At 40.6% G+C, this 288,358-nt stretch overlaps 3 protein-coding genes across 7 annotated transcripts; 1 reads left to right on the top strand and 2 right to left on the bottom strand.

The window, feature by feature from the left end:
* Positions 1-141,296: 141,296 nt before the first annotated feature.
* Positions 141,297-228,497, bottom strand: kif20bb (kinesin family member 20Bb). 2 transcript variants are annotated; one of them, XM_048550618.2, is made up of 32 exons: positions 228,206-228,497; positions 224,858-225,014; positions 223,756-223,854; positions 223,550-223,666; positions 219,677-219,812; positions 219,395-219,579; positions 217,877-217,928; positions 215,939-216,154; positions 213,962-214,073; positions 213,751-213,819; positions 210,779-210,925; positions 209,062-209,224; positions 201,184-201,468; positions 198,000-198,139; positions 195,146-195,287; positions 191,808-192,015; positions 184,791-184,846; positions 177,167-177,271; positions 175,190-175,343; positions 172,723-173,944; positions 169,289-169,427; positions 168,232-168,354; positions 166,970-167,104; positions 166,588-166,684; positions 165,783-165,908; positions 165,156-165,307; positions 163,225-163,380; positions 159,537-159,713; positions 158,780-158,977; positions 148,487-148,622; positions 142,234-142,376; positions 141,297-141,587 (listed from the first exon to the last, which is right to left on the bottom strand). In XM_048550618.2, the coding sequence occupies exons 2-32, from the start codon at positions 225,011-225,013 to the stop codon at positions 141,504-141,506; spliced, it is 5,430 nt and encodes a 1,809-aa protein (XP_048406575.2). In that variant the 5' UTR covers position 225,014; positions 228,206-228,497; the 3' UTR covers positions 141,297-141,503. The 2 variants fall into 2 exon arrangements, with proteins under 2 accessions (XP_048406575.2, XP_048406577.2); XM_048550620.2 differs by having other exon boundaries at positions 215,939-216,151.
* An 81-nt stretch (positions 228,498-228,578) lies between these two features.
* rpp30 (ribonuclease P/MRP 30 subunit) lies at positions 228,579-265,302 on the top strand. 4 transcript variants are annotated; one of them, XM_048551327.1, is made up of 12 exons: positions 228,579-228,636; positions 228,812-229,065; positions 233,911-233,966; positions 235,217-235,273; positions 238,139-238,213; positions 241,503-241,574; positions 245,086-245,175; positions 254,717-254,833; positions 256,633-256,662; positions 259,018-259,055; positions 260,196-260,275; positions 264,691-265,302. In XM_048551327.1, the coding sequence occupies exons 2-12, from the start codon at positions 228,984-228,986 to the stop codon at positions 264,801-264,803; spliced, it is 810 nt and encodes a 269-aa protein (XP_048407284.1). In that variant the 5' UTR covers positions 228,579-228,636; positions 228,812-228,983; the 3' UTR covers positions 264,804-265,302. The 4 variants fall into 4 exon arrangements, with proteins under 4 accessions (XP_048407284.1, XP_048407288.1, XP_048407286.1 ...); XM_048551329.2 differs by having other exon boundaries at positions 228,599-228,727; XM_048551330.2 differs by having other exon boundaries at positions 228,625-228,641.
* Positions 265,303-268,814: 3,512 nt separating this feature from the next.
* On the bottom strand, positions 268,815-278,876 carry LOC125461674 (ankyrin repeat domain-containing protein 1-like). The gene is made up of 9 exons (XM_048550635.2): positions 278,624-278,876; positions 277,706-277,912; positions 277,429-277,560; positions 277,221-277,328; positions 277,024-277,122; positions 276,305-276,403; positions 276,107-276,205; positions 273,804-273,902; positions 268,815-271,295 (listed from the first exon to the last, which is right to left on the bottom strand). Exons 1-9 carry the CDS (start codon positions 278,648-278,650, stop codon positions 271,197-271,199), a joined length of 969 nt encoding a protein of 322 aa, XP_048406592.1. The 5' UTR covers positions 278,651-278,876; the 3' UTR covers positions 268,815-271,196.
* Between the last annotated feature and the right edge of the window lie 9,482 nt (positions 278,877-288,358).

Raw genomic sequence — 288,358 nt, 5'->3', positions numbered from 1 at the left:
TGTTCTGGAGATTGCTAAACTGCACTTTTACTGCTTTCAGGTGTTTCCTCACTGATGACCAGCTTCTATTTGAAGGAAAGCCGCACACTTGTGCACCTTCTGGAAGGTTCTTTCTTTCAAAAAGGAAAACTGTTTCTGTCTCAGTCTTTATGCGTTAGAGAACACCTTGTTTGTAGCCAAAAGCCCATTGTCATTCTTTTCTCCCACCCTTATGTTTTACGGAATTTTTCTCTTCACGTGTATTTTAAGCCTCATTTAAAATTTATGCAACTACGTTCTCAGACACACTAAGAACTCAAAAATATAAATAAGTCCTTTCCTTCTCAATCCACACAGTTTAGAAATAGCTTGTTTTTACCATCTGAAGATGTGCTTCTGCACTAAGGGTGACTAATTGTGATTGGGATCAGCACCAGACATTCTTCTTCCCAGCTCAGAGTACAGAAGTATGAACCTGTGAATAATTAATTCAGTTACTTCAGCATATGCCAAGCACTGGAGCCTTTTGGCTAGATTCTGCTTTCACAAACTGAGTCATTGGGAGATGAAAACAAAAAAAAAATCAAAAACACAAATATATTAGCAACAAAATGTTGCTTTCACATTTTCTACATTTCTGTCATGAATCTATTCCACTTAAGAAGAATTAAGGGGTTACATTGCAGAATGTTAATTGTGTTTTGTCATCAAATACTATGCAGTACACTATATATGATCTTCATTTTCTGAACCACGCAAGGACTTGAGTCCTGCTACCAAAAAACTCCTAGCTTCACTGAAACCCTAGGCATGCCTTCACTGCAGACAATTTGAACATAGAAACAGGAGTAGGCCATTCAGGCCCTCAAACCTGTTCTGCCAAACTTTAAATTGGCAGGTCTGTAGCCTGACTACACTTGTCTTTGGCCCCTATCCCGAATACTTTTGCTTAACAAAATCTATCTTTCTCAGATTTAGGATCAACAACTGATCCAGCATCAACTGTCATGTGTCATTTGTAACATCCTTTCTGTGTAGAAAGGCTTCCTAACATCTCTCCTGAGTGATCTACCCCTGATTCTCAGACTACACCCCCTGGTTTTAGAATCTCCAACTAGTGAAAATACATTAATGTTATCCACACTGTCTTTTCCTGCTAATGCCTTCAAGACTTAGATCACCCTCTAGCCTTCTAAATTCTCGAGAACACAGGTTTATTGTGTATAAATCACTCCCCATAACTTAAACTCTGAAGTCCAGGTTTTATTCCTGTAAACCTACATTGTACTCCCTCCTAGGCCAATATGTCTTTCCTCAAGCATTGTGCCTCAATCTTTTCATAGCTCTGCAAGCATGGTCTGAAATAACCCTACAAGGAAGTCACCAAGTCACCCTCTATTTACATGTGGAGAGTCCTTGTCACTGAGAGTAAGCAGAGCCTCCGCCACTATTGTTTATATCTGTCAGCCAGGGCTCCCTGATTGGACCAGGTTAACAGTCCCAATCAGGAACTGATATTCTAATGGATCCACCTGATTGACCTCCTTACAATCAGTACAGGGTCTGATCAGGGTTCTTTTTATAGCTGCAGTATAAACTCTGTTTCCTTGTACTTCATTCCTCTACATATAAAGGCCAGCAGCTTATTAGCTTTAATGATTATTTTCTTAGTTTATAATTTGATTACATAATTTTCCACAACATTGAACATAATTGCTGCTTCAGGGTACAGTTCAGCTGCAGTGATACAAAGGGAAACATTTTCTGAGAACTTAGACATTGGCTATCACCTGAGGTTTCTGTCACTGTGAATAGAGATGGTGGTTTTCAGCCTGGTTTCCAACAGCATTTTGGCCTCCTCAAGATCTAATGATTTCTTCTTAACCTTCATAAACTGCTGCTGTACTATTCTTCTATATTTTAATCAGTTATATGTAAAATGCTAAACAATACCTTGCTGTTGTTGTTGAGAATCTGTTGATTTCTGTCAGTTTGTCCACTGCTGATTACTAGTCCTTGATTCCAGAATTAATTGTGCTTCAATAACCTTCAGAAATGTCCTCTTGAGGCTTATGAATGAAGAATGACTACCTGGGCCGAGGAACTGTAACCTGTGAGGAGTTGTGGGAGGTCAGAGAGAGAGAGAGTGGAGCAAACTGGTGAGGACAAGAGATAATGGGAACTGCAGATGCTGGAGATTCCAAGATAATAAAATGTGAGGCTGGATGAACACAGCAGGCCAAGCAGCATCTCAGGAGCACAAAAGCTGACGTTTCGGGCCTAGACCCTTCATCAGAGAGGGGGATGGGGGGAGGGAACTGGAATAAATAGGGAGAGAGGGGGAGGCGGACCGAAGATGGAGAGTAAAGAAGATAGGTGGAGAGGGTGTAGGTGGGGAGGTAGGGAGGGGATAGGTCAGTCCAGGGAAGACGGACAGGTCAAGGAGGTGGGATGAGGTTAGTAGGTAGCTGGGGGTGCGGCTTGGTGAGGACAATATGACTTGACCAGGCAGAATTTCTGCTGAAATTCCTTCTGCATCTCAGAAGTTTAAGCATTTTAAAATGTAACAAACTTTTGTTTCTGATCATACTGTCTTTTTTATTAATCACTTCTCAAAAATAAAGTCTTTTTCTGTAATGGTCCAGTATTAGTATTGTTTTCTTTTCCAACTTCCTGCCTCTTCGGGCTTTGTAAGCTTCAATGGAGAAAATTACAAGAATCACAACATTTGGCTGAACTTTTGTTGAGAAGTTATGAAAATGGCTATGCCGTCCTCTTTATGTAAAACTTGACCAGCTGGAAAGCAACAGATACACAATCCATCAGCATTCTCTACATTGCCCATTCTTAACAGAAAGTTGGAAAGTTTCCAATCTAAATCAGCCACAAAAAGCCCATGCATGTCATAACTTGCCACTCAATGCTTCCCAGAGGCTACTGGGAGTCTGGAACTGACTGGTTGAAAAGATGGTAGAGGCACTAACCCTCATTATATTTACTGAATATCTGGATATGCACTGGAACCACCAGAACCTACAGTACGATGGACCATCAGCTGGGGAGTAGGGTAAGGCTATTTAACTGGCCAAGACACTATTTGCCACTGTTTTCTATTAACAACACTAAAGCGTGGTGTCAGACTCCAGAAAGTAGCAATTGGATTATAAGCAGTGCAGATGGCCCTGCTTACAATGGCAGTGGTGGTGTATTACAGTCCACGCACTAAAACCCTGGGTGGTCAAACCAACACCCACGCAATGCTCTGGAGGTTTGGTTAGTGATGGCACAGGCTTCCACATTCTTTCCATCTCTTTGCTGACCAGGAGTCTCTCCCATCTGGGTTGCCTGCTATTGGGATGTGTTGGAAGGTTCCACCAGTTGATAGTCAAACCCATTTGCCTGTGTGATGTATAATCACCGCCTTTGGTCATCAGATCTTGGGTCCAGAGCTTCTGGCATGGAAGTAGGGCTCAGCACCCTGTACCACTGCACCTCCTCACTAGAACGATGGCATGCCTTAAAGAGGTCAAGCATGAACATCAGTTATATTGACTTGGCTTGGGCGATAGCTGAGTTTAGACGTTTTTGGGGTGATATAATCAAGGTCACTAAATTCACTAGAACCCTTTTTTGAGTTCTTTATCCACAGTGTGAATGTTAATGCAGATGTCTGAGGGGCGCAGGTTTTGGCCTCATACCTCATGACTATGTTAATAGTGCAGTGGTAGGAACTCAGACATATTCATAATGTTCAGGTAAATGATTGAATAAATTTCAAGAATTCCCAAGGTGGAGCAACTGGGCATCATGTGTAATTGGAGGGCTGTCAGGAAAAAAGATTGTTGGCATCTTTTTCTTATTCATTTATGGGATGAGGGTGTCACTGGCTAGGCCAGCATATTTTGCCTATCCCTAATTTCCCAGAAGACGGCTAACAGCCTACTAAATTGCTGTGTGTCTGGAGTCACATGTAGGCCAGTCCAGGTAAGGATTGCAATTTCCTTCCCAGAAGGGCATTTGTGAACCAGATGGATTTTACCAACAATCGACAATGGCTTCCTGTTCATTTTTAGACTCAATTCCAGATTTTAATTGAATTCAAATCCCACCACCTGCTATGGCAGGATTTGAACCCAGGTATCCAGAACATTAACAGTCCAGTAATCATATCATCTGAAGGTAGTCTGGATCTTTGTGTGTGATCAGCGGGCTGTTAAGTATTTGAGGCAGGTGATGATTGGTGTCCGCAGTATTGTTGGCAAGGTAGTGATTTAAAAGTGTTTTCTAAAGGGTAGCTTTGCTCCAGGAATTCATTGCAATTGTCTTTACACTATTTCCAAAATCATCTGCCTTCTATTTGTTTATAATGAGTCAGTTAATTGGTGCAAACTTGGAATTCTATCAAAGTCAATCACAGTCAGTGTAGAAATCCCAAATGGTCTGTGTCTATTACTTTAGGATAGCTGCGTGATGTATTCCACTGTAAGGTGAGGTGATGGCTCTGACATTCCACTTAAGCCTTATCTGATATTGACAATAAGGCCTGCAAAAGCCATGCACACTGATCCCAGCTGATGTTAATATTGGACAAGTCAGATCTAGGAATAAAATCTGGCTCCATAGATCATCTTTTTCTCAATTTAATGTAGTGGCCATTCACTGAAATATAGGGCTGAATCTTACCAGAAATTGGTAAAGGTCATGTTGTTGACAGGTGTCTAAGATGGAAGTCTGGAAGAATGACTGACAATTCTGGCTCTAATGTTTGGAACTGTCTTCATCCAGCTTCCATCCAGAAGTTTGGAGAATGGGAGGTTGCATACAAATGTGGTGAGGTTAAGAAGCAATGAGATGTTAACGCATGCTAATACATACAAACCATGTCAATAATGCAGTGGCCGCTCAAAACTCACTAGTGGGAATCTTTTCCTGCTATTCAATATTTTGTTTCTGTAGTGATTGAGACAAGGGACAGGTGCATCGCATTGACTATGAGATCTCTGATTGGGGTTGTTAACCTGGCCCAATCAGGGAGTCCTGGCTGACAGATGTAAACAGGAATCTCAGAAATTCTCACTATGCTAGGGACTGGTTCTGGGCTAGCTGGTCAGAATCCATGAATTGTGCATGTGTAAATAAAGGGTGACTTGGTGATAGATACCGCCCTCCATGGAGTTATTTCAATTTGAAAATGGGACTTCTTGCTCATGATGTCAAGAAGATTGTCTCTAGCTATGTCACACGATTTTTTTCAACTTTCCCATTACTGCCCAGGTCATTCAGGTGTTGGGAATATGCTGCCCCAAGGCAGATAAAGCTGCAGATTTACTTTAACAATGAAACAGGAATTTATGCACAAAACACAGACAAACCAAGCAGTCTAAATATAGGACACAATTTGAAAGATCGTAAATTACACAGCAAAATATCCATTTATTCCTCAGAAACGTCACTGTACAGCATTTCAATTCCAGAGAAATTGCCCCCTGTATCAAATCTTTCAGTCTAACTTGACCACACCCTTCTGGTTCTGTTGTGTACTGGTATGGTGGCGCTGCTGCCTCTAGGTGTCAGTGACCCAGGTTCAATTGCACCCTCGGGTGACTGCCTGTGTGGTGTCTGCACTTTTTCCCCTGGTCTGCGTGGGTTTCCAACCACAATCCAAAGACGCACAGGATAGATGGATGGCCATGGGAAATTTGAAGCTGTGAGGTGAGTCTGGGTGGGATGCTCTTCACGGGATTGACATGGGCTTGATAGGCCAAATTGCCTGCTTCTACTCTGTAGGGACCCTACAAATTGTAAAGCATTCTTACATCAATACTCACAAAAGTGAAATCTTAGACTTTCTCAGTCTTTTAATAATCTTCATATTTTTAATCAAGTCATGGTCTGGAGGGTTCACAAGCTAAACTTTTACCCCAAGGTAACTGTGCTTCCCCTGAACTGTCCCATTCTCCTTTCTAGGAGAGGAATTATATTTGCTTCTGACCTTAGTTAAAACTGCCCTTAAACCTTTGCAACTCTGGGCTTTACTTGCTAAAATCAGTCCCTGTTTGTTCTAAACTGGAAGCAGCCTTAATGCTTTGAATGTGCTCATTCCCTGTTGCAAACGTTATAGTATGGTGAACACTCTCAGAGGATTTGCTGTCACCTGCTCTCTGACACATACTCGATTAAGTCATGCCTTCAGAAAAAAAAAACAGTGACCTTATTCTTTTTTAATTCTTTCACAAAAGCAACCAACACCCATATGTCATCAGTTTGAAATTCAAATAACATATGTATGACATACCTTTCATCACATTTCATTATCATTCTGAATACATTTATCTTCTGTACTTTTCTCTCATTCTGAATCTGGTGATAGAGTTCTGTCCACTGCAAGGACAAAGGTTTATTTTCTTCAAACACCAACCATTGCTAAGCAATTCTTCACAGCTTCCTGGTGTACTCCACCTGGACAAAGTGGCCATCTTTGGAGAAGGCAGTGATAATTGGGTTGTAGCTAGTGCCCATGTTCAGTTCGGTGACGGTAGAGAGAAGCCAAACCTGCCCAAACCCTTTCATCTTGAAAAGCTGTACCCACAAAATCAGTACCCACACTGCATTAAGTTTGAAAATTATTCTGAATCTCTTCAATCCTGTATACAGCAAACTCAGCCTTGAATGGTGTCAAAGCAAAACTCATTTGTCACTCTAGACATCTTCAGTCAAATAAGCCATGTCCCATAAGTTTCAAAGGAGAGATGCTAGAACACGTTGAGTACTTCCCATATTGTGGCAGCAACATCTCTTTAAAAACCACAAGGAGATCTAATACTGCTGCAGCTTCTCTGGACCAACCTTCTACAAGTGATGGCATTGAGTGTTTGACAATAAAGACTCCACAATTCAACAAAAACGCTAGTGTGCAGAATGGTTGTCACCTCCACTCTACAATAAAGCCTGGACTGTATGCAGAAACACTTAAGAGCATTGGCAAATTTCTACCAGCAACGCCATTGCCATTTCCACTAGAGTCAATGCAAGGACCATCAAACAAATACTCATGTCTTTGTTAAAGCCATCTCCTCAAGCTTTCAACAAAACTCATGCCAAAGTAAATTTACTGGACTGGACTATCGTCTCTACTTTGGAAACCAAATATATATTGAATGACTGCTTTAGGTAGATTGATAGTTGAATTGTTGAAAAATTACCAGGGCAGCAGTTGCAAAGTCTTGGTTGTGGTTAAAATAAAATCAGCAATCATAAATCATAGCATAGCTACAGATAACCATTAAAACGAAAAAAAAACAAAACATCTCTGTGACACTGAGCTTCATGTATCTCACCACTTTATTGTCTCTCTCTGGCTTTCACCTTTTAGATTAGATTATCTACAGTGTGGAAACAGGCCCTTCGGCCAACAAGTTCACAATGCCTTTTGAAGCATCTCACCCAGACCCATCCCCCTATAACCCACACACCCCTGAACACTATGGACAATTTAGCATGGCCGATCTACCTAGCCTGCAAATCTTTGGACTGTGGGAAGAAACTGGAGCAAACCCACGCAGACACAAGGAGAATGTGCAAACTCCACACAGACAGTCACCCAAGGGTGGAATCGAACCTGGGTCCCTGGCGCTGTGAGGCTGCAGTGCTAACTACTGAGCCACCGTGCCGCCCAAACTGTCCTTAAGAACAAGTAGCAATTTAGAATCTGATTGAAACTAGAAGTCTACTGATTGGCTATAAAGGAGATAGGATGTGGTGATCTGGACACAAGGCTGAATCTTTATTGCTGATTGATAAACGAATCCAAGACAAGATTAAACAAGCCCTTTCTTTAATGTGAGGTTGGTGGATATAATGGTCTTCTTACTGACTATAGAAAACACATCTGAAACACCAATTCACCCTGCTTTTTGTACCAGGGCTTCACATAAGAGGGATGGAAAGGTCAGCAAAACATTGTGGAGCCTCTCAGGTAAAACCGCTAACAGTTTGTTAAAAAAGGAAATGAATCTTAAAGAGATAACGGGAACTGCAGATGCTGGAGAATCTGAGATAACAAAGTGTGGAGCTGGATGAACACAGCAGGCCAAGCAGCATCTTAGGAGCACAAAAGCTGACGTTTCGGGCCTAGACACTTCATCCCCGAAACTTCAGCTTTTGTGGTCCTCAGATGCTGCTTGGCCTGCTGTGTTCATCCAGCTCCACTCTTTGTTATCTTAAATGAATCTTAAAGCCTGAACGCAGTTAAACTTTTCATGGATGGGAAGACCATGTTATTTATATTATTTTAATAACTTCTATGTTTTTTGACATTAGTTCACGAAATACTCACTATCCCATATATAATATAATTTACTAAAGGATTAATATGCTGCACATCCATATTATCCTCTCTGACTTCTTCAAATTGATGAGAACGACTCATTTTTTATACTGAAAAGTAGTCCATTGAATTTATCTCTGACATGTTTGATATACATGTAATTCTTGACCTTCCTTTATATCCTAACTCTCAAGCTGAAGAGGATGTCAACATATAATTTTCTTCATCTACCTTACAGCAATAAGACTACGCAATGCTTAACACTAGAATTCACAGTTAGTAACAGACTTTAACAAGTTCTTGAGGCTGCAATCAAAACAGTGATGACAACAATGACAAATAGAAGGATTTACAATTTCACTAATGAGTTTAGACAATATTTTTTTCAATTCAACTAACATTATAGAGACTTAAGTTTGCACAAGATTTCAGCTGGGCTGAGAACCTACACCGGAGACCCTTTACAGATTATGTGTACAACTTCTATTCCAGCCTTTTATGAGAAGCAGCTAGTTCAATTACCAGTCATTGTAGGAAAAAGCTGAGCCCCAAGCTCGGAAAGGCAAAATTGGTTGAGATTCACCTAGCTTTGTTCAACATTTTCTTCAATTAGAAAATGGCTGCCTGAGTGAAGTCCAAATGAAATACCTGGAAGTCTTCCTGGAGGGTCTAAGGCCAAGGTCAACTTGCATGTTGACTAGGCAGCAATTCCATGATTCTGCAAGGTCTGCCCAGTGCCATTTGCCTCATGGGCAAAAGTAGAGGCAGAAATCAGGAAGCTGGAAAGTGAAGAAATCATTAAACCAGTCCAGTGTGCAGAATGGGCAGCACTGGTCACACTGATTTTGAAGCCTAACTGATCAGTTCAGCTTTGTGGAGGTTTTAAACAAATGATAAACCACTTTTCACAGCTGGATAAATACCCAGTCCCTTGCATTGAGGATTTATATATAAGTCTGGACATGAGCCATGCACACTTGCAGTTGCAGTTAGACAGCACCATCTTAAAATACAGAAAAATAAACCAAAATATAGAACATAAAAGCAATAAAAGAAAGAAATAAAGAAAAAGTGTTCAACATGACAATCCTTCTTGTTAAGTCCTCCACCATGGGCCACAGGCCTCGTGGCCAGGCACGAGTTTGAGGGCTGTTCATCTGGTCCAATAAGGGAACCCTGGCTGACAGATATAAACAAGAGTATCAGACATACTATGCACGTTAAGAGCTAGCTCTGAAGGAGCTGGATCAGTGTCGAGGACTCTCCACAAGTAAATTAAGGATGATTTGGTAATGGGATACTGGCGGTGTGGAGTCATTTCAAATTGAATATCCTTACCATATTAATCTTACTACAATATTGCATCGTGTAAAAGATAGCTGTGTTAAATGGCCAGTGTGTAAAAGGGTGAATCTGACTTCTGGACCGGTTTTGACCATCTGAATGGGTCAGAAATGAATTTTCTGGATTTTCATTTTTTTTTCCTATTGATCCTGAGTACTTTTTTTTAACCTTTTGGAGAAGATTATGACTGCTAAACGCCTGGCAAAAGTACGTTCACAATGATCCAGGCCTCTTGAATGTAGAAGAGAGGTATGGGCTTAATTTGTCATTCGCTACTCATCATTTTTTATGTTAGTACCACTTTATCCTAAAGCCTGTAATTTCTTCATTGACCACAGCACAGGCAGACATTTGCAAAGCTCCATGACCTGCATCATCCTCAGCAGTTACTGCACTCAGCACTGCTAGTACAGGCCCAGTGGGTTGAATGACCTCCTTCAGCACTGTTCCATGCTGTGTCACGCTGTGATCCATACCACCAGTGCGCGTTGTTTGACTAGACAGATAAATGCCCTGTATTAATTATAAAAATTCAGCCAAGTCTTATTGCATTTTAACTATTCGAAACAAACGAGTTTTACAATGTACAGACGCTCCTGTTCAAATTAATATAGTGCTACGACAAACTAGGCCAACATTTGACAGCTAAAAAACAAATAAAATCAATCAAGAAAATTGCTGAAACATATGAGAGCAAAAGAAAGAAATAAAAATGTATAAAATTCTTCTCAGTCGTACACTCAGAAAAATTGTGCTGAATTGCTGTAAATGTTTACATTCGGGAACAGTTCAGAGAATTGTACAAAATCAATGGCAATTATTCCATGATAAATAATGCCTACTGTTCTCCAGTCATCTGTAAAATTCTTTAAATATGTTTTAGGGATGTATTGATTACGCCATTTAATAAAATGATTAGTACTTCACACTGAATTTTATTTACCAGTTCATCAATACAGCAGGCTATTTTATTGGTAATGGAGAGGTAATGTGGAAAAACGTCAATGATTATATTTCTATAGCTGCTATTCTTCAATGAAGAAATATGTCCCAAAACCCATAAGAGATGAAGAGAGGTATTGTTTCTCGGATAGAATCAATGTGGTGTTTGCTGGGGAATCCACCTTGTGATGAAGAAGTCCATCAATTCCTCGTATTTGCCACGGAAGAGAATGGAGAAAGTACTTGGAGAAGGGAGCAGTTGGTAAAGCAAAGAGGCTGGAATTGTCTTTGCCTTCGGCAATGATTCTACAGTAGCGGGAAGTTCGGGCAGAGGCAAGCAAGGCCAAGATGAGCTTGATGCAGTCAATCCATGTGTGGAAATAAATGACTAGGCTCTGTACCATATACAGCCAATGCCATATGCTTGGAGCAAGGGTGGCAGCTATATTAGGGTGAATAACCTGCTAGAGGATGAACATAGTTTTACCTATAGAAGTGTATCTCTGTGGTTATCTACAAAACCTTTATCTTTGGATTTTGTCTCAGAGTATCAGCAATTGTAGAGATATCAAGGTGAATAGAGGGTCAAAAGTGAGACAGGTGGGGGCTTGAAAGCAGCCTTGTCAAAGGCTTAGAGGAGAATTTGTTTTTCCCAGTGATGGATAGAAGAGGAAATCAGGTTAGGGGAAGTAGTGAAGTTATAGGGAAATAGTCAAAGTTTTGCTGGCCTGGAAACAAGCGCACATGAAAAGAGGGGCAATAGGAGAATGAAAGATTAGAAAAAAGACTTTGGAAATGGTTTATACGGAAAAAAAAGCTTGAAAGAGCCAGGGAGGCAGCAGACACAAGGTGACAGAGGCTGCAATGGGGATTAAAAAGTCCAAACACAATGTTGTGCTTCTTGCACAGAATAAAGGAGATATATTAAAACAAAACAGGATACCCCATGGTTTGAAACACTGATGGAGGGCACCAAAGCTCTGCTGCCCAGATCTTGCCCTACAACAACTGGTTGGACCAAAGGGTCTGTTTCTGTGCTGTATGACTCAATGTCTCTATAACAAGCCCTATTAATCAAGCGCTATCCTTGATGGAGAACAGCGACTCCCTAAGGTCCTCTAACATTAAAAGTTCTCATTGTTTCATTTAAATCCCTTCATGGCTGCGCCCTTCTTGATTTTTGCAGTTTCCTTCAGCACCTTCACAAATTCTTTGAGATTCTGGCCTTTTTATAACCCTTCCTTGATGGTTGTTCCTTCAGCAACCCAGACCCTACGTTAAGCAATTGCCTCCCTAAAGACCCTTTGCTTCCCAAACACATTGTCCTCTAAAAATCTGCCTCACAGCTGTACTCTTTTTTTGGCTTGGCATCCGTTTTCATCATATTACAACCCTTAGCATTTTGGCACTCTTTACCTGTGTCAAAGAGACTGGAAAAACAGTTGTTATTATTGACTTGGGAATATGACTAAGCATATCATCTGAATGGTATTGAGGGCAGGAACAGGATTGTGGGCTTGGAACAGAAAGTTGAAGGTTAAGGATGACAAAGAGAACCAGCCTTAAATAAATTATTTTTGTCCAGTCTCAGGTAAAGGAACAGGGGGACAGAATTTCCTTCCGGTTTCTTATATTCTTACTTCCATAAATTAAGTGCATATTCAGCAGAAACCCTTTTCACACTAGAAGTTTGGAATTGAAAGTGGCTGAGTGGGACAAACACTGAGATAATTCGCTCCACTATCGTCATTTTGTTGAATCTCCTACCAGAATTTTTAATCTACTCTGGGTCACAGAGGCCATGGAAAAGAATAAAGGAATAGATTCTGGTAATTGACTAAGAAATAAATAGAACACGTGAAGTAACTATTCTAGTTTAATTTATGATGACAGCAATCATATTTTGTATTGCTTTTATTTCTCTTGACTGAAACTGTTTCTCATCACCCAAGTCGTTGGCATTTAGATTGATCAGATTTATGACCATGTCAAAATCTTGGACTATATCCCAGAGACAATAATAGAAATATCAAAATAGATCACGAAGCTAACATTTCGACCCTAAGCACTTCTTGGAACTTAAAAAAGGGGAAAGAATTCTTCACAGTTCACCACACAAAGTGGAATTACTAATCTCACATTGAATTCGACTCACTCCTGAATCTCAGCATTCAGCCCATTTGGGTGAATAAGACTCAGGGGATGCAAAACCTGACCATTCCTGAAAGTGTGTACAAGCTGTGTAGCCTGTCTGAGAGCCCTGCTAACTCTTTCCCAGGACATCTTCAGTTTCTTGAGAGTTTTTGTTTACATACTGTGAATTTGCATCACATACTGGAAAAGCTAGCTCACAACCTTGACTGCAGAAAAAACAAGATTGACAATAGTGCATGCTGGGAAAAGGCCCCTGTGACATAGAGCACCCCCAGCACATTGTTCTCTGCCAGGACATGCAGACAGGAAGCTATGCAATAAACAACTTGTTTAAAAACATGTATAAAGAACGTACAAGAACCATTTGCTCTTCATAGAAACTAGAGTTCCTGTTTCTAGATGGCTTAGTGACAATTTCCAAGTTCAATGTTGGTCGATTTAAACAAATTAATGTAAACTACCCAATCAGCTGTTGACACTAAGGTTCATTTCAACATTAGTCTTGGCCTCTGATACAGATGGAATTGATGTAAACAGCTGAGTTTTCCAGGGATATCTAAGTAGGTTTCTTTATCCATCGGTAAATGTGTGTATACATTCCTAGTGGGTAAAAATGACTCTTCAGACAATCAGTAAACTGTCTCACATCAAACTACATTTGCATGGAATTTCAGCCAGAGCTGAGACCCATGGGGAAATTCAGTGAAGTGTTTGGAGATTGTGTTGTACGGTTAAGAAATGTGTATGAACAAATCACGAATATAACTGTAGGCACTTTGTGCCTTGCATCAACAGCAACCTGACAGCTAGGTGGAGGTGTTATGATAGTCGTAAAAATACACTGTAAATCTTTGACCTCCACCACCCAATCTTTAAAAAGGAAAAACACTAACCTAAGATGGCCATGGTGTTCACCTGGCCACAGGTTGAGCCAGGTTGAAAATATTATGTCATCAAAATTATTCAACCAGTTACTTAGGCCTGTAACAAAAACAAAGATTGTGGACATTGGAAATCTGAAACAAAAACAGAAATTTATCATAAACTCAGCAGCTCAAGCAACATCTGTGCAGAGAAAATAGTTAACATTTCCAATTCAGTGACCTTCTTCAGAATGGTAACCATTCATGGCTATAACTCTTGTTATCTTTCTGATAGTTTCAAATATTGGGTTGAAAATCAGACTATCCATCTTTGAAGAAACAGTGAACCTTGACAGTGGAATACAGAAATGAATTGTATTACAGGCAAAACCTTCTGGTGAACAACGGAGAAAAATGATAGATTCATAAAACATAACTGAAAGCCTTGCTCTCTCTCTCTCTATCTCTCTTCCTCCCCTTCTAAGCCATTTACAAATAGCACCCGTAATAAAGCAAATTGGAGAAATGTTCATTTGTCAAGAATTCTATAAATTTCACAATTGCTGGGGATGTAAGACATCAATATACAGCCATGGTCTCAGGTTAAAATCTAACACCTCAAGGACTCTAAGGGCCTTTAAAGGTAAATTGTTTATTCTTCTCTTTTGTACTAAACACTCTCCCCTTTTAAATTTTATACCTGTATTCGTGTGCGTGTTTCATGTTATATTTATTTTACTCAGTGTTTGTAAGTTTTTTCTTTCTTTCTTTCAAACTGACTTGATAATTGATTCCTTAGTTTTGGATTAGTTCTACGTTTTATTAGAAGTGCGATGTAGCAGTGTTAAAATCAATTAAAAATCTTTGCTGTGATCAACTAAAGTGATTAAGAAGACTCTAAGAAGATGTTAATTCACCCTCCTCACCTGGGCTGACAGAAGCCTACATCACAGAAGCGCAAGGGAGCAGTTAGGTATATTGGGTGCGAACACAATCCTGTAAGATGTCAGATTGCGGTAGTGAGGCTGGGAATTTAAACTGCAGTGAATTTCATGGTGCGCCACGTGGAGAAGGGAAGGAGGTCTTCAGACAATGAATGAATCAGCGTTTGAATGGCCGGTGTGAGAGTGGAAGTCAGATGCTGTTTCTGGATTCCCGATTGCAGTGCACAGGCAGACTCCCTATGTCAAACTGCAGGGACCTCAATGTTTTAGATTTGGTTTGTTGATTATGAGTATCCATCATTTGGAGGCGTCTGAAGGTCGGTAAGGTTGCTGATAAATAGGATGAGGTGAAGTAGGTGGATGTTTGATGATCTTTAAGAAACCTAGTGGTGGTCAGGAAGACAGTTGATGGCCAGGGACGATGTTGATAGTAACGAAATGTTGAGGAAATCACTGTAGGAATTTGTTGGATACTTCCCTCCATGTGCCTGGAGCTGAAGCTAACACTTTCATTGATATTACCATAGATTGCCCTTTAAAGACACTTATGGATGTAAACTCTCTGTCCCCAACAAGCTTCAGTGTCCTAACACCTGGAAAACTTGCTACCTATGGTTAAAGATGGAATGGAGACACCCAACCACATTAAAACAATGAAAACAACTCACCCAGTTCCGGTGAGTGGTTTGGTCACACAGTCCATAACTCACCTCCATTAAAACTGAAAGTTGACAAGTCCCGTTTCAGATTTCTCGCATGTTAACCATGATAACCTCAATCTAACTGTTGTTTCACATTAGTCCTCTATCTCCATTTTAATGTAAATAGTTGGAAGTAATGGCTGGGGTAATTTATGGTGAACATGCTGAGGATGTGATTGCATTGGAGGGGGTGCGGAGGAGACTCATCAAGATGTTGCCTATAATGGAGCATTTCAGCGATGAAAGAAGGCTGGATAAGCATTTGTTTTCTTTAGAGCAGAGAGGTTTGAGGGCTTGGAGGATCATGAGGGGCATAGATAAGATGGATAGGAAACAGCTATTCCTCTTAGTTGAAGGGTCAACAACAACAAGAAGAACAACAAGTAGAAAGTGGGGGGATTTGAGGGAAATCATTTTCACCCATAAGATGGTGGCGTGTCGGAATGCACTATCTGGGAAAGTAACCGAGGCAGTAAACCATACAAACATTACAAGGAACATGGATGAGCACTTGAAGTGCCATAACATTGAAGACTTTGGGCCAAGTATGGGAAAGTTGGACAAGTGCACGAGGCAGTGTACCTTTGGCGATATGAACTTGATTGGCCTCTTCTGTACTGTATGATTCTATGAAACATCTCTGAAACTAAGCAACTACATTGTCATCAAGATGACAGGAGCACATTACTGCAAATCAAAATAGTATTAAACTGAGTTTCTCATAACGTAATGCAAATAAGCAAAGTAGACCAATGTCCCTAAATAATAAATTTCATATTCACGACCGACTGTGAGATGCAAACATCTAAAATATACATTCAACGGTTCTGAATAAAGGAAAGGATACAATTGTGTATCTACCTCACTGTTGTTGATAAGTTTTTTAACTTTAAATGTCAGAGCATTAATAAAAAATACAACGGATCCAATTTTGAGAGTTTTGTTGATGCTCAGTTTTGCATTAAAATTTCATTATAGAAATGTGTTTCTTTGTCATAGCACAGCACAAGTACAACACAAGCACAATTTATATACAGGACATTTGACACATCATTCAGTGTTTGCTCAGATGTTTCATTTAGATTTCACAAGTAACAGAGGGTTTATGTAATCTTGAAAGAGGCAAAATCGAAATATGAGATTAAATTCACTGGTGTAAATCAGGGCTGCAGATTTTTCAGGTGGAAGTATTTATATATCTGTTACAATCTCCATAGAGACCAACAACTTCTCAAAATGTTTTAAAAAATAAATGGACTTCCCATTGACCAAAATAAATTGCTAAAGGAGAAGATTTTATATTTTAAGAATGTTATTGTTATAAACAAATTAAAATCCAAAGGGATCAAACATTAATCAGCAGGCAAATAATATACCAAAATAAAGAATTATTACTTTTACCACAACTAACTAATGAAATTGAGATACATCCTATAACTTAATATAGAACATAAAACAGTACAGCACAGTACAGGCCCTTTGGCCCATGATGTTGTGCTGAACTTTTACCCTATTCCCTACAGTCTATCTACCCTCCACCCCCACCTTATACTATCATCCATATGCTTATCTAATAGACGCTTAAATGCCCCCAATGAGGCCAACTCCACTACCCTCTCCGTCAATGCATTCCACGCCCCAACTACTCTCTGAGTAAACAACCTACCTCTGATGTCTCCCCTAGATTTACCTCCACTCACTTTAAAACTATGCCCCCTCGTAATAGCTACCTCCACCCTAGGAAAAAGTCTCTGACTGCCCACTCTATCTATACTTCTGATCATTTTGTACACCTCTATCAAGTCACCTTTCACCCTTCGTCTTTCTAAAGAGAGAAACCTTAGCTCTCTCAACCTTTCCTTGTAAGACCTTCCCTCCATTCCAGGCAACATCCTGGTAAATCACCTCCTGCACCTTTTCCAAAGCTTCCACATCTTTCCTGAAATGAGGCAACTAGAACTAGACACAATACTCTGTGTACGAACCACGCTTTTGTATAGCTGGAGCATAACTTCACGGCTCTCGAACTCAATCCCTCTATTAATGAAAGCTAACACACCATATGCCTTCTTAACAACTCTATCCACCTGGGTGGCAGCTTTCAGGGAACCGTGAACATGAACCCCGAGATCCTGCTGCTCCTCCACACTGCCAAGAATCTTTCCATGAACCTTGCATTCTGCTTTCAAGTTTGTCCTTCCAAAATCAATCACCTCACTTTCTTAAAATTTTTTTCGTTTTTTTTATTTTACCCTTTAGAACATAGAACATAGAACATAGAACATAGAACATAGAACATAGAACAGTACAGCACAGAACAGGCCCTTCAGCCCACAATGTTGTGCCGACCATTGATCCTCATGTATGCACCCTCAAATTTCTGTGACCATATACATGTCCAGCAGTCTCTTAAATGACCCCAATGACCTTGCTTCCACAACTGCTGCTGGCAACGCATTCCATGCTCTCACAACTCTCTGTGTAAAGAACCTGCCTCTGACATCCCCTCTATACTTTCCACCAACCAGCTTAAAACTATGACCCCTCGTGCTAGCCATTTCTGCCCTGGGAAATAGTCTCTGGCTATCAACTCTATCTATGCCTCTCATTATCTTGTATACCTCAATTAGGTCCCCTCTCCTCCTCCTTTTCTCCAATGAAAAGAGACCGAGCTCAGTCAACCTCTCTTCATAAGATAAGCCCTCCAGTCCAGGCAGCATCCTGGTAAACCTCCTCTGAACCCTCTCCAAAGCATCCACATCTTTCCTATAATAGGGTGCCCAGAACTGGACGCAGTATTCCAAGTGCGGTCTAACCAAAGTTTTATAGAGCTGCAACAAGATCTCACGACTCTTAAACTCAATCCCCCTGTTCATGAAAGCCAAAACACCATATGCTTTCTTAACAACCCTGTCCACTTGGGTGGCCATTTTAAGGGATCTATGTATCTGCACACCAAGATCCCTCTGTTCCTCCACGCTGCCAAGAATCCTATCCTTAATCCTGTACTCAGCTTTCAAATTCGACCTTCCAAAATGCATCACCTCACATTTATCCAAGTTGAACTCCATCTGCCACCTCTCAGCCCATCTCTGCAACCTGTCAATGTCCCGCTGCAGCCTACAACAGCCCTCTACACTGTCAACGACACCTCCGACCTTTGTGTCGTCTGCAAACTTGCTGACCCATCTTTCAATTCCCTCGTCCAAGTCATTAATAAAAATTACAAACAGTAGAGGCCCAAGGACAGAGCCCTGTGGAACTCCACTCACCACTGACTTCCAGGCAGAATATTTTCCTTCTACTACCACTCGCTGTCTACTGTTGGCCAGCCAATTCTGTATCCAAGCAACTAAGTTCCCCTGTATCCCATTCCTCCTTTCTTTCTTGTTTTTTTCTTTCTCTACCCCCTGCTATTTCCCGTCACTCTGAACTTTGTTTCTTCTTTAAGTATTCACCCAGGTCACATTGAGCAAGATATTATTTGAGTCTTTTTCCAGCACCCTTTCCACTGGTGTATTCCAGGTCACAAGTGAGGGAAGTAATGGTGTAGTTGCATTATCGCTGGACTGTTAATCCAGAGACCCAGGTAATGTTTTGGGTGGCCTGGGTTTGAATCCTGCCATGGTAGCTGTTGGAATTTGAATTAAATTTGGAAGAAAAGGCCTGGAATTAAGAGTTTCATATTGGCCATAAATCTGTTGTCAATTGGTTCACTAATGTTCATGCCAGGTCTGGACTGCATGTAACTCCAGATCCGCAGGAACATGGTTGACTCTTAACTGCCCTCTGGGTAATTAGGGATGGTCAATAAATGCTGGCCTAGCCAACAATGACACAGTGAAGTGGTAGCGCTGTGAGGCAGCAGTGCTAACCACTGAGCTACGAGGCTGCTCGACATTTGCTAACAACAAACAGAAAGGGCAAAATCCCATAAGGCGGTGGCAAGATGCATGGCATAAGTGAGTAACAAGTGAGGCCCATCTCGACATCAAGACCATTTTGCTGGATCCTTTATGCTTTCACAAACAATGTGATGAGATTCTAGCTAGTCAGCAGTGAGATGTCAATTGGCAGTCATTAATGCTTGTTAAATGCCTTGCTAACCACAAAATTTGCCTCATTAATATTCAGACTCCTATCTAATCAAACTTGCCAAACAAGTACCATTCATATGCAGGATATTTCCCACATCATTCAGTGGATGCTCAAATGCTTCATTTAGATTTCACAAGTATCAGAGGGCTCGTATAATCTTGAAAGAGGCAAAACTGAAGCATGAGATTAAATTCCCTGGTGTAAATCAAGCTCAATAATGGGAAACCTTTCAAGGAATCCAAAGCATGTACCTGGAGGAATTAGCAGAGTACCTGCTCCAAACAACCAGGTAACATCTCAAGGCACTCTCTGTGGGCACTAGCCAAATGCACTCCTCCTTCGTGAACATTACCAATGGAACATGCTTGAGACATGGATGTTGGCCAGGGAACAAGGTGATGTGTTGAAGTGGAATGCAACTGAAAGCTCAGGGTCTTTATTGGCAGACAGAACGTAAGAGTTCTGCGAAGTGGTCACCCAATCTACGCTTCGTTTCTCCAATGAGGAGAAAACCACATTATGAGTAGCAAATGCAGCAGATTAGATTGTCTGAAGTGCAGGTAAAACTCTGCTTCACCTGGAAGGTACTTTTGAGCCCTAGGTACTGAGGAGGAAAGAAGCAAATGGGCAGGTGTTACACCTTCTCTTGTAGAGTGGAAATGTGTCATGGGGCCAACATCTCTGCCTTAGGTTTTCTGCAGTGCTCCAGTGAAGCTCAGCGCTAACTGGAAGAACAGCACCTCATTTTCCCCTTGGTAACTCTACAGCCTTCTGGACTGCGTATCAAGTTCAACAATTTTAGGGCTTGAGGCAACTTCTCGCATGTCCTTACTTCAACCCCTACATACCAAGCCTTGTAATCACATAGTCTGCTATTACACACAACCTACTATTAGCCAATAACAGTTCCCAGTAACAGCCATTCATTCCCTAGGGTAACTGCTATCACTCCTTTGTCTGCCCCTCTGTTCTTCTCCTAGTTTGGGCTCTATCTCTACCTATCATTCACTCCTTGTGCCTCCTGCCCCCCTATCTTCCACAAAAAACAATCGTTCCCATCTACCAACAGTTCTGAGGAAGACTCACTGGACCTTTGTTTTTGCTTTTGTTATTCATTCTTGGGATGAGGACATCGCTGACCAGGTAGCATTTATTGCCCATCCCTAATTGCCCAGAGGAGAGTTCAGAGTCAACCACATTGCTGTGGGTCTGGAGTCACATTTAGGCCAGGTAAGGTTGGCAGTTTCCTTCACTAATGGGCATTAGTGAAGCGGATGGGTCTTTCCTGACAATCAGCAATGGATTCATGGTCATCATTTGATTCTTATTTTCAGGCATTTTTTATTGAATTCAAATTCCACCATCTGCCGTGGCGGGATTCGGACCCAGGTCCCCAGAATGTTATCTGGGTCTCTGGATTAACAGCCCAGCAATAATACCATTAGGCCATCACTTCCCCTGGAACATTACTGTGATTTCTCTCCTCGGGTGCTGCCAGATCAGCTGAGTTTTTCCAGCAATTTGTGTTTTTGTTTCTGATCTCCAACATCCGCAGTTCTTTTGGCTTTCCTTTTTATTCAGAGTGCCAGCACTCATCTGGATGCACAGTAACAATTTTAAACATGGTAGGGGCACAAGGGATGTTAATCATTGGGCAATATCCACTGAGTGGAAAATTGCTCGGGGAATGGTAAAGTGTGGAGCTGGATGAACACAGCAGGCCAAGCAGCATCTCAGAAGCACAAAAGCTGACGTTTCGGGCCTAGACCCTTCATCTGATGATGATGCTTGGCCTGCTGTGTTCATCCAGCTCTACACTTTGTTATCTCAGGTTCTCCAGCATCTGCAGCTCCTATTATCTTTGTTCCGGTGCATAAGGCAGAAATGGCATGGGAAAGACATTGTAGGAGTATGGCAGGTAGTTAATGATGCAAAATTAATAAAGTAGGGTGAGAAAACTCACCTGGCCTCACAGTAAAGTGCACTCCAAAAAAATCAACCCAATTTGGACTTTGCCAAAAAAATAAAGGATCCAATCCAATGTTTTTCTTTTCTTCTCTGTAGTTTTATCTCTTTTCCTCTTTCTGTGTTTCTGAAAGCAACTAACATCTTTCTTTTGCGTTCTGTGTTGAGGTTTCTTGATTTCAATAGATTTTACTTGGGTTTTCCCTCTGTTCACCAGATTACACAGGCTTGTCTACAGGCAGAAGCTCAGTAAAATCATCTCATCCAAACCCACAACATTCGGTCTCACCTTTCATGAACAATATGTTACGATCCTAGCTGTTGATACTACTTGGTCACTTAGTAAATTAATAAGATGTCAGTGACTAAAACGTACTTATATGAGGCTGCACATGAGAGAAGTTTATCATGCAAAATAAGGAAAAAATAAAGTAAGCTATCTAAATATGGAAGACTCTTGTAATGCTCTTAAATCAAGTAGCAAACTAAAATATCAGTCAGTTTCCTGGCACTGTCCTGTTCAGGGATTCAAGTCCAAAGAAATTTTTTCCTATTTCTAAACCTTTAAGTTTCTACCTCATTGACTACCGAGACATGTCTGTTGACTTGAACTTTTCACAAATCTGAGAGTTTAAACATTCTCAGTTCTAATAACCTGCAGATTTCTGACAAAATGCTCCTGGTTTGTAAGCTTTACAATGTAAATCCTTCTGCTGAGGTAACTGGTTCCCTAAGCAGCCCTGAACGTTTTTATGAAAGACTTTAGACTTGCTTCTGAACTCAATCCTGGGCATATTTTTAAGGTGAGAGAAGAAAGATTTACAAAAGACTTAAGGGGCTTTTTTTTAACAGAGAGTTGTTTGTGTGTGGAATGAACTTCGAGAGGAAGTGATGGATGTAGGTGCAGTTACAACATTTAAAAGGCATTTGGATAAGTACATGAATGAGAAATGTCTAAAGGGATGTGGGCCAAACAAAGGCAGGTGAGACCAGTTTAGTTTGGGATTATGGTCTCCTTCTATGCTATATAACTCTATGACTCAATGATCATATGGTGTTTTTAGAACTGGATTTTAAAAAATCTACTCAATTTTAAAGTCTTCTGAACTGAAAACAATGCTATTGATCTTGAACATGAACACTACCTGTCATTAACCCAACAGTATCAAGATCTTTTTTATTAACACCACAGGTGTGTGTAGTCATCAGTTTTATGAAGAATGCTGGATTCAGGTCATTGTGACCAAAGAACTCTTCAGCCTTGAACAGTAACGTTTCATTTCATATAGAGTAAAAGCTTTCAATCCCTCAAGGCAGAACCTTCTTGTAGATTATTTGCTTGTGGTAGGTTACCTAAATTATTCCATCCCTTAAGGCACATGAGGAAACACAAGTAAAGCCTCCAACAGTAGAAAACTAATTATAAATTTTCTTTCCTCACCTTGACTATCAAACCAGCATTCAATTTATATGATTCAATACAGATTAATATTCTTGAATCTAAGGTCATATAATTGAGATGGGCAGGAATCAGCATTTCATATTATATTTAATCTATTCTGATAACCTGCAGATTTATCATTCGTTGGGAATTTATCTAGCGTCTTTATGAAAGGAGGAATTAACTTGATGGAGATCTGTTTAATCTATCTACAATTTTAAATTCTACTAGAAGTTCTGAATTGATGTCCTTTTTTCCCACGGGACAAACATGTGCCTGTGATAGGAATTCATCATTTATGATTTAACCTTGAATTTCCCTCCCTAAAAAAAAATCACGAAGGCAAATGTAAATGAAGCAGAAGCTGAAAACTGGCTTCTCTGGATGGCTGGTGTATCACCACAGTCAGGTAAAACACTAATATACCCTGCTCACTATTTCAGGGTAAATTACATTTCATATTTCCTCCTCCATTCCTCTCCCTCCATCAATTAACCTGCAAACAGCCACCAAAGATAATGCCATGATTTACATAAGCAGTGCAACACGTACTCATTCTAGCTTTCTGGGAAAGGCAGGTAACCATTTCAAGACCAGAAATCAGAAGCCTACTTGCCACAAGAGCTGGTCAGCAAAGGAAAGAGGCATTGAAACTCTGGCTGTTATGGAGGAGTGGTGTTCTATGCATTAACCATTATCCATTCGATAATTATATTTGGATTATTCAGTAAATGATGAGAGATAGATACATTTGGTGGGTATGTTAAATTAATAATCATATTCACACAATACATGCAATGTGAACTGGTGTGTTTCTATTTCATCTTACCAGTACGCTCTGATGGTTTTTGGTTATTGAGCACTTCAGTTCTGCAGTTACTGAATGGTGTCAGATATTTATGAAGAAAACATACACATGTGAAACAGTAGCACCATATGCTAGCAGTGAGTCAGCAATTTCTCTTGAATAAGACTGTGTCAGAAGGCTGCTGAGTCTTCATCAGCAAATTTACAGAGAAAAAGGACCAAATTGTAGCACAGGTGCAGAAAGAGATTATTTGTTTCTCTAGGCATATTTACGACCATTTTAAAAAGAGTTATATTGTTCCTTTAAGCATTGTCCAACCTCATGTGAACAGAAATAAAATAGAAAATGCCAGAGAAACTCAGCAGATCTGGCAGCATCTGTGTAGAGAGAAACAAAGTTCGCAATTCGAGTCTGATATGACTCTTCTTCAGCTTCTGCAATTTCTGAAATGAAAGAAATAAGAAGAGTCACTAGACTCTGCACTCTCTCCACAGATCCTTCCAGACCAGTTGAGTTTCTTCAGCAACTTCTGGCTTTAGTTCAGATTCCCAGCATCCACAGAAATTTGTTTTTATTACCCACATGCTCAGAATTTATTCATCTTCATAGAGCCTAAACATAGCCTAATCTGTTTCACTTTAAGTTTTTGCAGTGATTGGAATGAGGGCCAGGTGGATCTCATCGACTATGAGATCCTTGATTGAGGTTGTTAACCTGGGCCAATCAGGGAGCTCTGGCTGACAGATATCAACAGATATTCAGAAGGTCTCCATACTCTAGGGGCTAGTTCTGAGCTGGCTGGTCAGACCCTAGGTACCACGCCCCTGCCCCTGCCCCTGCCCCTGCCCCTGCCCCTGCCCCTGCCCCTGCCCCTGCCCCTGCCCCTGCCCCTGCCCCTGCCCCTGCCCCTGCCCCTGCCCCTGCCCCTGCCCCTGCCCCTGCCCCTCTGTGCGGTTATTTCAGTTTTACTTGCTGTTTCTTATTTTATTATCTAGTGAGCTGAAGGAAATCGCTCGGGTATGTTTGAACATCTTCAGTGTGCTGGAAGAATATATGATGCATAGGAGTAAAAGTTGTGGACTAACTCGGCAACTCTATGTTGATCCCGGATGGAGTTTGGCTGAATAACTAGAACTTGAAGGAGGAGATTTTCACTAAATATTTTAAACATCATGAAATGGCTATGATCAGGTCCTGCACAAGTCACTACTTTGGTAAAGAAGTTGAAGCTGGTAATAGGAATGAGAAATCGGAAGCTTGTTAAACAGCCAGTTTCTTCTAAAATCCTGCCAGCAGTAATAAAGAGGTTTGTAGAATTTTATTAACAATATAACAGTTTAGGTTTATATAACGCAACATCCCTTTCAGAATAACATTCTAAGCTAATGGTAAAACCACACTGAGTTCTTTGTACAGGTTACTGGTCACTTTTTCCATACATTCTAGATCCATAAGCTATTTCCGTCTCCATCTATCCAACATCTATCATGAATATGCATAATATATTGTGCCATGAACTTTATTGTCAGCATGGTTTCACATTTCAGAATTACCAGAGACTTGAGTTTTGAACGGTTGGCTATGTAGGCTAGAATTACCATAAATTGTGCTTCTTCACACTCTGTGATTTTCACTGAAACTGTTTCAAACCTTTCCATTTCACAGTTTGACTTCTGGGTATATGAAAATTCATGCACATTTCAGCCAAGTTGCTGGTGTGATGAATTTGCTGCTTTGCATTTTTTTTTGCTGCTGTTCAGTGATGAATTATTGGAAACTGGTCATTTCAACATCGAGGTCTTTTGGTAATATCTCAACAATCATTGTCTTCTGCCCCAAATCTAGATATTTTTCTTCCAGAAATCTTTGCTGGACTCAAAGTTTGATTTGGCTTACCTAAGTGCACATATACACATTGCATTTCTGGTGAGGATTTATTGTCAAGCTTCTCAAGATGAGGCCAGTGGTAGGTCCCTGTTGTCATGGAGCACTAGTCATAGAGTCAAAGAGATGGACAGCATTGAAAAAGACCCTTTGTTTCAATTTGTCCATGCTGACCAGGTATCCTAAATAAATCTAGTCTCATTTGCCAGCATTTGGCCCATATCCGCCTAAACCCTTCCTATTAATGTACCCATCTAGACATCTTTTAAATGTAGTAATTACCAGCCTCCACCACTTCCTCTGGCAGCTCAGTCCATACACGCACCACCCTCTGTGTGAAAATGTTGCCCCTTAGATCCCTTTTAAATCTTTCCATACTCACCTTAAAACTACGCATCTAGTTTTGGGCACACATCCCAGGCAAAAGAGTTTGTCAATTTACCCTATCCATGCCCCTCATGATTTTATAAACCCGGCACTCCAGGGAAGATAGCCCCAACCTATCCAGCCTATCCCTATAGCACAAACCCTCCAAACCTGGCAACATCCTTGTAAATCTTTTCTGAGCATGGGTTTCTTCTTCAGGGATTCTTCTTCTTGCAATCTGACACCAATTTTTTTGCAAGCCCCCAAATTCCTTGTAGCAGCTATTTTACCAGAAAACAAATATTACAACTTGCAGCTTGAAACTAGCTTTATACTTCACTGTTTCTGCAGAAAAAACTTTACTGTACATCATTTACCATGTGCCATCCACTGTGAGTGGCCATGTCTTAAACTCCCACACATATTCTAGGCAGTACAACCCGATCAGATAATAACAAGCCTGAACATGTATTTTTAAACTGAAATTCTGAGACCGATTCCTAATGCAAATATGGCCCTAAATATGAATTTCTTAGCTGAAAAATGGAGAGGTTAGTTCACTTTTGCACAAATTATAAGCTTAAACATGCATTTTAAAGCCATACAAAGCTGGGTTGTCTTGTATTCTGGGTCAGCATTACCCTGGGTTAATATATCCCCTACAAACTACATTAGCAGGCCCACATACATCCAAATCATGACCATCATCAACTAAGCTGAAGAGTCTCCGCTGAATACAAATTTTCAAAGAGTCATTTATACTTGGCAGTGCAAACATTTACAAGCTGGTCTTCTGTTTTGGCCAAATTTTCTCCCTAAGATTTCTGAATTTATGTTACACTCTTTTAATAAATGTGCCCAGTTTGCAATTTACAGGGAAGCAAAAGTTAGGAAACAAACGATGATCACAAATTTCAACTTGCAAGCCTTGTGCAGTCCTAGTGACACACACTGCGCCTCCAGCACATGCCAGCTCACCTTCTTTAGAGCATGAGTGTTTCCTATATACAAAGGAAACAAATGATGGAATGCTCTCCTGATGTGACGCTGCCCTGTCCAGCTACCCTGGATTTTCACACTTTAGTCTACAAAACTCCTGCAGCAATGAATTCACAAAGATTGGGCATGGAGTTATGAGGTGCCCTCTGTATTCTCGCTTTAACGGGACAGGCACCCACTTGCTTCTGAAAAGCGTCTGCTAATTTCAACATTACTTGAAGTGGTGTGAAGTGTTTCTGGGGGTGTTGTGTTGTTGCAAGTTGCAGGATTTGACAGGGAGCACTACACTATGAGAGAAAGGCCAGAGGAGTAGGCCACACACCTGGTACAACCTGGTTGGGGGTGAAGAGAGCCAATGACATACCAAAGAACCAGTGCCTACATGTCAACTGCATGACAGGAACATGAAACAGAGGTACTGGAAAGGATAAACTGACAATGCACTCAGAATTTTAATGTCAATGCGCATCAGTGCTCCCCAGAATGCCACACCATCAAGTTCTCCTACGGCAGAATTAAACTGTCATTTCATCCTCCAGGGTAGTGGCACACTGCATATCTTTTCCCCTGCCCCAGCTGCCTAGAAATTCTTTTATGCAAATCCCAGCTCCATATTTCAAGTACATGCTCGGCTAATCTCTGTTGGGTAATGGTCAGGTCAAGTGATTGTGATTCTTCTTCAGTACAATGTAATAATAATTGCCCTTTCTCATAAGATCACCACGGCTGGCCAGGAAACTCCTGGGGTGTGTAAAAGCAGAAATGCAGAGTGGGACTTTGAGTGATGGAGACCTCTGGTGTAGAAAGCAAGGCATTCATAGTCAGATCATCTGAGGTCTGCGCCTCAAGCCAGGAACAGGATGAGCTGGGATTGAGAAAGGGTACATGGCAGGAACATTCTTCATCTTAAAGGCTCTCATCGATTCTGCATAGAGCAGTCTCTGTCACAGACTCTATTCCCACAATGCCTCCTCCGAAAGACTCGCATAGTGTTATGGGTCTATTTGCTTTTGGTCTGTTCCTTCCTGTTATAGACCACATTGTGCGGCAAGGAAAAACACCGAGAAGGGTGAGCGTTAGTGACTGGGATGGGCGACGTGGGTAAATTGCTGAAGGTATGTGGAAGCAGCAAGAAGGGAGTATAAGGTTTCACTATCAGAATGTTTGTGAGAATGAGAAGGCACATTCTGAATGTTATGCTGGAATCTTAATTGCCAGAGATTGCTGATAGTTTAGTGATGGATGAGGTACATTGAATGGTATTGGTGTTGATATACGTCTCTTTGACCTTGACCACTGTGTGAGGTCATTGAACATCTTGCGGTACTGCTATCAGGATCCCATGACAATGATCTGGCATGAATCTCCCTGGTCATCTGCTCCAATTCTCTTCTCTCAAGATTTACCTTGTTTCCTGTGCCTACGCAGAGTCATTACATCCAGTGCATCTTTGCCTGGAGCCCTGCTTCAGTGATCATGAGCCTAATGAAAGGAAATGGAGCATTTCTTCCAAGGAGCTTGAGTATTTTGTGTGTGTTTAATCAATTATGCTTGTATGAAAGAAAGTGTTGAATAAAAGATTTTTGCAGTGAATGCAGAAAAAGAATTATTACTCTTTATCATTTTGTCAATTCTATGAATCATAACAGGCAAAGGTTTATTCAATTGCAAAAGAACCGACTTGTCAAATCTTTCCGACAATGACTAATTTTTCCATTTCAGATGCAGAAAAACAATCCCTGCAGTTTACAAGACTATGCAGAGTTCTATAATACCTAGAAACAGCAATGTTCAATTCAGGATGTTCCTAGGAGGCAAAGCAGTCCACGTGGAATATCTTCAGCATAAGTTGCTTTTTCATTCCTAAATCCAGATGAACTATGGTTCTATTGTATAAAGCTTTCTTTAAAAATCCTTGACATTCTCAGAATCCTTTGGACAGAATCCTTTGGACCTTGAGTAATTTATGGAAGGCACTGTCTAGTATTTTGTCACAAGAACAGAACAAATTAATAGTTTGTGAATATTTTCCTTCATTATAATTGTTTAACTGAGCTACTAGACCTTAAAGTTACAATTAATTAAAACATTTGCAACTGAAGAAAAAGCAAGTCACAACTCAATACGCCCACAACACATCTGGAAATATTTATTTCACAGTTCTGCTGATTATACATTTGTATACCAACTGTAGTGATTATAACAAAGTCAGCCACCTGGACCTCATAGAATATGAGTTCCCTGATTGGGGCTGTCAATCCAGTCCAATCAGGGAGCCCTGGCTAACATATATAATTGGGACTGTCAGATATTGCAATACTCTGACAGCTAGTTCTGAAGGAGCCAGATCACTGGCAAGGGCTCTCCCCTGCAAATGAAGGTTAATTTGGTGGCAGGATGCCAGCATTCATGCAGCTATTTTAGTGGTAATGAAAGTAAAACATGAGCCTGAAAAAATTTGCTTGTAACAGTCATCTTTGAGTTGGAATAAACATTTCTGACATCATGCCATTACTTGGGAAGCTTGAGTCATTTGATCCTGCCATCGAAGACTGGGCCTAGTATGTGGAAAGAATGTATTAATTTTTTCAGGCAAATGATATTGGGGCACAGGAAAAGCAAACAATAATTTTCCTGACATCTTGCGGACCCGCAGCTTTTTCAATTATTAGGAGCCTAACTTTCAGGCACCAGACACTGAAACCCTTTCAAGAGTTGACTGATTTAGTTAAGGAATAACATAACTCCAAGCCTCCTCTAATTCTGAGATGCTATTGGTTTTACCAGGCAATTCAAGAACCGGGGGAATCAGTATTGGTATTTTTCATTGAGCTAAGGCGACTGGCAGAGGCATTAGACTTTGGTTTAACCCTTACTGAGAGGCTGAGAGACTGTTTGGTATGGGTTTAATGATGTAACCATGCAAGAGCACTTTCTAGCTGAACCCAACTAGACTTCAAACAGACAGTGCAACTAGTTTTACTACTGAACAATGCAGGAAGTGGAATTTATGAGTTGTAGTTTGTTCTACTAGAGGTTGACACACTTGCCAGTCCAACTGACCTTGGAGAATAACACTTAAAGTGCAGGCATTTGCATAGCTACACTCAAGACACACACTGAGCAGAGGAACTCTAGATCAGCCTACAGAAAAAACCCCAAAAAAATGCCAAGGCTCAACTAATGGTTAAACTTTTCTTCAGGATCCAGGTCAGCAAGCCATTAAATTTTCTCAGTGATAATGGGAACTGCAGATGCTGGAGAATCCAAGATAATAAAGTGTGAGGCTGGATGAACACAGCAGGCCCAGCAGCATCTCAGGAGCACAAAATTTTCTGTTGGTATTTGGACTTGAGACAGCAAAAGAGGCCCAGTAGACCTAAATGCGCCTTGGAAATGGCCATAGAGCCAAGCGTATCTTTCAGGAAAGTGAAGAAACAGTTATCATGCTGTAAGCTGTTGGCACACTATGATCCCAAGCAAGATGTGGTATTGACATGTAATACCTCCCGATACCACATTAGGATGGGATTACCTTATAGTTGGCCCAATGGAGAGGAACACACTATAGCGTATGCATCTAGGACTTTGGCTAATGCAAGTGTAAATATACCCAGATAGACAAGTAAGATTTGGCAGTCACTTTTGGAGTCAGGAAGTTCCACCAATACTTTTACAGATATAAATTTGAAATAATAACTGACCACAAATTCCTGCTGGGTCTACTTAAAGAGCACAAAGCAAGGCTGCTTCAGGGTGAATTCAGCGGTGGACTCTAATACTAAGTATGTATAGGTACAAGTTGGAATACTGTTCGGGATGCCAAGTAGCAAATGCATTTGCATCGCGCAGCCTCCAGCTGGCAGATCACTACCAGTGGTACTGCCGCTGGAAGAGCCCCATAATAGTTTTAAACATCCTGTACACACTACCAATCACAGCTGACAAAGTCAGGCTTCAGATGCAGAAAGATCTGGTCCTGGCAAACCTGAAACAGCTGGTGGTGACTGGGGAGTCAAAACAGCCATCACAACCAGAAATGAAACCTTTGTGGACCCTGACAGATGAGATTATTGTCGAGGATGGCATGTTATTATGGGGAGCAAGAGCGATTGTCCTGGGCAAAAACAATCTGCTGCCAGATATTAGCTGCATTCCACTAGGGTTATCCTGGAGTTTCCAAAATGAAGGTGTTGGTGAGAAGTTATGTCTGGTGGCCAGGGTTGGATACAGACACGGCAGGCTCATTCATAAAGTCAGGAGGTATGGGATACAGGGTGATTTGGCTGTCTGGATTCAGAATTGGTTGGCTGACAGGAGGCAGAGAGTGGTTGTAGATGGTAAATATTCTGCCTGGAGGTCAGTGCTGAGTGGTGACCCGCTGGGCTCTGTTCTTGGGCCTCTGCTCTTTGTAGTTTTTATAAATGACTTGGATGAAGAGGTTGAGGGATGGGCTAGTATGTTTGCTGATGACACAAAGGTTAGAGGTGCCGTTGATAGTTTCGAGGGCTATTGCAGGCTTCAGCGAGACATTGACAGAATGCAGAGCTGGGCTGAGAAATGGCAGATGGAGTTCAACCTGGATAAATGCGAAGTGATGCATTTTGGAAGGTCGAACTTAAATGCTGAATATAGGATTAAAGGCAGGATTCTCGGCATGGGGAGAGGGAACTGGAATAAATAGAACCTGTTCTTCCTCTTACCCATCCCTTCCTCACACCTCAAGCCGCACTTCCATTTCCTACCTACCACCTCATCCTGCCTCCTTGACTTGTCCGTCTTCCCTGGACTGACCTATCCCCTCCCTACCTCCTCACCTATACTCTACTCTCCACCTATCTTCTTTTCTCTACGTCTTCGGTCCACCTCCCCCTCTCTCCCTATTTATTCCAGAACCCTCACCCCATCCTCCTCTCTGATGAAGGGTCTAGGCCCGAAATGTCAGCTTTTGTGCTCCTGAGATGCTGCTGGGCCTGCTGTGTTCATCCAGCTCCACACTTTGTTATCATGGTATATATAGAGTTCATTCATCAAACATGGAGACGACAATAAAAAAAACTACGCGCATCTTTTGCAATACACGGACTCCGATAGTTGTTTGTCACAGATTAACATGTATCAGCAGGGAATTCAAGTTCTTCCTAAAGTCAAGTCGTATTTGTCATGTAGGGACAGCTCCATACCATCCATCATTCAATGGTGTGGCAGAAAGAGCAGTCAAAACTTTGAGGGCAGTCTTAAAGAAACAGCCTACAGCTTCACTAGATACCAAACTGTCCCTGTTTGATTATAGGACCACCCCTTGTGCAACTACAGGCACAGCTCCACAGAGTTGCTAATGGGATGTAGACTGTGCACCCAGTTTAGTCTGATCTTCCCGGAAGTGGAGGTTGCGATGGGGTGTTGAGGGTGGTCTGGGGATGAAACGGCATCAGGAACACCAATGCCAAAACAAGATCTGCAGGAGCGATTTGTGTCTGTGGTCTAGCCATGGTGGACACTGAGGCCAGAATACATCTTCAAACAATACCTTCCAGCACCAAAACAACAAGTTTACTTGTAAAGTATGTCCCAAACCAGGAGCAGAATGGAGAAAGGCCCCGTAGAGATGTACCTCACACCTACTGCCTGCTGTCTGACACAGCAATGGACAAAAGGGGCAAGGTAGTTTGGGCTGCCATTTTGAGTCATCCTTCAATTATAAACTGTTTTCTTTGGCTTTTCCACTGGAACCTGCCCAAAACTGGAGATTGATTCAGATAGTAGCTTTGTTAGTGGGCCATGATATTATCATGATGTTGCCATTGTTTCTACATGTATATCAATGTGACACCTGATGTCTATTTTTTGACTGACAGTTCTCCCTCCTTCTGCGCTAATAGTCTCTGTGCTGCTGTCAATCTCACTGGTTTCCTTTTTCAGATATTACAACACTTTATCTCCAATATATGCACCAGCCTCTCAATCTACTTTAAGACAACCGGATCTGCCTATGACACAGAGATCAATAGCCACTGGTATTTGCCAGGTACCAATCAATTGGTACTCAAATGGTGCCCTATTTTTAATCAGCAAAATACAGGAACAGTGCAGAAATGCAGCTATTCTGATAACGTGTTTGCTTTATAGTCAAATGGTTTATTTTTGACTTTTAAAAAATGTTCTCAAAAATTAATGAAGATATCAAAATCTTTTCATCAAATCACAAGTAAAAATCACTCACATTTATTACTTTTTAGCTCAAAGTGTGCCTTTAAAAAGTCATTTCAAGACTGGAACAACCCAATTCCAACAAACAGGATTTTTTTTAGATCCACAAAAGAAAAGCAGTGAACGCTCACATTTCATTTCTCAGTGTCTCACAGAGCCCTGTAGGCAGAATTTTCCATTCATGCTTGAACATTCTCAGCTCGCTGGTCCATTGGCAACATTTCCAACTGAAACTGTATGCCCCAGACAGAACGAAGGTCTAGGCTGATAAGGTGTTGAAGACACTTTAATTATTTTAAAGAACCAATTTTATTTTTGGGGGTTAGAAACATTTTATTTTAAAGATTCTGTATTTTTAAGCACTTGTTTCTGAGTGAAGAAAGAAGAAGGTAGAAAACAGGGAGCGGAAATTAGGCACAGAATTTATTACTTTTGTGGCATTCGTGCGTCAGTAAATTATAGCTTTGAAACAAAATAGCAGAGGAACAGTTTTCACTGTTGTCTGCTAGTTTCTGTTTCTGCATTCCTGCATTTTGCTATTTCGAAGAAAAACTTACCGAATAAATGGTGTTTTAAGAAAATCATAAGATTTTTGTTAATAGAATACCAAATGTTGTTATATGGATGCATAGTGCTTTTACAACATGTGACACAAACGTTTTCATTGTGACAAATGCAGATATATCTAATGAGCATAATTTATACATAATAAATCACCCTGTGGTGTTGCTTATAACCAACCTGAAGAAAGGATGAATGGAGAATTTGTAAATATTTGTAATCAGAAATAACTTCTACATCTGCTGGTAAATAATACTTAATGTTAGTTTTAGCATCTGTGCGTGCATAGAACTGTGCTGTAATATTTGTCCTTCACTGCAAAACAATGAAGAGAAAAAATAAATATGACTCTTGTTGCAGTCGATCCTAAGTTTGCGCAATAATGGATGATAGTGAGTCAACAACAGTTTATCTTTCTCTTCGTTTGTGAGGCTAATGGGAGAGATTTTAATAAAGCTGCTGACTCCCTGTAACCACAGAGTCAAGATTTCACGATCAATTTCACAACTGCAGCACTATTTTAAAGGAAATGCCATGTCTCTGTTTTCAGTATCGTTTTAAAAAGAATTGAAGTTAATGTATGGCCACAAACCTGGTGTGTCGAACTTGACTAATCTGACAAAACCCGAGAAGCTGCCTATTTTGCCCTGCCCTCACCAATTTGTCTCGTGTAAGTGACTTCACATCAACAAGTAAAAGCCCAGAGTTAGGAAACAAACAAATTGCCGAATCATGTTTGGGGAACCAACTGCCCAATTTCTTATTGAATTAAGTCAAAGCATTAACAATCCCAGTTGTTCAAAAATAATGTGCAATGCAAGCAGCCGCCAAGGCAGTTCGTCACCCAGTTGTCCAAACAATCACCACTAAAACTCCACAACTGTGCCAAGTTAAACTATATCGTAATCTCCACACTGAACAGTCTGTGTTCAGATCCCATTTTGTGAATGGCTTTTTCCGCACCACATTTATATGGTAACAACCTCTTCAAGTGCAGTCATTTGCTGTTTCAGAATGAAATAAGGTTATCCAACATGGAAAAGATAGAAAATCATGTAAAATGATCCCGTAACTCTGATTTAGAATTTGTCAAGTGTTTTTCTATTTAATCCAAGTCACTTTGCTTCGAAAATATCAGTCCCTGTTTTTGAGGAGGGATTATGCATCCAACAGCATTCACATTGAATGTGTTTCTATGTTATTTTTTGAAATGTATGTCCAAAATGATAATTCTAGTCCCCAAAGCAGCACAAGTGCAGTGGAAAATGTTTAAATAAAAGTGTGAGCTTTGCTATGCTTACCATTATTAAAAATAAATGCTTACATGATGAATTGAAGAAATAAATTGCCCTAACGATGGATAAATGTTTAATAGGAGATAAAGGTTACAATTTGCATCATTGCCTGCTGATTCTCTTTCAAAATAGCAACACTACATTTTACGTGTTAGATCAATCAGGGAGAGGCCAACACAGTTCATTATTTAAGACTAATGATCCTGTTGCAGTGTGTGTTGTATTGTATTTGCCAGACTGCCTCTCAAAATTTGCTTTGAAAAGTGATCGATGCTTAACTTCCCATTTGAAATCCTTAAACTAAATGTCAAATGACATGCTTATCCAAAACAGAAATCTCAATGAGAAAACTAAGGGACAGTTAATGGTGCAGATAACTGTTATCCCATTAGTGCACTGATTTTTGATCACAATCCCTTCGGGGGAACGTTGATTTGCATGTCGTATGCATAACAGGTGCAGGGTTAAAGATATTCAGCAATAAAGAAGGCATTGAAACTGCCTCAAGATTACACCTGAAAAGGTGGAAATTGGGGGAAGATTTACATAAGGCAGTTTGAAGCCTCACATCAAAATGCCCACAATAGCCCAGATAGAGTCTCTAAGGACCCTGCAATCATTTCAAGATGAAGGACAGACTTCCTATTTTACTGAGGCCAGTGAGCTTAACCTTCAAAAAATCCAGCAGCTGATCCCATGGTAGATGTGGTCTACATAGGTATGGCCAGGCCAGAGCTGAGTGGTGTCCCCTTGATGATTGGTTACATTCCTTATTGCAGTCTTACTGGCTTATTGTTGTGACTTCTATCTTTTGCATGCTGTTGTGTCCTGGATCCCACCATAACTGCCTTTTTGTTTGGCACAGCCTTCTGGCAAGAGCATGATATTCTGCAGAGCCCTGAGATAGCCCCTGGTGCCGATTGGGGACGATCAAATCAGGTGGCTTCTAGATTGCACAGAATCACGCGTGGGTACAATCCCATTGTACATTTTCCGGGTAAGTGGTTGTACTGAGACTTGCCCTCATTAACAGGAAAGGTTAAAGTTTGCAAAGAGCGTAGAGTTTGTCAATGTTCTCTTGGGTTGACAAAGAAGGCTTTCCAATGCTGCTTGTCTGTTTACATACACTTCATTTTAAACAATGAATGTGTGAAACATGATCTTTCTGTACAATCTTCTAAGTTGAAAACATTTTCGGAATTAATAAACTCAAGGGTTCTGAGTTTAGAATTTAATTGTCTTAACACTATCACAGAAGTAGATTTCAGTTCATCAAGGAAGATACCAGTTGGAATACCATCAAAAGAGAACCACAGAGGGAGTCTTTTTAACATTTAGAGATGGGAATGCATCAACTGCCAGTTACACACCATGACCAACCTGGTCATGACAATATGGGGAAGCTATGGGTCACGCAGCCCAAGTGATTTTTTTTGGTTATTCATTCAAGGGATATGAGCTTTGCTGGCTGGGTTTGTATTTATTGCCCATTCCTATTTGCCCTTGAGAAGGTAATGGTCAGCGACTGCCTTGAACCGCTGCAATTCATTTACTGCAAGTACATCTATAATGCCATTAGAGAGGGAGTTAGAGGATTCTGACCCAGAGACAATGAACATACAGCAAAATATTTCCATATCTGGGTGGTGTCTGCCTTGGAGCATAACATGCACGTAGTGGTTTTTTAATGTATCTTCTGTCCTTGTCCTTCTCGAAGGCAGAAGAGATCATGGGTTTGGAAGGTGCTGTCTGAGGACCCTTAGAGTAATTTCTGGCAGTGCATGTTGTAGATGGTGCACGCTGCTGCTACTGAATGTCAGTGTTGAAAGGGCGGAATATTTGTACGTGTGCTCCTAATCAAGTGGACACTTTGTCTTGGATGGTGTTATTGGAGCTGTACTCATCCAGGTAAGTAGGGAGCATTCTATCACGCTCCTGACTGTGCCTTTTCGATGGTGACATACTTTGGGGAATCAGAAAGGGAGCATTCCTGGCCTCTGACCTCCCCCTGTAACCACTGCGTTTATGAGTCTAGTCAAGTTAAGATTTTGGTCAATCACAATTCCCAAACTGTTGAGGATCACTTCAAATCCTGTTGCTTCCTCCTCTGTAAGTTGTCAGACTGCTGGTCCATTACCCACTACTGGATCAGCAGGAATTTCCTCCAGCATTGGAAAGACCAAACTCATTGCTAAACCAAACATTGTTCCCAAACAATCAACTTCCTGACAACAATCTGAAACTACAGCTTGAAAGTTATTTGAACCTGAGATGAGTTTCTTATCGTAAGCCTGTGTTAGCATTAAAGTCACCTCTAGAGTTAACTATTCCACTGCTCACCTGAGTGGGCTTCTCAAGGTCATCCAAGCTCCCTGATCTATACTGGCTCCGAGTTGAGCAACACCTCAATTTTACAAGTTTCACCCTTGTTTTTAAATCATTTTATTCTCATGCCTCTATTTCTCTGCAATCTCCTCAAGCATCACGACCCTTTGGGTAGTCTGTGTTCTTCCAATTCTGGCTCTTTTTATAACTTCAATATTAATCACTCCATTGTTGATGGCTGGGCCTTCAAATACCCTGGGCTGAAGGCTCTGGAATTCATTAAGTAACCTTTTCAGCCTCTGACTCTTTCTTCCTTCAAGATTCCCCTTAAAACATACTTCTTTGACCAAGGTTTTGCTCATTGTTGCTACTATTTACTGCTTATAAGAATCTCCCACTACGTTGCCTTTACTGTCCCAACTTGTCATGTCATCATTACAGTGGGCACTGCTTTATGCATTCTTTCAGATCCTTCCAGACCCATAAGAACGGTCTTCACTCTTAATATTTCCTTGTGTGCTCAGTGCTAAATTTTGTTTCATAACATTCCTATGATGAGCATTGCCATGTGCTATTGTAACATTCTGTAAATTCAGATTGTTATTAATGTTTCCCTAATATATCTGTTGAATTTGAAATCTCAGTTTAAACTTTAACGCTAAGTGGCAAACTTTGTTTGCAATCTAAAGCTGAATGAATTATTCAGCCCGTTGCTTAATTTCAATGTTCAATTTTGTTTTGGCATGGAAAATGAACCCAATGGGCAATGTACTGGGACTGCAGATGCATCATCTTCAAGGAAGTCATATTTCATCAGTCTGAAGTGGCTGCTGCACCTGCTCTTCCTCTCTAAACTGCTTCTGCTCATTGGATCTGCGCCTCAAGAGTGATCATCCAGATGCAGAACGCAGAAAACGCCAGTTCGGGAGATTTAAAATAATGGGGGAAAATACTGGATAGAATCACCAAAACCAGAATAAGCAAGAAAAGATTAAAAACTACTGAAACTGTCAACAACGTAAGACAGAGTAACAATACTGTCAGTGATCTAAAGAAGAGCAATGAAATTATCAGAGGTTTACTAAAGAATTAACTCTCGATGTTCATTTCCCCTTCAATCTGGCTTTGAACATTAATCTACTGTCAGTGTTCAATATGTGAGATTCACACTCGGACGCTATGGGGCAAGGGTTTGTTATTTGCATGGGTAACCTGATGTTAGAACCATTGCTGGACCCTGGACCTGCACCCTGGAGGTATGCAGCCTATGACTGCCCACTCCCTGCTGAGGTTGGTTGCTGGTAGGTTGGGGGGGCAGATGTGGCAGACCAATAGATTACAGGATGATGGTGGAGCTTGTAAAGTGTGAGCCAGTTTTATGGCATGAGGACAGCCATTATTGTGACAGCCATTTTGTTTTGTAATGTAAGTCCAAGAGTAGCAAGAAGCGGCCAAATCTCCTCTTTCCACTCTTAGAGTAAGAACAAAAAAGTAGGATTTTTCTTTAGAGGTGAGAAACTTGTAAAGTTGTTCAGAGAGACTTTGACTATAGAAAGCCAGCAATCTTTGTACAGCAAGTAATTGTAAGGACAATTGGCAAGCAAACTGGAGTACAAGATGTAGGAAGCCTAGCTACAAATCTACAGGACTTTTGAGAGACCACACCTGAAGTATTTTGCACAGTTTGGGTCTCCACATTGAAGGAAGAATATACTTGCAATGGATACAGTGCAGCAAGTTGTTATTAACTGGGTCCTGAGTTGATCATATTGTCCAATGATACAAGGCTGAGTAAACTGAGCAATACTTTCTAGAATTTAGAAGAATGACAGGTGATCGCATTCAAACTTATGTTTCTGAGGGGACTTGATCCAGAGATTGTTTGCAATGGCCAGGGAATTTAGAACACGGTACAATCTTAAGGTAAGGGGAAATCATTGAGAAATGTGATAAGGAGAATTTATTCAGTCAGAGAATTAGAAACAGTTAGAATTCTCCTTCCCAGGGTGATGTGAATGCTCTTTCACTGGATAAATTAAATGCCAAGAAAGACAGATGTTTGATGTCTCAGGGAATGTATAGGGTTAAAGCCAGAGTTGATTGAAGTGGGCTGGGGAAGGAGTTTAGCAAAAAACTCAGTTGTAAAACAATTGCAGATATTTAAGAATATAGTTCATGACTCACAGATATTTGTGACAGGATTCTAGGAAGGCGATTCACTGGCTATGGTTAACCAAATGTCCTTAGATGTTAGAAAGGTCATTTAGCCTCCCAGTTAGCTTTTGATCTTGGATGCTAGCATTTTGTGGTTCACGAGCCATGACCCCAAAATTCCGCAGTGCTGCAGCTTTCTGCATCTTTCTCCATTTAAGCTTGGAGAAACTGCCAATGTCATTCCTTTATTCAAAAAGGGAGGAAGACACAAAAAAAAACACGAGAGTGGAGGCAAGTTAGCTTAACATTTGTCATTGGGAATTTTTTAGAATCTAGTAGAAATAAAATAATAGTAGAGCTTTTAGAAAGAACTTTTTAAAAATAATACAATCAAGCACAGACAGTGTGGCTTCATGGAGGAGAAATCATGCCTGAAAAATTTATTGGAATTCTTTGTAAAGGTAACAGGGAGGATAGATAAAGGGGTATTGGTAGATGTAATTTATTTAGATTTCCAGAAAGGCATCTAATCAGGTACTATACTTAGGGTACCAGACAAGATAGGAGCCCTTGGTGTTGGGGCTGGTACATTAGCATGGATAGAGGATGGACTAACTATTAGAAGACGGAATTGAGATAAAGGGAGCACCTTCATGGTGGCAGTCAGTAATTAGTAGAGTGCGCAGAATTAGAGCCACAATTATTTACAATAGATATGCATAACCTAAATGACAGATGTGAATATACTATCGCTAATCTTACAGATGACACAAAGTAGCTGGAAAGACAAGTAATGTGTATGATACAAAGGGTCTACAGAGGAACATGGACAGTTTAAGCGAGTGGGCCAATGTTGGCAGATGGAATATAATGTGGGAAAATGTGAGGTTATACACTTTGGGAGAAAGAATAGAAAGGGTGATTATTAGTTAAATGGAGAAAGATGCATAAAGCTGCAGCACAGAGGAATTTTGGAGTCCTGGTTCATGAATCACAAAATGCTAGCATCCAAGATCAGAAGCTAACTGGGAAGCTAAATGAACTGTAAGCCTCTCTTTTGAAAGGAATTGCAGTTTAGAAATAGGGAGGTTTTGCTAAAACTGTGCTAGATCTGACCACATCTGGAATTCTGCGAGCAGTTCTGGTCTCCTTATTAATGAAGGTATATACGGGCATTGAAGGATGTCTAGAGGATTGATTGGTTCTGGGTGTGGAGGGATATTCTTGTGAGACGGGTTTGAGTAGGTTGAATTTGAACTTGTTGGAGCTGAGAAGCATGAGAGGAGATCTATTAAAACATATAAGATCTTGGGAGGGCTTGACAGGGTCGATGCAAAGACTTGTTTTCTCTTATGGGAGGAAATAAAATAACTGAAGACGTATTTGCAGTGTAAGAAGATCATCATTAAGGTGAGAATGATACAGTATTTCTTCCCTCAAAGGGTAATGAATCTAGACTTCTTTACCATAGAAAGACTTGAGGCAGGGCTACTGAGTACATTCAAGGCTGGAATAGATAATCACGAAGGGAATCAAGGCTATGGGGAAAAGGCAGGAAAGTGAAGTTGAGGATTATCAGATCAACCATGATCTCATTGAATGGAGGAACAAATTTGATGGGCCAAACAGCCTACTTCTGCTCCTTTGCCTTATTGTTGTTTGGTCTTGTGGATCCAAGGGAAATTTAGAGCAGGAGTTGAGGCAGGCCAGTCATAACTGTATACAATGATGGGTCAGTCTCAAGGGCCAGATGGCTCATTGCTGCTCCAACTTGTATGTTCTTTTGTTTGAAATATCTTCGTAACAAGCTAGAGATGAATATGTTTAACACCACAGTGACAAAATATGACATAAAACATTCCACAATAATAGGTCTGAATCTTGTCTCTGGTAAGCAGACAGTCAATCACTCAGTCACTCACTCTACCAATCTACCACCCATATACAAGAGAATCAGGGTGGGAAGGGTTGGTTAGCTCGGATGGCTGGATTACGATGCAGAATAACACCAATGGTGTAGGTTCAATTCCTGTACCAGCTGATGTAACCAGGAAGGTCCTACCTTCTTATTCTCAAGGTGTGGTGACCCTCAGGTTAAACGCCCAACAGCCGTTTCTTTCTAATAAGACAGTGATCGTCTAAGATTAGAATGCTTCATCTGCATCGTAAATAAGCACAAAGGCCAGACTGTGTATACAGTCTGAGATGTCATATTTGTGAACATATTTGTTAACATGCTTCTGGATACTTGACATGAACTATCATTCTAATCATAACCACAAAACACATCAGGCTCTACTTAAAACTGGGTTGCTTCAGAATGCAATGATGCACTAGATAGAGGAACCAATATTATATAAATACAACGTTGTTCTTTTTTCCAGTTAAATGAGAGAAGTGCTGAAATATGACTGCAGCTAAAAAAAATTGCAAGTACATTTTGAAAGATTACTCTGAAGGAGAAATACTGTGTTATTGGCTCGTGATCTAGTGCTATAAAAAGCTGCAAAAACATTTAACTTCTTAACATTTCTGATCAGCACTGAGTGAACACCAGAAATCTTGTGATGTGATCAAATATATGCCAAATATATCAACTGCTTTCTTCTCTATTATGAGGACTGGGCCTCCACTGTTTATGTGTGATGCACTAATAATGATCTGTCACACTTTCTTAATTAAAAACCAAGAGCAACATGTCTGGACTAAAAACACTTTGAGAATGAATCTTTATTGATAATAATGGAGAAAAGTGCACCATTTCAAGTAACTGATATCAACTATCTTAATAAATTTGCTGTATGAAAATGTGAGCTGCAGACAAAAGGCAGGGTTCCATGCCACTTTGGCAAAATCTCCTAGTCCTCAATAACTGAGCACTGATTATTCCAATTAACGTTTCAGTTATTTGACCACCATTGCTGGGCATGTGCAGCTGCCAGATTGACTTAAGCAAGAGCTCAGAGTCAGGGACATGCCATCTTCAAAGATTACTCTACCTCCAAACCCAGCTTCACAAGGAAGTAAGGATCCTGGTTGACAGCATCAGCCACTTGTCTAGACCCCATGCTTTCTCCCTGACCACAACTTTCACATTATTTGCTAATACATAAGTGAGCAGGACTGTGTTTATGGAAATCATTTTTCTGCTGTGAGCTCATGTTAAATGCGGTGAGAGAAATCACAAAGGATTAGAACTTGTATGCACGAGTCTTTCTACTAAGACCTTTCACAATTTACTTGACAAATCTGCATAGAGAATGTACTTAACCTAATTGTACTGTGCTGGTCTTAAAAACTGTGACAAGCTTAAATGTTTAGTCAAAATATGCTCTAACATGAAGAGCCTTCTCACAAGTATACAAATTTATTTTTGTATACTTTGCATATCTGCACATCGGATTAAACTCAAATTTCGGTGACAATTCCCTCATATAATGGAATTGTTGAACATCCTTCATTTATATGGCCACTGACTTTTTCCATACTGTATGTCTTTTCTCCTGCCTTCATTCCCAGGGATTGGGCCATGAACATCTATTGAACTGGTCTATGCTACAGCCAAAGTGCTGCACTCGTGCACCTCGGGGAGGCAGTGCTTAGTGGTATTATCGCCTGACTACTAATCCAGAGAACCAGACAATGTTCTGGGGACCTGGGTTCAAATCCCACCATAGCAGATGGTTGAATATGGATTCAGTAAAATATCTGGAATTAAGAATCTAATGATGACCACGAATCCATTGTCGATTGTCGGAAAAATCCATCAGGTTCACTAAAATCCTTTGGGGAAGAAAACTGCCACCCTTACCTGGTCAGGACCACGTGTCACCACAGCAATGTGGTTGACAATTAACTGCACTCTGAGCAATTAGGGATGGGCAATAAATGCTGCCTAGCCAGCAACACCCTCAATCCATGAATGAATAAAGAGAAAAGGGATTAGTTTCACACAGCATTCTACAGGTTGGCTAAACAGGAGGTTGCCCTGTACTTAGTGCCTGCTGTTAGTTGCAATGCAAAGATTTACAGGATGATTATCAATTCATCTGGCACATTACAAGCATCTCTCCCATAGACACAGGGCTGTCATGGTACAGCGACCCTACCTCTGACCTAGGAGGCCCCGGTTCAAGTCCCACCTGCTCCAGAGGTGCATCATAACATCTCTGAAAAGGCTGATTGAAAACACTTACCTTCTGTGGCTGTCTGGCTTGAACCCAGAGCTTATGACGTTGCCATTGTGCCACACGATCTCCTTTTACCATGAGATTCAGTGATTAACAAACCCAAATCATGTTTGACTAACTGATAATATTTCTGAGAGCAGTGCAGTTGGTATTGTGCATGTGGGTCTCTGAGAGATGTTTCACTTATAAGCCTTGTTGGCAGCATTGAAACCCATGCAATACAAGGGATAATAGCAGCACAGATGCAACATTGCCTGGGGATGGAAAGTAGCATATTTCTATGTGGCATGTTCCTTTTTTTGTATGTGTAGACTGGGGGAATGTGTATATTGATATTCCCCAAGATTCAGTACTTCAACCACTACTGCCTTGACAGATATTAATGACTTGGATTTGTAATACAGGTACATTTTCAGCTTTGCCAGCTAAACAACAACAGTAGAATGTGTGGACACACCGCATTGGAGATTCCAAAGCAAAAAGGAAATACAGTTTGGGAAGAAGAATATAGAGACATATAATTTTCTGATTTTAAAGAAACTGTACGAATGGGGAGATATGTTGGGTATAAATCACTGATGTTGGCAGAACAGGTTAGCAAAACAGTCAGTACAACAAAGAAGGGAATTGCAACAACCAACAGATAGAAATAGAAAGAACTGCTAGAGTCAGCGATAACATAGTGTGGGGCCGGAGGAACACAGCAGGCCAGGCAGCATTCAGAAATCTGAAGAAGGCTCCCAACCCAACATGTCAACTTTCCTGCTCCTCTGATGCTGCTTGGCCTGCTGTGTTCCTCCAGCTCCACGCTGTGTTATCTATAACCAGTAGATAGCCTCATTCTTCAGCACGTTTGGCTAAAATTTTTCTCAGGAGGATCCATGTCTAGCCAACAGAATGCAACCAGAGGTATGAATGTGGCTTCAGAAGGAGGCTGAAGGTTAGTAACTGTACTTGTTGCCACACTGCAATAAACCTTGATATCTTCTGTGGATACTCCATGGTGGTGTATCCATTTCCACTAATCATTAGAAAGGGCCAAACAGAAAAAGAAAAGTAAGAAAAAATCCAAGATTTAAAAGGATTGGGACTCAGTAATTAAGTCAATAATTTGGTTGGAAGATGAATAAAAACTGGATAACTTTATTTAGTGATGGGTGTAGAAGAAAGTCCTTGATGCTTTAGGTGGAAAATGTGGGTAAATATCTCCTTGACCTGGAAGGAAATGGGAAATGTCATCGCGACAGCAAAAGGTGAGTAATTCTGAGAATGATCAGGTAGTCACCATTCTGGTCAATAAAAGAGAGGCAGAAAAATGAGGAAATCTCAGTCTGCACTAGAGAGATACAAAAAAAGTGTCTTCGCCCCATCACTTTCTGACAGAGCGAGATCCAAAACCGTATGACTTTCCTCGTCTCTATCATGAAAGAATTTCAACTAATTTTGAATCATTGCCCTATATTCTGAATTTACTCACAAGAGGAAACAATCTTTCCATGTCCAGCTTGTCATGACTTTTATACACTTCAATCAAATCATCCTCACTGTTCTAAACTCTAGTGCAAATAAGCCCAACCTCTTCAACCTTTCCTCTTAGTAATAATCCTTGTACAAATGTCATACTTATCGCTATCATACAACAAACATTCTTCTTATCTAAGAACAATGCTTCATCTCAGATACTCTGCAGTCCTGATCTTTCTACCACTAATCACAAGATAGGCCCTAGACAGAGAAGTATTGATGGCAGCAAACTATTTCAGATAACCCTTACCCAGTACTACATACTGGTAGAGTTGACAAATACCACAAAGTACCTACAGTGATCATATGGATAAATACTACATAGGTCTGGAAACAAGGTGCCAGCGTTCATCTCATTGGCCAGGGACAACTTTGTGAGTGGTACTAATAGCAGACTTTGCCTTTCCAGAGTTGTCTTATTCAGCCATCAAAAGCAGTGCAGCAGATAAGTCCACCTGTCCTCACCAAAGATCTGAGGCTGCATTCCCGTTGTAGTTGGAAGGAAGCCTACCACGTCATAATAAAACATAGTAATAAAATCTAGAGCTTTAGACATGGAGTTGCACTGTAAAAAAGCCTGGAATTAAAACTAAACTGATGTAGAGCTCAAGTTTGGATCCAGCTAGAGTGGTGTGTCCAATACAGGCATTGTATCTCAGGAGGAATGCGACGGGTTTGGAAGCAGGGCAAAGGACATTTATTAGAAATGTTCTGGGGCTGAGGGATTATAGTTACATGAGCAGACTGGGGAGCTGGGATTGTTCTCCTTCGGAAAGACAGAGCCATGGGAGTTCATAGAAATGTTTGGATTCATAAATGGCTTGACAGTATTAAATAGACACATAGCTTCCAATGGCTGCAATGTCAATAAGAAGTATATACAAATTTAATCTGATTGGCAAAAGAGGCGACTAAAAGAAAACAAATGGGTCAGCATTTCCAAGTAAGACAGAGCGCAGAAATTCAATAATAGCCTTTGAAAGAAAAATGGATAAATACTTGCAAGAGAACAAAAATGCAAGGATCTGGACAGAGAGTAGAGAAGTGGGACTAACTGGGTTGCTCTATGAAAGGGCTGGTGCAGATTTGAAATGCCAAAGTCTTCTATATGCTGCAATGTCCTTTAAACCAGTGACTCCAATTAAATACTTATCATGTTTTCATAAAAATTGTAAACTAGAGCCCAAAATACACAAAAAAAGTATTCCTTACATCTTGTCAAAGCTAGTGTCCTCAATATTAGAGCATTATAACATGCAAACTATTGCATCGAATGCAGGGAGTACTCCTGAACCCCTAGGCAAGGGCAATGCAATCTAGTCACAATTTTTGAAACTGCCTGGCAGAATATTTGCCTATATACAAATGGGGATGAAACGAAAGCTGCGATATTTGCTAAATAAAAGATTGATGCAGCCATTTTGGCACTGTGTACTCCTTTAGATCAACAATAAGTAAACATTAAACGCTTCAGTGAGGAGCACTCTTAGAAAGGTGTTACATGACACAAAATAATCATGCGTTTTCTTATTAGCATGAATTATTATCCATGATAAAGAATGAGCCGAAAAGAATGTTGATACCATGGTGGGGAATCACTCAGGAATTACAGGCAGCTCCACCGAACGCAGATAAGGTGAATAGCAAAGGTCTATTCCTTAGGGTGGGGTAGTTCAAAACTAGGGGGCATATTTTTAAGGTGGGAGGTGAAAGGTTTAAAAAGGGCCTGAGGGGCAACATTTTGATACAGAGGGTGGTTCATATGTGGAATGAACTGCCAGATGAGAATGCACGTACAGTTACAACATTTAAAAGACATTTGGACAGATACATGTATAGGAAAGGTTTAGAGGAATATTGGCCTCGTGCAGGCAAGTGGGACTAGTTTAGTTTGGGAAACTTAGTTGGCATAGACAAGTTGGACTGAGGAGTCTGTTTCCATGCTGTATGACCCTATGACTACAGCAAACAGGCTGATCCAGGGCGAAAGGCCTTAGCTCCTGGGCTCACTAACGTAAGTACTTTCTCCTTTAGATCAAAAGATGATGCTGAAAACTGGCTGGCTGGATTGTCATGGTCCAAATTGGGACCAAATGGAGAATGAACAGAAATAACTAGGCCTCAGACAGCACACCAGCAACTCCTGCCTACATTTCCACCCTCAAGACATTGTCATCATGACCAGAGAGGGAACAAGACGCAGAATAAGTCCATTCCCGTGAGGAAGTCACTGACAGAATTGTAGGCTCAGATAAGTATTTTAAAAGTAATTTATGGAGGTAGTTGGACTTGAACAGTCATCAGGTTTTACAATAACTATGTGGAGGCATGAACTGTGGACTGTTTAAGAGTTTAAAACAGAAGTAAAATGGTTTTTCCTCCTTTACTATTTATCATTAAATACTATAGTATGAGCTGTATCTGTGTCCACTGAGGTGACATATGGCAGTGCTATGGCTGGAAAATAAAACCATTCCTTAAACAAGGAATGTTTGCTGGATTGATACTTTTGCCAACTGGCAAGCTATCTAGGACAGAATCAATATTGTAAATGTACAATAGTCTTCAGACAAATTTAAAGTTTATATAATGGATAAAAACATCGACTGAATTTCACACCATTGAAAGAAAAGCACTGTCTGATGACAATGTCTAAATGTTTCATCTTCTCCCATCGATTTTACATTTTCCATGTAGACCTCTGTCAAGATAGCAGTTTTGAAATCCTAACCAGTTTGCAAATGCCTGACCTTATTTAAACAGCTGGATTGACAAGTCTGTTTACTTGGGCAATTTTATGAACTAATCAGATTCCAACCATTACCAGAGAGCCTGTGAGCATGATTCATATTGTGAATAATGGACAAGAGGTGAGAGGGTAGAGCGTGTTAAGAAGACACAATTTCTGCTTAATCAGTAGTGCAAATCTTACTAATTAAGTGCGCCATCAGAATACTCTGTTGATACTTCATTCACATCTATGATAAACCAGCTTAATTGCAAAGTAATTTATATTTTGTATACTTTCCCCTTCCTGTATTCAGTAAATCATTTGAAGCATGGAAATGACAAACAAGTTAAATTAGTAGGTAATAGTAGGAAATGCAGATGCTGGAGAATCTGAGATAAAAAGGTGTAGACCTGGATGAACACAGCAGGCCAAGCAGCATTAGAGGAGCATGAAGGCTGGTGTTTCAGGCTGAGACCCTTCTTCATAAATGGGGGAGGGGAAGGGGATTCTGAAATAAATAGGGAGAGGGGGGAGGCGGATAGAAGATGGATAGAGGAGAAGATAGGTGGAGAGGAGACAGACAGGTCAAAGAGGCCGGGGGGGGGGGGGAGCCAGTAAAGGGGAGTATCGGTGGGGAGGTAGGGAGGGGATAGGTCAATCCGAGGAGGGGGAACAGGTCAAAGGGGCGAGATGAGGCTAGTAGGTAGGAGATGGGGGTGGGGCTTTGAGGCCAGAGGAGGGGATAAGGGTGGGGAAGGAAAAATGCCTTTGGTGGTGGAGTTGGATTGCAGATGACGGAAGTGTCAGAGGATGATGTGTTGGATCCAGAGGTTTGTGGGGTTGTACATGAAGATCATGGGCATTCTGTTTTGGTTATTATTGCAGGGAGGGTGTGTGAGGGATGAGTTGCAGGAAATGCGAGAGACACGGTCGAGGGCGTTCTCGACCACTGACGGGGGCAAGTTGCAGTCCTTGAAAAGCGAGGACATCTGAGATGTACGGGAGTGGAGTGCCTCATCCTGGGAGCAGATGCGGCAGAGGTGAAGGAATTGGGAATAGAGGATGGCATTTTTGCAGGAAAGCGGGTGAGAGGAGGTGCATTCTCGGTAGCTGTGGGAGTCGGTGGGCTTGAATGGATATCGGTTTCCAGGTGGCTGTCTGAGATGGAGACAGAGAGGTCCAGGAAGGAGAGAGAGGTATTAAAGATGGTCCAAGTGAACTTAAGGTTGGGGTGGAAGGTGTTGGTCATGTGGATGAACTGTTCGAGCTCCTCATGGGAGCACGAGGTGGCGCCGATACATTCATTAATGTAATGGAGGAAGAGGGCAGGTTTAGGGCCAGTGTAGGTGCCAAAGAGCCACCACACACACCCTCCACCTCCTCCAGAACTGCAATCCAACCCCACCACCAAAGACATTTTTCCCTCCCCACCCTTATCTGCTTTCCAGAGGGACTATTCTCTCTGTGACTCCCTTGTCCGCTCCACACTCCCGTCTAGCCCCACCACATCCGGCACTTTTCCCTACAACTGCAGGAAGTGCTACACCTGCCCCTACACCTCCCCCCTCACCCCCATCCCAGGCCCCAAGAAGACTTTCCACATCAAGCAGATGTTTACCTGCACATACGCTAATGTGGTCTATTATATCTGCTGTTCCCATTGTGGCCTCCCCTACATTGGAGAAACCAAGCGGAGGCTTGGGGGCCGCTTTGCAGAACGCCTACGCTCGGTTCGCAATAAACAACTGTACCTCTCAGTCACAAACCATGTCAACTCCCCCTCCCATTCCTCAGACGACATGTCCATCCTGGGCCTTCTGCAGTGCCACAATAATGCCACCAGAAGGCTGCAGGAACAGCAACTCATATTCTGCTTGGGAATCCTGCAGCCCAATGGTATCAATGTGGACTTCACAAGCTTCAAAATCTCCCCTCGCCCCACTGTATCCCAAAACCAGCCCAGCTCGTCCCCGCCTCCCTAACCTGTCCTTCCTCCCACCTATCCCCTCCTCCCACCTCAAGCCCCTCCCCCATCTCCTATCTACTAACCTCATCTCGCCCTCTTGACCTGTCCATCCTCCTTGGACTGACCTATCTCCCCTCTAACTCCCCACCAACGCTCACCTTTACTGGCTCCAACCCCACCTCTTTGGCCAGTCTGTCTCCTCTCCATCTATCTTCTCCTCTTTCCATCTTCTATCCGCCTCTGTCTCTCTCCTTATTTATTTCAGAACCTCCTTCCCCTCCCCCATTTCTGAAGAAGGGCCTCGACCTGAAACGTCAAAGAAGGAAAGTTATGCGTTGAGTCAGAGAAAATGGGTGACATTCTAAACGAGTACTTTGCATCGGTATTCACCAAGGAGAGGGACATGACAGACGTTCAGGTTAGGGATAGATGTTTTCTTACTATTGGTCAAGTTGACATAAGGAAGGAGGAAGTGTTGGGTATCCTAAAAGACATTAAGGTGGACAAGTCCCCTGGTCCAGATGGAATCTATCCCAGGTTATGAGGGAAGCGAGAGAGGAAATAGCTGGGGCCTTAACAGATATCTTTGCAGCATCCTTAAACACCAGGTAAGGTCCCGGAGGACTGGAGACTTGCTAATGTTGTCCCCTTGTTTAAGAAGTGTAGCAGCGATAATCCAGGTAATTATCGACCAGTAAGCCTGACATCAGTGGTAGGGAAGCAGCTGGAGAAGATACTGAGGATAGGATCTATTCCCATTCAGAAGAAAATGGGCTTATCAGTGATAGGCAACGTGGTTTTGTACAGGGAAGGTCATGTCTTACCAACTTAATTGAATTCTTTGAGGACATGACAAAGTTGATTGATGAGGGAAAGAAAGTAGATGTCACATACATGGACTTCAGTAAGGCGTTTGATAAGGTTCCCCATGGCAGGCAGGTGGAGAAAGTGAAGTCACATGGGACCCAGGGTGTGCTAGCTATATGGATAAAAAACTGGCTAGGCAACAGGAGACAGAGGGTAGTATAGAAGGGAGCTTCCCAAATTGGAGACCTGTGACCAGTGGTGTTCCACAGGGATCTGTGCTGGGACCACTGTTGTTTGTGATATACATAAATGATTTGGAGGAAGGTGTAGGTGGTCTGACCAGCAAGTTTGCAGATGACACTAAGATTGGTGGAGTAGCAGATAGTGAATGGGACTGTCAGAGATTACAGCAGAATATAGATAGACTGAGGAGTTGGGCAGATAAATGGCAGATGGAGTTCAATCCGGGCAAATGCGAGGTGATGCATTTCGGAAGATCAAATTCAATGGCGAACTATACAGTAAATGGAAAAGTCCTAGGGAAAATTGATGAACAGAGAGATCTGGGTGTTCAGGTCTATTGTTCCATGAGGATGGCAATGCAGGTAAATAGAGTGGTCAAGAAGGCATACGGCATGCTTTCTTTCATCAGACAGGGTACTGAGTACAAGAGCTAACAGGTCATGTTACAGTTGTATAAGACTTTGGTTCGGCCACATTTAGAGTACTGTGTGCAGTTCTGGTCACCACATTACCAAAAGGATGTGGACGCTTTGGAGAGGGTGCAGAGGAGGTTCACCAGGATGTTGCCTGGTATGGAGGGTTCTAGCTATGAAGAGAGGTTGAGTAGATTAGGATTATTTTCATTAGAAAGACGGAGATTGAGGGAAGACCTGATTGAGGTCTACAAAATCATGAGGAGTATAGACAGGGTGGATAGCAAAAAGGTTTTTCCCAGAGTGGGGGATTCAATTACTAGGGGTCATGAGTTCAAAGTGAGAGGAGGAAAGTTTAAGGGAGATATGTGTGGAACGTTCTTTACACAGATGGTGGTGGGTGCCTGGAACGCATTGCCAGCGGAGGTGGTAGACGCAGACACGTTAGTGTCTTTTAAGATATATCTGGACAGGTACATGGATGGGCCGGGAGCAAATGGACACAGACCCTTAGAAAATAGATGACAGGTTAGACGGAGGATCTCGATCGGCACAGGCTTGGAGGGCCGAAGCGCCTGTTCCTGTGCTGTAATTTTCTTTGTTCTTTGTTCTTTGTCAAACTTTCCTGCTCCTCTGATGCTGCTTGGCCTGCTGTGTTCATCCATCTCTACATCATGTTAACTTAAATTAGTAGATGATTGCTTATTTCCAATAATAATGATTAAATTATTGCATAGTGTAAAATCAAATTATAAACATTTTTGAAAGATAATTTCTTCAGTTTAGTTTTCCAGAGTCGTGTGATTGAGTATTTCAATGACTTTCTCCCAGTTGGTAGATGCTTTTTATTCACAAGAGCTTTCATTTCTTGCTAGGCTCTCTGAAAAAAGCAGAAACTATTTTACTTTTACTAATACAAACAGGATTGTACAATTGCAGTATAAATGCTTCACTTTCACCTTCCATACACTGGGGAAGCTCGTTTAATTACCACCCACTTCAGCTCTGTGCTGACACTGGATCTCATATCACCCTTACTATGGTTCCTGTTGTGAGTTAAAATTGGAACTTAAAACTTTGTAGCTGCTGACAAATTTATTGCACATCTAATTCTGCATCTAGGTTAGACCAGCAAACACAAATTCTGCAATAACATAAACTTCATTACTGTATTTATACATGCAATAATTCTTGTAACAGCCTGTGTCATAATAGAGAAAAATGGTTACATATTTGGCAAGCAGAGGGGCACCAAAGAAAAAAAATTTTCATGAGCCTAATTATTGCACAGTTGATTTATTACAACATAAACTTAGTTGCTGCTTTAAATAAAAAAAGGACATACTTACGAGTCTCAAAACGTGGGAAATAGAACAGTTCACCTAAATTTGTTTTCCTACATTGTTAATCTATTTTTATGTATGTATTGCCATATGTCATTTCAGTAAAATTATCCCACTTTGTTGATGGCTTAGTTTTAGCTGAGCTTTAACTGTTTTTAATCAGAATTGATACAGTTATCACAATAACAAATCTTTCAAAGTTCAAAACCTGGAAAACCTCACTGCATACGACTAAAAATTCCCAAGTCTGAAATTGAATTATTATCAATACTCTTTATGTTAATTGCAGATATTAACATGAAAAAATCTTTGGCTTTTGAAGCCCTTTTTACGTACAATTGTTTAACTTAATAATCTGAATTGCATTTTCACACCCTCCTTTTCTCCCAATTCTTTGGCACGCCATCTGCTTCTGTACTTCAGTCTGTATTGCCTTTGAATTCCATCGTTTTCATTCCCTCTGCCACTTTCTCTTCAGTTTCTCATCTCTCTTTTCCTGAATCTGTTTTACCTTTCTAATTTTTTAATCCCTCCACTTTTGTCTGCCTCATTTCTTCTTTTATCCTCTTTCTCCCCACAGCTTTTTTTAAAATCCCCATTCCCTTGCTCTTTTCATTTGATTCTTCCCTCATTCTATATTTTATTTCTTTTCTTATCCTTAACCATTTCTCAATATTACCTCAAGTTTGTTATTAATTTAAAGCAATAACTTAGTTTATGTTGTAGAAAATCAACTGTGCAATAATTAGGCTTTTGAAAAAGACAGTGTCACTAGACCAAACATTAACTCTGAGTCTTTTCTTCACAGATGCTGCCGGACCTGCTGAAATTTTCCAGCAACTTCTGTTTTTGTTTCTGATTTACAGCATCCGCAAGTCTTTTGGTTTTTTTTCCCTCAATATTACCCATTCATTCACATTCTTCACCTTTCCCTTTCTATGATATCCTTCTTTTTACATCTCTCCAATTCCATTCTCTTTGTCTATAAATCTTTCTGTCTTAGACAGCTCCATTAAAGCCAACACTATTTAGTACTCAATAAAAACTGAAAGAACTGTGGATGCTGTACATCAGAAACAAGAACAGAAGTTGTTGGAAAGCTCAGCAGATCTGGCAGCATCTGTGGACAGAAATCAGAATTAATGTTTCGGGTCGAGTGACCCTTACTCAGAACTATTTAGCACTCTGTCTGTTGGAAGGTCAGTGACATTGTGTGTGGTCTGCAGAGTTAGTCCCATTTTAAGCTGTTACCAATCCCCAGATAATTTGATTATGTTGATTGGTTCAGGCCCAAATAAACCTCCCACTCCTCCTCCAACCCATGACCTATTTAAACTTGAATTAGATTAATCAAAAATGAATCATACAAATATGCAAAACACTCAATCTTACTGCAGCTATTTTATAAAATAAATCTTAATTAACAATAAAACCTGGATTTTTAAGCTTGGGTTTCTTAACAGCTCTTACTCATGATGAAGAGTCAAAAACAATAAACAAGGATTAGTGAAGAAGTCGCTTTTCATTTTGCGAAAACCTGAACAAAGTCAGGTCCTCCAGCTTCAATGTTTCATGTTTGATGAACTTCAGTCAATTTTAACGTTACAGCTCCAACTGCCAAACTTTCTTCTAGTCCTTTTTTTTCAGGAAAATGTGGAAAAAAAATGATTTCAAACGGTACCCCAATTTCCACAAAGGAGAGAACCAGTACTTTCCTTCCTACATTCTGGAATTTTAAGCATTTACAGTTCCCCTTCCTACCAATCACTTTCTGAATTTTCCAATTAAAGCAGTTCTTCAGACTGGTGGGCAAACAGCGAGTATTGTCAGCCTGAATGTTGGACCCAAGAGGGTGCTGCCAGTTGCTGTGGAATTTGGCACAGATACCCAAAGCCTACAACTTGTCTGAGTCACTCAGTATGCATTTTCATGGCTGATGAGCACACCAGAGCATACAGGCCTGAACATCAGTTAACAGGTGGGAGAGAACAGCACCAGCGCTGGATGTACAGTGTGTTACTGTCTTCACAGTTTCTAATTGTAAGAGATTTCAGACCAGTGCTAACACGGGGATTAATTTTACCAGAAATTGGCTAAGTGTCTATTTGAGATAATGGGAACTGCAGATGCTGGAGAATTCCAAGATGATAAAATGTGAGGCTGGATGAACACAGCAGGCCAAGCAGCATCTCAGGAGCACAAAAGCTGACGTTTCGGGCCTAGACCCTTCATCAGAGAGGGGGATGGGGAGAGGGAACTGGAATAAATAGGGAGAGAGGGGGAGGCGGACCGAAGATGGAGAGAAAAGAAGATAGGTGGAGAGAGTATAGGTGGGGAGGTAGGGAGGGGATGACCTGGACTGACCTATCCCCTCCCAACCTCCCCACCTATCTTCTTTTCTCTCCATCTTCGGTCCGCCTCCCCCTCTCTCCCTATTTATTCCAGAACCCTCACCCCATCCCCCTCTCTGATGAAGGGTCTAGGCCCGAAACGTCAGCTTTTGTGTTCCTGAGATGCTGCTTGGCCTGCTGTGTTCATCCAGCCTCACATTTTATCATCTTGGAATTCTCCAGCATCTGCAGTTCCCATTATCTCTGATACTATTTTAACCTCACTGCAAAGCCTCTTCCAGGGATGCCTAACCTAAAGAAGTTACCCTCCTCCCTCCGGACCAACCTCAGGGAATCTCTTTCCCATTGCAACTCTCTTGTAATCTCTTCGGCCTTGAAACTGCTCGACCATGTCCTGAAGCAAACCAGGTCTCCATCTTCGGTCCGCCTCCCCCTCTCTCCCTATTTATTCCAGTTCCCTCTCCCCATCCCCCTCTCTGATGAAGGGTCTAGGCCCGAAACGTCAGCTTTTGTGCTCCTGAGATGCTGCTTGGCCTGCTGTGTTCATCCAGCCTCACATTTTATCATCTAAGTGTCCATTTGGGTGAGTTTCATCCAGGGTTTCCTCTGCAAAGCCCAGCAAATTTTCTCATGCTAGCTTCCCAAACTTGCCTCATTTACCTATGCACCATACTCCAATAGCACCCACTTGTCATTCTTTCCCACTCACTATACGTGGAGATACTCTCCTCTGCCAGAACATCCCAAGATTCATGCAGTTGTGAACCAGATCAAACACTGGCAGTCTGCAGTTGCCCTCCACAGTTTATTTGCTCTGATATGTCAGACCGAGTGAAAATTCAGGCCATGTTTTGCGCAAGATGTTGAAACGTCCAAGTCCTAGCAACCAGATAAGAAGCATTGTCCTTTACTGTGCAGCTCTTCCATTACTGCCACTGTGAATGCATCTTAATATGCCTGAACTACCACTCTAGGCTCAGGACACATTCTCTCTTTTGCCGCCCTTCAGGTATTATTAGGATCTGCATGCTCTCAAGGCCATGCAACAATATCTTGCTCCACCTCAGAGGAACAAGCCAAAGATGCTTCAAAGAAAGCATTGGCAAGGTCGCCTCCTGCACCCTGCACCGGCTCAGATACTGACACTTTGAGGACGTGACTTTTCAGCTACATTGGAATTGCGAGCAGCAACTGGTGAGCACATCACTGCCGTGTCTCACAGCTGGCCAAGGGATAAATGCCCAGGTCACTGGCATTCCAAAGACTGCCAAGAGCAGGCAACCGCTCAGCTAGGGGCAGGGAGGGGGCCTCTGTGGTGTCAGCAACCAGGGCCTTCGATGCCATGTCCAGACAAGTTCAGGAACAGCAGAAGGGGAGGACTGGTCAACCTGACACACGGGCTGCAGGCCTGCAGCAATGCATTCAGGACGATGCTGCCTCAGGGGTGTGAGTGCCTGGCAGTCTCTGTAGACAGGTTGGTGGCTGCCTTGGAAAGCCTGCTCCAGGCTCTCTCAGTGCTTGCTGGAGAACTGCACGTGGACCAGCACTCCATTGCTCTAGTCATTGATGCTCAGCACCAACTGCAAAGCAAAAAGCTGAGGGACTTTGACCTCCTTCCAGGAATCCCTTCCACATAAGGGGACAGGGCAGTGTCACTAGACAGCAAGACAAAGGAGAAACCACACACAGGTCTCCTCTCAATACATCCCAGGGATGGCTGAACTCTCCATTGTAAATACATTCTCACTTTGATAATGTATCTGTTCTCTTTTCATCATCAACTTTGTGATCTAATGTCTGTCTAGCCACAACTACAGAAAAGAAGGTACATTGGCTGGTCGTTAGCACAGCAGGAGGTTTTATGGTTCCAGTTGTGAAGTGAGTAGCTCCTGCGCCATGTGTAAGCTACAGGATTGTGGAACGTGCTTCCAACTTTAGAGACGAGGGTGAATATTCCCAGGCTACAGTGTACAGCTTGAGCATCACTGCCAATGGTGAGATTGTTTCCTGATGCTGCAGTCAATAGTGCCTGGGGCCAGGAAGTGGACTCCACCATACTAGGTAAATACCCTTGGTTAATATACACCATGGAGTATTCACAGGTGCTTTTCACCTCTGCCCTGTGGCTGTTTATGCAATGCTGTTGAACTTTGAAGGGCCTCACATTGCACAAATTGAAGCCCCCTCCATTACGAAATGCAACACTGTCCCCACTCATTCTCAATGTGGTGAGAGCTACATTCAACTCCATTGTGCACTTGGTGTTTCCATTGTGCTGGCAGGAAACAGCTTTATGCTGGTTGTGCATTGTGCTGTGAGTCACAGGTTCTGCCTTTTACCCTTGATGAACCCCAAAATGTGCATCTTCCAATTCTCATTAGCCCCACCCCATCAGCACCACCTGCTTTGAAATTCCCCATGTTCCCAACCACCCAGCTATCTGATTATTCTCCTCCCCCAATTTACTCCCACATCCCCAGGCACATCAAGTTAAAGTGGCAGATATAGTCATGCACCCCAATGAAACGGGGTGTTGTTGTCCATCAATGATCCATCCAACCCATGTTATCCCTTTCCCTCCCACGGTCCCTTGCCTTCTCCTCTTAAATATTGACTCGAGTCCCTTCACAATTGTTGTTCCTTCTGCTTCCCAGCATGCTTTCTACAATCCCCATAACTGAGTGGCCCCCCAGATTTCCTCAGAGGCAGCTTGACCCCAATGACTCTTCATTGACTATTAGTGACTGGAACACCAAGAACTAGCTATGTCCCATACCACGACCAACTTGACAGACAGACCTGACTGATGAATGACCAGACCTCTGACTCACCTTTGAATGACTCCCCAACTGACATTTTCTGACACCCTGAACTGTTTGCACTGGACTGTCAGAGCTGACTGTGACCCAGTCCCTGGGTTGAAGAAGTACACACCCCAACCCCTTGCCACCCCAAGTGGCTGACTGGCTGTGCCCAAACCCCTGAATGGATAATGGGAGGTTGCCATTGACTTACTGTGCTGGGACACACTTTCTGAAGGGTGTCTCCCTGGAGTTGACTGTGGAGGACTGCCCTTAAACTTTGTCACATGGCCTATTGGTTGAAGCACGTGCAGTGTGTGTGACATGGGCATAGCTGGCACATGGTGCAGGTATAAGGTCGATATTACTGTGAAACATGGAGCAATACATCCACCTTTTTGATCAATGACTGCCAATAGCCAGGACAAGCTGTGACAATCCCATTGTCACTGCAACTGAAAGGAGACAAAGGCTCTGAGTGGGGCGATGCAAATTCATTGTTTTATCACTAACCAAAGAAGGGCAGCTGTATGGTTTAATCAAGTTAGCTGATTGACTGAAAATACATGGTTCTGTGGTCCCACATGTCAATAGAAAGAGTTACAGCAACTCATCAGGCTTTGTGTCTCTACTGAAAGGCAAGGCAAAGCAGAAGTACTGTGAGCTTATAAGGTCTGGGCTGAGGGGCAAAGATGCAAAAACGCGAGGCAAGGCAAATCAAGGCAGAGATACTGCAAGCATTGAAGCAGACCCAAAATTAAGGGAGCATTAAGACAGCAAGGAAGCAGCCCTGAGATGCTTCATTGTGAGGTCCATAACATTGGTGCTTGGCTCTACGCACAGAATTCCTGGCAGCTGCGTTACAATGAAATGTATTAGTGTAATCCATCATAGGAAATGCTGAACCACCTTACAAGTGGATCAGATTTGTACTATGAGTGTGTGGTGAGGCTGCTATGTGTTGGAGGCTGAGGTCCCTGGATGGGGTTTGAGCAGCCTATGGAGCGTGCCCTGAGAAGGTAGTGACTGGTGTCTAAGGGTGGAGGGCTGATGGAATAAGCAGTGAGCCGGCATTGCCAGATGAACTGCTCTGACTTTCATGTCAGGAATTGTGATCGTCTGTGTTTCTGTCTGGTGGGTGGAAGAATGAGAAACTGCATCTAAATGAGGTGATATAATGCAACAATGAGATGTTAATACATGCTAATACATGCAAATAGGTCTCTCATCACCCAGTAACAAGAATCTCTGTTCAATACTTTGTTGGAAAATGGGACTTGTCGTTCTTTGATGGCGATTAACTCCTCATTAGCATTTTGCATAATTTTCCCAACTTTCCTATGAATGCCCATAGTTTAGTGCTGGGAAGATTCTATCCAATATTTTGACCTGTTATGACCTAAACAGGAGAAGAAAAGTTACCAAAAACAGGCCAAATGTACAGATACTGAAATGTGAGGCTGGATGAACACAGCAGGCCCAGCAGCATCTCAGGAGCACAAAAGCTGACATTTCGGGCCTAGACCCTTCATCAGAGAGGGGGATGGGGAGAGGGTTCAGGAATAAATAGGGAGAGAGGGGGAGGCGGACCGAAGACGGAGAGAAAAGAAGATAGGTGGAGAGGAGAGTATAGGTGGAGAGGTGGGGAGGTGATAGGTCAGTCCAGGGAAGACGGACAGGTTAAGGAGGTGGGATGAGGTTACTAGGTAGGAGATGGAGGTGCGGCTTGGGGTGGGAGGAAGGGATGGGTGAGAGGAAGAACAGGTTAGAGAGGCAGAGACAGGTTGGACTGGTTTTGGGATGCAGTGGGTGGAGGGAAAGAGCTGGGCTGGTTGTGTGGTGCAGTGGGGGAAGGGGACGAACTGGGCTGGTTTTGGGATGCGGTGGGGGAAGGGGAGATTTTGAAGCTGGTGAAGTCCACATTGATACCATTGGAATAGCAACTCATATTCTGCTTGGGAACCCTGCAGCCCAATGGTATCAATGTGGGCTTCACCAGCTTCAAAATCTCCCCTTCCCCCACCGCATCCCAAAACCAGCCCAGTTCGTCCCCTTCCCCCACTGCACCACACAACCAGCCCAGCTCTTCCCCTCCACCCACTGCATCCCAAAACCAGTCCAACCTGTCTCTGCCTCCCTAACCTGTTCTTCCTCTCACCCATCCCTTCCTCCCACCCCAAGCCGCACCTCCATCTCCTGCCTACTAACCTCATCCCACCTCCTTGACCTGTCCGTCTTCCCTGTACTGACATATCCCCTCCCTACCTCCCCACCTATACTCTCCTCTCCACCTATCTTCTTTTCTCTCCATCTTCGGTCCGCCTCCCCCTCTCTCCCTATTTATTCCAGAACCCTCACTCCATCCCCCTCTCTGATGAAGGGTCTAGGCCCGAAACGTCGGCTTTTGTGCTCCTGAGATGCTGCTGGGCCTGCTGTGTTCATCCAGCCTCACATTTCATTATCTTGGATTCTCCAGCATCTGCAGTTCCCATTGTCACAAATGTACAGATACATTTTGTTCAGTGCCAATTTTTTTTTAACATGTTAGTTTTTACGTTTGTACTGTGTGGCTGGAAGAAGGGTGGTAATTGTGAAATTCAATGCAAGAAACAATTATTTAACATTCTTCATCAAAGTGGGAAATTGAGTAAAATTGTCAACTCTTTGAAAAGAGCTGAATTATTTAACATCAGAATTTATTGCAAGTGGATAACATAGTACTTAATTCCATTTGAATTTGATTTCAATTTGCAAACTCAGTAGATTAGTAAGTTATGAGAAAAGTGTCAGATTTTGCCAAAACCCGAACTAATTTCCTGATGTGCTTTAAGGAAAGGAACCTGCTGCCATCAAATCAGGCCCTGAATCCCTCATGAGGAAAAGAAGTGCGATGCACAGACAATTCCAATGTAGCAATGCCTGGAGAGGCACAAGCAGTGGTGTACCATGTTTTACTAAGAAGTTTTCTCTGCGATGGGATCATGAAGCCAGACAGCCATTCCAGGCATTGTGGAATCTTGGAACGATCCATGTTGAGTGAGCACAACTGAACAAACTCTCCACAGAAGTATACCCGCCAAAGGTTTTTCAGATAACAGTTCTCCAACCTCCATCACAACTAGGAACAAAGAATTAGTCACAGCACTGTGCCACCACTTTAGTAGGACATGAAGGTTTACAATAGGCTGATGACAGTATCACTACTAACCCTTAGGGACAGAATGGCTCTCAACTGCCATATGACAGGTGGGAGGAAGCAACATTGCAAAGACATTGCAAAGAGAAGCTCTCATATGGCTTGTGCATTTAATCTTTAACACAAGTGAGGTCTTGCTGTTTCAATATGGTTTTCGGCTGTGTCTAAAAGACAGTCCAGGTGGATTACTGTACTCTGCAACCTTTCAATGGATTGGTGAAGCTCTGCAAATTCTACCTCAATATTTTAGTAATATTCTTAAAGGAACATTTTTTAGGAAGAAATAAGCATGTCAATAAGATGATTGCTATAACATTTTGTGAGCTGAATAACCATGATTGGGAGTTATAAAGAAAAGAAATAGAATTACAATGGTAGAGGCTAATGTTTGTAATCAGCTGAACTGAAAGTATGTCAGAGAAATAAAGCATCTGCCTGCACACATTAAATATGTAGGAACAATTACATTCTGCTATTTTCAGGGAAAGGGTATCATACTGATTCAATCTTCTTTTAATTATATTTTTACTTAGCATATGCATATGCCTCTTGGGCTGTTTTTTTTGCATATATTTTCCATTATGTGGAATCAAATCCAAATCCAGAAACCATGAATGATTTTTTTGCAACATGATTTCAGCAACAGAAATGGATGATCAAATGCCTTATCACAACACCTCTCGAATATGTTCTTTTTACGTTCCTCAAGCGGTCAAATTGCGGCTTAACCTGTGTTGATAATAAGCATTTTGATCATGCGGTCGTGTAATTCCAAACAGGCACGACAAAGATACTATGAAAGCTTCTTCCACTGAGCAGGGTATGACCATTCTGATTGGCTAGATTTTAGAAAAAAATCCACAATAGCCTATGAAGTCCATGGAGGATAACTAAAGCAGCTATGCTTTATAACCAAGATAACGAAGTGTGGAGCTGGATGAACTCAGCAGGCCAAACAGCGAACAAGGCAGTCCTGGAGAGAGTGGTCTCTCCAGAAGGCCGACAAGGGTGGGAATGGGAAAACGTTTTTAGTGGTGGGGTCAGATTGTAGATGGCGGAAGTGTCGGCGGATGATGCATAATATGCAGAGGTTGGAGGGTCCCTTGTCCACTCCACACTCCCCTCCAACCCCACCACACCTGGCACTCTAACCTGCAACCGCAGGAAGTGCTACACTTGCCCCTGCACGTGCTCACTCATCCCCATCCCAGGCCCCAAGATGACTTTCCACATTAAGCAGATGTTCACCTGCACATCTGCCAATGTGGTATACTGCATCCGCTGTACCCATTGTGGCTTCCTCTACATTGGGGAAACCAAGCGAAGGCTTGGGGACCGCTTTACAGAACATCTACGCTCAGTTCGCAATAAACAACTCCACCTCCCAGTCGCAAACCATTTTAACTCCCCCTCCCATTCCTTAGACGACATGTCCATCCTGGGACTCCTGCAGTGCCATAGTGATGCTACCCGAAGGTTGCAGGAACAGCAACTCATATTCCGCTTGGGAACCCTGCCGCCCAATGGTATCAATGTGGACTTCACAAGCTTCAAAATCTCCCCTTCCCCCACCACATCACAAAACCAGCCCAGCTCATCCCCAGCTCCCAAACCTGTTCTTCCTCTCACCTATCCCCTCCTCCCACCTCAAGCCGCACCTCCATTTCCTACCTACTAACCTCATCCCACCCCCTTGACCTGTCCGTCCTCCCCGGACTGACCTATCCCCTCCCTACCTCCCCACCTATATTGTCCTCTCCACCTATCTTCACCTCTATCCATCTTCGGTCCGCCTCCCCCTCTCTCCCTATTTATTCCAGAACCCTCTCCCCATCCCCCTCTCTGATGAAGGGTCTAGGCCCGAAACGTCAGCTTTTGTGCTCCTGAGATGCTGCTTGACCTGCTGTGTTCATGCAGCTCCACACTACGTTCTCTCGGATTCTCCAGCATCTGCAGTTCCCATTATCTCTAATCATGTTTTATAACCAAAGCAGCCATGCTTTAAACAACTAAACTTTTTTGGAAACTCTTATTTGCCAAAAAACTCTACAGATGCAGAAAAATTTGCAAGGACTTAAATATTCAAATGGTAAAGCACATTGTTGTTTTGGTGTATGAGCTGACTGTTGTTTGCTGATTATTACAATGTTGTGGAATTTCGGCATCATATGGTTACTACCTTTCACTCTATTTGTTTCTGCTGCTTGCCTCATGTCTTGCTTTTTGAACAGTGTTGCTTTATCCTTGAAAGATTTGTTTTCCCACCTCAAACTCCCATTCTGTATAAAGTTCATTGCTCATATTTTTGAAGTTTGCACTGTCTGGCACTGTATACCAGCCTCAGTTTGTCCACTTACATGGTTTGTCAACATGAGAATGTATGTGTCAATGGTAAAACGGAGAGCCTAAATAAATAATCCGCATTAAATCAATAAATCTTCTACACATAAAGAATTCTGACAGTTCTGTTGAGAGTCTGTAGACTAGGGGGAAAAATGATAGACCCTGAAATCAGGCATGAGAATCACAATACACTATTAACCCATACTAATTCAGAGTAATGCACTGCAATGTGTAGACATCTTGCTGCCTACTAATTATAATGATAGTGGTGTGCCTCCCAGAGCTGTACACATATCAGCAGGGAGCCAAGTTTGTACAAGGCCAGCCCCCAATTAAAACTAGCCTACTCTTCTTCAAATCAGTGAGTATCATAGAGCCATAGAGTCCCTATAGTGTGGAAACAGGCCATATGTCCAAACAATTCCATACTGTCCCTCCGAAGAGCATCCCACCCTGACCCATTCCCCTACCCCTGCATTTCCTACGCCTAACCCATCTAACCTAAACATCCCTGGACACTACAGGCAATTCAGCATGGCCAATCCACCTACCCTGCACTTCTTTGGGCTGTGGGAGGAAACTGTAGCACCCAAAGGAAACCCACGCAAACACAGGGAGAATGTGCAAACTCCACACAGACAGTTGCCCAAGAGTAGAATCGAACCCAGATTCCTGGTGCTGTGAGGCAGCAGTGCTAGCCACTGAGCCACCTTTTACAGAAGTGAGACAATCTAGCTGCGGCAGGGACTGGCAGGAGTGAAAGAGAATTTGGAGGCCATGAGAAATGGTGCAACAGACTAGTGATCACTTTCCCAGGCTCTAATGCCTTGGTACAGGAAGTGGTCAGAAGGAAGAGGGCTGACCTGCCTTGATGACTAATTTTAGACTTTACACAAGGGCAAGTGTCACTTTCCTATCAGATTGGAAATCCTGGCTGAAGAAACAGAATGCACAGCTGAAACTCTATAGTCCAGTTAGCATTAATTTCAATACTAAAAAGTGAGCCACTGGCATCACTCCCACACAAACAACAAAGGAAAAATGAGAATATATGTGTCATTTATAATCAACGCTTTTCATTTGTTCAACATCCCTGAGGTAGTAGAGAGTATTTGACATGTTGCAAGAGGAAGCAGACACATTAAGAGAAACAAAGTTATGCCTCGTCTATTCAAAGGGAAGCTAGTCAAACAGAAGCTAGTCAAAGAGAAGCTAGTCAAAGAACAGCTGGTCTCGGAACAAACTATGTTCATGCAAATACTCAAGAGCGATCATGAGAAGATTTCTATGGTCTCCTTAGATACATGGTAGGACACAAAAAGGAAGAAATTTTTGATATTACCTATGTTTGTATAACAGAATTGTTTCGTACTGTCAACAGTAAGACAATCTGCAACAATACAGAAATGGTAGAAATGTTCTCAGTTCCTCCCTGAAAGGACAGAATTCATTGGAGTTTGCAAGCTGAACTAAATACTGACCAGATGAATGATCAGTACTACCCATTGGAGCTGACTGAGAATTGTTTCATTAAGATTGATCAGCCAGCAAAACTGCTGATCAAATTGTTATTGCAGTTTCAAATCTGATGTCAGCAGATGAAATACCACAACATCCACAGATCAAGGACACAATCCAAAAGAAGAACAATTTAACTGGCTCAGAGTTCAGGATACTGCAAAGATGAGAGCACTCGTATCCACTGAGCAGCTGTCTTTCATGATGGAAATTCATGAGATCCAAGGTCCCCCAGATGTTATTAAGGGGCAGCTACCTGATTCCAAAGGGAAGAGTTTGTCAGCAAAAGACACACAGGAGATTATGTCCTCTAGATCAGTTAAAAGACCAACCACTCTGGGTAGCAGTAATAATTCAATGAAGCATATCCAAAAGGTAAAGGGTTGCTCAGCGGACAAAGACAATGCAATGTCAGCATTTCCCGAGTCAAAGACTTACCATTCTCCCAAGTCTGAGGGGACTTCCACATTCTGGAAGAGTTGTGAAACCCCTAGACTGCCTGAATATTTGGAGTCAGAGACCTGGGTGGGGGAAGGAGGGAAAGTGGAAAATGGTAAATATAATTTTAAAATGAATTGCCAAATGTTAATAATGGGGGAGAAAGGCTGCACGGGGGATCATCCAGACCTACATTCACACATCTCCCAATAATCTGAATAATATTGTCTTAGAGATTAATGTAACTTGTTCCTAATGAAACGAATTATGTCTTGTTCACACAAAAACCTGTCCTTGTTACTAGCGGACTCACTAGTGGTTGTTTCATAACTGCTGTAAACTAATTAGATCTTTAGACCCAGTTAAAGAAAAGAGAAGAGCCCTATTCTACCCATAAATACCACATGGTCATATTCAGAAGATCGGACTCTAGGATGCAGAGGTATTCAGTGAAGCTACCTGTCAGACTATTTCTATTTTACATCTCAGGAAATAACCTAAATTATATGATAGTGAATGAAGCTAATGTGCAATTAGCTTCATTAGAATTTGACATACCTTGTGTTCCTATGATATTTACTAATGATTGTCAGAGCTGAATTGCAACAGCAAAATTAGGATTGTTCCCATTCATCAGCCTTTCTACAGCTTCTACCCAATAAGCCCAATTCAAAGGTAAAGTTTCCACAGTCTTACCAAACCACAGGGCTACTCTCTCATTATAGAGAGAGACTGCTGGCTGGTGGTTTAACCTGATGGTCACCGCACCTCAGGCAAGAATAGACATTGAGAAAAGAAGTGTCAACCTTCCTCCTTCACAGCAATCTCAGCTAGTACAGGGATTGAACCTACACTGTTGGTATTATATCACAACCCTGCCATCCAGCATAGTGAGCAACAACCAGCTTTGTTAGTTCTTCAGCACTGAGGTTATGTTAGCCAACCTGCCCGTCTTCATCTTTATCATCATAGGAAAGGAAGGAAGATGTCTGCAATGTGAGCTACTCCCCTACTGCCTTCAACATCGTCACTTCCTAAGCTAAATGCCTAAGAAGCCTTATATTTTCCACTGTTTTTGTTGCCTTTATGCCATATTTACACAATTGATGACAGTTTAATGGTCACCATTAATGTGACTAACTTACAATTCCAGATTTATTAATGGAATTTAAATGTTAGACGCTGAACCCATATCCCCAGAGCATTCTCCTGGGCCTCTGGCTGACTCATCCACTAATACTATCATTGTGTCAGCACCTCCCCATAAACATATAAAAATGGTTGCACATTTGATAGCTCAGGGTGTCTAGCATGAAGACAATTGAAACAGCATGAAAATCATTTACATTCTATTTTAATAGTATGACTGTCAGAAATAATTATGTTATTCACATTGATTATTGTTTTTTTTTAATGCCTTAATTGAGCATATCTGCCCAAATCAATACCCTTGTTTTTACAATACCCTTATTTGTTACAGTTCCCTTATTTAAATATTGTCCTTTCAATTACTAATATTGAGAAACAGATGAATGAGGCAATATTCATCATCAAAATTGCAAGTTTCTGTCTTTTGTTTCAGCCTGAATAATGTAATTTTGCTTGTAGAAATGAAGCCAAGTTTCAGTTAAACAAATTCAGCTAAAATAAATGACTACCTTTAGAAAACAGAGTTTTATAAAAACACTCTCTATAAGACTGAAGGAGGGTGACAGCAACAGGCCTAACAACAGGTCATATTCCATTATGTGGAGTATTACAGATTACCAACATTTTTTATGGCAAAGGTTAAACAATATTTCACTCTTTGATCATTAATCATTAGAACCATTTTGATGCTGAACTAAATATTCTTTTTGACACTGAGGCAAGTCTTCATATAATAAAACCCTAACATGATTAATCATCTTTATAAAGCCAATTTGCAAAGGAAATCATTGCATTAGGAACGTTTTAGTACTTAATTATGTCAGCCCCTTTGAAGAGTTACTAACACAGAGCATGAATTTAATAAATGTCTTTTATTCTGAGCAGTGGAAAATTATGCACTGTCTAATCATCAAAATACAACAGCAGGTACATTACTGGGAAATGTTTCCTTTTCTTAAAAAAATAGCTACACCAAAAGGTGAACAAATATTCTATGCACACACTTTAGAATCAAAAATACTTCAGAACAAAGCCAGCAGGATTGCAATGTTAAACAGTGCTGCTGATGTTCTCTGAAGATAGCTTGTTGCTAAATTGTTAACGTGGATGTGAGTTATTTTTCTTTTGTTCACTCAAGGGATTTGGGCATCACTGGCTGGGCCAGCATTTATTGCCCATTCCTAATGCTCTAGTGACAGTGAATTTCCTTTTTGAAATACTGCAAGAGAATACTTTGTTAATGTTAATACTTTGGGTGAGGAAGGAGTAACAACTGTGATACAACCTGGAAAGTTCGAGTTCATAGGAGACAGACTGACAAAACTCGTTACGATGCAGCCATGTTAAGACTTCAAATGCAGCACCGACCTGTATTTCACTGAGAAAAACATAAAATCAGTCTACACTTTGGTAAGGGCACAATTTCAGGCTCCAAGAGGCCAGGCCACTTCAATCACAGAAGATAACTTTACTATTACATTATGAAGTCACTGAATCATAGAATGGTTAAAGTGCAGTAGGAGATCATTGTGCTCATTAGGTCTGTGCCAACTCTCTGCAAGACCAATTTAGCTCGTGTAACTCCTCTGCCTTGCCTCGTAAACTGGCAAGACTATTTTTTGCTCCATCCCACACTTATCAATTCCCGTTTGAAAGCCACAATCTAATCATACCCCATTCTCTTAAAAGCAGGGTATTCTAAATCCTAAATATTTGCTGCAAAAAAAAGCTCTTCTTCATGACATTGTATGTTCTTTTGCCAATCAGTTTAAATTTGCATCCTCTGTGTCTCAACCCTTCTTTTAATGAAACAACTTGTATGTATCTATTCTGTCCAATAAATCAGCCAGCTCCTGCCTAATGTTGTTGTAATTACCTTTCCCCCAATTTCACACTTACACCTCAGGACCAGTCTTATCTTTTTCCATAACCATATTAAAAGTTGTGGAATTATGATCACTGTTCCCAAATTACCACTTCACTAAAACTATAGGACCAATATCAGAGTACCTATATGCTCTGTACAGGCTTCTCACAGTTTTAAACATCCTTTCAAATCTCCACTCAATTTCTTCTCAAATGAGACCAGCCTCAGATGCTCCAATTTAACCATGTACCAACAGTCCATATGCCCAGAATCATTTTCATAAACCATTTCTACATAGGCAAATGGAATTAGTTTAGAATAGCATAATAGACAAAACAGGCATGGTGGGTCTAAAGGCCTGCTTCTATGCTGTGCTATTTTTGGTCCTATGGTCTAAAAATTGAACATTCTACTCCAGATAAAGCTAATCCACTTCTTTTAATGAGATTTATCATAACTTCATTGATTTTTGTAACTTGTGCTTTTTACATATTTGTTAAAGCATTTTCTCAAACTGCCCTGTCATCTTAAGCAATGTGTATACATATACCCCGAACCCCCAGGTTTTCTACTCAGAATTTTAACCTTTAAATTATACTGCCTCTCCTCATTTTTCCTAACAAAATCATTGCTTTTCACTTCCCTGATAGTAAATTAGGTTAGCTATTTGTCCATCCATTCTGCCATTCTGTGTCCTCTATATAGTCTCTCATTCTCACAGTTAAGAAGCTTCCAACATTTCTGTCATCCACAAATGTTGTAATTCTACCATATTCATCTAAGTTAGTGTCAAGAATCAAGAAAAGCAGAGGTCCAAATACTGACCCCAGGAAATGCACATGTACATTCAAATCCCCAGGATCCCGCCATTCATCATCACAGTGCTTCCTTATTCTTGTCTCTCAATCTGTGCCACATCCTTCCCCTAATTCCATGAGTGAAATGGGTCAAATGCTTTCTGGAAGCCCATGTACTTAATATCAACAGCAGCACCCAAATCAATCCTCTCTGTTATCACATGAAAAAAAAATGTAGTTAAAACTGATTTGTCTTTAATAAATCAATGCTAAATTCCCTAAATAGTCCACAGCTATAAAATTGATTGTTTCTAGAAGTCTGTCACCCGAGTTGAAATATGTGACTATATTGCCAAGCCGATTTTTACAATCTTTCTGAACTGTGCTGAAACATCTGTAATTCTCCAATCCTCTTGTACCTCTCCTGTATCTAAGGAATATCAGAAGGTTATGCTCCTTGGGTTGCTCCCTTACCCCAACTGAACCAGTACAGATGATTTATCAACATTAAATACAACCAGCCTTTCTTGTTCCTCCATTTCATCAATTTTTAGCCAACCAGCATCCCAACTCCACTTTTTCCTTAATTTTGACAGTCTTTGTAAAGAAAGGTGCAACATACTCATTTAGTGCTGCAGCCATGCATTTTGTTTCCAAGCATGGGTCTCTTTTATCCCTAAACAGCCCTACCCCTCCTCCTGCCACCTTTTTACTGTTTATCTTCTTGTAAAATTGGCCCTCAGTAAATAGTTTTGACTTTGGTTGTTGCTGGTCCTTTTTACATCGCTAAAGAAATCTTATAATCTAGCTCCCTAAATATTCCTCTGCTATCATTTGATCTACCAAATTTATCAGGAACAGATCCAGCAATTAGTCTTTCTTAATGGGTCCACAAATACGTGGATTAAGAAAACTCTCCTCATCAAGACTATGCTAGTCAATAGTATAGATTGCAGGTGCTGTCTTCACAAATGTACTGAATTCATAACAGTTCCACGTGCTTCTCTTTTTCCTTTGAACACCTGTAACTAATTCTCTCTGATATCAGGAAGAACTATAAGCCCCTCATTATTCTGGTGGTAGGTGGCCATCAGCTTACACTGTACAAATTAAATGCTCATTGGCTGTGAAGTGTTCATGAATGAACATTTCCACAATCACTAAAAGATCACAATGTTGGCTCAGAATGGCACAAGTTACCTGTTCCAAGTATAGTGGGTGGTGTCTCTTCAGGATCCAAAGACCCAGCAATAAAGAGCCCATTGCAATTTACACGCAACAATCAACAAGGTACTGGAGTTAATCTTTGGCCTTCAGAGCTTTTCTGGCATTTGCACAGTGCTGGTGATGCCTGGAAAACAGTAAGTAAAGCCAGAATGATTGGTGTATAATACAGCCATTGAGAAATTCTCATCAAAGACAAATCACAGCACAGAATGTCCCAGATATAAAATGAGGGGTGTACCTACCAGAGTTCTAAGTTGTAGTGATTAATAGTCTTTCTCATTGGGCCCACTCAATGGCTTCTTTACAAAACAAAGAACGGAATGCAAAACTTTAACATGCACATTAACTAACTTGCCCAATAGTTTCTTAACACAAGGCCAAGATCTGCCCTCCACCCCATCCTCTTCCAACCTCACTATTATTGCCTTTAATGCAACAGTTCACATTCATATCCCTTTTACAATATGTTGTGTTTGGTGTTTGGTCCAGAAACTGCAATATTTCCCCACAGCTCCAGGGTTGCTGACTTATCTCAGATAAGGAATTGTATTTACTCTGTTCTGTTGCTGGGTCTGACAAATAGTCTTCCAAGGGAACCAATCTCCTTCTGCAAGCTGTACAGTATTTATTGGTTGAACTGTAATTGTGCAGGGAGATGCAAAGACTGCACAGCAATGTACGTGTTATCATTCTCTGGGAGAATGAAATGTCAAATGCCTTGTCAGCTCCGGATGGGAAAGCAGTGTGACTCGTTGCATATGAGGCATCTGAATAACTTCACTCGCCCACCAGCAAGCAGCTCTGCATTTCTTGACTGCTGTAATAGTTCAGAGTTACTCCCATCACCTTACTTTGTGGTTTATCCTCAACATTGCATCGGCCCCATTTAACTTAATTTTAATTTTTAAAATTAGTCAGATGCTCATTGATGAATATCTGTAATCTCCTTGTAAATGGATTTCAGATGACATAAAATAATTTCATTCAGATCCATAAAATAACTAAGAGTTTTGAGTATAAGGCGTATGGTATAACTGGATGTAAGTTTCCTCGCTGAGCTGGAAGGTTAATCTTCCAGCTCAACGAGGAAACTCACATCCAGAACCTCAAACTGAGCTACAAATCTTCTCAAAACTCGCTAGCATGGTATAACTGACAAGTGATATTCATTACTTAAACTGACATTTCCATTCTGTTGCTTTCCTTCTCCCTTCACCCTCAGGACATGGAGAGCACTCTGGCTACCTTCGAGATTTCCTCTCTGCTGGAGCCTTTCTTTAATGGGGGCTACCACTTGAATTAAAAGGGTTTGCTGTTTCCTATCAGCATGCACAATAATGATATAGAGCCATAGGAAGATTTAGCTCAGAAGGAGGCCAGTGATCCTGCAAGATTGGCGGTCTAAACACCACCCTCAGCACTAACACTCTGTAGCACAGTGTGTTCTATCTGCAAGGCACACTGCAGTAACTCACCAACACTCATTCGGCAGATGCTTCCAAACCCACAACCACATACGGACAGCAGGGACAGCAGGTACAAGGGGACACCACCATCTGCAAGTTTCACTCCAAGCCACTCACCACCTTGACTTTGAAATATATCACCACTTCTTCAGTGTCGCTGGGTCTAGTCCTTCCTCCTTAACAGCACTTCTGAGAGGTCAGCAGTGATAGCTAGTCACCTCTCACCGAGCTGCAGCCTTGCCTCTGGCAGGATCTGCTCTTTCAGGTTCATTGCCACAACTGGGTGATCACTCCCTCTCCACTCAATGCAGCTTCCCGTATTTCCTTTTGTGTCTTGCAGTTGTACAGAGAGAACAGGAATTTACCTTGGGTGAATAGATAAAAGTGGTTGATGCAACACTGCATTTGGGTTCGCAGGGGCTGAGGGTGGAGGTTGACACGGTTCACTGTTAATCCCTCACCCCATCGATCGTTGAGGTGGGAGACTCTATTCCTCATTCCACTGGGAACAAAGGTATCCCACTCGGAAGGAGAATCTGCAGGGATAGGACCTAGCTTAAGCTATTTCTGATGTGTTATTTGATTCATTAAGGATGTAGGTAGAGGGACCATCAGCAGAAGTGTGGAGTCCTCAGTTTGTGCAGTCCGTTAAATATTGTGCCTGCTCATGTTGTGCCAGCTGATCCCAGCTTGAGTTTTCATTTGGAGCCTGGCATCAGACAGGTTGCTGCCCTTCACATTATTTAGTTGCCCAGGTGCTGCAAAGTGACCAGTGGCCCACCCCAGTTAACAACCAAATGGGAACAGCGTCCACTTCAGAAGCCACTGCCATGATCTTCACCTTTAGGACTAAATCCAGGTTTGTGTTTCAGTGAAGAGACGGGTAGGAGGAAGTGTGGAGCCAGTTTCTGCATGAAAATATACAGCCACCACTCACAGTTGTTCAGTCTATCAGAAATGCTCATTTCACTTAATTGCATAAGATCTTATCATTTGACTCGAGATATGCAGCCACAGAACGCCCACAAGAACAGAATCTCTGATTCACCATGAGTAATGGCAAGGAACTGTAAATCTCTTTATAAAGAAAATTATTATACAGCTAAAAACCACAAAGAAAGCAACCAATCAAACCTCTGGAATTATCCTTTTAACGTTCTTTATCTATTTCACTACATATCCCCGAATTAAACTAAAATGTAAGGAAGTAAATAATTCTGAAGCTAAAACCTCTAGATAAATCCTCTGATCTACTTGCCTAACCCACCTTACAAGAGATCTCCATCAGGCCAACCTTGTGCAAATGTCCCACTACCCCTCTTTGTGGCCTATTTTCCTGGGGCTGCGATACCTTAACTCGGGTTGCACATAAGATCTCTTCCTTGCAGAATATGCACATAAAGTCTTTGCACTTCAATGCCCTATTTCTAGCATCTATACAGACTCACAACTCCACGCTGTCCCCTGCACCACCAGGTCACCCCCTATACCGGTGATTTTAATGTATCACCTCTCTCCCCTACTCACCACTCAGAACAGTCAACAATTTCACGAGTAACATTTTTAAGCAATCTAATTGATATTTATTTCCTAACTTAATGCATGGCTTCTATGGCATTTTGTGTTTTACCAGGATACTGTTCATTTAAAACAGTCCCCTCTCTTATAGGCACTTGTTCAATCAACATGTGAAGCTAGTCATAAAACCGCAAATATTTGAAAATCTTAATAAGGAAACAATGCATTATCTGAGCACAAACCAGGTGGCTCACTGGTGATACGATATTTCTAGAGGTAATCAGAGTGCTCACTTTTTCTTGTAAAATTACCTTGAGACAGGGAGGCAGGTTGGGATTGATTCTGGGGATACCTTATTGTCATGCTAGAAAGATTTATTTTTTTATTTGGTATACCCTGCAGGAGAATTGGTTAAATTGCACGATAAAGTACCACAAGCTCCAATATTAAAAAAAGCAGTATTTCTTTCAAGGTGATAACTTCAGCTTCCTTGAGGGAGGAGTCTTTAGTTCTCTCTCAGTCAAAATTCACCAGCAATAGATCCTCTGCACTGGGGAAACCAAGCGGAGGCTTCGGGACCACTTTGCCGAACATCTACGCTCAGTTCACAGTAAACAGGGTGTCTGGTCTTGGGTGAGGGGTGTCTGGTCTTGGGATGAGTTAGGCGATGGGGAGATTTTAAAGTTAATAAAGTCCACATTGCGCAATATGAGGTGCTGTTCCTCCAGTTTCCAGGTGGCATTGTCCTGGCGTTGAAGGAGGCCCGGGATGGACATGTCGTCCAGGGAGTGGGAGGGGGAGTCAAAGTGGTTTACGACTGGGAGGTGCTGTTATTTGTCACAAACTGAGCATAGGTGTTCCACATAGCGGGTCTCCAAGCCTCCGCTTGGTCTCCGCGATGTAGAGGAAGCCACATCGGGAACAGTGGATACAATAGATCACATTAGCGGATGTGCAGGTGAACATCTGTTTATGGTGGAATGTTTTTTTGGGGCCTGGGATGGAGGTGAGGGGCGAGGTGTAGGGGTAGGTGTAGCACTTCCTGCGGTTGCAGGGAATGGTGCCTGGGGTGGTGGGGCTAGTGGGGAGAGTGTAGTGAACGGGGGGGTCCTGGAGAGAGTGGTCCCTCTGGAAGACAGGTAAGGGTGGGGAGAGAAATATATCCTTGGTAGTGGCATCAGATTACAAGTGGCAGAAGTGGAGGAGAATGCTGCATTGAATCCAGAGGTTAATGGGGGTGATATGTGAGAATAAGGGGGAATTCTGTCTTTGTTTTTATTGCGGGGAGGGGGTGTGAGGGCTGAGGCAGGAAACATAAGAGATGTGGTCGTGGGTGTTTTTGACCACTGTGGGGGGGACTTTGCGGTCCTTGAAAAACGAGGACACCTGGGATTTCTGGGAGTGGAACCCCTCATCTTGGGCACGGATGCGGCAGAGGCGGAGGAATTGGGAATAGGGGATGGCATTCTTGCAGGACGGTGGGTGAGAAGAGGTGTAGTCTAGGTAGCTGTGGGATTCAGTGAGATTGAAACAGATATCAGTTTTGAGGTGGTTACCAGGGATGGATACAGCAAGGTGCAGGAAGGAGAGAGAGTTATCAGAAATGGTCCAGGTGAACTTGAGTTGGGGGTAGAAGGTGTTGGTAAAGTTGATGAACTGCTCGAGCTCCTCATGGGTGCACGAGGCAGCGCCGATACAGTCATCGATGTAACGAAGGAAGAGGTGGGGGATAGGGCCAGTTTAGCTTTGGAAGAGGGATTGTTCCATGTAACCTACAAAGAGGCAGACATAGCTTGAGCCCATTTGGGTATCCACGGCCACCCGCTTTGTCTGTAGGAAGTGGGAGGAGTTGAAGAAGAAGTTGTTAAGGGTAAGGATGCGTTCGGTTAGGTGGTTAAGGGTGTCGCTGGAGGGAGGCTGGTAGGGCCTGGGGGATAGGAAGAAGTGAAGGCTTTTAGGCCATCTGCATGGGGAATGCAAGTGTAAAGGGAATGGACATCCACAGAGAAGGTGAGGTGTTGGGGGCCAGGGATTTGGAAGTTTTAGAGGAGGAAATTAGCTGAAAGTCAGTTTATAAAGACAGAGACAGGAGTAACAAATCCATAAATCTTGCTGTGAAAACTGTCCTGTTCAGTCATGTACTTCATGTTAAATAAGTCATAGAGACATGCAGCGCGGAAACAGATTCTGCAGTCCAAATACTCAATGCTGAGCATGATCCCAAACTAAACTAATCCCAACTGCTTGCTCCTGGCACATATCCCTCCAAACCTTTCCTATTCATGTACTTATCCAAATGTCTTTTAAATGTTGTAATTGTCCCCACATTTACCACTTCCTCAGGAGGCTCATTCTACATGCGAAATACCCTCTGTGTAAAAAATTTGCTCCTCATGTCTTTTCTAAATCTCTCTCCTCTCACCTTAAAAACATGTCCCCTACTCTTGAAATCCTTCATCCTAGGGAAAAGATAACTATCATCAACTTGACACCTCTCATTATTTCGTAAACTTCTATAGGGTCTCCTCTCAATTTCCCACGCTCCGGTGAAAAAAGTCCCAGTCTATCCAGGCTTTCTTGATAACTCAAACATTCCATACCCGGCAACATTCTGGTAAATCTCATCGGCACTCTCTTGAGCTTAATAATATCCTTCCTATGACTGGGTGACCAGAAAGGGACGCAGTATTCCGGAAGAGACCTCACCAATGTCCTAACTAAACTCAACATGACTTCCCAATTCCTATACTTAAAGGACTGAGCAATGAAGGCAAGCATGCCAATCACCTTTTTAATCTCCTGTCTAAATGTGACATTAAACGTCAATGAAATATACACCTGAACCCCCAAGTCTCTCTGATCCACAACACTGCTCAAGGCCTTTCCATTAATTGTATAAAATCTACCCTAGTTTGTTGTGCCAAAGTGGAATACCTTGCATTTATCTGGATTGAACTCCATCTGCCATGTTTTAGCCCATTGGCCGATTTGATTAAGATCCTTTTGTAATCTTAGAAAACCTTTTCACTGTCTACAACGCCACCGATTTTGGTGTCATCCGCAAACTTACTAACCATGCCTTCTACGTTCACATCCAAATCATTTTTTAAATGACAAACAAAAGAGGACCCAGCACTCACATTGCCTCATCTCACCAACAGACTTTACATTTCACCTTTCCAAAGAAAGAGGAAGCACAAAATGGCAGCATGGGTAAGACTGCAATAGCTGGTATATGTTCCAAAGGGATCGAAAAAATATTCATTCCATTGGAGCAAATGCTGCACAATAAATTTTGTACTTGAGGTTATTGATGATTCAAGTCCCATTTACAAGAGGGACATCATTGCCTAATCCGGGAGCATATGTAAGATAACAAAGTGTGGAGCTGGATGAACACAGCAGGCCAAGCAGCACGTCAGGAGCACAAAAGCTGACGTTTTGGGCCTAGACCCTTCATCAGAAAAAGGGGGTGGGTTGAGGGTTCTGGAATAAATAGGGAGAGAGGGGGACGTGGGACTGAAGATGGATAGAGGAGAAGATAGGTGGAGAGGAGAGTATAGGTGGGGAGGTAGGGAGGGGATAGGTCAGTCCGGAGAGGACGGACAGGTCAAGGAGGTGGGATGAGGTTAGTAGGTAGGAAATGGAGGCGCGGCTTGAGGTGGGAGGAAGGGATGGGTGAGAGGAAAAACAGGTTAAGGAGGCGGGGATGAACTGGGCTGGTTTTGGGATGCAGTGGGGGAAGGGGAGATTTTGAAGCTTGTGAAGTCCACATTGATGCCATTGGGCTGCAGGGTTTCCAAGCAGAATATGAGTTGCTGTTCCTGCAGCCTTCTGGTGGCATCATTGTGGCACTGCAGGAGGCCCAGGATGGACGTTGTGTAAGGAATGGGAGGGGGAGTTAAAATGGTTTGCGACTGGGAGGTGGAGTTGTTTATTGCGAACCGAGCGGAGGTGTTCTGCAAAGCAGTCCCCAACCCTCCGCTTGGTTTCCCCAATGTAGAGGAATCCACACCGGGTACAGTGGATGCAGTATACCACATTAAGCAGAGGTTCACCTGCACATCAGCCAACGTGGAAAGTCATCTTGGGGCCTGGGGTAGGGGTGAGGGAGGAGGTGTGGGGGCAAGTGTAGCATTTCCTGCGGTTGCAGGGGAAAGTCCCAGGTGTGGTGGGGTTGGAGGGGAGTGTGGAGCAAACAAGGGAGTCACGGAGAGAGTGGCATCTTAGGAGCACAAAAGCTGACATTTCGGGCCTAGACATTTCATTAGAAAAGGGGGATGGGGAGAGGGATCTGAAATAAATAGGGAGAGATGGGGAGGCGGATCGAAGGTGGATAGAGGAGAAGATAGGTGGAGAGGAGACAGACAAGTTAAAGGGGAAGGGATGGAGCCTGTAGAGGTGAGTATAGGTGGGGAGGTAGGGAGGGGATAGGTCAGTCCAGGGAGGATGGACATGTCAAGGGGGTGGGATGAGGTTAGGAGGTAAGGAATCGAGGTGCGGCTAGAGGTGGGAGGAGGGGATAGTTGAGAAGAAGAACAGGTTAGGGAGGCGGGGACAAGCTGGGCTGGTTTTGGGATACAGTAGGGGGAGGGGAGATTTTGAACCTTGCGAAGTCCACATTGATTCCATTGGGCTGCAGGGTTCCCAAGCGGAATATGAGTTGCTGTTCCTGCAACCTTCGGGTGGCATCATTGTGGCACTGCAGGAGGCCCAGAATGGACATGTCGTCTAAGGAATGTGAGGGGGAGTTCCGTCCTCCCCGGACTGACCTATCCACTCCCTACCTCCCCACCTATACTCTCCTCTCCACCTATCTTCTCCTCTATCCATCTTCGGTCCGCCTCCCCCCTCCCCCTTTTCTGATGAAGTGTCTAGGCCTGAAACATCAGCTTTTGTGCTCCTAAGATGCTGCTTGGCCTGCTGTGTTCATCCAGCCCCACACTTTGTTATCTCAAATAAAGAAAAAGTGTTCAGTTTTGCAGTCCTTCATGTTCCATCATGAGCCATGGGCCGAGTGGCCAGGCACAAGTCCCCTTTGTCATGCAGCCAACACTGAAAGGAAAGTCACCTCACTTTGGCACCACCTCATCTCCACTGACGCCCTCACCATTATGAGTCCTCACTGGCCCTAGCCAATGCAGATGCTGGGCACCGCATTGGCCCAAACTGGACTCCACCACCTCCATGAGCCTGCTCCTCGCCGATGCAGCCATTGTTGATGCTGTTGGGTCTCGTACTGGGCCCAAAGCCACCTTAACCTCCATGAATCTGCACTGGACACAGATGCCACTGGGAACCCAAAGTTGCCTCCGCTGCAGCAGCCATGAGTCCATGGAGGCCTACTCAAGTTCACTTTAGGTTCACTCGCCGCCCCACCGATGCTGTCACCATGACATCAACAAGAAGTAAATAAAATAAAAGAGAAAGAAAAGATTTCTAAAAAGAATCAAAAAAAAAGAAATTTTAAAAAAAAGCAGATGGAGCAGACAAGCGCACCCCCCCAACCTCGCTCAGAAACCTTACTTCACCCCCATCTCACTGGAAACCTTACACAGGCAAGCTCATGAAATTTGTAACAGCTGCACCAATGGGGTATTCAATTTAAAAGTAGCACTGAGTTTCAAATAACCATCCAAAGATTTTGGATAATGTATAATTGTGCTTGAAGCTTTCCCAGAAGTTTAATTGAAGTCATAATCTGATCTTTTGTTTTGGAAATACACAGATTCCTATAAAACAAAACTCCGATTAAAATAACAATTTTTAAAATGTTTGAGAATTTTAAATTATAAAAACTGCGCTACCTTTATTTATTAGAGATTTGATTCCCTACCGTGTGGAAACGGGCCCTTCGGCCCAACAAGTCCACACTGCCCTTTTGAAGCATCCCACCCAGACCCATTCCCATCACCCTATAACCCACACACCCTTGAACACTACGGGCAATTTAGCATGGCCGATCCACCTAGCCTGCACATCTTTAGACTGTGGGAGGAAACCGGAGCACCCGGAGGAAATCCACGCAGACACGGGGAGAATGTGCAAACTCCTCACAGACAGCCGCCCGAGGCTGGAATTGAACCCGGGTCCCTGGCGCTGAGAGGCTGCAGTGCTAACCACTGAGCCACCATGCCGCCCCAAGTATCCGTCTTGTGTAAAATACTGCCATCAGATTGTTTTGTCTCCATTTTATTTAAAATACAGGTTAGTAAATTGGAGATGGTCATAAATAATTAGAGTGAAGCAAGATATGAACTAAAATAATACTCAACATTCTATTAGTTGGGAGCCTAGTTTTCAAAACATTTCAGTGTATTCTATTGTCATACAGAGCGGCCTTTTCCTTTACTCATGTTCATTGCTTACTGAGTCCAAATTAGGATGTCGGCCTGATAGTGCTTCTGATACAACTTCCATAAGAAGAGTTGCCTAAAAGGTATTGGAGCCAGACAGAAATACAGGAAGCCCTCACTTAGCTTTGTCCTGTATAACACAATTTCTTGTTAACGTCAAACTCCAGTTAATAGCCTGCAGTCGCATTGTGTCGCTGCCGGTTTGCTTTAACATCTTATGCATGTTTGATCCCACTTCCCTGGATGTTTTGATGTAACTCCAATGCACAGCCTGCAAGAACTGGGTCTTGGGTAGGATGGGAGAAGTGGGTAATCTTGGGAGGGGTTCTGAAGCTCAGGCAAATGAAAACAGCCTAAAGGCAATAGTTAGGTTTGGTGCAAGAGATTCTGGCAGACAGGATACATCATGATTAAAAACACATTAACAAAGTAGTCAACAGAGATCTACAGAGGAAGGAAAAAATACACTAGTGCAACTGACAACAGAACATTCTTTGAAGGCTCCATTCTGAAGAAGCCTTCCAAAGGAAGTTATAGAGATTTCTCCTAACAGTCCTCAAAAAAGATTCTAATCATCCTCAAATGTCCTCCCAAATTTCACTAAAGCCCATCTTCCCCACCACTCTTCCATTCCCATAAGTAAGACAAGGCTTCAAAGGTTGGTGAATACCCAAACTTTGTTTTCTTAACTTCCCCAGAGTAGGATAATTTTTTTTAAATGTTGTAACTCTATAACGTACTGCCATTGGCTCAGTATTCATCTTTAACAGGAAAACAATATCACTCTCTGATGAAGGGTCTAGGCCCGAAACGTCAGCTTTTGTGCTCCTGAGATGCTGCTTGGCCTGCTGTGTTCATCCAGCCTCACATTTTATTATCTTGGAATTCTCCAGCATCTGCAGTTCCCATTATCTCTCACTTAAAATTTGGCATGGTTTACTCCATACAATAACCTGTTCATTCCTAGTTACGATTAACTTATGGACTACTAAATAAGTTAAAAAGTTACAATCGATCATGCTACCCTCTAAACTCAATTTATTACCTGAATGTCTAGTTACCTAATTTACAAGAGCATCTAATAATTAATTAAGCTGCTATCTGCATTTAATAGTTAAATTATACAAAACATTTTCAAAGAATCCATGTATATTATAAATCATTGAGGTATTTACTACAAATAACAATTACTTTTAAGCCGAAGTACTTTCATGTAATTTCAGGCCTGTTACTACTAAACCTATTTGTCCCTGAACATATGGTAGAGGTTGGTTATTGGTTTAAAATAAATGCCATTATTTTTTGTCCTTGGCGTTGAAAAGTCTTACAGAAATAACTTCTCGGTTTTACAATCAATGAAGCCTTTCTGTTTGTCAACGTCATTTCAACTTTTATGGTGAGGAAATAGATTACATTTCTCCCAATAAAACATTGGTTGTTATCTCAAAATGATACATTTGGTTCTTACATTGTGGACAATCCTTGCAATGATTTTTGGCAAAGCATGCAGATAAATGATAACAACTGACATGTTTAATCTCTGTGATAATGCGGCATAACAAGCATGTAAAAAGAGGAGAGCCACCAGATAATGACTTTGGGTTCAACATTACTCCTTTCTGTCTTAAGCAGAAAAGAACTATAAGGAGAGGATGGTATGTCATTACACCTGTGAATCTCACTTCCATTACACTGTAAACATATTTATATCAATTTCAAAAACAGCACGACATCCACGTAGCCTGCCCTGGAGAGGCAGAAACACCATTATAATATTTAAATGAGTTTCCTTTGATGTGATTTTGACAGCAAATTGAAACAAATGTCTCCCGTATAAGATCAAGAGAGTCACAGATAAACTGAGCTGGGATTGAGCTCCTCTTCATTGGAATAGTCATGTGGCCTGATATGAGTAATGCTTCAGTTCTGATGGAGACACAACCAACACTGTCATACACCTATTGTACTCCACCATCTATCCCTTCTGTACTCCAGCTTCATTCCCCCGTCCTCCAATGTTAGTCCCTCCTTTCTGTAGTGTTCATCATTCAGTCATACAGCACAGAAACAGACCCTTCAATCCAACTCATCCATTGTGACCAAGTATCCTAATCTGAACTAGCACCATTTGCCTGTGTTTGGTCTATAACCCTCTGAACCTTTCCTATACCTGTACCTGTCCAAATATCTTTTAAATGTTATAACTGTACCCTCTTCTATCACTTCCTCTGGCAGTTCATTCCACAAACACACCAACTGAGAACAGCCATGCACCACCACCCATAGAGTCAAGAAAGAGCTATCAACCTGTCAATCCTTTCTGTGTCCGGGCCGGGTGAGGTTTCCCGTGTTGAGTCAAATTAAGCCGCAGGTTCCACACCTGGTGGTACCCTTTTCAATTCCTTTAAGTTTCAGCTTTGCAACCATACTCCCCCCGGAACCCAAAGGCTTTGGTTCCCAGAAGCTGCCCAGCAGGTCATGGGAATAACCCCGCTGGATCACGAGTCGCATCATTTATAGTCAGAACTACGACAGTATCTGATAGTCTTCGAACCTCCAACTTTCATTCTTAATTAATGAAAAAATTCTTGGCAAATGCTTTTGGTTTATTACGTCTTGGGGCGGCACGGAGGCTCAGTTGGGGCGGCACGGAGGCTCAGTTGGGGCGGCATGGTGGCTCAGTGATTAGCACCACTGCCTCACAGCACCAGGGTCTTGGATTCGATTCCAACCTCAGGGTGACTGTCTGTGTGGAGTTTACACATTCTTCCCCGTGTCTGCGTGGGTTTCCTCCGGGTGCTCTGGTTTCCACCCACAGTCCAAAGATGTGCAGACTCACTGGATTGGCCATGCTAAACTGCCCATAGTATTCAGGGATGTGTAGATTAAGTGGATTATTGGGTGATGAGTCTGGGTGGGATCCTCTGGGGGGACTGTGTGGACTTGTTGGGCCGACGGGATTCTATGATGATGCACCACCCTCTATGTGAAAAGGTTGCCCCTCAAGTCTCTTTTAAATCTTTCCTCTCTCACCTTAAACCTATGCTCCCCAGTTTTAGGCTCCCTTACCAACTCAAATCCTCCATTCCCAGCAACATCCTGGTAATTTTTTTCTACTCTTTCCAGTTCAATAACATTCTTCCTATAGAAAGGCAACCAGTATTGTATGCAGTATTCTAAAAGTTGCCTCATTTCTCATCTCTCCTACTTACAGGCATGAGTGGTCAGTAAGGGACATGTGCTCATAAAATAGATGCCTCACAAGGGGCTGTGATATGAATTTGATGATGTGTTGACAGTGCGAATTGAAGTTGCCTGTTGAGAGCCAGGAGAACTGAATGAGCTGGGATCACATTATATCAGGATTAATGGGGTGAGAGAGTTTTATATGGAGGTAGGAAGAGCTGAAAAAATACAAAGAAAATGAACACTGAGCAATATGAGTGTTATATTTCTTAATGTTCCAGAATGAGGGATGTTGCTGCATGGGATGGTGGAACCATATTCATTGTGCCCCTTAGTTTCATCATTAAAATTCCCCCTGTATTTTATCCACTTGCTGAACTCAAACATTATTGCTACTCGCCTCTACAGCCACATCAACCCACTTCTCCTTCACTGGAGAAGCAGATATCTTTTTCCCTATGACTGGGTAAGTGAGTCTGCCCCCAAGCTCTGTTGTGCACATCACCACATCAGGACAACCTCGTTCATCTGAGATGCGGCCTTTCTCCCCCGGGTCCATTCCAAAGCCCACTTTGTCGTATATGTGCATCCTGCTGGCCATGCATATGGGAGACACTGAAACCTGGACAAAAACCGATAATGAAGCATCCACACTAAAATAAATCTGTTCCCACTTGTCCCAGAATTGTCAGTATGTCACTACCACTATCATTTCCCCAGCTTCCAATCTGCTCACTACATTAATATTGAGTTTGAAGTTATTTCAGCACTGTAAAATGGATTTCAGCAAAAGATCACAAGTTCTCAACAATCACAAGGACGCAGTGGCGGCTTGAGATAACATCAGGTGCAAGGAAGCTTATTTGGAATATAAACACAGGCCTAGGCAGGTAGACTGAGCGGTCTACTATTGTGCTGTAAATTCTAGGCAATGTTTAATTTTGTTTAATGCCTACTTCCAATGTATGCTTCCATTGATGGTGTGTGTTTAGTTTTGAAGCCCAGTCCAACAGCAGAGATTTTCATTCTGATCTCTGCCTAATGCAGAAGTTCTAACCCAATCAGAATATAAATTTGGTATTTATTCATTGGAATTTCAGGTAAAGGTTTTGACCTCTAACAATTGTGCAGGGAAGATAATTCTGTGATATTGATGTTAGAAAAACATCTGTTCTATTGATGTTTCAGCATAATCCTGCAGGGACAGAAAAAATTAAATGTGCTGATAAAAATAAATGAGTCAGGAACGATTGAAAACAATAAGATTCGAGTGTTTAGAGATAATCTACCCACTGCACATGGGAAAATAATACTTGTGAAGAATATAGTCATTAGTCCAATACATAGACAGTCTTCAGTGATGTTTCTCTTAATGACTGCGGACAGATGCTGTCGCATGAGCTTGGACTTTTACCCAACTGACTGGGAACAGGAAGGATTGTGGGGATTGGGGGGTGCTTGATGTTAACTCAGCCACATGCACTGACAGATTCCCCATCTGGAAGCGAGCCTGACAGGGAAGTTTGGGTTCCAGTAGGACAGGGAAGACCAAAGGAAGCTGTCAGCACCACTGTGTGGGAGGAGGAATTGATCCCAGGGGTCGGACTATTCCTGGGGAGGGGGTAGCGGTGATTCTGGGGTCCCCAGTCTCAGGAGAGGTGATAACTTTGTCAGGTGGTCAGAATCCTGGTGGTGTCAGTGGGGCACAGGTCTCCTGGGAAAGGTTTGGGTTGGATTTGAGAGTGAGGGACAGAGATTGGAAAGGCTGTGTGGGACGGCTTTGTGATTGCGAAGGGTTGTCCAGGCAGGGGTGTTGGGCCCAGAAGGTTAGTGGAAAGACATTAACCCCCTGCAATAAGACAGTCCACATCTGGGGTTTAATTGCCAATTTTCCTAGACATCAATGAAACCGAATAATCCAGAGTTTAATTCAAACTAACGCCTCATCATCATATTTAAGGTGGCACCCACTTCATTGGAACGACCTTCTGTCTGACCTCCATGGAAACCAGAAAGTAGGGGAGTTGGAGACAGTTTGAGGGGCTCAAGCTTCAGACCTTTAACCCTTTGTTGTCACACCCAATCCAAACTGACTAAATATGTAGAATTTGAAGTTACTCTCCTTTGTTTTAATTCAAGGCAGTGAGACCAAACAGAAGCATTATCAACAGTTTGTGCCATAAGCCCGCACACCCTTGCTTTGAGTTCAGTCCATTTGCGCAGTCATCGAATCCTTGCATTCAGCAAAGAGTGGACATTTCAATCTGTTACTCTATTCCCAGAAGAAGAAAGGAGCGATCCTCACTCATTGCAGTACTCAATTCCCAAATAGAATGATGAACTTCCTGAAGACTATAAAACTGAAGTGAGCAATTTTAAGTTGTGAGAAAATGCATTACCAAGTATAATAAGGATTCTTACAGTCTCTACGAGTTCCTTCGGTTTATTTTTAAATCGGTGCTGAACTCTGTCAGGGCGTTGTAACTGGTCTGTATCTAGGTAAGAAAAACAAATGTAGGCCAGGTTTCTGCTCTTGACTAGCATCTAGGTGAACCCTGCAGAAAACAACTTTGAACACGAATGAGAAAGCACTGGCTACAATATCTGCATCCTCCATTGTTAAATAACCTTCAGATTCTCAATGAATAGAACATAGAACATAGAACAGTACAGCACAGAACAGGCCCTTCAGCCCACGATGTTGTGCCGACCATTGATCCTCATGTATGCACCCTCAAATTTCTGTGACCATATACATGTCCAGCAGTCTCTTAAATGTCCCCAATGACCTTGCTTCCACAACTGCTGCTGGCAACACATTCCATGCTCTCACAACTCTCTGTGTAAAGAACCCGCCTCTGACATCCCCTCTATACTTTCCTCCAACCAGCTTAAAACTATGACCCCTCATGCTAGCCATTTCTGCCCTGGGAAATAGTCTCTGGCTATCAACTCTATCTATGCCTCTCATTATCTTGTATACCTCAATTAGGTCCCCTCTCCTCCTCCTTTTCTCCAATGAAAAAAGTCCGAGCTCAGTCAACCTCTCTTCATAAGATAAGCCCTCCAGTCCAGGCAGCATCCTGGTAAACCTCCTCTGAACCCTCTCCAAAGCATCCACATCTTTCCTATAATAGGGCGACCTGGAGCAAGACACTAGATGAGTTGCTAATGTGGGTCTTTAAGTCAGGAGGGAGTAAATGCAGCATCTCAACAATAATGTAAACCATTTCTTTCTGATGGCCAGGGCATTCTGTCAGAGAATTTATTTCTTTATCAATTCAGCCTTTTCTCCCCAAACTGCAACTAGCAGAATCACCCCATTCTTGGAAAAATTCCACACAAAATGCAATTTAGTTAATCGCAGCTCTGGAGGAGTTCAAGGAACTCTCTGGAATTAGTTTTTAAAATCTCCAACAGGGTAGAAAAGGAATACAGTATCTATTCAAAGAATTATGTTGCTACATGTATTGGCAAGAAATGAGATTTTTTTCACTGTCATAAATGTGCAGGACTCTAATCTTGGCACAAAGGACCCTCTGCACTACCACAATCATGAAAAAGGCAATACATACCATGAAGCCTGAGTACCAAAAATGCCACTTCCAGGAGGGCAAGCGACAAGAATCTGAGAATCGTAGTAAAGTTTTTACATTGAATGAGTCGACTCATGAAAGGTGCTGGGAAACTCGACAATACAGAATGTCTAGATAACCATACAATGCACAGGTTCATTAGTTCATCCCTCAAAGTTGCTAAATTTTTAGAAGAAGAATCATTTGAGCAGCATTGTGCCTCCAGACGTGCCCTGCCTGTATCCAATCCACCCACTGCATCACAGCAGCTGACGCACATAAGCAACATCTTAGACAGTCCCATTCAGGGAAGTGCCATTATTGATAAATGACAGACATTAGTCAGCAGGAAGAACATGGAGCCAAATTTGAGGAAACAACTGTTTCCTTCTAGGACTGGCATTAGTAAAAGCTCTCAGCTGAGGATTGCAGGAGCATGATCTATCATGTCCAGTCGGTTATATAAATGAGTTTGAATGATGAATGTTGGCTCATTTCCAAGCAAAATTTGCACAAGAACCACTGGTTGTGTCCAAAGTGAAAAACTTTATTGCACAATGCATTATCTGCAGATGTTACCATTTCCTCCAAATTTGTCTCTCACCTTTCTTTAAACTCCATTATTCGATTTATCTAATATGTTTCAATCTTAATCAAATCCGAAAGACTATGGTGGCTGTGTTTTCCCTAGGATGGGGGATTTCAAGACTAGGGGCCATACTTCTAAGGTGAGAGGAGAGAGATTTAAAAGACATTGGGGGCAAATTTTTTTACATAAATGGTGGTTCACATGCGGGTACACAGAGGGAGTGGTGGATGTGGGTACAATTACAACATTTAAAAAACATTTGGATAAGCACATGAATAGGAAAGGTTTGGAGGGACATGGGCCCAGAACAGGCAGGTGGGACTAGTCTGGTTTGGGATTATTTTTGGCATTGACTGGTTGGACGGAATAGTCAGTTTTTGTGCTGTATGGCTCAATGACTATGACTCTATGGCATGTTGCCTGTAATTGTTGCAATGGCTCTCTATCCCTCCTCATCCTAAGTTCAGTATGTTTTCAAATGCAATTGTCCAAATTCTTCTCGAACAGCTCCACCTCCAGTATCCAGCTGAGAAAGAATGCCAAATTTCTCAGCTTTGTTATTATTTCTACAATTGTCACCTGAAAACCACTTGCATTGGCTTCTTTTCCAATCACTAACCGTTAACACTCAAGTCTCTCCAACATTGATTCCCTTTAGTTTCTCACCAACATGTTACCTTCTTGGCCAGAATCAGAGAGTCGTGCTGAACAGGTACACAGACTGCACCCATCACCGCTGCATCATTACTGCTCCTGGCCTCTCCATTGCTTCAATGTTGTTAGGTAGCTTGCTCAGCTTCAGTCCTGGATGCAAATTCCTGCAATTAAACGGTAGAAAGAACAAAGATAGCAGGGCAGCATGGCAGCTGAGTGGTTGGAACTGCTGCCTCACAGCACTGGAGGCCTAGGTTGACTTCCCACCTCAGGCAACTGTCTGTGGGGAGTTTGCATGTTCGCCCTGTCCTCTGGTTTCCTCCTATGGTCCAAATATGTGCTGGTTAGGCAGATTGGCGATGCTAAGCTGCCTGCAGTATCCAGAGATGTGCAGGTTATGTGGGTTAGCCATGGGAAATAGAGGGCTACAGGGATACGGTAGGGGGTGAGTCTGGGTGAGATGCTCTTCAGATGGTCAGTGTGGACTCAATGGGCTGAACAGCCTGCTTCCAAACTGTAGGGATTCTATGAGGAGGGATATGTGTGGTCAGGAGGGAGAGGAGGATAATGTATTAAAAGTCTGAATCCCGACAACAACTCAGATCCTACGCACCTAGTTTGTTTGTGATGGGGCAGATCACCACACCAGACAAGAGACTTCTAACATTTAAATGAAGCTGTAAGCCTTGTTGTTATTCAAAATTTTGAATTTAAATCTGGATGAGGCACTTGGAAAACAAGCACAGAGAATGCTGGAGAAGCATCTGTGGAGAGAGAAACAGTTCTGAAAGAAGACTCATACCAGACTTGAAACATTAAGCCTCTTTCTCCCTCTACTGATGCTGCCAGAACTGCTGAATTTCTCCAGCATTTCTGTGTTTATTTCAGGTTTCCAGCATCTGCCATATTTGCTTTTATTCAAAGCATCCAGGAAATCCAGCAGCTAAACCCAGGCGAGGACTATCGATTCAGGAAATAAGTATATCTTGGAACCTATGTACCAGCCTGGGAATTGACCATTATGTGCCAGGATCCCTTCTGGAAATGCTACACTTGCCACCACACCTCCTCCCTCACCCCTATCCCAGGCCCCAAGATGACTTTCCACATTAAGCAGAGGTTCACCTGCACATCTGCCAATAATGTATACTGCATCCACTGTACCCGGTGTGGCTTCCTCTACATTGGGGAAACCAAGCGGAGGCTTGGGAACGGCTTTGTAGAACACCTCCGCTCGGTTCGCAATAAACAACTGCACCTCCCAGTCGCAAACCATTTCCATTCCCCCTCCCATTCTTTAGATGACATGTCCATCATGGGCCTCCTGCAGTGCCACAATGATGCCACCCGAAGGTTGCAGGAACAGCAACTCATATTCCGCTTGGGAACCCTGCAGCCCAATGGTATCAATGTGGACTTCACCAGCTTCAAAATCTCCCCTTCCCCCACCGCGTCCCAAAACCAGCCCAGTTCATCCCCTTCCCCCACTGCATCACACAACCAGCCCAGCTCTTCCCCTCCAACCACTGCATCCCAAAACCAGTCCAACCAGTCTCTGCCTACCTAACCTGTCCTTCCTCTCACCCATCCCTTCCTCCCACCCCAAGCCGCACCCCCATCTACCTACTAACCTTATCCCACTTCCTTGACCTGTCCGTCTTCCCTGGACTGACCTATCCCCTCCCTACCTCCCCACCTATACTCTCCTCCCCACCTATCTTCTTTTCTCTCCATCTTCGGTCCGCCTCCCCCTCTCTCCCTATTTATTCCAGAACCTCACCCCATCCCCCTCTCTGATGAAGGGTCTAGGCCCGAAACCTCAGCTTTTGTGCTCCTGAGATGCTGCTGGGCCTGCTGTGTTCATCCAGCCTCACATTTTATTATCTTGGATTCTCCAGCATCTGCAGTTCCCATTATCACTAAATTTTACTATTTCCCATTTAATAATGGAAATAAATGTAGCAAAATTAGGAGCTTGCTACATGGGTAGCTTCTTAGAGTTTCTTATTTACATTAATGACTTAAATTCAAAGCCTCAATCCAAAGTGGTCAAATTTGCAGGTAATACCAAACTAGATAAGTGGTGCAATGAAAGGGCAGACTTCAGAAAATACAGAGTGAGCTGGACAAAATAAAACGTAAATAGGCAAAACAATGACAGGTTAACTGTGAAATATTGTCCAAAAGGAACAAAATAAAATGCCAAATGTACTTCCCGAAGACTTTGAAATAACCAACTGTGAAAGGAAATGCAACTAAGAAGTTTTGGTAACTCAATACTTAAAACATCCAACCAATTCAGAACAATAGATAAGACAAAACCGGCAGCTAGACTGACAAAATACAAGCCAGAGGAAGTCCTAATCAATCTGTAAGTGTGCTGGTTTGACCACACTGAGTATTACATCCAGCTCGGATCTCAGAGACAAAATGTGTGCCAGCACTCAAGGCAGCAGAGAGCAGAGCCATGAAGCTGAAGGTCTTTTGTCAAAATCAGTGTTCTGAGGGCAGGGGGGAAAATAAAGACATCTCAGCCTGGAAAGGAGACATGAGAAACTGGTGCACAGAAAGATTTATGCTAAAGTAGTTCGTGAAATTGCAAAGGGACAATCTTGAATATTACTATAAGTAGAAAAACATGACAGATGTTTATTGGCGAAGTAAATTTAGCTCTGATCCTTCCTCACACAAAGAAATCAAGATAATAGTTGTGAAGGACTAACAATTTCCCTCTGTGCTGTAAATTTCTACATATCAACACAAACAGACTTTCAGGGAGAGCAGTGGTGATAACACACTGGAAACATTTAACATGTGATTGTGTGCAAAAAGCAGGATTTTGGAATCATTCTGGACAGATAAACTAGATCTGTAACTATTCTATGATTTAAACCAAAGGATTAGCACTTACAATCATTGGCATTTTGCTTTAAATCATGTGAAAAATTAATACGTAGTTATGTGGAAAAGACGTCCATAATCTGGCCAGCCTTTAATTGTCTAAAACTAATGATCTAAAATCCATACATTTGAAAGAAGGGAGAAAAACTTATGTTTAACTGGCATCATTTATATTATTGGGACGTCCCAAAGCAATTCACAACCAAATATTTTGGAAGCATAGTCACTGGCGCAAAGTGGGTAAATTCAACAACCAAGCTGCATATAGAAAGGGAACAGAATAAGTGACTAGAATCTGTTTTAGTTACAATGGATTGCAGATAAGAGTTAGCTCTGGAGAACTCCCCTGTTTTCCTTCAATGGTGCCTTGAATACTTTGCATTCATCTGAAGAGGGCCTTAATTTAATATTTCATCTAAGTGTTGGCACCTTCAACAGTTCCATGCTCCCTTAGAAGTGTATCATATTTTATGACTCAATATAGATGTCAAATACTACCAATTATTTGTTGCACCCACCTCATTTAGTGTGATAAAGCTCACTATATCAAGCTCTGTCAATAGAACAAAATTTGAGAATTCTATTTAATTTTCCCAAAGCATTAACAAATAAAATAGTATGAATCTAACTATTCATGCCACCGTCAACACATTTCCATTTTTCTAAAAATGTCTGAAACATTTTAACAGATCCACATTTCTATCCAGTATTACGGCATTTTCATTCACATTTTCCATTTACTGTCGCTATCCCCTTCCATTAACATTTCAAACTGCGCACTGTTATTTTCTTGTCAGTAGGAAGTAGAGTCAAAATCATCACAAAATTACAGCAGTGCTCACTTCAGAGTGAGTCATCATTCTTTCATTAAATAAATCAAAAGATTTAAAAGAAAACACTTCCCTAGAGAGCTACATCCAAAGCAAATTAGGGCAACAGGTTTCCAGTCCTTGGCATATAGTAACACCCGGGTCCGGGACTATGTGCTGAGGGTCACACTAAAGCTTGGGACAGCTGTGGCCAAGGCACAGTGAGGAAAGACCACCATCTCAGGTCTTTCTGCCAAGGTTAAATGGGGGTCTGTTCAGTTAACTGACCCACCCAGTGCCTCAAATGCATGTAAATATAATTGTGTAAAGTAAGAAATGCCTTTGGTTTGTTTGCTGGATAGAGCAAACACAGATGTTTGTTCGTTTCTTCATATGCTTCTGCAAAAAACTGAACTGTTTTAGTGTCCACATGTGTTTATAAATATATATTTTATGAACAAAGTATATTTTTGAAATTTAAAGATATATATATAGTAACACTCAAGAGCTTCAACAAGGTGAAAATTGGAATAGAAGTATATATTGGCAGACATTGAAAGTGGCTGAAGTATGTATCAATGCAGGCTAAAAAAAAATGAGTAGTGTATAAAATTTCCTTGTAACATTTCATTGAAGTACAGAGAATCAACAACACACTTCATTGGGACCAACTGGTCTGTGCTGAAACTTATGTTCTACATGAGCCTCCTCAAGTTCACTTTATCTAACCTTATCTACTTGGTAATATGAGTATCCTCGGAAATATTTGATTTCTAAGAAACTTTCAGTTTGTGTCCCAAGACAAAGTAACTTCACCAGCTTCAACAATGACCTTTCATCCACAATTGTGTCAGGAGTGGGTACATTTGTTGATAATTGCACTATTCATAACTCCTCAAATACTGAAGCTGTGTGAGCCTGCATGGACAAAGACCTGGACAACTTTCAACATTTGGGCTGATAAGTGACAGATAATAGTTGCACTGTACTCATGTCAAGTAATGGCCATCATTAATAGGAGAGAATCTAACTAGTGGCATTCAATAGTATTACATCTGCTAATTCATCCATTATCTGAATTCTGGGGTTTACTGTTGACCAGAAAGTTAACTGCACGAGTTATAGAAATAATGTTGCAAATTCAGCAGCAAGTAACTCATCTCCTGACTCTAAACGTTCACCTTGCCAATAATACACACATGCCATGACAAAAAAAAGTAAAAGTAAACCAGCCCAGATCGTCCCCTCCCCCCACTGCAACCCAAAACCAGCCCAGCCTGTCTCCTCTTCCCTAACCTGTTCTTCCTCTCACCCATCCCTTCCTCCCACCTCAAGCCGCACCTCCATTTCCTACCTACCACCTCATCCCACCTCCTTGACCTGTCCATCTTCCCTGGACTGACCTATCCCCTCCCTACCTCCCCACCTATACTCTCCTCTCCACCTATCTTCTTTTCTCTCCATCTTCGGTCCGCCTCCTCCTCTCTCCCTATTTATTCCAGTTCCCGCTCCCCATCCCCCTCTCTGATGAGGGTCTAAGCCCGAAACGTCAGCTTTTGTGCTCCTGAGATGCTGCTTGGCCTGCTGTGTTCATCGAGCTCCACGCTTGGTTATCTTAAAAGTAAACCAATCTTTCCATTTGTAAAATGAAATCAAATCATTAAATGCAACATATGGAAGAATATGGTCTAACAGTTGTATGGACAATGAAAGAAAATGGTTAGCAGTGTTTAATATTAATCTTACCCAATAGAAGCAGACATTCAGAAACCAATTAGTTAGCTTAAAAAGTACGGGTTAAGGGAAAATATTGTCTCTTAATAATGATTGCAGAGAGAACTGTGTGTTCTCTAATTAGCTCTGAGTCCAAAAAAGTTATAGCTTTCAACATGGAATCTTGTAATGTGTTCAAAATATCTATGAAAGGTGCTTTTCTCATATTACTTACAATGAGAACTGAAAAAAATGATTGTTCTTCTGGACAGCAAACAATTTTTTGGGGGGATTGCATCATTAGTTATGTTTGGAGAGAATAAAAGTTTTGAATTTTAAAATATTTCAATCATACGTTTTGATAAAATACAATCGCCTCAAAGCTTCACAAGACCCATTATCCACCAAGCGAGTCATTTGCTTTCTACCCAACTGCACCAAAATCCAGAGGGCACTGACTTAACTTGAGCAGATGCCAAAGTGCCTATTGGACAGTTAGGTTCCTTACTTTAGATGCCTTCTGAATCGCAATGTTCCACTGAAGAGTATAATGTGCTGGTTCAAGAGTTCAGCTGCGTTTCCACCCTGTGATCCCAGAACCCAGCCTTTTAAATCTTTGTGCATCCCAGTTCTACCAAACAAGTTGCTGAGCAGCATCAAGGGTACCTGTTCCACTTGAACAGTTGCTTGAAATTGGCACATACGAAATTGTCCATTCGACCTGTCTTCTTGAGTGGGGGGAATAGCGAGAAGGAATGCCATTCCATACTGTCACATCAATTTGAGAAGCTACAAATAGAGCCAGGGGCTTTGGCAAAGGAGTTCTCTTCAAATTCATCTCAACCCAGTCAGACAATTACAGGTTTATTGGATCACCAAGGAATGTTGCAGAAACAAATGCTAGAAAAAGAAATGGTAACTTTGAAAGAGTATTCTAATTTTTTTAAATATTTTTCTTAGCCTTCACTATCACACCAACTGTATGATTCTTCTAGCTTTGCATCTCAGGGAAAACTAAAATCAACTCAGTGACATTTATGATGAAGGATGAAGCGCAACAGGGAACAGAAAATAAGAAGCCAGTATAAATCAAACAGAACATTGGAAAATAGAATCACATTCACAGACAAGACATAAATAACTAGCCAGTTTATTCAGCTATAAAACTGCTCATCCCTAGGCCAGAGTATCTGTTCAGAATTGACTGATTGAAGTTATATACTAAAGAATGTTTAGGAGCTCCAGTAGTATCTCGGCACCCAACGATTATCACTTGGGATTTTAAAAACTTCCTTGCTGTCCCTGATACATTAAATGCCAAACAATCAACTCAGAAGATTAGGGTCAGTTGTATATTTCATCCTCTCTGAGTGGGAAATTTAGACATTAATCTGTGGTACATTAGCCTACACATGTTACTGAGGTGTGAGAGATATGAACTGTTGTAAGATGTGTGGTAGAATCAAACAAGGAGTCTGATAATGCCCATCTCGATGCAATGCCATCTCACTCCATCTTTTGTGCTTTTCACAAGTTGTATGCTGAGGATCTTCTTAGACAGTGGTGTGATGCCATTTGACAGGGATTTGTGCATATTACCGCCACAATTTGCCACATTAATTCTCACTCTTATCAAACTCATTAAAAAAGCTCAACATTGGGAAAACTCACCAATGAAACCCGAGCCTGTACGCAGTGGATTCAGCTCCTCATTTGCAACAAACAACCTTCATCTTAGACACTGGGCAATTAAATGCAATGAATGGACGCAATCCATGGGAATCAGTTGCAGGCTTCTGTCATGTACAGAGTGGCATCATGCTCTTATCAGGACCACCAGGGCACCTCCCTGATACACTGGCAGCTGGCTCACAAAGCACAGATGTGCACCCCAGGGTACAGCAGCAACTAGCAAAGAGAAGGCTGCAACAGGGAACATTTGCATCCAGCTCACAGGATGGAGCAGGCTGAATCTCTGGACTGCATCTTTGTTATCTTAGCACTCACTTATTTTAGGCCTAACCTGCATGTTCATGCTATCCACATTTTACCTCACATTGCCATTCTCTGCCATGCCTATTAGAGCTGTCATACTGCCATTTGAAAGGGATTTTTAGCAGAGAATACACAGAAAAACTGCTTGCCGCTATTAGAATATATGGGGGTGGGTGGTGTTGTGGGGAACATCTTGCTGCATGGCATTCTAACAGTCACAGTATGTACCAGTTTGGCAAACACACCACACATTCATTCAGTCAAGTGGGCATGGCAGAAACCAGTGGGGGCTACTCGTCTGTCAAGACAAGAGTCGTATTGCCCGTCAATCACAGGCACAGTCCAAACATAGCCCAATAGTGCCATCATGGGCAGTTGATATTTGGGATGAACAAAGCCTGAGGATCTGTCCTAAGTCAGTTCAGGAGGTGTTTAGCAGTCAGTCCTGTACAGCCACTACAAGCAGTCACTGTCATTACTGAGGGTGTGGTCAATCACATCTTGGGGCTGTTTGATAGAGTCAGTCGTAGGGCAGAAGTGAAAACAATTCTTGGGTGCCCGCATGTCGATGTTTCTGAAGGGCTAATGGGAAATTGGTGCTATAGAAGGATCAATGATATAGCAGCTGGGAACAGAAGGCTGGGAGGGAAGCAGAGGCATTTACTGCTATGAGGACAAGAGCAGTGATGGAGGAATCCTCAAATTAAGCAGAGAAATGAGGAAGAGTTTGGAGTACAAGGTAAGCAACAAAACAGGGAGTCACTAACAGCATGCACCACTATGGCCTCCACAGAGGAAGGCAGAGGTGCAGGCTGGGCAACAGCAAGGTGAAATGGACCATAGAGGATGAAGATCAAAATGGTGAGTCTCCTTGTGGTGGGGATGAGTAGAAATTGGGCTTCAGGGTAGTGCATAATGTGGGACATCGAGGTACCGTGGGGGAGGGTACCTAGCAACCAGAGGGGATCCAGTGCTAATGGTGCCCACTCAATCCGTGTAGCCTGCCATCAATTTTCCTCAGTGAAGGTAAAGTGCTACTAGAAAATGGCTGGAACAAGGTGGTGCAAATGTTAGCTTGATAGCTGAAAGTGTAGGATCCATGGTCACTGGAAGCCTGTACATGTAGCAACTGTAACTGAAGCTGCCATTTATAAAGTGCAGCGAGATTGGATTTGCCATGATTATATCATCCACTTCATATGCGTTCAGAGCAAAGATGCTTCAGGGTCAGATGCTGGTCAGAGATGGTTAGATATAGGCTATTAGTGCTTGCAGATTGAACTTGGGCAACTCAGTAGTGTTGAATCTATCAGTAATGGCACTGTAGAAGACCAATGCTGGCTGAAGGAAAGCTATTGTTAGTACAACTTGCAAAGATGAGCCATACAAGCTTGTGACTTCCTCTGCCATCTGAGTGTCACGGTTGTGTGTGCCGCATGCAGGATCAGGTTCAGTGCTTAATGGGTGTATAGGGCTGGGAGGGTGGTGTTGTGCTATGAACACCCCATCCTCCCGGACATGTGGACCCCCTCAGCCAGTTTGGCACCTTCAGAAGTTATCACATACCCTGAGGCAGGATGGGGATAATCCAAAGCAGATATGGCCCATTATCCCTGTCCAGCATATCTCACAATGCTCAGGGTATGTTACTCCTGGCTGCTCCTGACACTTCAGAAAATGTTTTGTTCTTTCTGTGTACCAGTTAGATCATTTCCAACAAGGGACAGGGCCCCAACACTGGTGCCATATTGGTCCTTGCCTTCCTAAGAGAGTGAGGAGAGATACAGGAGGAGCAGGACCTATGGTAAGGCCAGGAGCACGTGTCAAGCTACCCATAGAAAAGGAGAAGCACCCAGTTCAGAGAGATGTCACAGCTGCCATAACACCCCTCAGATGGGTAGGATGCACGGGAGAACTAGAATTTTCCAGTCCAGACATCACTCCCTACTTATGAGTGAGGTGCCATGCCAATGCAGAACTCTGTGTGGACTGGAGCAGGACCTGAGGTGTGCAGGAGTGGAGCAGCAGCACTCTCTCCCAGTGGCTGTGAAGGTGAGCTTCTATCTGACTGGTTCCTTTCGGGGAGGGATGGGTGCTCTCCGTGGGATCTATCTGTCATCCCTCACAAGTACACCAGGGCAGTGATCGATACCATTTGGGCAGGATCACACCGGTTCATTTAATTTCCCAAGAATGGGGTCAGTTCTGCAGTCTTGGCAGGAGGATACAGGAACATAGCTGTCTCCCACCAGGTGCAGGGTGCCATTGACTGTACCGTACCCCCCATGACACTGAGAGGGCAGTGGCACAAAACTGTGGCTTTCATCACAAGGAGGGGGTTCCATTTCATTCATGTTCAGGTGATCAGTGATCACGGTTCCCACTTCCTGGAGGTGTGTGCCCGCTTCCATGGTAGCTGCCTCCTCTCCTACATCCTGGAGCACTTGTGTACCCAGCGTGTTTGAGAGAGTCCAGCGGCCTTACAAAGCTGGTTACTGGAGGCAAGAGATATGCACCGCAACCCTTGCTCACAACATCATTGAGTAACCCCCAGACTGATGCAGACTTAGATAACATGCGGTTCGTGCCTCGACTTGGGGCCATTTGGATCAGATGGTGGAGCTGCTGATTATGGGGTCCACTGCTTGTATGGGACTGAGGTGTGGCCCTCCAGTCTAGTCTGGACGGAATGTGCTGCAGCGTCCTAGTGTACTGCCCTCTGCACAACGGGAGCAGACAATGAGGCGATGGGGATAGATAGTGAGGAACCAGGGAAATGGGAGGAGGAGAACCAGTGTGAGGACATTGAGAAGGAGGGAACTGATGTTCAAGTCAGACAGAATGTCATTAACAGCTGCTTCCGATAGGAGAGAGCCAGATATAGCAGACAATTTTTGTCTTTTACACATTTTGGTCATGAGTCCTAAATCTCATTGGCACCATAAGAGTTTCTTACAGTCCAGAGACGTGAAGGTTAGTTGAATTGGCCATGCTAAATTGTCCATAGTGCCTGGGGTGTGCAGGCTAGATGGATTAGCTGTGGAAATTGCAGGGTTACAAAGATAGATTTGGGGGTGATGTCTGGGTGGGATGCTCTTCAGAATGGTGATGCAGACTCAACGAGCCAAATAGCCTCTTTCCACACTGTTGGGATTCTATGATTCTGAGATGTCCAACCTCTGTTACTTTGCTGTTATTCCCTTTTATATTCTGTAAATGGAATTTCACCACTATGTGTTGTATTTGTCCAGTTGCTTGCCTGTATTTGATATTTTCCTACTGGACAATAACAAGATGTACATATACTTTGGTCAGCAGGAGAAGGCGGGGTGTTTAGACGGACTGTAGAAGAGGAGAGAAAGTGTGAGACATGATTAAACAGCTACCAGGGTGAAAGATGGGGTTATACAAATAAGGGTGTGTCAGCCAAGTGAGCAGTGTGGATTTGTACCTGCTGTGCCATGATGCTGTTGGTGAGGGACAACCCCACATTGCCAATGCTTGTTTGTGTGCACAGTGGCCTTGAGGCTGCAAGACACTGGGCAGATATCCACTAAGTGGTGGCCTGTTCCGAGAATGACAGGTGCTACGATGGGACGAATATCAGATGTGAGTGATGCCATAGGGATGGGGCAGATAATTAATGAGTTGAGTTTGGTAAGATACAGTGAGAGAACTCAATGGGTCCTTAAGCTACAAACACTCCAAGAACTTGATGTAACACCCTCTTTAAAATTATTCTTTACAAAGCTAGAACTATTTATATTTATGCCGTTGGCCTAAATGTACCAAAATGCCCCAAGGGAATCGACAGGGGTAATGAAGAAAATGGACACAGTGCCAATCTATCTGCATAATTGAAGTCACTAATCCCTGGAACCAATCTTAAAAACCCTTCCCAACTCTGTCTTATGCCTTTGTGTCTTTACTGAGGCATGAGTCCAGAATTGATCACAATATTTCAGCTGAGGTCAAGTCAGTCAATCTTCTATAACATTTCAGCAAAGCCCCCTGTCCTTCAAATTCTATTCTTCAATTCCTGAAGCTCCATTTGGATTTTAAGCCGCTTTCTCAGCCAGCCATCATAGAATTTTGTATTGTTTCCCTTCATCCTTTCCAAAATAAATCACTTCTCATGTCTGAGCATTCGAATCCATCCTGCATGTATCCGCCCATTCTACCAGCCTATCTAGAAACTCTTGAAATCTTATTTTACACTGTAAATGATCTTTTGTGAATTTGTTCTCAGGATGTTGGCATTTCTGGGAAGTTATCTTAATTACCTTGCACAGGGTAATTCCTCAGAGCTAGTAATGTTAAGCTTTCTTCTGAACTGCTCCATGTACTGGTTTGATACAACGTAGTGGTTTGCTGGGCAGCTGCAGAAGGTGGTTACAGGACTGCAATCACATACGGAATGCCAGGCTTCCAACCCTAGAGAAAATTAGAGAGCCAATTCGATTTTTAATGATATTCCAACAGCTTTGTACCAGTACTGATGCAAGCTTTTGAATCTCATCGTTTTAAAAGAAAGGGAAAACTTAAGGAGGGCCAGGGGTGGATTCTGACACATAATTTTAAGGTCACCAGTAATGAACAGAGATTAGGGGATTCACTTAGGCTTGGAAGATGTTTAGAATCTGGAATATACTGTCAAGAAGAATACTAGAAATTCAATTGACGTTTGTAATCAAATGATTGAAAGTAAAATCATTGAATTTAATGCAGGAGTCTTCCAAAGAGTCAGCATAGGATCAAATGTGTAAACCCTAAGATTCAATTGTTGCTACTTTTGATCTGGAACAAATTGAAGTGCAAAGAAACAAAAATCAATTTTGTTTTAGTGCTTCTGCAGAGGAATATCACAATTGAAATTGAAAGCAAGTTTCAATCGAGTGGACTTCTGCCAAGAAGTATATCACAGTCCTATTGAATCAACTTATCCTGCTAAAAGCAAACATACACTAATTAGCATTTCTCTTTGTTGCAAATCAAATTTTATAGTTTACCATTGATTTACAGCCTAATTTCAGACTTGTTTTTATTTATCATAGCTGCCTGCTTTCTCCTGGTAAGACAATCTGTAATATAATTAACAAGTCATTGGCTGCATGACTGCTATCCTTCTTCAAGATTTGTTGATGTCGCAAGACATTGCCAGAGGAAAATGAAGAATCTGAGCAGAACACTGAATGTACAGGGGTAGAGGGCTGAGGGAAGGAATTGGCTCAAGGCAGGGTTTGTGGGGTTGCAGGATAGGGGCCAGGAGAGAACCGCAATGAAGAAGATGTGAAGATAATCAATAGGTGAGGGATAAAGTGAACAAATTGAGGATCAGGAGAGTGTCAAAACTGAAAAAATCTTGAAGATTATGAAGAGTACAAACGAGCTGTTGCAAAGCCTGCAGAAAAATAGAATCCAAGATAATAAAATGTGAGGCTGGATGAACACAGCAGGCCAAGCAGCATCTCAGGAGCACAAAAGCTGACGTTTCGGGCCTAGACCCTTCATCAGAGAGGGCCTCACATTTTATTATCTTGGATTCTCCAGCATCTGCAGTTCCCATTATCTCAGAAAAATAGAATCCTTTGGTGTCATCCTGTGGTTTCATTGAAGAATTGCAGGCTGAGCAATCATTTTACTTACTGCAGCAATTTTGTACTTGGAGCTGATATCAGGAATAAAGTTATCACCACTAATATTTATCACAAAAACACTTATAGGTAAGAGATAGTAAGAACTGCTGATGCTGGAGTCAGAGATAACACAGCGTGGAGCTGGAGGAACACAGCAGGCCAGGCAGCATCAGAGAAGAAGGGTCCTGACCCAGAACGTCAACTTTTCTAGTCCTCTGATGTTGGCTGGCCTGCTGTGTTCCTCCAGATCTACACTGTATTAACACTTATAAGTAATATGTAGATGTAGTAGGTAATGATAAACAAATGAGGATCAGATTGTGGCTTTCAGAGAATTCCTGCCTTTTAAGGTTTTTCCCATATGGCACCTGTGTGGTTAGCTCTCGAAAGATCTCCTCAGTGTTCACCTCTATCCTTTGCTATCTTCAGAGTTTCACCTCCTCCCTGTCTTGAATGCAGGCAAATTTTTGCCCTAATAACTTTATTGCTAGTTTCCACTATCAGTTCCCCAGGTCTTTCTGTTCTTTGGCTTTCACAGTGAGACTTTTGTTGGGGGGAGTTTTGAACCCAAACCCTGAATCCATGTACTTTTCTGAGCGTTAAGACCAGGACCCAGAATTTCACCAGGCTGCGCTGATTTGGAAGCTTTATAAAAGTGGTGGGCCAGCTTATTTCACAGAATCCTGATCCCATTCCCTGCTTTTCCAAAATTTTACTAAGGTGTTTTAGGGGTTGTGACGCTGAAGTGTTCCCCCACTGGGAGGGAACATTGGTGTCTGCCGACTGTTGTACAGTGGCCATTCATCCATTGCTTAAAGCCAAACGGTTTGACCAGTCACATCACACCTGAAACACACACATCCCCTCTACCTTTAAAATAAGAAACATTTAGGGTCTGGGATACCTTCTTAAAATATTTTGAGAGGGTCTGGCCTGGTCCATGACAGGGTGCAGGCTGGTTCACGTCACAAGCCTGCGCTCAGCATCCCCAACCTGGCCAGCCCCATTGTGAGATAAACATGTCCTTCTCTTGTTAAATTTTGATGGAGTTCAGGCTTGCTTTTCAAAGGGTCATGTTTCAAAGCAGCCGGGGTGTTCTAAACCAGACTCTCAGTCTGCCTAAGGGAACCTTTTCAAAAACAAGCTCAAAATACCTTCCTCTTGCTTGCTGTGCCTAGGTATACTCCTGAATGCACCTCTTAAGATTCTTCATGTCCCTATGCTAGGCTATGCCCTCCCCCAGCCAGCATGGTCCCCAATCCATTAGACATTTGAAACAAATAATTCCCAGGGAAGATTTTGTTTAACTAATAGTTCTTACTCTTGGATCGCCGCTGTCAATTATGCAAATTAAACAATTCGATAAATTAAGAGCTTTCAATTGCTATTGATAGTCTAAATACTCTGGATGATTGAAGTTTTTATTGCCCTGTGGTAAAAGTGCCTTTTAAACATCGTGGAAAATTTTAACTAAATGACTTTTTTTTAAAAGCTTTTTGTTAACATATCCTTGTTGTCACAATAGGGTTATGGTTTCTTTACCAACGTATAATGAATCATGGAATCCCTAGTGTGGAAGCAGGCCATTTGGCCCATCACATCCATGCCTGCCCTCCAAATAGCATCCCATCCAGACTCACCCTCCTTCTCTATCCCTGTAACTCTGCATCTTCCATGACTAATCCATCTAGTCTACACATCCCTGAACAGTATGAGCAATTTAGCATGGCCAACCCATCTAACCTGCACATCTTTGGACTGTGAGAGGAAGCTGGAGCACCCAGAGGAAACCCACGCAGACACGGGGAAAATGTGAAAACTCCACACAGAGAGTCGCTGCGGCAGGAATCAAAGCAGGGTCCCTGGCACTGTGAGGCAGCAGTATTAACCACACGAGCCACTGTGCTGCCATGAGTAGGGCAATGAACTTGGAGGTTCAATAGAATAGCATCAGAGGCATTAGGGACAATGGGGGTGTGGGGTGGATGAGCATGTGGCTTGGATCAAGCATGGACAGTGGATGGTGTGAGGAGATGTGAGGGGCGAGGGGCAAAGGACCCATTACATTCATAATGAGGAATAAAGTAATGGCAGAGAAACTCAGCAAATATTTTGGTCAGGGTTTTCTGATTTTTCTTCTTCTTGTGATGGTAGATGCCATTTTAGACGGGGCACTGCCCACCACCAAAAAGCCCAAGTTCAGAGGCGGCTGGCAAGTTGGGTGGCTTCTTGGCCGATCCCAAGTTGGGTGTTGCATAGAGATCGATGGATTTCTGGATACCAAAGATATCAATGGAAATAGGGGTAACGTGGAAAAATGGTGTTAAGGTGGAAAATGAACCACAATCTGGTCAGATAAGAAGCAAGTTGAAGGGACTAAATGGCCTCATTTCCCATTTTCGTAAACATCTTCTCACCTCATAAATAAACACCATCCTTGAAGAAGAAACCTTGGATGTTCATCCTGCCAATGAGGAAACTATCAGAAAAGCTGGCACATCTTACACACTTGCAGCATAGTCAATCAGACATTATCAGGCCAGAATTCTTGCAGCTTTCTGGGCAGTTATTGTTCTCGAAAGATCATGTGCAGAATCTCAGAAGACAATTTCCTAGGAGAGACTTCCTGGAATCTCTCTTGCTATCTCTGGTTTGCCTTACATTCTGCTCCCAGCTTAATTGCAAACAATTCCTTCTCTATTTTTAGCCTTAGAATTTATTCAAGTAGATAAAAATTAAGTTGTCAACAAAATTTATTATGGCCATAAAACATAATGTTTGATTATTGCCTGTCCATGGACTCCTTGATATTTAGTTTATTTAACTAGATTTGTAGATTCCACAAGTCGTGTGATCCATGTAAACCAGACCATGTAAACATGCACAAAAAAAAATAAAAGATCGCAAACCAGCCTCCTGACTGTACTTACTGATGTTGATTTACTGCACAAACACAGCCTAAAATAATGTCTCCCAAAAAACATCTTGGAATTTTAGCCAATTTTACAAGTCATCACTTCAATGGAATTAAAATTCGAAAAAAAAGTTTATTGCAATTAATCGCAATGTAGTGTGATTTACATTTTAAGTTGTCACTAATGGTAAGGCTCCCTCTGTCAAAAAAACCTGTCAAATAAATATATAAGAGGATAGCCTACAATGAAGGAGCATTGCAAGGAGCACTGAAAGCTCAGGGACATTACTCTTTTTTACACTATTAGTCAACACTTAGCTATACTGATCCTGAGAAACACAAAATGCTGAACCCCACCCCAAACCTGCTGCAACCAAACCAGACAGTGTCCCTGAAAAAAAAAGTGCCACTTGATCTGACATCAACACCTCTATTTTTCTCAGCTCAAGGTACTCTCTGTACACTCATTGATGCTGTTACGTGCAAAGAGAAGGAGGAATGTTGGCTGCCCATTTCAAAGTTCTCCCACTGAGTTCATCCTGATGGCTCTGTAGACACAAACCAAGCCTTTCTGCTGGCCACAGGTTCCATGCACACCTTGCAATCTGAGCAAACTCAGTGCAAGGGAGGCACATCATTAGTGGGAACAATATGTTTATACCTCTGCCAAGCAGTGTCCCAGGATAATGGAGTCAGAAAAGGGGTCTTCCGAAGGGTTCTCAGGTAAGATAAAGGAGGCAGATATATTGGGTAAACCTTTGTGACTCTTTCCAAGGAATTATGCTATGGAAATGAAAACAGTTTAGGAAGTTCTTTCAATTTATCATTGATTAGGACGTCAAGACGAATTCAGAGCGGGCACCTTTTCTGTTGGATTTCTACCCCTTACTGTGATCAAGGAGGAGAGAAGGCAGAGCTGGTGCAGTGCAGAGCTCACCTGAAGATTCTACTATACAGCTCATACAACTGGTGGTGTGTGAAACCAGCCTGTAGAACTCAAGTGACTCAACAGGATCTCACAATACTGATTGCTCCTGAGATACAGTCTCAGATTGTGCTGTTGTAGCAGCGACATTAGCAGTAAAGCATGAAGCAAGTTCTCAATGTGGGTGCTCCAGACCCTATCATTCAAATAATGCTGTGCCAGGGACAACACAGAGGCTAAACAGGCAAGTAGAAGCCCCTGGCATTTTAACCCTTGCTTTTTAAAACACATTTTGTCACATGAGGCCCAGGTCATTCAAATCAAATGCATAAATCTCTGTAATTCTCTGTAATTGAATAACATCACCCAACAGTAATCAATGAAAGCAAGTTTTGTTTTGTTCCACCATTATTAGTCATCACTAACATTTTAGAGATTTGTTGTTCCCTTTGTTTTTCAGTGAACTCACATGTACACCTTTAATGCTCATCAGAATGGGACAAAAATGTATACAATATTCTACATGAAACCTGGCCAAGAAAGCTTCTATTTTCTGTTGTATATAGAGGTTGTGTATATGTATATGTTGTACCTGAAAGGGCACAATACTGAGGACAGTACTGTGTACACAGTACTGTGGTTTCACATGGACTGGTGAGCACAGCAGTTTAGGATCTCAAATACTTAGTATCTGGTCTTCCTCTAAACTTCTGAAATAATTGATGGCCCAGTCTACATGAGTATTCAACATTCTAAATGTACTGCATTATCTTTGGTACAAGACCTGAAAATTTCTTATTTAATGCCAATTTTATAATTCCTGTGAGGGAGAAATAAACAACCCTGACTGTGTTTTCTGAGCCTTGCTGTACCTAGGCACCAATAATTCTAATTGCATTCCCTGATTTTCTGAGCCAAAAACCTTTCTCAACAACATCTCAAAGCCAGCATTTATTATGGGGGTGGCATTTTCCATTTTGCTTCTTCTTTCAAACTGTTTTGTGCCTGGAATATTGATTTCTCAACATTGGTCACTTTGTAACCATGCCTCTGTAAGGACAATTACATGTCAACCATTTATCTTTACTACCATCGGTTGACCTGTTCTGTGCATTCAGATAAAGTGAATTATTTTGTTTTCCTACAATTCCTTGAGTGAACCTTGTTTTCTCTCATGCGCAATTAATTTTACACTCCATGTCCTTCTGTCCCATATTTCAACCTATATCGATAAACCATTTTATTGCCTCAGCATTTAGTTTTGTCATAGAGTCATAGAGCTGTACAGCATGGAAATAGGCCCTTCAGTCCAACTCGACCTTCAAGGATGCAGCCAGGGTTGGAAGGTTTGAGCTATATGGAGAGGCTGAAGAGGCTGGGGCTATTTTCCCTGAAGCGTCGGAGGTTGAGGGTTCACGTTATAGATGTTTATAAAATCATGAGGGGCATGGGTAGGATGAGATCTTTTCCCCAGGGCATGTGTTTAAGGTGATTGAGGAAAAATTTGAAAGGGACCGAAAGGACAATTTTTTCACGCAGATGGTGGCGTGCGAATGAAATGAGCTACGAGAGGAAGTGGTGGAGGTTGTTACAATTACAGCATTTAAAAAGGCATCTGGATGGGTACATGAATAGGAAGGGTTTAGCAGTACATAGGCCCACTGTTGGCAAGTGGGACTAGATTAATTTAGGATATCTGGTCAGCATGGATGAGTTCATCCAAACATCCTTCCCGTCTATTGGATTACAGCCACTTCCGCACACTCTGATCATATTGCCAATGGACTCTTACATTTGTATACTCTGACCATTCCTGTCACATTCTGGTTTCCATTATTTGTGTCGCTTTGCTCCACCATTGCCTTATCCCTTTTCTTTAACTTTCCAAATCTTCTCTCACATGAACACTCCACTCAATAAAGCCCTCTCTACAATACTAGTTACAGGATTTAGCAGGACACTGGTCCTAATGGAGTTCAATTGAACACTATCCCTATAGCTTTGTTCCCTACAGCTGGTGCCTGTCCTCTGTAAGTCAAAACCCACTGCTGCCATACCAATCTTTGTGTTATACATTGAACTCACAGATCTTGTTTATTCCATATGAATGTGCTAATGCCTCAGGTAGTATCCAGAGATTGTCACCTTTGAGTCTCTGTCTCATATTCCCTCAACAGAATCTCTTTCTTAGCCCAACATACTTTGTTGGTACCCATCTGTACCATGACAAGTACCAAAGAAGGCAGCTGAAAATGCTACTTAGGCTAAGGACTAAACATTGGAAAATTCTGTCAGAATGCCTTAAACAAGATCTCAAAGACTGCATGTATTGTGTCCCATGATGAATTAATCAGTGAGGTTATAGACTTCTTATTCATTGAGGCAGTTTGCCACACCTTTCACTCCGGATTTTCATGAAGACTTCTGAAAATGTGCCCTACAACCTGTGGCTACCCCTCTCAATCCAAATTCCTCTTCAGCCTTCAGGAGGTATGTCCTTAATCCTGGCATCACAGGCAGGTCAAACAGCATATTGAATTCACAATATTGATGGCAGAAAACAGTATTTATCTCCCTAATTACATTGTCCGCCACTACAGCTATGTTCATTTTCACTTCTCTCCATGACTGGAACTCTACACCATGGCACCATTTACTCAACCACCTGCGGTCATCCACCCAAGCCGCAAGAACTTTAAAACTGACCCCTGCATTGCCACTGTCTGGGTTTTCATACCTACCTCATTCACAATCACATCCCCTGACCTAACCATGGAGTAAAGCAGAAAAACCTAGCCTGAGGGGTGCAACTGCCTCCTGAAACGCAGGAATGATGACTCATATCCAAGTTTAATTACTCAGTCACAACAAAAACAGAAGTTGCTGGAAAAGCTCAGGAAGTCAGACAGGATCTGTGAAGAAAAATCAGAGTTAGTGTTTCGGGCCTGGTGACCCATCCTCAGAAGTGATGGTAGCTGGGAGAACGTCAGTTTATATGCAGAAGATAGGGTTGGGGAGTGGGTAAGGAGTAACAATTGGTGGGGATAGACTGTAAAGAGAGAAAGAACAGTTGGAGAGTCAAAGAAGTTGATAGCGACCTGGCTTGGAGTGTTAATAGCTGTTAATGGACACTGTTAGTGGCTAGCAATAGGTAGTGTGTAAGCTGAGTGATAACAAGGCCTGATAACATGACTGGGTGACTGCTTCACAGAACATCTACATTCTGCTTGCAAAAAAAGACCCTGAGCTTCCAGTTGCTTGCCACTTAAACATACCACCCTGTTCCTTGGCCAACTTCTCTGTCTCAGGCTTGCTGTAGTGTTCTTGCAAAGTTCAGCGCAATGGAAAAAGACCTCATTTTCTGCTTTGGGACCCTGCAGCTCTCTGGACTTGATATCAAGTTTAATCATTTTAGGGCCTGAATTCTCCCATGATCTATTCCCTTATCCAAAACAGGCCTTGTTACCATCGCCTACTATTACACACTACCTATTGTTAGCCACTAACAGTGTCCACTAACAGCTGTTCACCCTCCTAGCCAGATTGTTATGAAGTCCTTTGTCTGTCCACCTGTTCTTCTCTGTTTGGGTTCAATCCCACCTATCGTTTACTCCTTACCTCCTCCCTCAACCCTATCTCCTGTGTATAAACCAACATTCTCATATCTACTATCAGTTCTGAGGAAGGGTCACTGGACCCGAAACATTAACTCTGATTTTTTTCTTCACAGTTGCTGCCAGCTCTGCTGATCTTTTCCAGCAACTTTGTTTTTGTTCCTGATTTACAGCATCCGCAGTTCTTTCAGTTTCTAATTACTCAGTCAGCTTCCTGATAAAGTAATTAGCGTCTATTTAGGTACCACTTGTGAATTGACGGATAATCTTCACACACAGGCATTCTCTGTTAATCTCTTAATTTTATTCAACTGACTTGCAGTTTTCATGTTCTACATCAAGAGTCTGGCTGTAACTCTAAATTGTAGCTTGAGACAATCTTACCACGGATTTCCTGCCAATATGAACATCTTCCAGGCCAATGCGGGAGAAAATACAGATAAGTGGGACTAAATGTCAGATCTTCAAAAGAGCCAATACAAGCAGATTGAGCTGAACGGCGTTTATCTGTCCTGCATTTTTATACGATGCAACTAACTATAGCTTCTCATATTTGTCATAATTGTGTACAAATTCTTTTCCTCCTCTGTGTTTTTTAAATAATCAAATACACTACTACCCTTTGTCTTATTTTCTTCAATCATATTGTTTTAACTATTTATTACAAAATCAATTCTTTTGCCTACCAAAATAGGTTAGCTAGTTTTTCTGCCCTTTTTGAAGTGGGTGAAGGCACGAGATGAACCTGCATAAAATGATTTCTCTTGTAACATAATGAAATCCTGGAGTCGTCACTGAACTCACTGGGATCTAGCTGAGAAATGTAGGGTTGTCAGATCTGTACATAGTGGCTGGTACAGATTACTGCAAACGCTGCAATCTGCAGCATAAACAACAAATGCTGGAGATCACTGTGGTTCAGACAGCATCCTTGGAGAAACAGTAAGCTAACATTTTCAATCTAGCTGACTCTTCATCAGAGCTGAAGTGAAGTGTGCAAGGGGCAACATTTATGCTATTGAAGGGCAGGGGGTTTATGTGTGGGGGTGGTGAGTGTAGAGTGCTGGTGGAGGAAAGATGTTGATAACTCAGTTTAAGTGATCGGAATGTGAAAATGGCAGAATAATGATTGTTCTTTCAAGTCTGACAGGTAGACAGAGTGTCCCACTGGAGTGGAGGGAGGACAAGATGACAGAGAGTGTAACAGATAAAGCTAAAAGGGAAGAAATGGGAGTGGATTCACAATTTGAATGTGTAAACTCAATATTAAGTTAAGGAGGCTGTAAAGTGCCTAGTCTGAAAACGAGGTGGTGTTCCTCCAGTTTGCGCTGTGACTCACTGGAATACAGCGGCATGCCAAGGACAGACAAATGGGCACATGAGCAGGACACTGTCAAAACAACCAGCTACAGGAAGGTCAGGGTCATGTTTGCACATGGACCAGAGGTGTTCTGCAAAGCGGTCACCCAGTCTGCGTTTAGTTTCTCCAGTGGAGAGTAGGCCACATTGGGTGCAGCAAAAACAATGCACAAGGTTGGAGGAGGTTCAGGTGAAATGCTGCTTCACTTGGAAAGACTGTTTAAGCCCTTGGATGGTGAGTAGGGAGGAGGTGAACGGGCAGGTGTAGCACCTTCTGCTGTTACATGGGAAGGTGTCGTGAGAAAGGGGAGTGGTGTTAGCGGTCGTGAAACAGACTAGGGTTCGCGGAGGGAATGATCCCTGTGAAATACACTCAGGGGGAGTGAGGTAAAGATGTATTTGGTAGTAGCGTTCTGCTGCAGTTGTCTGAAATGGTGGAGAATGATCCTTTGAATGTGGGGGCTGATGGAGTGAAACCTCTAACTCCCATAGATACCTTCACTGCAGATTGTCAAACCCCTTGTCGTGCAAGGATTCCATCCCATTCTCCCAGCTCCTTTGCCTACGCTGCATCCGTTTGGATGATGCCACCTTCCAAAACAGTGCTGCTGACATGGCTTCCTTCTTCCATAACAGTGATTGACAGGGCCCTCAGCCGTGTCTGACCTATGACCCGTGCTCTGCCCTTGCCCTTTCACATCACTCACAACAGCATGATCGGATTCCCCTTGTCCTCTCTTTTCATCCCACCAACCATTGCACTCAAAGGATCATTCTCTACCATTTCAGACAACTTCAGTAGAACATCAGCAAATGCATCATCCCCCTATCCCAGGGAAAAGACCTTATTTATTTATTCTATCCATGCCCCTCATGATTGTATAAACCTCCATAAGGGCACCCCTCAGCCTCTGACGCTCCAGGGAAAACAGTCCTGGCCTATTCAATCTCTCCCTGTAGCTCAAACCCTCCAACCCTGGCAACATTCTTGTTACTCTTTTCTGAACCATTTCAAGTTTCACAATCTCCTTCCTGTAGCAGAAGTCCAGAATTGCACACAGTATTCCAAAAGTGGCCCAACCAACGTCCATACAACCACAACATGACCTCCCAATCCTATACACAACGCACTGACTAAAAAATGGCAAGCATACGAAATGCCTTCTTCATTATCCTATCTACCCGTGACTCCACTTTTAAGGAACTATGAACCTGCACTCCAAAGTCTCTTTATTCAGTGACACTCCCCAGGACCTTACCATTAAATGGATAAGTCCTGCTCTGATTTGCCTTTCCAAAATGCAGCCCCTCACATTTATCTGAATTAAACTCCATCTACCACTCCTCAGCCCATTGGCCCATCTGGACGGTACTCTGAGGTAACCTTCTTCGCTGTCCACTACACCTCCAATTTTGGTGTTATCCGCAAACTTACTAACCATTCTCCCAATATTCACATCCAAATCATTTATATAAATGACAAAAAGCCTGGACACAACATCAATCCTTGTGGCACACTGCTGGTCACAGGCCTCCAATCTGAAAAGCAACCCTCCATCATCACCCTCTGTCTCCTGCCTTAAAGCCAATTCTGTCTCCAAGTAGCTAGTTCTCCTTTTATTCCATTTTATCTAACCTTGTTAACCAGTCTATCGTGAAGAATCTTGTCACCCGCTGCTCTGCCCTCATCAGTTCTCTTCATTACTTTTTCAAAAAACTCTGAGATATGATTTCCTACACACAAAGCCATATTGATTACCCTAATCAGTCCTTACCTTTCCAAATATATGTAAATCCTGTCCCTCGGGATACCCTCCAACAACTTGCCCACCCTCCAAACCCCATCTCCTGCCTACTAACCTCATGCCGCCCTCTTGTCCTGTCTGTCCTCCCTGGGCTAACCTATCCCCTCCCTAACTCCCTACCTACACTCATCCCTACTGGCTCCATCCCTGCCTCTTTAACTTGTCTGTCTCCTCTCCACCTATCTTCACCTCAATCCATCTTCTATCCACCTTCCGCTCTCTCCCTACTTATTCCAGAATCCCCTTACCCTCCCCCATTTCTGAAGAAGGGTTTAGGCCCGAAACATCAGTCTTCCTGCTCCTCTGATGCTGCTTGGCCAGCTGTGTTCATCTAGCTCTACACGTTGTTATCTCTGCCCACCTCTAGTGTCAGGTTCACTGGTCTACAGTTGCCTGGATTTTCCTTGCCACCTTTCTTAAATAGTGGCACCACGTTAGCTAACCTCCAGTCTTCTGGCACTTCACTGGTGGAAATCAAATATCTTAGCAAGGGGCCCAGCAATCACTTCCCTAGATTTCCACAGAGTTCTAGGGTGTTCCTGATCAGGACCCAGGGATTTCTCCACCTTTATGCGTCTTAAGATGTTCAGCAGCTCCTCTTCTGTAATATGGACATTTTCCAAACTGTTTCCCCACGTTCTCTATCTTCCATATCCTTCTCCACAGTAAACACTGATGTAAAATATTTACTATCACCCCCATCTCCTGCTGTTCCACACAGAGGTGGACTTGCTGATTTTTAAGGGGCCCAATTCTGTCTCTTGTTGTCCTTTTGTCCTTAATGTATTTGTAGAAATGCTTTGGATTCTCCTTAACTCTATTTGCCAAAGCTATCTCATGTCCTCTTTTTGCCCCCCTGATTTTCCCTTTATACTCTTCTAGGAATTCACTCAGTTTCTGCTGTCTATACCTGATGCCTGATGTATGCTTCCTTTTAATTCTTGAACAAAACTTCAATTTCTCTAGTCATCCCGCATTCCCCACACCTACCAGCCTTGCTCTCCACCCTAACAGGAAGACACTATCTCTGGTCTCTCATGATCTCATTTCTGAAGGCTTCCCATTTTCCAGCCATCCTTTTATCCACCCCAATCAACTTATGAAAATCCTTGTCTAATACCATCAGAATTGGCTCTCCTCCAATTTAGCACTTTAACTTTTAGATCCAGTAATCCGATTCCACCACTATTTTAAAACTAGTAGAATTATGGTGACTGGCCCCAAAGTGACACCTCAGTCACCTGCCCTGCCTTATTTCCTAAGAGTAGGTCAAGTTTTGCACCTTCTACCGTAGGTACATCCAGATATTGAAATCAGAACATTTTCCTATACACACTTAACAAATTATTCTCCATCCAAGCTCTAAATACTATGGCAGTCCTAGTCTACTTTTGGAAAATTAATATCCTCTCCCAAAACCACACTATTATTCTTACAGGTAACTGAAATCTCCTTACAAATTTATTTCTCAATTTCTCACTGACTACTGGGGGCATCCAATATTCCAAGCCTAATATGGTGATCATGCCTTTTTTAAATTCTTAGTTCTATCCAAATAACTTCCATGGGTGTATTCCCAGGAATATCCTCCCTAAGTACAGCCATAATGTTGTCCCTAATCAACAATGCCATTCCCCCTCCTGTCTTGGTCCCCTTTCTATCCTTACTATAGTATTTATACCCTGAAACATTATCAGTCCTGTCCATCCCTGAGCCATGTCTCTGTAATTGCTATGACATCCCAGTCCCATGTTCATAACCGTGGCCTGAGTTCATCTGCCTTACCAGTTAGGCCTCCTACATTGAAATAAATGCAGTTTAATTTATCAGTTCTACTCGTTCTCTGCTTTGTTCCTGCCTGCTCTGACAAGTTGACTTAATCTTTTTCCCAACTGTACCAGTCTCAACCAATCTCTTTCCTCACTCTCTTCCTGGGTCCCAGTTCTGAGGAAGGCTCACTGGCCGCGAAATACTAACTCTGGTTTCTCTTCACGGACGCTGCCAGACCTGCTGAGCTACTCCAGCAACTTCTGTTTTTGTTTCTGATTTGTAGCATCTGCAGTTCTTTTGGTTTTTTAAGAAATGTAAACAGCCTGTGACAGTAGAAATCTGTGTTCTATGTATGATGGGATGAAGAGGGTATTGATCCAAAAATTCTCAAAGGTGTTCCTCTGAAATTGTCAGATGGTGACATATGTATCGACAAGGAAACCTGATCTCTGAGTTGAATGCCACTGTGGCCTGTATTCCTACAAGACGGACATCTCCCAGGCTGTGCTTGCTGCTCTCCCCTGTTATCTCTTTTTATGGATAAATTAGATTTAGATCATACACCTCCTGATATTGAAAAGGCATTAGCTTCTTACCAAGCAAAGGCAACTGATGAGAATGGAAATCCAACCTAATTGGTTAAGCACAGAAGTCCATCTGTTGTAACACCTTCATAACACCTTCCTTCTCTGTTGGAAGGTATGATGCGTTCCAAAGGTCAGGTGTGATTCTACATCAGAGTGTTTACAAACATAAAGTGATGGAGGAGAATACAACTACAGGGTCAGCTGTCTCTTCTACATCACTGAAGAGGCTTTTGCCAGGGTTGGCTCATAAATCTCAATGTGCAGACTGAGTTTATCCAATAGTACAGTATCGTCTCCCTGCCAGCAGATCCACATAGACATGACCTTAGCCATAAATCAGCAGTGTAGAGAAAAAGACATACTTCTCCATATTGCCTACGTAGAGCTCACTAAAACAGCATCAGTAAATGAGAACTGCACAAGATTTTGGAAAAAACTGTCAATGCATCAAAGTTCATGTCCATTCCACACATGATAACTGTCATCGTACCGTACAGTTTGGCAGCTCCATTTCTGTTTGTTTAGTACATCCTTCACCACATTCCAGATCTTTGCAGACACTGCAGATCTGGAAAGGGTTTGTCTGCTCATTCAGTCAAACAACGCCCTCTGCTATCTGTCCAAATTGAAAGTGAAGATAAAAATAAAGATTTTCACTATGTGTTGATAATGCTGCACTGGTTGCACACATAGAATCTCAGTGACGAAGATTCGTGGAATGTGCCTCTCATGTTTTAGCATGTTCTGGCTTACAATAAGCGCACTGTGGTTGTGGGACAGGACAGGACAGCTGAAGGACAGTTTGGGATATATAACTTCACCAGATATCTAACTTTCTCTTGCTGCTACACGTGCTGAGATTGCCTAAAGTGCCTGATGCACATGATATTTCTTCACTTGACACAACTACTTCCAAAAGCACATACTCAAGTGATCGTATTTATTTAACACAACATATTATTTTAACAAATGAACCACTATGTTATCACAAAACAACCAGATGGTACATTTCCATACTTAGCTCAGGAACAGGAAGGACACAATCACAATATTTGGGGTTTACTATTGGCCTCTCAACAGCCAGTGGAAGATAGAAGAACAGATATGTAGGCAGATTTTGGCAAGATGTAAAAGTAGCAGAGTTGTTGTCGTGGGTGATTTTAACTTCCCATATATTAACTGGGACTCACTTAGTACTTGGGGAGCAGATGAAGCAGAGTTTGTAAGGAGCATCCAGGAGGGTTTCTTGAAACAGTGCGTTCATAGTCCAACTACAAAAGGGGCCATACGGGACCTATATGGGGAATGAACCTGGCCAGGTGGTTGACTTCTCAGTCAGGGACCAGCTCGGGAACAGTGGTTACAATCAGTAAGCTTTAAAGGTACTGATGGATAAAGATAAGTGCAGTTGTCAGATGAAAGTTCTAAATTGGGAAAGGCTAATTACAACAATATTTGGCAAGAACTGAAGACTGTAGGTTGGAGGCAGATGTTTGAGGGTAAATCAACATCTGGTATGTGGGAGGCTTTCAAGTGTAAGTTGCTGGGAACACAGGGCCACCATGTTTCTGCAAGAATGAAGAATAAGTATGGCAAGTTTAGGGAACCTTGGATAACGAGAGATATTGTGAGCCTAATCAAAAAGAAAAAGGAAGCATTTATCAAGGCTTAGAGGCTAGGAACACACAAAGAAAGGGTGGAATACAAGGAAAGTCGAAAGAAGCTTAAGCAAGGAGTCAGAAGGGATAAAAAGGATCATGAAAAGTCATTGGCCAACAGGATTAAGGAAAATCCCAAGGCTTTTTATACATATATAAAAATCAAGAGGTTACCCAGGCAGGGGGATGGCCCACTCAAGGACAGGCAAGGGAATATATGTGTGGAGCCAGAGGAAATGGGCGACGTATTAAATGAGTACTTTGCATCAGTATTCACCAGACAGAAGGACTTGATGGATAAATGAGTCTGGGGAAGGATGTGTAGTTAGTTTAAGTTTTGTTGAGATCAAAATGGTGGAGCTATTTGGAGTCCTGAAACACATTAAAGTAGACAAGTCCCCAGGGCCTGATGGGATATACCACAGAATACTGAGAGAGGCAAGGGAGGAAATTGCTGGGGCCTTGAGGGAAATCTTTGTATCCTCAATGGTTGCAGGGGAGGTCTCAGAGGATTGGAGAATAGCCAATGTTGCTTTGTTTAAGAAGGCTGGCAAGGATGATCCAGCTAATTACAGGCCAGTGAGCCTTGCATCAGTGGTATGGAAATTATTGGAATGGATTCTTTGAGACAGGATTTACTCCCACTTGGAAATAAGTGGGCATATTAGCTAGAGGCAACATGGTTTTGTGAAGGGGAGATTGTGTCTCACTAACTTGGTTGAGCTTTTCGAGGAAGTGACAAAAATGATCAAAGAGGGTAGGGCAGCAGATGGCGTCTACATGGACTTCAGTAAGGCCTTTGAGAAGGTCCATACACAAGGTAAAGTTGCACGGGGTCAGAGGTGAACTTGCAAGAGCGATAAAATTACTGAATCGGCCATAGAAGTGTAAGGGTAGCAATGGAAGAGTGCGTTTCTGAATAGAGGGCTGTGACTAGTGGCATTCCTGGGAAGTCAGTGTTAGGACCTTTGTTGTTTGTAATACATACAAATGATTTGGAGGAAAATGTAACTGATCTGATTAGTGAGTTTGCCAATGACACAAAGGTTGGTGGAATTGTGGATAGCAATGAGGACCATTAATGGATACAGCTGGATTTATATCAGTTGGTAACTTGGGCAGAGAGACGCAGATGGAGTTTAATCCAGAAAAAAGTAAAGTAATGCATTTTGCAAGGTCTAATCTTGATGAAAAATATACAGTAAATGGCAGAACCCTCAGAGTACTGATAGGCAGAGGGATCTGGGTGTATAGGTACCCAGCTCACTGAAATTGGCAGCGCTGGTGGCGAAGGAAGTCAGTAAGGCATATCGCATGCTTGCCTTCATCGGCCAGGGATTGAGTTTAAAAATTGGCAGGTAACATTGCAGCTTTATAGAACCTTAGTTAGGCCACATTTGGAATATTGTGTTCAATTCTGGTCACCACATTACCAGGATGTGGGGCTTAGGATAGGGCACAGAAAAGATTTACTAGAATGTTGCCTGGTATGGAGGGCATTAGCTCTGAGGAGAGGTTGAGGAAACTTGGGTTATTGGGAATGACAGAGGTTACAACCTCCATCAGGTCTGAGGAAGGGTCACCTGACCCAAAACGTTAACTCTGATTTCTTCTTCACAGATGGTGCCAGACCTGCTGAGCTTTTTCCAGCAACTTCTGTTTTTGTTCTGAAAAGCAGAATGGATGCTGGTAACTTACTTTGGCAATTCTAGAATGTAACTCTTCAAAACTAGTTGTTAAACGAGAATCATCAATGCTAAGGTGAACCATAAACTCAACAGCACATGATTATAGAACATGACCATGAACATTTACTTTACTTTTGTACAATGTTGTACACCTTTTAACAAATCCTCTACAAAATATTAATGGAAGCAGGTATGTTCAAGGAGACCAAACCCAGGTCAAATTCAGTTCATTTTGCATGACTGATGAATATCTGCCGAACTAATCACTTGCATAGAGCCAAGAAAAAATACCAAAGTATTCAACTTTGAAAGTCCCTCAGTGCTAGTCCTTCAACCTCAATATGCAAATACAATTAAGAAGGAAATCAATTCACCCAATGTGCCATGGCTTGGACGCCTCAACCACACCCCAGTTACAGCCAGACTGCTCTTATTTATCTAGTCAAGTGCCTGTTTCAATTCTGACACAAACTTTTGCAAACTCAGCCGACTCCAATGTTTCTTTGTCTTTTTCTGCCTAAAGATGTAGAACCATGGAGAGGCAGATGCAAAAGGAAGAACTCCTTAAATCCAGGAGCGAATACAGCACTGGGAGAGGTATGTCAGAAATCTTTGCCATAGATGGATCCATAAGTACTTTCCTTCTTAAGGTCTCACTTTTTATCTTCCATTTTTTCCTTCTCCTACCTAAACATTACAGAGAAGGACTTGTTCAGGTGAAAATACGCTTCAGGTATGGCATGACTGTAATCTAAGGCGTTATCCATGAGTGTGCCCGTGAGCTCACTCAACATCCCACAGTATCATTGATTTGTGTCTTTGTAAATATCAGTCAAAGTAAATTCATTAAAAGAAGGTAAATCAACAGATGGACACAACATAACTGAACAATAGCAGATGGCAGTTGGATATGACCATCTGTATAAAACTCCTATTCTTGACAGTCCTCACTCCCTGAGACTAAGGTTTAGAATTCGACAAGAAATACAAAGAACTGTAGGTGCTGGAAATCTGAAACAAAGACAGAGTGAAAACAAAGTTAATGTTCAAGTCCACTGATACTTCATCTGAAACCCTTCATCTGGGGTTTTGGTTTTCTGAACATAGCAGAGTGCTCCAATTATTGGATATTCTTCCCTCAAAATTATAGTAATATTAGTACAATTGCATCTGCACAGTGCTAGTGGATGAATTTGCAGAACTAAAGACTGCCATGAAGGAAGTGACAACTCCAATAATCTCTACAAAGGAATCCCTTAACGAGCTGTAATGGCATGCTTTGTATTTCTCACAAATATTCAAGATCGCTGCTGTAGTGGTCACAGGATGGTGGCTGGAACGGTCTCCATGACTTCAGCTGCCAGAGGTTTGGGGATTGCTTCACAGTGATTCTTATTTGCACATTCACCGATCCCACTGGTGCGATTAGACATCTGTACACGTTTGAATGTTCAAGATACTCAAATGCATGACTGTGCATGACAACAAGCAAATAGGACCAAGCATCATCTCTAGTTACTGACAATAATAGGACTAAAAGTTAGGCCATCCTGCAATCAAATGGTCAGGATGAACCAAAGTTCTTTCATAGCCAAAAGATCTTTGTTGATATGTTTTATATTTACATTTTATATCCATCCACTCTAAATATCACAATTTTCTACGAAGCTAGAGAAAAAATACTTATTTAATGTCTCTACAATTTCTTCTTCATGAGTAAGATTTCTGTTTCATTTCCATTCAGACCGACCCTTCTTGTTATTCCTATTTATTTGTCCATGCCGGTTTTTCCTCATATTGTCCCTACAGCTCTTGTAATATCATTGCCTCTCTATTTTACATTTGTCAACAAAATCTGGCTTTTGGATCGAGGCAACACAGTGTGGAGATGGAGGAACACAGGCCAGGCAGCATTGGAGGAGCAGAAAAGTTGACGTTTCAAGTCAGGACCCTTCTTCAGAAATGGGGAGGAGAAAGGGAGCTGGGAAATAAAGAGAGAGAGGAGGGATGGGGATATGTGAGTGCAGGTAGGGAGTGGTGGGGATTGGTGAGTGGGATGTGTGGGGTGGATGGGTGGGTGGAAAAAGGACAGGTTGTGTTAGGTCAAGAAGGCAGGGATGAGAGGGAGGGTTGGATATGGGATGAGCTGGGGGTGGGGAGGTTTTAAAACTGGTGAATTCCATGTTCAGGCCATCGGGCTGGAGGCTGCCAAGACAGTATGTAGGTGATGTCATTGTGACACTGGACGGGGTCCAAGATGGACATGTCACGTAGGGAGTCAGAGAGGGAGATAAAATGGTTGGAAACTAGGTGTTGTTGTTTGCCGCAGATGCTCCATGAAACGGTTTCCGAGTCTATTCTTGGCCTCATCGATGTAGAGGAGGCCACATTGGGAGCAATGGATACAGTAGACTAAAGTTGACAGATATACAAGTGAATCCCTGTCTGATGTGAAAGGTTTGTTTTATGTCTTGAATGGAGGCGAGCGGGGAGGTGTAGGGGCAGGTGTAGCACTCCCTGCAGTTGCAGGGAGTGGTGCCGGGTGTGGTGGAATTAGTGGGGAGTATGGAGCGGATGAAGGAGTTGTGGAGAGAGTGGTCCCTACGAAAGGCAGATAGGAGTGGGGAGAGAAATATCTATTTGGCTGTGGGGGTCAGATTGTAGGTGGTGGAAATGGCGGAGAATGTTACGCTGGATGTGGAGTTTGGTTGAGTGATATGTGAGGACATATTTTTGTTGGGGGGAGGGGAGGTCAGGGCAGTGGTGCAGGAAACACATGAGATGTAGTTGAGAGCATTTTTGATCACTGGAGGGGTGGTGGGGGATGGTGTGGTCCTTGAACTAGGAAGACATCTGGGATGCATAGGAACAGAATGCCCATCTGCAGTTCTTGCTACCTCTGGCTTTTGGATAGTATCTTTAACGTAATAAAATATCTTAAGTCACTTCATCGCAGCATTGTCAGACAAAATTTAACACTGCGCATAGAAGCAAATATTAGAAGGCTTAAGCTTAATCAAACTGTTGGTTTTTTAGCAGCCAATTAAAGGAGATAGTGGCAGAGAGTTTGGGAATGAATTTCAGAACTAAGGGCTTAAATATCTGAGTGTAAGTCCACATTTGGTTGAGCTAAGAATACCAGGGATATATAATTGAATAGAATTACATCTCTATTTCATTTGACTTTCTCTGATAATGTAAGGAGTTATTGTGTATGCCTTTTTAATTCATGTGGGAAAACACATAGATTGTATTATAGAGGATTTTTGTTTTGTTTTAATATTTGCTGTTGTTTTAAAGCTGTCATTATGTTAAATTGCAAATAACAAAATAAGTTTCAAATATTCTTGTACAAATGTTCCACTTTGGAATTTTATTTTTGAGTGGATCTAACTTGTTGAGCAAAATTGGGAAAATAAAGTGCATCTCAGAAATGATGAAGTAAATGCAATTTCTACATTTCAAAGAAAATGTTTCAAAGTTAATTTTCTGGACATAGACGATAAAAGTACTCAGAAATGTCAGAAAAACTGTAATCTGCAAAATATGTAAAATGTATTAAGTGGGCTTTTTTTCAGGAGAAATAAACGCTCCATCAATCCTTTCTGACTTACTTTACAAACTAATTTCTAGTGCTACAGTTGTCATTTTGTAAGTGCTTTCATTTCGTAAATAACATAACAAAGAGTCAGCTTTTGTGCTCCTGAGATGCTGCTGGGCCCGCTGTGTTCATCCAGCCTCACATTTCATTATCTTGGATTCTCCAGCATCTGCAGTTCCCATTATCACTCACACATAACAAAGAGTTAGTTCAGTTTAGTTGCCTATGCCCTTATGTCACAGTCAGGCATTGCATACTCAAGTAAAATTGAAACCCCTCACTCTTGTGACAGATTGCTGTATCTGGTAACAGGGGTATATTTCAGTTGAGATGTTTAATGGATGCTCAGGTAAAAAGATCCTTTAGCATTATTAAAGTAAGGCAGTCTTCAATTAACAAAGACAAGCCACTTAATTGACATTTGCAGGAGTTTGTTGTGCAAAAGATGAGTTTACTGAGTTTCTCTTCAAGGTTATGGCTGTGCTTCAGTCGTAACCTAATGGCTTTGGGGCATCCCATGAACTGTATGTTACTTCTACTTCTTTAACAAATGAAATTTAAAACTTTTTTAACTCACTTGACAGGTGATGCTGATATATTTCATATAGTCAATGTTACATCTAATTTAGTATTAACCTCACCGCAGTCCAGATGTGGGAAGCATTTTATGTTACAGAATACTATTCATTCAGTAGTATGTGATGCAGCACTTCTGCCATCCAGGGGAATCAATGGGTATCTTCAATGGAATAGTTTTATGATGGAAAGTCTCTGCACAACTAGCAAATCAGTCCATTACACAATAGCAAACAGGATTAATTTACTTTCATTTGCAAACCAAGCATATCATGTTCAGTTACCTTAACAATGAAGATACATTAAGTGCTCTGGCATACATGGTGGAATTTTTTACAGCTCAGTTAGTTTTGTGACTTCGCTCGACATATTATCAAAAACATTGCTTAATTGCATTTTTTAATTACAACTGCCCAGGTCCAAATCTTAGCCCTTGGCTCAAACTTCTTATTTAATAGAATGGCACATACAGCAATTATATGACTCAATTCATTAGATAAGGCTGAAGCCTTGGGGACCTGACATTCCTGATTAATTAGAATGATAAAAGTACTATAAACATGAAATGGCATAACATCAGAGAGAGCACAATGCATAATTTGCACATCTTTTACTTTGAGGATTATGACCAAAAATTGCTCAAGAAGTTCCACAAAAGCCTGCAAAAAGAAGTCAAGGTGGACTCACACTAGTGGAGCAGAAGGAAAAGTACATGGCAGATTGAGAGCAGAACGACAATACTGTCACAACGGATGGGTTAGTTTCTGCATCATGAAAAAAAATCACAGACTGTAACATAAATTAAGTTTACTTAGCAATTGGCATAACCAATAGGGAGGTGAACTAGATTATTTTACTGTCCTCCTTTCCTATTCATAACACGAAATTTAAAAAAATAATTTCTCAGACCGTGTAAAATTGCCAGTGAAGGTGTAAGCTGGGAATTGGTCAAATATAAACAAGGAACAAGCGTAGGTCATTCAATAAGGTCATGGTGATCTGATTTTAACCTCAACTCTACATTTGTGCATCTCCCCAATGACCTTTCTTCCCCTTGGTTATCATGAATCAATGTGCGCCTGTGTCAGAAATATTTAAAGATTCTGCATCCACTGCCTTTTGAGGAAGGAAATTCCAAAGACTCAGCACCCTCTGAGAGAAAAAAAATGTTTTCTCATCACTGTCTTAAGCGGGCAGCCCCTTATTTTTAAATTATGACCTCAGTTCTATATTCTCCCACAAAAGGAAACTTCCAACTAGTTAAGTTCTCTCAGTATCATATACATTTCAATTAAATCACCTTTGACTCTTCTAAAGTCCAGAGGATACAGGCCTAGCCTTTGTTCATAAGGTACACCGCTCATTCTAGGTATTAGCCTAGAAAAACATGTCTGGATAGCTTCCAATGCATCAAAATCCTTCTGTAAGTATGGTGATCAGTACTGCACACTGTACTCCAGATGTGGTCTCACCAATGCACTGCATAATTGAAGCATAACCTCTCTACTCTTGAATTCAATGCACCTTACAATATATCAAAACATTCTATTAGCTTTCTTGAATACCTGCTGTACCTGTATACTAACCGTTTGCAATTTATGCACTGGGAAACCTAGATTCCTCTGCATCTCAGTTCTGCAATCTCTCACCATTTTAATAAATGCTTCTTTTTTATTCCTTATGCCAAAATGGACAATTTCACACAATCCTACATTGTTCACTTTACATGCGAAACACAGATTTCTTTCCAGAAATCAGACTTCTGAGAGAAATTATGATCAGAGGCAGGCAACAAACTAATTCCAAAGCTGCTTCCTCTTCTGGTCTTATAAGCAAACTGATCCACAAAAGACAAAACTGTAAATTTAAAGATGGTTCATGTGGAGTTTACACATTCTTCATTTGTCTGCGTGGGTTTCCTTCGGGTACTCCGGTTTCCTTCCACAGTCCAAAGATGTGCAGTCTAGGTGGTTTGGCTATGCTAAATTGTCCAGTGTTCAGGGAGGTGTAGATTAGGTGGATTACATGGGGATGGGTCTGGGTGGGATGCTCTGAGGGTTGGTGTGGACTTGTTGGTCTAAGGGGCCTTTTCCTACATTGTAGGGATTCTATAATTCTATGAAACCCGCAGTATTAGTCATACGATCGGGATTCACATTTAGACACTCAGCTAACAGGGCTGTTTTAGTGTCTTCTCATCAGAGACTGTTATGATTTACAGCAGATAACTGTGGAGCAGTTTGCACCAGGTGAGGATATAATGAGCTTTGATGGTCTCTCTTGTTCAGAACAAAGCAATGTCATCTCATCTACTGGTCTTGGTTTGGCTGAATATTCATACAATGCAAGGAATCCCAGGAAGATAATGTAAACTTTTGTCATTGAGTTACTGCTCTTCAGAACTTAACAGAAATGGTGATCAACTGTCATGAAGCGATCAGTGGCATCTATGGTGTCAGTCCAGCAACTCACCAATTTTTAGGAAAATTTAAGCAAAGGAACATAATTTTTTTTAAAGAAAGCAATTTAGATCTGTATGTTAATGTTGCTTCTTGTCACACATTTCCCTCTCTTGTGAACTTTTGTTTTGTTTACATTGTGTATCCCTTAATTACATCTGAAAGTTAAAGTGGATGCACAGTTAGGAAGTCAACTGCTGAGATTCTGAATGATCACAACCTTTGTCTGTTGCTGACCATGGTAGACTGTAGCAAAGGCAAAGATTTTCTTTGCTAGGGTCACTGTGAAGTCCTGGCTTTGAGTGACATGTCCATGATTGAATTGATGGTGCAAGACTGCATCGACAATGATGCCATCTACAGTACACCACAACAGCAGGGGAGGAGGGCATATTCCAATTGTAGGTTAGTTAGTTGTCAAAGAACATTAAGTGTAGGAGTTGGGAAGTCATGTTGTGGCTATACAGGAGATGAGTAAGGCCACTTTTAGAATACCGCATACAATTCTGGTCCCCCTTCATAATAGGAAGGCTGTTGTTAAACTTGAGAGGGTGCAGAAAAGATTTCCTTCCCTGGAGTATCAGAGGCTGAGGGGTCACTTATAGAGGTTTATAAAATCATGAGGGCCATGGATAGGATGAATAGCCAGGGTTATTTTCCCTAGGTTTAGGGAGTCCAAAACTAGAGGGCATAGGTTTAGGATGAGAGGTAAGATGTAAAAAAGACCTGTGGGTAACTCTTTCAAGTAGAGGGTGATGCGTCTATAGAATGAGCTGCCAGAGGAAGTGGTTGAGGTGAGTACAATTTCAACATTTAAAAGGCATGTGGATGGGTACGTGATGAGAAGAGTTAAATAGATAGGAGCCCAATGCTGACAAATGGGACTATGTCAGATTGGGGCGTCTTGTCAGTGCAGACATGTTGGACAAAAAGGTCTATTTCCCTGCTTTGTGACTGCAGGGGTTGCAGGGTTCCCAAGTGGAATATGAGTTGCTGTTCCTGCAACCTTTGGGTGGTATCATTGTAGCACTGCAGGAGGCCCAGGATGGACATGTCGTCTAAGGAACGGGAGGGGGAGTTGAAATGGTTCGCGACTGGGAGGTGCAGTTGTTTATTGAGAACAGCAACTCATATTCCGCTTGGGAACTCTGCAGCCGGATGGTATCAATGTGGATCTCACTAGCTTCACAATCTCCCCTTCCACCACCGCATCTCAAAACCAGCCCAGCTCATCGCCTGTTCTTCCTCTCACCCATCCCCTCCTCCCCCCTCAAGCCGCACCTCCATTTCCGACCTACTAACCTCATCCTGACCCCTTGACCTGTATGTCCTCCTAGGACTGACCTATCCCCTCCCCAACTATACACTCCTCACCCCCTATCTTCTCCTCTATCCATCTTCAATCCGCCTCCCCGTCTCTCTCTCTCTCTCTCCCCCCATTTATTTCAGAACCCTCTTTCCCATCCCACTTTTCTGAAGAAGGGTCTAGGCCCAAAACGTCAGCTCTCGTGCTCCTAAGATGCTGCTTGGCCTGCTGTGTTCATCCAGCTCCACACTGTGTCATCTCAGATTCTCCAGCATCTTCAGTTCCCATTATCTCTGATGACAGAGAACTAATTCTGTAACCACAAACTGGTAAGGACTAACATCAGAATACACACAACAAACTCCACTTTCAGCCTAGGCATCCTGCAACCTTCAGCACTCAATAAAGTTCAATAATATATAGTGCCCAAGCACCTTCACCCATCCTCACAACCCAGGGTCTGTCATGACATGGGCTGCTTTTAGCACAATTAACCTATTTTCAGCACTCATAATCCCCATTATCACCTAGCTAGCACTTCTTCCTTGGCATACTACCAACAGCACCTTTGTCTCCCCATCATTCTTTTTCCTCTCTCTGGCTCATCTCCACCTATTTGCCCACCTCATCATCAATATAAATACCATCTTTTCCCAGCTGTTATAAATTCTAAGGAAGGGTCACTGGACTCAAAACATTAACTTTGCTTCTCTCTTCACAGATGCTGCCCAACCTACTGAGTTTCTCCGGCAATTTCTGTTTTGTAGACTTGGCATTGATCAATTAGACAGAAGTAATTATTGACCTCAAAGTAAAACTCTCGCTGAGGAGCAGCAACCATAATAAGAATGAAAGTGTACCTATAGTTTAAGGGAAGGAAGTGTAGGACCAGGACCACTATATTGAATTTAAAATAGGCAATTATGCTTCCATGAAAGCAGAGCTAACAAAAAAAAAAATGAACTGGCAATTTAGGTTAAGAGATAGGTTCATGGAGATGTGTGACAAATAGTTAAGAGGATATTCCAAGGAGCAAAGAATAGATACATTCCGACTATCAAAAAAAATTCTAAGGGTACATCAGCAATAGGGTTAGGGTTAACAAAAAAACAAACACACTCAAAAATACTATCAAACTTAAAGAAAAGACGTATTGTGCAAAGATAAGCAGCAGGTCAGAGGATTGGGCAGAACAATAAAAAGTGCAAAGTATTGCTAAAAGATTAATGAGAGAAAGTTAATCAAAAATATAAAAACATATGAAAGTGTATATATGTTAGACCTATAGAAAATGAGTTTGGGAAATTAGTAGTAGAAGATAAAGAGATGGTAGATGAGTGGAACAGATATTTAGTGTTTTTCTTCAGTGGAGAGCAACCCAGGATTAATTGTAAATCAAAAATTCAAAAGGGCGGGAGAATCTCAAGAAAATTACAACTACCAGGCAAGTGGTACTGAGTAAGCTATTGGAATTGCAAGCTGACAAGTCCCAGATCTGGAGGGATTTCATCTAGAGTCTTGATTTCTCTTAGAATGTGGCGAGTGAGAAAGTTGATTCTTTGATTTTAAATTTATCGTAACTTATTAGATTCAGGGAAGATTTCTATAGATTGGGAAATAGTTAATGCAACTCCTCTATTCAAAAAGAGAGGAAGTCAGAAAGCAGGAAACTATTGGCCAGTTTGCTAAGCATCTGTCATTAAAGAAAATGTTAGCAACTATTAAAGAGATTCTAACAGAGTATTTGGATAAAAATCACTGCAACAAGGCAGAGCCAACTGGTTTTGTCAAAGGGAAATCATGTTTAATTAATTCATTGGAGTATTTTGAAGAAATAACTTTTAGTGTGGAAAGGGGAAGTAACAAAATGTATCACGTTTAGATTTCCAGAAGGCATTTGATAAAGTGCTTCATCATAGGTTATTGCAGAAAACAAAAGCTCATGGGTTAGTGGTAACATATTGGCATGGATGTAAGATTGGCTGGCTAAAAGGAAGCAGAGAGTAGGAATTTTTTTTCAGGTTGGCACAAGTGGTATGCCATGGGGTAAGTGTTGGGGCCTCAATTCTTAACAATTTATGTAGATGATTTGGATGAAAAGATTGTAGGTTCTGATGAGGACATATCAAATGTTACCAATATGCCCTCTCCACCAACTTGCAAATACTCTTTTATGGTTTTATATTATCTTCCTCAATTTATGATGCTTCCAAATTTTGTAACATCTACATCCTCTACACATCAAGATCTATATATAATCAGGATAAACAGTCATCCAGAATTGACCCTGGGGAGCATTCCTCCAGCCTGAAAAGCAACTGTTCATCTTTACTCTTTGTTTTCAGTCCTTAACTCTATTTTGATCTTGTGGATTAGCTTTTCTCACAACTTTGTTTGGCACTGTTATTAACTGCCTTTGGAAGTCAGTGTATACCACATCAACAGCAATGTACTCTTAAGTGTGTGACCGTTTCATTAACAAAAAACCTCCAATTATATAGGATTTTCCCTTAAGCTTTGAGCTAGCTATTCCTAATTAACCCACATTTTTCCACATGACTATTAATTCCATGCTAAATAATTGTTTCCAAGAAGATTCACCATCACTGAAGTTAAGCCCAGAAATTGCAGACAGTTAGTTTATCTTTACAATATCTCTCATGCAAGGTTTTCACATTTGCAATTCTCCAGGACTCTCAAACTGTCCTGAACCTCAGGAAGATTGAAAGATTATTTCTAGTGCTTCTGCAAATTTCCAGCTTCACATCCTTTGATATCCTTCGATGTGTCTCATCTGGGTCTGGTGTCTTATTCAGCTTTAATTACGAACAACCTATCAAATACCTTGTCAAAAAATTTTAAATATTTCTATCCAGGTAAGTTTCTTTTTCTGTCACAATGGCCTGAGCAGTATCTTCCTTAATAAAAGGAATACACCAAGTAATTATTTTAGCACCTTAGCCATATACCCTGCCTCCAGGTGTAAATCCCCTTTTTGCTCCCTAATTGGCCCTACTCCTTTCCCCGGTATTTTACTCTTTATGTACTTCGAAGACTTTTATATTTCCTCCTTTCATAGTTAGTTGCTAGCTTTCTTTTGTATAATCCTTTTTGTTACTGCTGTTTAGTTTTTCACGTTTCTTCTGAAAAGTTCAAAATTCAGCTTGGATCTTAATTGGATTTTCTATCAGAAACTTACCATAAGCACGGTCTGCTTTGTTTGTCCCACTTTTACACTTGAGGGAGTATACCTTAATTGACCCCACATCATATCTTCTTCAGTAGTAATCCATTGTTCAGCAAGATTTTCCCACCAACTTTCAGTTTCTATCTACCCAGCCCAGCTCCATTGAAGTAAGTTCTCTCCCAGTTCATTATTTACACTCTGGATTGTTGCTCTCCACCATCATCCTGAACCTTAGATTACAATGCTTCCCTTAGACTGATTTGTTCTCAAGAACAAGGCCTAGAAGTGGTTTCTTTCCTGTTGGACTACAAAGTATTCCAGTAGCAATCTGTCCTAAACACAATTGGTAATGTTTGCCCCTCACTGCTTTCTACAATACCACTGTACCAGTCTATGTTCAAGTAATTATAGATCCCATTATAAACTACTCAACAATGTCTACACCTCACTGATTTCCTTGTATTTGTTCCTCTACATCCTTCCCACTAGCTGGTGATTTGTAGACTGTGCCAAGTATCATAATTTAGCCATTCATGTTCATTAATTCTAGCCAGATCAACTCTTGCATTTAAACTCTGGATCACCTCTCTCTTTGGTACCCAAAGTTGCAATTCTTATTTATTTTCCCCTGCACACCTTGTAACCAGTAATATTAAGCACCAGTCCTGTCCTTCCATGAACCCATGTCTACTTGGAACTCCCCAGTCATACTGACTATACTATGCACGTTCACATACCTGTTGTGTGATCCTCAGTTAGGCTTAATTTCTCTCTTCCTTTTTCCAACTCAGAGTTTTCTATTCTAATGATATCTGCCCCTCCCAGCATTTTGTGTACCCTGGTATTATTCTGATATACTCACCTGGTTCCCATATTCCTGCAGTGTTAGTTGAACACCAACTGCCCCACGCAAGCAAAATACCCCACAAGGAAATTAGTCCCCAACAGTTCAAGTGCAGTCGTCCAGCATTCCTTCAAGGAACTATTGCCTTCAGGGTCCAGAATGTAAATGGTGATTAGTGAGCAGGTCCTCAGGGTGCTCCTGCACATTTCATCTGAAGGAACAGAGCTCCAAAAAGCCTGTGATTTCAAATAAGCCTTGTTGGACTATAACCTGGATGTGAGTTTGCTCGCTGAGCTGGAAGATTAGTTTTCAGACATTGTCACCATTCTAGATAACATCAGTGAGCCTCCGACGAAGTGCTGGTGTTATATCCCGCTTTCTATTTATCTGGTTAGGTTTCCTTGGGTTGATGTCATTTCCTGTTCTTTTTCTCAGGGGATGGTAGATTGGCTCCAGATCAATGTGTTTGTTGATGGAGTTCCAGTTGGAATGCCATGCTTCCAGGAATTCTTGTGCGTGTTTCTGTTTGGCCTATCCTAGGATGGATGTGTTGTCCAATCAACCCAAGGAAACCTAACCAGATAAATAGAAAGCGGGACATGACACCAGCGCTTCGGAGGCTCACTGATGATGTTACCTAGAATGGTGACGAAACATCTGTAAACTAACCTTCCAGCTCAGCGAGCAAACTCACATCCAGAACCTCAACCTGAGCTACAAGTCTTCTCAAAACTCGCTAGAACTATAACCTGTTGTCATGTAACTGATTTTGACCACCCCAGTCCAACACCAGCACCATCATATCATAGCTTTCTTTGACAGACTTAATCATCCATTTTCCCACCTGCCTGAATGCCAATACCCTGCAGTGGTAACACTTCAGTGAACATGCGATCCACATAACTCTGACCCAAAGATGCACAACAGTGACTCCAATCACCAGTCCTGTACTCAAAGTATAATCTGTACTCAGTGGCTGCTGTTGATAATACAACCAGCTAATGCCTCAGACCCAGCATAGATGCATCTTAGCAGACATGAGTCTGCGGTTACTGAGGAAGAGCTCCATCAACAAGAACAGAGAAGTGTCGCCCATTAGGCCTTCAATTCCTGGTGAGGTGCAGACCCTCAAATCAGGCACTGAGTGCTTTTGTACAAGGGGCTCTCACGGAAGCCACACGCAAACAAATCATGGGTGTGACTGTGGCATTGCCCACATGGGAACACACAAAATCAGGATTTCCTGCTCCTCTGATGCTGCTTGGCCTGCTGCGTTCATCCAGCTCTACAACTTGTTACCTCTAATATAAAAGTAGCAATGGATTAAAGCCATTAAGTGTACAGGAGATTTGTTTACAAGGGGAATGGGGGAGACCAGAAGATTTCTCCTGCTATTCCGGTTATAAACCTCCATATTGGGCAAACAATGGTTTTTACAAAATCCTACTAATTTGCTTGGTCCAATCATATACTTCTGCAATCCACAATTTACTGAGATGGAAAATGGTGTCAGAGAGAAATTATCAAGAGTTTCATTCTTCTTTCCATTGTTACAGCAGTTGTTTATTGCTAAGGCTTCTTGGTCTCATATGCTTTATTTGAACTTCTTAAAAAAATTCTTACCCATATTAATATACAATTTTCCATCTGACATGCATCACGATAACTGAAGAACAATCTGGTCATCAATAGGCGCAGATTAATAAGCAATAATACACAAAATAGCAAAGAAGCAGAAAGCAAACTGCTATTTTGCTTCATGTTCAATTTTCACTGATAAATCTAAACCATTTTATAAATATCATCCCATCTGTTTATTCAGTTAGCTGTAAATACTTTGCAGTTCCCTTGTTTCAGCTCATTAGTTAGAAACCTACAAAATGTCCATTTGGCTGGGATGATGATGTAAAGGAACCAGCTGTGACATGTTTCAGTTAGCAGAGATTACAGATTTAAGAATAATCAACAATCGCAAATATAGCTGACATTAAATGTGCTGCTTGAGTGAACTTTGGTTGACCCAAAATCTGAACGCATCAGAAATGTACAATATTCTCCTTTTGTGCAAGTAGTAGGAGATTGAATATTAGGAAAGAAAATGAACTTATAAAATGCCAGTTTTGTAGAGTTTGACGACACACTTGAGTAAAGTGAATAGGGGAGAAGTCTGTCATCACTGATTACACAGCAACAGATTAGGAAGGAATGAGACATTTAAAATAAAGTAAACTCTGCAAGAATAAGGAGCTTTATACAAAAATTATTTATGGCTTTGTTCTAAAAGTCAAAGTCCTCCAGCACTCTGACATTTTCTTGCTGCAATACCACAATGCTACAATGCCAGAATGCCCAAAAATTAGATTAAGACTTTGGTTCAATATCTCCAAGCCACCAGTCAGGGATCCCATTATGTCCAATTAGCAATGATTCTCTCCCTCACCCCAAACACCACAAAAGAGCTGGGGATTAGGACGCCTCAAATTCAATTTGTATCTTTCAGCAGGATCCAGGATCCAATTAGCAGATGTCTACCTGGCGACCTGAAGGTGTAACTAAGGGGATCTAGCTTTGGATCTCCTCCAAACTTCAGAAAATAGTTTTTCAACTTGGTCCTCTCATAAAAACGGGGCTATAGAGAACATAAAGATTGTTTCCAAAAGGCAAAGATCGTGCTGTAAGCCCCAAACAAAAAACGCTTCTGAAGCCACTTTCTGTCGATTTGGGTAAAAAAGTGAACAACTTTAAAATCGGTGGTTATATTATTTAAATATTCAAAGTGTGCATTTTTATGGAATTACAAAATTACGAGCATCATCCTAATTAGCAAATACTAAAGCAGTGTTTTATGCAACTAACAAGTCACTATGGAAAAATGTTGAGAAATTAGATGCTCACAAATAGACCAAAATATAATTAGTGTACTTACTACTTGAGTATTGAGTTAATAATTCTATTTTCAAATGGTTCTGCAAATTTTCAATGTGATTAGCTTCATGTGTACATATGGATTTTAATTTGCTGCACTCAAACTGCCATGCATACTCCTTCATCAGATAAAAGCCTAACAATTGAGTGATCAATAATCCATGAAGACATGTGTAGAGTATGCAGATTTAATTATCCTTTCAGATCTTTCTCAAATCAGAGCTGCAAAAGCAAAGTATTAAGCTGCAAGTTTCCATGCTGTAGTAGAAGATATTGGAAATTACAGGGTGGACTGCAAAACAAATTGTGCATTTTCAGATTTACTTGTAAACCATAAAAATAAAGACAGATGGCTTCCCTTAAAGTGACATCCTACTTCTACTAATTATATTTGCCTGTTCAAATCACAATTCAAATCAGACTAATCAAGCAGTTTGATCAAGAATATTTCATCCCATAACAATCAAAATAATTCCCATTCAGCCATTTATGAAGCTGTTACACGTAGTCAGCCCTGCGCAGAAACTTGAAGATGTGGATTTAAAAGAAGAAAACCGGAGATGAGAAATCCAGAAAATACCACGATTGTGGGAAATAATCAAAGCAATTTGCTGCCTGATGGTTCTTGAAGGAGAACCAGGAATTGAGAGAAAAAAAAACTTCTCTAATGACTGAAAGGAAAGCATATTACTTGATACTGTTGAAAAAGGCTGTAATGGTCTGAAAGGGTTAATGTTGAGGAGTAAGTTAAGCACTGTGGACTCCAGCAGAAGCAAAACACCTTTGATCTCCCTTAGTCTCAGAAACCATTGCTGTCATACCAATGTTAATTTGTATATATAGTTTATTACATGATAGCAACTACATCTTGTTTAAGACAACACAGTCTCTTCATGATAGATAACCAGGTAGTTTCCACACCATAGCAAGCAGGCTCAGTAGATCCCGACAGGGGAAAAGGATGGTGGCAGCAAATCTATCAGATATACCTTGTACCCTGATGAACTGTGGTGAGGCTCTATCGAACAATGCACTGCAAATATTCCAGATTCATTGTGAATAGTTGGCACTTTGAATATTTGGCATTTGCCATATCTACCTGATGGATCTTAAAGCACTGCAGAGCTTAGATCTTACACAAGGTAGTATCAGCAGTAGATTGAACAAAACACTGCAGATGCCCAAAATCTGATATCAAAACAAAAAAGCACTGCGGCAACTCAGCAGGTCTGACAGCATCTGTGGTTGGAGAAATAGACTTGATGTTTCCAGTCCAGCATGATTCTTCTTCAGAAAGGAGTTTGGTGAGTTTTGCTTTGTTTTACATTTAGTCAGTGGTCTGAAGATTTGAGACTTTAAGAAGACTGCATGAACAAGCAGCAGAATGAGCTGAATGTTTAAAGAACCCTGCAGAACAATATCATAGCAAGATTCAGGAAGGCAGAGTGTACAGTCAAATGGCAAAACACATTTCAGACCTCGTTGGAAGCACACAACAGTGAGGGAGATAGAACTCCACAGTACTGGAATACCAGCTACACTTGAACACTTATGGTTTACATGACGGGTCAATAATTTGTAGCAGTTCCGAGTTGTGGTTCAGACGGAGAACAAATGGATCATGGGCTCTGAGAAATTCCTAGTGGAAAAGGGAAAATTTTAAAAACAAAAAGGCAGTTTACAGTTTGGAAAATCTACAAATAAGACAACTGTGTACAGTTCAGATTGAATGGTGTTGCTGTAGCAAGCAGGCACCACAAAGGTATGACTGCAGTAAGTAAAAAGCAGAAACAATGCTACACTACGTTGCAGACTTGAAAATGGCACAAAGCATTGCCCAACATTCAAATGATAAAACAGTGTCAACTTAGTGCCGCATGGTGGCTTAATGTTTAGCATTGCTGCCTCATTGTGGCAGGGACCCAAATTTAATTCCAGCCTCGGAGATTGTCTGGGTGGGATTAGCAATTTCTCCACATGTCGGCCTGGGTTTCCGCCGGGTACTCCAGTTTCCTCCCATAGTCCAAAAAAAATGTGCAAATCAAATGGATTGGCCATGGTAAATGTGAATTTGCAGGGACTGGGTCAGGGTGGGATGCCGTTTGGAGGATTGGTGCAGACTCAAATGGGCCAAATGGCCTCATTCCACAATATAGAAATTCTCTATCCTAAGAGATTGAGGCTGAAGTTGAGACAGGATATGCATTATATATCACACGGTAAAAGCCAGGGGAGGATTTATTAAACCAAAGACAGTAAGACCCATCCAGGAAAAAACAGACACTTTGGAGTTATAGATTCAGAATTTATACGAGACAGATTTCTCATTGGAATTACTGACAAAGTCTTTGTTAGATTAATTACAGCGAAAGGAAGATTTGGTTTTGGAGAAAGCCATTTAGATGAACAATGAACAACAGAAGTCTGGAAACAGTACAGGTGAATCCTAAGAGGAAAAAGATCAACCTTATCTTCCTCACAGGAGATCAGCAGAATCCATTCAGGTCTTACGCCATTAAATGCCTAAAAACATGTGACGAGCCAGTACAGAGGACACTAGGCACTAATATCAGTGCTTGGAGCAAGGAAACACCGCAGGAATGAGTAACACCCAGCTATCAAAAAGAATGTCATATCAGAAAATACTTGGCCATTTTCTGAAGATGTGTCAAAAGAGCAGACAGTTACAGGGTTCAAGAAACTGAATAGCTACTCGAAGAGAAGTTCATGAGGTCATACAAAGGAAATGTCAAAAAGTATTCCAAGGGATAAAGGTGACCCCGAACTAGTCTTTTCACAGCAAGGTATTTATATAAAATATCAGTAACTAAGTTTGTTGCAGGGCCAAGTGTCATATTATCACACACTGTTCCGAAAGGGAAGAAACAATGTTTACTGCTTTTAAACAATGAGACTACATGGTCAAGGAGGTATAACAATGGAGATTTAAAGATATGCTGTAGAATTTCACAAGAGAAAACAGCCTTTCTTTCTACTTCCATCTCCTTTAGCATTTTACAGACCACAATTAAATTTTCTTTCACTCTTCTAAACTCCAAAAAGTATAAGCCTAAAATATAGTCATACGACCTCCTGAAGGTTTACAACCTCAAAATGAAAAATTATGGAACCATACAAATTTGGATTAATTCTCCAATAATTACAAATCTAAATTTTAAAAAATTAATTTGTATGTCCAAATGCAAGGGGTCTCGTTTCAATTTTCAAATACTAGAGGCCCACACCAGAAATGATCTTGAATATTAAAACTGAATTTTTTTTCAAAAAAGATCTTTTGAAAGTCTAATTGCACAAAAAATAAAATTGTAAACTTATTTAAAAAGGGAACGTCAGGCAGCAACACTAATCAGCTATGGCTGCAGAAGTCAGGGGAATAGCAACATTTTTGGGCTCAACAAGATCAAAGAGGACCAGGCAGCCAAGTACAATGAAAACAACTGAAGCTTAGAGGAGGTCAAAAAAATGTAGAAAATAGAAACACAGCTATCTGAATCTGTCATGAGTTCAGATCTAGAGACAAGGCAAGCAACTTAAACAAGAAACAATACTGCAGAGACAAAACCAATTGAAAGAACCATTTCCTACACTTGAAACAAAGTATCAGAATAATTGCTGGGATAACAATGATTCACTACAAGGGCACATACATTGCGAAGACAAAGAACAACTAATTCCAAGGGCAGGATTTTCAGTGTGGTGTCAGAAACCACTCCCTATTTGAATTTTGGCTCCTGTTACTGCAGCTGAACTCGCTCTTGACCACATGAAATGCTTTGGACCAAATGAGAGCTGCATACCTGGCACCAGTAACTAAGGTTGCCAATATCTTGCTGTAGAAAGCAGGCAACTCATGAAAATGCCAGGAGGATTAAGACAGGGTAAGGAGGCCATAGAAACCAAGTTGAGGTTTTACACAACCCATTATAGTCAACCTCAACCATCATTTAAGCAATTGAAAATTAACTATTTTTACAGCAGCGATCCCAAAGTTTGTGTTCTAATGTGCACCAGACTACTTGAAATTAATTTTGGTAATTCTAAAATCACTTTCCAAAATCAGTCCTCTAAAAATAGCTTTTTAAAGGAGTTTTAAAAGTCATTAACACTCATTTTCTCATTCCCCTCTAGCACTGGCCCAATGAAAACTTGCAAACTGTTTCAGACACCAGAATTCAGAGGTGACTCCCTTATCAACAAAACAAAGCACTGCAACAGGGATTTGTTCAAAGATTAATATATTTACGCAAAATTTTCAATGTTTTATACCAGCAATGCTCTTCACCAATCTTGACAATTTCTAAAATGCTAGCAATCAAAAGGTTTTTCAAAAATCTTAGATGCAGGAATAAGAAAAACCTTGTAAGGCATTGCAGCTTATGAAAATCAGTCTCCAATAGAACAAAATTCCTGATGCAGGGTCCTAACGTGAAACTTCATCTCTTGTGCTCTTCTGATGCTGTCTGAACTCGTGTTCCTCCAGCTCTACACCGCATTGATTCCAATTTGCCTACACACTGTTCAGTCTGATTGTTGCAGGACATCCGTTAGCAGTAGAATAGCTCGCTTGCTGTGGTGAAAATACGAGTCTACCAAAAGCTAGATCAGTGCATAGTAGACAGTTGGAATTTGGCTGCAACTTGGGGAAAAAACAAAAATATGTTGAGGTGGGTGAAGGTCTACATTTCAAGCAATGTTCAGGCAGCTGCAGAGCAATGAAAAACTTGACAATTACTTGGGAGTTAAGGGTGAAGTGGGCAGAGCAGGAAAGAATTGTTGAGTCATGAGATAGCATTCGTGTCATCGCGATTGTAAACCAGAAACCTGTTTCCACCAGCTCTATTCCAAATACATTGAATCTCAAAAGTATTCTGAAAATAGTCTACCTCTTAGGATGACAGAATGGTCTCCATCCTCCCTCTTATCCCCTTCCCACCCATGCAGTACTCAGGAGTTAGGATTTGGTAATTATAAATATTGCCATTTTTGGTGGGCAGAGTTTCAATCTTGTTGACAAGCCTGATCAACTGTAGCGAAGAGGTTGCAACATAGCACCATCTGTTTTGCATATCAGCTCCCCTAGCACGTGAGGAAGACATTTGTTGTAATGACGAGAGATGATGGAACAAGCTATAAAACTTCAACACAAATAATTTACTGCCCAAGGGTGACCAATTCTTACCAGATTGCTTCCAGGGCCCAATCGGCTCATGCTGAAACCAATGACCTACTTGAGACACAAGCTTAGGTGCGTTTAAAGTTGTTGTTTTGCAACATTAAACACCCACCTGGTTCACTAATGTCCTTCAGGGAGGAAAATGTGACTCCCTTACCTAATTAAGCATACACATGATACTAATTACACAGCAGAACAGTTGACTCTTAACTTTCCTATGGGCATCTACATTCCAGTCAAGCCGGTTATGTCCAAATCTCACATATGGCATAACTTTCTAAGTTTGGCAGATGCCACATTTTCAGCCTAGTTATAACATGCACCATAGGAAAAAAACTGTGTTGCTGTCCACTGCAACCATTTATGTCTTAAAAACACTTCATCCAACCACAAGTCAGTACGGCAGACAAGGGGAGTCAGCATTTGGTTTGCGGTTCAACTCAAATTTTACTAACAAAACATTCCTCATGAAAACATTGGGAATTTAGGAAATGCTCACAATACTTACTTATCTAGCAGTATCCATCTGTGAAGATATTACCTACAATCTCCTCCTCTGATTCTTCACTGAAGGGCTGGTGTGTAGGTGACTTATCCGCCTTTGCCCTAACCTTTCAGAATGATCTGTGTCCTTTGACCAATGGGGTAATGAACTGAGTTCAAATCTTCCAACAGAGCCACAGCAATAGCCCTCACTGTTGCAATACCAGAACGTGTAAAGTGCAGATACCCTAGTATTAAAGATGCCATAAGGTCTGATCAAAACTTCTCAAACGCACAACCGGATCCTCTTGAACCTTTGCACCTGAGTGCACTGCTCTTTACAGCAGAGAGCCACTGGCTGCTGTTTAATTTAGTTTGGTCAATTTTCTGTCCTATTTCTCGGATTGTGGGTCAAATTTAGAATGTCCAATTTTGAGTCTGTGATCACTTGACAGCAGTATATAATTCAATTTTCTCTGACATCTACATTTTAAGGTTGTTATCTCACATATGTTTATATTATTCAATATTAAATGATGTGAGGGCATTGGGTCAAGGATTGTGTGTGGATGAAAATGAACTATTTACTTACTGGTAAGAATGTATCCCAAGTGTTTAGGTACTCTGGAGGTAATATGGTGTGAAGCTGGATGAGCACAGCAGACCAAGCAGCAGAGAAGCAGGAAAGTTCAACATTTCGGATCAAGACCCTTCTTCAGAAGTGGGCAAGGGGAAGGGGATTGGGATTCTGAAATAAATAAGGAGACAGAGGGAGGCTACAAGAGGGTTGCAGTGGGACAGGGGTGAACTGAGGTTTTTTCAGAGGCAGGAGGGTAACTTCTTTAAGGTAGGCATCCTTAGAAGAGGTTTCGCACTTTTCTGCTCCTCTGATGCTGCTTGGCCTGCTGTGTTCATCCAGCTTCATACCGGTGTTACCTCAGAATCTCCAGAATCGGCAGTTCCTACTATCTGTTTATGTACTCTGTTGGTTTGAAAAATGCATCTGACTAAAAATCAATTGTCAGGAGCCAGAAAGATTCTCATTTAACAGGTACAACACAACAGATACAGACAAATGGCAGTAACAAATGGTTTACCGTTTATCCTGTTCGTCTCCAGAATTTAAGTACAGGCGAACTGGTGGACTCATTTCCTGAAATGCAAAATACTGCAGATGCTGGATGCCCACCAATTTCCACAGTTACCTTGACTAGCCCTCTTCACACTTCACTACCTGCGAGATTTCATTCTGTTCTCCCAGTTTCTTAGTCTCCATTGCATCTGATCTGATGGTCCGACTTTTCACCAAGCTGCCTGTGAACTGCCAACACTGGAGTGAGATAATAGGGTGGCTGAAGGAACACTGCAGGCCAGGCAGCATCAGAGACGTCAACTTTCCTACTCCTCTGATGCTGCATGGCTGCTGTGTTGCCTCTGACGTGATGTTTCTTTCTCAATCAAGGATTCCCCCATTGTGGTTGACATTGCCTTCAGCTATGTCCAATCTATTGCCAGCACAATTGCCATTATCTCTTCCCCTACTTCCCAAAAGGGAATAGACATCTACTTGTCCTCGTGTTCCACTCCAGTAGTCTATATGTTCAAAGAATGATCTGCCATTCCTATCACTACAAGCAGGATGCCATCACCATCTTCCCCTCCTCATCCATCATGAGCATTTGCAAGGATCAATCCTTTTATAACATCCTGATCTACTGCTCCACCACCACTCCAAATACTTCTGCAACCCTCCACAGTATCTTCCCATGCAATCACAGAAGATGCAAGACTTGTTCATTCATTTCATCCCTCCTCACCTGTCCAAGACCCCAAACAGACCTTACAGGTGAAGCATGTTTTACTTGTACATCATTCAATCTAGTATTCTGAATTTGCTGTTCAAAATGTGGCAGCTTTTACATCATCAAGAACAAAAGCAGGCTGCGTGACTATTTTGCAGTACACCTTCGTTTGGTCCATAGGAATGGCCATGCCCTCAGTTCCTTACCATTGCAATAAACCACCTTGATCTCACACCAATATTTCTGTCCTGGGCCTGCTGCAATGTTCCAATGAAGCACTACACAAGCTCAAGGAACAACATCTCCTTTTATGCTTGGGCACTTTACAGCCTCAAAGTCTCAATATCAAATACAATAACTTCAGAAACTGATGGCAACGTGCCTGTTCATCAGTTTTCTTACATTCCTTCCCACTCAGAATCCTTTTCTCATAATTAGTATTCCCTTCAAGATTTTCATGATTCTGTCATGTTGAATGCAGGATGAAAAGTTTGACAATTCTGTACTACCAAATGACTACTTATATCGAAGACATTACATCACAAACCAAAAATGCTTTCTTAACCAGAAAATCAAAAATCGTAAAGCGTAATGATTAGCATTAATGATTGAAAGAATGCTTAGAAAACGTAAGAGGAATGCAGTGTGTTATAGGCTTAGATTAAGATGACCAAAAATGAGCACAAAGTACAGAAACTGACCGGAAGACTGTTGAGATTATTCTGCAACATAACCAGGTAAAAAAGAAACAAAGCAGTGAATAACAATTATACTGGTAAGCTGGAATCAGGAGACGAGAAACTGAAGTTAAATTGTTACCTTGCATCAGACTTCACCCAAAATTTGAAGTCAAGACAGATTTATAGTGGAGGAGTGAGAATTTACAACAGCAAAGGATACAGCTGCAAAAAGTTTGATGTTCTGAAAACACGAAGTATCTGTTACACAAATTTATATGCAAGAGTATTAAAGCATAAATAGCTTAAAATTGAGGAGCTGAGAAATAAAAATGACATTTTATTTAATTAGTCAAAATTTCTAGCTCCATTGACAATCGAGATGTATACTGTCACAAGGACAGGTCCAGAAGGCACAAATATGTAATGACTCATTAATAGGTAATTAGGATGCTGTGGAAGCAAAGTATTGAATATCTTGGGTTTTAGCATGAATCTGCTCAGTTTTGTTTGAGCTTTTTGCTGAGTTCCAGTAATACAGCCACCATTCAATACGGATAATTGGAATTGATAACATACAGACCAATACTAGAAGATGATGCTTTGGCATAGAATCAACTCCAGTTGCATGGCAGTTCAGACCTTGGCTAATGCTTAGAGAAGAACAAGAGGCATACTGTCAAAAAGTAATATTGCACTCTTCAGAATGGACTTGAGAATGCCAATTTCAGAAGGAACAACAAGTTATACTTTGAGGCAAAGGACGTTAACTGGTTGGAAAACAGTCTGATGGGTTGAAACATTATCGTGCAGAAATGTACTAAGAAATGGTATTCCTCAAGCTTCTTTAAAACTGAAAAAGAATGTCATGAGTGCAAGATGATATGTTTCAAAAGCATCTTTTTCAGCAATAGCCAAATCAAATGATATTTTATGCAGCAATTTTAATTTAAACACACTGGAATCTTCACATTTACACTTAAAAAAATAGCTAACAAAAAGTGCTCTTCAAAAGTTGTGTATTTTTTCCATACGGTCCAAGTATTGGATATTGCAAACAGTCTAGGTTATACAGAGTTGAGACATCGACAGCTGGTGCAAGGGCAACTATCTAGTAATAGCTCCTTGGTCATAAGTTGCACAAAAGCTGCTTTTCCAAAAGGGCTGAGAAGATAATGACCCAATCCTCAAAATAGGTATACGTAGTATTAATTTGCTATTTAAAATTTCAATGATCACAAATCATCTGAAATCTCTTAAATGACTTTTCCAGGTATTTATTGTTCCAATTGTTGTTCAGAATGGTTTCATTGAGATATTGATTTACATGCAATTAGAATATGTACATGTGCAATGTTAAATCAAAAGCGCCAAACATAATACATACATATCCTCAGATGAAACTTCCCCATAAAGTACAATGATTATAGTTTAAAAAAATACAAACAACCTCATCTAAAGAGAAAGATCATTTTGCCATTTTAGCTGTTCTTGTGCGTAATCGTCTCTTCATGATTGAATGATCACTTTCTTTTTCACTCATCTCTATTATCTGCAAGTGTAAAGAGCTTCAGTTTAAATTCAATACATAATACAGTACAAGATTCTAGAATGCATTTTTAACCAAAAGCTTATTAGAATTTAACATTCTATTAATAAATTACCTCACATTGCATATATGATAGGAGTCTGCAGATTTTCAGCAGTCCAAAATTAACAGTTGTGTCAGAGAAAGTCTGAAGTAGTCATAATTGAACTTGAAATATTAACTCTACTTCTCTCTTCGCAGCTGCTGCCAGACCTGCCGAGCTGTGTTTGAGTCAGAGGAGAATCTGACATGCTATTGATTACAGCTTTGGACCAGTTAATATCAACAATTTGTAATGAATATAGATTTTCTTGATGCATCAAAAGGACCCAAAAATACAATGACTTAACAGTTCTTTTAAATAAAACAGGACTATGCTTTGGTGCGCAAGTTTTGTTTTTCAGTTAATCAAGTTGAAAACAGAAAAATCTTTTTCAAAACTTCAAAGCGTGATCGTTTAACAATACAACTTCAAAATAATTTGACCTCTTGTCCAAGCACAAGTTTACGAATATATTATTCAATATTCCACCAGAAAAAAAATACTTAAGGTTGCTATTATTCCAAACAAAATAAGTGTGGCTTATCATTCAGTACATACTGTACTTACCGTTTGTGATGGGAAATTCAAGGGAGACGATATACCTTGCTTGTACAGTTTCCTTCTTGATCTTTTAGGCCTTACTTCACTATTACATGAAGTTTCCATTTCTGGATGCTTGGGGGAGCTTAAGGTTTCCATTAACTTTTTGGCTGTAATTAAATGTAAACTCTTCAATAAAGTGCAAAGCATGCAATCAGAAATATCTACTGTATTTTAATTCATTTTAGGAGATGTGAACTTTTCTGGCTGTGCTGAATAGGTAGTGAATTACAACATATAATAACTGTTTCTTATAGTTCAAAGTGCTTTGCACTCAATGGTCTGCAATTTCAATTAAGTCATTTAGCTCAAGTCAGGAAATTGGTGCACTTGTCCTGGAGAAAGTGTGCTAGGTGAACAGGACCTTCATTCTTAGATTGCCTTGGGGGCAGCTGGGGTCATTGGTTGTTTGAACCTGCTTTAGTTCTGTTTAGAGACTGTTTGTTTTTTAAATTTTTAGGCCCTTGGGTCTTCAATCCCCACCTAATCTTCATGCCATATGTGCCAATCCATGACCCCACGATTGGCAGACCTCAAGAATCACGGACCAAAATAGAAAAATTCGACGCTCCTACAAAAGTCTTTTAAATGTAGATAAAAGTAGTGTGTGCACTTCCTCACTCTTGGTCAAACGCCATCTTAAAATCACTGTGCTCTCGTCTTTGTACGATCAGGTTATGGGAACAGCCTTCCTCTGACAACTTTATCTAAACCAGTCATAATCTAATTAAATGTGCTACCTTTCTGTCCATTCTACTAGTCTACAACCTTTGCAGTTTATTGTTTAACCACACCTTCTGAGATTGTTGCTGGCATTTAAAAAAACTGTACTCAATATTTAAATATCCAAGTTATAACATATCAAGATAAGTAATCCAAGCACTGAATCTTGGGCACAGCACTGTGTTCCATCCACAATTTGAACTGTTCTGAGGAAGGGGCACTGGGCCAGAAATGTTAACTGCTTTGTTCCTTCACAGATGCAGCCAAACCTGCTGGGCTTTTCCAATAACTTTGTTTTTTGTTCCTGATTTACAGCGTCTGCAGTTCTTTTGGTTTTTATTATGGGTGAAGGTGCTCAGGCCTAAAATTATTGGACTTGAAATAGAGTCCAGAAGGCTGCGGGTTCCCCAAGCAGAAAATGAGGTGCTATTCTTCCAGCTTGCACAGAGCGTCGCTGGGACACTTGAGCAAGCTTGAGACACCGGTTTTGGCCAGGAACATTGTGGTGTTTTGAAATGACAGGAAAGCAGAAGATCAGGGCCATTTCTGCGACAGAACATTACCCAGTCTGTGCTTTATCTCCCTCATGTAGAGGTGGCCATATTGTGAGCAGCAAATGCAGTAAACTGGATTAAGGGAAGTGCAGAATATTCACTACTTCACCTGAAAGGAGCATCTGCAGTCTTGGACAGTGGGGAAGGAGAACATAAACAAGCAGATGTTACACTTTCTGCAATTGCAAGAGAAGGTGCCGTGGGGAGGCACTAGCCGAGATGTGTCAGAAGGAAAAAGGTTCCTGTGAAGGAGGGGGGGGGGGAAATGTGTTTGGTGGTGGCATCCTGCTGGAGATGGCAGAAATAGCAGCTAATGATCATTTAGATGTGGATGCTGGTAGGATCGCAGGTGAGGGGTGGGGGGGGGGGGAAAGAGACTGAGGTCTCTTATGTTGTTGTGGGAAGGAAGAGAGGGGACGAGGATCAAAGTACTGAAGATAGGTTAGAAGAACTGAGCTTGGTCAACTATGGCGGTGGGGAAATCCTCAGGTAAAGATGAAAAGTGGACATTTCAGAGGTTCCCTTGTCAAAGTTGACATCAGAAGAGATGCGAAGGAGACGGAGGAACTGTGACAAGTCTTTACAGGGAGCAGGCTGTGTAGTGAAGGTAACTGTGGGAGTCAGCAGATTTGTAGTGGATATTGGTGGCCAGCTGATCTCCAAGAATAGAAACTAATGTCAAGGAGTGAAAGGGAGGAGTTAGATGGACCAGGTGGAGGTGGGGGCAGGGTAAATTTGAAAGGAAAGGGAAAACAAAATTGAAATTTTCCCAAGCAGCACTGCTGATGTCATCAATGTACCAGAGAGACAGTTGTGAGTGGGGGCAAGAATAGGATCGGACAAGAAACGTTCCATGTGCCCTAAAGAGATAGGCATAACTGGGCAGCATGCAGATATCTGTGGCCACCCACTTAACCTGAACAAAGTGAGAGGAGTTAAAAGAGAAGTTGTTCAGGATGAAGACGAGCTCAGTTAGGCAGAGAAGAGCGGTGGATGGGGACAGTCAGGCCTTTGTTACAGGAAGAAACGGAGAGCCACGAGACCATCCTCATAGGGAACAGGCATGTAAAGGGGTTTCACATCCACGGTTAAGAGGTGGCAACTGGAGTACATGAACTGGAAATTCTGGAAGTGATATAAAGCATCAGAGGAAATTGCAGATGTAAGGGAGAAGGGACTGGACATATAGTTAAAGAAAGGTAACTGGGAGGAGTTTGTGGGTTTATAATAGATATTGGTGGCCAGCTTATCCCCAGAAGTAGAAACTTTTGGTCAACTATTTTATTTTTAAATATATACACAATACTTTAATATCCCTATAGATAACATTCAGCACATGCCCCTCATCAACCTTGTTATTTCAAAATTCCAACCAGATTACAGGCAATTTCTGCCCTCTCCTCAATGAACTCAGATTTCTCTAAACATTTCACAAAGAAAACTGACTTAGAACTGTCATTACACATTTTCTTGAATAAGGGGACTTGTTACTTTCCAATCTTCTGACACATCCCCAAAACGTAGGGAAGTTTGGAACATTAAGATGAGCTGTTCCACAATCTCCAACCCCTACCTTTAGCAACCTGAGATGCAAACCGTCAGGACCAGATGAATCTTCCATCCAAATAAAAGCATCCTTCCCTATACATACAGTCCATCAATTTTCAGTTCAGAATCAAAATGAAAGGAGGCGCCTATGTGACCCATCATACACGTATTGACTCTGTCATCTACTATCAATTTCCTGCCTCTTCCCACTTGTCCCTGCACCCAATTTCGGTCCAAAGCAAAAGACATCTGTGCCCCCTTTAGTATCACAATTGAATCTGCATCCATCACACTTCCAGGCAGTACATTCCACATCCTAAAAACTTGCTAAGTGTAAGTTTTCTCACATCTCCCTTGCTCTGTTTGCACTTCACAACAAATCTATAGCCTCTTGTTCTGGTTTCTTTTATAAGTGAAAAATGCTTCACTTTGTCTATTATGTGCAGGTTTCTTGTGATTTTGTAAACCTTAAATCAATCTTCTCCTCTCCAAGAAGGACAGGCTCAACTTCTAACTATCCTCCGATGAAATTTCTCATACCTGGAACCATTCTAGTAAATTGCTTTTTCTCTCAAAGCATCTACATTATGCTATGGTGTGGCCCCCACAACTGTACACAATACTCAAATTGATTCTAATACAGCTTCCCCGACTACCAAAGTTAAACTACCCGGTGTTTAATTGTTGGGATTAGGCTTACAATCATTTTTGAACAAGATCCTAACATTGACATCCCCAGTCCAGGGAAGACTGAAATATTGTTACAGTCAGTACCTCCACAGCTTCTTCTTGCTTCTCTGAAAATCATTGGATGCATCTCAATGGGTCTCAGTGCCTTATTAACTTCAGCTGCCAACAATCTTGGATTTCTTCCTTATTAGTTTTGATCCCTTCTAGTGAAAGGGTTTCTTTCTTAGGCACTATATCCAAGAGTGCATCCTCCTCTTTTGTTAAGAAAGGTGCGAAGTTTACAGTTAACATCTCAGCCACGTCCCCTGTTTTCATCTTTAAATCTCCCATTTTGGTCTCTGATCAGCCTTAGTCCTTCTTTAACCATCCTTACTGTTTACATGCCTATAGAAGACTTTGAGATTTACCAATGTTATTTAATTATTTTTCTTATTTGCTTCTTAACCACCCCTTAAACCTTTGATATTCCTGCTGATTTCCAATTGTATTTTCTGCCTTACAGCAGTCATAAAATATACGTGTGTTCTAGTGTTAGGATTTCTACATCGCTGGTCATCCAGGGTATTATCAATTTGTTTGTCTTACCATTTGCATTAGAGGGAATATGCCTCATTGGTACTTAGATCATCTGTTCTTGAAGGTGGCTATTAACTAGACTAGCTCTTAGAATAAAGGAGTTGGCTTATCAAGAATAGCTAAACAGGTTAGGTCTTTATTCTTTCGAATTTGGGAAAGTGAGGGGGTGATCTTATTGAGCAAAAACAGAAGTTGCTGGAAAAGCAAATGTTCCTGACTTACAGCAGCCACAGTTCCTATGGTTTTTATTTCGTGATCTTGTTGAATCTGATTTTTGCAGAAGCCCTGGTGAAAAGTTCATGAGAGCATATGGGCCACAGAAGGGGAAATCTGTGCAAATGACACTGAAATCAAACTGGCAATGATAAATGGATATGCTAACATTATTAATAAATTCCCAAATGAATTGAATCTGATTCTAAGCGGGGAGGCATGACAAAACAATAGATGTTGAGATGATGTTTCCATTATTGAGGGATTCGAGATAGGACATATACTTACAGAACAAGTGGACACTCATTTAAAACAGAGGTGTGAAGGAATTTCAGGTGGTGAACGTATAGAATGATCTACCCCAGAGAGCTGTGGAGGCCACATCACTGAAATAACTTAAAAAGAGAAGGTTGATAAAATTTTAAAATAGAGGAGTTGAGGATTTTGAGGAGCTGGCATGAGTAAGGCACATCACCCAATATCTTGTACAATGGCAGGCAGGCTCAAGGTGCCTACTCTGGTTTCCATTTTTGTGTTTTATGCTTCTATCCGAAGAATCCCTCCCATTTCAAAAGGTTGATTCTTTGCAATTTCTTTCTATTTTTTCTCATGAAAGCTTCAGGGCCATGGTAATTTCAGTGAAATAATAATCCAGGCTAATCTTCTTGGGACATAGGTTTGAATCCCACCTTGTCAGAGGATGAAATTTGAAAAATATGAAAATAAAAGCTAGTCTAACAGCAACCATCTAATCATGTTAATTATAATAAAAACCCATCTGGTTCACTAATGTTCCTCAGGGAAGGAAATCTGCTATCCCTACTGGTCTGTCACTCTAGAGACTTAATGGAATGTGATTGACTTTTCAATGCCCCGGGCAATACATGCTGGTCTAGCCAGTGACACACAGCAAATAATAAAATAATAATAAAATTGTTGAGGGCTTAATTTTTGTTTTAAAAAACAACTTCCTCTTTAGCTCCTAAAAGCCTGACCATAGGACCTCAAAATCTGCCCTAGGTCATTGGCACCAAATGTACCACCGCTGTTGGCTCATTCTACTTTAAGTCATTCTGGTTTGAAAACATACAGTTACAGTTAGAGTTGGTATTCCCGAAGAGTTTCCAATTCCAATTTAAATCCATTTTGATTCTTTGACATTGCTGCATCTCATATCTTGATACAAAACTAATTGCTGCCATTCTGAAGGGAATATGACTGGAAGCATTCATTTATACTTCAGGCAACCACTTTTTTTTTTAAGACCCAAAAGTTCTAGAATGAAGTCAAGGAAGGAACCCAAGCCATCAGGTTTTGTTTTGTAACTCAGTAGGTGAATCCTGGGCTGCTCTTCTGTGCAGAAAAAGGCCTATTTCTTGAGTCTTGATTTTACCTTTTGAGTCTCAGGTGTGCCTGCAGCAGAGCTTCACATCAGGTAAAACAGAGGCCATTTCAAATCCAACAAGAGTAGCATTTGTTAAAAAGGTAACAGGCCCACATAGAGGCATTAAACCACTCAAAACAACTCCACTGAAATGCCTTAGGGATGCTTTAAAGCCACCCCTAAAAGAATGAAGATATCTCTGCCGACTCACGATGGCTGGCAAAAATGGGAAAGCATTAAACTTTTTATAATATGCTAAGTATTTTAACATTTATATTCTTCTTGCCAAAAGAGTAAAAGAAGCTTATGGGCAGGTTCCCATTGATTTCTAGGATTTGCTTAAAAATGCCATTTTTGGAAACACAACTACAACTTAAATGAGAATTTGCAATGCTGCTTTGAAGAGAAGTGTTGTTTAGGACAAATCTTTGCTCTTGCCTAAAGACTCCAGAAACAGGTAACTAATACAATTGTAGCAGTTGTTCAGATTCACATGCAAATTTTACTATAGCTTAGCATGTGTCAATTTTACCTTTGTTCTGTAGAATTGTTGGGGAACTTTGCAATAAGCCTCCAATTTTCTGCAGTGTTCCATCTTTCTTTTGGCGTGACCCGAGGCTTGATCTAGAGGCTTGTTTTCTAAGTCGACCAGCTGTATTTTTCACATCCTAAGATAACAAACCAATTGAGACAATGTTACAATGCAAATTAAGCCCTCTGCTGTTTTATATGTGATAGTGGGAACTGCAGATGCTGGAGAATCCAAGATAATAAAATGTGAGGCTGGATGAACACAGCAGGCCCAGCAACATCTCAGGAGCATAAAAGCTGACGTTTCGGGCCTAGACCGTTCATCAGAGAGGGGGATGGGGAGAGGGAACTGGAATAAATAGAGAGAGAGGGGGAGGGATGCTGCTGTTTTATATGTGTTGTGTTGCGTTCCAACTCTTGTACAGACTCCAGCATGAAACCCATTCACAACCAAAGGACATGCAAATTTGCCAATATTCTTTTGCATTCATTGAAGATTTTATCTTGTTACAAGGCTTTACTGCAGGAATGATTTTATTTATGCATTGGTAAAACCAAAAAAGCTTTATTAGTACAATCTTTTTCACTGCAGTGATTTCATTCCCATAAAATAAACAGAAAAAAAATGGTTTAGTAGGTTTACATTTTTAGTAAAGTATTTTAAATGTAGTTAAGTTTGTCAAACGTGCAATTTATTTTCTATTGGTCAGGGACATAAACAGGCTACCATAGGAAATAGGCTTATTTTTCAAAAGTAGGACAATTAATTTGGACACTAATTCAAGAAATTTTTGTTTCCTTGCTTTGGCTAGCCACTTAGAGATCTTTACCGCAATAATTCATTGGTAAATCCAATAACAGTTTTTGAAAAGGGGTCAAAAGTCACATGACACCAGGTTATAGAAGGAAGAATAAAGGGGAACTCCAGACCACCCATATGGATCAGATACTTAATTACACTAGCAACCCAGGCCCCCACCCTCCAAAACACCTATAAATGGAGCTGCATCAGGGCATTATTCAAATGAGCTACAACCCAGAATTGTGCAAATAACAAGAACGTTCAGAGTTTTTGAAAGGAATGAACAAACAAACAAACCAAACAATTAGCTCTGCTACAGACCACAACAAAATGATACAACACAGCCAAACAAATTAGTCATCCTACCATACAGAGGCATATCAGAGATGACCACAAGACTACTCGGACGCCAAGGTATCTGGGTAGCCCACAAAGCAACAACCACCCTGCAACAGCTACTGACAAACAAAGGATCCCATACCCAATAAAGAAAAAAAAACTTACATAATATACAAAATATCCTGCAAGGACTGAGAAACATTACATAGGCCAAACTAGAAGAAAATTGACAATGAAAAAGACGCATGAACAACAGCTAGCTACCAAGAGACACGGCTAGTTCTCACTGGTCTCAACACACACGGAAGAAGGACAACACAAATTTGACTGGAAAAACACATCCATAATAGCTCAAACCAAACAGAGACATGTCAGGGAATTTCTGGAGGCCTGGCATTCCAACCAGAACTCCAAACACAATCGAGCTGGACCCAATATACAAACTACTGAAAAAACAGAAATGGAAGTAATACAAACCATCCTGGCAAACTGAGGCTTATAAATAACAAGACAGAACATCACTCAACTGGATGTGCATAGAGACAAAACATTTGCAAGTCAAACACAGGCTCAGTAAGCAAGTCTACAACCTCATCCACAACCCAAGGTACCAAATCTTCTCAAAAACTAGTCGTCCCATTTGCTAGTGTTTGGTCTATATCCCTCAACCTTTCCTAGGGAGTCCAGAACCAAAAAGGTCACAGTTTAAAAGATATTGAGTATGCTAATTAGGACAGAGTAGAGGAGAAATTTCTTCACAGTAGGAAGCCAGTGGAATTTGCTGCCATTGTTGGCTGTTGAGGCCAAAACATTGAATGTTTTCAAGGTGTCAGATGTCATTCTTAGGGTTAAAGGGATCAAAAGGGTATGGGGAGAAAGTGGGAACAGGATGCAGAGTTGAATGATCATTCATGACCATACTGATGGCAGAGCAGGCTCAGAAAAGAGCCTAATGGCCTACTTCTGCTCCTACTCCTATTTTCTACCATTTTATGCAAAGGCCACAACCGAGCAGCCAACAGAAGGCAGATGATGGAATGCACATGGAGTCTGGCATGCCAATGGAATGCACGTTGTGACGTGCACTGGGTCAGCCTGCTAGATTACCACTTGACAATGACAAGACGATAAGAGTTGCTCTTCAACTAGACAGAATCGTCATGCAAGTTTGCTCCTCTCACATTTTTCTTCAATTTCCTTATTAACTCAGACACTGGGGGTTTAAAACAAAATCAGCACCAAAAAAGTACTTCCAGAAATTTTTTTTAAAAAAAATCACTTTGCATGTGCAATACCAAGCCCTTTAAACATCAGTGCCTGGCACCTTTTATAGGTGAATGGCTATTCTTCACAGTGACATGCAGTACATTGCAGTAAATCTACTCAGCTAAATTTGTAAGTTAAGTATCATACAGACTTAATGGTTTCATCATATCTGATGCTTTTGGTGCAAACAGGGGACCCTTGCACAAGCAATATTCCCAGTGACTCTTCAGATATATAATTTCCACAACCCTATTGCTAAAAATTTACATTTCTGGAAGATGGGACAGCATGCTTACAGATCTCCACTGACAACAATTCATTAGAAATTGGTGTACTGTTTTTCTAACAGTCAGACCAGTATTGCATTTACAATTGTGCAAGCATTTAATTGCTTATCTTCCTAATCAATACTGCCTTGGAGTACTAACAGATGTGGCTGGCTTCATCCAGAAAAAGACACTAGATTTTTGAAATGGCAGCAGGACAATAAGTCAAAATTGCATATTAAATGATCAGAAAAATTATGAGTCTAATGCAAATTATGCCCTGTAATTTGTTAAAAAATAGGTAATAATGCAAAGACCAGCCTCTTCTGCAATGCTGGTGGGAGCAGGAAATGTCAGAGGACTATTGCATGCCGTTCTAGAAACAAATGCATTTTTCAAGTTTTCACAAATCAATCTTATAAATGCAAAGAGGAAAGACAACTGAAGTACCCATCAGCATGAGTTTAATTTAAATGAGTTAAACAATGCAACGGAATTACAAGCTCAAGTCTGTGGAATGAGTAAATTATATATTTAATCCCAAAAGAAGTTATATTTCAGAGAATAATTTTTAGGTGTACAACTGTTAAGTTAATCAGGCAATTGTTGCAAGTATTTACCACTCGATCCAGGTGTATACACTGCACCTGTGGGATATGGAAGATCTGTGACTCAAATGCCACAAGCTCAAATGAACTTACAAGTATTTTCCCCCCCCCTTGCAGTAATGCCCTAATCTTATTGAAAAAGTATTGCCTACTTATTTGGAATCAAAACACTGGAAAGAAGTGATCAAGTTAATAGAAGTTGTTATTTTTCTGTCAGCTTTACTTATCTTGATAACATTCTCTGAAATAATGTCAGTTTTAATGATGAATCTATAATTGTTCTATAAGTTATATGCTAAATTATAAAAACAAACAGTATAGAAATCTTGCACGGTTACATTGGAGATCTGAATTACCTCCTTTTTTATTTAGCAGGTGCAGTGCAAATATTAAAATACCCATTGATTAATCCATTTTCAAATTTCAATGCTTTTTAAATGATAAACTGCTAATGCCTAGATGGGTAGTTAAAATTTTGGACACTATTAACTTGATAGGCAGCACGGTGGCTCAGTGATTAGCATTACTGCCTCATAGCACCAGGGACCCAGGTTCAATTCCACACTTGGACAACTGTGTGGAGTTTACATATTCTCCCAGTGTCTGCGTGAGTTTCCTCCAGGTGCTCTGGTTTCCTCCACCCTGCCCGCACTTCTTTGGATTGTGGGATTGGCCATGCTAAATTGCCCATTGTGTGTTCAGGGATTCATAGATTAGGAGGGTTATGGGGATGGGTCTGAGGGGTGTTGTGGATCTGTTGGGCCAAAGGGTCTGTTTTCACACAGTAGGGAATCTATGATGATAATTGAATGGTTTTTGAGCAAGTTAAAAATCTTGCCCATTGTTTCCAAAGTACACCTGCAGAGCATCACATCTCAACTGAAAAAAAAGTGATTAGAGCAAGATCAGTGGACTTGATATATTTATCAGCACACAGTGCTCCCAACTCAAATTAAGTTTTTGGATTGGTTTTGTTCTTGAACTCTGGTTTCCTCAAGTCTTTACAAATAACTGTTAGGTCTGTCTCTCAAAATATTTTTAAGCCTCAAAAGCATACGATTTGCCACTGTCACTTTCACACCTTAGGTCACGGTTTTCCTCACTGCCTCATTCTTTTTTCACTCACATTTCTATCAAAAAAAAAGTTATTTTCAGGCATGAACAGTTCAACTTCGTTTTCCTTCACAGAAAAAGTGTAACAAGTTAGAAATACAACTTAAAAAGTAATAAAAGTTTTAGCAGGAAAAAGAAGTTGAAAAAAAAAGTGAGCCAAATCTTAAAATTTTGTTTTTAAATCACCCAAAAATTAGATCTTCTACAACAGCTAAAATACAGGAAGTGAACAGTTAGCCCAGGTGGCTAGTTGATAACATGCGGTTTTGAAGGGATTTCAACATGAATTTTTGAATAGGGGGTCGATCCTTGTTCATTCTGGATTAGCCCAAGGCCCACCTCATTGCCTTGCCTAGTAGTAAAATCAAGGAACAAGCCAAGATTAGGCAGCCTTGGAAAAAAAAGGAATCAAAAACTGCATACCAAGAAAAAGCAGTGAACTACAGAAAAGCCCCATAAAACACAAGCAAAAATTTCTAACAGATCAATAAGCAATGTAAAAGTGCATTAATTCATTAAATGCAGTCATGCATTTGTTGACAGAGTAAAATAGTTCATCAAGCAGCAGCAGCAACACGTGCCTTCAGGTACAGACAACACTGGTTAGAGCATTGCACCCAGTTTTAGAAACCAAATTTTAGGAGTGATGTTAGCCGCAAGGTTTGTTTGGAAACTGGTGTTGGCCCACTTGAAATAAAAGGAGATTTATGGGAGGATAAGGGTGCACAATAAATGGATGTGAACATGATAGGCAAAGAAAAATTGTTCTCATTAGCTGATGGCATGAATACATGCAAGAACAAATTTATAGTTTTCATCAAGAGTAAATTGGAAACGGAGAAAGAATTGTTTTTTTTTCGACTTGGCAAATGATAGTGACCTGAAACCTGCTGTCTCCAAGTCTGGTTCTAGCAGAAATGATTAGTGATTTCAAAAAGGAAATGGATGGGGACTTGAAGGAAATTAACATGCAGGGCTACTGGTATCAAGTGGGGTAACAGGACTGGCTGGATTGTTCTACAGAGACCAGGAATGGACTTGATAAGCCATTTAACCATTTTCTGTGATGTTATGAGTTTCCAGACAAAAAAAGCTCACGTTCAAAAAAATTATGTTGAGTTATTTCTCAATGCTCTCTGCCCCCATACACATTGGTAGTGTAAAGCACTCAGTCCACATTAAAGCTCAGTGCTTGTTGAAAAAAGAACAAAGCTGTAGGAAAACTACTGTTTTTGGAAAATGTGAAGCACAGTCAGCAAATTTTAACCAAATAACCAATGCAAGACGTCTTATGCGTATTTAATAGAGATTTTGTTAATGCTATGACAGTCACAAACAGTTAAATGGAAAAGCTACAGAACAATGTGACTATACCTCCAAACATCAGTAATTATTTTGATCTTAAATTTAATCTGGAGAATTAACTGTATTGTTTGAATTCTAGAATATTTGGTGAAACAGTCACATTTTATGTACCAAAAGTTGTGTTCTATTTAAGAGTAATCAGACCATTTGAATAAAAAAAAAGGTTTGCTTTTGTATTAAACAACAAGACCATTGTTGAATCTGGAAACTATTATTTGATTTATTGTTGTCACATATATTGGTATTTCAGTACATGTACCAATAAAAAAAAAGTGGCTATGGTGGTCGTTTGTTCCACTACCATTTTAACCAAGCAGCTATCCTGAACTACTCTCTGTATTTGAAAATCTCAAGATCTCATTTATCAGGGATTCTTCCCAACATAAGCTATTGGAGTCTTTAGTGGGGCCCATGCCAAATACTACAAATAGATTTGCCACGATAGGAAGGCCGAATAGTCAAATTTGAGAACAAGTTACATTAACTGGACTTGTAATTCAAGTTTAAATACAAAAGTGCTTCAAATGAAGGTTTTACCATGAGAAAACAAACAAACAGATTGGGTAGGCACAAAATGTTTTCTTTAGCTGATTTACTCAACTACAATTTTGAAATTAAAAACTTTTCAGTGGAATTCGGAAACAAAGTGAAATTCTGAAATTGTCTTCCTCAAAAGGCTGTGAATAGTTAATCAAAATTTGCAAGATGGATATTAAAAACAATGCAACAAGCAACATTTGGGGTATAAAATATGGAGTAATGACAGAAAATGTAACAGAAACTGAGCGTTTGCATGGAAAAGGAAGTAAGATATCACAACTGGACTCTGCTCCTAAACAGTGGGTGAGGTAGGGTGAGAAAGAAGTCAAGTAATGTTTCTACTTCTGATACAGTTATGGTTTTCAGACTGGAGGAGGCTTATGCTCGAATAAGCTGTCATTTGTAGTTGTACAACTTGGCACATACTCATTGACATAGTGGCTATACGAATGCAGGCAAAGTAGCTATCAGCACCAATCGCAGACAAAAAAAACACTTAAAAATCAAACATGTCACAGTAAATTAGAACTGTATTTAGGTTGGTTGATGATTCTTTAAATGATGCCCAATCTTATTACAGATATGTTTTGCTTCTTTGTGGTTTAACTAGACTAAATATAAAATTATTTGACGAATGGGATCTGCACGCTCTTGCAATTAATTGGTCAATTTTGATGCACTGAACTAATAATTGGAGGATTGTGTATTCCTTTAAGTTTTTTTTTTATTTGGAGTTTAATGTTTTGTTAGGAGTAAAAGGTAAATGGATATCTTTGCACATTTAAATTGCATTTTTACTAAAATTAGACTTGAGCCAGTATGTGTCTCTATTTAAATAGAATACATTATGGATAATCAACAATTCCAATTAAGAGAGTTATAATTCAAATATTAATTTCCTTTTAATTAAAACTCTACGTACATTATTACTTTTTTCAAGCAACACAGTTTTATATCATACAAGTGCCAGTTGCTGAGTATTTCTTTGTAGAATTGCTTTTCTAGCAGCCTGACAGCATACTCTTGAAGGGCAATAGTAAAAGGAAGTGGAATAAAAATAAGTATATTTATGCTTAACAAATCAAAATTGATGGAAATGATGATGACCTCACCAAACAAAAAAATCAGGTATAATATCTAAAATACGAGTTGATCCTTTTTGAGAGGCTCTCAAATGACACTGCAAATGTTTAAAATTTCTGAAGTGCCAATATTTTATTGATTTGAAAGCTACCATGTCTTAAGCAAATGAATCATCGCTTTAACAACGAGGGACACACTATTCCAACACACATATGGATGAAAACACCTTTGGAATATGTGATCATAACTAGCTGGCAGTTGCTGACTAGAACTAGGGTTCCTCAAGGTCAGCCTAGCATGGATACACAATACACACACACAAAGCAAACAAGTGAGTAGTTTCAAACTTCCTCATATTTGCCTCATTGCACAGAGGCAGAGCCTAGCAGGTAAGACAGTAGAGTGGCAATGGCAAGGGTTTTTTGGGGTAATTTGGGAGGCAGAGCAGAAATTAATCCAAAAAGAAGATACATATTAAAGGGAGGATGAGGCAAATGTGGCTGATAAGGAAGCCAGGGACAGCATAAAAGTCACAGAAAAGCATGCAATGTGAAGATTAGTGCAAAGCCTGAGGATTGGGAAGCCTTTAAAAACCAGTACAGGATAACAAAGCAGAATTTGGGTGGGGGAAGATGAAATGAGAGTAAGTTAAATGATAATAAGAAAAAAAAAACTCCTGCAGTTTTCTTTTAAGATATCTTAAAAAGGTAGAGAGGCAAGAGTGTGGACATTGGACTGCTGGAAAATAAGGCCGGAGAAGTAGTAATGGGAAACAACAAAATAGTACAGGAACTGAATAGGTACTTTGCATCAGCCCTTGCAGTGGAAGACACCAGTAGTATACCAGAACTTCAGGGAGGGTCAGATGTCAGGGGTGAGTGTAGTGATCATCACTAAGGAGAAGGTGCTGAGAAGCTGAAATGTTTGAAGGCAGATAAATCACCCTGACCAGACTGACTAAACGCAAGAGTTCTGAAGGAGATAATGGAAGAGACTGTAGAAGCATTGGTGGTGATCTTTCGGGAACAAAGAGTTAGGGATTATCCCAGAAGAGTGGAAACTGGCAAATGTAACATCCCTGTTTAAGAAGGGCGGGCAGCAGTCATGAAACTATAGGCCACTTAGCATGACCTCAGTAGTTGAAGATTTTGCAGAGTCCTTCAAGGATGAGATTGAGGAGTACTTGGACGTGCACGGTAAAATAGGGCAGAGTCAGCACAGTTTCAGTTTCATCAAGGAGAGGTCATGCCTAACAAGCCTGTTGGAATTCTTTGGAGGTAGCAAGCAAGTTAGACAAAAAGGAGACCAGTGGGCATGATCTATTTGTATTACCGAAAGGCCATTGACGAGATGCTGTACAGGAGGCTGCTAAACAAAAGAAGTGCTCATGGTGTTAGGGACAAGGTACTGGCAATAGATAGAGGACTGGCTGCCTAGCCAAAGGCGCAGTAGGGATAAAAAGGGATCTTTTTCAGGATGGCAGCCAGTGGCTAGTGGAGTTCCACAGGGATCAGTTTTGGGACCTCCACTATTCAGGTTATTGATTAATCATTTGAACGCATGAGCTGAGGGCATTGTTGCTAGAGATTTGCAGATGACACAAAAGGTACATGGAGTGAGAGAGATAGTGTTTAAGAAGGAGGGAGGTTGCAGAAGGGCTTGGACATGGTAGACGAGTGGGCAAAGAAGATGCTGATGGAATTCAATTGGTAAAGTGGGAGGTTATGCACTTTGGTAGGAGGAAGATAGGCATAGACTGTTTTCTAAACTGGTAAAAGCTTCAGATTTCTGAAGCAAAAAGGACTTGGGAGTCCTACTTCGGGATTCTCTAGGTTAACATGTAGGCTCAGTTAGCATTCATTTCAAGAGGGTTAGAATACAACAGCAGAGGTATTCTTCTGAAGCTGTATAAGGCTCTGGTCAGACTGCATTTGGAATATTGACAGAAGTTTTGGACCCGATATCCAAAGAAATGCTAGCATTGGAGGCGTTCCAGAGGAGGTTTACAAGAATGATTCCAGGGAAGGAGTATTTGTTGTATTTCGAGCAGTCAAGGGCTTTGGGTCTATTGACTTTACAAAAGGGAGAGGGGCCAGGGTTAGGGTTTGACTTTAAAAACTTACAGAATGCCAAGAGGCCTGGATATAGTGAAAGTTGATGATGATGATGATCCCACTGAGAGAGATTAAAGATCTAAGGGCACAGCCTCAGAGTTTTTAAAAAAAAAAGGCAACGTCTTAGAATAGAGATAAGGAGAAATCTTTTTCAGCCAGAGGGTGGTTAATCTGCGGAACGCATTGTTACATAGGGCTGCTAAGGCCAAGTCATTAAGACTATTTAAGTCAGATAGATAGATCTCAGTGACATGGTCAAGAGCAACAGGGAAAAGGCAGGAGAATGGGGTTGAGAAACATATTAACTATGATTGAATGCCAGTTCAGATTTGATGGGCCGAATGGCCTAATTCTGCTCCTATATCTTGTGGTCTTAAAGGACACTCAAGCAGGACTTCTCGTTAGTCAATCTGCTCCATTTCTTGTGCAAAGCCACTGAAGCATGTATAGCCTTGGTAGTAAATTTTGAGCTACTATTTTAGGACATAGTTTATAAATAGTAGGTTTTGCATTCATATAGTATCTTTCATAATCTCAAAGTCCTAACATGCTTGACAGCCAGTTTGTACGCAGCTTATTCTCACAACAGCAATGTCTTGATGACGGCTGTAGGTGTTGGCAGAGATATAAATATTGGCCAGTGTACCGCAGACAACACCCCAGTTCTTCTTAAGAAGTGCTAATCTGATATTTCCTAAAATATGTCTCAATCTGACATCTCATCCAAGCAACAATACATCAAATTGAAGGCATTGTCGGAATGAAAAATATAGTTGGTATTTTATGTGGATTCTTTACCTCCTCTAGGGCGGAGCTTTTTCTTTTCCTGGTAGATTTGGGCACTTTCATGGTGACCAAATTTCCACTTGATTCTTTCACTGAAATTTTGTTTGGTTGAAGAGGTGTTAATTGAATCTCCAATTGGGGTTTCGGAAACCGACTTGCTTTTTCTCCATCGTCTGTTGAGATTTCTGAAGAATCGAGGACAGTTTCCAACTGGATAATGTACAGATAGAAAACATTTTATAAAAAAAAAGCTCAGTGGAGTTAGATGAAGCAGATGATTGTAATGCAGATAGTTTACAATAAAGTAGTGGGTCCAAAGAAAAAAAACCAAAAAAATTAAAATGGAACAAAGGCTTGAATTCAAGTTCCAAATGCGAAGCCAGCACCATAACAATGCAAGTTTCATTTTGAAGTAACTGCAGAGAGACCGGTACCCTATCACCAAGTGACTTTTCATTTACACTCGGGAGAGTCCTTGACACTGATCCGCCTTCCTTAGAGCCAGATCTCAGTGAGCAGAATCTCTAACACTACGGATTAACAGGCTCAATTAGGAAACTGATTCCATGATGTACACCTGGCTGATCTAATTACAATAACAATGCACCTCTTAAGGTTTTTAAATCAACTCAATATTGATTATCTTGTCAATTGTATGCTTATTGAGGCTGCAGATCACAAAATAAGCCCAACAAACTTGTGATTTCGTCTATTGCTTGTCTAAGCCAGCCAGGAGCACATGTGCATTTAAAAAAAATTCACTCCTCACCTCGCCTAGGTTCTCTTTTGAGGAAGCCTTGAGTCTTTCTATTTCTTCATCTTTTTGTTTATTACTGGTTATAAGATCTCCCAGCTTCACTTCAAGCTCCTTTACCAAGTTGTCCCTCTCTTTTCGCCATTTCTGCAAATCCTCATCCTTCTCGATGACCTCAGATGTAAGTCTCTCCTTTTAAAACAAAAATCAACTGCTTAAAATACTTGTCATTGCAATTAAATACACAAGTTACATGTATATAGGAAATTTTCGTGCTTACTATTCCCAGAAAACAAATTAGTAGTCACTAATGTCATCAAACGTGACAGCCACTTTTGTTAAGTCTCACCGATAGCAAATGTGATTAACTAAAGATAATTTGTGCAAATTGAGGAGTTACTATTGACTATGTCACTCAGAAATTCTTTAAAATTTTATTATTGAACTCTTTACATCCACCTGATTGGGGAGATAAAGCTTTAGCATAGCATTTTATCAGAGCAGCTCTTTTATTCTTCTATATTGTCCTGAACAATCAACCCAAATTATAGTCTCATGCTGGGACACCTGAACTGACTCAACTGCATGACTCCATTAGAAATTCCCATTAGTTGACAGGAAAAGGGATTTAAAGTGCAATGTAACTTGCTCTTCACCTACAAAGGATGGATGGCACATGCAGGTTAGAATTAAAGATTTGAAGTGGCTCTTGGAAAAGAAAGCTTTCCCCAGTTGCATAGCGTAAGAAGTTAGAAATTAATCCATTGTCAGGAAATAAGCCACTGTCCTTGGTCCAGTGTGCAAACCAACCACTTTTGTTATATGACGCTAAACCTGGCTAGGCAGTTAACAGCAGTAAAAAGGAACAATTTGGCCTGGTCTTTTGTAAAGGCAGAAGTGAAAGTATAGCCATTAAGTTGGACAAAACAGAATTATAGAACAAATTAGCTTCATGAAAAATCATGCAGTAGTGTATCAAAATCCTAGAGTTAACTTTTGTTGGACTACAAAGTCTACAATTCTGTGAATACTGAAAGTCGCATTAGTAGAAGCTGATGTCAAAATTTAGAATGCATTTGATTGTAGGGGAAGCGATGGTGCAATTGTAGTGTACTGGCTAGGTATCCAGAGCTCCAGGTTAATAATTTCGGGACACATGTTGAAATTCCACCACTTTGGATGGCAACATTTAAATTCAAAACCTGGACAAACAATCCACTACAAAGTCTGAACAAAGGAATGAAACCAAAATGGACTATCTGGCATTGACCTGGGCATCAAATGACAACAGCAAACAAAGCTCTGTTAATCCTGCAAAGTCCTCTTTATCGACATCTAGGGGCTTATGCCAAAAATAGCAGAGCTGTCCCATGTACTAGTCAAACAACTGCCTGACAATCATATGCTGAATAAAATCTTACAGAAAAGCTCCCAGATACCATCATCACTGGGTATGTCCTGTCCCACTAGTAGAACAGGTGTATGAGGGGTAGTTGCACAGTGGTATACAGTAAGGAATTGTCCAGAGAGTGTGTCTTCAACATTGACATCAAACCACAATACATCTCATGGAAACAAGTCAAATAAGGAAACCTTCTGCTGTTTAAAATTAGAAGGTCAGAACTGCTCTGTGTTGAAGCACCAAGGGTAACAAGGGTACATAAAGTAAAGTACACTGGGTGGTGGATGTCAACGGCCATCAAGAACGAGTTGATTGCATCTTACAGTTGAGGAACTATCCAGAGAGCAGGTGATAGTTCTATGCAACTTCTTTGAACACCCTCTGAACATCTTTTCAATTTGAAAATCAAACCAAGATGACGCAGTCCTAGAGGACAAAGTTTGTTTTTAGCAGTTGGCAAGGTATGCAGTAAAATTTCTGGCAAGTAAATCTGTTGGCGATTGTATTGATGGCCATTGTCCCCATGATTACTGTATGCAAACATCCCATTTTCACATTGTGGATAACTGCAAATGTTGTGGTGGCACCATGTTAAAATGGGACAGACTATCTAGCAACTAAAGGCTAGGCATTCATGAAACATCCTTCGCTGTCAGCAACAGAATTGTACTTAATCACAGTCTGTAGTCTCATGGCTTGGCATAACCTCATTCTACTTCAACTATTAATCTGGGAGATTAACCCTGGTTCAAGCGAGTATGGTGTGGGCATGCCATCAGCAGTATCAAGCACACCTAAAAATGAGGGCAATCTGATGAAGACAAACAGGACTACTTTTATACTAAACAGTGGATAAAGCATGCAATAAATTAGGACTAAGCAATCTCTCAACTAACAGATGAGGTTTAACCTCTTAAATCCTACCACATCTAGTCATGAACAATCAACAGGAAGAGGGAACTCTAAGTATCTGCATCCTTAACGGATAGGAGAACTGAGCATATTAATACAAAAGGCAAGGCTGAATCATTTGCATCTGAGTTCAGCTGGAGGTGTTGAGCGAATCCATCCTGGTCTCCCAAGGTCCCCTCAGGATCTCAGATGCCAATCTTCAAAATCTTCCACTATCAAAAATAAAGGTGAAGACAATGGCTACTTAAAAGGCTATGGGCTCAGACAACTTTCTGGCAGTAGTACTGAAGCCTTCAACTGCCAGTCCTAGAAAAACTATTCCAGTGCACAGCAACACTAGTATCTACTGGGTGACGTGGAAAATCTCCCAGGTATATCTAATTCATAAAAAGCAAGGCAATACAATTGGGTCAATTACTACTTTATCTACATACTCTCAAATGAGGAAGTAAAAGAGATGGAAGGGACTATCAAGCAGCATTTGAGGCAAAATAGGCTGTTGCTGATGCTCAGATGGGTTCCACCAGTGCCATTTGACTCAACACATCATTAGAGTTGGTCCAAACATGCAGAGGCAAGGATAGAGTGACTGCCCTTAACCTCAAGACAGCATTTGACCATTATAGCATCAAGAAGCCCTAGCAAAACCGGGGTTAAAAAGGGAATTGCAAGGGAAATTCTCTGCTGGGTGAAGTCATACTAACACAAAAGGAAAATGCTTGTGGTTTCCTGGGAGTCAATTAACACAGCCACAGGACATCACTACAGGAGTTCTACAGGGCAGTGTCTTTGTTTGCTTCAATGACCTTCCCTCTGACATGGTGTTCGATGGTGAACATTGAAGGTTTGAGAATGCACAGATACTAAAATCAGCCAGTGCCCAAGGTGAACTGGACAACATCCAGGCTCGCACTGATCAGTGGCAAGTGACATGTGTCACAACAGTACCACAATTATATTGATTCAAGGCGGCAGTTAACCACCACCTGCTTCAGTGCAATTATGGATTGACATATTTCATCAACGAATAAAAAAAAGGAATTTCATGCAAGGTGAAAAAGGATGAAAATCTGCAAACTGCATTCAACACAAGACATTTCAAAAGGTTTACAATACAGCACCTTTAAAATGTTCTCACCACACCTCAAAATGATTGCTTTGATTCAATTTTGTTTCAAACCATATTTTCAACGTGAAACTTGAGACTTTAAATCTTTGAAATAAAATATTTCTTTAAATTTAAAAATGCTGCTTAAAAGTTGCTATAAAAACTATATTCTGTGAATAGTGTAATGAATGCAGACTTCGGAATCGACTTTTGTAGAAATTAAAAAATTTCATTTGGCAATGTCATACAAGTTGATTAAAATCTGAATAAGTTTTCTGTACCATTTCTAATTGTAACTTCGAATAATGCTCTCTTTCTTCTGTCCATTTTCTCATTTCCTTGTTGCGCCGATCTTCAGCTTCCTTTGCTTGTTTAAGGAGCATCATTTTTTCATTTAACCATTTCTTACGATTACATTTCTGCTCATCTTCCAATTCCTAAAAGAATTTAATCCAGTTTCACCAAATTTTAAATGAGTAAATGTTTAAAAATCAGCAAAGCAAGCACAGGGTGATTTGTGAGCACTTTAACATTACAAGAAAGTTTTTATTAAAAAAATCATTAAACGAAACAAGCAACAACATATTTAATTCCTAAATGATCTCATGATTGCAGTGAACAGTGGGGAAAAAAGCCTGAGAGAACAACGCTAAATTTTGCATTATACAACACAAGTTCCCTTAAACTCACCTTAAAACGTGAGATGACTATGTTAGATTTACACAACAGAAATATCAGAGATGCTGAAGACATAATGCAAAAAATTCAGTTAAATTTAATTATTTTTCATGGTAACCATCAGAATGAAACACTGACTAAATCATGTCAGGTGGGGAATAAAGAGAAACAATTCACTTCCACTTCTAGATGACCCTGATAACAGTTATTATATCCAAAGGCACTAACCAACATCCATTACCATGGTATTTCTTTGGAACATGTTCATTTTTTAAAATTTCCCATGTTGGTGTCCAGCTTTGATGAAAAACTATATAGCGTAACTAAATCCTAAAGAATATTACTTGAACATGCATAATGTTACCTCATATACTGGTCATATCTAAATCTATCAAATGATAAAACAATTCTGAAATCCTTTACTCCCCAGGTCAATAATAAACTGAAGCACAAAAACCCCTCTAGTATTGAAAACAATAAATCTTCAATTTTAAATATTCCAAAATACACAGTATTACAATTTACACTAGTGAGATTTCTTCTGAATACTCAAGTTTATGTGAGCTTATTAATATTAACAATATTTGCTTTATAGATTTCCAATATGCAGCATAGTGGCTCAGTGGTTAGCCCTGCAGACACAAAGCACCTGGAAACCAAGTTCAATTCCAGACTCGGATGACTGTGCGTGGAGTTTTCATATTGTCCCCGTGGGTTGGCCATGCTAAATTGCCCGTAGTGTCCATGGATGTGCACATTCGTTTGATTAGCCATGGGAAATGCAGAGTCAAGGGGATTGGGTAAGGGGCGAGTCTGGGTTTGATGCTCTTTGGAGGGGCAGTGTGGACTCAACATATATACATTGTTACAATGGTAATTACAAAAAGAACCCACAAATATATATTCGTGTAAAGTAAACCGAGGACAACAACTGCAGCTATTTCTCCCAGCTGTCAATGCAACCTCAACTGAATACTTGCTTTCATCTCCAAACATGCAGTGTGACAGATAAATGAGTTGAATATTGTTTAATAGAACTCCTATCCATAAATTAGTTCAGAAGGAAAAAAAGAGAAAAAAAGGTTAGAGAAGAAAAGAATGAGTGAAATGAAATGTGATACAGTTAGAGTTTTTCACAACTTCAAGCCATCCCTTAGCTCTTCAAAATGCTTAACTGACTGTAAAATACGCAGTCACTACTGAGAAATGCTGGCAATCAATTACAACTGTAAAGGTCCCGTTAGGTACAGTTTTAGTTCATTCTATCCTAGGGATAAATATCATACAAACACTGGAGAACTCATCTATTCTTATTCAAATAGTGCCATGGGGTCAGATATGTCCACCTGAGCAGCCAGGGCCTCAAGTTTAGTATCACCTAGAAGGCAGAGCAGTCAAAAATGCAGTATATTCATAATAATGACAAACTAATCAGCATCAATGATGTGCTCAAGTCTAGAATAAGAATTGCCTACAAATTTCCACCTCAAGAAATAAACAATGCTGCCACTGATCTAATAATCAGAAAACATACCACCAACTGCTGCTTTAAATCTTCAATTTCTTTCTGAAGTGGTCCAGATTCTGTATGGTGATCTCCACTTGCATTTTTCAACAACTGGCTGTGTTCAAGTGTGTCATACCTCCTCTCAAATTCTTTGGCACACTTTATCCATTTCTCCAATTCTAAAAAGGAAACACAGTTTTAAAACTAACCAAATAATCTGTTAGGTGGCTGTGCAATTCTTTTATTAAAATGCAAAATAAAATGGTATTGTTATAAAAGCTTTAGAATACACAGTCGTCGCCACAGAAGGGCATACAAGCACAAAATCATCTATCAAGAGTCTATTGAGAAAAAGTTTCTGCCAAAATTTTAGATATTTTTTTGAAAATTCTGTCATGGCACTTCACACAATAAAAAAAACAGAGGATTCATCCTGGCTGGTTTAATGCAGTTAAATCTTAGAAGCCCCACTGTTAAGACAGCATGCAACTTGCTCCCCTGTTGGTTACGATTGATGTTTGTTCACCTTGTAGTTGTGCAGCTATTTAAATATAAAAATAGTATCCAAAACAGAGTTTGCACCTTGCGTGCTATTTCATGGGCAACAATCGTAAGTGTAAAACGTTCCTCATACAGGTATAATAGGGCGATTACCTGCATTCAATTCTTCAATCTCTTTCAATTTGGCCTCAAGAGCTTCATCTTGCTCAGCTTGGGTTTGATCTTGTTCAGTCAATGCAATTTTCATATCTTTAATTATTTGTTCTTTTATCTGAAGTTCTTGACGTTAATCAGAAGAGACAGTCAACAATTTCGTTGTAACAGAATTTGAACTCAAATTTTGAAATAACTGTTCAATAATTAGGAGGTAAAAACATTATGCAGTGGTGACTAAACCCGAAAAAGTTTTCAGGATGACAATTGACAATTTAGTGATATAACCTGTACATTAAAAGCTTGAATTTTCCAAAAGTAAAGAAAGAAATTTGCCATGTTTAATAGCAACCTAGTTTATCAACACAAGCTAAAATTTGAATCTATAATAGTAAGATAAAGAAAAGCATACACTTGTCACAGAAATCATTGAAGTCTCCTGCTCTCATTGGTGTGACTGCTCTGAATACGCATGTACAAGTTAAATGTTTTGTTTGTTGAAAAATGGGTAGAAAGTGACAGATCTACTGCCCAGATTTTCTCCAAGCTTAAATGCCGTTTGATTACAAAAGGGTGTTTGAAGTGGAATTTTATGCATGTTGCACTAAAATCTCATGTTAACATTTTGAATAGTAATTTGGCTAGGTTGAGCAGAAATGGAGGAAGTAAAAACACAAAATGAAGGCACGTTAGTAGCAAATAAGTTTATCAACAAGCTTTTAAGCAAACTAGGCTAAAAGCAACACAAGTTTAATACCTCAGCATCGAATGATATTTAATTTGGTCATTCTTGTTCTTTAAATACCTTTGGAAGCTGTTTGCAAAAGTTGTACAGCTTCTTCTGCTTTGCTATCAGTTAACATGAAGCAGGAACCCTGGGTTGCTTGATTTTCTTTGGAACCCTGGATATCAATAAAGCAATACAAATATCAACAGAAATGCTATTCTGCCAAGGACAGCTTGTGTAAAGAAAGAACTAGGTTTAAGAACACAGGATTTCAAATCTGGATGCAATTTAAAACAAAATAAAATTCACTAACAAGTAACAAGCTGCAAAAGAGATAATGACTTTGTGGTGAAGAGATTAAAAAAATTGCATGCTGCTTTTTGAACTCAGTCTTTTATATTTTTAAGCATTTAAAATGATATTAGTTGTTTATCAAGGTAACCTCTGCGACCATGCTGACCTGGTGCTCTTTCACTTGTAGGCTGTTACATTCTTCCAAATTCTTTGTCAATTTCTTTAAAGCAGTGTCCTTTTCATCCAAGGAGATTGTTAATATTTCTATCTTCTTTCTGCAGTCTGCTTCATTATGACATGACTAAAAGCCATAAAACATTAATATTAAAATCTTTTGTATTTGAAAGAACAGCAAAAAGAAAAAGCTACTAAAATGATATGAACATAGAAATAACAACAGATTTACTGCCGATGTTGTTATTGCATAACCAAGGTGGGTAGGTGGGGAATAAATAGATCTGTCAACTTGTATGCCCATGATATATCCACCAAGTAATTGCCAATTTCTGGTTCTCATTTTCTCACATCCTCCCTGTACAACAATGCTGCCACTTCTGGTGGCTGCAAACACAAGTCAACACTGAGTTCTTGCCCTTGACAAATCTGAAAACCTCTAGAAAAAGCAGCATGCAAATGGCTCCTATACATGCTCAATTGACAAACAGAAACAGACAGACAGACAGACAGACAGACAATCTCTATCAGCAGCCTAGTTGGGAACAGTTTTTTTTAAAAAAATTCATCCATGGGATGAGTGCATCACTGGCCAGATCAGCATTTATTACCCATCACCATTCTCCCAGAGGGCAGTTGAGAGTTAACCACGTTGCTGTGGGTCTGGAGTCACACATAGGGGACGAGGTAATTTCCTTCCATAACAAGGGTACTAGTGAACCAGGTGCGTTTTTCTGACAAATCAATAACGCTTTCATGGTCATTAGACTTTAAATTCCTGATTTCTATTGAATTCAAATCATACTATCTGCCATTGTGGGAATTAAACTGTGTCCGCAGAACATTAGCTGGATTAGTAGTCCAGTGATAATAATACTGTCGCCTCCCCATTAGGTCAGGCTTCTGTTCCAATGCATACCCTGGTATTTTTCCAGCCAAGTTCCTCATGTACAAGAAAAAAATAAATTCCAACCTGAGTATTGAAAAGCACAGGAGAATCTTGATAAAACTTTGAAGACTATATGTAGAAGTCTACGAACTGCACAGAAAGCCTTCAAGATTAAGTGAGAGTCATTAAAATCAACATGATACCACAGAAGAGGAAAATATTAGTAGAACAGGAGCTGAAGACCCACAGTAAAATTCGATCACCAGTAAAATAGTGTGGAATCTTTCTGTTAACAGTCAAGCTATGGATTCTTCTAGCCTCGTTTAGCCACTCAGAGTAGCATTTATTAAATAAGCAGTTAGTACCTTCCTAATCTGTTGGATCATCCGCTCTTTAGCTTCAAGCTCCTGAGACATTTGATTCTTCATTCTGTCAAGTTCCTGAACTTTGTTTCTCAGAGAGGTTGACTCCTCACGTTTTGAAGAAATCTGAAAATTTGAAAAATAGCAAGTGGTTTTTTTTCCTAAAGCTAAAGTGAAAGTGGAGGTAAAAGTTAAATTACAAGCAACGTTGCTGAAATTTTCCTGTTCAGGATGGAACAAAGGAATTGCATCAATGCAGAAGTGAGGGAGAATATCTGGTGAGGACTGGAACAAAGTATGCTCTATATATTGTGTGAAAAGATGGCCGTTGCTAGGAGCCACACAGGTTCTCCTTTTTAAATATGGAGAAAGTCAGAGCCAGAAAAGGAGATGTTCCTCAAATGTGAAAAGATTGGCCAGATGGACAGAAAGTATTGCATTGGATAAGGACTGGGCATTCAAGGAAGTTGAGAAACTTGGGCTACTTGGTTGAGAATGGAAGTGTAAAGGGATTCAAGAAAACCCCTCAAAATGTATCAGTTCAAAATTACTAATGTTAAATTGCATCTGTCTACTCAAAGTGACAGCAGTGCTTCTGAAGAGAGAGTGTCTGGGTAATGGAAAAATATGAAGATGGCAGATGAACTGAACAAATGTGTGAGCTCTGAGCTAAAGCAGTGTACACAATCTTGGTCTCTTTAGGGGGTTGGTTAGATGCAATGACTGGGACAGTTTGTTTGCAATACACAGAGTGACACCCACAGCATGGCTTCAATTCCTGTCTTTGTTGAAGCCATCATGAAGGACACTCCTCTGCAACATGCCCCCTGGCCTGAGGTGTAATAACCTCCCAGGTTAAACAACTACCAACTAGTCAACATATTCTGATTGTCAACTTCTTTGTTCAGCTCCATTAAAAAAGGAGATTTTCTGATTAATTCTCATTTAATACTTTCAGTAATCTTTTCTCTTCACAGAAGCCTAATGGTGCAATTCCGGCACTATCTGTTCACATTTCAGGTTTCCAGTATTTATTTTATTTCAAAATCACAGAACTTACCTCCTTCTCTACCTGTTGCATCTGTTTTTTGGCATCTGTATATTTCTCCTTGAGATCACTGTATTCTTCTTCTTTATTTTGCAGGTCAACTGCCAATCTTTGATATTTTGAGGAGACATCAGAGAGCTCACTTCTTAGCCTTTGATACAGCAAGCAAAATTTAAACTTGGTAAGAATAGTTTTAGAAAAAAAAAGGAAAAAGTAAACCTCTGGTAGAACACAGACTAAACCAATGTTTAACTATATATATGTGTTTCCTCACAATACTTGTTATTACAAGGGTAGACAGTTTCCCAAGGATCAATAGAAATTTCAATATCAGCACACATTTAAATGTATAAAGGTGGCCTCGGAATTTGCTTCCATTATCATGTAAGCCACTTGCACATCACTACAGAAGTTGGGAGTTCGTAAATTAACAGCAATTCCACATCAGGTGCTGTTCACAAACCACAAAAAAGGCATCATGTCCACACAAAAAGAATGCTGCGTTGGTAGTGAACTGCAAGAAGGAATCCTCCACACTGTCAGGTAATATTATGGTGGGAATTTGAAGTAAATACAGCAAGTACTAGAGAAATCCAGCTTATGAGAAATGGTTGGTGAGTATGGCAGGCAGTGAGAAAGTAGTTGTGTTTACATTAGCAACTGTCACATGGAGTATATGAGTAATTGTGAATTTTAGGGTATTTGAGTGGGAGTCAGAAAGAAAGAATTACAGATAGAACCAATGTTCAGAACTACAAGTCCAAAGAGCAGGAATTAAAAATGGTCAGATCTGTCTAATAAGTTATCCGAAGAAAACTAGGCAGTGGAATCCGCACAGCAACAGACAGCACACAACAGAACATACTTGAGCAGTTATGGTCTTATAGAACTGGAGAAGCAATCATATGGCTTTACCAGAGATAATGGGAACTGCAGATGCTGGAGAATCCAAGATAACAAAGTGTGGAGCTGGATGAACACAGCAGGCCAGGCAGCATCTCAGGAGCACAAAAGCTAACGTTTTGGGCCTAGACCTTTCAGAGAGGGGGATGGGGAGGGTTCTGAAATAAATAGGGACAGGGGGAGGCAAACTGAAGATGGACAGAGGAGAAGATAGGGGGAAGAGGAGAGTATCAGTGGGGAGGGGATAGGTCAGTCTGGGGAAGACGGACAGGTCAAGGAAGTGGGATGAGGTTGGTAGGTGGGAAATGGAGGTGCGGCTTGAGGTGGGAGGAGGGAATAGGGGAGGGGAAGAACAGGTTAGGGAGGCGGGGACAAGCTGGGCTGGTTTGGTGATGTAGTGGGGGGGGGGGGGAGGGGACGAGCTGGGCTGGTTTTGGGATGCAGTGTGGGGTGGGGGGGAAAAGAGTGGGAGATTTTGAAACTTATGAAGTCCACATTGATACCATTGGGCTGCAGGGTTCCCAGGTGGAATAGGAGTCGCTGTTCCTGCAACCTTCGGGTGGCATCATTGCGGCATTGCAGGAGGCCCATGATGGACATGTTCCGCTCGGTTCACAATATACAATTGCACTTCCCAGGTCGCGAACAATTTTAACTCCCCCTCCCATTCCTTAGATGACATGCCCATCATGGGCCTCCTGCAGTGCCACAATATGCCACCCGAAGGTTGCAGGAACAGCAACTCCTATTCCGCCTGGGAACCTTGCAGCCCAATGGTATCGTTGTGGACTTCACAAGCTTCAAAGTCTCCCCCTCCCCCCCACTGCATCACTAAACCAGCCTAGCTCATCCCCGCCTCCCTAACCTGTTCTTCCTCTCACCTATCCCCTCCTCCCACCTCAAGCCGCACCTCCATTTCCCACCTACCAACCTCATCCCGCCTCCTTGACCTGTCCGTCCTCCCCGGACTGACCTATCCTCTCCTCTCCACCTATCTTCTCCTCTATCCATCTTTGGTCCGCCTCCCCTTCTCTCCCTATTTATTTCAGAACCCTCTCCCCATCCCCCTCTTTGAAGAAGAGTCTAGGCCCGAAACGTCAACTTTTGTGCTCCTGAGATGCTGCTTGGCCTGCTGTGTTCATCCAGCGACACACTTTGTTAACATGGCTTTACCAGACTTGGATTCTCAAATTGTAAAAGTAGCCAAAACACAAAATGGTTCTGGGGACAACGCATTTTATTGTTTGGGCAATGGATCACAATTGAAAGGGTTACCACTTCAGAATACAGTATCACTTCACAATAGGTAGCAGGTAGTTGAAGAGCAACAGGCGCGCAATGGCGGGGGAGGTGGGGGTGGGGGGTGGAAATACTACCATCCTGAGAGATGACAGCAAAAATTTGAAATTCATTAAGCTACCGCTAAATGCCCCATCCTTCTAAAGAACAACCTCTCACCAGAGTCAGATGGTAAATTTGAAATCACAGTTTAAAAGCCTCAATTTAAATTGAGGCTTTAGTGGAGAACAGATGTTATGCATTATTGTTGGAGACTCGATTTTAATGAGGTGCAGATTTGTTCTTTCCACTAGCTTACTTGGTCCCCAGGTCACAACCTCATTTTTGTAGCATTTCCGATATTGACCCAAGGTACACAAAGTTAAAATCATCAATGTACATTGACCAAAAAGAGGAGCACAACACTGACCCAGAACACCATGTCAAAACTATTAATTCCTCATACCCATTTCCAATCCACTAAAATCAACATTTTAATCCATGCTACAACATTTCCTCATACAATGTAGCTCCAGGAAATCTTATGTTATATGTGCCAGTGCAAATTGATCACTATGGCCACTACATCTACAACATTCATCCTATGGAAAAAATTGCATAAAAATTGTCATCATCTCTATATTATTTCAGCACTTAGGATATTGTAACCAAACCATTTCGGGTTCAGCTAAATGTTTCAGAACCAACTTCTGTTTATGTTTGTTTTTATGATTGCTCCATATTTTTTAGCACAATTATGATCATACATCCAGTCTTTAGTGACAAATGATGCAAAATATTAGAATTTACTATAAATTCATCTTCCACAGTCGGACTTTTCCTCCAGCCCTACAATCTAAAAGTTTTTTTTTAAAGTTTTGAGAGACCAAGCACAAAAAGTGTTACAATTTCTTCCACATCTTTGCAAGCCATCTCTCTACACACCTCCAGCAAGCTGCCTGCTGTGATTGGTGCACTGCATTTATTATTGAGCCTAATAGAGACAAACTAGCAGGATAAAAAAACCTATAAAAATCAAAACAGATTCAAATATTAAAGAGAGACAGATGAACTAAGTCAACATTAAGTTTAGATGATTTCAAAAATATTGTGTGAAGAGATTGTAATGCAGTATCAGATATCTGTACTCCTTACCCTCACTAGGCCAAATCAGACATTTTAATGGCTATCTTGTCCAAATAGTGCAGCTAGAATTATGGATAAAAGTAGCTGAACTATCAAGAAAGAAACTTCAAAGCACTTACTGAACCAATTCTAATTGTTTACTTTCCAGTTGTTCTTCCTTCTGGGATAAGGTTTCCTTTAAAACATGCCAATCATTTTGATATTGACTGAATTCTTCATTCAATCTAATTTCTTGCAGTTTCAAGTCACTGACACATTTTTCCAAGTCATGGAATTTCTTTTCTGCTTGTTGCAAATTATTTTGCAAATTTGCAATGATGTTATCTCTCTCTTTCAATTGTTCTTCACATAGAGTTAAATTAACTTCACTTTTTAAGATTTGTAACTCCTGAGCTTTTATTTTATGTTGGTGATCTTCAATTTCTTTGCGAAATTCTGCAATATTTTCTTTGCTTTGTATTAAAGCCTGCATTTTACTTTCAGTTTCTTCAAACTTGTCTTTCCACTGTTGAAGGTGAGCATCCTTCTCTTTAAGCAAATTCTGAGCTGAAGCAGCATTTATTTTTAATTTAGTACATTCAGTTTGCAGATCTGCCATTTGTTTTTTCAAAGCCTCAATACTTAATTTTTGTTCTCGAATTTGAAGGTTTTTTTGGCATGACACCTTTACAATATGCTCACACTCCTTCTGCAGTGTTGCAACGGTTTTGCGAAATTCACCACTGTCTCGTTTTTGCACCATATGTTCTGATGTATCTAGTTCGTGTCTAAGCACAGATACTGGATTCTGTAGCGATTCAAATTCAGTTGTTTCCTTCAGGGATTCTCCAACTGCCCTTTCCAGGAAATCCTGGATGTTTTTCAGATCCATAGCACACAATTCTGATTCCTTCTGTAAGTCATTTAACTTGCTTATTTTATCTTCCAAAGCTTTATTTTGCAGTTCTCTCTGTGTTACTTCATGCCTACCTAACTCTATCTCAAGTTGGAGCTGTTTAGTTTTGTCAGAATGTTGTTCGTTCAATGCCTTCTCAGATTTGAACTCGCATAGCAGTTTTTCGTAATTTGAACTTTGATTTGCATTCTCTTCAGTTAGTTTCAAAATAGTCTCAGCTGAAGAAGCAAGCTCCAATTGAAGGCTCTTGACCTGTTTGTTCAGTCTTTCCCTGGATGTTTGTTCATTGTTGAGTTCCTCTTTGGTTGAAGCCAATTGTCGATCTAAAGACTGTACTTCTCCTTTTAATGTCATTAATGTCCTCTCTTTATGAAGTAGTTCCTTCCTTATTTCATCGGCTTTCTCTTTTAGAGTCTTCACATTGATACAGCCTTTGTAATCTGGACCTACAAAATGAAAAAACAAAATTCTGCATGTTTCTATTTGTTAGATTTTTAATTGTTTGCCACTTAGCAGTCAAACGTATATTAAAACAGGATTTTAGGTTTTAAATTTCAAGAAATACAAAATTTAAGCAGACTTTTCAAAGCCCCCTTTTTTTCAAATGATACAAAATGTACACATTGCTTTCCTTTTGATTTGTATGAAAACTGGTTGGTTAATTAGAGGCCAGAGCCCTAATGAACAAACAAAGGGGTAGAGGGGGTTCATATTTTTGAGTCAAGTGTACCGTGGCAGGATGACAGCATCTCCAAAATTTTGTCAAGCTAGTCCAAAATACAAGTTCTCTCTGTGCATATAGTAAATTATTTCTCAAAAGTGCAATTGTACTAAATCCAAAACCACTATTTTAGGCACAGGTAGAACAGCGACAACATCTTTCAAACTGTGCAAGTTCCAATTAGAGACATATTGCCAGCCTGCTCAGCACTGCAGTAAGTACACAAAAAATGGCCATAAATTTACTATGGCTCTTCCAAAAACAAAAGGCACCATGAAGCCTTTTTTGTTTGGAAGAACCGGTCATCCTGCAAAGAATATTATATTGGAACAAATTTTCTCATATCTGTGATTTTGGAGATTGGGCACAAGTTGAGAAATGCATGCCAGGATCTGGCAAAAGTTTCTGTCATTGATGTTCGTGCTAAAATAGTCCAGTAAGTTTAAACCTGATGGGTTGATGTTCACTGCCCTTCATAACCATCTCTGAAAATCTCAAATGGAGCTCACTATCAAAAACTTGAGCCAGATCATCTGAACTGCCTAAATTCTTATCCTTGACATACCATTTTAGTTAATAGCTGGTCTAACTCTGATCAGCCAGTGCAATTGAACTCAGAACCTTAAAACAATCCCAAATGCCACCCACCTCCCTGCCTGCCCATAAATTTTACCACAACCTGAAATGCCCAGTATAAACAAGATGCACAACAGATGGCATTGTTTATTAGTAGCCAACTGAACTGGGTATGCAAAATTCAAGCAATTAATATTAATGTTTTAATGTATTTGTAGTAGAACACAAGTCCACAAATTGTGTATGTTGTCAAGAAGTAGAATTTACAGACCTGTATTCATAAATTTACTAAAAGCTTTGCTGCTCTTTGACCAGAAAAGTCTAGGAACTTCTCTAGTATCATTCCTTTGTACCAACCTACATCATATCATTTCAATAGAAGGGAAAGTGGTACCTTTCTTGGAAGGCAGCTGGACTTTCCTTTCAAAGGTACTACCAAAATTACATTTTCTACTAGTAGTTGAAGGATTTTTCACCAGTTCTACGCTCATATCTTCAGTACTGCTACCCATTTCCAATATTTCTTGAATGTCTTCAATAGTTGCATCCTAGGAGGAAAAAAAAGCGTTATCATGTGCAATTGTTTTTAATACTTTGGAAGCTAGATTTTTATACCATTTTCGTAAATAAAAAAATAAGGTAATGTACGAGTAAGTCTTGAATGGAAATTTGATGTAAGTAAAAAATGCCCAATTGTAAAATTGCACCTTGGGTTATGGCTGTAACAAAGTAAGCAGCCACAATGGAATAATTTAACAAAATAGGAATTTCTAAACTCATTATGAAAGAGAGAGAGGCAGGTGTGGATTTGTCAAAAAAGGACCACACTTAAACAGTCTATAAAACTTTCTCTATGAGACAAAGTACTAGAGAGTATCCTAAAAGGAAAGTGCAAATGACCCATCTGGGAAAAAACGAGGGAGTTAGCACAACATTTCAAGAAAAAATGGAGATTAAAAAGGAGACATGTGGGGTTTGGGGGAGGAGGGTTAAAAATTCTGAATGGAGTCAATTTTTAAAATCTTATACAGCAAGGGCTCCATAACTTTCAATGAGTTGTCAAATCTTTTCATAAAATCACTTTCTTGGCAAACTAGGCTGCCTTGAAAAACATATTCCCATGATATGTAAGATTACACCATATTCAAAGAACAACTCCTTGTATTTGTGTATGGCTGCTCACATTTGAGGGGTTTACTAGAGAGAATTTATTAAATAAAAATATGTAATAATAGTAGAGAAATTAATAAAATCAAGTGCATTCAAGGAATCTGAATGAAAAGCAAATGAAGTTTTTTTTCTAAATGATGCAGGTAGGGAGATGAAGAACAAGCCTGTAAGCCATACGGATAGCAGCTAACCGAGGAGGAATAATGGAGGTAAACTATCAGATAAACGAATGAGTTTGAGTACCAATGGGTAGCACAAAATAACAAAAGCAATCTATAGAAAAGATGCCAGGGCACAAGTAGGCAGTATTATTTTGAACATAATTCTTTCATGATTGCAACAGTGAAAATGAAAAGAATCTTGATTTAGAACTAAATAGCAGTCAAATTTGACACCAATGGATGTAGCACAATAGCAGTTACATGGTTGGTAAAGTTAGAAGAAGATACAGAAGCTAAAGAAAGGCTTCAGTTTTCCCTCAGGAGCAAATCTCAATTCATCCAAAGATTATATCATGCCATAAGGAGAGCTCAGTGCTGTGTTGGTATCAAAAAAGGAGTCAGAAAAATCCATAGAGTGTTATTTAAAATTTTATCTGTGAAATCAGTCATAATTAATGTCATTATGCTCTAAACATAAATCCAAATAGAAGAAGAGACCAAAGGCTCTTAAAACAACAGGAACTAAGGACTTGGTGGTTAAAAACAAAAAGAGGCAAAGTCTTAAGACAAATAATCATACAGTGCTAGAAAAAAAACAGGCTCTGCTTTCCAGTGTTGGCTCAATTGCATCCCTGGCAATATTTTCTCTACAAACAGTAGCAAGGATGAGAAAGTGCTAAACCCCTGAACAACCATGGCTGGCATTCATAACCACTTTGACCCTTATCCTACTTCCTGAAACAACAAATAGGAGAGAGAGAGAGAGAGAGAGAGAGAGAGAGAGAGAGAGAGAGAGAGAGAGAGAGAGAGAGAGAGAGATATATTAAAAGCAGAAAAGAAAATAAAAAGGAATAGAAAAAAAGTGTAAAATGAAAAAGTAATGAGACGACAGAGTTACTCAAAATTGAAACAAATTCAATACTTTTCACTTTAAAATTTTATTTTGAACCCTTAATTTGAAGGTTTAGAGTTTTCACTTTGCTGAACTATTAATTTGCTTGTCAATTTTAATTCCCAAGAAGGTACCATTTCAAACTTACATAACTTTCAATTCGTTCTCCGTAACTTGCAAGCAGATTTTTCATTTTATTCAGATCAGCATCCTTGAGCTCCAAATAGTTTTTCAAGCATTGGATCTCTTCATTCTGTTTTTTGAGTAAAAGAATATCAAAATAGGATTACATAAAGGATGTTTTCTTCCGATAGGTAATGAAATAAAGCACCACTGCAATCAGGATTACTTAGATTATTAGTACTGGGTTAAGTGTTACAGTCTGGTCACAGCAGTCCAGAATACTTGTTGTTTACTTCAAACTTTGCTTGCTGCTAAAAGAATAAGAACGAGGAAAGAGGAAAGAGAAATAAAAAGAAACTGACCCTTGATGGATATGCTCACTTGATTTTATGGAGTGCAGATAGTTTAGAACATTTAAACAGTAAGTAATTAATATCCTTGGTAAAAGCAGTTTGAAGCCTCAATTTGTAGACGATGTAAAAATGTAACTGATAAGGTTTTAAAAATTATAGCAAATCAACGAAAATAGAGATTCCTAAGAATAGGGAAGAAAAGGGGCAAAGCTAGATCATTCAGTCCCTCGAACTTGCCCAGCCCTTTAGGATCAACCTGACTTTCTGCTTTAACACCACTTTTCTGCTAGTGCCCACTCTCCAAAATTTAATTTCCTGGGATACCAGAAATCTGTCTCAGCCTTAAAGAGATTCAATGATAGAACACCCACAACATGTTTCGGTCAGCAATTTCAGAGACAGTCAAGAAATTTCTCATCTCAGTCCTAAATAAATCAGTCCTTTATCTTGCTCATGCTCTATATATAAAAAAGTTCTCACTATCAAGTAACTTCAGAATCTGGAATATTTTGAAGAAAACTTCTTTTCCATTTTACTAAACTCTAGAATGTAGTCTCAAATTTAATCACTTCAAAAGTGATGAAAGGCTGAATATCCTCACACTTCACAAGGTAATCCTAAAGCAACAATGTTGCTTTAGCACACAACCTAATACTCCATGCAGCCTCTGCCCTCTCTAACTGGCAATCCCAGCTAGGTTCGAGAAACTCTGAAATTTGGTCCTACCTTGGCTGACAGTGGAACAGAGCTATCAGTAGTCTTTGTTTATGCTGTAGTGAGATAATTGTATCGACAATATCTAGTATCAAAATGTAGTCACAGGATATTAAAATTGCACATGCAAGTGGTTGTACTAGTCATATTTAAGAAAGAATATTCATGTTCCACTTTGTACCCTTGAAGTTTTACTTATTAGTTACCCCAAACAAGCCATGCACAGATCCTTCACCTCACTGCTTTCAAATAAAAAAGGAGGAACCTAAAGCAATCATTCTGGATGTGAGTTTGCTCACCGAGCTGGAAGGTTAGTTCAGACATTTTGTCACTTTTTTTTAATTTGAAAAAATATACTTTATTCATAAGATGTACAAAAAATAAAACATTTATACACCTACCCAGTCATGCAAGCCAGTCCGGGTTACCCAGGGGGTACGTACACCAACTAAAGGAAAAAAAACAAAACAAAGAAGAAAAAAAAACAAAGCAAAGAAAATACCCCGGCAGTCGTCTCCCCGCACAGTCCCCGTTGGCCCCCTGACCAGTTGGGGAAGGCGCCAGCTGGGCCCAGTTACCAGATAGGGCCCTTTTTTTAACTATTCTGGACAAGGGGTTTCATACGGTGGTCTTTCCCCACCGCGCCTTGGCGGCAGCTGCCCCAAGCTTTAGCGCGTCCCTCAGCACGTAGTCCTGGACCTTGGAGTGTGCCAGTCTGCAACATTCGGTTGGGGTCAGTTCTTTCAGCTGTCAGACCAGCAAGTTGCAGGCAGACCAAAGACCGTCTTTCACCGCATTGATGGTCCTCCAGGCGCAGTTGATGTTGGTCTCTGTGTGCGTCCCATGAAACAGCCCGTAGAGCATGGAGTCCCACGTCACGGAGCTGCTCGGGATGAACCTCGACAAATACCACTGCATCCCCCTCCAGACCTCCTGCACATAGGCACACTTCAGAAGGAGGTAGTGATCGACAGTCTCGTCCCCCCGCGCAGCCACCTCGAGGGCAGCGTGCGGTGGCACAGAGATTCCGGGCATGCATAAAAAGGATCTCACTGGCAGAGCCCCTCTCACCGCCAGCCAAGCAATGTCCTTGTGCTTGTTTCAGACATTTTGTCACCGTTCTAAGCAACATCATCAGTGAGCCTCCAACAAAGCGCTGGTGTTATGTCCCGCTTTCTATTTATCCGTTTAGCTTTCCTTGGGTTGGTGATGTCATTTCCTGTTCTTTTTCTCAGAGGATGGTAGATTGATTTGGAGCCCATCTACCATCCCCTGAGAAAAAGAACAGGAAATGACATCACCAACCCAAGGAAACCTAAACAGATAAATAGAAAGCCAGACATAACACCAGCGCTTCGTTGGAGGCTCACTGATGTTACCTAGAATGGTGACAAAATGTCTGTAACTGGGCCCAACTGGTGCCTTCCCCAACTGGTCAGGGGGCCAATGGGGACTGTGAGGGAAGACGACTGCTGGGGTATTTTCTTTGCTTTTTTTTCCCCCCATCTTTGTTTTTTTTTCCTTTAGTTGGGGTACGTACCCCCTGGATAACCTGGAGCGGCTTGCGTTTCTGGGTAGGTGTATATGTTTGTTTTATTTTTTGTACATCTTAGGAATAAAGTATATTTTTTCAAAAAAAAGTGACTGTCTGAAAACTAACCTTCCAGCTCAGCGAGCAAACTCACATCCAGAACCTCAACCTGAGCTACAAATCTTCTCAAAACAGAAGCAATCATGTTTGAGAAACTGAAAGGACATAAGGTTGTCGAGTTTCCTGACCTACTTGGCCTGCATCTGATATTCTTTAAAGAAATTGATGGCAGGGATACTGGAGGTAATGGTGGTGGACCTTACAAACTTCCACAGATCCAGCAGAGGACTTGCTGAACTAGAAAACCACAAATATAATACTATTATTTAACAAAGGGGGAAGGTGGGAAATAGGAAGAAAAAAGGAAACTATAGGCCACTTAGGCAAAGATCAACCATTGGGAAAATATTAGAATCTTTGAGGTAATAGTAGAACATCTAGAAAATATACATAGTCAAGATTACTTTCCGAAAAGGAAATTATTTTTGACTTTTTTTATTTGAAATTCTTTGTGAATTCAATAAGCAGAACAAATAAAAAAAGAGGGCTAGCAAGAGATGCTGTGTACTTGGATCTCAAATGTTATTTGATCATATACTACAAAAAAAATTACTGTATTAAGTCAATTGCTTAGTGTTGGGGATAATATTTTAGCAGGAAGAGGAGTTGCTAACCACAGTGGAGATGGGCAATTTTCAAGTTGTAAACTGTAACATGTACAGTCTGAGATTAGAGCTGAGATTTCAATCATTTACATCCATTTTATTCCAGACAAATTTGATGACAAAGCTAGATTTTTTTAAAAAGTCTGCAAAAGGGAACAGATCGGTTAAGTTAAGTAGGCAAAATTTGGCAGATGGGTGCATAAGGGAAAATTTAATGTCGTCCACTTCAGTAAAAGTGATTAAATTCAAATTACGAAAACTGCAGAAAATCTGGGTACCCTTATACATGCATCACAGTAAATGGAGCAGAGCATAAAATGTACAGGAGTCTTGCTAGAATTGTACAGGGCATTGATAATATGTGGCCACACTTAAAGCGCAGTCTGCAATTTGGATCTCTTTAAGGAGGGATTTACGTACATTGTAAATAAGTCAGAAGGTTCCATGAACTGATTCATGTGATGAAGGTGCTCTTATTAGGAAAGACTAAACAGGCTGGGTCTGGGTTGGGAGACAAAGGTGATGTGGTATGTGCAGGAATGTGGTGTCAAAGGCTACAATCAGGTCAATCAAGATTTTGTTGATTGTGGAGCATGTTTGATAGGTCTAATGACCTATTCCTGCTTCCATAAAATTTATGGTTTTATGAGTCACACAATTGTTGCTTTCTCTGAAAACAGGCACGATCAGTGTTCTTCACACCCATCAGCTGTTTTGCCAATCTCATACAGGCTGTCAAAAAAATTCACAGAAAGAAATTCAGATTAAAACCAAAAAAATTCGCTCATTCAAGAGGTTTCCTGTGACATAGCCAATTTCCATTATCTTTTGGGTTTTTAATTTTAAAATATAACTAAGATAAATAAGTGAATGGTATAACATTGAGCTCCCTCTAATTCATTTCAAACAAGCTGTTTGATATACATGGTTACATTCTCAGAATCCAAAGATTGAAGTCTTGGGTTTGGGTTCACACATTCTAGTACATGATCAAGATTAACAATGAGAATGTTGCTCGCCAACATGGGACTGAAAAAAAAAGTGTTGTATTTAAATGCACACAGCATTTGAAAGGAGGTAAACGAGCTCATCATGCAGATTGAAACTGGCAGATACAATGTTGTAGTCATCACAAGGAGGGGATCAGGGCTGGGAACTAAATATCAAAGGAAACATATCCTATTGAAAATAACAAGTAGATGGACAGAGGGAATGGGTTTGCCTAGTTGGTAGGAAACCAAATTTTAAAAATCGATAGCAAAAAGAAATCTAGACCAGAAAGCACAGACCCTGTGTGGGTAGAGTTGAGGAACCACAAAAGGGAAAAAAGAAACCCTGATGGGAGTTACGTACAGACCCTCCAGGAGGAGTCAAGATGTAGGGCCAAAAATAAAATCAGGAGATAATGCTTTTCTTAAATACCTTTTCTATTACAATAATCATGAGGGATTTTAATATGCAGGTGAACTGGGAAATTCAGGTTGGTAGTTGACACCAAGAAAAGGAACTCATGGAATGTCAACACATGATTTCTTGGAGCAGCTGTGGTGGACCCTACTAGGGGCAGTGACCAGAATATGATAAAATTCACCATGCAGTTTGACAGGGAGAAACTGGAATCAGATGTAAGATAACAAAGTGTGGAGCTGGATGAACACAGCAGGCCAAGCAGCATCTCAGGAGCACAAAAGCTGACATTTCGGGCCTAGACCATCATCCAGCTCCACACTTTGTTATCTTGGATTCTCCAGCATCTGCAGTTCCCATTATCACTGGAATCAGATGTAGTTGTATTACAATTGAGTAAGGATAACTACAAAGATACAATAAGGAGCTGACCAGAGTTGACTGGAAGGGGATCCTAACTGGGAAGGCAGCGCAGCAGCAGTAGCAGGAGTTTGAGGATAATTCAGGAGGAATGAGAACAGTAGAAATTCATCCCAAGCAAGGTGAAATATATTAAGCGGAGGATGAGGCAACCATGGCTGATAAAGGGAGGTCAGGGATAATATAAAAGCGAAAGGAAGAACGTGCAATGTGGTGAAGATTAGTGGGAAGCCAGGGGATTGGGATGCTTTTAAAAACTGGCACAGTATCGGTAAAAAAGCAATAAAGTGGTGGAGATAAAATATGGAGGGTAAGTTGGTAATAAAGAAGATTGCAAGAGTTGAAAGTTTATTTAAAAAGTAAGAGAACCAACTGGACAACTGGAAAATGGAGGATGAAATGTTAGTAATAGGGAACAGAGAAATGGGGAACAAAGAAATGGCAGAGGAACTGAATAGGTACTTTATATCAGTTTCCATAATGGAAAACACCAGCAACATACCAGATCTTTGAGTGTCTGGGGCAGAGGGAAGTGTTGAGGCCATCAACAAGAAGAAAAGTTGCTGGGGAAGCTGGAAAGTCTGAAGGTGATTAAATCATCTGGACCTGATGGAATACACCTCAGTGCTGAAGAACAGCACAGAAGAGTCATTGGTGGTTATATTTCACGAATCACCGGAGTCAGAGAGAGTCCCAGAGTATTGGAAAAATGGCTAATGTAATACCACTGATTAAGAAGGGAGGGAGTCAGGATGCGAAATTATAAACCAGTTAGCCTGATCTCAGTCATTGGTAAGTGCATGGTAAAATAGGACTGAGTCAGTACAGTTTCATCAGGAGGCTGAATTCAAGTCTGTTAGAATTCCTTGATGTAATGAGCAGGTTAGACAAAGGACAGCTAGTGGATTTGATCTATTTGGAATTCCATAAGGCCTTTGACAAGGTGCCTCAGGAGGGTGCTACATAAGATCGAGCCCATAGTATTAGAGGCAGGGTGCTGATAGAGGATTGGCCGATTGACAAAAGGGATAGGGATTAAGACTGGCAGACTGGAGATAAAAAGGGATCTTTCTCAGGATGGCAGCCAGCTAGTCACTAGTGAAAATCTGCAGGGGTCAGTGTTGGGACCACAACTACTCACATTATACTTTAGTGATCTGTACAAAGGAACAGAGGACATTTTTGCCAACTTTATACATGGCACAGATAGTGGAGGAAAAAGAAGCAGGAGGGTGCAGAAGGACTTGGATTGGCATGGAGAGTGAGCAAAGAAGTAACAAAAGGAATACAATGTGTGGATGTGATATTATGCACTTTGGTAGGAAGAAAAATCATTTTCTAAATGGGGAAAAGACTTCAGATTTCTGAAGGATATAAAGACTTAGGAGTCATAGTTCGGGATTCTCTTAAGGTTAACATGCAAATTCAAATGGCAGTTAGGAAGGCAAACTCAATGATAACTTTCATTTCAAGAGAACAGGAATACAAGAGCAAGGGTGTTCTGCTGAGGCTGTATAAGACTCTGGTCAGACCACATTTGGAACATTGAGAGCAGTTTTGGGCTTAATATTTAAGGAAGGATGTGTTGGCCCTGTAAGGGGTCCAGAATGATCCTAGGGACAAAGGGTTCATCATACGAGGAATAGCTGAGGACTCTGTGCATTGGTACTCGGGAGTTTAGAAAAGGTGGGACGGCATCTCCTTGAAATGGACAGAATATGGAGAGGCCTGTATTGAACGGACATGGAGATAGGAGTAGGAAAGGTTAAGACCCAAAGACACAGCCTCAGAGAAGATGGCAGCATTTTAGTACAGAGATGAGGAAATTTCTTTAGCCAAGGGTAGCGACTCTGATGAACTCATTGCCACAGAAGGCTGTCAAAGCCAAGTCTTAGTGTATTTCAGACAGATATAAACCGGTTCTTGATTAGTAAGGGGATCAAGAGTTATGGAGAAAACTAGAGAATGTCAGAACAGACTTGACTGGCTGAATGGCCTAATTCGCCGAACTTTTAATGTCCTTATTGTCGGAATTGCATCCTTCAAATAAAAACAAAAAAAAAAAGTACTAAACCAAATCCCTGGGATTTTGTTTATTGTGCAATGGCTGTTTCATTTGCCATCATAACAGCAAGTCCCTTTCAAATTAAAATCATATCTGAAAAATTAATGAAATGGTACAGCAATTAGAAATGTTAATTTGCTAATGAACTTTAGCTTAAGTGAAAAATAAAATGGTATACTGCAAGAATAATCTGTGGTCAAAAAAATATTTAAAACAGAAGAGTTAGAAGAGTTTACAGATTCACGCAACATATGACTAGCTCACCATTGTCCATACTCTCTAGAGTAATGAAATATATTGCAGCCTTTTTAAAAGTTTGACTCAAGTCGTTTTCAATAATTATGTCAAAACTGTAAATTTGAATATTCAAAGATAAAATGAAAAGCAGTCAAAAATGGCAGATGCTGAACTGTCCGAGTGTTAAAAGTAGTCACCTTAGATGTTTGCTTCAATTTTGCAGCTTCAGTCAATTTTTCAAGTGTCTCCAATTCTGAAAATTGAAAACATTGTAAATCTTTACAACAGTTCAAACAGTAAAAGGCAGTTTGACTTTTTAAATTGGAGAAGTACTAAAGGATAGCATTTGATCATATTAAATATCAAGGATGTTACAAAAACAAGTTATAGGCTGGCAATTCATTTTTATGATCCCTTCAATAGTAGTGAGCTAACTTCCAACCACCTGACTGAGGTAGATCTCACCACTGCCAATGCATGTGCCAGACATGCAGTGCATTCAACTGATGTTACAGAACAACAATATACTGGTCAGCACAAATGTGCATTGACATTTAACATTACTGAACCAGGGCAAAAATATTTTGCTGAACTGCGAAGGCCAGTGGATGCAAAAGCTAGAAGATGTTGCCATTTGCCATTAGTCACTCAAGTCATGGAATATGCTGACTTTCATCCAGCCAAGTCCAGATTAAAGCTAAAGTCACACACAAACACCACCATGTCAATTGGGAAAGTTAAATTTAGTTAATAAATCTACAATTAAAATCCTCATTATAACAATCAAAATGATCACGTTACTATCAGCTTCTCAAAATTTGTCTTGTTCAAAAGCGTCCTTTTGTTTTCTAACCCAGTGTCTCACATTTGTAAAACCAGTACTTTCATAGGATTTGGGGGTTGATGGCAAGGCCAGGATTTGGTAACCATCCCTAACTGGCCAAGAAAGGAAGGGAGTCGCTTTTTTGAAACAGCTGTTGTTCATCTGGTGCAGGTACACCCACAGAATAATGTTTGAAAGGTAGTAAATTGTCTCAGCAATAGTGAAACAACAGCAATAAATCTCCAAATTAGGATGATGTGCATCTAAAAAAGGAAGTTTCAGCTACTGGTGTTCCCACAGATCTATGGCTTCAGTCCTTGAACACAGAAGTTAGATCATTGGATTGGAAGATGCATGATATATGGCACACATTGCGGCTTGGGTCTGAGTGGTGTGTTAAGGTTTTTGATTATTGTTGCAGCTGCAGTTATCTGTGCAAGTGAAAAGTATTTTATCATTTTCCGGTCTTGTGGATAAGTTTTGGGCAGCCAGGAGGTGAACTATTTGATGTAGAATTCAAAGCCTCTGACCTAAATGATACATTAATAGTATTTAGACAGTTGGTCCAGTTCAGTTTCTAGTCAATAGTGCAACATTCAACAATGGTAACACCAATGAACATGATGGGGATGTTCAAAGAATATACTTGTATTCGTGGACTGATACAGGAAGACATGGAAGCGTTGGGACACTTGCTGGATTAAGAAAAGTTTTCACCATGTGGTTTCTTGGGGGGGCGGGGGGGGGGGAATGGACTTAATGTATGATGTGGTTGTTCTGCTATTTACAGCATGTCAAATAATTTTCATTGAAACAAGAAAGCAGAAAAGTTTTAGGGGGAATAAGAATTATGGGGTTTATGGCCTTTAATTGCTAGAAACCTAGCTTTCGAAAGAGACTATAGGGTTAATGATTGCCAAGCCATACTTTCTGGACTTGATTTCTGTTTTCGTCGACCTAGGTGATCAGTAAAGAAAAAAAATCCAAAAGCCCACACAATGACCTTTAATTTTCTAAAATAAACTGCTTGTGTTTCTGGCTAACTTTCACTTGCACCCTAATGTTTCCCTCATTAAATTATTTGGACAGGTTATTTATATAAAAAAAACAAAAAACGACCATTCGTCTTAACTGTACAAATGCAAGTGGTAGGTATGTGCTCTTTAATCTAAGACTATGATACAGTTCTAGGTCAGTCAACTAGAAGATAGTGGCTTGGTCCCTTAGAATCTCACTTGCTTGTTGCAATTAGTTCATTCGGTTAATTCTGAAATAGTCCCTTAAACTTTTTCCACTTCACCTCTATTGACCTTTCCTTGAAACTAAATTTGCAAATTCAGTTTAGTCAGCTCTGCTTTTATATTTGCCCTTTAGCATTTATAAAATAATTTCCATTGATCCATAGTTGATTTTCAGACTTGATGGTAGTGGTAATGTGGGAGATATGCTAGGTCAAGAGGTTATAGATTGTCTAACACAATCCTGCTGCTGCTGATAGAACTAGCTACTTACCACTGGGTATCAGTGGTGCTATGAGCTAAGTCTATACATTTAGCACAGTGGTATTGCCACACAACATGGAAGGTATCCTCAATATGAAGGTGGTATTTGCACTGTGGCCACTCCTACCAACATCATTTTCAGACATATCTGCAGCAGGTAGACCAGCAAAGATGAAGTCAAGTAGCCTTTTCCTTCTGGTTGTTCCTTCATCACTCGCTGCAGAATCAGTCCAGCAGTTATGTCCTTCAAGACTCAGCTAATTTAGTATGGAGTGATGCTCCAAACCACTCTTAGCAATTGACATTAAAGTTCCCCAACAAGAGTACATTCAATACTTTTGCCATCGTCAGGTGTTTCTTCCAAGTGACATTCAACATGCACTGATTTAGCCAAGGTGAAATTGTTGGTGGTAGTTATCAGGTGACCTAATGCCATTAGATTTCAAGTGGCCCACTGTTACTGTTGAGGCCATCCAGGTCTAAACACCACCTCTAGCAAGTCTGTCCTGCCGGTGGAACAGAAAACGCCCAAGGATGTTAATGGTGGCATCTGGGATTATAGAGTCACACTCAATGGAATTCCACCTCATAGACCAACAATGTCAGGTTGTTGCTGAGCTGGTCTGCAGGGCAACTCTTCCAATTTTGAAAGAAACCCACAGAAAGGACCTTGCAGGACCAATAGGGCTGCGCTTCCCTTTAGAGATACTTCAGTCACTATCTGTTGGTCTGTTCAATTGCATTACTTTGCATCAAACAGCTACAAAGTCTTTAAACAGGTCATTTCAGACAATCAACCTCATTGCTTTTGGTCAGGAGGTACACAGACAGACTTGGTGAGTGAGACAAATTTCTATCCTTAAACAAATAAGAAAAGAAACAAACATTAATGAAATAGTCATAATGAAGCGAGCTTTTTAATTCCAGATATTATGGAATTCAAATCTCATCAACTGCCACAGTGAGATAATGGGAACTGCAGATGCTGGAGAATCCGTGATAACAAAGTGTAGAGCTGAACGAACATAACAGGCCAAGCAGCACCTTAGGAGCACAAAATGATGAAGGGTCTAGGCCCGAAACGTCAGCTTTTGTGCTCCTAAAATGCTGCTTGGCCTGCTGTGTTTGCCCAGCTCCACACTTTGTTATTTGCCACAGTGAGATTTGAACTCACCCTCCCAAGCCTTAGCCTGGAGTACTGGATCACTCACCCAGTGACGTGACCAGAATACTACCGTTATAATGATGCTCATTGTCAGTCATTCCCTTTAGTTCACTACCATGGATGACTGAAATATGATGGCTGAAGCCTCAATAATCCCTGCCCACTATTTTAATATCCTAAGATAAGTGCCAACTGGATCTGGTGCTTTTTCACTATTGAAAGACAACAAACCCTTAATACTTCCCATCTTGCAATATTTATCGCAAATATTTTACACTTTTCCTCTCCTTAATCATACCACAAGCCCTCTTGCATAAAGACTGCCACAATATGTTTGAGATCCTACACACATTCTCCACTTTTTAGTCCCCAGTAGGCTTTAAACGTTCCTTAAATATCCTCTCCCTAGTTATGCATTTACAATATTTTGATTTTATTTACCAGCATTTTTCATTGCTTAAGCTCTTTAAATTTTAACCTTGCATTTTCTGTACTGTTATAGAGTATTTTCAGTATTAATTTGTACCTGACACAAGTTTACTAAGTTAGTTCACATCTAAGCACCTTGTTATTCACTGAGCTCTAAAATTTAGCAAGATGCCACTTTTTCTTCATTGGATCATTTACTCTAATCACTTGCCAGTGATAATGAAATCTCCTCCTTGAATAATCCCAATTGCTCTGAAACCAAGTTGCCTTTAAGTATCAGCTTCCCATCCACTTCTCAGCCTAGTAATATTGGACTTTCCCCCAATTAGAACCTTTAACCCCATTTTTTTCCCCTATCTTTTCTCATCATTTGGTTAGATTTATCACATACAAGGCTGAGAGAGCCCAAAGAAAAAAAAGTTTGAACATTATTAGATGCAAAATCTTTTGCAGTAAGGAACTAATTAATAATTATTTTACAGTCCATCCCTCACGGTTGTTAAGGTGGTGGTGAGCTGCTTCTTGAACTGTTGCAGTCCATGTGCTGTAAGTAGATCCACAATGCCACTGTTGAATGAATTATAGGATTTGATCCACTGACAGTGAAGGTACAGTGATGTATTTTCAGGTCAGGATAGTAGGTGGCTTGGAGGGAACTTGCAGTTGGTTGTCCAACATATTAGTTGACTTTATCCTTCTAGATACCGATAGTGGGTTTGGAAAGTGATGTTGAATGTATGTCTTGTACATGGTGCACTTCTGCTACTCAGATTTATGGATATGCCTTCAATGCTCTCAAACTGCGAGTGTTGTTAGAGCTATTCATCCAGGCTCATATGTTGTAGATGTTAGAGAGATCTGGGGAGTCAGGAGGTAAGAGTTACATGATGCAGTACACCTAACCTCTGACCTGCTGAATGTATTTGGCGAGTGCAGTTCAGTTCAATTCAATATTAATAGTGGGGGGGGGTGAAGAACAAGTGAGGTAAAGCCATTGAATGCTCAGGGAAGATGAGAAGGTGGTCTCTTATTGGAGATGGGTTCACCTGGTATTTTGTGGTATGAATTATGAACAAACACTGCTAACTGACTGGTTTGGTTCTCCCTCTAGCACAACTCTAATATAGACCTTCTTAGTACTCTCTTTCCATTTAAAATAATGATTTCTTTCCATTTTCCCTACCCAAAGACATGCTGCCATGAACACAAGGCAGCATTTGACAATGTGTAGAATCAAGGAGTGCTGGCAAAATTGAAATCAACAGTAAATCAGTAGAAAGCTCATTATTGGTTGGAGTTATACCTAGTACTGGAGATATATATTTGTGCTTGTGGCTGAAATCATGTTAGCCCTAGGACATTGGTGCGGCAGTTCCTCGGAGTAGTGTTCTCAGTCTAAATTTTCATTTGTTTGTGTCCTTGCCTCCGTCACAAGGTCAGAATTAGGAACGATCACTGCGCAACCAGTGTTCAGCATCATTTGCAAGTCAAATACTGAAGTAGTCAGTGAGAGTCCATATGCAGCAAGACCTGTTTAAATGGAGGTTTGGGCTGAAAACCGGCAAGCCAACCAAATTGCCAGTCAATGACTTGTTCTATTTAGAGACGCAACCTAAAATCTGCCCTTGACACTCAATATCATAACCAATGAGTCCACTAGTATGAAAATCCTCAAGAGATTGACCATTTGCAAAAATATGAACTCACCAGCCATAAAATTCTAAGCCACAAAAGGACAGAGATTGGGAATTCTGCAGTGGGGAATTTATGTTGCAACTTGTACACAATCCAAGACAAAGAAGAAAGGCACAAAATCAGTATTCACCATTTACCTAAATAGATGCAGCTCCAACAAACACAAGAAGCTTAATATCATCAACCTGAAACAAAGGCCCATCTAATATCTTCAGCATTAACTTCCTCCACCAGGTAGGGGGAGCATTATGTAGTATGTCCAAAAAGTTTGGTTTCCCTCCAAGCTGCGCACCATCTGGACTTAAAGTTACATCACTTCCTCCAATCAGGAGATCAAAATCCCAAATCTTCCCAAGAATACAGCTGGTGCACCTTCCTACCCTCAAACCCAACCGCAACAGCTAAGATGACAGCTCATAGCCGCCTTCAACTGCAATTATGGATGTAAACAAATGTTGGCCTTGCCAGCAATGCCTACAACCCATGAAAAATTAAAGAAAAAAGAAAAAGAGAGATTGACTTCCGTACATTATGTTTCTTCCATCCCCTTTATGCCCAACCATATAACTTAAGTTTTTTTTTGTAGCCTATTTACAACAAATCTTCAAATGTGGATGTTATACACCGTCCGTTTACACAATTGACACAAAGTATACAGCATAGAAATATATGAGTTCTAAAAGACCCCATTATTGTCTTAATCTGTTCTATTATTATAGCAAGAAACCGGTAAAAGGATGACTATCTAGGCAGTAACTTGCTGACATATTAGCATTGCTTATAACACATATGGTTGATAAGTGCGCCATCATAGTGTTTCAGAAACTAGAAATTTCTGGAAACACAAAGAAGACTGTCGCAGCAAGTTAAAGGAAGAGATTCCCAATTCAAATATAACCTCCAAAATGGAACAAAAAAACGTACCATTTCAGTTTATTTATCCTGTCCTAAACTGCTTTATCTTCTGGTTCCTAATGTTCCCAAATATTAATACCTCACTTTATATATTGGAAAAATATGCATTTTCAAAATCCCCAATTATTTACAAATTACCAACTTGCAATTTCTCCACCGATATTATGATGGTGTTGATCCATGCAAACTCTTTCATTCCCACACCAAACTTTCACCCAAGCAATAACCTTTTGACATGCCTATTCTTACACTGATTAGCATGCAGTTGAGGCATTAATTCCACCGTGTTCATGAGGTACATTTTAAGATTTAGTCTCAAACTGTAGGTATTTCCTCATTAGGTCCACCTTGCTTTTGTTGCTCTTATCTTTGGTCCTAAAATTGACCAGGATTACTAGATCTTTCTCCAACCCCTTTTTCCAAGTTTCTGTCCAGTTCTTCTGCACCACATAGGCAATATAATCTTCATATTTGTGACTTCAGAGGAAACCGCCTGCCTTCATTGTAGAATCGCTCAAGGATTCCTTTCAACTTTCCTATTCTGCACTGTTTTTGTCCTAAAAAAGTTGTCTTATTTACTAGTAACAAATGTTTCTAAAGTTCAGTCTGTAGAATCCTGCAAAATAGATCAACATCAAAATGCTTTATTATAGTGCAATTTTGTTTTGCCTAAAAAAAAACTTACCAAAAGTTTTCTTCTTCAGTGTTTCTTGTGTTTGGTTAAGCTGTTGAGTGACACAAGCCAAATTAGCTTCCAGAAGCATAATTGCTTCCTGAGTTTCGGGAGCAGTTGCTAGATGGTGATGAATCATTTCAGCTTGTTTCTTAATTTCAGCTACATCTGGTTCCAACAAGTTGATGCATTTTACAACTTTAGTTTTAAACAAACTCTCCTGTTTTGGAAAAGTAGAAAGATTGCAGAATTACAGTTGCAAATCACTGGATTAGAAAATGTAATTTTTTCAGACACTAAATGTCTATTAAACGTGCATATGATGTTAATGTGCTGGCTAAAAACTCAGGATTTAATTGTTCACATTTGAAAATTAAATTAACTTTGCCCATTTTGTGACCAAAATCCATCCAATGGAATGGAGGTGCACATGATTAAGTTAGTAGCCAGTGGAATCTTCTGCCTTTTGTTTCCAGACCTCAAATCTGCCAGTTTTACATACAATAACCCCAAAAAGTCAGTTACCTTCATTCAACTGTCCCTAAATCAAGATGGACTGATAATTTTTAAAAAAGACAAAAATCAGTGTGCCTTTTATAATTAAGTAAGTAGCAGACAATGCACATTCTGGAGGCTACTGGGGGGAAAAAAAAGACAAACATTGACCTTCACACAGTTACCAGCAAACAAATGGTGAGGAATTGAAATGGTACTTGAATAAATATTTTTCAGCTCTTTCCCAGTCAAATACATGCTCGTGGCTGAGGAGATCATCATTACACGATGTCCTAAATACAATACAACATTGCAGTTATTAGAAGAGTTGAAAATTTGGAGTGAATATCTGAAGATCATTAGCAGTGGCAGGATAGAATCAAAATCCCCGCAGCATAGAAACAGGTCATTCAGCCCATTAAGGCTACACTGACCCTCAAAGGAGCATCACACCCAGACACCTCCCCACAACCAATCTCCTGCAACCGGAAATTGCTCATAGTGTTTAGGAATGTGCAGGTTAGGTGGGTTAGCCATGGCCTGATTTCTTTTTCCCTTCGTAACCTCCAGAATGTGCCTTATCTGCCACCCAATTAACCAAAGGCACACACAAATGTCCGTGAAATATGTCATACAACGTACTGGAAGCCTGTCCTGCAGTACACAATCTGTCTGCATGCACACACAGTGTGAAGAAGTCTGATAAACTGTGTGGAAAACCAATATAGTGGCAGCAACAATATCTCATTCACCCAACATGGGGAGATCTTAAATTGTTTTGAACGCTACACCTCTTGTTTGTTAAATAAAATTTGCTGGACGAAAACATGGCAACCCCATATCATAGGGTGCAAACGTGCTACCTTTTTTTCCCCTCAGATATTCAAGCAACACATTAAAAGAACAAAAGAAAAATACTACTTCAAATAATCATACTCTTGCATTATGTGGGCCTTACTTAGGACCAGCAGATGAGAGGTTTCCCCAGCTGAGAGAGTGAACAAAGCGGGAGCTTTCAACAGATGATCCCTGAAGTGGTGCTAATGACTCAACAGTCACCTCACATAAGCAACAATATCCATAATCAAAATGATAGGAACTCTCATTTAATTTGAAACTAACTAATCCAGGAATACTGTTTTACAACTAAATCTGCTGGTCCTGAAAAATAGTTTAATTGGTACTTTGTCTGAAGCCATGTTTTAGTCTGGCAAGCAGCATTTTTCTGATAACATTCAGAATTTCTGAAGGGTCCTGACCCAAAATGTCAGCTTTCTTGGTCCTGATACTGGCCAGCCTGCTGTGTTCCTCCAGCCTAGAACCTTCATCAGTCTGATGAAGGGTCCAGGCCCAAAACGTCAGCTTTGGTGCTCCCAAGATGCTGCTTGACCTTTTGTGTTCATCCAGCTTCACACTTTATCTTGGATTCTCCAGCATCTGCAGTTCCCACTACCTGTGTTCCTCCAGCTCCACTTCACTAGGCATTGGTTTCACAGACTCATGAATTCATGTGCATATTTTTGAATTTTAAATTTGTCCTTTGATTGTAAACTCCTTCCTGCTTTGCTTTTGTGCACGTCTGCATTGCGATGAATATGCCTGAGATTTGAATGCAAGAACATACCCTTTTTTTATTAAACCCTCAGGAGAATTTAGAACCATACAAAAAACTTACAGCACAGGAGACGATTCAGCCTATAGTGTCTGCCCCTAGCTGAGTAAACTAGCCACATACTAATTCCACTTACAAGCGCCTAGTCTGTAAACCTTGTAAGTTACAACACTTTAGATGCAGCTTAAAGTTCCTTTTGAGGGTTTCCATGTGACCAGCTGAACTAGACAGCAAATTCCACACATCTACTACCCTCTTGTTCCCAGTAACCTGTGTTCCAGAATACATCTTTGCAGTCTTGCCTATCCTCATTGTTTTGTACACCTCAAATAAGTTGCCCCTCACCTTCCACTGTCTGAAGGAAACAACCCTAACTGAGCCAATCTTTATACATACCTGCAATTTTCAAGCCCTGATAACATTTTTGCAAGTTTCCTTTATAAACTCTCCAAAGCAATATGCCCCTATGCCTCATGTGTCCAAAACAAATGCACAAAACTCCGTCTATCCCTTAAGTAGTGTCCTGCGTACTTCCAGCGCTACATCCAGTTCTTCAATGCCGTACCCAATGCCGCATTGCATCCCATATGCTGCTTTGCCACCTTTTATCTATTTGATGGCGGCTCACTGGTTACTTATTTCGTCAGGGCCTGGGTTCAATTCCATCCTTGGGCAAATGTCTGGAGTATGCACATGTCTGCATGGGCTTCCTCTAGGTGCTCTGGTTTCTTCCCACAGTCCAAAGATGCGCAGGTTAGGTGGATTAGCCATGCTAAATTGCCTATTGTGTACAGGGATGTGTGGGCTAGTTGGGTCAGCCATGGGAAAATTCAGGATTACATGGGTGGGGTGGGATACTCTTCCACTGGGTTGGTGTGGACTGAGTGGGCTTCCACACAGAGGGATTCTATAATTCTTTGATTATCTAATTGCTCGCAACAAGAAGCAGTAACACTAGAACGCACATGTCATCATTAATAGCTTCACCGCACTTTATATTGGAATGTGTCAGGAACAGGCAATTAGACAAATCATTTAACAAGATCAAGGACAACTCTCAAAAACTGCTAGATGAGCCAGTTGAAATGATTAAACAAAACAGATTTGGATAAAGTTGAACATTAGGTCCCAATAAGCAAGAGTATTTTGGATTTGTGGAAACTATTTAACCAATATACAGCACAGAAGACTCTCTACAGCACATATTTTCAGTTGAAAATAAGTGAAAGAAAACACTACATACCGGATTGCCATCTAGTTCAGCATTGACTTCAGTAATGGAATCTTCATTCTGGTCAATAGCAACACATGCCTTGACCAAATTTTTAAAGATTTCATTGCGCTGTTCAATTCTGTCCTCAGTTAACCGATTTTCTTCTTTTTCTCTACATATTAAAAAAGGTTAAATGAATTCATTGGATACTCAAGATGTTGGAAATCTATGAGGGTGGGCAGCAAATGGAAAATGCTCAAAACTGAGAGAGCAATAATGCGCTACAAAGAACATAAAATAGGTTAAGTGAGGGCCTGCACTCTGAACGTGTGAAAATTAGGGAGGTACACAGGCATCTGGAAGTGGGAGAAAATCTTATGGAGGAGCAGGACTTATTTTTTTAAAAAAGAGAAATGAAACATTTAAAAAAAGTAGGCAGACAGCAATCAAGACATTAAACAAAAAAAAAGTCGCAAATAGCTATGAATGAGGTTTGAATTATTTTTTAAATATAGTGATACGTACCCAAACCAGGTTTTGAAAGTATGAAACATTATAAAATTAGGACTTGGTTAAAGCTTAGAATTACTGATAAAAAGTCTGGAAATGGCCTTAAGAAAACAGGTGCTGTTCTTGAAACTTGCACCATTCCATTGAAACTTATGGAAGGTCAAATGTCGAATAGGTCACAATGGTGAGCATTCATAATTCTTGTTTATATTTTGCAGACAGACCACACCGATTTTTATACAAATTGGACAAACTAAATGCAGGTTAGTTAACCAGTGTAGAGGGATCTGCTAGAATATTAGCATAATGGAAACAAGGGAATCACTATTCCAAAACAAGGGAATCAAGATATATGGGATCCTGGTTAGGTAGTGAATGAGCATGTTAAATATTCCACATTCGCAAAGGAAGGCTGTGGAGATCCAGAATCATGAAAAATGCCAGGAGAGTGAGTAAATAAGCAAAAATAGAAGGGGGTTGAAGTTTGTTCGGTAGTATATTATGTTTTAGTTGGAGGAATGATGAAATGCGGATTGTGGTGATGGAAGGTGCATCAGGGGAAGACATAAGCAGGTGCCACTATAGGCAATGGAATTGTTCAAAATAGTACAAGAACTCTAACATGCTACAATAATAGTTATACACAATGGATTATCACTTCCATTTTCTAGTAGTGCCCATTTCATTTTTAAAAAGTGAGAATATTCTTGTGTTATGATGCTATTTTAAAATATAAGAAACCGATAGCAACATTTGACACCTGCACATGAGCAATTAAACACTGAAGTCCACAAATATAAAATTGAGATATCCAAGTGTGATTCTATAATAAAATCTTTCAACCTTTCCTTGTATTATCATAAAAAAGGTTTAAAAAAAGCTATGCATTGGTGAGGAGGTCCAACAAGCCACGTCCTGTTAAACAAGGTCCTCAACTTAGTTTTAAAATCACTTATGGGAGGCATCTATTGCCTGACCCTAATTGCCCCCTAGAAAGTGATAGCAAATTGCCTTCTTGAACTGCTGCAATCCATTTGGTGTTGGGGACAATCATGATGCCTTTAGGGAAGAGAGCTTGCTGCAAGATTCATCCTGTCTGACCTAGTCTTCTAGCCACTATGTATACAGGTCTTATCCAAGATACGGATAGTGGACAAATTCAGTGATGGCAATACCATTGAATGAGAAGGGGCAGTGATTAGATTCTGTCGTGTTGACGACGGTCATTACTTGGATCGTGAGTGGCATCAAATGTTACTTGCCACTTTTCAGCTCAAACCTAGATATTGACTGCTTCAGTTTCTGCTGAGTCACAATGACGCTGAACAGTTCACTGATGATCACACACATCTTCACTTCCTGACCTTATAAACAGAGGGCAGTTCATTGGTGAAACAGCTGAAGGTTTGTGTTTCAGGTGTCTTAGTCGATGCTAGGATGGCTCACCTGTATTCATTCCCTTTTCTGTGATAATCGGAACTGCAGATGCTAGAGAATCCAAGATAACAAAGTGTGGAGCTGGATGAACACAGCAGGCCAAGCAGCATCTCAGGAGCACAAAAGCTGACGTTTCGGGCTGAGACCCTTCATCAGAGAGGGGTGATGAAGGGTCTGATGAAGGGTCTAGGCCCGAAACGTCAGCTTTTGTGCTCCTGAGACACTGCTTCGCCTGCTGTATTCATCCAGCTCCACACTTTGTTATCTTCATTCCCTTTTCTCCCCCCTTTTCTAGTGGTTGATGCAACTGAATAGCTATGTGTGCTAACCCGGAAGATCATTCAGAATCAGCCAATTTACAGTGGGTCTGGAGTCAGACATAGGATAGAACAAAGGGCAGCAGTTTCCTTACCTAATAAAAAAGGACACTAGTGAGCCAGATTTTGTTTTTTTTTAAATTGAACCCATTTTCAGAAGTGTTATTACACATGTCTGGAACAAGTGGGACATGAACACAGGCCTCCTGGTCCAGGGGTAGGGACGCTACCACTGCACCATAAGATGGATGCCTGGGTGAGTTAAGACAAGTGATTTTTGAAGTCAGCATTAGACTTTTAATTCCAGTTTCTTATTTAAATTCAATTTAAATTCAAATCATCTTCCATAGTGGAATTCAAAACCAGGTCCCCAGAACATCTGGATTACTAGTGACAATACAACTCGGTAATATTCTCCCCTGGTTTGTCAATTATTTTATTTGAAAATGCCATAGCTTTTAAATGTAATTAGAATTCCAAACTTAATTTACATTTCAGATTGCCCCCTCATGGGCAACACTAGAAATATTAAGAAAATTGACACTGTTTCATGTTCACTCTAGTTAAATTTTGTTTGACTAATTCCATGAAGCATGCCAGGAAAAAATACATTACATTACCTCAAATAGTTTTCAAACTGAGGCATGAATTTTTCCATTTCTTGGTGGACTTCTTCCCGGATGTTCTTTTCTAAGATCACTTTTTGTTTCTTTTCTTCAATTAACTTGTTTTTCAGGTCTTGTATACAAAGAAGTAACTTCTATATTGGACACAAAAAAAATAGACACACACACACACACAACAGCAAAAAGTAAATAAAACATTGAAATAAAAACTGTGCGCAATTTTAATAGTTATTTCAGGATTATAGGTTTGAACTAGTGGCAGAGAGATTTTGGTCTTGTGTGCCTAAAGGGATTTAATGCTAAACTTGCAAGTATTTCTGTAGCTGCGGTGATTTCTTTTAACAGTACAAGAGTTTCTGGTGTGAAATGGAGTTTTGCTTTCAGTGGGGCAGTTTTTACAAGCAAAGTAAACAGTTGTGCAATGGGCTCTAGTGTGGAAAGTCAGTTTGTTATCTCCATGCTCCCCCCACACCCCACAACCAGTTGTGATAAAAGGAAACACCCAGAGCCTAAAAGCAAGCTTTTGGGTTGCAGTTTGGCATGTTTACAGAAGTCTTGGCTGAAGCTGGATATGTTAAAAAAAAGTTGCTGCTGTGAACGACAGTTTACAATAGTTAAGAAATAGGTTACTTGTACTTTATTTGAAAGTTCCAAACCATAGCAAAAACAATACACTGTATCATAAACACCCAAGAGCATCCCCTTCTTTGCATACTTTAAAGCAGTGCTGTTGAGACGAGTGGGATTGTATTTTACTTGTCTGACAAAAATCTTTAAAACATATTATATGCATGTTTGTTTTATTCTATTTCGCTTGCATTGTAAACTAATTGTTAAAACCAAATTTGCAATATTACATATTTATGCTTCAGAGAGACCACTTCATTAAAACTAAAAAAAAATGATCTATCAAGTTAGATTTCAATTTGGGATCTGAGTTGTCCAATAAAAACCATCAGCTCAGATCATAACACTCTGCTAAAACCGCTGTTTTGGCAAGAAAAGGACACCTCATTTCTTGCAATGACACTTTAGTGTTCGAGTTATTTGGTAAACTCAACACCAAAAAGACCTTTGACCCTTCATCAAAAGACCCAACTGGATTCCACCCCCCACCACAGTTGAGGGGGAAAGAAAGCCAGAAAACTACATACTACACTTGTGAACATGTTTTTTATCCAAGAACAGGTAAATAATGTCACCTGATACATTTGAATTGATTACATGAAGTCAGCTGGAAGAATTAACAGGCTGAATTCTCAACATTCAAAGAAGAATAGCAATCCAGAATCACACATTGTAACTGTGAAATTCCCCTCTTCAAATCAATCACGAGGGAAGTAGTACTGAGCAGTTATGTTCAGTGCCGACTGCTGATGGAATTAATGTCTAGGTTCTTAAAAAAGATTGCTAATGAGGTGGTGAATGAATTGCTATTAAATTTTCAAAAACATCCCAGATTCAGGGAAGGTTCCAGCAGAAAAGTAACAGATATAATCCCTCTTTTAAGATGGGAGGGAAGTATAAAGCAGGAAACTGTGGGTCTGTTAGCCTGAGATCTATCCTGGAGAAACTGATAGTCAACGAGATTATAGGTGCACACTTGGAAAAACAGAGGTAAATCAAGAGTCAGGATGGTTTCGCCAAAGGAAAACCATGATTAACAAACTTATTGGAGCTATTTGAAAGATTAACATATGCTGTGGATAAAGTAGAGCCTGCAGACATACCATACTTCAATTTTCAGAAAGCATTGGATTAAGATTCTGCATCACAGTTACTGCAGAAACCAGAAGCTCAACATTTAGGGGTAACATATTAGCATAGATAGAAGATTGTTCTCCACAAGTCAACCTGAGGAGCATGCATTAAGTGGGTCTTTGGTAGGAAATGACGAGTGGAGTCCCACAAAAGAGTCTGTGCTGGGGCCTCCACTTATTACAACTAGTACGATTGGATTTAGATGAGAGACAGTGGAGATACGGTGGCTAAATTTGTCGACAACACCAAGCGAGACAGGAACATATGTGATGACAACATAAGGAAGTTATGGATGGATATACCTAGAGAGTGACAGTGTACAAAATCTAGCTGGTGCTGTGAGAAAATGTGAACTCTTGCAGGAAAAATAAAAAGGTAATTTTTTTTCAAACAAGGAGCAAATGCAGAATTCAAACTGGCAGTAGACTTGGGTGTCTTGAGCATGAGTCACAAAATGTTGGTATGCAGATGCAGAAAGTACGTCAAGGTGGTTCACGGGATGCTATCCTTTATTCTGCAAAGAACTGAACACAAAAGCAAGCAAGCATGCACATAACTTTTCAACTTTACAGTAGAAAGTTAAATTCGGCATAGTTCCACTCAACCATACACTGCTTTCTCATTGGAAGGAATTGGCTGGTGGTGGTTTAAACCAAAAGGTTACAATACCTCAGCCATCCAGCCAAATGAGCTAACTGATACCCTTCTAGTATACTGTGCATTGGTGAGACCACAACTTGAACACTTGCAGTTTTCGTCTCCTTAACAGAAGTGAATGCATTGGACGTGGCTCAGAAGTTTGCTAGGTTGATACCTGGAATGAGCAGGTTCTCTTGTGGAAGAAGAATTGGACAGGCTGGGCTCATTTTCACTAGAATTTAGAAGAGTGAATGCTCCGAAGACAAAAAAGGTCATTTTTTGACCAGGCTGCCATGTAAAAAGGCCTTGCTAAAATCCAAGTGGATCATCTACACTGCACTGCTTTCAGTGGCTAGATAGAGTTCTTTAAGGAGTAGTTGGTAAACATTTCTCCACTGTGATAGTCATTGCTTATGTATGACAGAATGCAAGACAGAGCAGCACTGCTGCTCAGTTGAATGAGTGAAGGCTTGGGCTGTGGTAGATCACTGCAATTATATTCCTTAAAAAGGGCAGATGATGGACTTATTACTCAATAAATGGGAGCCAGAGTAGAGAGTTGATTGACATAATTAGATACTGCCCATGTATTCAGCTGCTGCGTTTTAAACCTCAGCAACTACAGCATTTTTAAGAGTTTGTTAAGTTAAACAAATATCTAAAGAGGTACCTTCTCTATTATAAATATTAATACTTGGAGACCTTTCACCAAAGCAGAAGGAACTGTAGATCACAGAACAAAATGCTTCAGTGATAACATTAAATAAGATCCATTTACCTCATAGTTGTTTTTTCCTATTACTATTGTCTCTTCTTCCTCTTCATCATCTTCATCCTCATCCTCTTCCTCTTCCTCATCTTTTACCTCAGTTGCATTAGTTATCTCAGTATCCCCTTCCTCCACTTCAGCAACATCCTCCAGTGTAGCATCCCAAGACATAGTTTGTCTTTTTGCAAATGACGATGATTCATTTTCAGCATTGTTGATGATCAATGAAAGATCCCTGGCTGATCGTTTTGGAAGCGAGTGTGCAGGATGAAGCCTTGAACTATTGAGAAGAACCTAAAATAGAAACATTAGTTAAATCGGAGAGAGTGTTTAGTTTTGGAGTCAAGGAAAATCAATAATAAATTTTCACAAGTTAACTGCAAAGGCAGTGAATCAATTCAGTAAGTCTCGAGCATTCAAATGATAAGCTGGAGAAATCACATCCTTTCGTTTATCCATATCACAAAAATACCACATACATGAATCAAAACTGAAGACAGAAGAAAACTAGTTCTGTTCTTTAAAAATTTCATTTCAAAAGAAAGTAAACACGCAATTTATGTTCTTATGCGATGCAAAATTTAAGCAAAATTGTAAATTCAATAATTAAGCACAAAGTGATCAGAACAAAGATAACGAAGGGAAGGCGGAAATGAACGCAATTAACTTTTAAACAGCTTGCTTTTGAGTATTGTTTTAGGTGGACCTGGACTTTATGGATAGGGCGACCAGCCTGTTAAATACCTTTGAAATAGGAGATAAGAATAAAACACAAAAAGTACCAGAGTGGAAAGCAGAATACACAACAACAAAAAAGGACTTAACCTTAGACACTGACAGCACAGGAGGTGGCTATTTTGCCCATCATGTCCACAGTGGTCAACAAAGATCTGACTATATTAGTCCCACAGCCCTGGAAGAAATGGCAACACAAACGAATATCCAAATACTTCTGAAATGTTACAAGAGATTCTGGTTCGAATACTCTTAATGATTTAGTTCTCTGATCTGAATGAGAAAGTTTTTCAACTCTCCCCTTAGTCTGAACCTCTTAAGTTAAAATTTGTGTCCCCTGGTTATCAAACCCTGTATTAATGGAACCATGACATGCCCATTAGATGCTCCTCAATCTTATACAACTTGATCAGGTCCCTTCAACCTTCACTAATCGGAGAAGAAACAACCTATTTGATAATTCCTCGTAGCTCAGACCCTTCAACCCAGGAAGCATCCTGGTAAATCTTCTCCAAAGCCTCCCAAATGTAACCATGTCTTTCTCAAAATGGAGAGTGAGTGAGTGAGAATTGATTCTGAGATTAGGAATCTGAGTCTTAGTAACGGACTCTACAACGGTATGAGGCTGTGATAGATTGGGAAGGGTTGCTGAAATTAATGGCAGTGGATAGATAGTAGCAAACAAAAGACCAAATGCGTGAACTACAAGAATTGTCAATCCTTGTCTGACATAAAAGTCCAAGGAGAACAGCAGTCAAACTGTGGCTTAGGATGGAAATTAGAGATAATATCAGATTAAAAAAATCAGGCATATAAAATCAACAAGACAGACAACAAACCCAATGATAGGGAACATTTTAGATGCCAGCAAAGAAGGACCAAGGCATTGATTAAGAAGGTGGGCGGGGTGTTGTGCGGGTGGTGGGAAATTTAAAAAAGTATGAGTAAGCTTGCAAAGAGAGTGTAAAAACCGACTGTCCAAAGTTTCTATAGGCATGCAAGGAGAAACAGACTGGTGAAAACTATTGTAGATCCCTTACTGACAGAAGTGAGAGAAAATATAATGGGGAATAAAGAAATAGTTGATGAACCAAATTCATTCTTCCCTTCTCTCATCATAAAAGGAGAACACGAATAATGTACCAGAAACAATGGGAAAACAGGGTTGAGAGAGAAGCAAACCGAAACTAATCACCATTAATGGAGAATTAGTGTCAGGCAAATTGATAGGATTGAAGGATGATAAATCCCCAGGGCCTGACAATCTATACCCCAGACTAGTAAAGGAAGTGACCCTAGAAGACGGTGGGTCAGTAGTTAGCACTGCTCCCTCACATTGCTAGGGACCCGGATTCGATTCCACCCTCAGGCGACAGTGTGTGTAGAGTTTGCACACAACCTCCCAGCGTCTGCATGGGTTTCCTCCAGGTGCTCCAGTTTTCTCCCACAGTCCAAAGATGTACAGGCTAGGTGGATTGGCCATGCTAAATTGCCTGTTGTGTTCTGAGATGTGTAGATTAAGTGGATAGGATGCTTGGAGGGTCAGAATGGACTTGTTGGGCCGAAGGGCCTGTTTACCCACCGGTAGGGATTCTATGAAATAGGGGATGCATTGGTGGTAATCTAAGATTCTTTAGACTCTTGAATAGTCCCTAAAGATTGGACGGTGGCTAACATAACCCCACTATTTAAAAAAGACAGGTCGAGAGAAAACTGAATTACAGATAAGTGAGTCTGACGGTGATAGTGGGTAAGATGCTGGAGTCTATCAAGGATTTTATTGGAGAGCACTCAAAAAAAAAATGGTAGAATCTGACAGTCAGACACACAGACAGCATGGATTTACAAAAGAGAAATTATGCTTGCCGAATCGACAGTTTATCTTCAAAGGATTTAACTAGTAGAGTTGACCAGGAAGAGCTAGTATTGGTGGTTTACTTGAACTTTCAGAAGCTGATCAACAAACTCCTACAGAGATTAATGTGTAAATTTAAATTGCATTGGATTGGCCAGTAGTGTATTGAGATGGATTAAAAAGAAATTGGTTAGCTGATGTAAAACAAAGTAGGAATAAATGGGTCTTTTTCTGAACGGTAGACAGTGATTAGTTCGGTACTGCAGGGATCAGTGCTGGGATCCCAGTTAGTCACAATATTCATTAATGATGTAATAACCAAACAAAATATCTCACTCAAGAATTTGCGGATGACACAAAGCTGGGTGAAACAATGAGCTGCAAGGACGCAGAGATGTTGCAGTGTGATTTGGACAGGCTGGGCGAGTAGATAAATGCAGGGAGATGCAGTATAATGCGGATAATTATGATGTTATCCATTTTGGTAGAAAAAGTAGGAAGGCGAATTTTTTTGAATGGATATAAATTGAGAGATGTTCAACGAGACCTAGGTATCGTCATGCACCAGTCACTGAAAGCAAGCACAAAAAGGTGCAGCAGGCAGTAAAGGCGGCAAACTGTATGCTGCCCTTCGTGACAATAGAATTAGAGTACAGAAATAAAGATCTTTAATGAAAATATACAGGACATTGTTCGGCTACACCTGGAGCATTGTGCATTGTGCAGAGTTTTGGTTACGTTATCTGAGGAAGGATGTTTTTTGCTATACAGAGAGTGCAACGAAGTTTTACCAAACTGGTTCCTGGAATGGTAGGACTGATATATGCAAAGAGATTGAGTGGAGTTGATTGAGGTAGTAGTCACTTGGGGTTTAAAGGAAATTGGGGTGGGGGATGGAATCTTATGGGGACCTATGAAAATTCTAACAGGACTAGTCAATTTAGATGCAGGAAGGATGTTCCTGATGGTGGAGAAGTCACAACGTGACAACCAGAACTGCACACAATACTCCAGTTTTGGCCTAACCAGCATTTTGCACAATTCTAGTATAATTTCCCTGCTCTTGCATTCTACACTTCACCAAGCAAGTATTATATATGCCTCAACAGCCTCATTTACCTACCCTACTACTTTCAGGGATTTGTGTATATGCACATCAGGGCCCCTCGGATCTTCAGTACTTTCCAGGGTCATACCAATCATTATGTAATTGCTCGCTTTGTTTGGCCTCCCCAGGGCATTCTCATTTTTTCTGGTTTGAATTTCATTTGCCACTGCTCTGTCCACCTGACCAGTCCATTGATATCCTCTTGTAGTTTATGGTTATCCTCCTCACTATTAACCACCTTATCAATTTTAGCATCAACCAACATCTTGATTACGACCCTTACATTCATGCACACCACAAAGCATCAACAACCCCAACATCAAGGCCAGAGCCCCAATTGAAGAGACTTTCAATCACACAAACATCCTTTAGATGACAACTCTGCTTTCAGCCTCCCAACAAATTTTAGATCCACTTGCGAACTTGCCCTAAATACAATGGGCGCTTTCTTTCTTGAAAGGTCTGCCATAAGGAACCACAAAGTCTTGCTAAAGTTCATACAAATCAGATCAAATACATTACCTTCAACATTCATGGTTACCTGCTTAAAAAAAATTCTATCATGTTTGTCAAACATGGTTCTCTCTTAAATCCATGTTTGCTATCCTTCATTGAACCATCTTCCAAAGTGCAGATATAGTTCAGTTCTCCAGAGGTCTGGTATTAGACAGATCAGCCTTTATTTCCAGATCTATCCTTCCCTACTTTATCTTTCTAAAAATTCATGAGATGACGTTTGGCATTTCACGGAGGCCAGAGTAGAATTGAAAATGACTACCAGGACCTTGGCTATCCCCTTTGTTGCCTCCCTCAATGACTCTGGATACAATCCAAATTGGAACTGCAGATTATCATAATTTAACACTGTTAAACTCTAAAATACCCAAATCTATACAATAGCCAAGGCATCATACTTCCATATGCTCAACGGTTCTCTCAGCTCATCAACCTTATCTTTTAGGCCCCCTGCATTAAAATATTCCCCATTTGGCATTGTTAAACTCACTTGTTTAATTTCTCCCTTATGGTTCCTCTACTTTTGAGATGCATTAGCATTGTAAAATTCTAGGCGCAGCTTCTCACACCTCTGATCTACTTGTTAAGATCAAACCACGGCCACCCTCCACCATGAATCTAGTTTAAAATCAATCCCAACGGTATTAGCAGACCTCCCACAAGAGTGATGATCCCATTCTTGTTCAGGTGTAACTAATCTAATTCATTACATTATTTCTCATTTCTAAAATGTTCTCCCATTCTCTTTGGTAAGAAAAATATTGGATCCTTAATAAATGTTAAGCTGACTGTTACCATTTCTTTTTAATTAGTTCATTTCTGATTGAAATTCATAAAGGAAAATGGATTTTTTCACGTCCCACATCCAATTATCAATCCATTCACTACAGGAGATAGCTTCTCCTTATTGACTGGATCAAAACCTCATATCTAGTTCTTACATACATCAATAACTAAAATGTTGCTCGAGGAAAAAAAAGGAAGCATATGTCATGTGTAAACTGGGTGAATCCCCAGAAGAGTAGTAGGAGTGTACTTAAAAAAAAAAGGATCATGGGATAGCTTTGGCAAATTAGGGTTAAGGAGAATCCAAAGGGTTTCTATATCAAAAATGACAAAAACGTAACTATGAAAAACAATAGAGTCCCCAAAAGATCAGCAAAGTCACCTATGGTGTGGAACGGAAGGAGACTGGGGAGATACTAAACGAGTATTTTACATCAGTGTTTGCTGTGAAGAAGAATATGGAAGATAGAGAATGTGGGTAAGTAAATAGCAACATCTTGAAAAAATGTCCATATTACAGAGATGGTAGCGCTGGATGTCCTAAAATGCGTAAAAAGGCAGATATATCCCAGGACCCTAGAACTCTGTGGGAAGCCAGAGAAGTGATATTGCTGGGCCCCTTGCAGAGATATTTGTATCATTGATAGCCACAGATGAGGTGCCAGAAGACTGGAGGTTGGATGATGTAGTGCCACTACATAAGGAAAGGTGGTAAAGAAAAGCCAGAGAACCATAGACCAGTGAGCCTGATAGCGGTGGTGGGCAAACTTTTGGAGGGAATCCCAAGGGACAGGATTTACATGTATTTGGAAGGGCAAAAATTGGATTAGGGGTGTCAACGTGGCTTTGTGTGTTGCAGATCATGTCTAACTGGCTTGAATGAGTTTTTGGAAGTAGTAACGAAGAGGATTGATGAGGATAGAACAGTGGACGTGATCTATATGGACTTCAGTACAGCATTTGACAAGGTTCCTCATAGTAGACTGATTAGCATGGTTAGATCACATTAAATTTAGGGAGAACTAGCCATTTGGATACAGAACTGGCTCACAAAAAAAAAAGTAGAAGACATGGTGGTAGAGGGGAGTTGCTTTTCAGACTGGAGGCCTGCTACCAGCAGTGTGCCACGTGGCTCATTGCTTGGCCCACTGCTTTTTGTCTTCTGCATAAATGATTTGGACATGAACAAAATCGGAGGTATGATTAGTAAGTTTGCAGACGACATCAAAATTGGAAGTGTAGTGGACAGCCAAGGAGGTTACCTCAGTACAATGGAACCTTGATCAGATAGGCCAACAAATGGCAGATGGAGTTTAATTTAGATAAACAGGAGGTGCTGCAGTTTGGAAAGGCAAATCAGGGCAGGGCTTCTACACTTAATGGGAAGGTCCTGGGAAATATTGCTGAACAAAACAACATTGGAGTGCATGTTCATAGTTCCTTCAAAAGTAGAGAGTAACAGATAGATAGGATAGTGAAGAAGGCATGTGGTATGCTTGCCTTTATTGGTCAATGCAGTAAGTATAGAAGTTGGGAGGTGAACGTTGCAGCTGTACAGGACATTGGTTAGGCCACTTTTGAAATAGTGTATGTAAATCTGGTCTCCTTGTTATAGGAAAGCTGTTGTGAAATTTGAAAGGGTTCAGAAAAGATTTACAAGGATGTTTCCAGGGCTGGAGAGTTTGAGCGAAAGGGAGAGGCTGAATAGGCAAAGGCTATTTTTCCTGGATCTGAGACTGAGTAGTGACATTATAGAGGTTTGTAAAATCATTGGGGCGGGGCGGGGGGAGGGGATGCATGGATAAAGTGAATAGACAAGGTCTTTTCTCTGGGATGGGGATGGGGATGGGGGGGGGGGGGGGGTGGCGGTGGCGTCTAAAACTAGATGACACAGCTTTAAATGAGAGAGGGTAAAAATTAAAAAGAAAAAAAAAAGGGACCCAAGGGTAGTGCCTGTATGGAAGGAGCTGCCAAAAAGGACATGGTGGAGGCTGGTACAATTACAATATTTAAAAAGGCATCTGGCTGGGTATATGAATAGAAGAGTTGAGGGTTATGTGCCAAATACTGGCAAATGGGACTGGATTTATTTAGGATATCAAGTCAGCATGGACGAGTTGGACCAAAGGGAATGTTTCCATGCTGTGCAGCTCTATGAGTCTCAGATGCAGGTTCCTAAACCTACATGATTAGCTTACACTAAAGAATATGCCAAACACACAGAATGTAAAAATAGTGACCAAATGTCATGTTTGCAAACAAAATTTCTATTTTGCATAACTCATTTTGTCAAAAGTTCTGTTGCACAAGTCTTACACATTATAATGCCAGAGCTTGGAGTTCTTTGTCTCAAAACTCTTAGAAATGAAAGCTAGTCAATTTCAGAGAACCTAAGTAAGTTTTTGAAAACCTACAGGGAAGTGGCAAGATTATGACAGGCAACATGAAGGGATTGACTACAACTGCAAACTTTAAAATTATGTAAGGAAACAACCAAAGCAGCACTCAAAAGATGCCAAATTTTGTTGTCATAACCCACTCCTCATAGTTGAGCAATAGAATGAAACAAAAATAACCAGAAGTATTTCCCAGGTTACACTGAAACTTTATATTACTGTAAATGCGCTGAAGCCATGGTTAACTTTTAGTTAAATTAAACAAAGAACTGCATATGCTGGAAATCTGGAAAAAAAAAATGAAATTGCTGGTGAAACTCAGCAGGTCTGGCAGCATCTGTGCAAATAAAACAGAGATAAGTGTTGAGAGTCTAGTGATGTTTTTCAGAAGGTTTTGAAGCAATTTCTGTTATTGTTATCCAACAGTTGTGCAAGAGGACAGTTATCGATTAGAAGGCATAAATTTTAATCCAATCAGATAGCTAACATACCTTTTGTGCCATTGCTGAAAACTTCAATACATTAAGTGTCTCATCATACATTGAAGCGCACTGATTGATGTTAACAATCATACAAACTTTTCCTCTCCCACAGAAAAACCCCTGGAAGTAGCGAGTAAGCTTACTTTCCCGAAATGGAACATGATTGTGTGTTCTAAGAGTCAAAGAAAGAGACAGTTTATAGAAACTTGTAATTTATCATAAATTTTCAGTATCTATTGTATGTGGTATTTACATTTTTCTGCATTTCTTCAGGTCTCACTGGCATTTGGAACATAGGAACAAGACAAGAGAACCATTCCTCACTTTTAACTGTTGTAAAATAAAAAATTATAAATTAAAGTTGAACCTTAAAACCTAATATTGTTCCAAAATAAGGTTTGCCAAGTAAAACTGTAGTTTATAGGCAACAGAAGATGAAAATTAACCAGATCAAATCATGTTTAAACATGACATATACAAGATAAGAAACAGTTCATTCTCACCTGTTCCAGCATATAGTCATTGCTCATGTGCAACAATTTCTTCAACTACACAGGACGTCAGCAATTGACCAAAACCACTACCTTTCAATAAAAAGGTCCCTATTAACGAATTTCTAAACAACAAGTCCGCATTGTACATGAATATTAATTTTTCATTTTCTTTAATATTTGTCCATGAGGTGTGAGCGTGCTGGCTAGGTCAGCATTAAGTGTCCATCCCTATTGTCAGAGAGCAGTGAAAAAGACAACAAATTGCTATAGATTTGGAGACACTTGGCGGCCAGGTTGGGCAGGATGGCCGATTTCCTTCCCTATAAAAAAAGGAAATTAAATAAACCAGAGATAACCAGGTGTGGAGCTGGAGGAAAACAGCAGGCCAGGCAGCATCAGAGGAGCAGGAAAGTTGGCGTTTCAGGTTGGGACCCTTCTTCAGAAATGGGGGTTTTCTGAAAAAAGGGTTCCGACCCAAAACGCCACCTTTCCTGCTCCTCTGATGCTACCTGGACCACTGTGTTCCTCCAGCTCTACATTGGTTATCTCAGATTCGAGCAATAGGCAGGACCTACTATCTTTATTAAATAAACTTTCATGTGTTTTTACAAGAATCAATAGTGGTTACCATTTAGCCAGCTTTTAATTTTTTTTTATTAACTTGAGAATTTCACAATCTGCTATGGTTTTGAACACTTGCTCCCAGAACATTAACCTAGATTTCTGCATTACTACTATGATAATGCTGCAGAATAGTTGATCTCCTGTAATATTGCTAATAGAAAATAGGAAGATTTGATATTTTGTAATATAGAGGTCATTTAGAGGATTACATGCAACAGGAATTTACAATAGCCGATCAAATTATTCCATATTCAAGAATTTTCCTGGAGTTTTACCATTTGAATTCTAATTCTTTAAATTTGGTGCAGTTCTGGATTCATAGTAAAGTTAAGATTACATAACAAGATCTTTGAAGAGAGTACAACAAATTGGAGGTAGTCAGGAAGCATAGGATACTAGATCTTGTAAATCAGAAATTGAATGAACAAGGAAGTCATGTGAAAGCTTTCCAAATCTTCAAAGTACATCCCAGGTTGGGTATGGTGTACTATTCTGACCACTATAATCTACTGGTGGCTGGGGGGGGGGGGGGGGGGGGGTGGAAAGAGGAGGGAGGAGGAGGTGACAAGGAACAGGAAGGGCAGCAAAGGAGCAAGGGGACTTCTTACTTTGAAATTTGATTATGTCTCAAAGCATTGATGCATTTTCCAAGAATCAGCAAAGAAGTGTTAATGTTTCCAGCTTCTTTCAATCTTTCCCCATCATTCTTTGTTTTTGTATTCCTCTCTGATCCCGCAAGATCACAAAGAGATAGCCTGTAAAGTAAGAAGTTACATTACGAATTTGCAATGGAAACATGGGTTTAAACAATTTACACTAAACTTTCTAGAGAGTCTGCAAGAGGAGACATTTTGGAATCATGAGTTCTGAGGCAACATGGTTGCAACGGACTAAAATGTTAAGTGTAAGATGCCTGTAAGTGCTGTTACAACCCTGGACAAGACAGCTAAATTTACAGAACTAATATAAACTGTGGTTGAACACTCCCATAGTGCAGTTCAAAAACAGCAGTTGTGATCAAGACAGATTCCGCAGATTCCCATTATCTCAAATGCCACAGATTTCTCAATAGTGCACCCCGATATGTGACATTTGAGTCACCAAATCTGTCTCCTTCTTGAGAAATTTCAGTCCCTTTCCTTTAGAGCTAGAATCATCCTTACTCAACAGCAGCTCTTGCCAAAAATTCCGTGGGTACAATTCTCAGCTAAAATGGCACATTATCCCACATTTGCTTCCAGAATCATCCTTCATAATATTTTCCCAGCTCATTTCACCTAATTCTGAAACTGTTGCCACTGTTTTGTTCAGGGACAGGCACTGTCCCAGATTCCCAGCCACACCATGATTAAGTACTGATACTCAATCTTTTATCCTGGCATTGCACTCGCCTAGGTTCTTGAGGCTACTTATTGTACAAATCTTGCTTTTTTTTGGTAGACAACTGGCTTGAACAAGTTGTCTCTGGGTTTCTCTGAACTCCATTCAGCCACAGAGCTCTAAAATACTGCTCATCTGCTTCCTTGATGTCGCTGAATTTGGATTGAAAGTGCTTCTGGGAGCTCAATGAGCCCCACAGCTAACAGCACCACTTACCTGCCACCCACTCTAACACGCAAAACGATCAGAGGGACTTATCAAGAGAGAGGGAGAGAGGCAGAGAGGCAGAGAGGCAGAGAGGCAGAGAGGCAGAGAGGCAGAGAGGCAGAGAGGCAGAGAGGCAGAGAGGGAGAGATGACCCCCATTTTTAAACTAGGCAGGAACAAACATAACACATTGCCATCTTTCTATGAACAGGGCGTTCCAATCTCAACAGGCTACTAGCTTCTACATCACAAGGACAGTGAGAAAAAGGATTTTAACTACACTCGTCACAGATCTTTCTAATTGGAAATTGCCTGACAGACCATGCTCAGATCTTGATTCCTGTTCCAGCAAGGCCAGATTAAAAAAGAACTTTTTTCCCTCCAAAACATAAAATCTTCCAGCTTTAACACTTCATAAATCACACAAACTCTCATTCCATCTCAAATCTCTTCTCCAACCTCAGCCCACAATTTAACTTTTTCAGCAATTATACAAGGTTTATCAAGTACATAACAAAGCACTGCACTGCCAGAGTTCTGGTGCCAACATTTTAGTCTGCTCAACTAACCACTACCTATTTATTTCTATTTCTAATTGACTGGGTGCATTGAAAGTTCAGATATTTTGTTTTCTTTGAGTATTTTTGTCTTCTGTGCTTCGAAACTTCTACGTCTCTGGAATTTGATTCAGAGTTGTCCACCTGAGGGAAAAAAAAGTTCTTTTCCCTTTGATTGATGCTGCTATTGATGTTAATAAGTTACAGGATCCAACTTTTGGCTTGAGATTTTTACTTGAACAAGTAAACAGGCCATTACTTAATCATATACATGTATTACATTATTATTCTAATGCTTTATTTCAATTAATAGAAGTCAAGCATGACAGATATAGAAATATTGTATTTTAAAAGTGTCTTTTTGAATGTAAGATTAATTTGAGTTTTACATCCTTAAAAAGAAAACAGTTCAGCAGAGTTGCCTCACCATCACCTATGCAAGGGCACTTAGGAAGGGGCAACAAATGTTGCCCTTACTAGGAGTACCCATGGTTCACAAAAAAATAAAAAAAACTGTAGCTGACTAGTTTCCTTCCTAATATTTGTTTATTTTGATTGGTGCACAAATTCTTTTAGCCATTCCACATTCAGCAGGTGACATTTGTACACAGGAATATATTGTACTCCCAACCTAAAGTCAAGAAACCACTAAGGCAGTGAATATTACATAATATGGGTACTTACTAGCTCATCCACTTTGTGGCACCTCAAAAGTTGTATTTAAAAATGTAGAAATAAAAATTTGCAATTTTTCCCACACAGGTGTATTATTACTTTTGTGAATAAACATTACATCCTCAGAAGTAATGCTTTGTTTTCTGCACTGCTTCAGTAACATAGGAAATGTTCTTCCAAAAGGCTAAAATGAATGCAGTAACTGAAAAAGCTTGAACAGAATGCCTTTTATATTTCCATTGTGTAGCTCATTCATAAAAAGGAAATCTAATACAGCAGTTAAAAACCGAAAAGGTGACTTTCAAATGTGCAGATTCTTGAAATCTTTTACAGAATTCCAGATTCAGTGCTATTCTGATTAAATTTACAACTGAATTGATTTGGATGCATGTAGTTACAATGTTCCTCAGAATTTTATCTGCATTTTTAGTAGTGATAAACAGCTCTTCAGAAGAGGTATAGTTGATGGTAATGGTGCAGAACTGGAAGTATACAGTCCTGGAATCCAGTCAAAAGCTTTTCAATTAAGATTTCTGGCTTATCTGGTTTCAGGCAATTAAATTATTTACCAGAAACATGATCTAGCAAGGACAAGGAAGATGATATACAAGGCTTTGGGAGAGAATGGCTGCTAAGATGAACAGTTTGTTAACTATGTCATATATAAAAATTTAGCGTGATGAGCTTTTCAAAAACTTGGAATAACTTTAATTAAAACATGATTACAAGCTACAAAGAAAGTTCTTTACGTATACTACTTACTCAGTGACTCTTGAAACATGAGGTCCACCATCTACGACATGCAAAATTCTTATTGAAAAAGTACAATGGCTGCAGAACAAACGTTTTGGAGAAGATTTAAATTCAGTTAGTGATTTAAAGCATGGGTTTGGTCTGTGATATAGTCCAAAGCAAGGCAAAAAAATTCTTTAGAATTGTTGCTAAACAACACTTGCACGAGTGAGCAAATTACCTTCTACTTGAAAGATTGTTGATTTTTGTGGAAGCAATGCTTTGCTGTTTTCTGCCTTGCTTTAATATTTTATATGCCTCTTCTGCATTGGAAACTTGAATCCACCTCAAATCTGAATGGAAAAAAATCAAACAACTAATTTGTGTCTAGCACTGCTAGTGTGAAAAAAAACCACACACTTCACAGAACTATTATTAAATAAAACATGATGCTGAACACACATTAGCACTAAAATAACCAAGAGCTTGGCCTAAGGTAGTCTTTAGGAATGTCAAAAGGTGAAAAGCAAGGGCACACACACACACACAGAGGGGGAGATCAACTAGATGTTTGTAGCATAGTCAAATCTCAAGGTGATAAAATATGACAACAAGAGCTTCAGCAAGGGGAGTCCCAGAAAAGGAAGTAAGCGAGCGATGTTATGAGGTGGAAATATACCATACTAGTGCTAACATGTATTCATGGTTGAAAGCTCATCTGAGAATCAATTACAACACCAAGGTTCAACAGTCAGACCATTGCCAAGAGAACTAGTAGCAAGGGAATAGCGGTTTGAGTTTGTGATGGAGGAGCAAAGACATTGATTAAATAGAGATGACTGAAACCCAAAGGAAAATGTCTGCCCATCCAGTACTGGATATTGGAGGATCTGCAAGTTCCCCTCCGAGCCCTCCACCATCTGATTTAGAAATATAAAATCACTGTTTCAGGTCAAAATCCTGGAACTTTCTCCCCCACAAAAGGGCAATAGGGGTCTACCTACAGAACATGGACCACAGGAGTTCAAAATGACTGCTCACCATCACCTTCTGATAAGCAATAAATTCTGGCTAGCCAGCAACAATCATGTCTAATGACCAAAAAAAAATAATTAAACTACAAAATGATATCCCCTTTAAACACATTAGAAAACACTATTTTGCAAAATCACAAAATGAAATAATGAGGAGTTTTCTTATACTTTTAAATTGTTAAGCTAAAACAGACAAATCTTTTAAAAACTTGACGTTCATAATGCAATTTGAGAAGTAGAAGTATGACACGGGGATAGAACTGGATGTCATCAGCACATACATGGATATAGGGATCTTGCTATGGAGTGGTGTCATCCCTACCTTAAACGCCAGGAGGCCTGGGTTCAAATCCAGGATAACAAAGTGTGGAGCTGGATGAACACAGCAGGCCAAGCAGCATCTCAGGAGCACAAAAGTTGACTTTTGGGCCTAGACCCTTCTAAGATGCTGCTTGGCCTGCTGTGTTCATCCAGCTCCACACTTTGTTATCTCGGATTCTCCAGCATCTGCAGTTCCCATTATCTCTGGGTTCAAATCCAACCTGTTCTATGTTGTGTGTAATAACATCTCTGTACAGGTTGAATAGAAGAAAAAAAAAAAGTGGAAATGCCAGGATGGTCAGCATGTAAAGTGAGAAATAGGAGAAATGCAAGAAAAACCTCTTGGTGGTGGCAGGGGAGTGGTTCATGAGTGGTAACTAGTAGTGGGTTGTGCAAGCCCTATTGATGGACATTAGTAATGACAGTCTGGCAACAGTCATATTAATAAAGAACAAAACCAAATAATTTTACAGTTACACCCAAGAAGGGCATGAATTTGAGCAGCAGAACATTTAAGAACTTGATAGGAAGGGGAGATTGTAAATGGTATGGATATTTGCCAGCTCAAGAAGAATCACTTTTTTTAGGCAAGTCAACTATTTAAACAATGCCATTTAGCATGACAAAAAGAACTCAGAGGGCATGCAAGATAGAAAAGCTGGAGAAGAAAAACCAGAGAGAAATTCAGGGCTAGGGCAGCCAGAAGGCATTGTAAATTTATGAAGACATTGTACGAAAAAACAATAAAATCTGCCCAGAGCCATAGGAAAATAAAGCTTAACATAAGTTCAATCCTGCAAGCTAATGCTAATAATATTTTTAACTTTATTTTTGTAAAGTTGTCAAAAAGTCATTTAAAATACCTTTCACATAGGTGTTGCCTTTTGTATCTTGTGCAAATCGAAGTACTTTTCTTTTCTGGCATTTATATGGTACCAGATCAAGTAAATCATAAAGAGTTTCATTGTATATTTCGCAAAATGAAACCCAGACTGAAAATCTAATCCTTTCTGGTGCATCAACAGCAACTGGTTCAGCAAAATCTCCTAAGGTAGCAAGTGGCTTTAGCAAACTTCCTGCTTCAAAACAAATAAAAATGCATGATTAAAGTAAGACTGCATCATTTCGAAAAGAATGATACCAATTTTTAAATGGAATTGCGAGTCCAACTTATTCATTGTTGATTTATTCTGCAAATTTCTCTATTCATTCTTCAAATTGAAACATTTCTGAAGCAAGTTACTCCACTAGTATAGTGAACTACACTCTACAAGTGATCAGAATTCCATTAAGTTTTAAGTTAGTTATGGATAAGGAGAAGACTGCTTCCTGGTTGAAAGTGCTAAATTGGGGAAATGCTAACTACAACAGTATTAGACAGGAAGTGGAGAAATAAGATGGGGGGGTGGGGTGGGTAAGAGGTTAAGCGTTTCAGGATAATTTTCTGAAGGGTCTAGACCCAAAACGTCAGCTTTCCTGCTCGGCCTACTGTGTTCATCCAGCTCTACACCTTGTTATCTCAGATTCTTCAGCAATGAGCAGTTCCCACTATCTCTGAATCACAGAATTACAGCTGGGTTAGTCTCAGAAATTGAAAAAAAATCAGGAAGGTCTATCATATCATGTAAAGCATAGTGGAAATCTGGAATTCACTCACCAGACAATGGGAATTTTCACAACCAATATTTTGGTGTTTGTCAAAGGCAACCTGTGATATATATATCATTCCTGGATGAAGAACTGGTCTTCTAAAGCATGGCTGAACAAATGGATATGTTTGGAAATGACATGATCTTATTGAGCGATGCAGCAGGATGAACAGCCAAATATTTACACTTGCTGCCGCAATCCAATTGAAAATTAGCAAGATTTATTCCTGTGTCTTTGCTCAAGTTAGCAGAATTTGAATGCTGATGATTTAAGATGATAGGAACTTCAGGTATCATTTGCTTGACTGGCAATTAATGTTGCTGAATACTATAATTTCAAACTTCTTTTTATTGAAGCAATTAACTTCAGTTAAGCCATTTCTTTGAATATAAAAAAGGGAATATCAATACATTTTCATAATCAGCTGTCCCAATAATTCAAAGACACTGGAATACAAAATATCAATTTTTGCCTACGTTTCTAAAGATAGAAATGTCAAGCAGATATTAAAAGCATAAAACGGTAGTGGTTTTTAACTAATTGCATTTTATGTTAGTTGGCTTGGGACACTTTTTAGAAACTGATCAAGAGCCTCAACTGTATAAAGCTAGATCATTAATAGGAATTAAAAATTGTTGCGTATTAGAATTATGTACAAAGTGGCAAAGACAACTTAAATGTGGAATTACAATTTTAAAATGAAACCAAAAAACCTCAATATTCTCAGTCAGGAAGCACCTCTGGAAGGAATATATTTAGCACTTCGGTTTGTTGATGCCCTTCATTTGTTTTTATTTCAGATTTCTAGTCTTTGGATTCTTGTGCTTTTGTTTACGGTTTTCTTAAATTTTAAAAAAAAGGGACAATGTGTTTCAGGAAGTCTGATAGCCAATCAAAGAGGCATAGGACCATTTTAAATTTACGGTGAATAATAAATTTATGGCAATAATGCTTAAAGGCATTACCGAAATAAGTCAGTACAGTACTCCCAAACCACAACACTGAAAGCTACTCACTTATACTTACAGTCTAAGAAAATATCTCCAGACAATGTTGGCTCATGATTAAAGATTACAAATCTAGAATCATGTCCCAGCATACTATTAAAATATTAATTTATACAAAGCTTTACATACATTTGTTCAACTCACCTTCTGAAGAATCTAGTGAATTAAGTTGACTACACCCATTGCATGAATCACTCTGTAGGGGATAAGAGAAGAATTGAAATGGTTACATTTTAAGTGGTCTAATTTATTATTTCTACTTAAAAATTCAAAAGTGACCCTTTACTATGACCATGGTTATGTAGAATTCACAGCATTTTAACTGCAGATTTGAATAAGCATGTTTCCATGAGCCACATCCATAAACTAAAAAGTAATATTGATACCCAAGATAACTCCCTTATCAAGCTTCAGATGTTGGTTATAAGCACAACCAAGAAAAAAACCAAAATAAACCTGCTTGTTCAAGTTTTGTCACACTTCTGAGCCAGGTGAGATTTGAATTTGGCTTTTTGCTCAAGATGTAGGGACAGTACCATTGCACCACAACATCCATAACAATGATATAAAACAGTAATTTAACAGGGAGTTATTGACATCATTATCAGCCAACAAGCGATCGGCAGATCAGCACTTACATAAAACAAAGTTGAATTACATAATAAAAAACAAATATAAAGAACTGTAGGAAGGCCTATTTATTTATGCAGAGACAGTGAGGGTGCAAAATATTTTGGTTTGGAAATTCAAGTACACAGTAATACAGCAGGTGATGAATATGGTTAACACACTAATTGTATTTAGTAGTGCAAGGGCAACTAAGATGAGAAGTAATTAATTTAACAACACAGGAAAAAAGTGTAATTCCGAAGGAGATGAAGAATCAGAGTAACCGGTGAGTGTCTACACAAATCAGAAGGCGAAAGAACAAAGTTGAGAGCAGTTAATAAACCATATGGCTGGATCCCAGGCTGACAAAGGAAGCACAGTACAAAAGCAAGCCATGGTAAATTTGTATGAAAACACTGATTTGTCCACAATTAAGCAGTGCATCCAGTTGTGGACACTACACTTTAGGAAAAATGCGAAGGCACCAGAGAGAGTGCAAATAAAAGGTCTACGAGAATGCTTCCCAGGATGAGGAACATTAGTTACATGAATAGTTTCATGACATTTGTCCTTGAAGAGATTTGATGGAGACAGTGAAAATTATGAGTCTGAACAGAGTGGATCGGGTGAACCTTTCCTGTTGGTGGAAGGATCAAGCACTAATGGAGACCAATGCAAGGTGAATAGTTAAAGCACAAAGTAACATGATAAGAATTTAAATGCACTGCTTGATAATATGGTGGAGGAAGACTCAAAATCATGGTTTTCAAAAGAGATTTGAATCATTATTTGAAGAGGAAAGCCTGCAAGACTACAACAGACAAGACGGGCCAAGTACCTTCTATACTTTAATCATGCTATGACATTCTCTAAAAACACAGTAATCCAAAATCTAATATCTGGAATGAGTGTTACCCATTCTTTTAAAAAAAATACCAGTAACATTTTCACAAACAAGTTTGAATTAAAGTCAATAAGCATGCTAAGCCAAAGTAAATAATAGATTTTAAACAATAACAAAGTAACTGATCACCTGTTAATGCACTTGTTTACCTCTCTAAACAGCTGAAGTACTGATTTTTTAAAAGCTTCCTCTTCTTTCACTTGCATTTCTGTTAATCTAGTGAAGTCTGTGCATCTCTGTGGTTTGATATTCATACTTGTACAAATCTTTCCTTCAATACTCTTGAATAGCACACTCAATGACCGTGGCACGATACCCATATCATGATCTGGCCCTACAACAAAAACAGAACAATCAAACAGCATCAACTTTAAAAAGGATTTTTTTTCTTCCCCTCAACAAGTTCCCATTTGAACAAAAGGAAAACAAACCTTGAAATGTGTACGTTTTTCCTGCATTGGTAACACCATAAGTAAAAACCAAAGCATTTTGGCCATTCAGAATGTCCTTAATAAGTGGTTTTACTGCTCCAAATAGTTCTTTTTGTTTGGTTTCTGGACCATATACCTAAGAATTGAAATAATGGATTTTTTAAAAGTTAGCATATTTATATCAATTTGCACAAGGAAAAGATTTGCATTAGGTCAGTACCCAATACAATTGCAAAAAGTGCGGAGATAAAATAATTTTTCCGTAGTATGAGAACAGCAAACAGTTGGTTTAAGAGACAAGCTTTCAGGAGGGAAGGATGAAGACAGCAGAAGACATGGCTGCAAAGAGGGAGACAAAAAAAAGGGCACACAAAATGCGGGAATTGGAGGATGGCAGCATTCGAATGATGAGAGGCTGGAAGTTACAGATGGGAAGTGGCCTTGCCTGGGAAAGATTATGAACGCAAAAGGTGGGAATTTAACAAAAATATTGGAGGTTTGCAGTCAATGGTTCAGTTAGCCAGAGGATGGCTAGTAAATTTAAACTGCAATGAGTTAGGATAGAGGCAGCAGAACTTTGGCTGAGTTCAAGTTGTAGATACATTGAGGAGAGTCAGAAGAGCATTCCAATTCCCTAACTAAAAGAAATAAACATGGGCAAGTTGTTCAGCAAATGATTAGCAATGTTGTCAGGATGGGGAAAATAAGTGAGCAAGAGCAATGATTACAACATCGTGGGCCAGCAGTTTATGTTGATACAATAAGATTTATTAACAGCGAGATACAGTAAAGAGACAGGAGAGAATTATAGAACTAGAACCTGGGCAAAAAGGATAGGAGTTACACAGAGGTGAGTGAATACATATCCTCAAACTTCACAAAAGATAAATGCCTGAACCCTTCATATTCTTAGAAGGTACAGTGGGTTCAAAAATAAAAAAGATGCACATTCAAGGATACAGTTGGTAGCAAAGAGTAAGCTTTGCATCCCATCATGAACCTATAAAAGTGAACAGTTTTAATGGAGCTTAATGCGGAGAAAGATAGATACAGCATTTCAATAGCTGTTCCTAGTGTGAATATATTTCAAGTTTCAACCCAAAAATTGTTACAAGCATAGACCAATCTAACATGTGGTTCTGATGGAGCAAAATTTTCACATCATCGACCAGGACTGGCTTGTGTTACGTACTCCTGAAATTTAAGACATCCTCCTGCTCTATATGCCTAATATTTAGAATTAGCTGACATAAAACTTGCATTTTTTTTCTAAAAACTTGTTTTTCCACTAGAAGACTTCAAAAGATAATTCAATGTGTGTCAACCGAGCACAATTTTATATTATGCAAAGTCAATTAAGACTAACAATAACCCATGGTGGAAAGTACACTTCCAATGCAGCAAATTGATGAAAACTGTTTATTAGCACTGGCAGTGGTGTACACACAGCCTGAACCCAGAATTAGAATCTGGTTTGAGACCCTACTTTACTCAGAATTAGAGCATGAAAAGCAAAACAGGTGGTCACTTGGCTCCTCATGTCTGTGCCAGAGAGTTGACAGACCAATTCAGCTAGTTACCTTGCCTCTTCTTTTCCCCATACATCTGCCTAATTCTCTTTGGGTGTTTACTCAATTTTTTAAAATAATTTTGTCAGGTCATGCATTTCATAAGCTAACTTCTCATTTCATGCTTAAGAGTCAGTTCAACTCTTGACATCCAAAAATTTAAACTCATTAGTGTGAACACAGCCATGATTTCCTGCTTTCAGTTTACTGGCGAGTCTAAACCTGAAGGTACTTAGAGAAGGAGCGGTCTTATAATTACAGTTGTCTACTTTTAATGTTCTTTTTTGAAGTCAAAATGTGATGGGCAACTTTTTAAAATTAAAAAAATGTTTTATCATTTTTGGAATCAAAAATAAATTGTTTCTAGAGGTCATATAAGTGGCTTGCAAATCTACTTCAGTGAACTGAATTACTTTTCTTCTCTTGATTTTATTAGAGACTTTGGTCCATATACATCTATAAACCCAGCCTCAAAAAGGAACTACATGGTATAAATGTTTAAGAGGAGGATAATAGATAAAAATTGTGTTGGTCTTCAGTAGCACAACTTATCTGAGACTGAATAAAGATAAATGCACTTTTTAAAACTTAATCATGGGACATGGACTAGTTTTTTTTAATTGTTGAACCCTCGTTGCCCTCAAGAAAGTGGTGGTGAGCTCCTTTTCGAACCACTGCAGTCCACCTGCTATGGGTTGACCCACAATGCCATTAGAGATGAAATTCCAGGATTTTGACCCAGAGACAGTGAAAGAACAGCAATATATTTCCAAGTCACAATGGTGAGTGGCTTGGAAGGAAACTTGAAGGTGGTGGTGTTCCCATGTATCTGCTGCCCTTGTCCCTCTAAATGGAAGCAGCCATGGGTTTGGGAGGTATCATCTAAGGTTCTTTGGTGAATTTCTGCAGTGCCACTTGTACGTATCACAGTGCTGCTGGTGGAGGGATTGACTGTTTCTGGAGCTGGTGCAAAATCACCAGCTTTGTATGCATAGTGTCAAGCTTCTGGAGTGTTGTTAGAGTTGCACCCATCCAGGCAAGTGGCGAGTATTCCATCACACTCCTGATCTTTGCCTTGTTGATCATGGCTTCGTGCACTTAGGTGGTGAGTTACTCACTGCAGTATTCAGAGCCTCTGACCTGCTTTTGTAGTGAGTTTCTGGTCAATTGTAACCCAAGCATGTTAAATGGATCAGCCATTGGAAGTGTAGGGTTACAGTAGAGGTGCGTTTGGGTGGATGCTCTCTGGTAGCAGAGTGTGACTTGATGGGCCAAATGGCTAATCCTGTGATTCTTCTTTGCTTCTGTGCCCATTCATTCTCAGTCCTTTATTAAAAGGGAGCAGTTTTGTTCCATCTACTCTACAGAAATCCCTCAGGATCATTTGGAAATCTTCTCAGCCAAGAAAGACAGTCCCAACTTTTTCAATCTATCTTCATGTCTCGACACCTGGAACTATTTTTATAAGTATCCTCTGCATTCCCTTCAATACATTCACATCTGTCCCAAAAAGGTGTGGCACCCAGACTGTACACAATACTCCATGAGTTTGAACTAATTCCTTATACAAATTCAGCATGACTCCTTGCCCTGTACATTATACCACAAATAAAACCAGCATGCAGTGTCATAGGCTTTATTAACTGCTTACTCTACTAACTTTAGTGACTTAAGCACATAAACCAGGAGGTTCTGCTCCTGAGCATCATTTACACGATAGTGCACCTCCATGTTGCTTCTACCAAGAAGATATATCATGTTGTACTTCTCTGTTTTTAACATCATCTGCTACTTATTGGCCCACTCCATCAACCTCGATATCTTTTTATCCTCTTTCACGACGTTCCTCAGTTTCAAATCATCTGCACACTTGGAAATTGTCCCCTCCACACCATGATCTAGATCATTGTGTATACACAATCAGGAAAATCAAAAGCTCCTAAAAATAGGAAACTACTACAAACCTTGAAGCCAGAAAGGTAACCATCAGCAAATGACAGCATACTATCCCTCTGCCATTTTTTGTACTCAAAATTTTTTGATTTACTCAGATATTATAGCTTGCATGAATTAATTTGGCAACTTTTAATCATACTTCAATTGAATTGAACCCCCTAGATAGAAAGGATAATAAACTAACTTTTGTCACTCAGTAAACCAGTAAAACTGCTTTTCTATGAAATTTTAGCTAGAACTGTCACGAATGTAATAAAGGTTACTCACCCATCCTTAAAAGCACATGCTCAAAAAAGTAAATCATTACTTTCAATTATACAATGCACACCATGCTATATTTGTCACTTACGTGTGTAAATGAAAAGCATTGCGCTAATTGGCCAATTCCTCGATCACTACATCTGGAGCCTGATATTCGCGGTGGCTTCAAGATCACACTAGTTGAGTTTTCTATTGATACACAGTCCTAGAAAGAGCACAAATTTGACAGATCAGCATAATTTTTAATGAAATGAATCTACTTAAAATTCTGTTCAAGTAATTTAGATAGCTAGCCTGAGATTCATTTTGTGCAACTTCAGCTTCAGTAAAAGGTCTGATACGAAGATGAACACACATATGATCTTTTGAATGCAAACATTTTCGTTGAATAGCCTGTGAAAAACAAAAACAAAAAAAAGCAAATCAATGCAAGTTTCATGCATTTTCAAACTCCACATGAAGAAATAAAAGCAAAAACAAATCAGCATTTTGATCTAGTAAAGATGAAGGAGTGGCAGCAACCAGTTCAAGACGTGCATCTCAACTGCAAACTGCACTCAGTGAAGTGAGTGGGATTTAATCACAAATCTTGAACATGAATAGTCGATGATTCAGTTGGAGATCTTGTGATGCAGTGGGTCGTGTCCCTGCCTCCGAATCAGAGATACCATGTTCAAGTTACACTCCAAGTCTTAATTACTAAGACAGAAAAGCTTTAAAAACAAAAAGGCCAAATAGATTGTGTCTAAACATGTAAATACTTCTAAACCATGGCAATCGTGTGCGGGAAAGAAAAAAAAAGTGTAAGAGTCTTTTCTGGACAGCCATGAGTTGAAAATTAATTGCAGTCTCTAACGTCCTTTCTATCACTTCAGACCACAACAGTGAAACAAGTTTGTACATCTGCAGCAACGCTGACTCTTAAATTAGATGGGTCAGACTAGGACCAACAAAACAGGTGCAATCCCTTCTTTGGCTAGATGGATGCCAGATTTTGAATGTAAAAATCAAGCAAATGCCAAAGAGGCAGACTTTGTTTCCAACAAGACAGCCCATCATACAAAGTCCAGGAAAATTATATGCCACATCAGCCCAAGCTCACATGGCGAATGGATCTTGCCATGTAATTTCCAAATCCTATTATATTTATTGCTAATCAACCTATTCAGACAAGTTGTGTGACAAACCTTCAGGGCAAGTAGAACTTGAATTTGGATCTTCTGGCCCAGAGGCAAGGACGTTGGCACTGTGCCATGAAACCAACCCTTTATAATTCCACCTACTGTGGTGGAATTTGAACCTATGTCCCAAAGCATGAGACTGGATCTCTGGATTACCAGCAAAATTACATTAGCGCCACACCATTGTCTAACCCCAAACTCCATTACATACATACCACATGTGATGCATTTTTATTTTCTTCTTGGCAAAGTTCAATAATCAAATCCTTTCTAATGTCTTCAAAATCCTCCACAGCAGGTATATCCTGCTCGTCATTCACTGCTCCTTGTGGTTGTATAAATGACAACTTAGATGTTATTATAGGCTCCATTCTGGCAAGAAAAGAAAAAAAAGTTGGGAAAATACAAAAAACAAACATTGTATTTTAACCCCAGGAACCTTTCAACTTCAGGTTCTGAAAAACGTGCAAAAAAAGGCTAGATGCAACTCAAAAGATTAGTTTTTTCAAATGTCACTCAGCATGACAAGAGCAGGCTACCTGGTCATTATCACATTAAGTTTAAGGTTAGCTGTTTTATTTCCAAAATGACTTTAATGGTTTTGCTGCAAAGAACTCTATTGGCCAAAAAATGCATTTCCTTTCTAAATTTAATTTTCCTAATCATCTGTTCAGAGATGTTATTACATGCCTTTGGAGGAAGTGCGACTCTGGTTTTTGGGTCTAGCAGTAGGAACACTGCCAATGCATCAGAAAAAAGGCCCTCCATTTATTTATTTGATATATTGTGATTTTGAAGGTTCCACCCTCGCAGCCTCCTTCATGCTAAAAGTGCAACTACCACAGATTAAACCCACCAGGGTGGGGGAGGACGAGGACGAGGACAGAGCGAGAGAGTGCGACTTACATAATAAATGCACTATGCTGCCAAAAAAAAAAACAACTGCAGATACTGGAAATCAAACAAAAACAGAAACTGCTGGAAAAACTCAAAAACGTTGATGGAGAGAAATTAGAACTAATGTTTCAGGTCCAGCGATATTTCCTCAGAACTAGAAAATACTGTTCAATTCTGAAGGAGGGTCACTGGACCCAAAACATTAAACACAGATTTCTCTCTACAGCTGAGAGTTAGTAGTAACACCGATGCTGGAGAATCTGTGATAACAAGGCGTAGAGTTAGATGAACACAACAGGCCGAGGAGCATCAGAGGAGCAGGAAGGGTCCAGACCCAAAACTTCAGCTTTCCTGCTCCTCTGACGCTGCCTGGCCAGCTGTGTTCATCCAGCTCTACACCTTGTTATCTTTCTCTCCACAGCTGTTGCTATTCCTGCTAAGTTTTTCCAGCAATTTCTGTTTTTAATCACTAGATTGCAAACAAGGTTTCAAAAGATTCCATTTACAGCTGGAGTAGCATGACTTCAAGTCCCACACACTCCAGAGGAGTGTAATAACATCTGAACAGGTTGATTAGAAAACATCTCATGTGTACTCAAGTACAGGATAAGAGTACAGTGAAAAGTGCATAATGTCATCACAAATGGCATCATCTTTAGGTGTAAGTACCTCGGTAAAAAAATCTTAGTTACTGGCAGAAAAATAAAGAAATAAAAGTTAATAAGTTCAGCATTACATAGTTTTAGCATAACAGTAGAAAAATAAAGAGGTAACTTTACAGTCATTTCTTGATGGTCCAAGCTGGGCTTCCCCAAGAGGGCTTGCTCTTCACCCCCATCACCATGCCGAACAAACTTTCACCCATGCTAAGACCCGTCTGAGCATTCCTGGCTGTGCCACCACTCAAGGCTTTGGCCCCAATCATCACAGACTGCCAGTCGTCAAAGGCCAACCACCACCGTTATCCTTTGCCACTGGCCAGTCATTGCTCTCAGCCAGACTTGCACTGGGCTCCACCCACTGCCATGCTCCATCACTGCTGCTGCCACCTCAACTTTTACAAAATGTTCGAGGTCCACACTGGCCTCACTTGAGGTCCACAAGTTCTGCTGTCGATGCCACCCAAGCTCAAGGTGGTAAGTAAGGAAAAAAGAAGTTAAAAAAAAAACAAACAATTGGAGCAAATAAGCTCCAGCTAAGGAGCCAACTCTGCTGCTGTCTTTCAAGGGTGGACTATTAATTATCACTACCGTCTCGACGGACACATATCAATGCAAGGTCCTGTCCAAACAACTCAACATTCTGATTTGGAATGGGATTGCCATTCCTCCAGTGCCACTGTATCAAAATCATTCAACTCCAATCACTTCACCCAAATAACATTATGGATGCAGCTACAGAAAGGAGGACAAAGCCAGTACAGCTGACAGTGCATTAATAAATTATTTAAATCCAAACTAGCACAAGTGTTCCAAATTCTCCAAGCACTCAAGAATCCTAATCAATAGGGTTGGGAAACAGGCATTGGGAGCTTGCTGATGTAAAGCTTTTATCTTCCAAATGTCAAGTCTTCTCTCAGGACTTATTTTCTGCAGATTAATTTCCCACACATTACACACTGCTGCAGCAAATTAAATTCGAATGTCTTAAGCCTGCTGTTCTTAGCTTTTGGTTGGACACATCCTAGAGCAAGTAGTCTTCCATCCATTTGATTAGAGAGTTACTCTTTAGTCTGACAGAACACAGCAGCTAGGAAAACAAAAATCAAAAAGAGGAATTGGGCCAATAACACAACTTTACTCAACACCTGCACTAACCTCAAGAGAGGTCTGTGATGGATCCATTGCCAAAAATCACCAGTCGTATTGTCATGAGGCAAGCAATTTTTTTGGAAGACAACTATACTTCAGCAGAATCTTCTGGAATACCTGACAATTTACAAAGTTGAAGACCATTGTCAAGTTGAAAAAATATTGAGTGGTTGGCATCAGCCATTTTCTCATAGGCTGTGATTATCCTCTCAGCTATATCTCTTGATGGCCAAATTTCTCACAGATTCATGGAAGAAGCGTTTAATAAATGTAATCAGTCCGTTCAGTTTCTCCTAATGATCACTCCTTCAATGGACAGCTGGGAGATTACTCTAATTTTCACAGTTGGATTTGTCCGATTACTTGTCACAATCGTAGGGTCACTGACATTACTCAAGACTTCCTCTTCACTTCAGATCTCCAAAACATTTCACCGACAGGATGCTGGAAACGTAGAACTTGCCACCACAAAAAGTCCATGCAACGAGCAGTGATGCCCTTTAGAGGAAAGCTTGATAAAACACCAAAGGGAGAAAGGACCAGACCAATGTACGGAATGGAGAGAATAGTCTCCGGAACACTCGCACGAGTTGTGGGAAGTCACCCCCTTCAAATGTATATCAAAAGGTTTTCAACGATGTTGGTCGAGAATGTAACATTAGACAAGTGCACGGACATCTTCCGGATCTTGTCCGATTCACAAAATCCTTTAGGTCCACCCTAATCAACAACTTTGCCAGTTTACTAGAAGAGTTCAGAGTAGAACGCTATTATGTCTTAAATTCGTCAGTGTCCATGGACAGAGCAGAGTGCACTCTGTTCACCGGGACGGGAGAACACCAACAGCGGACTTACCTGGTCTATGAAGACCGGAACCCTCTGATGCAGACTGGCACTTGTTCAGGAGCGAGCACAGACCAGGTACGAAGTGACCGGCCTAATTTTCGTATATCGACCACTAGCACTCAGTTATGTTCTCTCTTCGACAGACAAAAGCATCAGGGCTGGGACTATGATCCCTTTCACATGCACATATGTAGATCACCAGAACTTAGTTGTGATCGCTGTCATACAGACAAACACTGACCGCCAGAACTCAGTTATAAATCACAGATTGAACCTAGTGGCTCCAATAGCCGCTTGCCTGCCGCGCGCTCCCAACTAACGTTCCTGCCGCGCGCTCTGGTTTTTAAATCCCACCAATAGCGAGCTGCCAGCTTCCCGGAGCATCACGGGTAGTGGGTAGTGCAGCTGCGCAGCGGTCGTGTGGTTCTTGGAAGATCGTGGTAAGGTGATAAGATGAGGAGAAAATGCTTTGTGTCCTTATTTGTAAGGATGCTAATCGGATGGGATGCGGATATGAGCCTGGGAATCATAGTATGACGATCCAGTTCAGCATGACTTTGCTTTGACGCAAGGTCGCCGTCCAGAACCTTGAACTCTGTTTCTGTCTCTTCACAGATGTTGCACAGCATAACCGAGCTTTGCCAGCATTTTCTGTTCTTTTTCGAGTTTGTCTTTGATTTAAAGTGGGATCGACAGTAGACGGTGCCTTTAGGCGAAGTGCTGCGGGCGAAAACATTGACCTTTCCAGCCCAGGAAGAGCAAACGTTTCCCCTCACGTTGTGAAAGCATGGCGCCTTTTGTAGATTTAAACATCGTCAACACTACGGACAGAAAGAGATTGCAAAGTCTAATAGAAACAGCGGCACACCGTGAGTGTTGTTTCTTCTTAAATCACGTTGCAATGTCTTAAAGCACGTTACAGTTTCACTCTTTGAATGTCTGAGAGTGGATTTAATTAATGTTTTTTAAATGTTCTCTTGTCATGTGAAATAATTATTTTATTCTTTTCGGGCGACTGACAAACCGCATTGAATGAACTGCGTAGGATTTAGTTTTAATGGTGATTCCCAACCTGGAAATTATTGTCATTATCAAATTTCGTACACAGCGCTGTTCTTCAGACACAGCAAAATCAGAGTCAATGCGAATCAGAACGAAAACTCTACTATTTCAAGACATGTCTAACACAAACGATTCAGTGATAATGGGAACTGCAGATGCTGGAGAATCCAAGATAATAAAATGTGAGGCTGGATGAACACAGCAGGCCCAGCAGCATCTCAGGAGCACAAAAGCTGACGTTTCGGGCCTAGACCCTTCATCAGGTCTAGGCCCGAAACGTCAGCTTTTGTGCTCCTGAGATGCTGCTGGGCCTGTTGTGGTCATCCAGCCTCACATTTTATTAACAGAAATGATTGAAGTGTTTCTAGGCCAGCCATCTCAGTCCTGGGAGATTGCTGTGGGATTTCCTCGGGGTAGAAATTGGAAAATCACCTGTTCAGACATATTCCGAAGCAGGTGGGGCTTCCACTTAGGCATCCTTGCCCCACAGTAGGAGCGCTTCCACTGTGCCACCAGATCCCTAACTGTTCCTAAGAGTATTAATAAACCGAATTTTCTAATCAACCTTTTCAAAGGAGTTATTGCACACCTCTAAAACCGGTGGAACTTGAACCCAGGCCTCCTGGTCCAAGGTAGAGATACTACCACTGCACCAGAAGACCCCTGACTGCTATGTGCAGAGACCTAAACCCAATTATTTTCAGATGCTTCACCAATATGAGTTCAGAATAGGGATGTTTCTTGATTGGAGATTCATTACCATCTTTGACTTCTCATATACTGAATCAGTTCTTTTTTTTTAATTAGTCCCAAAACATTTCTTTACTTGGTCCAGAGTAGAGCATTCAACCTTTATTGATGTCCCCACATTCTTTTGGTGTTTTTTACCATTGATGTGATCCAGTAAGTTGATTGAATCCTTTAGTCACAAACATTCCAGTAATATGCTCCCATATCAGACTGTAGTCTTTGCGATGACTATGGATTTTCTTAAGTTTATAATCATTGTGGCATGAAAGCTCATGCCTGATTGGTACTGGAGGCTTTGCACTTTGCATCTCTCTTTCTTCTTGCAACTGCTTATGCACCAATTTCTCATATTCCTTATTGGTCCCACTTCTTGCATTTTTTTGTCCTGCTCCCTGATGCCATCTGCAGCTAAGTGTGGATAACATTTGGGCCTGGCTGATGAGTGGCAAGCAACATAAGTGCCAGGTATCAACTTTTTCAAACAGAAGAATCCAATTGTGTCTCCATGACATTCAATGATGATACCATTGTTAGAACTCCCAGCATCAACATCCATTGACCAGAAATTCAGCTGGATCAGACATATAACTAATATGGATGGCTGAAAGAGAAAGTTGGAAAATAGGGATTCCTGCAGTGAGTAACCTACTTCCTGACTTCCCAAAGCCTAGTGGCAATCTGCAAGACACTGCTGAGGACTCTGCTGAAATGCTGTCTGCTGGCCTGGATAAACCCAGTTCCAACTACATTCAAGAAGCATGCCTACTATGCAGGAAAAAAAACAGCCTATTTACTTATCAGCCAATTTGAATAGTCAACCCCATCCACTAGGGTGCAGTGGTAGCGATGCATACCATATAAAGGACGACAGCGAAGGCAGTAGAATTATCAGAATGCAACCTGCAAGTTTTCATGCGAGTTATACACCATCCTGACTTGGAACTACATCACTGCTGCTTCACTGTTACAGGGCTAAAATCCCTAACAACACTGGGTGCACCCTCACCAGAAGGACTGCAATGATTGAAAATACCACCGACTCCACTGCAAATGCTGGGACTACTGCCATCCCACATGTCCTGTGAAAGAATGCAACAAAAAAGTCTTTTGATGTCCAGTTCTCCCTAGATCAATTTTAATCATTTGTTGGGCTAAAAAGTTCAACACAGCTGCTCAGAAGTGTCATGATCCACCTCTGGAAAAGGTGGGACTTGAATTCTGACCTTCTGATTAGAGGTAGAGACACTGACTGCGCCACAAGACCCCCTTTACACAAGGCTGTAAATTGTGGTTAATCCTACCATGTCCTATCCATGCCCTTCCTGTTGTGCTTTGTTGTCAATTTGATAAAAGCACTCAATTTCCAATAATTGGAGGGAGAAGTCATTTTGACTTTGCCTCCAGAAGAAGCCTCACCAACCTCTTGCACCACCTCAACGTAACGTATGCGGAAGTCGAAGCCATGAATACAAGTGTGATAAAGGCCTTCTTAATCACCCAGGCAATCTTCAAAAAAAATTATGTACCTAAACTCCTAAGTCTCTGTTCTACAACACTGCCCAAGGCCGCACTTTTAATTGAACAAATCCTGCCCTTGTTTGTCTTAACAAAATGCAATAGCTCACGTTTATCCCAATTAAACCCCGTCTGCCACTCTGCAAGCCATTGACCAATTGATGAAGATTTCTTTGTAATCTCAAAATTTTTCACTGTCCACAATACTGCCAGTATTGTGTCATCAGCAAACTTACTAACTCTGCCTTCTATATTCTCATCTAAATTATTTATACAAATGACAAACAAAAATGGACCCAGCATCCAACCCTGTGGAACACTGCTGGTCACAGGCCTCCAATCTGAAAACAACCCCACCGCCTCTCTATCTCCTACTGTAAAGCCAATTTTGTATCCAATTCACAAGCTCCTGAATCCCAAGAGATCTAACTTCGCTAATTAGCAACCATGTGGAACCTTGTCAAAGGTTTTACTAAAGTCCAAGTAAACGATGTCTTGCACACTGCCCTTATCAATCATCTTGGTTACTTCTACAAAAAAATCTCAATTCAGTTTGAGGGACATAATTTCCCTCGGGTAAAGCAATGCTGACTATCCCTAATCACTACTTGCCTCTCCAAGTGCATGTAAATCCTATCTTTTTAGAATCCTCTCCAAAAACCTACTTATCACCAGCGTCAGACTCTCAGGTCTGTAGTTCCCAGGCTTCTCCTTGCAGCCCTTCTTAAACAAAAGCCAATATTAGCTGTTCTCCAGTCATCCGGCACCCCAACCATAGTTACAGACTATGCGAATATTTCTGCAAGCGGCCCCGCAATTTCCTCCTTAACTCCCACAATGTCCTGGTATATGCAAGATCAGGTCCCAGACACTTATCACCTTTATTTTCCAAGATCTGCAGCACTTCCTTTTCTGTAATGTGAACTGTTTTCCAAACATCAGTATTTACTTCCTTGAGGTTCTCTAGCCTCCATTTCTTCACAGCAAAAAGGGACATATTCATTTAACATCTCTCCTATCTCCTGAGATTCAACGCAAAGATGACCTCTTTGATCTTTAAGGGGCCCTACTCTCTCCCTAGTTACTCTCTTGCTCTTAATATTTTGTAGAACCTCTTTGGATTATTCTTAACTTTATTTTGCTAAGGTTATCTCATAACCTGTTTTTGCCTTCCTGATCCTTCTTTTTTAAGAATGCCTCTACACTTTTTTTATACTGTTCAAGAGATTCATTTGAGCCCACTTGTCTGAATGTAATATATGTTTCTATCTTATTCTTGACTAGAACCTCAATATCTTTATTCATCCGTTATTCTCCAATCCTACCAACCTTACCTTTCACTCTAACAGGAACGTAATGATAATGAACATTCATTATCACACCTTTGAAAGCCTCCCACTTATCAAATGTCCCTTTACCTGCAAACAGTCTACTCCAATCAAATTTTGCAGATTCTTGTCTTGTACCATTAAAATTTGCCTTACTGGATGTGAGTTTGCTCGCTGAGCTGGAAGGTTAGTTTTCAGATGTTTCGTCACCATTCCCTCACTAAATCCATTTTTTTGAGTAAGCTTACGATTTGTTTTTTTTCATCCTCCTAATTTGAATCCTGACAAAACGTTATTGATTTGAAAAGTTAACCTCATCTCTGCTGCATTTGCTGCCTTACTTCTTGTTTCAAGCAGTTTCTGCTTTTATTCCAGTTTCCAAACTCTCAGCATTTTGCTTTTGTTTCTTTCCCTATCTGTTCTTGGCTTGATTTCTACATTTTTAACTGCACCTGTAAAGCAGGACAGAAATATTTACTACATTGCAGCCACTTGTTTTTGGGTGAGGGTGTAAAGTATGGTTGTACTTCATTAACCCTGGAAATCTGCACCATCTTCCATTGATGCTTTATGCTTTGCAGACTTGAGTAATCTCAATTGTCTTTTGTACCTGGATATGTGGCATTACAGGCAAAAGAGTATGTACGCACTAGAATTATGGTACGTACAGCTACTTACACAGATCAGTGCAGTTTAAATTAAATTCAAAGTTTGAGTTGTGAATACTGAAGCAGACAGGGTGAAGAGTTCTGAATTGTTACCAGGAAAGGAAAATGTCAAAGGGTAAGATTTCAGACAGATAAACACAGATTGAAAGATTTGTATCTAATTGTATAAGCTACTAGAATAAAAATAGTAAGTTCTGAAGAAACTATGTGGATCTGGCAGCATTTGGAGAGAGAAACATTTATCATTTCATGTCAGTTATATTTAATGCTGCAAAATTTGAAGTTTCTCCATCTTCTGTTTTTATTTCAGACCTTTCATTTGCAATGTTTGATCGGTAATATTGTAACAATATAGAAACAGTTAAACAATGATGTATTTTCTGTTCTCTAGTTGGTTATTCAACAGTTGCACTTAATCACGTGGTTGAGTTTCAAGGAAAAAGGCAGGTATGGAAGTTGGTTAATGTCTTAAATTCTACAGAGTGGTTTCTGTAGCCTAAATCATCATTTCTACCTATCTAAAAGTTTCTAATCAGTTATTTGTCTTTGGGCATGGTGATTTTAGGACTCTGGTTTCACATTCATTTTTTTTAAAAAAGAAATCAGAAATCACTGAACAATGGGCAAATGCCACAAAGTAACCAATATCCATGGGTTAAAGTTGGTACTACTTCTGCACATCATTGATATAACAAGGTGTAGAGTGGATGAACACAGCAGGCCGAGCAGGAAAGCTGATGTTTCGACACATCATTTTGTTTTTCCATAAATCAAAGAGTAGAATATAGTACGGGGACAGTAATTATATTTCATGTTGTTGACAGGGTTTATAACATAACTATTCCCAAATTAAGTTTTGAAATATTTGTAAAATTATACATTGACTTACCCACTCATCTTTAATCACCTTTTTTTAAAAAATCCCACACAGTTAACTACATATCAGATGTCTCCAGTGTCCTGAGCCCCACCTCTAAAACAGATGTCTACCTGAAGCATAAATTGTTCTATCTTTCTACAGCTACTGCCTGGTCTGGGTATTCCAGTATTTTTAAATTTTATTTAATTTTAAGACAACATCTGCAATGTTTGATTTTGTATTCTGAAATTTGGAAGTAACAGCACGGCAATCTATCCTGAGACATGATTTTTTTAAACATTTTGTTAAATTAAAAGCAGAACATCTTCCAGGAATCCCACCAAATAATTGAGGCTCTGTTCATAGTTGGCACCAAAACTCAGTGCCCACCGTTACATACCTTTTCCCATCTATAACTGCTACACTTTTTCCATATCCAGACTTTTAAAGTCTGTTAAAAGTAAACCACAAAGGCATTTGTGTAATTCCAACAATAAAATATTCAGTCTGAGCCCCCACCACCACCTGTCACGTTATTTTACTGCTGAAGGCCAGTAATTATTTTGTCATTTCGTGGGTTGAAAATGTTAGTAAATATCAGTAGTAACATTTCCATACAATTTGTGTAGATACAAGATGCTGTTGCATTTCAAAATTGCATTGCTGTATAAATTTTTGTTGCAATGAATACTTTATATGCAAGAATAGATTATTTTTGCTATTTCTGATTTGTTAGATGTATCTATACTTTGGACATCAGTGAAGCAACAGGAGATCAGCTTACGTATTTGAACTTTTTTAAATTTGGCATTTATTACAATGATAAAATGTTTTCCAGGGAATAGCTAAACCAACATCTATTGCGGAACTTTTTCCATCACCGCCTATTGTACAGGTAAGTACAAAAATTGATTTGCAAATATGATTTTGAAGCATTTTATTTTCTCTAATTCTCACCATAGTACAGTAACTTTCGGATGTTGTCATTCCCAAGTCATTTGAGTAGGCTAGCAGAACTTAGTCTTTTAATCAATTTAAAGAGAGTAGGGGCATTCTTAAGAGAGAAATCAGGAAGGCAAGGAGGGGATGTGAAATGGCATTGGTAGGTAAGGTTAAGGATAATCCAAAGAGATTGTACAAGTACATCAACAGTGTAACTAGAGAGAGAGTTGGGCCTCTTAAAAATCAAGGAGGTCATCCTTTGTGTTGAACCTCGAGATGGAAAAGATACTAAATGAATGTTTTGCATCCGCTTTTACTGTGAAGAAAGAAAGGAAATCTAGAGAATGCAAAGAAATAAACTTTAATGTTTTAATAACAGTTCACATTACAGAAGAGGAAGCTCAAGAGGTCTTAGAGAATATAAAGATGGATAAATCTCTGGGACCTGATTTAATGTATCCCAGAGTGTTGTGGGAAGTAAGGGAGGAAATTTTGAAAACCCTTGCAGAAATATTTGCATCATCTGAGGTTGAAGTAACGGATGACTAGAGAGTGGCTAACATTGTACCTCTTTTTAATAAAGGTTATAAGGAGAAACTGGATGACAATAGACCTCTAAGTCTGACTTTGGTTGTGGGTGAATTGTTGCGGTGAATATAAAATATAGGATTTATGGGCATTTAGAGAGGCAAAAATCGATTAGGGATAGTCAGCATGGTCTTTTTGCAAGGAAAATCATGTCTCTCAAACTTGATTGAGTTTTTTGAGGAAGCTACCAAAACACTGGTTGATGGCAAAGCAGTAGACATTGTTTATTTGAATTTTAGGAAAGCCTTTGACATGGTTAATTATGATAGACTAATTAGTAAAGTTATGTCACATGGGATTCACGGTGGGCTTGCAATTGGATACCAAATTGGCTTATCGGCAGGAGACAAAGAATAATGGTGGAGGGTTGTGGAGGCCTGTGACCAGCGGTGTTCCACAGAGATCAGTTCTGAGTCCTCTTTTATCACTTATATAAATGATTTGGATGAAAATGTTGAGGCATTGTTTGTAAGTTTGCCAATGACACTAAAATTGGCATTGTAGACAGTGAAGACAGTTTTCTAAGATTACAAAGGGATCTTGATCAACTGAGTCCATGGGCTGAAAATGGTAGATGGAGTTCAACCTGAATAAATGCAAGATATTGCACTTTAGTACAACAAACAAGGGTAGGACTTATACAGTTAATGGTAGGGCCTTGGGTAATGTTGTAGAATGGAGGGACCTGGGGTGCAGGTACATAATTCTTTTAAATTTGTGTAACATATAGACAAGGTGGTTAGAAAGGCATTTGGCACACTTGCTTTCATTGCTCAGTCCTTTGAGAGCAGGAGTTGGGGATGTTATGTTGTGGTTATATAGGACGTTCATGAGGCCTATTCTGGAAAACTGTGCCTGTTCTGGTGGCTGAGTTATAGGAACGTTATTATCAAGCTGGAGAGGGTTCAGAAAAGATTTACAAGGATGTTGCCAGATACGGAAGATTTGTTTTCTAAGGAAAGGCTGGATAGGCTAGGACTGTTTTTCCTCTAGAGCGTAGGATGTTGAGAGGTGATCTGATAGAAGTTTACAAAATAATAAGATGTATAGGTAGAGTTGATATTAGTTGCCTTTTCCCTAAGATAGGGAATTTCAAAACTAGTGGGCATATTTTTAAGGTGAGAGGAGAGAGATTTAAAAAAGACGTAAGAAATGTGGTGGTTTGCATGTAGAATAAGCCTCCTGATGAAGTAGTGGATGCAAGTGCAATTACAAGATTTAAAAGACATTTGGGTGGATACGTGAATAGGAAGGGTTTGAAGGGATATGGGACAAGTTTAGTTTAAAATTATATTAGGCATGGACCGGTCGGACTGAAGAACCTGTTTCTGTGCTGTATGACTCTGTAACTGCAGGGCACCTACCAGGCATAAACTTACACAATGACAAAAACATGATTAATGGAAAATAGTGTTGTTTTTGTTGTTGCTTGCATTTTATATTGACTCATGCCACATGTAGGAGGTGAATTGCGAGTACTGGGAACAATGATTCTGGCGTGTTGTGTCTTATGGCTAGTGGATCACCACAACCACTGTGGGTCCCCAGCGATCTGCTGAGAATATCTGAGAATCACGACAAAAGTAAATTGAACAGTAAAAAATACTATTTTCATCTTGGGTTGCTAACCATCAACCCTGTAGAGGTGTGCATGTGCAGTTACAGGGTGAACACATGATGAACTTTTACTTGCACTGCATCTATTAAATTCTCCACAGTTTCTGAGGAACAGATCAAATAAATCACCACTAGGTAAAATCTGAAATAGAAACACAAAACATTGGAAATATTCAGCAGGTCAGGAACGAAATAATTTATGTTCCAGGTTAATGACCTCTCATCAGAATGAATTTGAAATATCTGTTATAAATAATGAATGTCAAAATTAGACATAATGCAGAAGAAAAATTAACGAGTGGAAGTAGGGTGGTTAAGGATAAAACTGTCATGATGGTCATATTAAACCTGAAAACCCACAATTCTCAATATTGCTGCTTTTTATGAGTTAATCATAACATATTCTGAACATTAATTGAAAATAGCGCTGATGATTATGCCTGCTTTTCTTTTTCTTGGTTTGGTGCTATTTCAGATTATTTCCATACTTTTTAAACCTGAAGTATGATGGGCAATTGATGCTACAAAGAAATAAATATGTTTAGCTGTGATTGTTGAAAAGTAAGACTGGAAATAATTAACACTTGAGTTTAATAGAATTTCCGTTGAATAGGGGAAATCAAAGCCAATTAAAATTGTGACCAGACTTACTGTGATTGTCTCTGATGCCTCTCACTGCAATGATCTGGTGAGTACAGATTCATCATGTCTAATTTTATGGAGATTTGATTTCCAGGATGTATAGTTTTTTTTTCTCAAACTAATTAAAAGGTTATGTTGTACAATGCAGAAGAAAAGACATTAGGACTGTTGACACACAACATTTTAAGTGTTGGTTGATGAAGGAAGTTGAGAGAAACTGAATCATATTCAGAAAGGGTTGCTTTTAAATAAGGTATGGTAGAAGCTGACTAGGGTAAAGGAATTACAGGAGACAGCAACAGCTCTTTTTAGGGCTGATTTTTTTTTGAAACAACAGCAGCTGAAATAATAAAGTGTGGAGAGTTGGTAAGGTACTATCTTATTGGTGAGCAGAGTGAAGCATAACAATGATGTTATATATGAAAATGAAGAGGGTGTAGATTAGGGTTTTAACTGCAATAGTAAGGGGAAGCAAAAGTACACAAATTCAGGTGGCATAATTTTGATCACACTTTAATTAGAGCAATTTTCAGCAAAAAGCAGCAGTGATCTTGAAATGAGGCGAGTAGCCAAAAAAAGTGGAGCTGAATATATTTGGGTTTGAATGTGGAAGTCTACCCCATTAGATGACTTGATCAACTGAGGAGTATTCCATTTGTGTGGCCTACGAAATCTTAAACCTGATTAAGAACATTTGATTTTATTAACACTAAAGTTGTCTGTCAACTGCCTTTAGATTTTGCCAAATCTGTGAAATTTGACCTGATGTCAGGAAAATAATTTTACTAAATTGTACAGATTAGCTAGTTTCAGATTATTAAAAGTTACTTTTAAAATGTGAGTTTCATGCATATGTTCAAAATACATTATCATGATAACTGTTGTTATTTTTCATTTTATGTGTTTGAGAACTGCAGGAACGTAAATGTAGGGCCAATTTATTTTACAGCCTGTGAACAACTTGGGCAATGACCAGTCGGGAAAAGAATGGTGTGAATGTGAAAATGATGTGTGATGTTGAAATTAAAAAGTCAGATTTATCATCCTAGGTTTTCATGGCTAGCTAAGAAACTTGCTAGTGTGCGGCTCAGAGCTTATTAGCACCTATTAACGTGTCATTATTACTGAAGTTTGCTCCATTTTTATGTAATTTGTTATTTTTCCACTCTCTAGAGAGAATCTAGATAGCAGCTGATAACTAGATGAAAGCCTCAGTCTGCCTGCTACTTGCCAGTGTCTTCTCTCGCCTCCATCTTGGCCAGCATTTCGCGACATCTCATGCAGGTGTCATGGGCACTGATTACCTGCATCCTCCACAATTGGAAGTTGCCATTGGCTAAGTGCCAGCCTTATCACATAATGGCTCATTTGAATCAGGGATAATGGGAACTGCAGATGCTGGAGAATTCCAAGATAACAAAATGTGAGGCTGGATGAACACAGCAGGCCAAGCAGCATCTCAGGAGCACAAAAGCTGACGTTTCGGGCCTAGACCCTTCATCAGAGAGGGGGATGGGGAGAGGGAACTGGAATAAATAGGGAGAGAGGGGGAGGCGGACCGAAGATGGAGAGTAAAGAAGATAGGTGGAGAGAGTATAGGTGGGGAGGTAGGGAGGGGATAGGTCAGTCCAGGGAAGACGGACAGGTCAAGGAGGTGGGATGGAGGTTAGTAGGTAGCTGGGGCTGCGGCTTGGGGTGGGAGGAAGGGATGGGTGAGAGGAAGAACCGGTTAGGGAGGCAGAGACAGGTTGGACTGGTTTTGGGATGCAGTGGGTGGTGGGGGGTGGGGGGGGGGGGGGGTGGGGAAGAGCTGGGCTGGTTGAGTGGTGCAGTGGGGGGAGGGGACGAACTGGGCTGGTTTAGGGATGCAGTAGGGGAAGGGGAGATCTCCCCTTCCCCTACTGCATCCCTAAACCAGCCCAGTTCGTCCCCTCCCCCCACTGCACCACACAACCAGCCCAGCTCTTCCCCCCCCCCCCCCCCCCCCCCCCCCCCCCACCCACCCACTGCATCCCAAAACCAGTCCAACCTGTCTCTGCCTCCCTAACCGGTTCTTCCTCTCACCCATCCCTTCCTCCCACCCCAAGCCGCAGCCCCAGCTACCTACTAACCTCCATCCCACCTCCTTGACCTGTCCGTCTTCCCTGGACTGACCTATCCCCTCCCTACCTCCCCACCTATACTCTCTCCACCTATCTTCTTTACTCTCCATCTTCGGTCCGCCTCCCCCTCTCTCCCTATTTATTCCAGTTCCCTCTCCCCATCCCCCTCTCTGATGAAGGGTCTAGGCCCGAAACGTCAGCTTTTGTGCTCCTGAGATGCTGCTTGGCCTGCTGTGTTCATCCAGCCTCACATTTTGTTATCATGGCTCATTTGAAACTCGGTTATAATACAGGCAAAAACTGCAGTACTGCATTTTTTTTTTGGAGTTCACTGACACTATGCATTACAATGCTTCTGACAGACACCTATGTCAGTCAACAAAACACGGTGCATTCTCAGGACTCTTAGCTCGCTTACTTGGTGCTCACTCACTTTGTGCTTACCTGGATGCTTACAGCATCTCTGCTTTGCATTGCCTTTTAATGCAAACACATAGGCATCATGCTTGGTAGCAATGAATAGTCAAGGGGACTGTTGTCAGTCGGGGGCCTTTTTGTCTCAGGAAAGGTGGTGAGGAGCCCCAAGTGAACAAGTAGGAAAGGACAGTAAGAGTTAGTAGATTTGACAGATGGAGTGTATGAGAGCCAGCCTAGACAGGTAGACAGTGTTGGTGGGAGGTGGGTGCAACAGTAGAGTTAGTGAATATGAGGGATGATGCTACTTCATTTGAGGAGCATGATCCGATCATCAGTCATCTTGCAGCATTGATGCATATTCCCCCAGTCTCCATGGACACCATACTGACTCAGGTGGCTAGTTCAAACCAGTGCTTGAAATGATGCACAGCTGGGGGTTAAATATGACAGCTGTGGTGTGAATGCTAGAAGTTCCTGGCATTAACAAGCACCTTGCTGCTGCTGCTGAGCATGTGATAGTGTGAGAGCAGAGGCATAGTGCATGTTTAATGAGATAAGTGTTAAAATAGTGAGAGGGAAAAAATTGCTAGGACTTGCAGTGGGACATCCCCTTCTCCCCAATAAAACTCCCTGACGTTTGTCACTTTGTTTAATTTTTTTGGAAAATTTAGCTCTTGTTCCTCTGCAAACAAAGCACGTTGGTAGCCAAGTGTGAAAACAAATGTAATCTAGTCATATTTATGATTTCCTTGCATTAAAGTTTCATTTAAACAAAGTTAATGTTCTGCCCTGACATTTAACACTGTTTTGTTCCAGAGAACTACTTCCCCGCATACCAGATCATATGACATTGTGGCTGTGTTACCAAAAACAGAGAAGTTGTTTCATGTAAGTGCAGAAGCTGAAGAGAGGGTAATTCACAAATATCTATCTATAAATGAACATATTCTTGCTTTTATTTCAGTTTTTCTTTTCGGTGAATGGCTTTTTAAAAAGAAAAAAATCTGCTAATTTAGAATCTACAAATAATTTTTTTCCTCTCCGCATCAATCTTAAAACTTGTGAACGTAATAAGTGAATATGCGATTCAAATCCCTTCCTCCATTTCACAAACTATGTCTGTCTAAACTGAAACTGCCTGTTTTTGATTTAAATCATCTTCATAAGCAGGATGTTCCTGCAGCATTAACCTGCCCAATATAAGACCCTATATGTTGGAAACATAGATGAAAGAATCTAGGGCAGATAAATTTACAATAGTGGCGGTATCTGCCAGCTGCTGGACCTCTTGATGTTGTGTAATAAAAAATCAACCAAAAGAACCCCACCTGTAAAGATATTATCTAACTCCCGTAATAGTTTAATGAGAATGTTTGCTGTTTTCCCTGCTTCAACTTGCTGCACATCCCGTTTCAGATCTTCTGTAATGAGGTTGTTGTGATCATGGTCAAGTTGTTCTTATGAATGGGTGGTAATTTCAGAGCTCCCGAGATATAGAAAATATCCCTCCAGTATGGCAAATTGCAAATGTGACTCTGCTTTATAAGAATATTGAAAGACAAAAATCAGGGAATTACAGACCAATTAGCCTAACATCTCTGGTGAGGAAATTGTTGGAGTCTATAGCCCAAGATAGAATAACTGAATACCTTAAATTTTAATTTCATCCGGAAGAGCCAGCATGGATTCATGGTAGGTAGGTCATGTCTGACAAACCTTATTGAGCCTCCAGAAAGAATTTTATCAAATTCTGTCTAAGAAACTGTCAACTAATGAGGACAAATTACTGACATAGCTGGGAAGTTGGTTGAGTGGCAAGTGTCAGAAAAGAAGGATAATGGGTAGGTACTCAACTTGGCAGGGCATGATCATTGGTGTCCTGTAAGGATCTGTATTAGGGCCTGAATTATTCACATTATTGATTAACATTTGGATAATGGTGCAAAAACTCCTATATTCAAATTTTCTAATGACATAATATTAGGTGGTACTATGGACAGTGTAGATGATAGCATAAAATTCCAAAGGGATATTGACAGACCATGTGAACCAGCAAAGCTGTGGCAGATGAAGTTCAATGTAAGCAAATATGAAGCTATCCAGTTTAGACCAAAATACAGTAGATCAGGGTACTTTCTAGTTGGTATGACATTAAATGTAGTGCATGCCCAAAGAAACTTGAAGGAGTTCCAGTGCCTAGATCTTTAAAACTTTTCCAATGTGGCCAGGTATATGCAGGTTGGGTGGAATAGCCACAATAAATATAGGTTTATGGAGATAAGATGGGGGAACTAGGTCTGGGTGGGATACTCTTTGGAGGGTCATTGTGGTTTCAATAGGCCAAGTGACCTCTTTCCTCATTGTAGGGATCCTATGAAAATGTCACCAAGAGGTGCAGTTAATGATCAAGAAAGCTAATGGAATGCTGGCCTTTATTTATAAAGGACTGGAGTACAAGGAAGCAGAAGTCATGCTGCAGATGTATAAAACACTTCGAGCAGATCTGGGCAGCACAGCTTATAAAAGATACATTGTCGTTGGAAGTACAACCTCCATTTGCAAGAATGATACCTCAGCAGTTAGCTTATGAGGAGACCTTATCCAAACTAGATCATGACAAAGAAAATTAACAAAGGCAGAGCAGTGAATGTTATCTATATGGACTTCAGTGAGGCTTTCGACAAGGTTCTGCATGGGGACATTGGATAGCAAGGTTGGATCACATGGAATACAGGGAGATCTAGCAATTTAGATACAAAATTGGCTCTAAGTTAGGAGACAGGATTGTGATGGAGGGTTGCTTTTCAGACTCGAGACCTGTGACCAGCAGTTTGCCACAAGGATCAGTGCTGTATCCGCTGTTTTTTTGTCATTTATGTAAATGATTTGGATGTGAATACGGGAGGTATGGTTAGAAAGTTTGCAGATGACAGTAAAGAAGGTTACCTCAGAGTACAATGGGACCTTGATCAGATGGGCAAATAGGCCGAAGAGTGGCAGGTGGAGTTTAATGCAGATAAATATGAGGTGAAAATTTGGTAAATCAGAACATGACTTATACACTTAATGGTAAGGCCCTGCAGTGTTTTACTGAACAAAGATACCTTGGGATGCGGGTTCATAGTTCCTTGAGTCTCAGGTAGACAGGGTAGTGAAAAAGGCATCTAGTACACTTCCCTTTATTGGTCAGTGCATTGAATGTAAGAGTTGGGCGGTAATGTATAGGACATTGTTAGGCAACTTTTGGAATACCGCATTCAATTCTGGTCACCCTGTTACAGGAACGATATTGAGAGGATTCAGAAAAGATTTACAAGGATGTTGCCGGGGTTGAGCTATAGAGAGAGGCTGAATAGGCAGGAGCTATTTTCCCTGGAGTGTTGGAGGCTGAGGTTTGCCACATAGAAGTTTATAAAATTATGAGAGGCATGGATAGGATGAATAGTCAAGTCATTTTCCTAGGATAGGGGAGTCCAAAACTAGAGAGCATATGTTTAAGGTGAGAGGGGAAAGATTTAAAAGGGACCTAAGGGGCAACTTTTTCGTGCAGAGGGTGGTGAATGTATAGAATGAGCTGCCAGAGGACGTGGTGGAGGCTATCATATGTTGAAAGATTGGAGGACTGGGCTTGTATACACTTGAGTCTAGAAGGATGAGAGGGGATCTGATTGAGGCGTATAAGATTATTAAGGGATTGGCCACTGTGGAGGCAGGAAGCATGTTTCCACTGATGGGTGAGTCCAGAACCAGAGGACACGGTTTAAAAATAAGGGGTAGGCCATTTAGAACAGAGTTGAGGAAAAACTTCTTCACCCAGAGAGTGGTGGATATATGGAATGCTCTGCCCCAGAAGGCAGTGGAGGCCAACACTCTCTAGATACTTTTAAAAAAGAGATAGATAGAGCTCTTAAAGATAGAGGAATCCAGGGTTATGGGGATAAGGCAGGAACAGGATACTGATTGTGGATGATCAGCCATGATCATAATGAATGGTGGTGCTGGCTCGAACGGCCGAATGGCCTACGCCAGCACCTATTGTCTATTGTGTAGAAAGATTCAGACATAACTAGTAGTAAGAAAGGATTGGTGACAGGAGATAAATAAACACCCCAAATAAAAATGAGAAAGAAAATAGCGCAAAGTAAAAGAGAAATAACTAATTAAAGAATGGGTTATCCCAAAAACAGGACAGTTTTCATTCTTTACTCCAGGAGCATAATTGTAACTTCTTAAAAAGCTGTTCATCCCTTTGTGCTGTCCTATTCATTCCTATTCCCAAAATGAAATTTCACTTCTAAATATGATAGGATTGTGGAGATCCTGTTTAATCAAGCAAAGCTTACTTTGTTAAACCTTGTTTTTATGAAATATTTTTGTGACATAAATTACTTTTTAACAGGTAGCTTGTATGACCTTGGACATTGACTTAATTTGTATTAATGTGATCGAGAAACAACCATACCATTTTAGACGGCCTTCAATCAATGGGGTAAGTACTGTTTGCTCAGCAAAAGATATATTAGAAATAAATAATCATTTTACAAAATGGCCACTTTTACCTGAAAAATGTGTTAATAAAAAGTAGAGGATCACCAATAACATCAAATTTGCTTTGATCATAAGCAGTAAATAACAGGATGTAAAGTATTTTGCATAATAACTGGAAATATTGATTTGAATCTGGCACAGATCTTGCCATACCAAATGAAGATAGAACTTGGAAAGCTCACAGTAAAAGATACTAACAGTATTCAAAAATTATTAAATAGCAAAGGGGCAAAAGGTGGAGACAAAACAAGTAGAATAAATATCATTAGAGAAGTGCTAGGGAAGCTAAATGTTGCTAAAGACTGAAACCTCCTGGACCTGGTGAGATTCATCCTAACATATTAGAAGGAAGTAACCACACACATCGTGGATGCACTAATAGTAACCTCCAATAACCTGTACTTTCTGGAAAAGTCCCAGCAGTTTGGAAAGCTGCTAATGTATCACCTTTCAAAATGAAGGGAGGAATATTTAAAAAAAAAACAGGTTAACTACAGTTCAGAGATAGTAGGAACGGCAGATGCTGGAGAATCTGAGATAATAAGGTGTAGAGCTGGATGAGCACAGCAGGGCAAGCAGTGTCAGAGGAGCAGGAAAGCTGACGTTTCAGGCCTAGAACATTCTTTAGAAAATGATTTTTCTGAAGAAGGGTCTAGGCCCGAAACATCAGCTTTCCTGCTCCTCTGCTGCTTGGCTTGCTGTGTTCATCCAGCTCTACATCTTAACTACAGTTCAGTTAGTTCTGACTCTGCTATTGAGAAAATGTTAGTCTATTGTAAAGGATGTAATAGCAGAGCTTTAAAAATACATAATATGATCATGACATATATTGGGGTGTGTGGGTCGGGACCCAGGGAGAGGGGAGGGCGTCAGAGATCAGGAGACAGACAATCTTTTGTCCTGGGAGAGAACCAGAAGGGAAGTTGGGGGAAGAAAGCTGCATGGAGTACAGCAGACCTACCATCAGCCTGGTGGGCCCTCTTTCCTCTTCACTCCGAGATTCACTTCCTTCCTGTGTCTGACTCCTCTTCCCACTGCTTAACTGCATTTCAGATTGTGCTTGCTTTCCTGCACAACCCTGCATTTGCATGTGATGTAGTACATAAATTCTACATGGCCATATTATTTTCAGAATCATGTGCATGCACTACCACATTAGTCCACATGTGTAGCTGCCCACAGTTGCAAATGTCAGCAAACATGTTTGACTGACCTTGTGAGAAAAGAGAATCTGTACTAAATCGAAATTTGTATATGACACAAGAATAAATGTGAATGCATTTGGTGAGGCTGACAGTCTGCAGAAGGATTTAGTATGAAGAAGTGAGTGTGGGCAGAAAAACTTGGTAGATGGAATATAGTATGGCAAAATAGATTTTTCTCTTTGGTAGGAGGAATAAAGGAATTGAATATTATTTAAATGGAGAAAGACTGCAGAAAGTGCTAGAACAGAGGAATTTCAGAGGCCTTGTCCATAAATCTCAAAAAACTAGTGTGCAAGTTCAACAGGTAAAAAGGAAAGCAGATGGAATGTGGCCTTTATTTCAAAGTAGAGAGGTTCAGCAAAAGCTATGCCAAGTACTTGTCCAAACACACAATACTGTGAACAGTTTTCAGCCCCTTTATCGAAGGAAAGATAAACTGGTATTGGAGGCAGTCCAAAAAAGGGTTGACATGCAAGGGTTGTCTTACAAGGAGGAGTTGAGTAAATTGGACCTGTATTTATTGGAATATAGAAGAATGAGATGCGACCTTATTGGAACATACAAGATTCTTAGAGTACTTGTTAGGGTTTTGAGAAACATGATCATGTGGTGGAGCAAACTCGATGGGTTGAATGGCTTACCTCTATTCCTCCATTTTATGGTATTATAACTGGTAATGTTCCTAAATGCCTTCAAGAGGCTGCTGATGAGCTGCTTATGAACTGTTGCAGTTCACGATGGGTCAGTATTACAACATTTCTATAAAACTGTTAGTTCCAGGATTTTAACTCAGTGACAGTGAAGGACGGGGTTATAGCTCCAAGTCAGGATGATGTGCACCTTGAAGAGGAATTTGCATGTGATGGGACTTTCATGTATCAACAGCCTTTGTCTGTATAGGTGATAGGCATCTCTGGTTTAGAAAGTGGAAGTGATGAAAGTGCTGCTGAAGGAGCTTTAGACTGCAAATTGTAGGTGGTACACTGTCAGTGGTAAAGAGAATGAATGCTGAAGGTGATGGATGGGGTTCCTATCAAGCAAACTGTTTTTAACCAGAAACCACCTACTTGTGGTATTTTCTCTATTTTTCTACACTGTGTTGCATTTTTTGTCCTGTAGCATCTTCATTGATGTTGAGTTCCTAAGTCATTATAGAGCAGGTTCTACCTCAGCCAGCACTGATGACGCTGTGATGATGACACTGCACTCTAGCCAATATAGAACATCAACCCCATATAGTCATCACAAATGGGAAGCATTTGAGGCATCCATCTTAAGTTGGCATTTTTTCCCAGTGTGAATATGTCCTTATTTTTATCTTTTTCCATAGTGTGATTTGAATTAGTTATGAGGATATCTCTCTTCTGTCTTGTGCAACAATTGATCTTAAGTTCTTCTGAACTGGCTTCATTGTTCTTTGTATTGAAAAGCAAGGAATTTCCGGTCTTTCCCCATAATGAAAAGATTAGTATTGTAGCTTCATTTACTGCTATCTTGAATAAGTCCTTCAGACTTCAGCCATATAAACTGGACATATACTCCATGAGGTCTGGCCTAAACCCTGGCACGTTTTAACACTATTTTCCTTGTCCTCCACTTTTTTCCTGGCAGTATGATTCATTATTCAGTTGTTTTTTTTTCATTATTTGCTCTTCAGTGCCTGGTCATGTTAAATGCTAAGCTATTAATGCCATTGTCCTCAGTATTGTCACCTGAAGTTATTTCAGCACCGTTTGTACATTATCTGTATCATCCAATATTTTCTTACAATGTAAGTATTTTATAACTAGTTGTTCATTTTCCAGCTGGTAGATTTTTATCTGCCCTGTCATGTTGTAACATAACACCACTATTTTGCCTCTATCAAATTTTTAACTTTCTCAGTCAAGTATATGTTTGAACACTATTTAAATTGTGCATAATTTCATACTTTATCGTTCCAGTTACTATTTTTGTGACCCCACCATTTCTACTTATTGGCTAATGTTCTGAACCAGAGTTCCTCTGTCTTTCATTTAACTACCTCTGCCCTCTATACTGCCCTCCCCTTTCTGTCGAATAGTTATGGTATATAGAACTATATACTAGTTCTGTCGTTATAGCTAGACCATTCTTCCGTTTATGTGGATGGTTCCAGGAATGAGCAACCTTATTTTCCTGAATCTTTTCTGCAATCTCTAATCTTGTCTTATCATTCCTGAAGTGTGGTTTCCAGAACTAAACATAATGCACCAGCTGTAGCCAAACCAATGTGGTATACTTAGTCATAACTTCTTTGCTTTTGTCCACTATGCCCTATTTATAATGTTCAGTGTGTTTTAACTACAATTTTTAACTTGCTGTGCTGCCTTCAGTGATTTTTGCCTGTATGCTCCCAGATTGCTGTCACGCTCTCTTTAGAATTGGACTTCTTCAGTTATTTTTCACATCCCCTATCAAAATGAAACCCCTCATTTCTAGGCATTAAACTTCATGTGCCAATTCCAACAACCTGTCTCTGTACTTTTGAAGTTTGACACTATCCTCCTCATTTCAAAATGTTTCAAGTTTCATATTATCTGAAAGTTATGAAATTGCACCTGAACACCGAGGCCTAAGCCTATCAACTACATCAGGAAGAGCAGGGGTCTTTCACCCCCTGGGGCATTCCTTCGTAAAACATTCTCCTGTCTGAAAAGTGATAGTGGGAACTGTGGATACTGGAGAATCCAAGATAACAAAGCATGGAGCTGGATGAACACAGCAGGCCAAGCAGCATGTCGGGAGCACAAAAGCTGACGTTTCGGGCCTAGACCCTTCATCAGAGGTCTAGGCCTGAAATGTCAGCTTTTGTGCTCCTGCGATGCTGCTTGGCCTGCTGTGTTCATCCAGCTCCACACTTTGTTCTCCTGCCTGAAAAGTAACTGTTAACCTCTATCTTTCCTGTTCATTATGAAATGGTTTAAAATATTTTACTTTGGTCCCATTTGTGCCATGAACTCTAACTTTTCTCAAGTGTGGACTTCAGATGCGTTTTGGAAATCTGTATGCATCTCACCAAGAGCGTTGCTTTCATCAACCCTCAGTTGAGCAGGTTAATTAAACACGATTTCTTCTTCACTAATCCATGCCGACTTTCCTTTATTAACCTACATTTGCCCATATATCTATTAATTTTGTCCCAAATAATCATTTTCATAATCTTCCTGACAACTAAGATTAAACTAATTAGCCTATTGTTGCTGACCTTACCTCGATACCCTTTATTTGAACATTCAGTGTAAGCTTGTCACTCTGCAGCGGTGTAATACTTTAATATATACATTGAAATCCTCCATTGATCCCATATCCCAGGTTTGAATTTCACTTGCTAACTCTGCAGTTTTTGCTCCAGTGCAGGAAATCCTCTGAACATCCACTGCGTTATCTACCAATTTTCTTGCCCCAGGCATGTAAGCTGCAGTACCCCTTTCTCTGTGCACATGTCACCCAAATGCCGCCTAAAGGTCAATTCTCCACCATCTTTCTTGACCCTCTTTCTACTGCTTGCCAATCAGTCTACTTAGCAGCATTCTAGCATTCTGAATGACCTTTTTTAAAGGTCAATTATAGATCAAATCCTTAAGCCTCCCCTTTCCATTCGTAATTCTTGCTTAGTTTAGCAAATATATAGAACAGACTAAAAGCTGACACATTTATAGTCATTGCTTCCTCTGTACTGAAGCCACCTTACCACATCACTTGTTCTAACAATGGCTGCAGTATGATCCATGACATTATATTGCATTTTGGCGTGGTCCTTTTATTCATTTGAAAGTCCAGTATAAATTAGCAACTCAAACATGCATTCCTTGCCTGTCTTCATCGTCTTCCCTTGTCCGAATTTTATAAAAATAGCAAAAATCCTGGCAAATGAAAAGAATACAATGAATACCAATAGGTGGCAAAATAAATCTCAAGAAAAATGTATGAAAAGAAACTGACAAGGGATATTAAAAGCGCTGTAAAAATTACTATTATATGTAATATTGAATAACTATTATGCGACAACATAATATTCAATATTTTATCATGTCACAGTGGGTCTTCAGTTATACTGTTTCCAAGTTTGCTCGAGTAATAATTACAGATATGAACAGTCAGACATGGCACTGTATGAAGTCAGGCATCAGCAATGAATTCTCAGCACTGTAAACTATTAATGGTAATAGTCTTACTCAAAATATTTATGCATGTATAGACTATAGATAACATCAATTGTTGGTAATGGTATTATCTTAGTGATGCCACCATTTCTATTGGTTTTAAAAGGTGTACAGAATGCTTGGCAGGAGGTTTTAGTTTTTATGGACATTTTTCCATCATCTTTTTGGCTCTGAGACACTGAACTATGACTCTGCAATAGCAGATATGCTGCCTTCACAGAAATGAAAATCACAAGTGTCATGGACCAGGGCACATCCCCTTCAAATATATCAAAGAGATAGCCCACACTGTAACTTTTACCTTGTTTAAAGACAGTTGTGTGGTGCTGTATTCCAGATGAAATTAATCGGTTGCTATACTCTGCTTTAAGCAAAATACACTTTATTTTAACTGTGGGGTAAAAATACAAACAATAGAAAGAGGAATTGGTATAACTTCAGTGGAAGACTTAACAGAACATTAGATTATTTAGCTAGCAAACAGCAACTGTTCCAATATAGTTATATCCCATAAAGGCAGCCTTGGCAAAGGCAAAGTCAGTGAAACCGATTGTCTCACATGTGATTCTGGCAGCAGAGACAACTCCAGCTATTTGCTGTGGTTGAGAGAGATGTAACAGCTTCCATAATCAACTTCAATACCCCAGCAAGTACTGAAAGCTAAATTAACATCCTGGTTCTGTGGGAGCTTGACTCTATCCATTCATGCTGCTTCTATTGTTCCAACTCTCTTTTTTGAAAAAAAGACCCTAAGGCTGCAGAAGCTGTTGCTTTATTTGCTTTGAATGGTCATCTCAATACCTATGGCTGTCTTCAAAAAAATGACAAAATACACCTGTTAAAGCTGTAGTATTGACACACAAGTAACCATTTACACAAGCAATTAGAGCTTACTGTACACAAGATAGATGAAAAGAAACATTCCTTTTGGCCAATGTGTCAAGGATTGGCTTTTAGATTTACCTGGGTGATAACCTGGCTAGTATTAAATTAGGAGAGATTACCTAATCTAGGATAGTGTTGTTCAAAAGGTTAAGAGGTGATTTGAACCAAATCTTCAATCATGTAGCTAGTTTCTCAGTGTTCAATATCTGAAATCAGCAAATTGCAGGTTTGAATATCCTCCTGACTAATTGATTTACCATTGCCACAACAGGCTCAATTATTTAAAATGTTATTTTTCTTTTTTGTTGCTGATTTCTCTATCTCTAAGTATCTAGCTTCATTCTGGAGGGCAAGAGCCAGCAGAAATTTGTATAGTCTGTTTTTAATTTTCATCATCTGTCAACCTAGTAGCTATTGAAATCATGGGTGCAAGGGTTATAATTAGTTATTCTGTTGACTTTCTGAAGACTTGCACTTTAGCACGCACACGCACGCGCACACACACGCGCGCACTCACGCACACACACACACACACACACACACACACACACACACACACACACACACGTGTAGTAGCTAAATGATTTATTTCCTGTTAAGCCAATAAAAATGTTGGTGATGTGCAAATTTTACAGTTGGAAGCATTATGAAACATTTCCTTTAGGGGGTGCTGTTGCTGCAGACCAAAACAAGTAGGTTTCCTGACACAATTTTAACCTCACTGCGAAGGCATCCCTGGAAGGGGCAAACCTGAAGAAGTTACCCTTCTCCCTCCGGACCAACATCAGGGAATCTCTCTCCCACTGCAACTCTCTTGTAATCTCCATCTTCGGTCTGCCTCCCTCTCTCTCCCTATTTATTCCAGTTCCCTCTCCCCATCCCCCTCTCTGATGAAGGGTCTAGGCCGGAAACGTCAGCTTTTGTGCTCCTGAGATGCTGCTCGTCCTGCTGTGTTCATCCAGCTCCACACTTCATTATCTTCCGTCTGTGTTATCACTTAATTCTTCAACAAATTTACTGTTTCATTTTGAAAGTCGTAAGTATACTTAATTGTTGACGACGACTAATACTATTTGAGTTGAGTATATCCTCTTCCTTAAAATTGTTTTCAAATAAGTAATTCCTCCGGCCCATTCTTGAAGCCAATAAAATGTCTTGATAGATCAACAAATGGCTATGATTAATGGGTCTTCAACTGAAATGAAGATGACCAATATAAACAATTAATTTGGATCTTAAGTTAGCATAAATATTATTTATCGTTTTCCAGGAGGCAGATCATCTCTTATTCTGCTTCTTGCGTAGCTGCTCCTTTTTATTTTGTTTTATTTCATACAACAGAGGCTTAGTCAAGCCCTAAATCCCTTCACAGAGTAAGTATCACTGAATGAATTGTTTAGATTCACAAATGTAACTGGTGCCATGCCCTTTCAAAATTTGTACCAGTAAATGTAATTCTGCTTGCCATTTGACGCTTGTGCTATATTTGGACACAGAATGAATACTTCAAAAGTTGCATTTAATTTTGGTAAAGGGAAAGATGAAGTGCATCACAAAAATTTGAAAATTTTGTTAAAATTGAATGCAGTTTAATTTGGTTTAGAATTGGATTTGAATTTTACAAAGAAGTGGCATATAAGTGCAACATCTGAAGTTGAATTTATACATAAGATTGGGACACAATTCCAATATGATATGTATGCAATTCAGGGCACCAACAGGTGGTCGTACCTATGGCAAAGGTATAGTGAATGTGCAGTAGATGTACTCCCAGAATTGAGTACATGAAGTAATTGAAAAACTGGGACCATTTTTATCTAAATATAAACAAAAGGAGAGGCAAATTTGACTTGCATGAATTATGAAAGATTTTAAGAAGATAAATAATAAAACACTTTTTTTAATAGGCTGGTGTATCTGGTCATAAATCAGGTATTATTAGAAGGAAATGAAACAATTGTGTTTGATTAGGAGAATTCAGTTGCTAAAATACCAGTTTGTTTATTCAACACTTAATGTGAACTTTCTACACACTCGTGCTTCTGAGACAGTACACTACTCAAACCATGACCATTACCTTCTAGGAGGGCAAGGGTAGCAGATTTATCAAAACACCACCACCTGCAAGTTCCCCTCCAAACCACTCATCATCCAGACTTGGAAATATATCCCTGTTTCTTCAGTGTCTCTGGATCAAAATCCAGCTTGCTACTGTCTTTAGGCCAAGTAGGGATGGACTATAAATGTTGGCTCATACAGCAATGCCCACATTCTGTGATTGAATTTTTTTAAATGAACAAATGTTCTCTCCATTCAACGTTGGGAAATCTGAAGCCATTGTTTGCAGACTCCAGTCCAAGTTCCTTTCCCTAGCTACAGATTCTTGCTTTCCATGCAACAGTCTGGGATTTAAACCAGGCTGTTCACAACAATAATGTCAGATTTAATGCCAAGATGACCAGCTGTGATTAGGATCAGGTAGATAGTTTTAGTTAATTTCATAAATAATTTAAGGTTCATTTTTCATTTACTCTTATGAAAGCTATCAGGTCAAAAAGAAAGATGAGTTAAACTGCATAAAAGCTGAGATGCTGATGCAGCAGACAGGCTTTGCAGAGGTGCAACGTGGCTGATCCTAATCCCGAGGGAATATTTGAAATAGACTGAGGATGACCCCTACTATACCAAGAAAAACAAATCAATGGGATTTATTCAAGAATGGGAATGAAATACAGGCCTTGGACAGGAGACAGAATGACGGAAAGATGGAGAGTGGTGAGAATAAGAGTAGCAGGTGCCTCACCACTTCTGGAATGTGTTTGTAAAGAAAACAAGGTGTTTGCCTAAAATAGACTATTTCACAATTCAGTATATGTATTGACTTCATGATTTGCAATGTACAAATATCTGAATGCTCATTGACTTAGTGTTCACCCTCAGAATCATTTCTGGGTGGATTCTCCCAATGTTGACTCAAAAGTCAATCATTGTGATCTGTGCAGACAATCCACAGCAGTGTCATCCCTTATTTTGTAGAGCTTGTTTAAAGTATCTTGGGAGCCTTCATTATGTTAAACATGTTATGTAACTATACAGTAAATTGTTGGGGGTGAGAAATTAAGGAATACGTGAGTTATCTTCATTCTTGCCCTGCTCATTTGATGGAATTATCTGTCATCTTACTGAATACTTTCTAATTCTATTTCAGGCTATTGAGAGAGGAGTTTACTTTGAACTAGCATATTCCCCTTCTATTAAAGATTCTACAATGAGAAGATATACCATTTCAAATGCACTTAGCCTCATGCAGATATGTAAAGGAAAGGTGAGCACAAGAGTTATCCTGTCCTGTCAGAAACTGTTTAATCAAGATTATGGATGAGGCCAAAGAAGTCTTCTGATTGTTGTTCAACAATTAGTTGTGTACAATTTTAGTTGAGTTTTTAAAGTATTTGCTTTGAAACCATGTATCATGGACAATGACAAAGCAAAATATAATGATTTTTGAGGAGGATTTTGGAACCACGAGCTATTCCCAGTTGTCTGAAAACATCTTCCACAATTAGTAATCTTTTGCAATACCAAGGAGCCGTGTGTTTTAATCGCTTTCAACTTGCTTTCGGAGATCATATTTAGAATGTTTGCTGCAAAAACAGGCCGCTCAACCTGTTTTTTTTAGCATCTGGAAGGGAACAGAAGCACAGCTTGCGTTGTTGTTCATTCCAGTGCCACCTTTTAAAGGCTCCCTGCCAGATAGTTCAAATTTGACTAAGGACAAGATTTTTGTCAAAAGGTGCATCCTGGCACTTTTCGAATTGTTTTGTTGCATTGGAATTGTCACATCTATCTGATGGTTGCTGTATTGCCTTTTTTTTGTACTTATTCATGAGATGTGGGCATTGCTGGCTAGGTTAATTAAATGTTGTTTTATTCCTTTATGCACTGTTAAGTTTGTTATGCTGCCCTCCTTGAATTCTGAAGATGGCAGATAAACCTTTGATCCCAATTTCTTCTGTAGTAATTAGTTGATAAAATCAAACCTTTTTTCCATTTTCATCTAGATATACTAGATTTAACACCATGACAGCTGCTTAAAAATATTAGTTATTATATGTTTCAAAAAAATCAATAGTGATCTGGACTGTGGAGTTGCACTGACAGAAACTGGTGATGTTCACCATCGGTATCCTTTGAAACTGACAACACTTTTGGCATCACGTCTAAGTGTAACTGGGCTATTAATGGTGTTTTAAGTTATTACAAATGCCACAAAGCATCTCTGATCCTGGAGAAGTAATTTTATTTTTGCAGAACTTTCATAGCTCGGGAACATTTTATATATTTTGTTTATAATGTGCTTGCCCAATCGTCATTTTAAATAATGAATGATTCTGTGTGTTTTACCTCCTAGCTTGCTTTTGAGAATTATTCAGTGTGAGTAACTGCTTGATGACATTGCTATATGCCTGGAAATCACTTTGCCCTGGAAATTTAAATTAACAACAGCAGATGGGGAGAAAATCTACACCTAACTCATAGAATCCCCACAGTGTGAAAACAGGCCCTTCGGCCCAACAAGTCCACACCAACCGTCAGTGCATCCCAACCCAGACCCAGAGTCCAATAGATCTTTGATCAGCTTTCATTTGAGGTCAAAGCAAGAACTATCACTTTGCTGGCAGAAAAATCTGGAGCATTGTGTTAGCCATTGTCATTAACAATCAATTTTGGATTATTATTTTCTTCTCAAATCTTGCCATTTGTTTACTAACTAAGTAGAGTTCCTGAGATGACAAGGGGTGGAGCTGGATGAACACAGCAGGCCAAGCAGTATCAGAGGAGCAGGAAAGCTGACGTTTTGGGCCTAGACCCTTCTTCGTTCCTGTTGTTTCAGGTCTAGGCCCGAAATGTCAGCTTTCCTGCTCCTCTGATGCTGCTTGGCCTGCTGTGTTCATCCAGCTCTCCCCCTTGTTATCTCAGATTTTCCAACATCTGCAGTTCCTACTAACGCTAAATAGAGTTCCAGTTTGTTTTCGTGGCAGTGTTGATAAAATGTAGGACTTGTTCTGTGTAAAATTCTGCAACCATATGTTCAACCTTTATGTTTCTGTCTTGTTTCTTCAGAATATAATTATGTCAAGTGCAGCAGAAAGGGTAAGGTTGAACACATATGTTGAAAGAGAAATCAATCGTACATTTTATTTACAACTTTGCTTCTTTTATCTCTGTCTCCTACCAGAGCAATGACATCTTCTGCAGTAATTTTATTAATAAGCCCACCAGAAGCTGTGTAGCTAGATCAACTGGTTAAAATATAAGATATTTCAGTGTTTAAAAGACTGTTTGAATCATTTTCAAGAGAAAAACTCACATTTTGAGCAATTGAAACAATGGCAATAATTCTGAAGTTAATACTGTTGCATAGTTGTGTTTAATGGTTAATAATTTCAAATACTTGATATGCACTGTAACAGCACCATAACAAAGACAACTGCAGAAGATTTTTCAGAGACAATCAGATTGCCAAATACAGTAATTTAGGATGTTCACATGCTGTTGTTGGATTCTAATTCAGTAATGTGTGCAACTTCATGTTGTAAATATAGCTATCAATATGTTTGTATGGTGAAATTAGAATGGATTTTTAAAAAATTATTAATTTGGTACAACAGCAGAGTATTTACAATTCAATTAACTTGGACCAAAATTTCAGTTTAATATTTGAATATGAAGTGACACCATTGCATTCGTCACATCCCTCACTATATTGAATCGAATTGAATTAGCTTTATTGTCAGATACTCACATGAGTACAGTGAAACGTTTACAAGTTGCCACTTACAGTGCCACCTTAGGTACAGAGGTACCTGGGTAAGATTCTTGAGTACAAATCTTAAGGTGGGGAGAAAAATTAAGTAAATAAAAAGAATAACAGTCCTTCTACAATAATATAATTTATGGAAAATAAAACTTTTTTTAAGAAAATTTAAGACAAAGTCCACTTAATCCATTTAACAGCTCTGGACTCGAGGACCTGACCTGCCGGTTGGAATCCCAGGCCAGACCCACTACTATACCAGGAGAAAACACTGCATGCAGTCACAGGCTTGCTGAAGCCGCCAAAAGGAGACCCAGACCAATACCAATGAACACTGCCAGAAAGAATCACAGGCTAGGACCAGACCAGCCATGCTGTCTTGAAGATGCTGCAGACGCCCCAAGGAAACCCGGGCCTTTGAAATCACCGGCTCGGACCTACCTCGTCTTCAGCCATGGCCAAAGCAGCCTAGTCAAAGGACCCCCACCCCCAGGACACAGTCACGAAGAAGGCCGGATCCATACCACTTCTCCACTTTAGCCTCCTGGAACCACCTCCCTCACCCAAAGCTGCTAAAAGAAGATAAGATGAACTTTGTTAGGAAAAAATCAATTTAAAATCTTGGGGAGGAAGAAAAGAGAAGGATGCGGTAGGACTGATAAACGGTCAGGCCAGGAGCCCAAATACTTCCTACTGTGTTGAAATTAGAGCTCATTGTAGCCTCCTATTGTAACTAACTCTTTTCCAAAACCCCTCTTAAAAATGTTTTATTGCCTTGGATTCTGTCTCCATTTACAAACTATTTCAACATAGCATTAGCAAGTCAAATCATACCAGCTTCACATTCACTGAATTTGCAGCAGTGATTATAAAACATTCAGTAACTCTCAGAATTACTCAGTTGTTCGTAACCAGACTTTAGAAATAATGGAAACAAATTACTGACAAAACTGAGCAGGTATGGCAGCATCCATGAAGAAAGCAGAGTTAACGTTTCCGGTCCAATGACCCTCCTTCAGAGGTCACTGGTCTCAAATTATTGACACTAACCAAAACATCAAAGAAATTTTGTATTTACAGGATGGAAGCCATGGAATGGTGACTTTGTACATTTTTCACTGTATACATGTGTTCCTGTACTTGAGCGCACGTGACAAAATCTAAATCTAACCTAAATCATGACTCTGAAAGCTTCGACTTTCTCGGTCTCTTTAACAATCTACAGGTTTCTAACCATACACTCTGTTCTGGATGTGTCACAAGCTAAACTAGGATAGACGAGCTTTTTCTGACTGTCGTACATTGAATTGTCTGATTATTATTACTACAATGCCCATTTGCTACCTGAAATGTTAACAAATATAAATCATGCACCTTTAATGACCAGGTGGATATCCAAATTGTACTGTTTAATTATAATGCCATGTGAATTGTCCTGGCACATAACTCAATTATAAGATTAATTGCTGAAAACAGGTTTTCTACCACTTGGGGTAAATGGGGATGGACAATAAATGTAGTTTTTGCCAATGTTTCCCCGAATCCTGCCAATCAAAACAATATGGCCAACTTGGGGAAAGCTACCCAGGATAGATATCATTGTGAAGTGTGTAAAATGTTTAAGATGCCAAAATTGGATTTTTAAAACATTTTTTCAAAAAAGCAATTGATTTTTTTTTTCCTTTTTACAGCCTTTGGAACTGAGAGGCCCTTATGATATTGCTAACCTGTATCCTTGACCAAATATGTTTGGTGTGGAAAATACTTAAGCACTTCATGCACTGAGTCTATTCTTAATAATTTTTACCTGTGCTCAGTTTTCTAACAAAGCAAAAGTGGCTTTTTACATTAATATTTTGCATCAATAATGTTTATACGTACTTCACACACTGGGGAAAGTGTGAAGAAAATATCTTGTGAATATTCTTTATCATGTTAGATATATTTTAGTCATAAAATGTTTTGATGAATAGTGTTTGTAATTTGTATGGCACTTTTCACTCAGGATATCTCAGAGCTCAACTTTGTGCATTACTCTTATTTATTTTCATTGTTTTATGAGCGATGTCCTGCAACTGCAGTGAGTTGAATAAGTGATTATTTATCCTACCTTTTTATGAAGGTATGGATAGAAAGGAATATTTGCCATAACACTCAGAATCTTTTTCTCCAATAATTAGTCCCCCAAGTAGGTAGGTAAGATTTCCATTTGGCTATTCATTGAAAAGAGCAATTCCCATCAGTGCAGAATTTCATCATCACTGCTATAAAATGTAGCCTGACTTGTGGACAGAAGCCTAATATTGGGGTTGAACCATAACCTCCTTCCCACAAGACTGCTCTTAATTGGATGAAGTGACAGATTATTATATAATTGAAAGTCAAGCAAAAGTTTAATAAATAATGTCCTTTTTTTCCCCCAACTCAAAACTAAATTCCACCCTTCTGTTATTATAGCATGGTCCTTGACAGCCACAATCTAACATTAATGATATTCCGTAACCCATTGATCTAATCTTAATCTTGAATCCATATCAGGTCTTGCTCTGAAAGCTTCATAATAGATGTTTGTGCTTTGCATTATTTCCATGAACTGAGGGTCTAGAGGAAAATAGGTGATGAAATAATTTGGTTGTCCTCAATTAGATCACAGTGATCTCTTTTTAAGGATGTAGTAATATAATGCACATGACATCTGTACCTAAAATCAGAAGGATTTTGTTATGACAGTTAAGATGTTAACAAAACCTAACTTGCAAGTATAATTTACATTTAAATAGTTGAATTTTATAATAAAAACTAGCTACAATGTTAAGAAAACATTTTTCCTGTTCTATAAAGTCATAATCCTTGACTAAGGTATTGCAAGTGGATTGCTTTTTGGCTTATCAGAAGGAGATGCCAAAGCAGCTGTGTCAACCAATTGCCGAGCGGTCCTTTTGCATGGAGGTAAGTAATGTATCAAAAACAGTCATTTAATATTGAAAGCCCAACAGCACAACAGCTGACGTTTCGGGCCTAGACCCTTCTTCAGAGAGGGGGATGGGGTGAGGGTTCTGGAATAAATAGGGAGAGAGGGGGAGGCGGACTGAAGATGGAGAGAAAAGAAGATAGGTGGAGAGGAGAGTATAGGTGGGGAGGTAGGGAGGGGATAGGTCAGTCCAGGGAAGATGGACAGGTCAAGGAGTTGGGATGAGGTTAGTAGGTAGGAGATGGAGGTGCGGCTTGGGGTGGGAGGAAGGGATGGGTGAGGAAGAACAGGTAAGGGAGGCAGAGACAGGTTGGACTGGTTTTGGGATGCAGTGGGTGGAGGGAAAGAGCTGGGCTGGTTGTGTGGTGCAGTGGGGGGAGGGGACGAACTGGGCTGGTTTTGGGATGCGGTGGGGGAAGGGGAGATTTTGAAGCTGGTGAAGTCCACATTGATACCATTGGGCTGGGCGATGTAGAGGTCAGTGCACCATACTACCACTGCGCCACCCTTGTCTGCGGGTTTGATGGTGAGGTTGGGGTTGGAGCGGAGGGCTGTCCGTTCTGCGGGGGAGAGGTTGGAGTGGGTGAGAGAGGTGGAGAGGTTGAGGCGGTTAATGTCTCGACAGCAATTAGAGATGAAGAGGTCGAGGGAAGGTAGGAGGCCTGGGGGTGGTGTCCAGGAGGAGGACTTGTGTTGGAAGCGGGTGAAAGGGTCAGTGGAGGGAGGGTTAGGTTCCAGGTTGAAGAAGTAAGCTTCCCAAGCGGAATATGAGTTGCTGTTCCTGCAACCTTCGGGTGGCATCATTGTGGCACTGCAGGAGGCCCATGATGGACATGTCATCTAAAGAATGGGAGGGGGAGTGGAAATGGTTTGCGACTGGGAGGTGCAGTTGTTTATTGCGAACCGAGCGGAGGTGTTCTGCAAAGCGGTCCCCAAGCCTCCGCTTGGTTTCCCCAATGTAGAGGAAGCCACACCAGGTACAGTGGATGCAGTATATCACATTGGCAGATGGCCAACCCCGCCCACAGCCAACGCCGACGGAACCCCGCCCATGGCCGACGACCTCATCGCTCCGCCCACAACCTCCACAGCCAGCAACCCCAGAGAAGACAGCCACACTGAACCCTGCTGCATCTTCACCATCCCCCCCCCCCCCCCCCCCCCCAGACCTCCCACTAACTGAGGACAAACGGTCAGTCCTTAGTAAGGGGCTCACCTTTGTCCCCCTACAACCACACATCAACGAATACCAGTCACGATTGGACATAGAACAGTTTTTCTGCCGTCTTCGCCTCCACGCCTACTTCTTCAACCTGGAACCTAACCCTCCCTCCACTGACCCTTTCACCCGCTTCCAACACAAGTCCTCCTCCTGGACACCACCCCCAGGCCTCCTACCTTCCCTCGACCTCTTCATCTCTAATTGCTGTCGAGACATTAACCGCCTCAACCTCTCCACCTCTCTCACCCACTCCAACCTCTCCCCCGCAGAACGGCAGCCCTCCGCTCCAACCCCAACCTCACCATCAAACCCGCAGACAAGGGTGGCGCAGTGGTAGTATGGTGCACTGACCTCTACATCGCCGAGGCCAGGCGCCAACTCTCCAACACCACCTCCTTCCGCCCCCTCGATCATGACCCCACACCCGAGCACCAAACCATCAGCTCCAACACCATTCATGACCTCATCACCTCAGGGGACCTCCCACCCACAGCCTCCAACCTCATTGTTCCCCAACCCCGCACGGCCCGTTTCTATCTCCTTCCCAAAATCCACAAACCTGCCTGCCCTATTCGACCCATCGTCTCAGCCTGCTCCTGCCCCATCGAACTCATCTCCACCTATCTGGACTCCATTTTCTCCCCTTTGGTCCAGGAACTCCCTACCTACGTCCGTGACACCACCCATGCCCTCCACCTCCGCCAGGACTTCCAATTCCCTGGGCCCCAACCCCTCATTTTCACCATGGACGTCCAGTCCCTATACACCTGCATTCCGCATGCAGATGGCCTCAAGGCCCTCCGCTTCTTCCTGTCCAGCAGGCCCGACCAGTACCCCTCCAGCGACACCCTCATCCGCCTAGCCGAACTCGTCCTTACCCTCAACAACTTCTCTTTTGATTCCTCCCACTTCCTACAGACTAAGGGGGTGGCCGTGGGCACCCGCATGGGCCCCAGCTATGCCTCCCTCTTTGTAGGTTACGTGGAACAGCCCCTCTTCTGCACCTACACAGACCCCAAACCCCACCTCTTCCTCCGTTACATTGATGACTGTATCAGCGCCGCCTCTTGCTTCCCAGAGGAGCTCGAACAGTTCATCCACTTCACCAACAACCTCCACCCCGACCTTCAGTTCACCTGGGCCATCTCCAGCACATCCCTCACCTTCCTGGATCTCTGTCTCCATCTCAGGCAACCAGCTTGTAACTGATGTCCATTTCAAGCCCACCGACTCCCACAGCTACCTAGAATACACCTCCTCCCACCCACCCTCCTGCAAAAATTCCATTCCTAATTCCTCCGCCTCTGCCGCATCTGCTCCCACGATGAGGCATTCCACTCCCGCACATCCCAGATGTCCAAGTTCTTCAAGGACCGCAACTTTCCCCCCACAGTGGTCGAGAACGCCCTTGACCGTGTCTCCCGCATTTCCCGCAACACGTCCCTCACACCCTGCCCCCGCCACAACCGCCCAAAGAGGATCCCCCTCGTTCTCTCACACCACCCCACCAACCTCCGAATACAACGCATCATCCTCTGACACTTCCGCCATCTACAAACCGACCCCACCCCCCAAGACATTTTTCCATCCCCACCCCTGTCTGCTTTCCGGAGAGACCACTCTCTCCGTGACTCCCTTCTTCGCTCCACACTGCCCTCCAACCCCACCGTATCCGGCACCTTCCCCTGCAACCGCAGGAGATGCTACACTTGCCCCCACGCCTCCTCCCTCACCCCTATCCCAGGCCCCAAGATGACTTTCCACATTAAGCAGAGGTTCACCTGCACATCTGCCAATGTGGTATACTGCATCCACTGTACCCGGTGTGGCTTCCTCTACATTGGGGAAACCAAGCGGAGGCTTGGGGACCGCTTTGCAGAACACCTCCGCTCGGTCCGCAATAAACAACTGCACCTCCCAGTCGCAAACCATTTCCACTCCCCCTCCCATTCTTTAGATGACATGTCCATCATGGGCCTCCTGCAGTGCCACAATGATGCCACCCGAAGGTTGCAGGAACAGCAACTCCTATTCCGCTAGGGAACCCTGCAGCCCAATGGTATCAATGTGGACTTCACCAGCTTCAAAATCTCCCCTTCCCCCACCGCATCCCAAAACCAGCCCAGTTCGTCCCCTCCCCCCACTGCACCACACAACCAGTCCAGCTCTTCCCCTCCACCCACTGCATCCCAAAACCAGTCCAACCTGTCTCTGCCTCCCTTACCTGTTCTTCTCACCCATCCCTTCCTCCCACCCCAAGCCACCCCCTTCCATCCCACCTCCCACCTCCATCTCCTACCTACTAACCACATCCCACCTCCTTGACCTGTCCGTCTTCCCTGGACTGACCTATCCCCTCCCTACCACCCCACCTATACTCTCCTCTCCACGTATCTTCTTTTCTCTCCATCTTCCGTCGGCCTCCCCTCTCTCTCTATTTATTCTAGAACCCTCTCCCCATCCCCCTTCTCTGATGAAGGGTCTAGGCCCGAAACGTCAGCTTTTGTGCTCCTGAGATGCTGCTTGGCCTGCTGTGTTCATCCAGCCTCACATTTTATTATCTTGGATTCTCCAGCATCTGCAGTTTCCATTATCTCTGATTTAATATTGTCGTTACATTTCAGAAAATTTTGGTTGGTTCTTTTCTCCTTATCTGTTATATTTACTGAATATGGGACTGCAAAGCTTTATAGTGTGTTCTGGTTAGCAAGGTCATCAGAACTTCAGAATAACTGATGTCTCTAGTCTAGTTTGTTATCGAGGACTGTCGTGTAAGAAAATAAGATTACAAGCTCATCATATGCAGAATTAGAGATGATCCTATGTCCTACAGTCTGACGTAATATTAAATAAAGCAGTACATTACCTTGCACTGGTTTGATGTGAAAACTAGGACCTCAGTCTAATAATTTGTCCCAAGATTTTGTGGTCTGACAAAAGCCCATCTTGTGCTAACTGCAATCTAAAAATGATGATAACCTAATATTTACATGATGTGATGATAAAACTGTACAGTTTTCTACCAGTTGACAAGTTTTTTTAATGGCTTTCTGCAATACTATAACAGGAGTGGATGCCACAGTGAAGAATTGGATGAAGACCCTCTTATGTTCCTGTAATCGTATGAATGAATTCACTCCCGCCTAAACTTTGAATTGTGTTTCAATACAGAAACCAGAAAGACTGCATTAGGTGTGATTTATACAGTGAGGAAAGTTCCAGCAATTGAAGAAAAGGATGAAGAAAGACCTCTTTCCAAACGAGCCAAGACCAAAAGTGACTGACAGTGAAAAAATATTATTGTTGAATTTATAGTTTGATTTTAAAGTTTGCGAGCTTGAACGCTTTTCTTTTGTAAATAATGCTGTTGAAATAGGGCTGTGTTCTTTAAATTGTACTTCTGTAATTACCACTTCACATTTTATTCCATCAGCAGTGATTTTGAATGCACAAAATTAAGTTCTGCAGCACATTTTGTTGCACTAACACGTTTAAAATCTTTAAAATCTAACTTTTCTCATTGTGAGAAAATGATTTTCCAGGATGCTGGTGAGTACGAGTTCAGACTGTGGATATTCTTGAATGAATATTACAACTGACATAAAACCTAGCACAATGGATAAGAATTATTAATTTTTTTAAGACTCAGTAAGACTAACAATCAACATTGATGTTCATTTATGCGTAGTAGTACATAACAAATATTGTCTGTTTTCCTAGACAATATGTTTATGTGAATCTTATTTATCATACAATCCTAATAAACTATTGTGTGAATCAGTAGATGGTGTTGTACCCATTTCTCTTCAAAGAATAGGCTTAACCTGTGGGTCCTGCATTGTAGACCTGCAGTCGGTTCCAAGAAGTTTTCTAATCTAAAAGACAATGCATTTTCTGTATTTGCATATTCTTTCCATTGTATCATAATGAGCATCTTCGATTAAGCCAGTGCTTGTCCATGCCTTAAAGTTTTCTGAAAATATGGGGAGGTGATGTGAAAGGAGGAGCAAGCCAAAGGTGGAGGCTCCTCATGCAGGCACTTTGTAATTGTTAGGCATTCAAGTTCTCATTTCTGTCAAGTTATCTGGTTTTCCAATGATCATGTGAGATGGTACATTTAAAGAAGTTGGGTGGGGGGGCTGGTAAATGAGTCCAAATCAAATAGAGAAGCATGGCTTTCTATGGTGTACATACATTAGTGACAAAGTAGCAGTGCAGGTTAGTAAGGCCAGTATTAACCAAGAGGGAAAAAAATCGGTGCGCTTCTGGAGCGATAGAGAATTGAAAAGTGATGTCAAGCTTGTATGGTACTGAATGATTTGGATTTCGTACAATGAAAGAGGATATGTATAGACACTGGAGAAGGTACAGCAAAAGTTTTACTGCAATGATATCAGAACTGTAAGTTTATTACTATAAGGAAAGATTGAACATGCTGGGACTTGCTTAACCAAATACATTATCATCTTCACAATGTACTTTTTTTAACCTATCTTTGCTTCATCTGTAAATTTAATCACCAAGCCTTCAAACCCCTAATCTTTCTTATTCTTGTAAACTGCAAACAATTGAGAGCCCAGTACTGTACCCTGTGAAACCCCACTTGTTACATCCTGCTGACTTTTTTTTTGAAAAAGGACTCATTGTTTTCTTCCAGTCAGTCTATTTTCTATTTATGTCGGTATGTAACTCCAAGTACCACAAGCTCTTAATTGTCCCATGACCTTTTATGTGTAACCTTGTCAAATACCTTCAGGGAATCAACAAGCTGTATTTTTAATCCACAGAGCATGTTATTCCTTCAAATAATTCCAATAAATTGGTTAAATAGGATTTCCTTTTCACAAAACTATGCTGACTCTTCCTGATTATTTTGTATGTTCCCAAGTGTCTAGTTACAACCTCCATAATGATTGATCTGAACAGCTTCCCTACAACAGTTGTCAAGCCTAGCTGGCCTTTAGTTTCCCATTTTCAGCAATCCATCCCTTCTTGTTATTTTCCAGTAAAATAACATCTTTGTAGAATCTCATTGGTTTTGGAAAATTAACACTAACACATCATCTACCTCATTAGCTATCTTTTTTCAAATGCTGTCCATCAGGACCTGGAAACTTATCAACCTGCAGTTCGATCAGCTTGTTTAGTACTGCTTCCCTGGAGATTAGAATTTCACGAATTTTAAGTCTTCCGTCAACTTCTTGATCCTATAGGTATTACCGGGATTTTTTTTGTACACTCAACAGTGAAGACAAGCAAAATATTTATTTATTGCCTTTTTTAATAATTTATTTACTGATAACTGCCCATTCTCAACTGCTGGGAGACCATGTCTCTCATTACTTACTCTTTTCCTTTTTATTGAAAGAATTTAACGGAAATTCTTGCCAACTTCTTTTCACATTTCTAGCTAGCTTCCCCATGGCTCTATGCATCCTGATTAACATTTTTAGACATTCTCTACCACTGTTCATATTCTGACCTGCCATTTGGCCTGCCTCTCTCCTTTGTACAATTAAATGCTTTTTCCCTTAAGCTTGTTGTTATGCTTGAGTTCTTTAATTAACCACACATGGTGTCTTCTTCCCTTTTTAATTTTACTTTGTAGTACAAATGGACTTACCTTGAGCATCCTGAAATATCCCTTTCAATGCCTGCTACTGTTTTTCTACCGATCTATCTGCCAGCTTAATTTCTCAGTCAATTTGGTCACTAATTTTCATTACCACGTAGTGACCCCATCTTGTTTTAGACCCACACTTCTCCCATTCAAACTGCATGTAAAATTCAAATGTGTTGTGATTGTTGTCTTGAAGATCGTTCATTACTCATGCCACATTACACAATACCAGCCCTGATATAGCCAGGCCCCAGCTAACCAGAACCCTGTCCTCCCAGACCAATCTTTGAGTCATGCAGTCACTTCACTAACCTCATTCATCCTTTGCCAATTTGTACATGGCTCAGGCAATAATCTGGAGATTGTTATGTTCTAAATTAAAAAGTAGAACCTCAAAACTAACTTCATACTCAATGAGCAGAGCCTCTTGCTTTGTTCTACCTATGTCAATGATAGCACCATGCATTGGGAAGGAGAGGATCCAGTAGTGCTGGTCCAGGTTGCTCTCCAACTGTGACCAGATATCCTGAAATCTTGCCACTGTGTAGTCAACTCAGCCATCTGGACTTGCACTGTTTGCTGGAAGGAACTGTGTCAGCCCTCCTCACTATACTGTACCCTACAACCATGACATTCCCCTTTCTCATTTCCCCAATGTGAATGGCTTCCCGTACCAAGGTACACCAGCTAGTTAGCTCTTCCATCCTGACACACTTTTACATCCAAGCATGCTGAGAAATCCACAAACTTGTTGGACAGATGGAAAAGCTGAGGCTCCAATGTCCCATCGTCTGGATCACCTTACCTTTCTGTCTTCTGCCTCCTCAGGAAGATATAAGTGCAAGTTTAGAAGGTACAAAGCAAAAGGGAAAGAGAAAAGATGAGCACAAAGATATATGGGGCTTTGGTGCAAATTAAAGCTAAGATGACTAACAAGGTTACAAAGATAAGTCTAAAGGCTTTGTCTTCATGTGTGGTGCATGCACAATAAGGAAAATGAATGAGCTCAAATAAATGCAACTTTATAATAATTGTTTGTAATTCCAAAGACATGGCTATAAGGTTATCAAGAATGAGACCTGAACATTCAGTGGTATTCCTTAATTGGAAAAGACAGATGAAAAGTGAAAGGAGGTCAGACAGTCTTGTTAGTAAAAGAGCAAAACAATGAGGTAGTGAGAAATGATGTACGGATGGAGATAAGGATCACTAAGTGGCAGAAAATTGTAAGTCACCAAGCAGTTGTGGAGATGGAAGGGAAGGCATTAACAAGAAATCGGATGTATGCCAAAACTACAAACTGTAATCATGAATTATTTTAATTTATAAATGACAATGGCATTGTGCAGGTAGATTATCTGGAGTGTGTCTGATCGTGTTAGACAAATATGTTGAGAAACCAATCAGAGTACAGACTGTTCTAGACTGGGTAATGTGCAATGTGAAAGGATAAAACAACAATCTTGTGTGGAGTTGCATGGGGAAGGGTGATCATAATATGGTTGAATTCTTCATTAGGATGGATAATACAGTAGTCAAAAATAACAAGGTGTAGAGCTGGATGAACACAGCAGGCCAAGTAGCATCAGAGGAGCAGGACAGCTCATGTGTCGGGCCTAGACCCTTCTTCAGAAAGGTTTCTGAAGAAGGGTCTAGACCCGAAACATCAGCCTTCCTGCTCCTCTGATGCTGCTTGGCCTGCTGCGTTCATCCAGGTCTACACCTTGTTATCGCAGATTCTCCAGCATCTGCAGTTCCTACTATCAATGAAGTAGTCAAATCTGGCCCTGAATCTAAATGAAGGATGGTATAAGGTGCAAATTGGCAAGAATGGATTAGGAACTTTGCCTAATCACCATTAACCCCATTCATATTTAAAGAACATGTGTGTGAATTGTAACAATTACTCATTCCAGTCTAGTCAATGTAAGAAAACAAGTGCAGCAAGCATTTAGGAAGAATATGGTGTATTGGCCAGCATTGCACAGAGATCTGAATTCAGAAGTGGTGATGTCTTACTGCACTTATACAGGGCCTTGAAGAGGCAACTGGAATATTATGTGCAGTTTTTGTCTTCCTACCTAAGAATCTGCTTGCTATACAGAAAGTGCAGCACAGGTTCACTCGGCATTACCAGTGAGGAGAGATTTGCTCAACTGGACTTGTATTCATTAGCGTTTAGAAGGATGAGAGGTGATCTGCTTGAAACGTATAAAATTCTAACAAGGCTGGATGGACCAGATTCAGGGAGAAGGTTTTTCCTCATGGAGAACTTGGGGACACCATGTCAGGGTAGACCATTTCGAACTAAGAGCAACTATTTCTTCTCTTAAGGGTAGTAAATATGTGGAACTTTCTACTACAGAAAGCTGTAGAGGCCAAGTCACTGATTATATTGAAAGGATAGATAAATGTTTAGATTTTTTTAAGGGCATTTAGGAGTGTGGAGAGAAAGTGGGAATATGGCATTGAGATAGAGGATCAATCATGGACACACTGGATGGCAGAGGAGGCAAGAAGGGCCAAATAGCTGTGAGCACTGCACCACATGAGCCCTAAAATTTGGAACTCAGATCTAACCTTTTCAGCTTAATTAATAATCTCTTTCATAGTTGTTAGAATAATTAGCTAGCCAGTTTTAATCTTTGCTGTGCCACAAACTGAATTGGCAACTTCAACCCAACAGCAAAAAAATTGGTGGGCTCTTTGAATTGCTTAATTGCACCTGCCTGTTAGGTAGCATTGATGTGTCAATGGCCAACAATTTTTGCATCCTTTATCTTCACAAATGACAGAGTGATGTGAATAGAGCTAATTACTAGATATTTGAAATGATTTTTAAAAGTCTCGACTCCATATTTCATACTTTTTTTGTTCTTTGTATCATATTGTCTTCAGTGTTTTCTAAGAAAATCTCAAAAATCCAAAACAGGACAGTACAAAAGCTTTTAAAATAGAACTCGCTATTAATACGTTGCATCAGAAATTGTCCCTTTTTACAGAAGAAATCCAAATCAACATTATGAAACATCATAATGCTATGGAGTTCACAAGCATGCTATCTTGAGCAACCTGCCCACAATAATCTAAAAGCGCAAGCTACACACAAATTTTGCAAGCGCTTTGCTTATGTTTACTGAGAGTGGATTGCATTCTGCTGTGCAGTGTCAATAAGTGTGACACCATAATTTATCAAGTCTTTCTGTTTCCTCTGATCAATATCCAACTTGAGACATTTTACCTTGATAAACTTTCTCCCTGCTGCAATCTATCATTGTGCAATCCATATTAATTCACAATATGTCTAAACTATTGGAATCATCTACTATTTTTAAATGTAGCCTTATTCCTCTTTACTTCAGTTTCACATAAATAACAATAAATGCTTAAAATGTGTACAAAATTTACAAATTTCAAACAACTATAGAAATATACAAATTTTACATCATATAGTTGATTACATCCTTATTATTCAGTTCATAAGTTTCGCATATCCTCACTTTCTGCTTTTCCATATTCAGTACTTACTCATACCTTCATTTCTTCCAATTCTTATGTAAATAAGAAATTATTTTTAAAAGTTGGGTTACCATCTTAATTGAAATGATGGAGGGATGTAATAGAACTTAATTTTTCACCGTTGCTGATTTAGATGTTGAGTCGTGAAATCCTTTGCAATTTTTTAAACCTTATCCCTCCTAGTATGTCGAACACTTCAATCATGCGCTGGTAGATGACTCCAACTTTCAGCTTTCCAATATCCCACAGCCTTAATTCCTTCACCATTCAAGATTCTCAATAAATTGATTACTGACAGATCCACAGAGATTCCAATCTTCTTTGAAAATAATCTCAACATTCCAGGTCTCTTAGTTCATTTTCATCAAATTGTGAACTGAAACAATTGCAATAAATTATCACAGTACCACATCACGTTTAAACTAATGTTCTAATAACAAATTGTGAGTATTGAAATTCTCACAAACTGCCAGAGCAGGAGAATGCACTGTCATCCTTGGGGGATGGCGATGGGATGTAATTTGCACTGAAGCAAGCTTCACTTTGCTGACTTCTGTGAATTTTGCATAAATTGGTTAAGGATTTCCTTCGTACCAGTTTGCCACTGTAGAGCAAGATCTATCGGTGTCTGTGCATTCTGTAATAAGACAGCGCCAATTACGAAATGCAAATATAAATGCAACATTTAATATGTAACAAATAATTATTGAAATGTTGAATTCTCAGAGAAATGCAGAAAATTGGAGCAGGAGTAGGCTGTTCAGCCCTGCTCTGCCACTCAATATAATCATGGATGATCATCCATCTCGGGAACTTACTTCTGTTTTCTCTACATACCGTTTTAGACCTGTAGATTTGAGAACTATATATAACTCACTTTCTTGAAAACATTCAAGTGTTTTGGCTTGAACCGCTTCCTGTAACAGAGAATTCCATCCAGAGGATTCCTGCTGTCTGGGTGAAGAAATTTCTCCTTAGTCTTATATGGTCTGTCTCATTTCTTTAGACTGTGATCCCTGGTTCTGGACTTTCTATTCATTAGGAATGTCCTTCCTCCATTATCCTGCCTAGCCTGTTAAAATTCTATAGTTTTTCATATATCCCCCTTCATTCTTTTAAACTCCAGTGAATATAGTCGATCTAGTTTCCCTTCATGCATCAATCCTGCCACCCCAGGAAACAGCCTGGTAAGCCGCCTTCACTCCGTCCACACAACATCCTTCATCAGATAAAGAAAACAAACTGCACACAGTGCTCCAGGTGTGGATTCATCAATACCATGTATTACTGCAGCAGACATCCCTGCACCTGTCTTCAAATCCTCTTGTTATGAAGGCCATTGTGCCATTTGCCTTATTCCCCACCTACTGCATCTCCATGCTTTCAGCATTAGGTGTACGAGTCTTGTTGCACCTCCTCCTTTCTCAATCTATTGCCTCTTAAATAATAATCTGCCTTTTTTTTATCCACATGACACATCTGCATTTCGTAAATCCGTACTGACTGGCTGATTTCATCTCGTGGATTTGCTTGTCACCTTTTTTCTTAAAACATCTGTGGTGTTACAATGCAATTAGATAATGTACAAAATAGGAAAATCTGAAATATTCCACCCTATTTGCCTATTCCTTCTAATTTTAGGCCTGATCAACTGGCTCTCGATCCATTTCCTAATCCCTTCCTTGGTATGGCTCCCACTGCCTTTAGCTTGCCCCATGTTCTTTGTTTCTTTAATTTCACATAATTTTCCGGTGTCTGATGTGAAAATAGAACTAATCATCAAATAATCTGTCTTTTCTTTTAAGATGATGATAGGTCGGTCCATGGATAATTCCATTTCCCTGCTCCCCCATTAGTTATGAATCTCTTAAATATTTGTTCAGTTTTAATGAAGGGCTTAATCTGGAAAGATTCAAGTATTTTCTCCAATGCAGCTGATTAATATGTTGCATTTCCTGCCTTTCTCGAACGATTCGCATTAGTTTTACTCATTGGTTTTTTAAAAATCAGAAAAAAAAGTGTTGATCTAAAAAATTGATCATTGTTTTGCACTTCAGGTAATTTCTTAATTATACCTGCCTTCCCAGGGACCATTACTGAGTTAATGCTGAGCAGTTATGTTGGGGTCAACACTGCAGAGATTTATAATTTACATAGTTTGAGTGTCTAATTAATGCTGTGCAGTTCAAGAAAGCATATGCTGATTGTAATGCTGGCTACCACAGCAATCAATTGGTAATACATTTAACACACACTTTATTAAACATAAAGGAATATGTTTAAACAGGCCCTTCAAAGATGTTGAACTGAACTTTAAACAGTTTAGATTGGAGAGTAATTTCAATCACATGACCTTTAAATTTATTTTAGGCAATGAAATCTTATGCTATTTTGAAGATATTAGATAATTCAAATTTTTGAAATGAACTGCTGTAGATTATATTCATGATTTTGAAAATTCTTGCTGCAAACTTGACATATTGTACAGCGGCTTGTAATGGACCAAACATCTGTCCAAAACTAACGTCCTTTCTAAGCATCTAACCCTAACCTTTCATTAGAGGTCAGTGAAAGAATGTAATGGATTTATTTTTCTTTCTCACTGAGGAAATCTCACTTGCCAGGATGACTTTCCCCAAATTAAGCAAGGAAAATGGGAAAATGTAAAATATAAGTATTTTATAATATAGATATACACACAATTCTTACTTGGAATTTAATCACCATTTCTACACTGTCGCTGGAACAAAATCCTGGAACTCTCTAGTGGTCCTGTTGGTGTACTTGCCCCCATAGACTATGGCTATTCAAGTTGGCAGCTCACCTCAACATTCTCAAGGCTAATTAGGGACGAGAAATTAATGTTGGACCAGCCAGTAATGCCCACTTCAGTGAACAAATAAGTAAGAAGCTGAAAAGCCTCATAACTAGAGTTTCCAGTTGGTTTAAAATGTTGTCTTAGACATTGTTATTAATATTATTGTTATTTACCTTTAAGCTAACCTCTGGTTATCGTTTCACTGACTATCTTGATTCAGGTTCTTCAAAACGGTGTAATAAATTATGCCACTTTGTGAAAGAACGTTCAAGGAATCTAATTTCAAAGTCTTTCCATGCTTTAAAGATTGCCAATTGTTGTACTTACACAGTTTTTAAAAGTTGGATTGGCTCCATAAATCATCAAAAGTTTCATCAACCGGTAACGACTCAGTCTGACTGCATCATGCATAGGAGTGTCTCCTTCCTTCAGAAAATATAGTTTCAGGAATAAAGGTCACCATTCAACAAAATCATTTTGTTTCCACCACTTTTCATCACGTGTAATCCAACTTCGTATAAGAAAATTCTCCCCAAAAACGAGATTAAAAGCCCTCGTGAAACTTCTGTTTCCTCAGGCAAGTGCACCCTCCCTAGGTAAAGGGACCCAAGCCCATGCAGCTTTAGCATTCAGAGGCAGTAAGAACTGCCGATGCTGGAGTCAGAGATAACACAATGTGGAGCTAGAGGAACACAGCAGGCCAGGCAGCTTTGGAAAGGGCCCCGACCCGAAACGTCAGCTTTCTGGCTCCTCTAATACTGCCATGGCCTGCTGTGTTCCTTCAGCTCTACACTATCTTATCGCAGTTTAAGTATTGTTCGCCGAAGCCAAAGCTTATTGAGTCAGTCAATGCTGTATATGTACTTCGTTGTCGCTGTGCAATAACCAGAATACAGAAACAGTAACTGATTTTAAATGGTTGCTTGATGAAACAATTGCAAACTCCGGTAATGAAATACATAACATGCGCTGATGTTCATTCTTTAGTCTCCAGGTTGACCACAAGCCCTGCCATAAGTACCCTTTGATTTGGAGTAAACCAGCCTGCCCTTCTAAGTTCTAGGTGCCCAATGCCGCTTATTGACTTGGTAGAAGTATTTACTTGCTGCGAGTAGAGTAGCAATGGAGTGGAGAGAAAAATCGACCGTCAATTGTGACTCACAATATCCAGAACACAAATCAAAGGCTTCCAGCCGTAGTACTCACGCTGGCCGTGAATAGTAATACACTTATCTCTGGCGCCTGAATGCTGCTCATAGCCTTACTCAGACCCTCTGACATGCTGAAAGTGCATCTGAAGCCTGTTTCCTAGGAACGCTCCTACCTTTGCGTCCCCACCTGTACTTTGATCAATTAAGCATACCATATTGTAAAGATGGCAGGAGAACAAAGCAGGTATCGAATTCTCATTGTTAGGTAATTCAAGTAAAGGGTATTATTATTGCTGTGCCTGATATCCCAAAGCCTGTAAGGGAGCTACTTTCAGATCATTGGAGATGGTGTGCTAACTTTACTGCTTTTCACGAAAGGGGACGAACACAGGTCCTGACCCTGATGATCTGCAGCTGCCGTCGCCCGGGGGTAGCCAATTAAGTGGTCGTGCAGCCTTTCGGAGTTCAACAGCCCGGGAGGAAGGTTCGGCTGTTCAGGCAAGAAGGAGATTCCAATAGACGGGCTGTGTATGCGACCTTCCCGCTGAGCTCGACTCTCTGTGTCAGTCCCTTCCAACACAAAGATACCAGCAAACATCCAAAAGCTATATTTACTTGCTCCTGCCACTTTCAGCGCACTCTCTTTAGCGGGAAGGCGTCGGACCATTGATCAGATATTAACCTTTCCTGGTCCTGCCTCCGCACTCTAATACTCCGCTGCTAAACATCACCTTTTCAACTAGTACCACCCCACTGTCGGACATCAAAACAAACTTCCTTCTAGTTGGCCCCGACTTTTGACTTTAGCCCAAACTCAAACACCATCTATTAGTCGGATGACATTCCATTTTCCACGTAAGTTTTCCACATTTCTTGGGACGTGGACCTCGCTGGTATGGTCGTATTGTCCATCCACTTTGTGCTGAGGTGTTGGTGGACTTTCTTTTAGAATCATGACAGAACTAAATGTGTTGACGGGGTCGCTACAGATAGCAGACAAGGGTCAGCCTGAGCTGTGTGGTGAGTCTCGTTTAGGTCTAACGCGATAGGGTTGGAAAATTTGCTTCACGAAAGGGCTTTATTGAAACAGATGGGCTATTGGCACAAGTTAACAGCTCATGGTCAGCAGTGATATTGAGTTCTAAATCGTCTTATGTTGTCTTTCTGTGCTTATTAGGAATAGGGTTCAAATGTTCCATTGCATTTCATATTCCAGAAAGTATAATTCCACATTAAACAACTGTTAAATAGCTATCTTGCACATCTCAAATCAAACTTGAATCTCGATGTCAGTGCTCTGGTATGCTATAACCTTTGATACCACTCAAGTCATCCGGTGTAGTCTATATATAGTAGAAGAATTAAAACGCTGTGGTACAACCTTGCGCTTTACCACTCTCTTTTACAGAAGATATAAATCCAATATAACATAGGTAAGATTAAATAGAACGGATTCTATATGCATGAACTAATACATACTATATCTCTGGCATTCAGATCAGCACCACATGCGATAAGATGTTCCGCGCATTCATAATGCCCAGTTCGGACAGCAACGTGTAAAGGAGTGCTGCAGAGCTGCATTAGACAAAAAAAACACAAAAAGCAGTTATTGACACATTCGCTATCGCAAGTGAATCTTAGCTATGATACTTGATTCTCTCGGTAGCTGCTTACCTTGTCTTTGGCGTTTACATTTGCATCATTGTTTAACAAGGTTTTCAGCACTTCCAGGCTACCACCACGACAGGACCAGTGGACCGCTGTGGCGTTGAGCTGTGCATGAAGCAAGTCAATGTCACTGTTAGTAGAGAATCTTTCACGAGTAGTGTGGATTAAAGTGGCATGAAAAAGGAAGGTCTGATCGCGTGATGAGATGGCATAAACCATGTCAAATATAGTACCACGCCATGCCTGTTCCTTTTGCCATTTGATCATTCTCAAACTAGATCAAAGAAATACAGGAAAAAGACTCAGCCATTAAGGCCCCGACTCTGCTCTGACATTGAATAAAATCGCTATCTCCGTCTGTAATGTTATTTAACTGACAAAACTCGGTTGATTTCACATTAGATATACAACTAAATGATCCAGGACGAATTGCTGTTAGTATATCCTTTAGTCCCAGACTCCTGAACCAATATAATAGTAATTATCACATTAATCCCCTTAAATATCTTTAAAGCTTTCATAAAATCACATTTTTATCTACATTCCAGGGGATACAATCCGCCCTTATACTCTCTTGTAGTTGAATTCAGATTTTTGGAAGACAGGTTTGGTGCAGCCCTTGTAAGCAATGGTTCTAGTTAACATCCCGTTGGTGCACATGACTTTAGCATTACTGATTTCACCCCGCGCTGCTGCGCAGATAATGCACGGTAAAGGATCAGTACCATATCTCGAAATTCAGTGGAGGCTCCGGCTTCTAGCAGTTTCAATACAATCTCCTCGTTCCCCTCGGAGCAAGCCCGGTGCATGGCAGTCCTGTTAAACTGTTTGAATACGAAAAAGAATTGTTTGGTTTCATTTCATCATCCAGAATTACAAAACAAAAACATGTTAATAATGTTGGATTGGCTTTTCCTTTTACCTGGTCGCATACGTCTGGTTGTCCCCCGTCAGCCAGGTATTTCTCAATCACAGGGAGATTATTCTCCAGCGCCGCTTTCCAAAAAGTCTCCACATCTACAGGTCCGATCTGGGTCAAACACAAGGAGCAGGGGGTTAGATTCTTCCTTCCAGAAGACCAGCTCGCCTTCTTTGCGCTCTTACTGTTGTGACGGCTGCCTTGAACTTACAATAGCGTCGGGTTCCTGCTGCGTTGGGGCTTCCACAGCCACGGCCTTGGGATGCTTGTGTTTCTTCAGGCTGACAAGGAAACGGAGGTCATCTATCGTTTCAAGTTTCAGCCTCTGCGCAACAGGCTTGACCTAAACATACAAGAGCGACAAAGGTTAGTGACAGCGGGCACACACCATCAGTCGATCATCAGCCGGAGGGGAGCGCGACATGAATTGCCATTCGGATGGTCAAATCGCTGGTCCCATGCTGATGACTTATTACATTCACACGTACATTTTTGCAGCGTGGCACCGGCTGCAGCTTCTCCTTCTGGTGCTTGTGGCTGGGTATGAACGGGAAAAGCGCCGTTTGGCTTTTCAGGCCGTCCTGTTTCTCGATCGCCATCGCCGAGCAATACTCTCCGCTGCCAAACTCTTCCCGCATGGCTGGTGTCTCGGCCTCCCATCCTCCAGATTTCACCTCACTCTGCTTGCCTGTCACCTGGCGGTAAAGAGAACAGCAATGACTTTCGGATGGGGAGAGCAGGCCCGGCCCCCGGAAGCCCAGTTTGCTGCAGGAGCTCAGTTCGCAGTCCCTGAGCTTATCCAACAGAAATAACTCGTTAACCATCTTCTCTGCTTGCCCGCCTTCGGGTTTAGGAAGAAGGGCTGTTAACTTGAATTGAGCTACAGGTAACATCCCAGCTCAGGTAAACAGCTCCATCCGAAATATATATTTAAACAGCGAACTTCATGTCTGTATTCACAGCTCCCCCGGTATGAACGCTCCACAAAACTGAGCAGCTTTGATTTAATTAGGCAGCTTCCCAACTAGTGGAACACCATGGGTACTAGGGCAGTTTAAATGCAAAATACCTCCTGGTTCATTGTATACCCAACCCTAACAATAAAGAACTAACCAAGCGTACATGTGACTCATCATGGTAATTCTACTTAACCACATTATTAACAGATTCATTTGTCTTGTAAAACATTTGATGGGGATGAATACAGTAGCCGCAGAAGTAACAAAGTGCAAACCCACCAGCTTCTCGTATTAAATATTGTTTCTTTTTGTAACACGATTCTTTTAGATGGCAATTCGCAATCAGGTGACAATAAAGACAAAATATCTGTAAAATTCCAGTACTGGATGTTTATCACTAGTACAGACATGTACTTAAACAGTAATTTGGTGTCCAAAAGTTCCTACCAGATCTTCAACTCGCAGCATCACCATGTTGCCAGTCGTTCTTGTGGAGTGGAGCTCCTTTTGAGTTTAGTCGAGTTTCCTCAGCGAATAACTGCAAACTCCTGATGAGAGACTCCCAGCCCACCTCCCTTATATATAGAATGGGCGCCTCTGGGTGAGGTCATGTTCCAAGCTGGGAGCTTCAGCCAGAGTTCAGCGAGAGCCAGCGCTTCCTTGTCATTCCTGGCATAGTAAGAGGCGTGATCTCATGTCACAAGACCTTTTTAACTAGGGATGAAAGGCGCCTTTAACACAGACAAAACTGCATATATTAAGCATCTGAAATGTAATCCTTGTGCTATTAGAACTGACTGAAGGAACAAACTATGCTAATCATGTTGCCACCTCATGTTTTGCGTGACAGCTGTCTTGCTGAATTCCAGAAATTCCTTTCACCGGCCGAGCAGATCCTAGAAACAAGGGCGCGTAAAATGGATGCATGTTACAATTCACCTTGACTCAGAGTCAGGGCTCAAACACAACGTGGACAGCCTCTGAGTTTCCGTTACATCATTTTAATACGTCTCCCTGCTGGGAAAAACGATTTGTCACCGATTCGAAAATACGTGTATTTCAAACCAGATGAGCAGCTTATTGGTCAGATGGACATTTCTGCATCTGAATTCAGCCCGCCAAGCTGGGATCACTGTGCTTCCGGACGGCGGTACAGTCACAGACAGGGGTGTCATCTTTTTCGGAAATACTGCCCTTGAAGGTAAGAGGATCGCTCTCCACACGGAGAGACGGGCCGGTGTAATGAGGTGCTCCGTGGGGTTTATTGAAAGGGAAGTGAACAACAGCCCACTGCAGCGCGTTAAGTGGCCAGTAGGAACTTTCCGAACGGTTTTTGCACAAACATCTCTCTCTCGCTCTCGCCACACGTGCTGTTCGTCCTGCTTAAGCGTTTGCTGTGTTTTATTATATCTCAGATTTCCAACATCCGCAGATGGACCGTACCCAGCTTCTGTACCCTGCACTCCCCACCATCACAACCCCTCCCCCCAACCCATATTCACTGGTTTAATTATTTTACTGTTCTGAGGAAGTACTGAATTACTGTGACTTCCCTTCGACAGAATTCCACGAGAAGGAACCAATCCTCGATAATTTGGATAAACGTGGAGCTGCTGAGGGACATGCGGCTTCAGGGAACATCGGTCAATCTGTGGAACCCTTAAATTTGAGAGGGTCCACTCAGTCTCGGCTTGGTGCAGTTTGTAGCGTAGAGCCAACGGAGTGAGTAGGAATGTGTGAATTACACGCGAATGATATCTATAACCGTAATGACACAACCACAAGCCGACAACGAAAACACAGATGTTACACAAATACACAAACTGTCAGTGTTTATAACTGATATCAAATCAGATAAACAGACGAAAAACTGCATCGGAGGCTGCGTGGCTGATATGAAATCCGAGTTGACGGTCTAATAATATTTACTTTGATTACGTAAGCGTGATATTATTTATGGTATAATTTAACACGTGTATTTCTGTTTGTCTTTTCAGAACGTGATCCGCTCGAAGCAAGTGCGTGTCCCTTTGTGGATTTGACTGGAATGTAGCGTCTAAAAGACCAAATAGAAATAAACAACAGTTCAGGAAAAGAACCCCTGGTCCTCAGCTGTTTTATTTGCACTAAGAATAACACTTGCCAGCCTTCCTGTAGTTCCCACTACTGTGCTGTCGCTAAAACAGTGCCCTGCCTTCTTGAAGCTAAAGGGAATGTCTGTGTCACACATTGATGTTGACAGCGCTGGCTTTCCTTCAACATTCTGGAGAAAGCATTTATGACCATGTTTAAAACATTTGCCAACACATGCTATTTCCCACAATAAAGGTAATAAAATGTGGAGCTGGATGAACACAGCAGGCCAAGCAGCATCTCAGGAGCACAAAAGCTGACGTTTTGGGCCTAGACCTTTCATCAGAGGCTGCAGATCCTGAGATGCTGCTTGGCCTGCTGTGTTCATCCAGCTTCACACTTTATTATCTTGGATTCTCCAGCATCTGCAGTTCCCATTATCTCTATTTCCCATAATGTTTGCGAGGGTACAGTATTTGAAATGTACTGTGCGGAAAACTAACAGGGAAATTATTCTAATACCCTTACTCTTCAAAGTCCTTAGATAAGAAGACAATGAGTGGGTAGGGCCTGTGCTCATTTTACAAGGAGAGGCCACCTTATTGAAACATTCAAAATTCAAGTTGGAAAGATTGTTTCCCTTTCTGGGAGAGTCTATGGCCAGAAGGCATTCTCAAAGAGTAAGGGGTGTCCATTTAGGACTAGATGGGGATTTTTTTTTCTCTCTCTCAGAAGGTAGTGGATTTGCTGAATGCTTTATCACAGACATCTGTATTCGTTGGGTCATTAACTATGTTCAAAGCTAAGATGGACAGATTTTTAATCATTAAGGGAATTATCGAGATAAGGCAGGAAAGTGGAGTTGAGGATTATCAGATCAGCTCAGCCATAAACTCCTTGAAAGCTGGATCATAGTCAATGGGCTGAATGGCCTACTTCTGCCACTATCTAATGGTCTGTAAATCAGGGAGTGAAGGTAAAGAGTAATTTCTAGTGCAAATTGTGCTGGAAGAGATGTAAAACATTTTTATATTCAACAATGAGGAACGACATGAAGGTGCAATGTTTCCATGATAACCTTCCAAACTGTCAGCTATCAATTTGCAACCATATTTAAGCCATCCACATGTATTAATTGAAAAAAAATCAAACTTGTATAAACTATGTAAATGCAAAACAACTAATTATAATAGACTGATTTACAAATTTTGCAGTGATTATGGAGATTTATCCAACATTTCATAGAATTGTATTGTTACAGCACTGAAGCGAATTATTTCACTCAACTACTCCAAGCTGGTGCTTTTGCTTCACTTGCCCTACTTCATCTAATCCTGTTCTAACCTTTTCACCATCATTGATGCAACTAGCCTACCTTTAAAAGTATTTATGCTGTATGCCACAATGAATCCATTTGGTACGATGTTTCACATTCCAAGCAATATCTGTATAATGAGGTTTCCACTGAGTTCTTTATGGGATTTATTAGTGACCACCATATAATTATTTCTATTTCACAATTTTGGAAGTGACACGTTGATGTTCTTTATTGGTCTGATCCAATTAACCCATACATATTAACAATATGTCAGTAAGGTCACATTTCAGTTTTGTGTGATATAAGGATGCTGCAGACACTCAAACTCAAAATTTAGGCTTGTTTCGTTTCAAATGAAATGAGAAATTGTTGGTTGATGGTCACCCCAGAAGAGTTAATATCTTAGCTAAGTCAGGATATGAAGAAGATTGTGGTTGCATTGGAAGAAGCAGTATTTTCACCAGCGGTGGGAAGTTGTTCTAATGCATTTCACTAGGCCAGCATTTTGTTAACTAGGCGGCATTGCAGTTGGAACTGTGGGTCACTTCTGTTTTCTCTTTTTGCCCTTACCCACATGAATATAATTAATGTTCTAATTTCCACATACAAGGTTCCACAATGGAGTATGGTTTCATCTATGAAAACTGTGGCCAGCTGACAATACTGCATCGACAAATGGTTTATTAAAGAGGCTCCTGATCAAACAGGGAAGATCTGGTTCGTGATTACAAATTTCCGTTTGTGCCCACTGCCATGAGTATGTATGCTTTGGGAACACAAATGGCAAGAATATTTTCTCAAATTTAAATTTCCCTTGTAAATACTTCACATTATATTGATTTCACCATGCTGACATGTGCCTCATTGTTTTCTGTTGAGACTGGCTTAGTCAGAAAGCTATATGTGCTCCCAAGCCTCATGGTTGGCTTGGAATAATGCTTACAGAGAATTAGAGACATTTCCTTCACTGTGGATGAATCATGACACAAATATTTAATAGAGTCATACAGCATTGAAACAGGTCCTGCATCCCAACCAGGTTTCCTAAACTGAACCATGCCCATTTTCCTGCATTTGCCCTGTATCACTCTAAACGTTTCCAATACAAATACCTGTCCAAATGTCTTTTTAATGTTGTGCCTCTACCACTTCCTCTGGCAGCTTGTTCCCTATATGTACTACACTCTGCACAAAGATGTTGCCCCTGGAGTCCCTTTTAGATCTTTCTCTTCTCACCTTAAACCAATGCTTTCTAGTTTGGGACTCCCCTACCCTGTGGAAAAGACCTTGGCTATTCATCCTATCCATGCCCATCATGACTTCATAAACCTCTACAAGGTCATCCATCAGCCTATACTCAGGGAAAAATGTCCCAGCCTATATAATGCTGTAGCTCTATAAAACCCTGGTTAGGCCACACTTGAAATATTGTATTTGATTCTGGTCACCCCATTACAGGATGGATGTGGAAGCTTCAGAGAGGGTTCAGAGGAGATTTACCAGGACGTTGCCTGGACTGGAGGGCAGGTCTTATGAGGAAAGGTTGAGGGAGTTAGGGCTCTTTTCACTGGAGTGAAGAAGGGTGAAAAGTGACTTGATAAAGGTGTACAAAATGATGAGAGGCATAGATAGAGTGGATAGCCGAAGACTTTTTTCCCAGGGCAGAAGTGACTATTACGAGGGAGCGTAACATTAAGGTTATTGGAGGAAGGTATAGGGGAGATGTCAGAGGTAGGCTCTTTACACAGAAAGTGGTGGGTGCATGGCATGCACTGCCAGCGGTGGTAGTTGAGTCGGATACATTAGGCACATTTAAGCGACTCTTGGATAGGCACATGGATGATAGTATAATGTAGGGTATGCAGGGTAGATTGATCTTAGTAGGATAATAAGCAGCACAACGTCATGGGCCGAAGAGCCTGTACTATGCTGTACTGTTCTATGTTCTATCCAGCCTCTCTTTATAACTCAAACTTGCCTGTCTTTGTAGCATCCTTGTAAATATGTTTTGCACCTTTTCCAGTTTATTAACATCCTTGCTATAGCAGGGTGACCAGAATTAAATGCCATACGCTAAGCATGGCCTTACTGACGCCTTGGATAGCCATGGCATTCCCAACTCCTGTATTCAATGTTCTGACAGATGAAGGCAAGTGCGCCAAACAGTTTCTTTACCGCTCTGTTTACCTGTGACACCACTTTCAATGAACTATGCAACCGCACTCCTAGGTCTCTTTATTCCCTCGGGACCCACCATCATCTGTATAATTCCTGCCCTGATTGCCTTACCAAATTGCAACACCTCACATTTATCTAAATTAAACTACATCTGCCACTCCTTGGTCCATTGGCCCATCTGATCCAGGTCCCATTGAGCTCTGAGTTAATCTTCACTGTCCATTATGCCAATTTTGGTGTCATCTGCAAACTTACTAACCATACCTCCTATATTCACACCCAAATCATTTATATAAATGACAAAAAGCTGTGGACCCAGCACCAATCTTTATAGCACAGCACTTATCACAGGTATCCAGTCCAAAAAAACTTTCCATCACCAACTTCTGTATCCTACCTTTAAGCAAATTTTGTATCCTGTTGGCTAACTCCTCCTGGATTCCATGTCATCTAACCTTGCTAAGCAGTCTACCATGCAGAACCTGTTTGGATGCCTTGATATATTTTAACATAGATAATGTCTACTGCTCGGCCTTCATCAATCTTCTTTGTCAACTCTTCAAAAAACTCAATCAAATTAGTGAGACACAATATCCCACTCACAAAGCCATGCTGACGATCCCTAATGAGTCCTTACCTTTCCAAATGTGTGCCAGTCCTGTCCCTCAACTTAACAATCATTGATGCAAGGCTAAGATAACAAAGTGTGGAGCTGGATGAACACAACAGGCCAAGCAGCATCTCAGGAGCACAAAAGCTGACGTTTCGGGCCTAGACCCTTCATCAGCCCTGATGAAGGGTCTAGGCCCGAAATGTCAGCATTTGTGCTCCTGAGATGCTGCTTGGCCTGCTGTGTTCATCCAGCTCCATGCTTTGTTAACTTGGATTCTCCAGAATCTGCAGTTCCCATTATCATTGATGCAAGGCTCACTAACCTATAATTTCCTGGCTTTTTCTTAATCGGGTAATCAGGATGTATCCACCTTTATGTGTTTTGAAACCTCCAGCACTTTCTCTTCTGTAATATGGACATTTTTCAAGACATCACTATTTATTTTCCCAAGTTTCCTTGCTTCCATATTCTTCTCCACACTAAATACTAATGCCAAATATTTGTTTGGCATTCCACCCATCTCCTGTGGTTCCACACATTGTTGATCTTTAAGGGGGTCTATTTTTGCCCTAGTTACTTTTTTGTCCTTAATATATTTGCAGAATCACTTTGGATTCACATTAACCTTATTTACCAAAGCTACCTAATATCCTCTTTTTGCCCTTGCGATATCTCTCTTCTATATACTCCTATTGCCCTTGTGCTCCTCGAGCAACTCACACGATCCCAGTTGTCTATACCTAACATATGTTTCCTTCTTTTTCTTGACACATTGTTAATGGATGTTCCCTGAACTGGGAGTGATTTGTATTGAAGCTACATCTGGATCTCTTTTGGATACCTGCTTTTCCTGATTATATTGATGATCTGTATCTAAGTGTACAAGGGCAATTTCAAAGTCTGTAGATGGCATGCAACCTGGAAGAATTGAGGAAAACAGTGTCAAATTTTAAGAATAAATTGATAAGTTAGTGAAGCTGATGTGTTCTGGTTCACCTTACAAAGGCTCCTGTTATTCTCTCTCTCTCTCTCTTCGCTATTAATTTGAAATTGTTTGACTTCACAGAGTTTGTCTTGTTCACAGTTATGAAAAATGCTGCAGTCCAGCTCTCTGAGTTCTTGTGTTTCCTCATTACAATGCTACAACTTGAGCAGGAAGCTGAAGAGGATGATGATGAAAAGAGAATGGCTCTGGGATTGACAAAATAATTTCAAGTAAGTGGAGTTGTCCTTCTTTGTACCATCCATGAATCATCGAGAGGAGCAATGCAAAAAAAACTTGAAAAAAGGACAAAAGGCAGAATCAGTTCACAAGGTGTCCAGAATATCTTTCTTGTACAGTCTAATGACCTTCAATATATTTAGTAGAAGCAAATTTATTGATCCAATGTTTATATGAGATTGAAACGTTATGCTTGCCTCTCCCAGTTCCCCCTCCCCAACCCCCTCTCTGATGAAGGGTCTAGGCCCAAAACGCCAGCTTTTGTGCTCCTGAGATGCTGCTGGGCCTGCTGTGTTCATCCAGCCCCACACTTTGTTATCTTAGAAAGGATATGCTTCCTTATTGACAAGGTTCAATCAAGTGTAAATTCTAGGGAAAGTAACCTAAGCTAAAAATTGAAATAAAGACGTTTAGGAATGAGAACCTGAAGATGTAATGGATCAGACATTGGCCTGTCACCTCCACAACTTGGGTTAAAATCCCATACATTCATGACAAAATTGTCTAAACAAAAAATAAAGACCTGCCGATGGTGTAAATCAGAAACAAAAACAGAAATTACTGGAGAGCCTCAGCAGGTCTAGCAGCATCTGTGAAAAGAAAGCAGAATTAAGGTTTCAGTTCATGTGACCCTTCCTCACAATTTCAAGATTGTCTATTTTGTGTGCAGTGAAAGTCCCATGTCTCATTCAAAGAAGTGAAGAATCTTAACTTTCCTGGCCACAAGATATTCAAAATAAGGTAGGAAAAAGAAAAATAACATAGGATAGGAGAAGGATGGTTGTAGTTGCATTTAGTATAAACTTCTTACAGCACTGGAGATACTCTAACATAGACTGGAAAGGTAACAATGTAAACAGCAACATGAGTTAGATGCGGCGGAATTCCTGAAACATATCATAGAAAACATTCTTGATTCAGCTGAATGAGGAAGGAAGTGATGCTGGAGGTAGTTCTGCGAAATGAACTGAATAAATTGGAAAATGTTACAATGGGAAAACAATTGTGGAACAATGATCATAATATTAACACGTTTTGAATATTTATGAAAAATAAGGTATCATCAAGCATAAAAACCTTTAAGTAAAGAAGAGGTAATTTCAGAGAGTTATAAAGGAATCAGGTGGCTTGGAATCAAATATTTGTTGCAAAACAGTAATTCAATAATGATCAAAGACATGATGATTCAGGTAGAAAGTTCTCTTGAGTGGGAAAAGGAGAGTATTTAAAACTAAAACCAATTGAGTAAAAGGGACAGTTGCTCCATGTCTTGAAATGATTCCAGCATCACTCACCCACATCTCCCAATGCTCAATTGGCTCCTCAATGGTATAATGCCTGGGATTCAGCAAATGTTGCCAAATATGTGGTTCCTCTCCCATTGCTCTTTCCAGTAATTGCCCAATTAATCAATTCCCACATTCTTCTCTCAATTGCTGCTGTAATGTAGGTTTCCTCCTCCAGAGCTGACAACCAACCCCCCCGAGTGCTCCCATTTCATGCTACAATGCCCAGGCATGCCCTTTAATTTACTGTTAAATCCTGTAATTGTACCTTCCATCTTGCTAAATCAGCCTCCAGGAATGTTGCCTGCTTTTTTTTAATCTCTACTGTGGTCTTTCAGGGAGGTAAATGTTAAGTATTAAGTGTATTGGTAAAGGATGTTTGAATAATAAAGATCTTTTATAGTTTCTATGGGAAAATAAACAATTCTTGGAACTGTTTGCTGAAACTGCAAGTAGATTTATTGAATACATAATAATAAAAATTGACTTTGCTTTTCATTCACCAATGATTGGCCTGTTAATACATTGTGTGTTACACACATAGCTTTGTAAATTATTTTTCAACTGACTGAACAATGCTGCAAGAGCTCCACTCTCTATATAAACAAAAACTGCAATAACCACCCCATTAAAAATTCATTTGTGGGATGTGGGCATCAGTAGCTAAGCCTGCATTTATTACCTATCCCTAATTGCCCATAGGGCAGTTAAGTGTCAATCACATTGCTGTAGGTCTGCAGTCACATATAGGCCAGACCAGGTAAGGATAGTAAAGGGCATTAGTGAACCAGACAGGCTTTGCCTGACAATGGCTTCATTGTCATCATTCCAGATTTTTATTGAATTCAAATTCCATCATGGCATGATTTGAACCCAGGTCCCTGGAACATTACCTGGATGCCTAGATGAATAGTTTAGTGTTAATACCACTCAGCCATTATCCACCCAGGGCCAATGGGAAGAACCAAAACTCTAGCTTATTCAACAAGTCCTTAGGTGCCCAGGGCCTTTTTCTTTCATTCTTACCTTTTATCTTGCTGCGTCTCATGCACAAGACTCACAATAGTGGCTAAAATAATAAATTTTATCTAGGTACAAGATTTCAAGTAACCAACATATCCAGATAGAACAGCAGATGGCAGATTGACATGTTCAGAACAGATTTTCTCAGGAAGTCAAAACTACCGATTTAACATTTTAAAATCTAGATTTATCTGGCCTGTATACCATCAAGTGAAGCATACTAACAACAGAATTGTTTTAACTATGCCTTTGTTTCAATTCTGAAAACAACTTGAAACAATATTTTGCCTGAGACATCTTTCTATATTTCCTTCTTGACGAGGAATTTAACTACAATTTCCTTAAGATGACTAATCAAATGTATTGGTGGAAAATGTACCATTGTCTGAGGTTTTACTGACGGTCTTAACCATTTAAAATAAATATGTGAACATTTTGGTGACAATAGGAGAAAGAGAAATGCTGTCAG

This window comes from Stegostoma tigrinum, chromosome 20 (genome assembly GCF_030684315.1).
Source record: "Stegostoma tigrinum isolate sSteTig4 chromosome 20, sSteTig4.hap1, whole genome shotgun sequence".
NCBI lineage: Eukaryota > Metazoa > Chordata > Chondrichthyes > Orectolobiformes > Stegostomatidae > Stegostoma > Stegostoma tigrinum.
This window is presented reverse-complemented; position numbering and strand designations above follow the sequence as displayed.

Bases quoted from the DNA above. Each gene is read 5' to 3' on its own strand.
- kif20bb (XM_048550618.2), bottom strand. From the start codon at position 225,013: ATGGAGCCTATAATAACATCTAAGTTGTCATTTATACAACCACAAGGA. The intron at 223,667-223,755 runs GCTAGCTATCTA...TGCTCTTTCTAG, and splicing joins TTGCACAAAATGAATCTCAG to GACTGTGTATCAATAGAAAA. The intron at 213,820-213,961 runs GTAATTTGCTCA...TTTGTTCTGCAG, and splicing joins AACAATCTTTCAAGTAGAAG to CCATTGTACTTTTTCAATAA.
- rpp30 (XM_048551327.1), top strand. From the start codon at position 228,984: ATGGCGCCTTTTGTAGATTTAAACATCGTCAACACTACGGACAGAAAG. The intron at 238,214-241,502 runs GTGAGTACAGAT...GTTTTGTTCCAG, and splicing joins CCTCTCACTGCAATGATCTG to AGAACTACTTCCCCGCATAC. The intron at 254,834-256,632 runs GTGAGCACAAGA...TTGTTTCTTCAG, and splicing joins TGCAGATATGTAAAGGAAAG to AATATAATTATGTCAAGTGC.
- LOC125461674 (XM_048550635.2), bottom strand. From the start codon at position 278,650: ATGGTGATGCTGCGAGTTGAAGATCTG. The intron at 273,903-276,106 runs GTATGTATTAGT...TATTTTCTGAAG, and splicing joins ATCTGAATGCCAGAGATATA to GAAGGAGACACTCCTATGCA. The intron at 271,296-273,803 runs GTAAGTACAACA...GTCTTATTACAG, and splicing joins ATCCAACTTTTAAAAACTGT to AATGCACAGACACCGATAGA.